This window comes from Odontesthes bonariensis, chromosome 7, assembly GCF_027942865.1.
Source record: "Odontesthes bonariensis isolate fOdoBon6 chromosome 7, fOdoBon6.hap1, whole genome shotgun sequence".
NCBI classification, from domain to species: domain Eukaryota; kingdom Metazoa; phylum Chordata; class Actinopteri; order Atheriniformes; family Atherinopsidae; genus Odontesthes; species Odontesthes bonariensis.
Genome location: NC_134512.1, coordinates 32,293,553 through 32,522,750, shown reverse-complemented (window position 1 = coordinate 32,522,750; position 229,198 = coordinate 32,293,553). Strand labels below are relative to the sequence as shown.

Here is a 229,198-nt window from a genome sequence, read left to right as displayed (position 1 = left end):
AAAAAGCTGCACAAAAAAACAAATTTACCCTTAAACCTGAATTATAAAAGAGAATGTGTAGGGTGGGAATCTGTAGGTGCACTGATGGCTGGTTTTGCTCGTGACATGTCTTGTCAGAGATAAAACACATCTTTTGGACATGTTAACAAAGTTAAAAACCTGTTTTTTTTACAACGTGGGATAGTTTGGCCATTATCTACTGCTGAAAAACCTCTGATCCATGATGGGTTTCCACAGATTTAAGATACTGGGTGGCATAAAAATGTGTTAGAATCCCATAACAAATACTGCCTTTAGCTTTAGAACAAAAATCTGTAACAAACACAAAAACATTTGATCTTTTTGTCTATTTAACTTTTCAGAATTTAAGGTAAAAGCTAAGAAAATGTCTTCTTAGTTATTAAGGATCGGTCCAGGCCTGTAACAACCCCCCCCAAAAAAACACCTCACATGGACAGGGCTATTATTCTGTATATGTTAAATTCAATTCAATTCAATTCAAAATACTTTATTTATCCCAGAGGGAAATTAAATGTTGATGTAGCTCAATTAAATCAAAGAGTTATTATAGATGCTGATGGCTGTGGGCAGGAAAGATTTCCTGTAGCGGTCCGTTTTGCATCCAAACTGAAGAAGCCTTTGACTGAAGAGACTCTGTTTTCTGATAACAGTCTCATGGAGAGGATGTTCAGGGTTGTCCATAATTCTCTTGATTTTATGCAAAATCCTTCTTTGCATTATTGTCTCCAGAGGTTCCACAGTCGTCCCCAGAACAGAACCAGCCTTCTTTATCAGGTTGTTGAGTCTTTTTAGGTCCCTGGTTCTGATGCTGCTGCCCCAACAGATGACGCAAGAGGAAATGACGCTCTCAACAACAGACTTGTAGAAGATCTGCAACATCTTGTTGCAAACCTTGAAGGACCTTAGCTTCCTCAAGAAGTACAGTCTGCTCTGTCCTTTCTTGTAGATTGCTTCACTGTTGTGTCTCCAGTCCAGTCTGTTGTCCACATGAACACCAAGGTATTTATATTCCTCAACCACCTCCACTTCTTCTCCCATGATGGAAACAGGGTTTGATCTGACCTTGTTTCTCCTGAAATCTACAATCATCTCCTTTGTTTTGTTAACATTCAAGATGAGATGATTGTTCCCACACCATGCCACAAAGCGGTCCACCAGCTCTCTGTACTCAGCTTCTTGTCCATCTCTGATACACCCGACAACTGCAGAGTCATCTGAATATTTCTGTAGATGACAGGAGTCTGACTTGTACTGGAAGTCTGAAGTGTACAGAGTGAAAAGGAATGGTGAGAGTACAGTCCCCTGTGGTGCTCCTGTGCTGCTGATCACCTGGTTAGACACACAATTCTTCAGTCTGACAAACTGTGGTCTGTTTGTCAGGTAGTCATTAATCCAGGTGATTGTTGAGGCCTCCACCTGAGTCTTCTGGAGTTTCAGACTAAGCAGATCAGGCTGGATTGTGTTAAATGCACTGGAGAAATCAAAGAACATGATCCTCACAGTGCTGCCTGCTTTATCCAGATGACAGTGGGTTTGTTGAAGCAGGTGTATGATAGCGTCTTCAACTCCAACTCCATGGCGATAAGCAAACTGCAGGGGGTCCTGATATGTGCTGGTTTGCTTACACAGGTGGGTCAACAGGAGTCTCTCCAGGACCTTCATGATGTGGGATGTCAGGGAAACAGGTCTGTAGTCATTGATGTCTGAAGGGTGAGTTTTCTTTGGTACCGGAACCAGACAGGATGTCTTCCACAACAGTGGTACCTTCTCTTGGGTCAAGCTAAGGTTGAAAATGTGTTGCAGAATCCCACAGAGCTGCTCTGCACAGGCCTTCAGGACTCGGGGGCTGACACCATCTGGACCTGCAGCCTTGTTCCGGTTCAGTCTTTCCAACTGCCTCTTCACCTGACTTCTAGAAACAGAAAAGTGGGAGGGGGAGGCAAAGGGGACAGCAGCATCTCCTGATTGGGTTGATGACAAACTAGTGGAAGCAGAAGAATCCATGACTGAGGTGGAGGTGGAGATGTTACAGGAAAGCTGTGGGTCAGAGGAGGGTGGGATGTCTCTTTGGCTGGGAACAGGATGGGAGGATGGTGAGCTTGTTCCTGAACTGAACCTGTTGAAGAATGTGTTCAGCTCATTTGCTCTGTCCAGACTTCCATCCATCCGATCCTCCCTCTGCTTGAGGCCTGTGATCTTCTTCATTCCTGACCACACATCTCTGATATTGTTCCTCTGCAGTTTACTCTCAAGCTTCTTTCTATACACCTCCTTGCTCTCTCTTATCTTGACTTTGAGCTGCTTCTGTATACTCCTCAGTAACTCCCTGTCTCGCTCCCTAAAGGCTCTTTTTTTCTTGTTCAATAGTTCCTTTAGCTCACTGGTGATCCAGGGTTTGTTATTAGGGAAGCATCTCACTGTTCTGGTGGGGATGGTGTTGTCCACACAGAAGTTTATATAGTCAGTCACACACTCAGTCATGGCATTAATGTCCTCTCCATGTGGCTTACAAAGAGAAATCCAATCAGTTGCATCAAAACAACCCTGTAAGGCTTCTTCAGCATCATGTGACCACTTTCTAACAGTCCTTTTTATGACAGGTAGTCTCTGGACAAGGGGTTTATATGCTGAACAGAGAAAAACAAGGTTGTGATCTGATTTTCCCAGGGGAGGTCTTGATTTGGAAATGTATGAATCCTTGACATTTGTGTAAAACAAGTCCAATGTCTTGTTTTCTCTGGTAGAGCAGCTGACAAACTGTTGAAAAGTTGGCAGTGTAGCAGAGAGTGAGGCATGATTAAAATCACCAGATATTGCCACAAAAGAATTGGGGTGTTGAGTCTGTATCTTAGCAACAACGGAACTGATGACATCACATGCAGTGTCGGCAACCGCTGAGGGTGGAATGTAAACAGCCACCAAAACAACACTGGTGAACTCTCTTGGCAAATAATATGGACGAAAACTTACTGCCAATAGTTCAATGTCAGGACTGCAGATACGACTCTTCACAGTAACATGTCCTGGGTGACACCATCTGTTGTTGACAAGCACTGCCAATCCACCCCCTTTCCTTTTCCTGCTACTATTTAAATCTCGATCTGCTCGTACAGTCAGGAAGCCCGGCAGAGACACGCTGGAGTCGGGTATATGATCCTGTAGCCATGTCTCAGTAAAACACATAATGCTACATTCCCGATATTCTTGCTGAGTCCTTATCAAGGCTAAAAGTTCATCCAACTTGTTAGCTAACGATCTTACATTTCCCATGATGCAGGATGGCAGAGATGGTTTGAACTTCTTCTTTCTTTCTCTCCTCTTTGCTCCTGCTCTGCATCCACGACGCCTCCTTTTCAATTCCAGTGGGATTTCTGGCTTCAGTTGTCGAATTATTTCTGCTTTTCCAATGTTATTCAGCTGCTCCCAGTTGTAAACCACCTTGTTGCTATGGTGATGCATCATGACAAAAGAGTAAAATATACAAAAGTATTGGGAAAAATTAATCCAGCTGCACAGCATCCAAGGCAGGAAGGAACAATTGTCCAAAAAATGCAATTTCTTCCAAGAAATAACAGGAATGAAATTTAGAAAAAAAGAAAAATCTCAATGTGAGGTACAGAGCTACGCCAACATGCTGCCACCCTCAGCAGCGCATTCTAGAACAAAAAACAAAAAACATACATAGGAAGAGGAGGATCAGGTTGATACAGCAGCTGAGGTTGTTCCAGAGGTCAATCGATGATGAAAACTCAAACGAAGCAAAGCTTTATGACAGGAAACAGCTGTTTGCTTGGAAAAGGCTTTAAATACAAAGTGTCTCCTATACAGAATGCAATATAAGTGTGTTGAAAAATTAATTTGAAACAGTAATTAAAGGCAGGACATAGTTGTGTTTGCAGGTATGTTGGGTAGTCCCATCTATTAAAGTGAGGGGAGTCTATGTTAAATTATGCAACAAGAGAAGAGCAATGTTTCAGAGACGTAAGCATCCAGTCCAACGTGCAGAGCGGGAGCAGGTTTCCAGCCCCGAGGTCTCGTATGTGAGACTGCTCAATGTCCAGCCTGGAGACCGGATCAGAGCCGAGAGTCGGGCCTGATGGGAGAGATGGTTCCTCAATCATCCTGAAGGAGAAAAAAACAAGAAGTGTGTTTATAACAAATGAGGCAGCGACAGGTCCTGCTGTCCGTTCCAGTAAATTAATCAGTTTGTTCTTCATGTCACATCCACTAAGACACCGGGAGAATAACTGGTTCAGGTCCTACTTAGAAGGACGGAGTTATTTTGTTACAATTGGCAGCTATGAATCTGAGCGAGTGGCCATGACTTGTGGAGTCCCCCAGGGGTCAATTCTTGGACCTCTTCTGTTTAACTTGTATATGCTTCCTTTGGGTCAGATATTGCATAATTTTAACATCAATTATCACAGTTATGCAGACGATACACAACTTTATGTGTCTCTGTCACCGGACGACTGCAGCCCAGCAGACGTACTGTGTCAGTGTCTGGAGGAAGTAAACACCTGGATGAGAGAGAATTTTCTACAATTAAATGAAGACAAAACTGAGATCATTCTGTTTGGGAGCAAAGAGAAGAGGGTCAGCGTTGGTAAATATCTTGAGACTCGGGACCTTACAATCACTGACCAAGCTCGTAACCTCGGAGTGTTGATAGACTCAGATCTGACTTTCAGCAGCCACATCAAAGCTGTCACCAAGGCAGCTTTTTACCACCTCAGAAACATCAACAGAATTAAAGGTTTCCTCTCCCAAAAAGACCAGGAGAAACTCATCCATGCATTCATCTCCAGTAGACTCGATTACTGTAATGCTCTTTTAACTGGACTTCCCAAAAAGAGCATTAAACATCTGCAGCTCATCCAGAACGCTGCTGCTGGAGTTTTAACCCGGACTAAGAGATCTGAACACATCACAGCAGCTTTAAAATCTTTACTCTGGCTTCCAGTCAGTCACAGAATAGATTTTAAAAGCCTGCTGATGGTTTACATCTGTGATATGTTCAGAGAATATAAAGCCAGCAGAGCTCTTAGATCCAAGGACTCAGGTCAGCTGGTCCAGTCCAGAGTCCAGACTAAACATGGAGAAGCAGCATTTAGTTGTTATGCTGAAAACAAGTGGAACAAACTGCCAGTGGAGATTAAACTTTCACCAAATGGAGACATTTTTAAATCCAGGTTAAAGACATTTCTTTTCTCATGTGTCTATGCATGAAATCTGCACGATATCTTTTAATATATCTGGACTGTTGCTTGTTTTTAAATTCATTTAAATTATTTTATGTTTCTCTTTATACTCTTTTATGTATTTTTAATGCTTCTTCCACTCCCTGCTGCAATGCTTTTATTTTATGTGAAGCACTTTGAATTGTTTTGTACATGAAATGTGCTATATAAATAAATTTGATTTGATTTGATTTGAGTAAAACACTTCAAATTCAATCTTCAGAGCAGCCGCTCTTCAGAGCTCAAGTCATTTTGAATTGTTGCCGTTCAGCTGACTGCACTTACGGTGCCAAGAGGAAAAATAATTGTGTGACATAGAGGGTTCAGAAATAATTGATCTCGATGTCGGGAAGAGTCAAAGCGATTAACTGAGCAGCTAAATACGGAGCTGTGGGTGTTCAAAGAAATCAGACGGGTGTTGTTTTATTTCCCAACCGAAAACTGTCAAACCAGATCTTAATGTTCGGACAGCGAAAAGAACAAAGAACGACTCCTGAAATCTAAAAAAAACTGAACAGTGGGGTAAAAAATGTGGTCCATAGAGACAAACTGGGTTTCCACCAACAGCCTGTCGGTAGTTTGATCTTTAACACACCGCCTACACCTCAACTGTGAGAGACTAAATAACTGCACAAACACTCCGATCTTCATGTAATTTCCTGCCAATTTCCTCACCAATTCATAACATTAGCTATTATGAAGTCTTTACCCATATATTCATCACAGTTAATCATTACAGCACAGAAAAAGATAAGGGCTGCCACAGTTAAAAAGGACCTGCTTGTTCTTTTTCACGCTTTCAGGGAAAGGGAAACACACCCAGCCACTTTATTTTTAAATTAGTTAGAAATACTAAATAATTATTTAGTATAATTATTTGATTGTCATAACAGCATGAAACACAAAACAATCAACAGCAGCCGAGAGTGCTAATTTTTTCCTACTATATCATAGCATGAAACTCGTATTTTCCATATGATTGATAGCAAATTGTATTATAATTTCTTGGAAATGTGCAGTCTGTAGCTCATATTTGGGAAATTTTGAGGAAAGCTTTCAGAAATTAGCAAGAAAATACAAGACTGTGAACTTCCAAGCCAGGAAACCCAGGTTTTATTTGGTATAGATTTGGCTCTCACCCATTCATCTTCCTCTGCTCCCTCTCCTCCTCCTCCTCCGGGCTCCTGAGAGCTGCTGATGTCGGCCTTGTTGGCCATAATTTTGTCCGTCCACGAGGCTCCGGCTTTATCATCTCCAGCAAAGTTACACTTTGTCACCGTCCCGCTGTCCACTTTGGCCAAAGAGACTGGAGGATAGAGAAGAAAGTAAGGTTATTTAAGCAGCAAAATGACATCAAGAGGAGCTTAAATATCTTTATCATATCAAAATATTTTCCTCATTACATCATAATAACTCCAATAGCAAAACAAGAACTCTTTAAGCCTGAATGTGGGCTCTGCAACATTCTATTTCAGACCTATTAACCCTCATCCAGCTAATAATGCTCTTTGAAATCAATCTGATTTGAATTTTATTGATCCTGAGGTAAGTTATATTCTTCTTGTGGTTTAAAGTAAGCAAAAAAGACGAGGGTTAAAAACCATAATCTACACTTATATGAGGTACAAAATGGTGCTTTATGTGTTAAATAAACCTGTTTTTACACCAAAACACCAAGAAATACCTGAAATACTCTTTTGGTTTCAGCGGATAAAGGAGAAAAATGTTTATGGATAATAAACCTAAAAGGTACTATCACTGTAACATATAACCTGAAAAAATAAAGATCATAATGCCTGATTAAGCTATAAAATGAACAAACGCCTCCTCCAATAAGATTGAGAGTAACTGGACCACCAATGGAACTGTTTATATAAAGAGTTTTCACGAGGTTATATGAAAGATTTTCATCTCCTTAAAAGTTATTAAACCTTCAAAGGGTTTCCCTGTGTGATTTCATTAGCTTTATGTCTGTGTTTATTTATTTATCAGGTTGTCAGTAACTCATCTTAAGGAATGTTTCAGATTTTCATGTTATTGTGATTTATTATATATCATTTAGCTCTTTAATTCCATCTTTTATAGTTATGGGCTATTTACTTTTGTATTAATTTGCTGTAACACAAGAATTTCTTTAAAAAAAGACATTGTTTTATAGGACTTTTTGATATAAAGTGTGTCATCTGTCCAACACAGATGACACCTTATGTTAGGAGACAGGTGTGTCTTAGAAATCTTCATAAAAAGGTGTGTCTTGCTACAATAAACCTCCCAGGATCCCTGAGTCAGACCAACTAGATAAGGATTCAACCTCCTCACACGCACGAGCTGTTAGATGAAGCATCGATAACAGGAGATAACTTATTCTCTCCCATTGCCTTAGAAAAGGACTTTTGCTCTCCACAACCTAACTGAGCAACTAGCCGAGACTCTTTTTGCTTTTGGCACGGTGAACAAAATATGCTGAAGAAGGATAGACAGTTAGTGCCAGCAGTGTTAAACACCTTTATGAAACACAGAGAAACCGACACGTTCCCCACTTTAGTTTTCATTCATTTCATCATTATTTCTGGAGATTAAAGCATGATTGGAACAGATCTGTTTCTCAGTAGCTTCTGTCTTGAGATGCGGAGCTGGAGCCATGCACACATCTGTAATGCTAATGTTTCTGCATTGTATTTGCCCAATTCTAAGCACATTTTACTCTATTCAGCTGTCTTTCATGTGTGTTAGTTTTTATTGTGTTGTTGTTTTAGTGGATATTCTTAAACAACAGCTGAGTATTTAAACACTAACACTGGCTCATTTACAGTTATGTGCGATCTGTCTAACACTAGGCGAGTTTATTTGTATGGCACAATTCAACTACAGGGCGATTCAAAGTGCTAATACTAATACACTAATACTGTCTCTGAAAAACATAAATCAACAGCAGATACCAAAAAGGTCTGTTGAGGGCCTGTTCTGAAATAAAGCTTCTCTAAAATTGCTTAAAAAGTAGCTTTAAAAGCAGAAATTAGTTCTGTAGTCGATCATTTTATATATTTTAGAATTCAAATGATACATTTTTTCCTTATTGTCAAATTAAAGCCCACACGTCTGACAGCTCTTTCAAATTCAGAACCTTTAAATTGGGTTTTTGTCTTGTTCTTAATGTTTTGTTTTACGTTATAATTACAGGTAATTAAGATCATTATGTCAACAGAATATTGACACAAATACAGAAACATTCTTTCGTGGTATCTCTGAAAAAGTGACTTTTTTACCTTTATTACAGTAGATGACGACTGAACTTCATCCAAAAAATGTGTTTTTAGTCATTTTAACTTTACAGAAAAGTATGTCAGACTCACATATGAAAGGACTGTTTCCTCTGGTCTTCAGCCGCACGTCCTGTCCTGTTTCCAGCTCCGTTTTGTCCATCTCTGACTCGGGGTACCAGAAGCCCCACGTCCCGGCAGGCCGGTGCTTGTCGGTCATCTTAACCAGCTCAGCTTTGTTCACCACGGCTGAAAGCTGCTCCTCAGACAGAAGGTCCGACTCCCCTTTAGCTTCCACCTCTTTAAAGACGAGACACACATTTAAGATGCAGGAGATCCTCACCCCACAAACAAAAGTCTATCAACAGAATTAAGGGAATATCAGACGTATTTACCTCATACTGGATGTTTCGTTCTATCTTTTGTACCATGTTTGTATTACAATGTGAAACATGAACGTTAATAAAAAGTGTAAATAAAGCATAGTGCTGATAAAAGATGGTTCCATCTTGTGAGATTTGCACCCTGACGTTGTTTCACGGCCTTTGAGTTTTGTCTTTTGGTTTTCCAATGTTCTAGTTTTTCTTCCTGCACTTTAATTTCCTTACTTCCTGTTTTATTTTGTAGAGTTTGCCCTCATGTGTATTCTGCTACAATTACTTCCTGTATTACACCTGATTAGCTCTCACCTGTTGTCACTTCCCTCATCACTCCCTCAGTATATATCTGCTTTTGCCAGTTCATTCATGTCTTCAGCCTTTGTTTCTGTCAGTCTACTCACCAGCTCTTTTTGTTTGTAAGTTATTTTGCTTTGGCAGTGCCTTGTTTAGAGTGAATAAATCTTTTGTAATTTAACACGTTAGTTTGACCAAAATGGGGCAAAATCAAGCTTTGAGATCAACTCTCTCCAGCATTCATGCGCTCAATCAGATTAAAATGAGCCTAAGTGCTCTAAACATGCTCCAAAGTTCCATCTTTTTTTTTATCTTTACACCGGCGTTCACATTGTTTTATATTTTTTTTGCCAGACGGTTAAAAAAAAAAAAAATCAGTTTTCAGCATTACGGCTACTTCAGTCAATCATACGATTCCCCTCCCATTCATGTATAAAATGTCAAACAAATAACCACTAAAGTCATTTTCAAGTCACTTTTTGCTTCCTTTAGTTTTTTCCTCAGATTCTTATTTCTATTCCATATTGAAGGAGTTTTGTTTGGTTTTATTTGCACAAATCTGAGGGAAACTCACCAACAACCTTCCTGCCTTTAAGCACCACCATACTGCTTCCTCAAGTTTAGATATAGTTACTGAATTAGAGAAACACCAGACATATTTTATATTGTTTACCATAAAAAAAAATATTAAAGGTTTAGTGGCAGAACTCTGAGGCCAAACAGGATTTTAAATTCCACTGGTAGATGGAGGCATATTATGGAAAAGTAACTTTTCTTCTGAGCTTGAGAGCATATATTTCAGATTAAGATTTTATTCGTTACATGTGCAGTTATGCAAGTACAACAAGCAGTGAAATGTATCCTTATCTGCAAATCTCCAAAGAAATCGGGTGATTCCAGTATATAAACATTATATGGGTATTAAATTAAACTGTAACAGTGGAAAAAAAAACGAAAAATATAGCTATTTGGATGTCTAAAGTACTAAACTACCAACTAAAAATCAACCCTGGCATTTGGATTTAAAACTGAAAATATGTAACTGTAAGTCCTTCATATTTGCAGAGATTAATATAAGCAACTTAACATTAAGCCTGTTTTTATTTACTTTGAGCCTGACTTCTACGTCAGATGCTGCTGCATTTACTGTACCTTGGAAATGGGAAATTCAAACTTTTTTCCTGTTGCTTTTCGGTTTGCTCCTAACATCAAATCTCACAATCAGTTACACAGCTCACTCAACATTAGAAATGACTGAGCTAATAATTCTTTACCAGCAGTTTTTAAATGTTTCACATAACGAGGAAATTCTACTTCTAATTCGCATTCTTTCATTTTTTTTTTCCCACTCAGAAGCTAAATATTCCAATTTCCTTGTTATCATTAAAGGCACCATCGGCGGAGCGCCGGTAGAAAAAAAAACATCGGTGAAATATTGGCAATATAAGCGACAGTTCTTGATATTTGCTGCTCAATACTTAAACAAAACACAGAAATGAAGCGACAGGGAAGTCCAGAGTTTATGGAGTCGATAATGTACGATGTTATCTCTTAAAGGTGTTATTAACCGGCAGAGGTGGGTAGTAACGAGTTACATTTACTTGAGTAAGTTTTTGAAAATTATACTTCTAGGAGTAGTTTTAAATCTCTATACTTTTTACTTTTACTTGAGTAGATTTGTGCAGCAGAAGCTGTCCTCTTACTCCGCTACATTAGGCTACAATGAGCTGGTTACTTTTCTTCTTACCTCTTTGGTATTCTACGCCTCATTATTTTTATCCCCCCGCGTACGCCTCATTTTAATGTTTTATTCTGACAGAGAGAGAGACTTCCGCAGAGAGTCTCTATTATGAGGAGAGGGAAAACTGGCGGCTATTTCCGGGTGGTACTGCACTCTAGGGGCGCCAACGAAGCAGTGCAGAGCACGCCGAACTCTATGGTGGTACTATGAAATCCACCTTAGATCCAGCCATTGCTTTGGATAGAATTTTTTATATTTTTTTATTTTCATTTTCCTAAAGGAAGGATAAATTATCCTTTCAAACGGCACTTGGTTTGATTTTTTAGACTCGCTAGATCTTTTTAAAATACACATTTATTGTCAGTATTGCCTCACGAGTGACGTCAGGCATGTGGCATCACTTTACGGCATGGTCAGTCCTAGCGCTGAGCTAGCAGAGAGGTGTTAGCTCAAATAGTTACAGATTTCAGCACAGCCCTTTTACATACTCTCTGACTAGCCTCTGGTTTAGCTTTGGTTTTTGTTAGCAGCACCAGGTTAGCACTCTGGCACAGTGGACGAGTGCCGTAAAGCAGCCGGTCGTAATCTGCCGTGCGTTCATCAGATTCCGTTAGCAAAATGCTAGCGGAGACTGACTCGCAAATGCCAGACCTGTAAGAAAACAGAAAGATATAACTCCCAGGTTATTGTACTTTTGATATAAATCTACATCCCGCTGTCAGAAATCACAGTATTATTTTCAGGTTTCAGCCGCTAGCGGGGACATTTTTTGAGTTATTAGCGCCAGCCCTATGGAAAATGGTCATTCTGCACTCGCTCGCCAGCGCCCCCAGAGAAAATCAACTGAACTGCAGCCAAATTTTTTATAATGGGGCGAATAGGAAGTGGAACGGCTGTCTGTAAAAGGGCTGTGGACTTCCGCCAAAGGCTCTACCACCTGACTGTGTTCCACCAATCAGACGTAGCCGTGCAGTCTGGTCACGTGACCATACTCAATCTCAGCGGCGGGACGGGTTAGCTTTACAGTTTACAGCACAGCCCTTTTACAGACAGCCGTTCCACTTCCTATTCGCCCCATTATAAAAAATTTGGCTGCAGTTCAGTTGATTTTCTCTGGGGGCGCTGGCGAGCGAGTGCAGAATGACCATTTTCCATAGGGCTGGCGCTAATAACTCAAAAAATGTCCCCGCTAGTGGCTGAAACCTGAAAATAATACTGTGATTTCTGACAGAGGGATGTGGATTTATATCGAAAGTACAATAACCTGGGAGTTATAGCTTTCTGTTTTCTTACAGGTCTGGCATTTGCGAGTCAGTATCCGCTAGCATCTAGCTAACGGAATCTGAAGAACGCACGGCTGATTACGACCGGCTGCTTTACGGCACTCGTCCACTGTGCCAGAGTGCTAACCTGGTGCCGCTAACAACAACCAAAGCTAAACCAGAGGCTAGTCAGAGAGTATGTAAAAGGGCTGTGCTGAAATCTGTAACTATTTGAGCTAACACCTCTCTGCTAGCTCAGTGCTAGGACTGACCATGCCGTAAAGTGATGCCACATGCGTGACGTCACTCGGGATGCAATACTGACAATAAATGTGTATTTTAAACAAATCTAGTGCGTCTAAAAAATCAAACCAAGTGCCGTTTGAAAGGATAATTTATCCTTCCTTTAGGAAAATTAAAATGAAAAAATATAAAAAATTATATCCAAAGCAATGGCTGGATCTAATGTGGATTTCATAGTACCACCATAGAGTTCGGCGTGCTCTGCACTGCTTCGTTGGCGCCCCTAGAGTGCAGTACCACCTGGAAATAGCCGCCAGTTTTCCATCTCCTCATAATAGAGACTCTCTGGTTTACAGTCGTAGCAAACAAACAAAGAAAGAAAAAATGTCAGAATCAACGGTGGGAAATGAAGACGCAGACGAGGCCTCATACTGAAAGCATGTTTACCTTACAAAGAGTGAGAAACAGCAGCTACATTATGTGTCTTCTGTGTCAACCAAAACAAACGCACATTTCAGCAGAAACTCAACATCTAACTTGAGGAAACATGTAGCGGTAAGTTTCCTAAACTCGTTTTTCCCCCATGGATAGGTGAATGTTTGTTTTTTAGGTTACATATGGGTTACATATGTTTTAAACATTTCCTAAGTCTCTCTTATTTTTTATTGAAGTACTTGAATTTACCTGGATTATTTTAATTTAAGCTATTTTGTAATTAATTAATTAAGTTTAATTTATTTTATCAATTGGATGAACTCCAATTTGCCTAAAGATGATTATTTAGTATTTTTGTCTGTCTGATTGAATGCTTGTGTTAACAAATAAATCAGACGTTACTCAACAGTTACTCAGTACTGGAGTAGTTTTTTCACCAAGCACTTCTTTACTCTTACTCAAATAATTATTTGGATGAATACTTTTTACTTTTACTTTAGTCATATTATTCTAAAGTAACAGTACTTTTACTTGAGTACATTTTTTGGCTACTCTACTCACCTCTGTTAACCGGCTCGCAGCCGTTATGTTCTCCGAACAAATCACACCAGAGATTTCAGGAAGACCTCAGTACATCAGTAGGTCGTATCAGCTTGTGAATAAAGGGCATAATATGTCTCCTTTAATGGATGAACCAACCCAATTTCTTGAGATATCAAATCTGCTGTTGAAGACTGAGAAACTCGTCCCTTTTCCTGTAGAAGCTTTGGCAATAAGCTCCATCTGAACACTTAAAAACTAATCTGGTCCACAGATTTATTTCTTAATTGGCAGATTTCCCCAACACATGTGTGAAGTGAAGTTTGCTCTACTTAATAATGAAAAGAAATGAAAAACATATGTCTGTGTGTTTTTTTATTTTTTTTATTTAATTTTATTTTTTTGTTCATATTTCACAAATTAAACTTAAACAAGTTGAAGTTTAGGATTTATTTTGACCGCTCACTCAGACTGAATCAAGGGTACAAAACCCTCCAAAAAGAATGTTTACAGAGGCGAGGAAAGATTCAAATGTCAACTCAGATGTTTGTTGTTGCCACTCACTGTAGGAGGACATGAGAAAGCCAGTGTTGACCTTTTTGGTGTCACTGAAGTTCGGCTCGACCTCCTTCCCGCTGGCGTCAAACTTCCTCTGATGGATGCGGCCGGGTTTGATGTACAGCACGTAGAAACGGACCTGGGAGTAACAAAAACAAGTGGTGGTTTGAGTTTTATCTGCTGGTGCCCATGTTTGGTCTGATATTTTCTGAACACTCACAAAGTCAAAGAAAGTCTCTTTCACACGGATTAAAAGTCGATGTTCACACCAGCTTGGTAAAGTTTCCTCTTCCAGAGACTTGAGGAAAGGTGGTGTTGGACCAATCAACTCTGCCCACATTCAACATTTTTATGTTTATCTTTACGGTAAAAAGGAGAAAGAAGCTTTCTACATCTATAAGTCTTTAATTTGTAAGAGAATTTTACTTTCTTGTCAGTGTTTCTATAAATCTGAAGGTTCTCAGTGAATAAAATTATGTTATAATACGATAAGATACACTTTATTGTTCCTGGAGAGCAGTGATACTCACTATTTTTTAAGAGCCACAATTGCAAGTCACAAATATGCAAATATGCATTTCTACATATAAAACATCCCACAAAATTAAAGCTTGAGGAGCCGCGCAGTGAGTATCTCTGCCGTAGGGACTCCATGTGCTGCGCATTTAGCCGCCATCACATTAATAAACAAGGGCAAAAAGATGAAACAACAATAATAACAATCCACCACACACAGAGGGGAATATTTACAGTTTCTATCTGGATGTTTTGCTGTTAACATTGGTTAAATATAATCTAATATTATTGCTCAAGCAGCATCTTTACACCATTACTCCATCCATCCACTATCTTCTGCTTATCTGAGGTCGGGTCGCGGCACTTTGGGTACCGATGTGTTGTGTTTTTAAAAGTGTTATAGAAAGAAACGACTTAAAGTCTAACACGGTAAATTGTGGGTTTTTAGTATAATACTTCATTAGTTTTATAACAGGATTTACAGCTTCAGTCTCCTCTGATTAACAGCTTACACAGAACAGATGGAGGAATGATCGTATTCTTTTCATGAATTTAAACCTGAACGTCACAAAGCAAAAGCAGCTGATCAGTTTTTACTTATTGATAAGAACCATGAAGCTAACTCTGAATCTATCTGTCCTCCTCATATTTTTCTCTGAGCAATAAAATCCAATCAGATTTTCATTCTTGTCTTGGGTCATCGAGTTTTGTTCTTTCTTTTTTTAAACTTTATTTGTTTATTAGTGATTTATTTATTTTGGGAAAAGTCTGTTTTTTATCTAGTTACAGGTGTAATTTGTGGTACCATAAAGTTCTCAGCCTGCAGATCAGCTTAGGCCCAATAAATGTGCACAACAAAGGTTGTTGTACTTCAGTCAGAAACACATACATTTAAGGTTCACAAACTTCTAGAAATGTAGTGTTTCTTTAAAAGAATATAATAGAAAGAACAGCTTTAGATACTCGGTTTCATGGTAAAAAAAAAAAAAACATGCATAAATACACATTTTTTTTGTATTTTCCTGATGAGCGATGACACCAGATTTAAGCATCATCTGAAACTCTGGCTGGATTTTACTGCTGTACCTTTTGACCGCTGGTGTCGCTGATTGAATGTCTGGAAACATCCAGCAGCTTTCCTTCCAGAAGGACTCCAGGACCGCTGTGTGAGAGAAGAAAAGACTTGGATATATCAAATGAAATATGAGATTTTTGTGCATTCACTGTGAAAAATACATTCAAATGATACTTTTTGGAAAACAACAAACCCAATATTGCTAACACTTTCTCAGAAGGTGTTAGCCTGCAGTAACTGTAAATATAATTTATAGTTTGGTTAAGATTAAATGGCAAACGGAGATTTAATCAACTGTAGAAGCAGAGCTGCAGTAGCTTGTTTACACATGAATACAGTGCACAGCCCGTAATGGCCATCGGGAATCCTGTGGATTTAAAATCTGTGGCCTTAAACGTAGACAGAATAATGTTTCAAGTAACTACTTCCATTTAAATGAAATACTTGGTCCCTAAAAAGTTGCAAAACTGTCAAACTAGTTTTTTGAACTGATGCGATGTGTGCATGTGATGAGTTTTATTTCTCTAGGAAAATCTAAAATATTCAGTATACACCAATGGTTTAGATAGATAGATAGATAGATAGATAGATAGATAGATAGATAGATAGATAGATAGATAGATACTTTATTAATCCCAATTTGGGAAATTGTTTTGTTGCAGCAGCATACAGTAGAGATATAAAAACAATTAAAATAGTAAAAGCAAGCAAATAGAATAGAAAAAAATAAATAACTTAATTTATGAATCAAATTTATCACGAGTAAAGAGACTTTTCTCGCCTTATTGCTGAGGTAAGAAATTTCCCCATGTGAGTGTTGTGATCTGGTTCTGGCTTATTACAGCCAATGTCCTGATATTTAACGTGTTATGAAGTGTTTGTTGATGCTGAATTTCTGCGAAAGCTGCATGTTCCTGTAGGGTGAATAGCGTCACAGTATATCCATCAACACTGCGCCGAATACACCCGTAATATTTTTGCCTTCAAGATAACCCTTTTCTGTGAATAATGTATGCCGATTTGCTCTATGTTGTGAGAAAAATTAAAACATGTCAGTTTTCCTCTGGGGTTTGGTGGTGCCTCCGCCCATCAGGGACAACTGCCCCAGCTTTGAGCCCCTACCTTTCGTACGTTGACGGTGACCAAACACGGTCAAACTTCTCATTATGCACCGGTTTGTTTTGTAAAGACGCGTTGTGATAAATTCGGCTCATCTTTCAGAAAACCTTAACTTTCCTTTTCTTCCCTTCTCCGAGGTTTCTCCTGTTTCCAAAACTTCCTGTTCTCACATCTGCACGACAGAGAAGCGCTCGGTTTGGAACAGCGTAGGTACCGACGGCGGTGACAACATAGGTTAGGGGGAAAAAAGTAAACAGGAAGTCAGAAAGCCTTTTTTTTCCTCCTCTTTATTGAACAATTTCAATATTTTTGGATATTTCATATTTTTATTGTTTTCACTCCTTTTTTGTACAGTTTTATTTTTGCTGTTTTTATTAATGTTGTACTGTTAAAGCAATACTATGTAACATTTCTACCTTAAAGGGATAGTTCGTCTCTTTTGACATGAAGCTATACGACATCCCATACTAGTAATATTATTTATGAACATTTTCCTACCCCCCGCTGCGTCCTGTGAGCCGAGTTACAGCCTAGAGCTGGCCTGAGTCGCTTCTTCCAGTTAATTTTGGGAACGTGCAAAAAGGTTCAGCATTCAGGATTGCGGGGAAGTCTTTATGATTTGTGATGCAGACAGAAGCTGGTACACTGGCCTCTTCATCAATTGAAAGGTCTTGCATCTGTGGCATGATGAGTTCCCATTCGTGGCAGCAGTAGCTCTCCACCTCCGTTGGCATTACTGGGCACTTCGAACAAGTGCACCACCATTTGTCGGTCACCCTGTCTCTGACAGCTGCAGCTGTGGCTACAACTTCAGCTGGGACCACTTTTCTGTCCCTCCTCTCTCTCTCTGCCCGTTCTAACTCCATCTGGTGAAGTTCGGCATCTGTATATTCTGGTTCATAAAGATATCCCTTTAGCTCTGTGGTAAAAGTGATGTCTTTATCATCGGAGTCGTAATCAGACATGATTACGTTAACTTTCCGAGCAGTAAACACCGAGAAACAGGCGCAGCTGTCGGCAGGCGGCAGCGCGCATTGATACTGCAACCTAGCGCCAAGCGATTGTGAGGTGTAACTTTTTCGGAAGATACGATTTTGTGATGCAAATGTATATTCTTTTCAGAAGCAAAACGCTTTATTTGTGAAGCCCCAGCCAACTAGCCGGACTACTTACTTCCCCCCAAAACGAGGCTGTAACTCGGCTCACAGGACGCAGCGGGGGGTAAGAAAATGTTCATGAATAATATTACTAGTATGGGATGTCGTACAGCTTCATGTCAAAAGAGGCGAACTATCCCTTTAAAATAACAGCTTGAAAAAAATTGTGTGGCTAGAATGAGTTTTAATATTACGATTGGCCTGTCTCCTATGCCCTTCGGGGGTCTGAGTTGGAAAAACTGCGCTATGTAACTTTGCTGGAGCGGCCCGGGAGCTGAGCGGAAGTACTTCGACTTGCTTTCTGGCACACCTACCGCAAAAACAAATAGACCCCTCTCACGCTCCCAGGTATAAGGCTAAGCTAGCGCAACATTGTCAGTACGATCATCATGGCAGAGGCACCGAAGAAACAGAAGAAGACGTTGACTGATGAAGCAAGGAAGAGAAAGAGATTTACGACAGTGTCTTAACGGTACATTACCTCCAAGCCTGTAGGGGGAGCTCCATTGTGGGCTTTTTGAGAAGTTACATAGTATTGCTTTAAATGCTTTTATCAGACTGGCCATATACCACATATACACCATCTGTTCTGAGTTGGGAAGCACTGTGATCACTCCATCTTTACTGATGGCTTTGCAGTCTGAGTGGAGGGGCATTACAGTCCAGAATATGAATGAAAATGACAAAAAAAGAGAGAAAACCGTGAGTTTCATTTGATTTTCCTGAGAAACGGGTTAATGTTAATGTTTTTTTCCTCTAATACAGTCACCTATAAGGTTTGGGTGGATGTCAGTCACTTCAGTGATGTTGCACAATGTTGCACATTGGCCCGATGTGTAACTTTGGCTCTTTTGGCCCCTCTTTGCATTTCCTCTGGCTCTTCGCTGCTGTGCTTTGTTGACAGAGCCGCCTTGGATTTCAGCGCCCGCTCTGTGATTTGGGGCCCGGTGAGCGGCTCAGAGTCCACAACATCAGCTGCGTGGGCTGCCGAGCTACATCCTGTCCCGAAGAGCTGGCTGCTTTGGGAGGTTTGTCCTCGGTTCACATCGTACGGTTTAATCTGTCGCTCAGCAGAGGCCGTCAGCAGAGGAGCGTTCATGTTACAGGTGCTCGGTGAGGTCAGGTCCGTTCCACGAATCTGCACGCAGAAAAGCAGAAACGGCTCGATAAACACAGCTGGCACATCTGCTTTCATTTATATATTCTAATGAAATGTCCAATACCTTGTCATCACTCACTCCACCCACCATCATTTCTAATCAGATGACATATAATGGGTTTTTATAAACAAAAAGTTTTCAATGATGTTGAGAAAGAGAACTCTTAAAGGTGAAATATTATAAATAAATCACTTTTTTCTGTTCCTGGGAGCATATATTAGGGTGTCCGAAGTCACCAGCAAGTGTAAAACTCCCCAAAAACACAACGCTGATATTTCTATTTAGTTATGCTTTGTTGGAAAGTTCCTTATTTAAAAAGCAGTTGCGATTTTCATTTCAAAATAACGTCACTCGTTAAGTTCACTCCTCTTCCTCTGCTAAGCTCCGCCCACTCACATCCGCCCCACTAGATGGATGAAGGCAAGGCGTCTTTATTTATATAGCGCATTTCATACCACAGGCAACTCAATGTGCTTTACATAAAGACAAGGCATTTAAAAGAACAGCATAAAGCAGCAATTTAAAGAGGAAAAAAAAATAATAAATAAAAATTAAAACACAGTTAAAAGCAATCAAAGAAGAGCGGAAAAAGAAAAATATAAACTCAACCATAAGCACACCGAAAGAGAAATGTTTTTAACCTGGATTTAAAAGTGCTTACAGTTGGGGCTGATGAAAAGCAGCTTTAGCTAAAGACTGCGTATGTGCAGCAACTTTTCATCAGACTGTTTTAACAACTTGGTCCAGTTTAACGCTGGACTGAAAGAAACTGAGCCACAAAGAGGGATCAGTTCCAGCTCTCAGAGCCTGAACTTCAGAGCAGGGAAATGGAAGCATCTGAGAGATAATTCCCCATGGTTTATTTATTGATTCATTTTTTTCCTTTAGCAGTAGCTAACGCCGACAGCTTAGCTAATGAAAATGACTTTCTGAAAGATGAACATTATTCCTACCACAGTACTTTGTTAACTGAAGCTTTCTGGTTGAACGGTTACGTTCTGTAATTCAGATAACCTGTAGCTGTGTGGATAAGGTGTGTTTTCAGCATATTGTTTTGAAAAAATAAGACACCTTATTTCCTTATTGTGAATATCTGTCGAATATCCAATATCAAACCAACTTCACCACAGTCTTAGCTGCAGGTGCAGCAGACACATTTCGGGAAAGATACTGGCTTGATTAAATTCATTATGGACTCTCTATCCGACCACATGAAGACCTCGGGACACTTCGGTTTGGCTTTAGGGACCCTCTACTCACTACCACGTAAATGTTATGTTGTTTGGAGCTGTAGAAGAGGTATAAAAATAGCGTTTTGTAGCAGCGATACTCGATGCCCTCATCACTTCCTGGCTAACGACTTTTGGCTAAAAACGGTCAAATCGAAATTCTCAAAACACATCCGAATGACATGATTTTGATGTCAACTCAACGTATGTACTCCCAACATCCCGTAAATCGATCTAAAGTGCATTTTACTCCGGATTATCCCTTTAATATATAAAACATGCATTACTGCAAGTTACGCTGTGTACATCTCCCGCTTGGTCCATTACTGTTGATGAGAAAGCATTGTTTACTAGCATAAAAACTCCCTTTCGGATCAAAAAAACCTAAAACCTTTCAATAAAACCTAAGAAAATTGTGTCAAATTCTTAAAAAAGGGCATAATATGTCACATTTACAGCTTTTTATTCATCATCTTCATTAGGAATTCTCAAGTTTCTAGTTCATTTCAATTAATTTGTTCCTACTTTTCCTAGAATATCTTCCAACAACACCGAGACAACCTTGAGGCGTTACAACTCTGCAAAAGCTGACTCAGCTCAGCAAGATTATCAGAGCAGTTGATATGACAGGATTGCATAATTTATAGTGTTTATGAATGAAAAGTCAATCGAAAAGGCTGAATCTAAAAAAACACGCATATTACGTATGGGTTTAAATGAACATATTAGGAAACAAGAAAGGAAAAAAATGGAGCACCAACTCAGACTTAAGATGATTCGCTCCGGGCTGAGCTGCTGTTTTTATGATCGATACACCAATTACACCCAGCGGCACAACAATGAAGAGGAGGATTTATACAACACTGTTCAAAGTCCACAATTAATTCATACTGACAGTGAATAAACCTGCTCCCAACCGACTTTAACCCGAACTGATATGTTGCTGTTGTAACGTTTCGATGAGAACCAGGAAACAACAATTTAATCAAACTAAAACTTGAATACACACTTAAAGAAAATGCCCCTGGTATTAGGGTTTGTGTTTGTGTGTTATTTTTAGTCTTTGGTTTTAATTCATATTTATTCCATTTGCATCTGTCAAGTTGTGATTTGTCTTGTTGTTCATTGTTACTTCATGTTTTTTTGTGTTTCTGGCCTTTTCTGTGGTTAAATTACTTCTTAGTTCTGTTTTAGCCTTCTGTTCTTCTTCTACATACTCGGCTCAACTCGACTTAGTTTTTAGGGTTTTCCATCAGCTAGTATCACCTGGTACCAGGTACATTTTTACACCTACTCGGCCGGGCTTCCAAGTGAGCTGAGTCGAGCCGAAAAATGTGACGTCTACAGACTTTAGGCCACTGATTGGCCAGGGAGTTGACGTCACCGGCTGAGTCATGAAAGCGACTCCTTCACAGAAACCCAGGTAAACGAGGAAAATGGCTACAGGCAAGCCAACATTGTGGTCCACATTGAGGTGCAGACGTTTCTGTGCTTGATGGCTGACGAAAGAATCCAGTGAGAGCTACATGGAGCGACCCGAAACGAGAAGGTGTCGCATGCAAATGACGTCACGGGATTTTCGTTTAGATCAGAGATACTCATTGCGCGGCTCCTCAAGCTTTAATTGGCGGCTCGCACTCGCATAGTAGCTTATAACAATATGGTAACAATAACAATAATTTTTTTCAAATAACACACAGCGAATACTGCACAGTATTAGGTATTTTTTATTAAGTTTGCGTTTTTGTAGTATTAAGTATTTTTATTAAGTATTAATTAAGGCTTAACGGTGTTTCCTAAAGGGGGCTCTGCTAAACCAGCACGCTAGCTCCTTTAGCCAGCGCGAGATGCAGGCACAATGGATCGGTTTTTGATTAAAAAAAGGGCAAAAACCAGCACAAAAACCATGCTCATCTTGAATGTCTCACTATGATTACAACAAAAAACTACAAATACAACATGAAGAAAGTCAAGGACATGCATGCCGCTTCCACTCATCCCAGTATTAAGGTAAATGTGGTCTTAATTGAAAATGTATTGGCTGTGTTGTTTCTTTTTTTGTGGGATGTTTTATCTGTAGAAATGCATAAGGAAATCATTTGCAAAAGGGGATTTTTAGTATGTTGTCGTAAAAGTGGCTCTTCCCTTGATTTTGCTCTGCCCAATGTGGCTCTTGTGAAAAAAATAGTGAGTATCACTGCTTTAGAGGAACAGATGTTTCACTTTCAGTTCTGAAGCAGGGCATCCTTCTCTTGATACAGTGTTTCGAATCAAGACTTCCACAAAGGTTTCAGTAGGTACCGAAACACTCAGTGGGGTTACATGGCACTGAAAGGATCGGATAATTGGCTAAATTACAATAAGACTGAGTTATTAAGTGCATGTAGACACCTGAATCTGAAAGAAATTGGATCGGATTGGATTAAGACCCGAGATAACTCGGTTGAAAGTCAAATTAAACTTGTTTGTAGACGGTGAAGCACGCGGTGAGTAAGACTTTGTGTTCTGCGCATGCTCGAGATTTTTTTCCCGTGGTTTTGAACCGGAAGTCGGAAGAGACGATATTACTGTTGTTGTCGCCGTCGGAAAGAAACAAACACCGCGATGGAGAATGCTCCGTTGTGCATCGCGTTTGTGCAACAAGCAGCTCATCACAGACCAAATGTAGAGGGACGTAGCTTCATCTGGCTCTTCATTCGCCATTTTCTCGAATGAGTTTGATTCGATTCATTCACCGCCATATATCCAAGGATAATTACCCTTGCTCAACTCATTCTTATTGTAATTTAGCAAATTATCCGATCCTTTCAGTGCCATGTAACCCCACTGACTGTTTCTATTTTGCCATCACTAGTCCTCTGTGGCGCTTTCGGTTTTCTAATAAATCACCAGACAAGTTCTCAATCTGCTTCCAGTCGGCTGATCTGCATTTGGGTTGTCTCCGCTCCACCACCACAAACCGTATTTATCAATAAGAAGTATTAATTCAATTTCATTTAAAAGAAAGTGAGCTTCTCACCTGCTGCGTTTGTCCTGATGTTGGACCGCTCTCCTCTTTAATTCCTAAACGAATAGTAAAGTTAGATGAAAATGATGTCACACATCTTGCATCACTAGCCGAACATTTTAGTGAATGATTTAGTCGAGCAAACGTTTATAAAATGTGAAATTCTTGCCAGCATCTAATCTCATGTAAGCTAATAAAACATACTGAGGGAGTAGCGGCCAAGCTGGATATTAAGCCAGATGTTTCGCCGCTGAGTCCAGCCTCCCGGAGCCTCCACCTCGTACAGACGCTCCCGAAACTCCTCGTGCCTCTGCAGGAACCTCCTGATCACTGAACGCACAGCATTAACAAACACTGAGCGGTCTCAAGTGTCACGTGACCTCCTGCATGCACCTTAAGAGATAATTCTGGTTTATTTCACTTTGTTTTATCACCCTTATATGTCTCTATTTTTAAAAAGACTTCAGACTTTTACATGAATAATTTAAACGCTTCCTGTTCGTCTGAGTGAAAGCAAACACAATAAACATTTTGTATCTCACTGACCCGATTACCCTGCTTAATGATCGACATATGCAGGTTTAATTCTCTGAAAAGGAGGCAGCTGGAAACTAAATGCACGCTGGAATAAACTGTGAACCATTACGAGGAGGATTGCAGGTAATATTAGCTTGACATTCAACACTGATGAGGAGCCGAATCCAATGAAAGAAGAGACTGAGAGGACGGTGGCAGAAAGGATCTCATGGGATGAAGAATCAGATGAATAATCCTGGCTAAAACTACGAATCTGCAGCTTTGATAGACGTTCCAAGAGATGCTGTGTCACCTCTGGAAAAACTCAACTAAAGGTAAGAAAACTGATTTCATATGCTCTACAGCATGTTCACACACAAAATGGGAAGCGATCCACAACCTTACAAACATGAACAAACTGTTTGATATATGAAGGTGAGGAGATCAGCTGGCCTCATGATGGAGATTCAAAATGTCCATTCAGGTTCTGTACTTTCTGTTTTACCGTCAGATGAGACTGAAACATGTATAAAGATTCATGGAAAGCTACAGCAAAGTTTTGCTTTTTTAAGATATCCTCTGTTTTGTGTGACTTACTTGGGTTTCTACAGTAGAAGTTCGGAGTGAAATCCATCAGACATACTGATAAGCACAACTCTCTGCAATGATTAGACGTAGTTAATCACTTTTTCCTACTTTTAAACGTTAACCCCACAGAGCTGGACTGAGAGTGAGCCAGGTGTCTCGCAGTCAGATAAAAATCAACCAGTCTCGTCTCCTTTTGTCTGCACCCTCACTGAAAATCAATGCCGATCGGAGCCTGAGCCGATAAAAAAGCAATTTGATGCAGGACTGAATGCTAATAAAAACACTTTTTGACCAGTGTAAAAAGGGCTTTACTTTTAACATCCTAGATTACTTCTTACAATAACTGTGTTATAACAGTATTAATATACTTTATTTTACAAAAATATGAACATTTTCAGTATGTACAGAGCTCCTAGGCCCAATTGAATCTAGTTAAGCATATACATGCTTGATTTGTGTCCCAACTGCATTATCCAGGTGTGTTAAAAAGGCTTTGAGAGCTTCGATTTTGTCTGATGTATTTACACACATTTTCAAAGTCTGGCTTTGGTCGTTTTTGAGTGTCATACATCTTGTGCTCACACTCCCCAGCTTCCAGATTTGGTCGTTAACACCCAGGATTTCTGATGAGTGTTGCTTTAGTTTGGGAATTGAGCTTAAAATGTCATTACGAGATGGTGTGTCTGATCTGCTAACAAACATAAATGAACGAGTGCGTGTGCGTTTGGGTGTTTCCGAGTATGTAGCCGTTGTTATTCCCCCTTTGGCATGGATGCAGGCAGTGCAATACTTTAGCAACCGGCAAACGAAGCAAACGAAGAAGAGGTCCTCAGCTGACCTGCTGCCATGCTGGGTGATATAGGAGAGCTGACTCCCAGAAACTCCTCTGTGGAGAACGAGGAGCAGAAATCCTCCAGGATCTGAAGGCCGAAGCCTCTCCCCCTGCAGCTCCTCCTCACCAGCACCGTGTCCAGGACGGGCAGCAGGTAGCAGCAGCTGCTCCAGCTGTCGCACAGGCTTCCTGAAACAGCACAGGGAGGAGTAAATACGTTCATTTAAAACAAATCTGTCTGGATATTTAGCACCTGAATGTCCTTATTTAAGAGCTAAGAGTCTGCAGCTGCTTTTTTCACTTCACTGAAGCTGTTTTGTATTACTTTCTAAGGGAATTCATACCAATTGTCACGCCCACGGGACTTTCCCCATGTTTTTTGTTTGATGTTTTATCATGTTTTAGGTTATGTTTTGGTTTTCAGTTCATGTCTTGGTTTTGAGTTCTTGTTTTTAGTCTTGCCTTTGTTTTTCCCCTCACTTCCCACGCTTGCTCATTAGTTTCACGCACATCACCTGTTCATTCCCCACCAGCTGCACCCAGTCACTAATCACTCCCAATTCCCTATTTAGTTTCCAGTCTCCCCTGTCATTTTGTGATTTCCTTACCATATCTTACTACCTTGCTCCTGATTTTCACCCCCTCATGCCACGCCACGACGTCACGTTATAGTTAAGTATTTATCCATGCCATGCTTAGTCTTTTGTTTTTGTCATAGTCCTGTTAATGTTTTTGATTTCACAGTTTAAGTTTTGTCATCCGGCTCAGCCGTGCCTTTTGTTTAACCTTTGTTTGTTTAATCCACTCCCTGCTGCAATGCTTTTATTTTATGTAAAGCACTTTGAATTGTTTGTACATAAAATGAGCTATATGAATAAATTTGATTTGATTTGATAAACCCAGTTTGCTTTTTTACATCTGAGTACGCATCCGTGTCCTACCAGCCCTCCACCCACCATACCAATGTGCTGAGTCGGACATATATGAGGCGACAGAAGAAATCCTGTGATCGACGTAAGGCTGAACAGTTCATGTTGGGACACACCTACCTTTCATGAATCATTTCAAACTGACTCACTCTAGATATTATCATGTGATTTTTATCATTTCCACATGCATCCCCAGTATTGGTATACATTTAATTTGCATTTCATACAACTGCCAGAGATCTGTGTCTATGGCTCTATCAACAAGAGGTTTTCCAAGTTAAATAAAGGAAAAAAACAACACGAATATCGATTTGTTTAAAGAATAATGTAAATGTTGGTTATAATTAGTGTACTATTGAACAATAAGAGTAAAACAGCTGTTGGTTTCTGGTATATCAACCTAGCCTGGCGACGCCATCCTACGTACTTCCGCCCAAAGATTTTGGCTCCGCACATAGTCTGGCCAAATCCCCCTACCTCGGTTCGCTCAGTGTTTTGCCAATCAGCAAACAGTTGCGAGTGGTGACGCAGAACTCACGCGCGGAGTCCATTGTAGTCCATATAATTGTAGTTCAACCGCAGCGGAAATAAACATGGCGACGGAAGAACGCTAGAAGCTATCCATGAAGTTGTCTCAACTCTGGAGAGCATTACACAATTAAAACAAGAGCAAGAGGAATGCCTCGTCAATTTTGTTAGTGGCAAGGATGTCGAAGCTCTCCTTCCAACTGGCTTTGGGAAAAGTTTGATTTATCAAATGGTACCGGTATAATGAAAGCGGATGTGGGAAGCGTGATTCGCGAGCTAGAGCCTCGCGAGAGTAAGCATGAACCTCGGCGCATAACCAACGTCATTTCTAAACATTATGATTGGTTAAGGGAACTCCGTTACTCCAATGAATTTAAGTTGCTGGGTAAGGTCCCGCCTTCCATGGAAACGGATTCCTCTTGGGTTTTCCCAGACTGTTTGACAGAGTCAACAGTCGGCTTTCGCCCAGGCTAATATCAACCACCTATGGGCCATGGGTGGAGGTCTGCTCCGTGTTGGTGCTTCACACGACTTTGCAAACACACCAATTGTTGTGTTTTGTCTAAAAAATATGTAGAAGAATCTGAGGAGGGCTGCATGTGCGGTGTGGTTTGTTTCTGTGGTGTGTACTCCAGCTTTCTCCGTCCATCCAAAAAAGGCATGTCAGGTTAACTGGTGGCTCTAAACTGATCCGAGGACTGATTGTGAGCATGTGTGGCCCTGTGCTGGCTGGGTAATCTGTTTGCATGTGCCCTGCTTCTCAGCTGATGGCAGCTGGGATAGGATCCTAAAGCTCAGACCTGCTACATATTAGACAGGACCCATGTGGACAAAGACCTCCTTTGTGTTAAAACAATGGAGATGGTCCAGTTCAGCTGCTTTCTGAGTTTTTCCACCTTTGTTTTTCACGATCTGTTGTGGTCGCTCCTCCCTTCCAGTGAAGCAAACTTTCAACCATGTGCTGTGAGCTTTTCTGAAGACTGGCTGAACACCAGTAATCCTTCACTCTGTGTTTGGATGGGAGGGGCGCCAGTTCATATGTACATTCCACAATGAATCCCACTTTAGTTGTCAAATCATCTCAGGGCTTTAAACCAAAGAAACAACAAACGTGCCTGGTAATTACGAACTATTGTCCACAACTTTCCAAAGAACTGGTAACATCTGCATATCAAAGGGCAACTATGCAAAAATGACCTCAACTAAACAGAAAGGTAGATGATATCATTGTGGATTGCTATCTCACCCCTGACCTTCCAGGCTTTCTAAGGCATAAATACATCCCAAGATTTGGACCTTTCTGGCTGCCTGTCCATCAGAGGAGACTTTAAAGTTCTGATGTTGGTCTATAAAGCTCTGAATGGTCCAGGACCAGAATACATCAGTGACCTCCTGACCCAGTATGAACCTTCCAGACCCCTCAGGTCATCTGGATCCGGTCTTCTATCAGTTCCCAGAGTCAGAACCAGACATAGAGATGCTGCATTCAGCTTCTATGCTCCACATGTCTGGAACAAACTCCCAGAAAGCCTCAGATCAGCTGAAACAGTGAGGCCCCGTTTACACGATAGGAAGACGCAGATATTTTCCTGCGGTTTGGCCTCTCATTTACACCAAAACCCCGTTTTTAATCACAGAAAACGATTATTTCTAAAACCTCCGGCCAGAGTGGAGATTTCTGATAACGCCGGTTTATGTGTTGCCGTGTCAACTGGGAGAAACGGCGTTTTAGGTTCTTAAACGTCACATTATGCGCCAGAAAATGCTTAACGTCATGCGAGCGCCTTATGTTTACAGTTTGTTTGGCTACTGATCAGGATTATCATGGATGATGTTAAAGTTCTACTAATTTTTACGATTCTGGCCTTATTGCATTTGCCAGCCCAAACCTGCTCGCACAGTTCAAAATAGAGGAGCACCACTCTTCCGTGGCCGCTGCTGCGTCCAGTATGCACTGACTGTCTATATTTCCCTCTTATTCCCTTCAGTTTTGTTGTGATATTTGCTCGCGTTATCTCCTCCTTCACATGAGGAAACTCCTCGATTCTGAGGATTTTGATTGGCTTGCATGGCTTTATTCCTTTCCCTACACTGCCGCCAATAGGTTTGGCAGAGTTATTATGGAGCTTGACGGCGTATTTATGCGGGTTGATGTAAATAACAAGTTTTTTGAAAATTATGTTGTGTGCACGATGTTATTATTGAAATATTCGTTTCTCTAAATAGCCGGCTATGTGTAAATGTGGCCTCAGTGTGTTTAAGTCCAGGTTGAAGACACACCTATTTTCAGCTGCGTTTGAATAAAGCTCCAAATCTGAAGCTTAATCACATTTTAACTACTGATTCTATCTATTGTTCTTATTTCTTTCTTTTTTTATTACAATTTAAATCGTGCTTTTTATTTCTACTGTTTTACTGTATCTGTAAAGCACTTTGAATCGCCTTGTAGTTGAATTGTGCTGTACAGATAAACTTGCCTTGCCTTGATGAACTCATTTGGAAATTCCTCTGTAGCTGCATGTTTTTGTGTTAAAAGCATGTTGAGGGAAAACTGAACTAAATTGGAGCTGGGTGGGCTTTTAAACAACAGTCTGCTGGTGAAGTTTATACTCTAACCTATAACCTCGAAGTTCCCCAACATTACTGTCTAAAACATGCTTCACGGCGTGCACAGCTGTCTGAGCTGGGAGCTGCAGGAGGGAATCAAACTTTTTCTGGTTGAAAGATAAAACAAACAAACCCTTTTATTTACTGCTACTGAGTTAAAGGTATTTTCTAATATTACAACAAACAAGCGGTACGCAATGTGTCGTGCTGATCAGCATTTTCCATTTTGTGGGTGTAAAATTCCCCCGTCGCCCTCCCACAGATGGAAATGATCTGGAAACGTTTGTGGATATAATTTTACTATTGTCTTTCTGTCCTCCTCCACATTCTCAGTCCCACCCTTCACCATCCCACCTTTGTGTTTGATGGTGTAGAAGCCGACCGCCTGGCTGTTCCTCCAAAGCACTTTGCAGCTCTCTGAGCGGGGGTGCAGGGAGAACGCGACCTCCCCAAGCGGAGGCCTCTCCACCACCTGACTGAGCAGGAACACAATCACTCTCTCCGTAATCGACTGCACCTGCAGACAACACGCTCATAAGTTAAATCTACACTTAAATTTGATCCCAGCTACAGAAAAAGTTTGACTATTTTTATGAATTTATGAGCTCAGTAAAGACTTGTTTCCCTTATACTTGCTTCAGTGTTTCCCCTGAAACACTCAGTGTATTTAAGTCCAGATTGAAGACACACCTATTTTCAGCAGCATTTGAATAAAGCTCAAAACTTTATCACATTTTAACTACTGATTTAATCTATTGTTCTTATTTCTTTCTTTTTTGTTTAAAATTTAAATCGTGATTTTTATTTCTACTGTTTTAATGTCTCTGTAAAGCACTTTGAATCGCCCTGTAGTTGAATTGTGCGGTACAAATAAACTTGCCTTGCCTTGGTTTGTTTGTTTCTTCTTAAATGTTTAACTTTCTAAATTTAAATGTTTTTAATCAGCTGGTCAGTCATCTCTAAAGTACTTTGAATTGTTTTTTAACTGTAAAAAATTATACTTTTTGAGCTGCTAAAGCTTCACAAATTGGAGTTAAAACTAGAAACTCTTGCTCCCAAAGACAGAATCCCTCCATTATTTTCTGCATATTCGAGGTCGGGTCCAAGAGCCAACAGGTCCAGGAGTAAAACCCAGAATTCCCTGTCCCCTCCTGGGGGATACCAACGTGTTTCCAGGCCAGAAGGGATATATAAACCCTTCAGGGTGTTCTGGGTCTGACTCCTTTCGATGCGGCTGATCTCAACCACCTGGAAGAAGACTCATTTCAGCCACTTTTATGATCTTATTCTTTCTGTCACTACCCAGATTGGAGGCCATCCGTGAGGGTTGGAAGGAATAATGACCAGTAAATCTAAAGCTTCTCCTTCCGGAGCATCGCCCTTATTTCTGCTGACGAAGGGTCACTCCGTCACTCAAGACGGGAGATCCCGAGATTCTTGAACTCCTCCACCTGAGGCAGAAAGTCATCTCTGACCCAGAGAAAGCACTCCATCTTTTTCCAGTTGAGAATCACGGCCTCTGAGTTGGAAGAGCTGACTTTCCTCCCGGCTGCTTCGCACTCAGCTGTGAAGCTCTACTGAAGGTCATGGCCTGAAGAAACCAACAGAACTGAGCACCCAAAGAGAGGAAGATACCCCTGAATTATATGAAAACAAATATTTTATTTAACTGAAATGGAAACTTAAATGTTGCTGTAAACCAACAAGCCCTGAAACACCTTCAATAATGGTCATTTTGAAAACTGAAAGCCTTTTAAGAAGCACGAAACCCAATTTTAAAGTCATTTTAACACTGATATCAGTGAAAGAATGACTGAAAACAAGATATAAAACAGTTCAGCTGATCATTTTATTGAATAGTCAACGGAAAAGGCCAAATCTCCTCATAACAACAGAAGCAGCAGATTTTGCTTGGATGAGGAGAACAAACTGAAACTGACTCTTGACCCTAAACATTTTCCTTTGTCCCTGATATCTGAACTTTTTAAGACTCAATCTATGATTCACAGTCAGGAATGTTTCAACCCCCAGAGTGTAAACCCATAAAGATAATGATTGGCTAAATGTATGGTTGAAAAGCAAATTTTACAAGACATGAACGCTGAAAAGACTGACTGTAAAGTTGTGTGACATAACCCCGTTACAATCACGTGAATATACATGTCGGTACACCTACCGACACCAGTCCACATCTGGATTTACTTGACGTTCGCAACACGTCATCCAAACGCCACCACTTCCCGTGCAGGTATAACGCCACAACTGGAAGGCAACAGCAGAGTAGCGAGGGTTAGTTTTTGTTTAACACGTGTAGAAATGAACATGTTAGTTCAAACCTCGAGTCTGGTCATCAGGAGGATGAAGCGCCAGCACCGCACAGGCAGGTTGGTCATCCTCGAACATCGGCAGCTGTCTTACGTTTGCTGCTGTTATCGCCACCTGCGCACAGATGGAAATGGCTTTTAAAAAAGGGTTTAATGATATAAAACCATCAGGATCCCACTTAGTTTCTGCAGGAATTTAAGTGAGAGGTGATAAAGTCTTGATTATTATAGATATCTGTTTGGTTTTGGATGTACAGAACAGTATCTTTCCTAATGATAATAAGATACTTTCTGCTTAACTTCAGGTTTGTTCCCAAACAGTCATGAGAGCGATTTGATCAAGTGAAGCAGACAGTAATTTAATGATTGTTTGTTTCACTTTATCAAACTGCAAGAGAACTTCAAAAGATAAAAACATGTGAGTGACAGGGTATCACCAATCAGAGCTTTGTTATCTTGAGATAACAAACAAAAAAGCACCTTGTGATCTCCAGACAAGGCAGGTTTATTTGTACGGCACAATTCAACAACAAGGCGATTCAAAGTGCTTTACAGATACATTAAAACAGTAGAAATAAAAAACACGATTTACATTTTAAACAAAAAAGAAAGAAATGAGAACAATAGATAAAATCAGTAGTTAAAATGTGATTAAGTAATTTAAGCCAATTATAATGTAAAATATTTTAATTTTAAGCTTTCAAATTTGAGATTTGTTGTTGTTTCACATGTAAAAAATGTGATTGTATTTGAGTTCTAGGGGGAAAACACAGCTTGAGAGTAATTAACATTAATATTGAACCATTAGTAAAAGTCATACAAAGGTGTAATGGTACCTTTGAGGTCTTTGATGACTGAAACCACTCATTATGGGAAGATCTGGCATCCAGAGAAGAAAGGTAATGTTCAGATGCAGACTTCAGCTCAGTATCACCCACAGCTGGCAGGTCTACGGGGTACATGGCCTGTCAGAGGGCATCACTGTCACCTTGTATGACAACAAAATGTACAGCAGTATGGATTGGGATGCCACAATAAACAGTCATGAACAGTCCCAAGTTACTATTTTTGGCCAGTTTTCCAGCACAGATTTCCCTCCACCAAAGTAGTTCATAATCACGGCAGTTTAAATAACATTTGCCTACCCAGAAACGGAACATTGAGTGAAAGATGACTTTTTTATTACTGTCAAACTCTTTGTTCCTTGTTGTTAATATCGGCACGGAAGTTAAGTAAATTAAAGCAGGTTAATCTGATTTTAGCAACAAATTAATGTCGGGTCACACACTAATCAATGGATATTGATCGATACTGTTTGTACATTTAGTGAATTAAAAAAAAGGATTTTGAAAAAACACTGAAGGTTTACGTGACCTGACTGTGTTTTCACACCGCATACGAGTGCAGAGCACAGCAAAAACAGCTGTGCAGAAACAGCTGTGTGTTCTTCTAACCTCAACATAACAACCAAATGGCACCTCGGGACGTCACGAGAGACGGTTTTAGCTAAAGGTAAAGAAATGACCAAATAATTACCTTACTTTGTGTGGACAGGAGAAGGTGTAGCCACCACCTGTTACGTTACGTCCCCGTCAGAGACTTTGAGCCCACTTTTCCGTCTCGTTTCCTTGACCTGCAGCGCCATCTTCCGGTGTCAGTTTGACCGGAAACTGGTGATGTGGGTTTCAACATAAAAGCATAGTCATTTCCAAACGACTTTTTGGAGTAAATGTGATGTCATACTGTGTGAGGTTATCTTTACTTTCTCTCACATATTTGAATGCCATAATTTTCTGGGTCATTGAAATCACTTTACATAGAACATAACATTGTTAGAAACTAAATCTAAAGTAAAAAAAAGGACTAAATAAATCATCAAAGTCCTTCGTTAAATGCAGTTATAAAGTTTGTAGTCTCCATCAATCGTGAAGTTACACACTTTCTAATCAGCTTTTCATTATGTAAAATCACATGGTAATAAATTAGTCATTCTTACACATATCTATGTGCATTTGCCATTTGAATGCCATTACTTCCAAAAGCCACCAGAATGCCCTTTGTATAGTTATGTTACCTTTAAAAACAGAAACTGGGGCCTTTTAGGCTTCCCTTTCTCCTTTTGTAGAGGTCACGTGTCTAAATTCAGATGTGGCTTTCTTTCCCTCCAATGAAAACGGTCATACACGCTTCATCTCAATGTGAAGTCTGGGGAAGCACCTACAAAGCACTCTGCAGGCGATATTCACAATACAGAAAAGAGCAATAAGGACAATAAACAAAACAGGACACAGAGACCACACAAACCCACTTTTCATAATGTCACATATGTTGAAATTTGGGGATCTGGTCAAATTCAGAACGGCACAATTAATGTACAAAGCAAGAAATAATCTATTGCCAAAAAACATACAAGGAATGTTTAGTGATAGGGAGGAGGGATATAATCTAAGGAGAGACCTAAATTTAAAAAACCAAAGGTCCGAACAGATATGAAAAGCATGTGCGTATCGAACTGTGGGGCGACTCTGTGGAACAGTCTGGAGACAGAAATAAAACAAAGTGCAAATATAATTCTGTTTAAAAAAAGGTACAAAAATATTTTTAAACAAGTTCATGGAAGAGGAAGTATGTTAACGGAGGACAATGAGGGATAAATATGTGAATAGAATAGGGTTAATTGTTATATTGTAATTTAATTAGTATATGGTATATATTTATTTATGGGGATATTTATATACATATATATATATCTATATATATATAGATATATATATATTCATATTTACATTTATATTTACAAGGATATGTGTGTAGTATATATTTATTTTTGTGATTATATATTTATTTAGATATTTAGGAAGTGTATATATGGCATATATTTACATAGGTGTATTGTAGTTAGGATATTTACAAACTGAAGAGTAGTTAAAAAGGGGTGGGAAACTAAAAAAGTATTGTACTTCTTCCCATTCCTTTTTTGAACAATGTGTGGTGTTTTGTGAGCACTTTATGTGATTGAATTTTTTTTAATTTTTTTTATTTCTCTTTTTCTTTCTTTTGTATGTACAAATAGTTACATACATTTTCTTTTTAATACATGTTTTTTTTATTTAACAAAGGGACAGCATATAATTACTAGCATTTAAAACAAAATGCAAAATATACAAGATTGTAGCCATAAGGCTAATTTCCATCTTTAGTCCCTTGACAGGTTTGATGTTCCTTAAAAAAGAAATAAAAAAACAAGTATTGCACACAATTGTAAAATTAAAAAGTCAAAGATATCTCACTCATTTTAAAGTAAATAATACAAAATACAAATACAAAGTTCAATACAACGATAAGTTAAGAACAACTTCCAGTACCAACTATATAGAATTATGTTGACAGTATTGTTTATGCAGTGGCCATGATTTTACCTGTTTACTAAATGAATTTAATGTTGGCAATTCTCTAATTGTGCTGGGAATTAAATAAAATAAAATAAAAATCAATCAATCAATCAATCAATCACAATGTAACTAAGCCACATTTATATGATGTTATCTTATTCCAAACAGAATACGTTTAATATGTTCTAACTTAATATAAAAAGCGAGTTAATTTTCAGTGAAGATATGTTGCTTCGGACTTATTTAATTAAGTACCAAATTAGCTTTACAGTGTGGTGGTTAAGAGTAACAGTGAAAAGTGTCGTTAAATTTGTGTATTTTATCTTGAAAAGGATAAAACGGAAGTGTCTGTTCGTCGTGCGTTTGATTGCGTTAACTTTACTTGTTAATCACGGCGTCATTAAAACAGTTCAGTGGAAAATATGTTGCTCGGGTCGACGAAAGGTCGCTGCTTGTTGCCTCTTCGACGTTTTCTCCCGCTGCGTCGCAATGTTAGTTTGGAAAACTCCGCCAGGGTGAGTCATTTTTTTATGCTGCATTGGTTTGTTTGTTTCAGGGTTTTCTGACAGCAGACCAAACGAACAGTTTCAAGGTTAATGGTTTTATTTGAGAAAGACGACACTAGTCACGATATCTACAGGTAGCTTGGACAGCCAATTAAATGCTATTTAGCATATTTTTTACAAAAGCTTGTTGTGTCCACTTTGGAGATAAGCTAATTCTAAACCTCACACATTCAACTGTCGTTACATTTTATTCACATGTTAAACTTTAGCTGCATTTAGCTGCATTAATGTGTGAAATAGCAAAAGCTAGTTCTCGATATGTTAGCATACATTACGAACGATATTTTAAAAGCAAATTCATTGGGGGTGATTTAAAAAAACACTTGTCTTGAACACCTGTCACATGGAAGTATCTATTAAATCTGACTCCTCACTTCACAGATTGATAAATAAGAATTTTAACTCTTTTCTTTACTTTCGATAAATGTTTTTAATTAGCAATCTAGCCCTTGTTAAGAGATAATTAGTAGCAGAATAGAAGCCGGGCTTTGGTTGGTCAGCCGTGAATACATGTAACCGACTGACAGCCAATCAGAATGCAGTATTTTCTTACATTATTTCTTACACAATAGCAAGTTAAACTTTCACATGTAAGATAAAATCTACCCTATTTTAGTATGAAATAGTATAATATATATATATATATATATATATATATATATATATGTGTGTGTGTGTGTGTGTGTGTGTGTGTGTGTGTGTGTATGTATGTTATGTATATATATATATATATATTATAATATACTATATCACACTGCTAAAATAACTTTGAACTTAAACTCATATTCTTTTGTATGACCAAAAAAGTATAGTATCATCATATTTGACCTACCATTCACAATGAAAACAAGGTGGTCGGTGATCTGAAGATGAAATCAAGCAAAACAAAATCTTTACTTAGAAATTAATGTTTTATTACATTTTTAGAACTTGGGAAATTACTTATCAAGCAAGAATGACTAAAAACAAAATAGAAAACAAGTTAAAATAAGTTTCTTAAGCCTTTATTAAACTACGCAGGAGAAGCAATATGATTTTTCCAACTTTAAATAACATGCATTAAGAAAAAAATGGTACTTACCCTCATCATTGAGGAATTCAATTCATGTCTATTGGTTAGAAGGAAGGTTAGAACGTGGCCATAACACACTCAAAATAACACGCAGTTTAATTCATGGTTCCATTTTGGAGAGCAATTCATTGTGGCTCCATCTGACACGTGAACTTTCACAAAACCTGTTTTCATTCCTGTAGCTCGTCCTGGTACAGAAGATGATGATAGAGTAGCAGCTGGCGATAGACAAAAAGATTCAATAGTTTAGCAGACTCACATTTAATAACACTTTTTGACCCAAACTATTTTGAATGTTCACTTAAAAGAAAATTAAGAAAAAATGCACGTATAACACCGTAGTTCCTGTGTGGGTGATATGCGCTGTATTGCTTTCTCCAGCTTCTCGTCATCCATCACTGTGACTGTGAAATAGAGGAGAACAGCAGTGGGGACAGCATTTGAGGGCGGGGGGCTTGATACAGTTTAGAGTCCTCCCTCAGTTGTTACCGAAGCAGGCACCTTGGTCCTTAGGGGTGTTATGGGGGACTTGAAACAGTCAAAGAGTCCCCCCCTTCTTCAGTACTGTACTGACATAATTAATATCATATATATCATATACTGCTACCCCACTACTATGCATCGTTTCTTTACATATAACCCTACACAATTAAGAATAGTGATAATAGCTGAACTGGAGTGACTAAGAAATAAAAGTCTTACATATCTATCCATGTCAGATCATTTGAAGTGCAAAACTCCAGCAACATACATCTATCAAATGTCATATCATATCTCAGATTATCTATTGTTTTATTTATTTCTTCGTATAAAAGTAACTTACCTTTTGTTGGATTAAACAAATGTACAAAGTAGATGTGTTATCTGCTCTCCTCCTGTCACTAAATGAAGAGTCAGTGAGGGAGTTGAAACGGTTGCAGCGCCAAAAGGCGGCAGTGGCCGGAGAGGGTATTACATCCGTGTTGGTTTAGCACTACCATAGAGAATGAATGGGAAACGGTTTAGGGCCTTTTAGCTAAACAATACCCCCCCCCCCGGCTGCCGCGCGGGAGGCCCGGGCTCGTACTTTGGATTGTTCTCCCAAAGAAGAAAGTATGGGACAGATTGAGACAGAGAGAGACGGGAAAAAAAATGGGGAAATTGAGCAGCTTTCTGAGCTGCTTTCTAAGCATTGGTGGTTCAGTGGTAGAATTCTCGCCTGCCACGCGGGAGGCCCGGGTTCGATTCCCGGCCAATGCAACAGTATTTTTTTTTTCTTTTGGGGTCTGGCTATGCTAACTACTGAGAAGTGTTAGGATCAGACCTATCTTAACCCTTCAGACACAAAAAATTAAAAGAAAAAGGTGGACAATGTATTGTTTTGTAAGTAAGACAGAAAATAATTTTATCCCACTGTCTGAGCATTAATGCTATGGCTCGGTGAGGGTTGGCAGTGTCAGGGTCTGCCTCTGTTTTCCAGGTCTCTTGACGATGCGGTGACCGACTTACGAGGGGCATCACCAGCAGTATCAGCACCTCCGACTCTGTGTGTTAGAGCCCTAAGTGTAGGGGTGTTAAATAATTGCATCCCATCGGTCTAAAAAGACTTCTGAGTTGTTGCTGTTGGAAACTCGGGAAGTCTTTGTACTTTGGAATGTTCTCCCCTAAAAGAAAGTGGGGGAAGGAGTGAGACAGAGGGACGGAAAAAAAAATAGTGAAAAAAATGTTGCTTTCTAAGCATTGGTGGTTCAGTGGTAGAATTCTCGCCTGCCACGCGGGAGGCCCGGGTTCGATTCCCGGCCAATGCAACAGTGTTTTCCTTTTGGGGTCTGGCTATGCCAACTACTGAGAAGTGTGATCAGACCTATCTAAACCCTTCAGACACAAAAAATTAAAAAAAAAAGGTGGACAATGTATTGTTTTGTAAGTAAGACAGAAAATAATTTATTCCCACTGTCTGAGCATTAATGCTATGGCTCGGTGAGGGTTGGCAGTGTCAGGGTCTGCAGCCGTTTTCCAGGACTCTTGATGATGCGGTGACCGATTACAAGGCATCACCAGCAGTATCAGCACCTCCGACTCTGTGTGTTAGAGCCCTAAGTGTAGGGGTGTTAAATAATTGCATCCCATCGGTCTAAAAAGACTTCTGAGTTGTTGCTGTTGGAAACTCGGGAAGTCTTTGTACTTTGGAATGTTCTCCCCTAAAAGAAAGTGGGGGAAAGAGTGAGACAGAGGGACGGGAAAAAAAATGGTGAAAAAAATGTTGCTTTCTAAGCATTGGTGGTTCAGTGGTAGAATTCTCGCCTGCCACGCGGGAGGCCCGGGTTCGATTCCCGGCCAATGCAACAGTTATTTTTTTCCTTTTGGGGTTTGGCATTGCTAACTACTGAGAAGTGTGACAATCAGACCTATCTAAACCCTTCAGACACAAAAAATTAAAAGAAAAAGGTGGACAATTTATTGTTTTGTAAGTAAGACAGAAAATAATTTTGTCCCACTGTCTTTAACGTACTTACCTCAACGAGGTAATCAATGTGAGGATGGACTTTGAGTTATTCCACAGTCTTTCATGTGATACTGGGTTCGTAGATAATGGAGCAGCAGTAGTCTGTAGACAATTCAAAAGAAAATAAATATTTTGAACTTTTTGTTTTCGAAACATTTATGTAAGCTCCTCCCCTAAAATAATATGGGGAAAAGATGCCAAAAAAAAAAGTTGGAAAATAGCATATCTTGTAAGCATTGGTGGTTCAGTGGTAGAATTCTCGCCTGCCACGCGGGAGACCCGGGTCCGATTCCCGGCCAATGCAACTGTACTTTAATGTACTTATGTGTCACGAACCTCAAAGAGGTAATGTATGTGAGGATGGACTTTGAGTTATCCCACAGTCTTTCATGTGATACTGGGTTCTTAGATAATGGAGCAGCAGTTGTCTGGAGACTATTCAAAAGACAAGAAAAGAAATATTTTGAACTTTTTGTTTTCGAAACATTTATGTAAGCTCCTCCCCTAAAATAATATGGGGAAAGGATGCCAAAAAAAAAAGTTGGAAAATAGCATATCTTGTAAGCATTGTTGGTTCAGTGGTAGAATTCTCGCCTGCCACGCGGGAGACCCGGGTCCGATTCCCGGCCAATGCAACTGTACTTTAACGTACTTATGTGTCACGAACCTCAAAGAGGTAATGGATGTGAGGATCGAGTTTGAGTTATCCCACAGTCTTTCATGTGATACTGGGTTCGTAGATACTGGAGCAGCAGTAGTCTGTAGAAAATTCAAAAGAAAAGATTTATCTTGAACTTTTTGTTTTCGAAACATTTATGTAAGCTCCTCCCCTAAAATGATATTGAAAATAATTTATTCCCACTGTCTGAGCATTAATGCTATGGCTCGGTGAGGGTTGGCAGTGTCAGGGTCTGCAGCCGTTTTCCAGGACTCTTGATGATGCGGTGACCGATTACAAGGCATCACCAGCAGTATCAGCACCTCCGACTCTGTGTGTTAGAGCCCTAAGTGTAGGGGTGTTAAATAATTGCATCCCATCGGTCTAAAAAGACTTCTGAGTTGTTGCTGTTGGAAACTCGGGAAGTCTTTGTACTTTGGAATGTTCTCCCCTAAAAGAAAGTGGGGGAAAGAGTGAGACAGAGGGACGGGAAAAAAAATGGTGAAAAAAATGTTGCTTTCTAAGCATTGGTGGTTCAGTGGTAGAATTCTCGCCTGCCACGCGGGAGGCCCGGGTTCGATTCCCGGCCAATGCAACAGTTATTTTTTTCCTTTTGGGGTTTGGCATTGCTAACTACTGAGAAGTGTGACAATCAGACCTATCTAAACCCTTCAGACACAAAAAATTAAAAGAAAAAGGTGGACAATTTATTGTTTTGTAAGTAAGACAGAAAATAATTTTGTCCCACTGTCTTTAACGTACTTACCTCAACGAGGTAATCAATGTGAGGATGGAGTTTGAGTTATCCCACAGTCTTTCATGTGATACTGGGTTCGTAGATAATGGAGCAGCAGTAGTCTGTAGACAATTCAAAAGAAAATAAATATTTTGAACTTTTTGTTTTCGAAACATTTATGTAAGCTCCTCCCCTAAAATAATATGGGGAAAAGATGCCAAAAAAAAAAGTTGGAAAATAGCATATCTTGTAATTATTGGTGGTTCAGTGATAGAATTCTCGCCTGCCACGCGGGAGACCTGGGTCCGATTCCCGGCCAATGCAACTGTACTTTAATGTACTTATGTGTCACGAACCTCAAAGAGGTAATGGATGTGAGGATGGACTTTGAGTTATCCCACAGTCTTTCATGTGATACTGGGTTCTTAGATAATGGAGCAGCAGTTGTCTGGAGACTATTCAAAAGACAAGAAAAGAAATATTTTGAACTTTTTGTTTTCGAAACATTTATGTAAGCTCCTCCCCTAAAATAATATGGGGAAAGGATGCCAAAAAAAAAAGTTGGAAAATAGCATATCTTGTAAGCATTGGTGGTTCAGTGGTAGAATTCTCGCCTGCCACGCGGGAGACCCGGGTCCGATTCCCGGCCAATGCAACTGTACTTTAACGTACTTATGTGTCACGAACCTCAAAGAGGTAATGGATGTGAGGATCGAGTTTGAGTTATCCCACAGTCTTTCATGTGATACTGAGTTCGTAGATAATGGAGCAGCAGTCTGGAGACTATTCAAAAGAAAAGAAATATCTTGAACTTTTTGTTTTCGAAACATTTATGTAAGCTCCTCCCCTAAAATAATATGGGGAAAGGATGCCAAAAAAAAGAGTTGGAAAATAGCATATCTTGTAAGCATTGGTGGTTCAGTGGTTCCTCTTCCTACGGGCTCACCACCCGTGGGAGGGGCCATGGGGGTCGGGTGCAATGTGAGCTGGGCGGCAGCCGAAGGCGGGGACCTTGGCGGTCTGATCCTCGGCTACTGAAGCTGGCTCTTGGGACGTGGAACGTCACCTCTCTGCTGGGGAAGGAGCCTGAGCTGGTGCGCGAGGCTGAGCGGTTCCGGCTAGATATAGTCGGACTCACCTCGACGCATGGCTTGGGCTCCGGAACCAGCCTCCTCGAGAGGGGTTGGACTCTCTTCCACTCTGGAGTTGCCCGCGGTGAGAGGCGTAAAGCAGGTGTGGGCATACTTATCGCCCCCCAGCTGTGCGCCTGTACATTGGGGTTTACCCCGGTAGACGAGAGGGTAGCCTCCCTCCGCCTTAGGGTGGGGGGACGGGTCCTGACTGTTGTTTGTGCTTATGCACCGAACGGCAGTTCAGAGTACCCACCCTTTTTGGAGTCCCTGGAGGAGGCACTAGAGAGTGCTCCTCCGGGAGACTCCCTCGTCCTGCTGGGGGACTTCAATGCTCACATGGGCAATGACAGTGAGACCTGGAGGGGCGTGATTGGGAGGAACGGCCCCCCCGATCTGAATCAGAGTGGTGTTTTGTTGTTGGACTTCTGTGCTCGTCACGGATTGTCCATAACGAACACCATGTTCAGGCATAAGGGTGTCCATATGTGCACTTGGCACCAGGACACCCTAGGCCGCAGCTCGATGATCGACTTTGTAGTCGTATCATCGGACTTGCGGCCGTATGTCCTGGACACTCGGGTGAAGAGAGGGGCGGAGCTGTCAACTGATCACCACCTGGTGGTGAGTTGGCTCCGCTGGTGGGGGAGGAAGCCGGTCAGACCTGGCAGGCCCAAACGTATTGTGAGGGTCTGCTGGGAACGGCTGGCGGAATCCCCTGTAAGGAGGAGTTTCAACTCCCACCTCCGGCAGAGCTTCAACCATGTCCCGGGGGAGGTGGGGGACATTGAGCCCGAATGGGCCATGTTCCGTGCCTCCATTGTTGAGGCGGCCGACCGGAGCTGTGGCCACAAGGTGGTCGGTGCCTGTCGTGGCGGCAATCCCCGAACCCGCTGGTGGACCCCAGTGGTGAGGGAGGCCGTCAAGCTGAAGAAGGAGTCCTATCGGGCCTTTTTGGCCAGTGGGACTCTGGAAGCAGCTGATGGGTACCGACAGGCCAAGCGGAACGCAGCCTCGGCGGTTGCTGAGGCAAAAACTCGGGCTTGGGAGGAGTTCGGGGAGGCCATGGAGAACGATTTCCGGACGGCCTCGAGGAGATTCTGGTCCACCATCCGGCGGCTCAGGGGGGGGAAGCGGTGCATCGTCAACACCGTGTATGGTGAGGGCGGGGCTCTGCTGACTTCAACTAGGGACGTCGTGAGTCGGTGGGGGGAGTACTTCGAGGGCCTCCTCAATCCTACCGACACGCCTTCCGATGAGGAAGCAGAGTTGGGGAGCTCGGACGTGGGACCTCCCATTTCTGGGGCTGAGGTTGCCGAGGTGGTCAAAAAACTCCTCGGTGGCAAGGCCCCGGGGGTGGATGAGGTCCGTCCTGAGTTCCTCAAGGCTCTGGATGTTGTGGGGCTGTCTTGGTTGACACGCCTCTGCAGCATCGCGTGGACATCGGGGGCAGTGCCTCTGGACTGGCAGATCGGGGTGGTGGTCCCCCTCTTTAAAAAGGGGGACCGGAGGGTGTGTTCCAACTATAGGGGGATCACACTCCTCAGCCTCCCTGGTAAGGTCTTTTCGGGGGTACTGGAGAGGAGGATCCGCCGGATAGTCGAATCTCGGATTCAGGAGGTGCAGTGTGGTTTTCGTCCTGGCCGTGGAACAGTGGACCAGCTCTATACCCTCCGCAGGATCCTGGAGGGTGCATGGGAGTTCGCCCAACCGGTCTACATGTGTTTTGTGGACTTGGAGAAGGCGTTCGACCGTGTCCCTCGGGGACTCTTGTGGGGGGTTCTCCGGGAGTATGGAGTGCCGGACTCCTTGATATGGGCTGTTCGGTCTCTGTATGACCGGTGTCAGAGTTTGGTCCGCATTGCCGGCAGTAAGTCGGACATGTTTCCTGTGAGGGTTGGACTCCGTCAGGGCTGCCCTTTGTCACCGATTCTGTATATAATTTTTATGGACAGAATTTCTAGGCGCAGCCAGGGCGTTGAGGGGGTCCGGTTTGGCGACCTCAGAATCGGGTCTCTGCTTTTTGCGGACGATTTGGTTCTGTTGGCGTCGTCAGGCCGTGACCTTCAGCTCTCACTGGAGCGGTTCGCAGCCGAGTGTGAAGCGGCTGGGATGACCATCAGCACCTCAAAATCTGAGACCATGGTCTTCAGCCGGAAAAGGGTGGAATGCTCTCTTCGGGTCGGGAATGAGATCCTTCCCCAAGTGGAGGAGTTCAAGTATCTCGGGGTCTTGTTCACGAGTGAGGGACGAATGGAACAGGAGATTGACAGACGGATTGGTGCGGCGTCTGCAGTGATGCGGGCTCTGCACCGGCCCGTCGTGGTGAAGAAGGAGCTGAGCCAGAAGGCGAAGCTCTCGATTTACCGGTCAATCTATGTTCCTACCCTCACCTATGGTCACGAGCTGTGGGTAGTGACCGAAAGAACGAGATCGCGAATACAAGCGGCCGAAATGAGTTTCCTCCGCAGGGTGTCTGGGCTCTCCCTTAGAGATAGGGTGAGAAGCTCGGTCATCCGGGAGGGGCTCGGAGTAGAACCGCTGCTCCTCCGCATCGAGAGGAGTCAGATGAGGTGGCTCGGGCATCTGGTGAGAATGCCTCCTGGACGCCTCCCCGGTGAGGTGTTCCGGGCCCGTCCCACTGGGAGGAGGCCCCGGGGAAGACCCAGGACACGTTGGAGAGACTATGTCTCTCGGCTGGCCTGGGAACGCCTCGGGGTCCCCCCAGAAGAGCTGGAGGAAGTGGCCGGGGACAGGGACGTCTGGGTCTCTTTGCTCAAGCTGCTGCCCCCGCGACCCGATCCCCGGACCAGCGGAAGATAATGGATGGATGGATGGATGGTTCAGTGGTAGAATTCTCGCCTGCCACGCGGGAGACCCGGGTCCGATTCCCGGCCAATGCAACTGTACTTATGTGTCACGAACCTCAAAGAGGTAATGGATGTGAGGATGGAGTTTGAGTTATCCCACAGTCTTTCATGTGATACTGGGTTCGTAGATAATGGAGCAGCAGTAGTCTGTAGACTATTCAAAAGAAAAGAAATATCTTGAACTTTTTGTTTTCGAAACATTTATGTAAGCTCCTCCCCTAAAATAATATGGGGAAAAGATGCCAAAAAAAAAGTTGGAAAATAGCATATATTGTAAGCATTGGTGGTTAAGTGGTAGAATTCTCGCCTGCCACGCGGGAGACCCGGGTCCGATTCCCGGCCAATGCAACTGTAGTTTAACGTACTTATGTGTCACGAACCTCAAAGAGGTAATGGATGTGAGGATCGAGTTTGAGTTATCCCACAGTCTTTCATGTGATACTGGGTTCTTAGATAATGGAGCAGCAGTAGTCTGTAGACAATTCAAAAGAAAAGAAATATCTTGAACTTTTTGTTTTCGAAACATTTATGTAAGCTCCTCCCCTAAAATAATATGGGGAAAGGATGCCAAAATAAAAAGTTGGAAAATAGCATATCTTGTAAGCATTGGTGGTTCAGTGGTAGAATTCTTGCCTGCCACGCGGGAGACCCGTGTCTGATTCCCGGCCAATGCAACTGTACTTTAATGTACTTATGTGTCACGAACCTCAACGAGGTAATGGATGTGAGTTTGGAGTTTGAGTTATCCCACAGTCTTTCATGTGATACTGGGTTCTTAGATAATGGAGCAGCAGTTGTCTGGAGACTATTCAAAAGACAAGAAAATAAATATTTTGAACTTTTTGTTTTCGAAACATTTATGTAACCTCCTCTCCTAAAATAATATGGGGAAAGGATGCCAAAAAAAAAAGTTGGAAAATAGTATATCTTGTAAGCATTGGTGGTTCAGTGGTAGAATTCTCGCCTGCCACGCGGGAGACCCGGGTCCGATTCCCGGCCAATGCAACTGTACTTTAACGTACTTATGTGTCACGAACCTCAAAGAGGTAATGGATATGAGGATGGAGTTTGAGTTATCCCACAGTCTTTCATGTGATACTGGGTTCGTAGATAATGGAGCAGCAGTAGTCTGTAGACTATTCAAAAGAAATATCTTGAACTTTTTGTTTTCGAAACATTTATGTAAGCTCCTCCCCTAAAATAATATGGGGAAAGAATGCCAAAAAAAAAGTTGGAAAATAGCATATATTTTAAGCCTTGGTGGTTCAGTGGTAGAATTCTCGCCTGCCATGCGGGAGACCCGGGTCCGATTCCCGGCCAATGCAACTGTACTTTAACGTACTTATGTGTCACGAACCTCAAAGAGGTAATGGATGTGAGGATGGAGTTTGAGTTATCCCACAGTCTTTCATGTGATACTGGGTTCTTAGATAATGGAGCAGCAGTTGTCTGGAGACTATTCAAAAGACAAGAAAATAAATATCTTGAACTTTTTGTTTTCGAAACATTTATGTAAGCTCCTCCCCTAAAATAATATGGGGAAAGGATGCCAAAAAAAAAAGTTGGAAAATAGCGTATGTTGTAAGCATTGGTGGTTCAGTGGTAAAATTCTTGCCTGCCACGCGGGAGACCCGGGTCCGATTCCCGGCCAATGCAGCTGTATTTTAACATACTTATGTGTCACGAACCTCAAAGAGGTAATGGATGTGATGATGGAGTTTGAGTTATCCCACAGTCTTTCATGTGATACTGGGTTCTTAGATAATGGAGCAGCAGTTGTCTGTAGACTATTCAAAAGAAAAGAAATATCTTGAACTTTTTGTTTTCGAAACATTTATGTAAGCTCCTCCCCTAAAATAATATGGGGAAAGGATGCCAAAAAAAAAAAGTTGGAAAATAGCATGTGTTGTAAGCATTGGTGGTTCTGTGGTAGAATTGACGCCTGCCACGCGGGAGACCGGGGTCCGATTCCCGGCCAATGCAACTGTACTTTAACGTACTTATGTGTCACGAACCTCAAAGAGGTAATGGATGTGAGGATGGACTTTGAGTTATCCCACAGTCTTTCATGTGATACTGGATTCGTAGATAATGGAGCAGCAGTAGTCTGTAGACTATTCAAAAGAAAAGAAATATCTTGAACTTTTTGTTTTCGAAACATTTATGTAAGCTCCTCCCCTAAAATAATATGGGGAAAGAATGCCAAAAAAAAAGTTGGAAAATAGCATATATTGTAAGCATTGGTGGTTCAGTTGTAGAATTCTCGCCTGCCACGCGGGAGACCCGGGTCCGATTCCCGGCCAATGCAACTGTACTTTAACGTACTTATGTGTCACGAACCTCAAAGAGGTAATGGATGTGAGGATCGAGTTTGAGTTATCCCACAGTCTTTCATGTGATACTGGGTTCGTAGATAATGGAGCAGCAGTAGTCTGGAGACTATTCAAAAGACAAGAAAAGAAATATCTTGAACTTTTTGTTTTCGAAACATTTATGTAAGCTCCTCCCCTAAAATAATATGGGGAAAGGATGCCAAAAAAAAAAAGTTGGAAAATAGCACATGCTGTAAGCATTGGTGGTTCAGTGGTAGAATTCTCGCCTGCCATGCGGGAGACCCGGGTCCGATTCCCGGCCAATGCAACTGTACTTTAAAGTACTTATGTGTCACGAACCTCAAAGAGGTAATGGATGTGAGGATGGACTTTGAGTTATCCCACAGTCTTTCATGTGATACTGGGTTCGTAGATAATGGAGCAGCAGTTGTCTGTAGACTATTCAAAAGAAAAGAAATATCTTGAACTTTTTGTTTTCGAAACATTTATGTAAGCTCCTCCCCTAAAATAATATGGGGAAAGGATGCCAAAAAAAAAAAGTTGGAAAATAGCATATGTTGTAAGCATTGGTGGTTCGGTGGTAGAATTCTCGCCTGCCACGCGGGAGACCCTGGTCCGATTCCCTGCCTATGCAACTGTACTTTAAGGTACTTATGTGTCACGAACCTCAAAGAGGTAATGGATATGAGGATGGACTTTGAGTTATCCCACAGTCTTTCATGTGATACTGGGTTCTTAGATAATGGAGCAGCAGTTGTCTGTAGACTATTCAAAAGAAAAGAAATATCTTGAACTTTTTGTTTTCGAAACATTTATGTAAGCTCCTCCCCTAAAATAATATGGGGAAAGGATGCCAAAAAAAAAAGTTGGAAAATAGTCTATGTTGTAAGCATTGGTGGTTCAGTGGTAGAAATCTTGCCTGCCACGCGGGAGACCCGGGTCCGATTCCCGGCCAATGCAGCTGTATTTTAACATACTTATGTGTCACGTACCTCAAAGAGGTAATGGATGTGAGGATGGAGTTTGAGTTATCCCACAGTCTTTCATGTGATACTGGGTTCTTAGATAATGGAGCAGCAGTAGTCTGTAGACTATTCAAAAGAAAATAAATATCTTGAACTTTTTGTTTTCGAAACATTTATGTAAGCTCCTCCCCTAAAATAATATGGGGAAAGGATGCCAAAAAAAACAGTTGGAAAATAGCATATCTTGTAATTATTGGTGGTTCAGTGGCAGAATTCTCGCCTAGCACGCGGGAGACCCGGGTCCGATTCCCGGCCAATTCAACTGTACTTTAACGTACTTATGTGTCACGAACCTCTAAGAGGTAATGGATGTGAGGATGGACTTTGAGTTATCCCACAGTCTTTCATGTGATACTGGGTTCTTAGATAATGGAGCAGCAGTTGTCTGGAGACTATTCAAAAGACAAGAAAAGAAATATTTTGAACTTTTTGTTTTCGAAACATTTATGTAAGCTCCTCCCCTAAAATAATATGGGGAAAGGATGCCAAAAAAAAAAAGTTGGAAAATAGCATATGTTGTAAGCATTGTTGGTTCTTTGGTAGAATTCACGCCTGCCACGCGGGAGACCGGGGTCCGATTCCCGGCCAATGCAACTGTACTTTAACGTACTTATGTGTCACGAACCTCAAAGAGGTAATGGATGTGAGGATGGACTTTGAGTTATCCCACAGTCTTTCATGTGATACTGGGTTCTTAGATAATGGAGCAGCAGTTGTCTGTAGACTATTCAAAAGAAAAGAAATATCTTGAACTTTTTGTTTTCGAAACATTTATGTAAGCTCCTCCCCTAAAATAATATGGGGAAAGGATGCCAAAAAAAAAAGTTGGAAAATAGCATATCTTGTAATTTTTGGTGGTTCAGTGGCAGAATTCTCGCCTAGCACGCGGGAGACCTGGGTCCGATTCCCGGCCAATTCAACTGTACTTTAACGTACTTATGTGTCACGAACCTCTAAGAGGTAATGGATGTGAGGATGGACTTTGAGTTATCCCACAGTCTTTCATGTGATACTGGGTTCTTAGATAATGGAGCAGCAGTTGTCTGGAGACTATTCAAAAGACAAGAAAAGAAATATTTTGAACTTTTTGTTTTCGAAACATTTATGTAAGCTCCTCCCCTAAAATAATATGGGGAAAGAATGCCAAAAAAAAAGTTGGAAAATAGCATATATTGTAAGCATTGGTGGTTCAGTGGTAGCATTCTCGCCTGCCACGCGGGAGACCCGGGTCCGATTCCCGGCCAATGCAACTGTACTTTAACGTACTTATGTGTCACGAACCTCAAAGAGTTAATGTATGTGAGGATGGAGTTTGAGTTATCCCACAGTCTTTCATGTGATACTGGATTCGTAGATAATGGAGCAGCAGTAGTCTGTAGACTATTCAAAAGAAAAGAAATATCTTGAACTTTTTGTTTTCGAAACATTTATGTAACCTCCTCCCCTAAAATAATATGGGGAAAGGATGCCAAAAAAAATAGTTGGAAAATAGCATATGTTGTAAGCATTGGTGGTTCAGTGGTAGAATTCTCGCCTGCCACGCGGGAGACCCGGGTCCGATTCCCGGCCAATGCAGCTGTACTTTAACATACTTATGTGTCACGAACCTCAAAGAGGTAATGGATGTGAGGATGGAGTTTGAGTTATCCCACAGTCTTTCATGTGATACTGGGTTCGTAGGTAATGGAGCAGCAGTAGTCTGTAGACTATTCAAAAGAAAAGAAATATCTTGAACTTTTTGTTTTCAAAACATTTATGTAAGCTCCTCCCCTAAAATAATATGGGGAAAGGATGCCAAAAAAAAAGTTGGAAAATTGCATACATTGTAAGCATTGGTGGTTCAGTGGTAGAATTCTCGCCTGCCACGCGGGAGACCCGGGTCCGATTCCTGAACAATGCAACTGTACTTTAACGTACTTATGTGTCACGAACCTCAAAGAGGTAATGGATGTAAGGATCGAGTTTGAGTTATCCCACAGTCTTTCATGTGATACTGGGTTCGTAGATAATGGAGCAGCAGTAGTCTGGAGACTACTCAAAAGACAAGAAAAGAAATATCTTGAACTTTTTGTTTTCGAAACATTTATGTAACCTCCTCCCCTAAAATGATATGGGGAAAGGATGCCAAAAAAAAAAGTTGGAAAATAGCATATCTTGTAAGCATTGGTGGTTCAGTGGTAGAATTCTCGCCTGCCACGCGGGAGACCTGGGTTCGATTCCCGGCCAATGCAGCTGTACTTTAACATACTTATGTGTCACGAACCTCAAAGAGGTAATGGATGTGAGGATGGAGTTTAAGTTATCCCACAGTCTTTCATGTGATACTGGGTTCGTAGATAATGGAGCAGCAGTAGTCTGTAGACTATTCAAAAGAAAATAAATATCTTGAACTTTTTGTTTTCGAAACATTTATGTAAGCTCCTCCCCTAAAATAATATGGGGAAAGGATGCCAAAAAAAACAGTTGGAAAATAGCATATCTTGTAATTATTGGTGGTTCAGTGGCAGAATTCTCGCCTAGCACGCGGGAGACCCGGGTCCGATTCCCGGCCAATTCAACTGTACTTTAACGTACTTATGTGTCACGAACCTCTAAGAGGTAATGGATGTGAGGATGGACTTTGAGTTATCCCACAGTCTTTCATGTGATACTGGGTTCTTAGATAATGGAGCAGCAGTTGTCTGGAGACTATTCAAAAGACAAGAAAAGAAATATTTTGAACTTTTTGTTTTCGAAACATTTATGTAAGCTCCTCCCCTAAAATAATATGGGGAAAGGATGCCAAAAAAAACAGTTGGAAAATAGCATATCTTGTAATTATTGGTGGTTCAGTGGCAGAATTCTCGCCTAGCACGCGGGAGACCCGGGTCCGATTCCCGGCCAATTCAACTGTACTTTAACGTACTTATGTGTCACGAACCTCTAAGAGGTAATGGATGTGAGGATGGACTTTGAGTTATCCCACAGTCTTTCATGTGATACTGGGTTCTTAGATAATGGAGCAGCAGTTGTCTGGAGACTATTCAAAAGACAAGAAAAGAAATATTTTGAACTTTTTGTTTTCGAAACATTTATGTAAGCTCCTCCCCTAAAATAATATGGGGAAAGGATGCCAAAAAAAAAAAGTTGGAAAATAGCATATGTTGTAAGCATTGTTGGTTCTTTGGTAGAATTCACGCCTGCCACGCGGGAGACCGGGGTCCGATTCCCGGCCAATGCAACTGTACTTTAACGTACTTATGTGTCACGAACCTCAAAGAGGTAATGGATGTGAGGATGGACTTTGAGTTATCCCACAGTCTTTCATGTGATACTGGGTTCTTAGATAATGGAGCAGCAGTTGTCTGTAGACTATTCAAAAGAAAAGAAATATCTTGAACTTTTTGTTTTCGAAACATTTATGTAAGCTCCTCCCCTAAAATAATATGGGGAAAGGATGCCAAAAAAAAAAGTTGGAAAATAGCATATCTTGTAATTTTTGGTGGTTCAGTGGCAGAATTCTCGCCTAGCACGCGGGAGACCTGGGTCCGATTCCCGGCCAATTCAACTGTACTTTAACGTACTTATGTGTCACGAACCTCTAAGAGGTAATGGATGTGAGGATGGACTTTGAGTTATCCCACAGTCTTTCATGTGATACTGGGTTCTTAGATAATGGAGCAGCAGTTGTCTGGAGACTATTCAAAAGACAAGAAAAGAAATATTTTGAACTTTTTGTTTTCGAAACATTTATGTAAGCTCCTCCCCTAAAATAATATGGGGAAAGAATGCCAAAAAAAAAGTTGGAAAATAGCATATATTGTAAGCATTGGTGGTTCAGTGGTAGCATTCTCGCCTGCCACGCGGGAGACCCGGGTCCGATTCCCGGCCAATGCAACTGTACTTTAACGTACTTATGTGTCACGAACCTCAAAGAGTTAATGTATGTGAGGATGGAGTTTGAGTTATCCCACAGTCTTTCATGTGATACTGGATTCGTAGATAATGGAGCAGCAGTAGTCTGTAGACTATTCAAAAGAAAAGAAATATCTTGAACTTTTTGTTTTCGAAACATTTATGTAACCTCCTCCCCTAAAATAATATGGGGAAAGGATGCCAAAAAAAATAGTTGGAAAATAACATATGTTGTAAGCATTGGTGGTTCAGTGGTAGAATTCTCGCCTGCCACGCGGGAGACCCGGGTCCGATTCCCGGCCAATGCAGCTGTACTTTAACATACTTATGTGTCACGAACCTCAAAGAGGTAATGGATGTGAGGATGGAGTTTGAGTTATCCCACAGTCTTTCATGTGATACTGGGTTCGTAGGTAATGGAGCAGCAGTAGTCTGTAGACTATTCAAAAGAAAAGAAATATCTTGAACTTTTTGTTTTCGAAACATTTATGTAAGCTCCTCCCCTAAAATAATATGGGGAAAGGATGCCAAAAAAAAAGTTGGAAAATTGCATACATTGTAAGCATTGGTGGTTCAGTGGTAGAATTCTCGCCTGCCACGCGGGAGACCCGGGTCCGATTCCTGAACAATGCAACTGTACTTTAACGTACTTATGTGTCACGAACCTCAAAGAGGTAATGGATGTAAGGATCGAGTTTGAGTTATCCCACAGTCTTTCATGTGATACTGGGTTCGTAGATAATGGAGCAGCAGTAGTCTGGAGACTACTCAAAAGACAAGAAAAGAAATATCTTGAACTTTTTGTTTTCGAAACATTTATGTAACCTCCTCCCCTAAAATGATATGGGGAAAGGATGCCAAAAAAAAAAGTTGGAAAATAGCATATCTTGTAAGCATTGGTGGTTCAGTGGTAGAATTCTCGCCTGCCACGCGGGAGACCTGGGTTCGATTCCCGGCCAATGCAGCTGTACTTTAACATACTTATGTGTCACGAACCTCAAAGAGGTAATGGATGTGAGGATGGAGTTTAAGTTATCCCACAGTCTTTCATGTGATACTGGGTTCGTAGATAATGGAGCAGCAGTAGTCTGTAGACTATTCAAAAGAAAAGAAATATCTTGAACTTTTTGTTTTCGAAACATTTATGTAAGCTCCTCCCCTAAAATAATATGAGGAAAGGATGCCAAAAAAAAAGTTGGAAAATTGCATATATTGTAAGCATTGGTGGTTCAGTGGTAGAATTCTCGCCTGCCACGCGGAAGACCGGGGTCCGATTCCCGGCCAATGCAACTGTACTTTAACGTACTTATGTGTCACGAACCTCAAAGAGGTAATGGATGTGAGGATGGACTTTGAGTTATCCCACAGTCTCTCATGTGATACTGGGTTCTTAGATAATGGAGCAGCAGTTGTCTGGAGAATATTCAAAAGACAAGAAAATAAATATTTTGAACTTTTTGTTTTCGAAACATTTATGTAAGCTCCTCCCCTAAAATAATATGGGGAAAGGATGCCAAAAAAAACAGTTGGAAAATAGCATATCTTGTAATTATTGGTGGTTCAGTGGCAGAATTCTCGCCTAGCACGCGGGAGACCCGGGTCCGATTCCCGGCCAATTCAACTGTACTTTAACGTACTTATGTGTCACGAACCTCTAAGAGGTAATGGATGTGAGGATGGACTTTGAGTTATCCCACAGTCTTTCATGTGATACTGGGTTCTTAGATAATGGAGCAGCAGTTGTCTGGAGACTATTCAAAAGACAAGAAAAGAAATATTTTGAACTTTTTGTTTTCGAAACATTTATGTAAGCTCCTCCCCTAAAATAATATGGGGAAAGGATGCCAAAAAAAACAGTTGGAAAATAGCATATCTTGTAATTATTGGTGGTTCAGTGGCAGAATTCTCGCCTAGCACGCGGGAGACCCGGGTCCGATTCCCGGCCAATTCAACTGTACTTTAACGTACTTATGTGTCACGAACCTCTAAGAGGTAATGGATGTGAGGATGGACTTTGAGTTATCCCACAGTCTTTCATGTGATACTGGGTTCTTAGATAATGGAGCAGCAGTTGTCTGGAGACTATTCAAAAGACAAGAAAAGAAATATTTTGAACTTTTTGTTTTCGAAACATTTATGTAAGCTCCTCCCCTAAAATAATATGGGGAAAGAATGCCAAAAAAAAAGTTGGAAAAAAGCATATATTGTAAGCATTGGTGGTTCAGTGGTAGCATTCTCGCCTGCCACGCGGGAGACCCGGGTCCGATTCCCGGCCAATGCAACTGTACTTTAACGTACTTATGTGTCACGAACCTCAAAGAGGTAATGTATGTGAGGATGGAGTTTGAGTTATCCCACAGTCTTTCATGTGATACTCGGTTCGTAGATAATGGAGCAGCAGTAGTCTGTAGACTATTCAAAAGAAAAGAAATATCTTGAACTTTTTGTTTTCGAAACATTTATGTAAGCTCCTCCCCTAAAATAATATGGGGAAAGAATGCCAAAAAAAAAGTTGGAAAATAGAATATATTGTAAGCATTGGTGGTTCAGTTGTAGAATTCTCGCCTGCCACGCGGGAGACCCGGGTCCGATTCCCGGCCAATGCAACTGTACTTTAACGTACTTATGTGTCACGAACCTCAAAGAGGTAATGGATGTGAGGATCGAGTTTGAGTTATCCCACAGTCTTTCATGTGATACTGGGTTCGTAGATAATGGAGCAGCAGTAGTCTGGAGACTATTCAAAAGAAAAGAAATATCTTGAACTTTTTGTTTTCGAAACATTTATGTAAGCTCCTCCCCTAAAATAATATGAGGAAAGGGTGCCAAAAAAAAAGTTGGAAAATTGCATATATTGTAAGCATTGGTGGTTCAGTGGTAGAATTCTCGCCTGCCACGCGGAAGACCGGGGTCCGATTCCCGGCCAATGCAACTGTACTTTAACGTACTTATGTGTCACGAACCTCAAAGAGGTAATGGATGTGAGGATGGACTTTGAGTTATCCCACAGTCTCTCATGTGATACTGGGTTCTTAGATAATGGAGCAGCAGTTGTCTGGAGAATATTCAAAAGACAAGAAAATAAATATTTTGAACTTTTTGTTTTCGAAACATTTATGTAAGCACCTCCCCTAAAATAATATGGGGAAAGGATGCCAAAAAAAAAGTTGGAAAATAGCATATCTTGTAAGCATTGGTGGTTCAGTGGTAGAATTCTCGCCTGCCACGCGGGAGACCCGGGTCCGATTCCCGGCCAATGCAACTGTACTTTAACGTACTTATGTGTCACGAACCTCAAAGAGGTAATGGATGTGAGGATGGACTTTGAGTTATCCCACAGTCTTTCATGTGATACTGGGTTCTTAGATAATGGAGCAGCAGTTTTCTGGAGACTATTCAAAAGACAAGAAAAGAAATATTTTGAACTTTTTGTTTTCGAAACATTTATGTAAGCTCCTCCCCTAAAATAATATGGGGAAAGGATGCCAAAAAAAAAGTTGGAAAATAGCATATATTGTAAGCATTGGTGGTTCAGTGGTAGAATTCTCGCCTGCCACGCGGGAGACCCGGGTCCGATTCCCGGCCAATGCAACTGTACTTTAATGTACTTATGTGTCACGAACCTCAAAGAGGTAATGTATTTGAGGATGGAGTTTGAGTTATCCCACAGTCTTTCATGTGATACTCGGTTCGTAGATAATGGAGCAGCAGTAGTCTGTAGACTATTCAAAAGAAAAGAAATATCTTGAACTTTTTGTTTTCGAAACATTTATGTAAGCTCCTCCCCTAAAATAATATGGGGAAAGGATGCCAAAAAAAAAAAGTTGGAAAATAGCATATGTTGTAAGCATTGGTGGTTCTGTGGTAGAATTCACGCCTGCCACGCGGGAGACTGGGGTCCGATTCCCGGCCAATGCAACTGTACTTTAACGTACTTATGTGTCACGAACCTCAAAGAGGTAATGGATGTGAGGATGGACTTTGAGTTATCCCACAGTCTTTCATGTGATACTGGGTTCGTAGATAATGGATTAGCAGTTGTCTGTAGACTATTCAAAAGAAAAGAAATATCTTGAACTTTTTGTTTTCGAAACATTTATGTAAGCTCCTCCCCTAAAATAATATGGGGAAAGGATGCCAAAAAAAAAAGTTGGAAAATAGCATATCTTGTAAGCATTGGTGGTTCAGTGGTAGAATTCTCACCTGCCACGCGGGAGACCCGGTTCCGATTCCCGGCCAATGCAGCTGTACTTTAACATACTTATGTGTCACGAACCTCAAAGAGGTAATGGATGTGAGGATGGAGTTTGAGTTATCCCACAGTCTTTCATGTGATACTGGATTCGTAGATAATGGAGCAGCAGTAGTCTGTAGACTATTCAAAAGAAAATAAATATCTTGAACTTTTTGTTTTCGAAACATTTATGTAAGCTCCTCCCCTAAAATAATATGGGGAAAGGATGCCAAAAAAAACTGTTGGAAAATAGCATATCTTGTAATTATTGGTGGTTCAGTGGCAGAATTCTCGCCTAGCACGCGGGAGACCCGGGTCCGATTCCCGGCCAATTCAACTGTACTTTAACGTACTTATGTGTCACGAACCTCTAAGAGGTAATGGATGTGAGGATGGACTTTGAGTTATCCCACAGTCTTTCATGTGATACTGGGTTCTTAGATAATGGAGCAGCAGTTGTCTGGAGACTATTCAAAAGACAAGAAAAGAAATATTTTGAACTTTTTGTTTTCGAAACATTTATGTAAGCTCCTCCCCTAAAATAATATGGGGAAAGAATGCCAAAAAAAAAGTTGGAAAATAGCATATATTGTAAGCATTGGTGGTTCAGTGGTAGCATTCTCGCCTGCCACGCGGGAGACCCGGGTCCGATTCCCGGCCAATGCAACTGTACTTTAACGTACTTATGTGTCACGAACCTCAAAGAGGTAATGGATGTGAGGATCGAGTTTGAGTTATCCCACAGTCTTTCATGTGATACTGGGTTCGTAGATAATGGAGCAGCAGTCTGGAGACTATTCAAAAGAAAAGAAATATCTTGAACTTTTTGTTTTCGAAACATTTATGTAAGCTCCTCCCCTAAAATGATATTGAAAATAATTTATTCCCACTGTCTGAGCATTAATGCTATGGCTCGGTGAGGGTTGGCAGTGTCAGGGTCTGCAGCCGTTTTCCAGGACTCTTGATGATGCGGTGACCGATTACAAGGCATCACCAGCAGTATCAGCACCTCCGACTCTGTGTGTTAGAGCCCTAAGTGTAGGGGTGTTAAATAATTGCATCCCATCGGTCTAAAAAGACTTCTGAGTTGTTGCTGTTGGAAACTCGGGAAGTCTTTGTACTTTGGAATGTTCTCCCCTAAAAGAAAGTGGGGGAAAGAGTGAGACAGAGGGACGGGAAAAAAAATGGTGAAAAAAATGTTGCTTTCTAAGCATTGGTGGTTCAGTGGTAGAATTCTCGCCTGCCACGCGGGAGGCCCGGGTTCGATTCCCGGCCAATGCAACAGTTATTTTTTTCCTTTTGGGGTTTGGCATTGCTAACTACTGAGAAGTGTGACAATCAGACCTATCTAAACCCTTCAGACACAAAAAATTAAAAGAAAAAGGTGGACAATTTATTGTTTTGTAAGTAAGACAGAAAATAATTTTGTCCCACTGTCTTTAACGTACTTACCTCAACGAGGTAATCAATGTGAGGATGGAGTTTGAGTTATCCCACAGTCTTTCATGTGATACTGGGTTCGTAGATAATGGAGCAGCAGTAGTCTGTAGACAATTCAAAAGAAAATAAATATTTTGAACTTTTTGTTTTCGAAACATTTATGTAAGCTCCTCCCCTAAAATAATATGGGGAAAAGATGCCAAAAAAAAAAGTTGGAAAATAGCATATCTTGTAATTATTGGTGGTTCAGTGATAGAATTCTCGCCTGCCACGCGGGAGACCTGGGTCCGATTCCCGGCCAATGCAACTGTACTTTAATGTACTTATGTGTCACGAACCTCAAAGAGGTAATGGATGTGAGGATGGACTTTGAGTTATCCCACAGTCTTTCATGTGATACTGGGTTCTTAGATAATGGAGCAGCAGTTGTCTGGAGACTATTCAAAAGACAAGAAAAGAAATATTTTGAACTTTTTGTTTTCGAAACATTTATGTAAGCTCCTCCCCTAAAATAATATGGGGAAAGGATGCCCAAAAAAAAAAAGTTGGAAAATAGCATATCTTGTAAGCATTAGTGGTTCAGTGGTAGAATTCTCGCCTGCCACGCGGGAGACCCGGGTCCGATTCCCGGCCAATGCAACTGTACTTTAATGTACTTATGTGTCACGAACCTCAAAGAGGTAATGGATGTGAGGATGGACTTTGAGTTATCCCACAGTCTTTCATGTGATACTGGGTTCTTAGATAATGGAGCAGCAGTTGTCTGGAGACTATTCAAAAGACAAGAAAAGAAATATTTTGAACTTTTTGTTTTCGAAACATTTATGTAAGCTCCTCCCCTAAAATAATATGGGGAAAGGATGCCAAAAAAAAAAGTTGGAAAATAGCATATCTTGTAAGCATTGGTGGTTCAGTGGTAGAATTCTCGCCTGCCACGCGGGAGACCCGGGTCCGATTCCCGGCCAATGCAACTGTACTTTAACGTACTTATGTGTCACGAACCTCAAAGAGGTAATGGATGTGAGGATCGAGTTTGAGTTATCCCACAGTCTTTCATGTGATACTGAGTTCGTAGATAATGGAGCAGCAGTCTGGAGACTATTCAAAAGAAAAGAAATATCTTGAACTTTTTGTTTTCGAAACATTTATGTAAGCTCCTCCCCTAAAATAATATGGGGAAAGGATGCCAAAAAAAAGAGTTGGAAAATAGCATATCTTGTAATTATTGGTGGTTCAGTGGTTCCTCTTCCTACGGGCTCACCACCCGTGGGAGGGGCCATGGGGGTCGGGTGCAATGTGAGCTGGGCGGCAGCCGAAGGCGGGGACCTTGGCGGTCTGATCCTCGGCTACTGAAGCTGGCTCTTGGGACGTGGAACGTCACCTCTCTGCTGGGGAAGGAGCCTGAGCTGGTGCGCGAGGCTGAGCGGTTCCGGCTAGATATAGTCGGACTCACCTCGACGCATGGCTTGGGCTCCGGAACCAGCCTCCTCGAGAGGGGTTGGACTCTCTTCCACTCTGGAGTTGCCCGCGGTGAGAGGCGTAAAGCAGGTGTGGGCATACTTATCGCCCCCCAGCTGTGCGCCTGTACATTGGGGTTTACCCCGGTAGACGAGAGGGTAGCCTCCCTCCGCCTTAGGGTGGGGGGACGGGTCCTGACTGTTGTTTGTGCTTATGCACCGAACGGCAGTTCAGAGTACCCACCCTTTTTGGAGTCCCTGGAGGAGGCACTAGAGAGTGCTCCTCCGGGAGACTCCCTCGTCCTGCTGGGGGACTTCAATGCTCACATGGGCAATGACAGTGAGACCTGGAGGGGCGTGATTGGGAGGAACGGCCCCCCCGATCTGAATCAGAGTGGTGTTTTGTTGTTGGACTTCTGTGCTCGTCACGGATTGTCCATAACGAACACCATGTTCAGGCATAAGGGTGTCCATATGTGCACTTGGCACCAGGACACCCTAGGCCGCAGCTCGATGATCGACTTTGTAGTCGTATCATCGGACTTGCGGCCGTATGTCCTGGACACTCGGGTGAAGAGAGGGGCGGAGCTGTCAACTGATCACCACCTGGTGGTGAGTTGGCTCCGCTGGTGGGGGAGGAAGCCGGTCAGACCTGGCAGGCCCAAACGTATTGTGAGGGTCTGCTGGGAACGGCTGGCGGAATCCCCTGTAAGGAGGAGTTTCAACTCCCACCTCCGGCAGAGCTTCAACCATGTCCCGGGGGAGGTGGGGGACATTGAGCCCGAATGGGCCATGTTCCGTGCCTCCATTGTTGAGGCGGCCGACCGGAGCTGTGGCCACAAGGTGGTCGGTGCCTGTCGTGGCGGCAATCCCCGAACCCGCTGGTGGACCCCAGTGGTGAGGGAGGCCGTCAAGCTGAAGAAGGAGTCCTATCGGGCCTTTTTGGCCAGTGGGACTCTGGAAGCAGCTGATGGGTACCGACAGGCCAAGCGGAACGCAGCCTCGGCGGTTGCTGAGGCAAAAACTCGGGCTTGGGAGGAGTTCGGGGAGGCCATGGAGAACGATTTCCGGACGGCCTCGAGGAGATTCTGGTCCACCATCCGGCGGCTCAGGGGGGGGAAGCGGTGCATCGTCAACACCGTGTATGGTGAGGGCGGGGCTCTGCTGACTTCAACTAGGGACGTCGTGAGTCGGTGGGGGGAGTACTTCGAGGGCCTCCTCAATCCTACCGACACGCCTTCCGATGAGGAAGCAGAGTTGGGGAGCTCGGACGTGGGACCTCCCATTTCTGGGGCTGAGGTTGCCGAGGTGGTCAAAAAACTCCTCGGTGGCAAGGCCCCGGGGGTGGATGAGGTCCGTCCTGAGTTCCTCAAGGCTCTGGATGTTGTGGGGCTGTCTTGGTTGACACGCCTCTGCAGCATCGCGTGGACATCGGGGGCAGTGCCTCTGGACTGGCAGATCGGGGTGGTGGTCCCCCTCTTTAAAAAGGGGGACCGGAGGGTGTGTTCCAACTATAGGGGGATCACACTCCTCAGCCTCCCTGGTAAGGTCTTTTCGGGGGTACTGGAGAGGAGGATCCGCCGGATAGTCGAATCTCGGATTCAGGAGGTGCAGTGTGGTTTTCGTCCTGGCCGTGGAACAGTGGACCAGCTCTATACCCTCCGCAGGATCCTGGAGGGTGCATGGGAGTTCGCCCAACCGGTCTACATGTGTTTTGTGGACTTGGAGAAGGCGTTCGACCGTGTCCCTCGGGGACTCTTGTGGGGGGTTCTCCGGGAGTATGGAGTGCCGGACTCCTTGATATGGGCTGTTCGGTCTCTGTATGACCGGTGTCAGAGTTTGGTCCGCATTGCCGGCAGTAAGTCGGACATGTTTCCTGTGAGGGTTGGACTCCGTCAGGGCTGCCCTTTGTCACCGATTCTGTATATAATTTTTATGGACAGAATTTCTAGGCGCAGCCAGGGCGTTGAGGGGGTCCGGTTTGGCGACCTCAGAATCGGGTCTCTGCTTTTTGCGGACGATTTGGTTCTGTTGGCGTCGTCAGGCCGTGACCTTCAGCTCTCACTGGAGCGGTTCGCAGCCGAGTGTGAAGCGGCTGGGATGACCATCAGCACCTCAAAATCTGAGACCATGGTCTTCAGCCGGAAAAGGGTGGAATGCTCTCTTCGGGTCGGGAATGAGATCCTTCCCCAAGTGGAGGAGTTCAAGTATCTCGGGGTCTTGTTCACGAGTGAGGGACGAATGGAACAGGAGATTGACAGACGGATTGGTGCGGCGTCTGCAGTGATGCGGGCTCTGCACCGGCCCGTCGTGGTGAAGAAGGAGCTGAGCCAGAAGGCGAAGCTCTCGATTTACCGGTCAATCTATGTTCCTACCCTCACCTATGGTCACGAGCTGTGGGTAGTGACCGAAAGAACGAGATCGCGAATACAAGCGGCCGAAATGAGTTTCCTCCGCAGGGTGTCTGGGCTCTCCCTTAGAGATAGGGTGAGAAGCTCGGTCATCCGGGAGGGGCTCGGAGTAGAACCGCTGCTCCTCCGCATCGAGAGGAGTCAGATGAGGTGGCTCGGGCATCTGGTGAGAATGCCTCCTGGACGCCTCCCCGGTGAGGTGTTCCGGGCCCGTCCCACTGGGAGGAGGCCCCGGGGAAGACCCAGGACACGTTGGAGAGACTATGTCTCTCGGCTGGCCTGGGAACGCCTCGGGGTCCCCCCAGAAGAGCTGGAGGAAGTGGCCGGGGACAGGGACGTCTGGGTCTCTTTGCTCAAGCTGCTGCCCCCGCGACCCGATCCCCGGACCAGCGGAAGATAATGGATGGATGGATGGATGGTTCAGTGGTAGAATTCTCGCCTGCCACGCGGGAGACCCGGGTCCGATTCCCGGCCAATGCAACTGTACTTATGTGTCACGAACCTCAAAGAGGTAATGGATGTGAGGATGGAGTTTGAGTTATCCCACAGTCTTTCATGTGATACTGGGTTCGTAGATAATGGAGCAGCAGTAGTCTGTAGACTATTCAAAAGAAAAGAAATATCTTGAACTTTTTGTTTTCGAAACATTTATGTAAGCTCCTCCCCTAAAATAATATGGGGAAAAGATGCCAAAAAAAAAGTTGGAAAATAGCATATATTGTAAGCATTGGTGGTTAAGTGGTAGAATTCTCGCCTGCCACGCGGGAGACCCGGGTCCGATTCCCGGCCAATGCAACTGTAGTTTAACGTACTTATGTGTCACGAACCTCAAAGAGGTAATGGATGTGAGGATCGAGTTTGAGTTATCCCACAGTCTTTCATGTGATACTGGGTTCTTAGATAATGGAGCAGCAGTAGTCTGTAGACAATTCAAAAGAAAAGAAATATCTTGAACTTTTTGTTTTCGAAACATTTATGTAAGCTCCTCCCCTAAAATAATATGGGGAAAGGATGCCAAAATAAAAAGTTGGAAAATAGCATATCTTGTAAGCATTGGTGGTTCAGTGGTAGAATTCTTGCCTGCCACGCGGGAGACCCGTGTCTGATTCCCGGCCAATGCAACTGTACTTTAATGTACTTATGTGTCACGAACCTCAACGAGGTAATGGATGTGAGGTTGGAGTTTGAGTTATCCCACAGTCTTTCATGTGATACTGGGTTCTTAGATAATGGAGCAGCAGTTGTCTGGAGACTATTCAAAAGACAAGAAAATAAATATTTTGAACTTTTTGTTTTCGAAACATTTATGTAACCTCCTCTCCTAAAATAATATGGGGAAAGGATGCCAAAAAAAAAAGTTGGAAAATAGTATATCTTGTAAGCATTGGTGGTTCAGTGGTAGAATTCTCGCCTGCCACGCGGGAGACCCGGGTCCGATTCCCGGCCAATGCAACTGTACTTTAACGTACTTATGTGTCACGAACCTCAAAGAGGTAATGGATGTGAGGATGGAGTTTGAGTTATCCCACAGTCTTTCATGTGATACTGGGTTCGTAGATAATGGAGCAGCAGTAGTCTGTAGACTATTCAAAAGAAATATCTTGAACTTTTTGTTTTCGAAACATTTATGTAAGCTCCTCCCCTAAAATAATATGGGTAAAGGATGCCAAAAAAAAGTTGGAAAATAGCATATATTGTAAGCATTGGTGGTTCAGTGGTAGAATTCTCTCCTGCCACGCGGGAGACCCGGGTCCGATTCCCGGCCAATGAAACTGTACTTTAACGTACTTATGTGTCATGAACCTCAAAGAGGTAATGGATGTGAGGATGGACTTTGAGTTATCCCACAGTCTTTCATGTGATACTGGATTCGTAGATAATGGAGCAGCAGTAGTCTGTAGACTAGTCAAAAGAAAAGAAATATCTTGAACTTTTTGTTTTCGAAACATTTATGTAAGCTCCTCCCCTAAAATAATATGGGGAAAGAATGCCAAAAAAAAAGTTGGAAAATAGCATATATTTTAAGCCTTGGTGGTTCAGTGGTAGAATTCTCGCCTGCCATGCGGGAGACCCGGGTCCGATTCCCGGCCAATGCAACTGTACTTTAACGTACTTATGTGTCACGAACCTCAAAGAGGTAATGGATGTGAGGATGGAGTTTGAGTTATCCCACAGTCTTTCATGTGATACTGGGTTCTTAGATAATGGAGCAGCAGTTGTCTGGAGACTATTCAAAAGACAAGAAAATAAATATCTTGAACTTTTTGTTTTCGAAACATTTATGTAAGCTCCTCCCCTAAAATAATATGGGGAAAGGATGCCAAAAAAAAAAGTTGGAAAATAGCGTATGTTGTAAGCATTGGTGGTTCAGTGGTAAAATTCTTGCCTGCCACGCGGGAGACCCGGGTCCGATTCCCGGCCAATGCAGCTGTATTTTAACATACTTATGTGTCACGAACCTCAAAGAGGTAATGGATGTGATGATGGAGTTTGAGTTATCCCACAGTCTTTCATGTGATACTGGGTTCTTAGATAATGGAGCAGCAGTAGTCTGTAGACTATTCAAAAGAAAAGAAATATCTTGAACTTTTTGTTTTCGAAACATTTATGTAAGCTCCTCCCCTAAAATAATATGGGGAAAGGATGCCAAAAAAAACAGTTGGAAAATAGCATATCTTGTAATTATTGGTGGTTCAGTGGCAGAATTCTCGCCTAGCACGCGGGAGACCGGGGTCCGATTCCCGGCCAATTCAACTGTACTTTAACGTACTTATGTGTCACGAACCTCTAAGAGGTAATGTATGTGAGGATGGACTTTGAGTTATCCCACAGTCTTTCATGTGATACTGGGTTCTTAGATAATGGAGCAGCAGTTGTCTGTAGACTATTCAAAAGAAAAGAAATATCTTGAACTTTTTGTTTTCGAAACATTTATGTAAGCTCCTCCCCTAAAATAATATGGGGAAAGGATGCCAAAAAAAAAAAGTTGGAAAATAGCATGTGTTGTAAGCATTGGTGGTTCTGTGGTAGAATTGACGCCTGCCACGTGGGAGACCGGGGTCCGATTCCCGGCCAATGCAACTGTACTTTAACGTACTTATGTGTCACGAACCTCAAAGAGGTAATGGATGTGAGGATGGACTTTGAGTTATCCCACAGTCTTTCATGTGATACTGGATTCGTAGATAATGGAGCAGCAGTAGTCTGTAGACTATTCAAAAGAAAAGAAATATCTTGAACTTTTTGTTTTCGAAACATTTATGTAAGCTCCTCCCCTAAAATAATATGGGGAAAGAATGCCAAAAAAAAAGTTGGAAAATAGCATATATTGTAAGCATTGGTGGTTCAGTTGTAGAATTCTCGCCTGCCACGCGGGAGACCCGGGTCCGATTCCCGGCCAATGCAACTGTACTTTAACGTACTTATGTGTCACGAACCTCAAAGAGGTAATGGATGTGAGGATCGAGTTTGAGTTATCCCACAGTCTTTCATGTGATACTGGGTTCGTAGATAATGGAGCAGCAGTAGTCTGGAGACTATTCAAAAGACAAGAAAAGAAATATCTTGAACTTTTTGTTTTCGAAACATTTATGTAAGCTCCTCCCCTAAAATCATATGGGGAAAGGATGCCAAAAAAAAAAAGTTGGAAAATAGCACATGTTGTAAGCATTGGTGGTTCAGTGGTAGAATTCTCGCCTGCCATGCGGGAGACCCGGGTCCGATTCCCGGCCAATGCAACTGTACTTTAAAGTACTTATGTGTCACGAACCTCAAAGAGGTAATGGATGTGAGGATGGACTTTGAGTTATCCCACAGTCTTTCATGTGATACTGGGTTCGTAGATAATGGAGCAGCAGTTGTCTGTAGACTATTCAAAAGAAAAGAAATATCTTGAACTTTTTGTTTTCGAAACATTTATGTAAGCTCCTCCCCTAAAATAATATGGGGAAAGGATGCCAAAAAAAAAAAGTTGGAAAATAGCATATGTTGTAAGCATTGGTGGTTCGGTGGTAGAATTCTCGCCTGCCACGCGGGAGACCCTGGTCCGATTCCCGGCCTATGCAACTGTACTTTAAGGTACTTATGTGTCACGAACCTCAAAGAGGTAATGGATATGAGGATGGACTTTGAGTTATCCCACAGTCTTTCATGTGATACTGGGTTCTTAGATAATGGAGCAGCAGTTGTCTGTAGACTATTCAAAAGAAAAGAAATATCTTGAACTTTTTGTTTTCGAAACATTTATGTAAGCTCCTCCCCTAAAATAATATGGGGAAAGGATGCCAAAAAAAAAAGTTGGAAAATAGTCTATGTTGTAAGCATTGGTGGTTCAGTGGTAGAAATCTTGCCTGCCACGCGGGAGACCCGGGTCCGATTCCCGGCCAATGCAGCTGTATTTTAACATACTTATGTGTCACGAACCTCAAAGAGGTAATGGATGTGAGGATGGAGTTTGAGTTATCCCACAGTCTTTCATGTGATACTGGGTTCTTAGATAATGGAGCAGCAGTAGTCTGTAGACTATTCAAAAGAAAATAAATATCTTGAACTTTTTGTTTTCGAAACATTTATGTAAGCTCCTCCCCTAAAATAATATGGGGAAAGGATGCCAAAAAAAACAGTTGGAAAATAGCATATCTTGTAATTATTGGTGGTTCAGTGGCAGAATTCTCGCCTAGCACGCGGGAGACCCGGGTCCGATTCCCGGCCAATTCAACTGTACTTTAACGTACTTATGTGTCACGAACCTCTAAGAGGTAATGGATGTGAGGATGGACTTTGAGTTATCCCACAGTCTTTCATGTGATACTGGGTTCTTAGATAATGGAGCAGCAGTTGTCTGGAGACTATTCAAAAGACAAGAAAAGAAATATTTTGAACTTTTTGTTTTCGAAACATTTATGTAAGCTCCTCCCCTAAAATAATATGGGGAAAGGATGCCAAAAAAAAAAAGTTGGAAAATAGCATATGTTGTAAGCATTGTTGGTTCTTTGGTAGAATTCACGCCTGCCACGCGGGAGACCGGGGTCCGATTCCCGGCCAATGCAACTGTACTTTAACGTACTTATGTGTCACGAACCTCAAAGAGGTAATGGATGTGAGGATGGACTTTGAGTTATCCCACAGTCTTTCATGTGATACTGGGTTCTTAGATAATGGAGCAGCAGTTGTCTGTAGACTATTCAAAAGAAAAGAAATATCTTGAACTTTTTGTTTTCGAAACATTTATGTAAGCTCCTCCCCTAAAATAATATGGGGAAAGAATGCCAAAAAAAAAGTTGGAAAATAGCATATATTGTAAGCATTGGTGGTTCAGTGGTAGCATTCTCGCCTGCCACGCGGGAGACCCGGGTCCGATTCCCGGCCAATGCAACTGTACTTTAACGTACTTATGTGTCACGAACCTCAAAGAGGTAATGTATGTGAGGATGGAGTTTGAGTTATCCCACAGTCTTTCATGTGATACTGGATTCGTAGATAATGGAGCAGCAGTAGTCTGTAGACTATTCAAAAGAAAAGAAATATCTTGAACTTTTTGTTTTCGAAACATTTATGTAACCTCCTCCCCTAAAATAATATGGGGAAAGGATGCCAAAAAAAATAGTTGGAAAATAGCATATGTTGTAAGCATTGGTGGTTCAGTGGTAGAATTCTCGCCTGCCACGCGGGAGACCCGGGTCCGATTCCCGGCCAATGCAACTGTACTTTAACGTACTTATGTGTCACGAACCTCAAAGAGGTAATGGATGTGAGGATCGAGTTTGAGTTATCCCACAGTCTTTCATGTGATACTGGGTTCGTAGATAATGGAGCAGCAGTAGTCTGGAGACTACTCAAAAGACAAGAAAAGAAATATCTTGAACTTTTTGTTTTCGAAACATTTATGTAACCTCCTCCCCTAAAATGATATGGGGAAAGGATGCCAAAAAAAAAAGTTGGAAAATAGCATATCTTGTAAGCATTGGTGGTTCAGTGGTAGAATTCTCGCCTGCCACGCGGGGGCAAGTTGCGTATAGCTGTAACACAGTGACAGCCAATGAAATTGCACCATTTTTGGTGCTGTCCGAGGTTCTGATCCAAACTCTGAATGATTGTCGCGACCCTGGTTCGAATCCCATCTGTGACAAAGTTAAATATTTATTGAATCAAATTAGCTGTTTGTATTTTAAGACAAACAGTTATTTTTGATTCAATAAATATGAATCCCACTTTGTTATTAATTGTACTTATAATTATGTTGGTTTATTATTAGTATTTTAATCATTTATTGTATTTTACTGGTGGTCTATTATTTATAAACTATTTGAAATATGATTTAGTGAATTAAAAGCTTTACATGTTATTTTTTATATATATATATATATATATATTCAGGCTGAACAGTGAGACAAGAGACGGTTTTATGCACTTCAACTTGTAGCTAATACTTTAGCAAACATGTTTGCAATGAAAAATTGTTCTTATAGGAAATCTGCAAGATTTTTCTGCAAGATCTTTACTTTTAAAATAACCTTTTTAAAGAGGAATCAGTGTTTTTACTGAAGGATAGAAGTACTTTTATCACTGTCAGAATTTATTACTTAAAATTGCTGATTTTAGATCCCTCAAAATGTAAGATCCAGGATGGACCTGCTGAATTGGCCTTCTCTGTGACAGACAGACAGAAATAAAAACCATGAGGCAAATCATTTAGAGACCAAAGTTTGTATCAAGGTCCCTCTACACAAACATTTTAAAATACTTTTTACATAATAATACTAACAAAATAATACTTTTTACATAATAATAATAAATCAGAATAAACAAATACAGATATATACAGATATTTTATGAAAGATCATTTTTTCTTCTCCTCTTTCCATCTCTTTTTTTCCTCCTCAAAAAAAGGAGACTTGGAGAAGTCCATCCAGCTCATCTCTTTGGTCATTCCCTTTTTGCCATAGAGGGCATGGACTTTTGAGGGGCAGTAGATGTACTTCCCTGCCACTCCAGGGAAGTTGGTGTGAATATGTGGGCTGTTTGGTCCCTGTTTCAGCTCCACATGGCAGAACCGACAGAGACGGCCAGGTTGTTGGGAGTCGGTTCTTTTTCTTTTTTTTTCGTTTTTTTCTTCCACTCTTTTCTTTGTGTCTTCCAGCTCCCTCAGAAAGAACGGAGTGGATGAAAAATCCTCAAATGACATTTTGGGGTTTGAGAGTCCCTCGGCAGCATATATTTTGTGCACCTTGGTGGAGCAGTAAAAATACCGCACAGGCCCTTGTTGGAAGAAATAATGTATTGAGGATCCATCCGTCCCATATCTGGACTTAGGCTGTCCACAGGCGAGACAGTTCTTTGTCTGTCTTTGTTTCTGTTGTGACTGTTGGTGCTGTTGGGTCTGTAGGATTCCTTGCACAATTCTTTCAATGGAGTCTTGTGTCATGGGTGCAGGTGATGAAGTTGTTGGGGGGTTAAATTGTACAGGGTCAATGGTGACTACAGGAACTGTGGCAGTCTTACTCCCCTCAGTAAGAGAGTGCCACAGTTGCTGAGTCTCCAGTAATTTTTCAGGGCTTGTGTTGAGCGAAGAACTGGCATTTAAAAGCTTTGCCCGGTGCTTCACATAGCGGGAGATGTGTAGCCTGGTTGTGGGGTGCAGCAAGCTGTTGGGATCTGTGGCAGCCTGTTGAACCACATCTGCATATTGCTGATCCACAAGCTTTAACATGTCCTTTTCCCCATGAAATTTCTGCAGCAAGCCATCAACTGCCTCTTTCATTGGTGTTGTCCAGCGTGTGTGGTCAAGGACAAAGACCCGTCCACCTGTTTTAACGGGTCCAATGCGGGCACTCCGTGGTGAGGATCTCAGAGGGAGAGGTGTGGCGCCTGACGTTTCTGTAACGAAATTTAAAAAAATCTGTATTCAAAAATAGTCTCTCTTTTTCATGTTATTCAGTGATGATGTAATGAAGAAATGTGTCTAAAACATTCTCTTTATTTACCTGCAGTAGCTAGAGGTTCCTGCTTGGTCTCTGACTGCATCTCCTGCCTTCCTGGAGCAGAGGGTTCACCAGCAGAGAGTGGGTGGCTGGTAGAGGGCATCACATCTGGAGCTTCGACTCTGGAGGGGGAGGGTGTCTGCACAAGCGACAGAGGCAAAAGAGCAAGTTGTTCTTCGCTCTTCTTGCTTCTGTGCTTGTCCCAGTCCAGAGGGACTGGACGGCAGTCTGGCTCTTGGTATTCAAGGCCAAACCTCTCTCCAGTGTCTGCTCCGTCATGGTGAAGTGCTGGATACTTCTCCTGCCCTGTTACCCTCTTGGAGGCACAATTGATCTCAGCAATTAATGCTGGATCAAACACAGCAGGCAGGATGACATCTGGCTGCTTGAGGTCCACGAGTCTTTGAAAGTTCCATCGGGCCACACCTGTCATGCCCTGCGCCTGAAACAGTTCAGTTGACACGTGGGTTCCTGTAATCCACTGGGCCTGGTGGAAATGGTACCCCTCCTGCTGTGATGTGCCTCTGACTGGAATCCAAAGTGGGACTTTGGCACCTTCTCCAGGTATGTGGTTGAGCTGAAGAGTTCCACCATACCTGTACATGATTCCGTCAGACAGCTCAGGGTCACTAAGACACCCGCGGAGAATGTGGACCCTCTGTATGCGCCAGGTCTTCAGCATCGATGGCTTGTACAGGGAGACATCATTTGGGTCCTTGGTTAGGTGAAAATGTTTCAGCACATTCTCAACCCTTTCCAACAGCTCTCTGGGTGGTGGTATCTGAGTCCTGCAGTGCTCACGTACATGCTGCTTGGTCGGATTAGCCGGACGGATGTTGCAGAACTCATAGGCCTTTTTTAGCCTTTTCTAGCCTTTTCAGGTCTTCCTGATCCACCACAGAGAAGGCAGCAGAGAGGAGCTGACAGAAAGTGCTGTGAAGCGGATGATGTTCCGACGTGCACTCCTGAGAAAAGCGCCTCAGGCAGTGGAACAAGTCCAGTTTCACAACAATTTCCGTGTTGTATTGAGCCCTTGAGGCACATCTGTTTTGCAGGTGACCAGAGGTTGCTGCAGCAATGTGGGAAGGGGTAGTCTTCCACGCATCCCAGTCTAGATGTTCACCTGGGATGGAGTTTGGCATCTTAAATGCAGCGCAGCAATCCCTAAATGCGAGATGCAAAGATATGAGATATGTTACATCATTTACCCTAATTTGCTCAAATGTAAACCTTAACAGGCACAACATTAGTAGTTTAAAAAGGCAGTAAAAAGAGAAGATGACATTTCTCACCTGTCTACCCAGTGGTAGCCTGCCTTTTCCACTCCAGCATCACTGTACCTCTTGGCCAACCCTCTGTACATTGGTTCCAAGGACCTGTCTGATTCTGACTGAACCATCACCCAGGATAGTATCATCCAGTTCTCGTTCATGATGGCATAACTGGACATGACCCCAGATGCCAAAGTTACTTTTCTTGCAACTTTCCGAGTGTGATCGGATCTGAGCACGTGCCCAAAAGTGCCTTTCAGAAACTGAGACATGGCTGGCTCTTGATGTCTGAACTCGCTGATTAAACAGTCAGTCAGGTAGAAACTGGAAACAAAGACTCCACACCAGCCGTCTGGATCTTCGTATCCGCCAAAAGCATAAGGTGTTATTTCCTTCCTCAGAAACTGCCCTATCGTCTTCTGGCCATGCGCGCCAGCCTCAGCATCCCAAACGCTTTCTATGGCTTGCAGATATGCCAGATGAGCTCGCTCATACTTGAGACGCATGAGCTCATTCACTTGCTTTGCCATATCTGTTGGTGACTTGCCAGAGCGCCTCAGCTCATCCATTACTGACTTGCAAATTGCCTTCTTGTAAGTGAGAAATGCAGGGAGAAGGTTTGTAAATCTTTTTGGTAGCTTCTCTAGCCATCGTGGACTGTCAGCAAACCAGTTCCTCCGACAGGCCTTACAGCACAGTCGTGAAGACAAGATGTAATATTGACCACTGGAGCCAACAATTACTCGAGGCCTGCCCACACCTGAAGAAACCACCTGTGGATGGGGACAGCCATGGAGACACGGAAGGATGTAATTGTTTCTTAATCTACCCATAATTTTGGTTTCAGGTTTCCAAATAAAAAATGGATGGAGCTGGAAGAAGTTGGGTGATGGGAGCTCAGCGACTGTATCGATTAGTTCAGGCTGTGGAGGAAGACGCCACAGTGAAATTGTATTCCCTGGGTTACGCACGGGGCGAGACCCAGGCCACAGCCCAAGATCTTGAAGCTCTGTCCTCATCCATAGTTTTTGATGTTGGGAACAGTTCCAGCTGCTCATGTCATGGTCACGCTCTGGCAGAGGCACAGGGATGGGTGGTTCTGCTGAGGAAGTTCAGACATGACACAACTGTAATTAGAGACTTAACAAAGAAAATATATATTTTTAGGCTGAACGAGTAAAATGGCTAAAATAGAGTGAAGAAAAACATTTAAAAAAATGTTTACATGCTTTCTATACTTACCATCTTTAGTACTCTCCTTAAAAGTAAGTGCTCTGGATGCAGAGGAGCAAGTAGCACTTGTGTTGGAATCTGAAAAGAAGTGACATCTTTTTGTGAGACTTTGAGGCAGTTGTCACCACCTTGACATTTTCAAGCATTTCAACTAACTGTAAACATCTATGCAAAAGTGACATATATGGTTGTATTCGGAAAAGCCGAACAAAAAACAATATGAGAGTGAAGTGAATGTATTACAAACAAATTTTTTTTAAATTGAGGGGAAACACAACTGTACAAAAAACAAGTTTTAGAGGTCTTCAAACAGTGCAAGAAAACACACTATAAATGTATCTAGCCAAGACTTTTGAAGGTTGAACCTTGTAAACAAAAGTGTTGGCTGCATAAAAGTAAAAAGTGCAGTCAGAAAGGTTTTGTTGTTTTCACACAAACTGTAAAAAAGTAATTGTAACTCCAGTCAGTGTCTCTGTTAGTTGAATACTAATTAGATGGGTGTATAACACCCCTGATTCCCCCCCACCCCCCTGTCACTCTCCATGTGATAATTGTCTGTCCCTGGCAGGACATTGCTGCCTCCCCCACATGCTGGCTGAATGGGGCGTGTTCTCACCTGTGAATAGCCACTCAATCACCTGGTACTTAACATGTGAATAGCGATAGGTGTGGCCTAGGAAGCTGCTGCAGTGTGAGACTACAGAAAATCCAAAGATTTCTGTTCACTCTCTTTAAAAAGGGCCAGCTATATAATTTATTTAAAAATATATATATTTGAAAACTAGAAGTTTTGAGGTTTTTAATGGTGTCACTTATATGTTTCAATGACAAAAACTCACAGAGTTACAGATGTGTTTTTGGAGATGTGTTAAAAATGCCCACCGGTGGGCTTTAGACCCCAGAGCACCATAATGTGATAATATCATTTTAAAGTGGTGATTGAAACTATACTGACTTGTGCGTTAAACAGATGTGTCATGGAATATTAGTGGAAACATACCTGTGAATGACTCAGATGGTTTCTTTGCTCTTGTGTCTTTTGAGCCTGCAGTTTCTGTCACAAGGAATGACAGCTCTGGTGGTAGGGGCACAGGTGTCTTCCTTTTCACAGTTGCTGGGAGTGGACCCACAGAAAAATATTAGAAAAATTAACCACATATTCAACCCAACATTTGATTAAAATAACAGTATTGAATGATTTTTACCGTCAACTGTTGATGTTTGCAGTTCATCAACTGTATCAGGAGGTCTGGACTGAGTCGAAGATGGAACTACAACAGAAAAAGCATCGGTCATTCAAATATTCATGGTGAATGTAAAGAGTTGATGTTAGTAGGAACTCAAACAGCCATTAGCTTGCTTCTCCTGCTTTTCAGAGCTTCATAAACAGTCTCACAATGTTTTCATATCTAATTCCCACACACATAGCAAACTAAACTGTTTCTCTGTCCAAGCAAGTGAAGCAATGTGGCTCAGTGAACAAGCATGCATTCAAGTGTTAGTGATGCTGGGCATTGCTTGATTTGTTTCAATGATAACAAAACTGAAGAACAAAAATCTATACTCACCCTCATTTTGGTTGGATCAATTCATAGTCCTTATGACAATAAGAGTGACAGCAGCATACAACCAAATATTTAACAGGAACATGGCCGGAACATGGCCCAAACGCAAAAACACACAGAACAAAATGAGTTTAAGTTTCAGTTTTGGAGGGTCATTCATCATGAAAGAGAGTCACACTCCAATCCTGAAACCTGTGAGCTAAAAACCTGTCTTTGCTGCTGAAGAAACTTCCTCTTTGGCTGCTGCCACTGATGGCACAGCAGCTGATCACAAAGAGAAACAGAGACATAAGTATTGGAACTATTAAATAAAAAAACAGACTCACCCATCATCGATTCTGTCTTCCAGCCACTGTGATAACAATGGACTTACTGCTTTCAGATAGGACCTTTGATGGTGAGATGCTCAACATGGCACTTTCCAGCTCCTCATCTTCATCCATCACTGTACAAAAAAAGGAATAAAAATGACTGGTTCCATTTATAATCAGTTCAAAATGACCACATATCATGCTCGATTTAATTTGAAAAATGTTATATGATATATATATGATATGAATAAGAATATTTACAAAATAACTTGCCCAGAGGTTTAGTTGGTGCACGTACAGCAGGCCTGGAAACAGAGGCTCTGTGCTGCTTCTCCCGCAGGTAATGCTGCAGCTTGTGCATGCGTGTCCCTGGAAGGCAGTTCTTTTTAATAATGAAGTCTGCAAAGCCATCAGCTCTGCTGTCCCATATCTCCTTCCAGGTGCTTTTGCTACGGGAGCCGAAGCCCACCAGCTGATCATCTTCAGAAGATGCTGCTACAACACCCTCAACATTTAAAGTAGTCTGAATCTCTGTAAAACTGAGTGCATATTCCACAAATGTGAAGAGACTGTCTTTGTTATGCCCCTCAGTTTGACTGATTCCTAAAGCCTCTTCCTTCTGGAGATTCTTAATCAGGTACAAAGTATACCCAACATCATTCTCCAAAAGCCACCTAAAAGACTTCCCTTTATATTTGCCAAACTGCAGGATGTAGTCTCCATGCACCTCTGTCATATCTGTGACATCACCACCTCTCAGACGGACCATACTCAGAGCATTCTGTCGCACAAGCTCTGCTCTCATGGGTGCAGATTTATCTTGAAGACTCTTCTCATCCTTAATGTGTTTGGCCTCAGGAGAAGGGTCCTGGAGGGGAAAACCAAGAGGCCCCTTGCGGAAAACTACTTGAATTTTCCCAGGAAAGAAAATAGTTTTCTTCTGCATCTTAACCTGTGAAACAGTAAAGTAAACAGTTAATTTTTGGTTTTTAGATTCCACTTTGAGAAAATACTAATGACATATGTATTTTACATGTTATTTTCACATCAACTTTAATATTCTAGCTCAAAGGATAGTCCTATTAAAAACCTGTTACTCTCCATCATCTTATCCTTAAAGAGGTCAAGATGAGAGCAGAGGCACAGGTAGAGAGAGATAGGACAGTGTGTGCATATGAGTGCACAGATTTTTTAGTGTGTATAAGAAAGAAAGAGGAGGGAAAAATACTTTGAGTAATAATTAAATTGTCACTCTGGAGCTTTACTCCAATTGTATTATTCCAAAAACAATCAAAAGTAATCCCTTGATACACAGCCTACAGAAAAAAATAATCAATATTTATGTAATGTCATTACATTTATGTATCATTTATGTAAATAATAAATATTAACTGGACAGAAAGACCGGAGTCCTAAGATGCGTTAGCGACACAAGGTGGGTGTAAGATAACATACAGTAGCACCGATAGCGCCAGCCTCTTACAGCTGGCGTTAAGTCAACACATCGTTAAAAAAAATAATAACTCAGTAATAACGACCAGATAGCTTACCGTTATAACATGAAAGCCTATACATGAATATGAATGAAAATTTTCATTCATCATTTTACGTTTCATTTCATTCATCATTTGACGTATCATTACACAGCGTTACGTTGTATTTTATCAGCAGTTACTATGAACTTCGAACTAAAGTTTATGATGTACTTTTTTTAAATATCTATCCACGAAGGCGGGTGAAAAATAATATACAGTAACAACGATAGCGCGAGCTTACAGTAACACTGGTAGCTTACAGTAACTGGTAGCGCCAGTTTCTTAAAGCTGGCGTTAAGTCAACACATCGTTAAAAAATTGAATAACTCTCAAATAATGACCAGATAGCTTACCGTTATAACATGAAAGCCTATGGATGAATATGAATGAAAATTTTCATTCATCATTTGGCGTATCATTGTAAAACGTTAAGTTGTATTTTATTAGCAGTTACTATGAACTACGAACGTCATTTCATGATGTACTTTTTTCAATATATATCCACATTAATATGTCCTTACCTTTTATCGATGAGCACACGTAAAAATCTCTGAAAATCAGCGAAGCGCAGTCCCGTTCTCATGGAAATTTACTGGGAAAACTTTTCAAAACTTTCTATCGGCATCCTGTAGAAAAAGGCGAAACAGCGCCAAAACACGTAGTGGTCGAAAGTATATTACATCCGTAGTGGTTTAGCACTACCATAGAGAATGAATGGGATTTGGTTTAGGGCCGTTTAGCTAAACAATTCTCGGCTGCCGCGCCGGAGACCCGGGTTCGATTCCCGGCCAATGCAGCTGTACTTTAACATACTTATGTGTCACGAACCTCAAAGAGGTAATGGATGTGAGGATGGAGTTTAAGTTATCCCACAGTCTTTCATGTGATACTGGGTTCGTAGATAATGGAGCAGCAGTAGTCTGTAGACTATTCAAAAGAAAAGAAATATCTTGAACTTTTTGTTTTCGAAACATTTATGTAAGCTCCTCCCCTAAAATAATATGAGGAAAGGATGCCAAAAAAAAAGTTGGAAAATTGCATATATTGTAAGCATTGGTGGTTCAGTGGTAGAATTCTCGCCTGCCACGCGGAAGACCGGGGTCCGATTCCCAGCCAATGCAACTGTACTTTAACGTACTTATGTGTCACGAACCTCAAAGAGGTAATGGATGTGAGGATGGACTTTGAGTTATCCCACAGTCTTTCATGTGATACTGGGTTCTTAGATAATGGAGCAGCAGTTTTCTGGAGACTATTCAAAAGACAAGAAAAGAAATATTTTGAACTTTTTGTTTTCGAAACATTTATGTAAGCACCTCCCCTAAAATAATATGGGGAAAGGATGCCAAAAAAAAAAGTTGGAAAATAGCATATCTTGTAAGCATTGGTGGTTCAGTGGTAGAATTCTCGCCTGCCACGCGGGAGACCCGGGTCCGATTCCCGGCCAATGCAGCTGTATTTTAACATACTTATGTGTCACGAACCTCAAAGAGGTAATGGATGTGAGGATGGAGTTTGAGTTATCCCACAGTCTTTCATGTGATACTGGGTTCTTAGATAATGGAGCAGCAGTAGTCTGTAGACTATTCAAAAGAAAATAAATATCTTGAACTTTTTGTTTTCGAAACATTTATGTAAGCTCCTCCCCTAAAATAATATGGGGAAAGGATGCCAAAAAAAACAGTTGGAAAATAGCATATCTTGTAAGCATTGGTGGTTCAGTGGTAGCATTCTCGCCTAGCACGCAGGAGACCCGGGTCCGATTCCCGGCCAATTCAACTGTACTTTAACGTACTTATGTGTCACGAACCTCTAAGAGGTAATGGATGTGAGGATGGACTTTGAGTTATCCCACAGTCTTTCATGTGATACTGGGTTCTTAGATAATGGAGCAGCAGTTGTCTGGAGACTATTCAAAAGACAAGAAAAGAAATATTTTGAACTTTTTGTTTTCGAAACATTTATGTAAGCTCCTCCCCTAAAATAATATGGGGAAAGAATGCCAAAAAAAAAGTTGGAAAAAAGCATATATTGTAAGCATTGGTGGTTCAGTGGTAGCATTCTCGCCTGCCACGCGGGAGACCCGGGTCCGATTCCCGGCCAATGCAACTGTACTTTAACGTACTTATGTATCACGAACCTCAAAGAGGTAATGTATGTGAGGATGGAGTTTGAGTTATCCCACAGTCTTTCATGTGATACTCGGTTCGTAGATAATGGAGCAGCAGTAGTCTGTAGACTATTCAAAAGAAAAGAAATATCTTGAACTTTTTGTTTTCGAAACATTTATGTAAGCTCCTCCCCTAAAATAATATGGGGAAAGAATGCCAAAAAAAAAGTTGGAAAATAGAATATATTGTAAGCATTGGTGGTTCAGTTGTAGAATTCTCGCCTGCCACGCGGGAGACCCGGGTCCGATTCCCGGCCAATGCAACTGTACTTTAACGTACTTATGTGTCACGAACCTCAAAGAGGTAATGGATGTGAGGATCGAGTTTGAGTTATCCCACAGTCTTTCATGTGATACTGGGTTCTTAGATAATGGAGCAGCAGTTGTCTGGAGAATATTCAAAAGACAAGAAAATAAATATTTTGAACTTTTTGTTTTCGAAACATTTATGTAAGCACCTCCCCTAAAATAATATGGGGAAAGGATGCCAAAAAAAAAGTTGGAAAATAGCATATCTTGTAAGCATTGGTGGTTCAGTGGTAGAATTCTCGCCTGCCACGCGGGAGACCCGGGTCCGATTCCCGGCCAATGCAACTGTACTTTAACGTACTTATGTGTCACGAACCTCAAAGAGGTAATGGATGTGAGGATGGACTTTGAGTTATCCCACAGTCTTTCATGTGATACTGGGTTCTTAGATAATGGAGCAGCAGTTTTCTGGAGACTATTCAAAAGACAAGAAAAGAAATATTTTGAACTTTTTGTTTTCGAAACATTTATGTAAGCTCCTCCCCTAAAATAATATGGGGAAAGGATGCCAAAAAAAAAGTTGGAAAATAGCATATGTTGTAAGCATTGGTGGTTCTGTGGTAGAATTCACGCCTGCCACGCGGGAGACCGGGGTCCGATTCCCGGCCAATGCAACTGTACTTTAACGTACTTATGTGTCACGAACCTCAAAGAGGTAATGGATGTGAGGATGGACTTTGAGTTATCCCACAGTCTTTCATGTGATACTGGGTTCTTAGATAATGGATTAGCAGTTGTCTGTAGACTATTCAAAAGAAAAGAAATATCTTGAACTTTTTGTTTTCGAAACATTTATGTAAGCTCCTCCCCTAAAATAATATGGGGAAAGGATGCCAAAAAAAAAAGTTGGAAAATAGCATATCTTGTAAGCATTGGTGGTTCAGTGGTAGAATTCTCACCTGCCACGCGGGAGACCCGGTTCCGATTCCCGGCCAATGCAGCTGTACTTTAACATACTTATGTGTCACGAACCTCAAAGAGGTAATGGATGTGAGGATGGAGTTTGAGTTATCCCACAGTCTTTCATGTGATACTGGGTTCTTAGATAATGGAGCAGCAGTAGTCTGTAGACTATTCAAAAGAAAATAAATATCTTGAACTTTTTGTTTTCGAAACATTTATGTAAGCTCCTCCCCTAAAATAATATGGGGAAAGGATGCCAAAAAAAACAGTTGGAAAATAGCATATCTTGTAATTATTGGTGGTTCAGTGGCAGAATTCTCGCCTAGCACGCGGGAGACCCGGGTCCGATTCCCGGCCAATTCAACTGTACTTTAACGTACTTATGTGTCACGAACCTCTAAGAGGTAATGGATGTGAGGATGGACTTTGAGTTATCCCACAGTCTTTCATGTGATACTGGGTTCTTAGATAATGGAGCAGCAGTTGTCTGGAGACTATTCAAAAGACAAGAAAAGAAATATTTTGAACTTTTTGTTTTCGAAACATTTATGTAAGCTCCTCCCCTAAAATAATATGGGGAAAGAATGCCAAAAAAAAAGTTGGAAAATAGCATATATTGTAAGCATTGGTGGTTCAGTGGTAGCATTCTCGCCTGCCACGCGGGAGACCCGGGTCCGATTCCCGGCCAATGCAACTGTACTTTAACGTACTTATGTGTCACGAACCTCAAAGAGGTAATGGATGTGAGGATGGAGTTTGAGTTATCCCACAGTCTTTCATGTGATACTCGGTTCGTAGATAATGGAGCAGCAGTAGTCTGTAGACTATTCAAAAGAAAAGAAATATCTTGAACTTTTTGTTTTCGAAACATTTATGTAAGCACCTCCCCTAAAATAATATGGGGAAAGGATGCCAAAAAAAAAAGTTGGAAAATAGCATATCTTGTAAGCATTGGTGGTTCAGTGGTAGAATTCTATCCTGCCACACGGGAGACCCAGGTCTGATTCCCGGCCAATGCAGCTGTATTTTAACATACTTATGTGTCACGAACCTCAAAGAGGTAATGGATGTGAGGATGGAGTTTGAGTTATCCCACAGTCTTTCATGTGATACTGGGTTCTTAGATAATGGAGCAGCAGTAGTCTGTAGACTATTCAAAAGAAAATAAATATCTTGAACTTTTTGTTTTCGAAACATTTATGTAAGCTCCTCCCCTAAAATAATATGGGGAAAGGATGCCAAAAAAAACAGTTGGAAAATAGCATATCTTGTAATTATTGGTGGTTCAGTGGTAGAATTCTCGCCTAGCACGCGGGAGACCCGGGTCCGATTCCCGGCCAATTCAACTGTACTTTAACGTACTTATGTGTCACGAACCTCTAAGAGGTAATGGATGTGAGGATGGACTTTGAGTTATCCCACAGTCTTTCATGTGATACTGGGTTCTTAGATAATGGAGCAGCAGTTGTCTGGAGACTATTCAAAAGACAAGAAAAGAAATATTTTGAACTTTTTGTTTTCGAAACATTTATGTAAGCTCCTCCCCTAAAATAATATGGGGAAAGAATGCCAAAAAAAAAGTTGGAAAATAGCATATATTGTAAGCATTGGTGGTTCAGTGGTAGCATTCTCGCCTGCCACGCGGGAGACCCGGGTCCGATTCCCGGCCAATGCAACTGTACTTTAACGTACTTATGTGTCACGAACCTCAAAGAGGTAATGGATGTGAGGATGGAGTTTGAGTTATCCCACAGTCTTTCATGTGATACTCGGTTCGTAGATAATGGAGCAGCAGTAGTCTGTAGACTATTCAAAAGAAAAGAAATATCTTGAACTTTTTGTTTTCGAAACATTTATGTAAGCTCCTCCCCTAAAATAATATGGGGAAAGGATGCCAAAAAAAAAAAGTTGGAAAATAGCATATGTTGTAAGCATTGGTGGTTCTGTGGTAGAATTCTCGCCTGCCACGCGGGAGACCGGGGTCCGATTCCCGGCCAATGCAGCTTTACTTTAACGTACTTATGTGACACGAACCTCAAAGAGGTAATGGATGTGAGGATGGAGTTTGAGTTAACCCACAGTCTTTCATGTGATACTGGGTTCTTAGATAATGGAGCAGCAGTTGTCCGTAGACTATTCAAAAGAAAAGAAATATCTTGAACTTTTTGTTTTCGAAACATTTATGTAAGCTCCTCCCCTAAAATAATATGGGGAAAGAATGCCAAAAAAAAAGTTGGAAAATAGCATATATTGTAAGCATTGGTGGTTCAGTTGTAGAATTCTCGCCTGCCACGCGGGAGACCCGGGTCCGATTCCCGGCCAATGCAACTGTACTTTAACGTACTTATGTGTCACGAACCTCAAAGAGGTAATGGATGTGAGGATGGACTTTGAGTTATCCCACAGTCTTTCATGTGATACTGGGTTCGTAGATAATGGAGCAGCAGTAGTCTGGAGACTATTCAAAAGACAAGAAAAGAAATATCTTGAACTTTTTGTTTTCGAAACATTTATGTAACCTCCTCCCCTAAAATAATATGGGGAAAGGATGCCAAAAAAAAAAGTTGGAAAATAACATATCTTGTAAGCATTGGTGGTTCAGTGGTAGAATTCTCGCCTGCCACGCGGGAGACCCGGGTCCGATTCCCGGCCAATGCAGCTGTACTTTAACATACTTATGTGTCACGAACCTCAAAGAGGTAATGAATGTGAAGATGGAGTTTGAGTTATCCCACAGTCTTTCATGTGATACTGGGTTCTTAGATAATGGAGCAGCAGTTGTCTGGAGAGTATTCAAAAGACAAGAAAATAAATATTTTGAACTTTTTGTTTTCGAAACATTTATGTAACCTCCTCTCCTAAAATAATATGGGGAAAGGATGCCAAAAAAAAAAGTTTGAAAATAGCATATCTTGTAAGCATTGGTGGTTCAGTGGTAGAATTCTTGCCTGCCACGCGGGAGACCCCGGTCCGATTCCCGGCCAATGCAACTGTACTTTAACGTACTTATGTGTCACGAACCTCAAAGAGGTAATGGATGTGAGGATGGACTTTGAGTTATCCCACAGTCTCTCATGTGATACTGGGTTCTTAGATAATGGAGCAGCAGTTTTCTGGAGACTATTCAAAAGACAAGAAAAGAAATATCTTGAACTTTTTGTTTTCGAAACACTTATGTAAGCTCCTCCTCTAAAATAATATGGGGAAAGGATGCCAAAAAAAAGTTGGAAAATAGCATATCTTGTAAGCATTGGTGGTTCAGTGGTAGAATTCTCGCCTGCCACGCGGGAGACCCGGGTCCGATTCCCGGCCAATGCAACTACTTTAACGTACTTATGTGTCATGAACCTCAAAGAGGTAATGGATGTGAGGATCGAGTTTGAGTTATCCCACAGTCTTTCATGTGATACTGGGTTCTTAGATAATGGAGCAGCAGTTGTCTGGAGAATATTCAAAAGACAAGAAAATAAATATTTTGAACTTTTTGTTTTCGAAACATTTATGTAAGCTCCTCCCCTAAAATAATATGGGGAAAGGATGCCAAAAAAAAAGTTGGAAAATAGTATATCTTGTAAGCATTGGTGGTTCAGTGGTAGAATTCTCGCCTGCCACGCGGGAGACCCGGGTCCGATTCCCGGTCAATGCAACTGTACTTTAACGTACTTATGTGTCACGAACCTCAAAGAGGTAATGTATGTGAGGATGGAGTTTGAGTTATCCCACAGTCTTTCATGTGATACTGGGTTCGTAGATAATGGAGCAGCAGTAGTCTGTAGACTATTCAAAAGAAAAGAAATATCTTGAACTTTTTGTTTTCGAAACATTTATGTAAGCTCCTCCTCTAAAATAATATGGGGAAAGGATGCCAAAAAAAAAGTTGGAAAATAGTATATCTTGTAAGCATTGGTGGTTCAGTGGTAGAATTCTCGCCTGCCACGCGGGAGACCCGGGTCCGATTCCCGGCCAATGCAACAGTACTTTAACGTAGTTATGTGTCACGAACCTCAAAGAGGTAATGGATGTGAGGATCGAGTTTGAGTAATCCCACAGTCTTTCATGTGATACTGGGTTCTTAGATAATGGAGCAGCAGTTGTCTGGAGACTATTCAAAAGACAAGAAAAGAAATATTTTGAACTTTTTGTTTTCGAAACATTTATGTAAGCTCCTCCCCTAAAATAATATGGGGAAAGGATGCCAAAAAAAAAAGTTGGAAAATAGCATATCTTGTAAGCATTGGTGGTTCAGTGGTAGAATTCTCGCCTGCCACGCGGGAGACCGGGGTCCGATTCCCGGCCAATGCAACTGTACTTTAACATACTTATGTATCACGAACCTCAAAGAGGTAATGGATGTGAGGATTGAGTTTGACTTATCCCACAGTCTTTCATGTGATACTGGGTTCGTAGATAATGGAGCAGCAGTAGTCTGTAGACAATTCAAAAGAAAAGAAATATCTTGAACTTTTTGTTTTCGAAACACTTATGTAAGCTCCTCCTCTAAAATAATATGGGGAAAGGATGCCAAAAAAAAGTTGGAAAATAGCATATCTTGTAAGCATTGGTGGTTCAGTGGTAGAATTCTCGCCTGCCACGCGGGAGACCCGGGTCCGATTCCCGGCCAATGCAACTACTTTAACGTACTTATGTGTCACGATCCTCAAAGAGGTAATGGATGTGAGGATCGAGTTTGAGTTATCCCACAGTCTTTCATGTGATACTGGGTTCTTAGATAATGGAGCAGCAGTTGTCTGGAGACAATTCAAAAGACAAGAAAATAAATATTTTGAACTTTTTTTTTTCTAAACATTTATGTAAGCTCCTCCCCTAAAATAATATGGGAAAAGGATTTAAAAAAAAAAGTTGGAAAATAGCATATCTCGTAAGCATTGGTGGTTCAGTGGTAGAATTCTCGCCTGCCACGCGGGAGACCCGGGTCCGATTCCCGGCCAATGCAACTGTACTTTAACGTACTTATGTGTCACGAACCTCAAAGAGGTAATGGATGTGAGGATGGACTTTGAGTTATCCCACAGTCTTTCATGTGATACTGGGTTCTTAGATAATGGAGCAGCAGTTGTCTGGAGACAATTCAAAAGACAAGAAAATAAATATTTTGAACTTTTTTTTTCTAAACATTTATGTAAGCACCTCCCCTAAAATAATATGGGAAAAGGATGCCAAAAAAAAAGTTGGAAAATAGCATATCTTGTAAGCATTGGTGGTTCAGTGGTAGAATTCTCGCCTGCCACGCGGGAGACCCGGGTCAGATTCCCGGCCAATGCAACTACTTTAACGTACTTATGTGTCACGATCCTCAAAGAGGTAATGGATGTGAGGATCGAGTTTGAGTTATCCCACAGTCTTTCATGTGACACTGGGTTCTTAGATAATGGAGCAGCAGTTGTCTGGAGACAATTCAAAAGACAAGAAAATAAATATTTTGAACTTTTTTTTTTCTAAACATTTATGTAAGCTCCTCCCCTAAAATAATATGGGAAAAGGATTTAAAAAAAAAAGTTGGAAAATAGCATATCTCGTAAGCATTGGTGGTTCAGTGGTAGAATTCTCGCCTGCCACGCGGGAGACCCGGGTCCGATTCCCGGCCAATGCAACTGTACTTTAACGTACTTATGTGTCACGAACCTCAAAGAGGTAATGGATGTGAGGATGGACTTTGAGTTATCCCACAGTCTTTCATGTGATACTGGGTTCTTAGATAATGGAGCAGCAGTTGTCTGGAGACAATTCAAAAGACAAGAAAATAAATATTTTGAACTTTTTTTTTCTAAACATTTATGTAAGCACCTCCCCTAAAATAATATGGGAAAAGGATGCCAAAAAAAAAGTTGGAAAATAGCATATCTTGTAAGCATTGGTGGTTCAGTGGTAGAATTCTCGCCTGCCACGCGGGAGACCCGGGTCCGATTCCCGGCCAATGCAACTGTACTTTAAAGTACTTATGTGTCACGAACCTCAAAGAGGTAATGGATGTGAGGCTCGAGTTTGAGTTATCCCACAGTCTTTCATGTGATACTTGGTTCTTAGATAATGGAGCAGCAGTAGTCTGTAGACTATTCAAAAGAAAAGAAATATCTTGAACTTTTTGTTTTCGAAACATTTATGTAACCTCCTCCCCTAAAATAATATGGGGAAAGGATGCCAAAAAAAAAGTTGGATAATAGCATATCTCGTAAGCATTGGTGGTTCAGTGGTAGAATTCTCGCCTGCCACGCGGGAGACCCGGGTCCGATTCCCGGCCAATGCAACTGTACTTTAACGTACTTATGTGTCACAAACCTCAAAGATGTAATGGATGTGAGGATCGAGTTTGAGTTATCCCACAGTCTTTCATGTGATACTGGGTTCTTAGATAATGGAGCAGCAGTTGTCTGGAGACAATTCAAAAGACAAGAAAATAAATATTTTGAACTTTTTTTTTTCTAAACATTTATGTAAGCTCCTCCCCTAAAATAATATGGGAAAAGGATGCCAAAAAAAAAGTTGGAAAATAGCATATCTCGTAAGCATTGGTGGTTCAGTGGTAGAATTCTCGCCTGCCACGCGGGAGACCCGGGTCCGATTCCCGGCCAATGCAACTGTACTTTAACGTACTTATGTGTCACAAACCTCAAAGAGGTAATGTATGTGAAGATGGAGTTTGAGTTATCCCACAGTCTTTCATGTGATACTGGGTTCGTAGATAATGGAGCAGCAGTAGTCAGGAGACTATTCAAAAGAAAATAAATATCTTGAACTTTTTGTTTTCGAAACATTTATTTAAGCTCCTCCCCTAAAATAATATGGGGAAAGGATGCTAAAAAAAAAAGTTGGAAAATAGCATATCTTGTAATTATTGGTGGTTCAGTGGCAGAATTCTCGCCTGCCACGCGGGAGACCCGGGTCCGATTCCCGGCCAATGCAACTGTACTTTAACGTACTTATGTGTCACGAACCTCAAAGAGGTAATGGATGTGAGGATGGAGTTTGAGTTATCCCACAGTCTTTCATGTGATACTGGGTTCTTAGATAATGGAGCAGCAGTTGTCTGGAGAATATTCAAAAGACAACAAAATAAATACTTTGAACTTTTTGTTTTCGAAACATTTATGTAACCTCCTCCCCTAAAATAATATGGGGAAAGGATGCCAAAAAAAAAAAGTTGGAAAATAGCATATCTTGTAAGCATTGGTGGTTCAGTGGTAGAATTCTCGCCTGCCACGCGGGAGACCCGGGTCCGATTCCCGGCCAATGCAACTGTACTTTAACATACTTATGTCTCACTAACCTCAAAGAGGTAATGGATGTGAGGATGGAGTTTGAGTTATCCCACAGTCTTTCATGTGATACTGGGTTCGTAGATAATGGAGCAGCAGTAGTCTGTAGACTATTCAAAAGAAATATCTTGAACTTTTTGTTTTCGAAACATTTATGTAAGCTCCTCCCCTAAAATAATATGGGGAAAGGATGCCAAAAAAAAAGTTGGAAAATAGCATATATGTTGTAAGCATTGGTGGTTCAGTGGTAGAATTCTCGCCTGCCACGCGGGAGACCCGGGTCCGATTCCCGGCCAATGCAACTGTACTTTAACATACTTATGTCTCACTAACCTCAAAGAGGTAACGGATGTGAGGATGGAGTTTGAGTTATCCCACAGTCTTTCATGTGATACTGGGTTCTTAGATAATGGAGCAGCAGTAGTCTGTAGACTATTCAAAAGAAAAGAAATATCTTGAACTTTTTGTTTTCGAAACATTTATGTAAGCTCCTCCCCTAAAATAATATGGGGAAAGGATGCCAAAAAAAAAAGTTGGAAAATAGCATATCTTGTAAGCATTGGTGGTTCAGTGGTAGAATTCTCGCCTGCCACGCGGGAGACCCGGGTCCGATTCCCGGCCAATGCAACTGTACTTTAACATACTTATGTGTCACGAACCTCAAAGAGGTAATGGATGTGAGGATGGAGTTTGAGTTATCCCACAGTCTTTCATGTGATACTGGGTTCGTAGATAATGGAGCAGCAGTAGTCTGTAGACAATTCAAAAGACAAGAAAATAAATATTTTGAACTTTTTGTTTTCGAAACATTTATGAAAGAACCTCCCCTAAAATAATATGTGGAAAGGATGGAATAGATGCCAAAAAAAAGTTGGAAAATAGTTTATCTTGTAAGCATTGGTGGTTCAGTGGTAGAATTCTCGCCTGCCACGCGGGAGACCCGGGTCCGATTCCGGTTCCAGGCCAATGCAACTGTGCTTTAACGTACTTATGTGTCACAAACCTCAAAGAGGTAATGGATGTGAAGATCTAGTTTGAGTTATCCCACAGTCTTTCATGTGATACTGGGTTCTTAGATAATGGAGCAGCAGTTGTCTGGAGACTATTCAAAAGACAAGAAAACAAATATTTTGAACTTTTTGTTTTCGAAACATTTATGTAACCTCCTCCCCTAAAATAATATGGGGAAAGGATGCCAAAAAAAAAAAGTTGGAAAATAGCATATCTTGTAAGCATTGGTGGTTCAGTGGTAGAATGCTCGCCTGCCACGCGGGAGACCAGGGTCCGATTCCCGGCCAATGCAACTGTACTTTAACATACTTATGTCTCACTAACCTCAAAGAGGTAATGTATGTGAGGATCGAGTTTGAGTTATCCCACAGTCTTTCATGTGATACTGGGTTCGTAGATAATGGAGCGCAGTAGTCTGTAGACTATTCAAAAGAAATATCTTGAACTTTTTGTTTTCGAAACATTTATGTAAGCTCCTCCCCTAAAATAATATGGGGAAAGGATGCCAAAAAAAAATTTGGAAAATAGCATATATGTTGTAAGCATTGGTGGTTCAGTGGTAGAATTCTCGCCTGCCACGCGGGAGACCCGGGTCCGATTCCCGGCCAATGCAACTGTACTTTAACGTACTTATGTGTCACGAACCTCAAAGAGGTAATGGATGTGAAGATGGACTTTGAGTTATCCCACAGTCTTTCATGTGATACTGGGTTCTTAGATAATGGAGCAGCAGTAGTCTGTAGACTATTCAAAAGAAAAGAAATATCTTGAACTTTTTGTTTTCGAAACATTTATGTAAGCTCCTCCCCTAAAATAATATGGGGAAAGGATGCCAAAAAAAAAAGTTGGAAAATAGCATATCTTGTAAGCATTGGTGGTTCAGTGGTAGAATTCTCGCCTGCCACGCGGGAGACCCGGGTCCGATTCCCGGCCAATGCAACTGTACTTTAACATACTTATGTGTCACGAACCTCAAAGAGGTAATGGATGTGAGGATGGACTTTGAGTTATCCCACAGTCTTTCATGTGATACTGGGTTTGTAGATAATGGAGCAGCAGTAGTCTGTAGACAATTCAAAAGACAAGAAAATAAATATTTTGAACTTTTTGTTTTCGAAACATTTATGAAAGAACCTCCCCTAAAATAATATGTGGAAAGGATGGAATAGATGCCAAAAAAAAGTTGGAAAATAGTTTATCTTGTAAGCATTGGTGGTTCAGTGGTAGAATTCTCGCCTGCCACGCGGGAGACCCGGGTCCGATTCCGGTTCCAGGCCAATGCAACTGTGCTTTAACGTACTTATGTGTCACAAACCTCAAAGAGGTAATGGATGTGAAGATCTAGTTTGAGTTATCCCACAGTCTTTCATGTGATACTGGGTTCTTAGATAATGGAGCAGCAGTTGTCTGGAGACTATTCAAAAGACAAGAAAACAAATATTTTGAACTTTTTGTTTTCGAAACATTTATGTAACCTCCTCCCCTAAAATAATATGGGGAAAGGATGCCAAAAAAAAAAAGTTGGAAAATAGCATATCTTGTAAGCATTAGTGGTTCAGTGGTAGAATGCTCGCCTGCCACGCGGGAGACCCGGGTCCGATTCCCGGCCAATGCAACTGTACTGTAACATACTTATGTCTCACTAACCTCAAAGAGGTAATGTATGTGAGGATCGAGTTTGAGTTATCCCACAGTCTTTCATGTGATACTGGGTTCGTAGATAATGGAGCGCAGTAGTCTGTAGACTATTCAAAAGAAATATCTTGAACTTTTTGTTTTCGAAACATTTATGTAACCTCCTCCCCTAAAATAATATGGGGAAAGGATGCCAAAAAGAAAGTTGGAAAATAGCATATATGTTGTAAGCATTGGTGGTTCAGTGGTAGAATTCTCGCCTGCCACGCGGGAGACCCGGGTCTGATTCCCGGCCAATGCAACTGTACTTTAACATACTAATGTCTCACTAACCTCAAAGAGGTAATGGATGTGAGGATCGAGTTTGAGTTATCCCACAGTCTTTCATGTGATACTGGGTTCGTAGATAATGGAGCAGCAGTAGTCTGTAGACAATTCAAAAGACAAGAAAATAAATATTTTGAACTTTTTGTTTTCGAAACATTTATGAAAGAACCTCCCCTAAAATAATATGTGGAAAGGATGGAATAGATGCCAAAAAAAAGTTGGAAAATAGTTTATCTTGTAAGCATTGGTGGTTCAGTGGTAGAATTCTCGCCTGCCACGCGGGAGACCCGGGTCCGATTCCGGTTCCAGGCCAATGCAACAGTGCTTTAACGTACTTATGTGTCACAAACCTCAAAGAGGTAATGGATGTGAGGATGGAGTTTGAGTTATCCCACAGTCTTTCATGTGATACTGGGTTCTTAGATAATGGAGCAGCAGTTGTCTGGAGAATATTCAAAAGACAAGAAAAGAAATATTTTGAACTTTTTGTTTTTGAAACATTTATGTAAGCTCCTCCCCTAAAATAATATGTGGAAAGGATGGAATAGATGCCAAAAAAAAGTTGGAAAATAGTTTATCTTGTAAGCATTGGTGGTTCAGTGGTAGAATTCTCGCCTGCCACGCGGGAGACCCGGGTCCGATTCCAGTTCCAGGCCAATGCAACTGTGCTTTAACGTACTTATGTGTCACAAACCTCAAAGAGGTAATGGATGTGAGGATGGAGTTTGAGTTATCCCACAGTCTTTCATGTGATACTGGGTTCTTAGATAATGGAGCAGCAGTTGTCTGGAGAATATTCAAAAGACAAGAAAAGAAATATTTTGAACTTTTTGTTTTCGAAACATTTATGTAACCTCCTCCCCTAAAATAATATGGGGAAAGGATGCCAAAAAAAAAAAGTTGGAAAATAGCATATCTTGTAAGCATTGGTGGTTCAGTGGTAGAATTCTCGCCTGCCACGCGGGAGACCCGGGTCCGATTCCCGGCCAATGCAACTGTACTTTAACGTACTTATGTGTCACGAACCTCAAAGAGGTAATGGATGTGAAGATGGACTTTGAGTTATCCCACAGTCTTTCATGTGATACTGGGTTCTTAGATAATGGAGCAGCAGTAGTCTGTAGACTATTCAAAAGAAAAGAAATATCTTGAACTTTTTGTTTTCGAAACATTTATGTAAGCTCCTCCCCTAAAATAATATGGGGAAAGGATGCCAAAAAAAAAAGTTGGAAAATAGCATATCTTGTAAGCATTGGTGGTTCAGTGGTAGAATTCTCGCCTGCCACGCGGGAGACCCGGGTCCGATTCCCGGCCAATGCAACTGTACTTTAACATACTTATGTGTCACGAACCTCAAAGAGGTAATGGATGTGAGGATGGACTTTGAGTTATCCCACAGTCTTTCATGTGATACTGGGTTCGTAGATAATGGAGCAGCAGTAGTCTGTAGACAATTCAAAAGAAAAGAAATATCTTGAACTTTTTGTTTTCGAAACATTTATGTAACCTCCTCCCCTAAAATAATATGGGGAAAGGATGCCAAAAAGAAAGTTGGAAAATAGCATATATGTTGTAAGCATTGGTGGTTCAGTGGTAGAATTCTCGCCTGCCACGCGGGAGACCCGGGTCTGATTCCCGGCCAATGCAACTGTACTTTAACATACTAATGTCTCACTAACCTCAAAGAGGTAATGGATGTGAGGATCGAGTTTGAGTTATCCCACAGTCTTTCATGTGATACTGGGTTCGTAGATAATGGAGCAGCAGTAGTCTGTAGACAATTCAAAAGACAAGAAAATAAATATTTTGAACTTTTTGTTTTCGAAACATTTATGAAAGAACCTCCCCTAAAATAATATGTGGAAAGCATGGAATAGATGCCAAAAAAAAGTTGGAAAATAGTTTATCTTGTAAGCATTGGTGGTTCAGTGGTAGAATTCTCGCCTGCCACGCGGGAGACCCGGGTCCGATTCCGGTTCCAGGCCAATGCAACTGTGCTTTAACGTACTTATGTGTCACAAACCTCAAAGAGGTAATGTATGTGAGGATGGAGTTTGAGTTATCCCACAGTCTTTCATGTGATACTGGGTTCTTAGATAATGGAGCAGCAGTTGTCTGGAGAATATTCAAAAGACAAGAAAAGAAATATTTTGAACTTTTTGTTTTTGAAACATTTATGTAAGCTCCTCCCCTAAAATAATATGGGGAAAGAATGGAATAGATGCAAAAAAAAAAAAAAGTTGGAAAATAGCATATCTTGCAAGCATTGGTGGTTCAGTGGTAGAATGCTCGCCTGCCACGCGGGAGACCCGGGTCCGATTCCCGGCCAATGCAACTGTACTTTAACATACTTATGTCTCACTAACCTCAAAGAGGTAATGTATGTGAGGATGGAGTTTGAGTTATCCCACAGTCTTTCATGTGATACTGGGTTCGTAGATAATGGAGCGCAGTAGTCTGTAGACTATTCAAAAGAAATATCTTGAACTTTTTGTTTTCGAAACATTTATGTAAGCTCCTCCCCTAAAATAATATGGGGAAAGGATGCCAAAAAAAAATTTGGAAAATAGCATATCTTGTAAGCATTGGTGGTTCAGTGGTAGAATTCTCGCCTGCCACGCGGGAGACCCGGGTCCGATTCCCGGCCAATGCAACTGTACTTTAACATACTTATGTGTCACGAACCTCAAAGAGGTAATGGATGTGAGGATGGAGTTTGAGTTATCCCACAGTCTTTCATGTGATACTGGGTTTGTAGATAATGGAGCAGCAGTAGTCTGTAGACAATTCAAAAGACAAGAAAATAAATATTTTGAACTTTTTGTTTTCGAAACATTTATGAAAGAACCTCCCCTAAAATAATATGTGGAAAGGATGGAATAGATGCCAAAAAAAAGTTGGAAAATAGTTTATCTTGTAAGCATTGGTGGTTCAGTGGTAGAATTCTCGCCTGCCACGCGGGAGACCCGGGTCCGATTCCGGTTCCAGGCCAATGCAACTGTGCTTTAACGTACTTATGTGTCACAAACCTCAAAGAGGTAATGGATGTGAAGATCTAGTTTGAGTTATCCCACAGTCTTTCATGTGATACTGGGTTCTTAGATAATGGAGCAGCAGTTGTCTGGAGACTATTCAAAAGACAAGAAAACAAATATTTTGAACTTTTTGTTTTCGAAACATTTATGTAACCTCCTCCCCTAAAATAATATGGGGAAAGGATGCCAAAAAAAAAAAGTTGGAAAATAGCATATCTTGTAAGCATTAGTGGTTCAGTGGTAGAATGCTCGCCTGCCACGCGGGAGACCCGGGTCCGATTCCCGGCCAATGCAACTGTACTGTAACATACTTATGTCTCACTAACCTCAAAGAGGTAATGTATGTGAGGATCGAGTTTGAGTTATCCCACAGTCTTTCATGTGATACTGGGTTCGTAGATAATGGAGCGCAGTAGTCTGTAGACTATTCAAAAGAAATATCTTGAACTTTTTGTTTTCGAAACATTTATGTAAGCTCCTCCCCTAAAATAATATGGGGAAAGGATGCCAAAAAAAAATTTGGAAAATAGCATATATGTTGTAAGCATTGGTGGTTCAGTGGTAGAATTCTCGCCTGCCACGCGGGAGACCCGGGTCCGATTCCCGGCCAATGCAACTGTACTTTAACGTACTTATGTGTCACGAACCTCAAAGAGGTAATGGATGTGAAGATGGACTTTGAGTTATCCCACAGTCTTTCATGTGATACTGGGTTCTTAGATAATGGAGCAGCAGTAGTCTGTAGACTATTCAAAAGAAAAGAAATATCTTGAACTTTTTGTTTTCGAAACATTTATGTAAGCTCCTCCCCTAAAATAATATGGGGAAAGGATGCCAAAAAAAAAAGTTGGAAAATAGCATATCTTGTAAGCATTGGTGGTTCAGTGGTAGAATTCTCGCCTGCCACGCGGGAGACCCGGGTCCGATTCCCGGCCAATGCAACTGTACTTTAACATACTAATGTCTCACTAACCTCAAAGAGGTAATGGATGTGAGGATGGAGTTTGAGTTATCCCACAGTCTTTCATGTGATACTGGGTTCTTAGATAATGGAGCAGCAGTTGTCTGGAGAATATTCAAAAGACAAGAAAAGAAATATTTTGAACTTTTTGTTTTTGAAACATTTATGTAAGCTCCTCCCCTAAAATAATATGTGGAAAGGATGGAATAGATGCCAAAAAAAAGTTGGAAAATAGTTTATCTTGTAAGCATTGGTGGTTCAGTGGTAGAATTCTCGCCTGCCACGCGGGAGACCCGGGTCCGATTCCAGTTCCAGGCCAATGCAACTGTGCTTTAACGTACTTATGTGTCACAAACCTCAAAGAGGTAATGGATGTGAGGATGGAGTTTGAGTTATCCCACAGTCTTTCATGTGATACTGGGTTCTTAGATAATGGAGCAGCAGTTGTCTGGAGAATATTCAAAAGACAAGAAAAGAAATATTTTGAACTTTTTGTTTTCGAAACATTTATGTAACCTCCTCCCCTAAAATAATATGGGGAAAGGATGCCAAAAAAAAAAAGTTGGAAAATAGCATATCTTGTAAGCATTGGTGGTTCAGTGGTAGAATGCTCGCCTGCCACGCGGGAGACCCGGGTCCGATTCCCGGCCAATGCAACTGTACTGTAACATACTTATGTCTCACTAACCTCAAAGAGGTAACGGATGTGAGGATGGAGTTTGAGTTATCCCACAGTCTTTCATGTGATACTGGGTTCTTAGATAATGGAGCAGCAGTAGTCTGTAGACTATTCAAAAGAAAAGAAATATCTTGAACTTTTTGTTTTCGAAACATTTATGTAAGCTCCTCCCCTAAAATAATATGGGGAAAGGATGCCAAAAAAAAAAGTTGGAAAATAGCATATCTTGTAAGCATTGGTGGTTCAGTGGTAGAATTCTCGCCTGCCACGCGGGAGACCCGGGTCCGATTCCCGGCCAATGCAACTGTACTTTAACATACTTATGTGTCACGAACCTCAAAGAGGTAATGGATGTGAGGATGGACTTTGAGTTATCCCACAGTCTTTCATGTGATACTGGGTTCGTAGATAATGGAGCAGCAGTAGTCTGTAGACAATTCAAAAGAAAAGAAATATCTTGAACTTTTTGTTTTCGAAACATTTATGTAACCTCCTCCCCTAAAATAATATGGGGAAAGGATGCCAAAAAGAAAGTTGGAAAATAGCATATATGTTGTAAGCATTGGTGGTTCAGTGGTAGAATTCTCGCCTGCCACGCGGGAGACCCGGGTCTGATTCCCGGCCAATGCAACTGTACTTTAACATACTAATGTCTCACTAACCTCAAAGAGGTAATGGATGTGAGGATCGAGTTTGAGTTATCCCACAGTCTTTCATGTGATACTGGGTTCGTAGATAATGGAGCAGCAGTAGTCTGTAGACAATTCAAAAGACAAGAAAATAAATATTTTGAACTTTTTGTTTTCGAAACATTTATGAAAGAACCTCCCCTAAAATAATATGTGGAAAGCATGGAATAGATGCCAAAAAAAAGTTGGAAAATAGTTTATCTTGTAAGCATTGGTGGTTCAGTGGTAGAATTCTCGCCTGCCACGCGGGAGACCCGGGTCCGATTCCGGTTCCAGGCCAATGCAACTGTGCTTTAACGTACTTATGTGTCACAAACCTCAAAGAGGTAATGGATGTGAGGATGGAGTTTGAGTTATCCCACAGTCTTTCATGTGATACTGGGTTCTTAGATAATGGAGCAGCAGTTGTCTGGAGAATATTCAAAAGACAAGAAAAGAAATATTTTGAACTTTTTGTTTTCGAAACATTTATGTAAGCTCCTCCCCTAAAATAATATGGGGAAAGAATGGAATAGATGCAAAAAAAAAAAAAAGTTGGAAAATAGCATATCTTGCAAGCATTGGTGGTTCAGTGGTAGAATGCTCGCCTGCCACGCGGGAGACCGGGGTCCGATTCCCGGCCAATGCAACTGTACTTTAACATACTTATGTCTCACTAACCTCAAAGAGGTAATGTATGTGAGGATGGAGTTTGAGTTATCCCACAGTCTTTCATGTGATACTGGGTTCGTAGATAATGGAGCGCAGTAGTCTGTAGACTATTCAAAAGAAATATCTTGAACTTTTTGTTTTCGAAACATTTATGTAAGCTCCTCCCCTAAAATAATATGGGGACAGGATGCCAAAAAAAAAAGTTGGAAAATAGCATATATTGTAAGCATTGGTGGTTCAGTGGTAGAATTCTCGCCTGCCACGCGGGAGACCCGGGTCTGATTTCCGGCCAATGCAACTGTACTTTAACGTACTTATGTGTCACGAACCTCAAAGAGGTAATGGATGTGAGGATGGAGTTTGAGTTATCCCACAGTCTTTCATGTGATACTGGGTTCGTAGATAATGGAGCAGCAGTAGTCTGTAGACTATTCAAAAGACAAGAAAATAAATATTTTGAACTTTTTGTTTTCGAAACATTTATGTAAGCTCCTCCCCTAAAATAATATGGGGAAAGGATGGAATAAATGCCAAAAAAAAAAAGTTGGAAAATAGCATTTCTTGCAAGCATTGGTGGTTCAGTGGTAGAATTCTCGCCTGCCACGCGGGAGACCCGGGTGGTAGAATTCAGTGTTAGAATTCCTGGTGATGGTTAACTTCATTGTCTCATTTTATATTTTGTTTGCTGCCCTCATTTTTAGACCGCTTGAAGGAAAACAAGTCAATATTTGACTTAGAAGGTTTACATATTAAAGCGCAAGTCGCCAACTTTTTTTTAGTCACATTAACTTGAACTGTCATGGGATTCTGGAAGTAGAATATTAAATAGGCTGTTTAGGAAAAATAACGAAATCTGTAGCTCCCTCTGAAGCCTGTAATCATGCTTACAAAAACCGAGCGCTCCCGGCTGTTTTTAACCAATCAAGTTAGGGTGGAGGAATCCTACCTCTCAATCACAGCTTGTGCACACGCTGCTGAGCGTGAAACTGCCCCCAGCTTGTGTGCGCTCACACTGGTGTGAACTCACGTGCACAACCTCGTCCACAGAGGGGGAGGGGTTTGGGGGGCGATTCGGAGCTTGTTAGAGGTTGGGGGAGGGACCTGAAAGTTGTGTCAGTTCGACTTTAGACTCGGAATTTTGAAAAACTTGCCGACTGCAGCTTTAATAAGAAATGTCTGCCATTGTGTTTTGATCTCAAGGCTCAGATGGTACAAATCAGGCACGGCGTTATGGGTGGGCCTGATGGGCCTAGGCCCGCCCACTTTTCAACTGGCCCACCCAAAACTTTTCTTCCAAAAAATAATTTTTTTTTAATGTTGTGAATAATTATTAAAAATCGACAAATAATGTAATAATTTGTGCGAAAATAGTCTAAATGTTTTTTTGTTTTGTTTTGTTTTAATATTAAAAAGCTGGTCACATTGATGTTTCTGCGCAAGTTCAGAAGACAGTTAGGCTAAGTTTGGGATCGTAGCTTGTTGGTTGGCTGTAATACTAGGCTAGCTCCAAGTGTGAGAATAATTTCCATTTTAGAACAATGTCGCAGCAGTCATTGTTTAGATACCTTAAACGTACACGGACTGTATCGGAGTCATCACTGCAACCAGGAGATGAGGGAGAGCTGAGATCCACAACACCTGCGAGCACATCTTCCTCTGTGCCACCCCAGGATGCTAATGTGGCTAGTGCGACCAGCGCTGGTGCTAGTGCCTCTGCTCCTGCTGCCTCCTCGCGAGTGGATGATGATAGCACTGTGGATCTGTCTTCTGTGGATGAGCCAGCAACTCAACCAGTGCTTAAGTATCCGGTCACAGTGATAGGTGACAAAGCAAGGAGTTTCTCCACAAACTGGTATAGCAGATACAATTTTCTCGAGTACAGCATTAGGAAGGATGCAGTCTTCTGTAAGATGTGCCGGCACTTTGGTGAGCGGGGCAGGGAGGAGAAGTTTAGCCAGACTGGATACCGCGACTGGAAGCACCTCAATCACGCTTGTTTCAAGCACCAAAATAGCAAATCGCACAAGTTTGCACTGGATAAGTTGAACAATTACAGGCTATCAATGTCTGAGCGTGGCTCTGTCATCCATCAACTCAACAACACAGATGGCAGACAGGGTGAAATCATAGAAAGGAATCGCCAGCACATCAAAGTCATCCTGGACGTTCTCATCACTTGTGCCAAACAAGAAGTAGGCTACCCCTGCGTGGCAACCGGGAGAATGATGAGGTAAAGAACGCAGGTAATTTCCTGGAATTTTATAGACTTGTCTGCAGACATGACAAAGCAATTCAAGAGCGACTAGATGCGATCCCTAGCAATGCAAAGATGCTCAGTCACGAAATCCAGAATGACCTGTTGGATGCTTCGTGCACTCTCCTCTTGCGACGGATTAAACGTGAACTGCATGAGGGATCTTTCTATGCTATTTTAGCAGACGAGTGTAAGGATGTATCTAAAAAGCAGCTGGTGGCCGTTTGCTTACGGTATGTACACATGGGGACTGTGCGAGAACGCGCTGTTGGCCTGGTAGCCACAGACAACATGACTGCTGATGCGATAGCACAGAAAATATTGGAAGTTGTCGCACCTTTTGAACTAGATCCTAGCCTTTGCGTTGGTTTTGGGTTTGATGGTGCATCGGTAATGTCTGGGCATAAGGGGGGTGTCCAAGCCATCCTTAGGGGCACGTTTCAAAACGCCGTCTACGTGCACTGTCACTCCCATAGGTTAAACCTCGTCCTGTCATCTGTGGCCCGGACATCGCTGGATGCCTCAACCTTTTTCGACTCTCTCAACACCTTGCACACCTTCATGTGCGGCAGCGAACGTCATGCCCGCTTCCTCAACGCGCAAAGAGAGATGCGGCCCGATCAGAGGTCACTGGAATTGGAGCGAGGGTGTGACACTAGGTGGGATTCAAGATCTGCTGCAGTGACAAAAGTTTTCATTTTGTATGATGTTATCGTGGAGGTTCTGGCACAGTACGCAGAAGAGGGGGGGCAGAGTGAGATTGAGGCACAGTCACTCCTTCAGCAGATCAGAACAAAAAAGTTCATATTCCTCCTTGTATTTTTCAAACAGTTGTTCAGTAAATCAGACTTCACGTCTAAAAGCCTCCAGTCTATCTCCACATCAGTGACAGACACGGTTGATTTGATCGAGAACCTCAAACAAGAACTGACAGACATTCGCTCCGGTGACTGTGCGTTCTTACAGATGCTGGAAACAACAAATAAGATGATGGAGGATCATGGTGTCGAGAATTGGGATGTACCCAGTTTGCCGTCCCGCTCAAGAAAGCTCCCAGGCCGATTTGAGGGAAGTTTTGTCACATGCACGTTGGGGAAATCTACAAGGGTGAGGAGTGACAGTGACCTGCGCAACATTTCCAACGCCCTAATAGACTGCCAACTTAATGAACTGAACACTCGATTCCACAGTGACACTTATGGCCTCATGGCATCTGCGGCAATCCTGAGGTCCCCTGGCCTTGATACAAATGACACCACCTTGGCCACTATAGCGAACTCTCTCAATGATGCTGCGAAGCGCTTCCACATAACGATATCAGAGTCGGAGCTCGCAGTGTTTGTGCAACTCATAGAGAGGAAGAAAAAAAGGGGAGAACTTCTCAAAAGTCTTCTTGAAGTGATGGACATATGTAATGAGGACGTTTTTCCGAATATTCATGCTTTCTTAAAAGCTCTGATAACACTACCAATGACATCCTGTACAGTTGAACGCGTCTTTTCCAGTGTCAACCGGATTAAAACGCCAAATAGGAGCACCATGCTTACTTCTCGCCTTATGTCCCTCTGTCTGTTGACATTTGAGAGAGAGCTTACGGTAACTCTCGACTTCGATGAAATCATTGACATTTTCAAGAGCAAGCCCCGTCGACTGCTCCTGTAGGCTAATTTCGGAGCCTAATTGAATGAATGGATAAGCCTATTCTGCGCTGTCTTCTTCCCATGACTATTTTCATGTTTGGCAATATTCTAATCTTGCCTGTTGGTGCAAAAATATGATTGTCATTTGAAGAGATCTTTTCCAAAACGCTATAAAGCCATTTTTGAAAACATAAAAAAAGTAATTTTATTTAGTTGTGTATTTCCGGTAATATCAATCTAAAAATATATATATTTATGAAAATGCAAGGTGGATATAGCGTTTTGGAAAAGAGCTTTTCATTTTGTCTACCCAGTTCGTTTTTAGCCTGATAAGTTAGCCATAGTGGCTTCTGAAATGCTTCTTGTTTTTGCAATGCAGCAAAGCAAACTTTTATAATGTTGTGCTTGATCCAATATGCGTTTTTGGCTGTTATCTTCCGATGAGCGTGAATTAGCGGTCGCTATTGTTGGCCTAGTTATTATTTCGTAGTAGCCTAGATACATTTTAATGTATCTTCTCTCTGTAAGCCAAAATCAGAAATGAATGTTGTATAAAATCTTCTTTTGTTCTTTTGGAGCATGTTGTGACGGATGACGTTGGCCAAGTTCTCTGTGCCCGATGGTTTGAACTGTCGGGCAGTGTTGATATATAAGCCTTTTGTTAATTTAAAAGAATTAAACACAGTTGTGAAATATTCAGCCTCATGTTATACGAGCAGAACTTAAATATGTTTTAGGGAAATATTCCTGACCATTTTTACTATAGGCCTCAGGTCTGAGATGCGCTAAAGCCATGTTAGGTGTGTAATGGAGATTCCAAAGCGCTCTTTTTGCTCAGAACCAAGGAGAGCGATCGCGGATCCGCACCGACACTTTTCACAATGCATCAAAATATTTAAAGAGCAAGCTATTAAAATATCTCTTATTATCTATCAAAGATAATATGACAATATATTTGCCAGTCATTTTTTATTAGGTTAAACAGTGATTTGATTTTTTATTATTATTATTTAAGGCCCACCCACAATTGGTCTGGCCCATCTAAAACTGAAATCCTGGCGCCGTGCCTGGTACAAATACTGTCTTTAGCAGCTTTATCTCAATGATGGTGTACAGTGTTAGATTTATTTGACCCCTCCCTTTAATGACATGCTGTCCTATGTGTGTGATTTTCTGTGTGCAGAGGGCAGCTGTGGACAGGGTTCTCTCTGAATTCAGATTTATAAGCGGCGAGGACGGCGTCTCATTGGGTGAAGCTGTCAGACAACAACATGGGAAAGATGAGTCTGTGCACAGGTCAGTCTGTTACTGTTACCTTTTTCATGGTATTGCTGCTTTGAGTTCAATACAAATATTCAAACACAACATGTTATTCTCAGGTAGATAAGAGCGGATTTGTGAAAGAAATACTCAACATGGTCACAGCAGTCATGTGACATTTGTTTGGCCATTGGGGATCATTTTTCAGCAATTTTTTAAGCTGTATAATGTAAAAGACCCTTTTTTACAGTATTGCCAGGTTTCATTGTCCTCCTTGGGATGATGTAAATGCTCAATGGCTCAAGAAAGTTTATTATTTAAGAGTATTCATACATTTTCCCTGTGTTACTTTTTTCCATCATGGAGTTTGTAAAACTATTTGTAGGTTAGTGCCTTTATTACCCAGCTAACATGGATAAATAAACACAAATGCATTAATGAAGAGGTTAAAGAGACCCCACAGGTACTTTAAACTTTACTCATATAAAACCTTTCCTACAGGCATGTAGATCAAAGTGCTTTTCAGAAAACTGACAGTAAATTCAAACACTAGACAAAATTCAAGTCAATACCAAGTCAGTTCAAACTATAAAAGAAATTGTTTGAAAATGATTTGCAAAAAAATATATGAAAATAGGAAAAAGTAGAACTGTTGATAATTCAGAGCAGAAAATAACCACATCAAGGAGAAAGGCATCTAGAGAGGGATGGCTTTTTCTTTTTCTTTAGAACATACCCTGATCCTACAGTATTCACTCTCCTGTTGCTCTTTTATGGGTTACCAAAACTTTGTCAAGATAATGTCTTGCTCTTGTGCTGCTAAACGCAAGGAATGAACCAAAAATAAGACTTCTGTGTGGAAGGAGGAGTGTCGGTCTAATCTTGAGACTGGTTATAGACCAATAAAGAACCATAATATGAAACAGCTTTTCACTGAAATCACCAGAAGATGGCAGCTGCGAGTTGAGCAAATAGATGAGCTGAGGAATCGAAGGATAAGGGATTTGGACCGTTATCCTTCGTTTGCTCAACTCATTTATTTGCATCTATTGCATCATCTGACTGATGTTTTGTTTCAGAACACAGTTGCTTTTAATTATTTCTGAAAGAGAAGCGTTAAATTAGTCTGAAAAAAAGTGCATATTTACTTTTAATTCAGTTTACAGTGTAGGATTAACTTCTGAGGCTGAGTTGTGGATTAGAAAACCAAAACATTGAGTTAAGTTTGGCGAACAAAGCAGCACAGTGCAAAGTGAAACCGAGAATTTACTGTGGGTTTGGGATCTCTTTAACATTTCGCATTGCCATACCTAAAAAAATCCCCTGTATTAGTTATTAAAATTGATCCTGGCACCATTTTTAGACGGTTGCAGCTCAATAAAGAGGCTGCATGACACTGGTAAAGGTACAAACTTAGTATTAGTTTGTTATCACATTTTAACTTCCATTTTTGCTGAATATCTTAAATCTTGAATCTCATTCTGGTCTGGTGATGGGAAAGAGTAGTTTTATTTATTATTAGAGAAACATATTGAATTTTATCAGCTTGTACAGAAAGAATGTTAACCTGATTATTTGGTTTTATGTCCTTTTAACTTTATCTCTTTACATTTTTCGAGGGGGGGGCCAGTTAATGCCGCTTTACAAGAACTGTACAATCCCACTGATTATTAATTTGTTTTTAAATTAAGGATTTAACAACTAAATAAATTAGATACATATGAAGAGTGTTTTGCACTGCTGTCCCCAGATGTTGTCCCCCAGATGTGGTGGTGTTTCCACGCTGTGTGGAGGAGGTCAGCGCTCTGGCCAGGGTCTGCCACAACCACAACCTTCCCATCATCCCCTTCGGCACCGGGACCGGCTTGGAGGGAGGGGTCGGTGCTGTAAAGGTGGGTCTACGTGTCGATATTTGTGCAGAAATATACACTTTCTTTGAAATAACAGCTATAAACAGGATTGTGTGTGCATGCTTTTTGGGTTTTACCCACAGAAACATCCTACAGGTCCTCCTCTACCTCTCTTACCTATGGTGTGCCACAAGGTTTTGTTTTGGGACCTTTATTGTTTCTGTTATATCTGCTCCCTCTTCCATGTTGAGCACTTTTAAGGACATTTCCTTTCACTGCTATGCAGATGACATTCAGCTGTATCTCTTATAAGCCCCAAGATGTTTCCCACCTACAGATCTTTCATAGGTGCTTAGACTTTATTAAAAGATGGCTGGCTGACAACTTTTTCCAACTTAATGAAGAGAAAGCCGATGTCCTTGTTTGTGCCCCTGACAGATTAGTGTCTGAGGTCATGAAAACTTTTAAGTCTCAAACTTAGCTCGAATGGTCCCATACAAATAACATTTTTACTTTACTTGTATAAGAATATTAAATTTATGCAATTTTACAGTGAAAATAAAAAAACAAGGAGGTCCTGTCCAGAGGTTGCTCTAGACTTTTTTGTTGTCCGTCATTTTGACTGACAGGGTCATAAAAATCCCGTCATAATCTATTTTTACCCTTCGCTTTCATTTTAAAAATGATAATAATGACAAATTCAATAGCATTTAATTTTTTATTCATTTTTAATTGATATTCAGTCCGAAGAAGCTAAACAGAGAATCCACACGGTGCCATCACACATCAGGCAGATGTATAGCCTGTATAACTTTTTCTCCGCAGTGACAAAACTACTGACTGTGGCCCCAGTAGCTACATATAAACAATGAAATTAAACAATTGCACTCAAAATATGAACAGTTCACCTGCTGTGGCCTGAACGCACAGTCTCACACCTTCCACCTGGTCCGCATGGACATGAATTGCGTGCCCGCTTGTGCATAATCAAATGTCTCGAGTGGGATTGCTGCAGAGGCTGTTGTCATGAGGTTTTGGACTTTTACAACGGACAGATTTCTCATGGCTGTTTTTATGTTGTTCTGGAGGCTGAACATCATCGTTATTGGGCTTATTGAAGAAACTTCGGACACAGTGAAGCCAACGAGGTCATGCATCAAGAGAGAAAATAGCTAATTAATATGCTCACTCGCCACCAAGTGGTCAGGGCTGTGAATTGCAATCTGTCAAAATGACTGATGGCCTTCAGATTTTTCCGTCACTGTTTTAAAAAAACGGTCAACAACGGAAAATATATGGTTAACGCGACCCCTGTTCCTGTATGTTGGTTTTCTTTCCTTAGGGTGGTGTGTGCTTCAGTTTAAGGAACATGGACCAGATCCTGGATCTCCACCCAGAGGACTTTGATGTGACGGTGGAGCCCGGTGTGACCCGGAAAACCCTTAATGCCTATCTGCGAGACACCGGCCTCTGGTTCCCTGTGGGTCAGTCATGTTTTCAATACCACAGTTACAAATGTATCACTGTCACTGGAGAGAGTCAAAAATCCAATGCAGTGGAGTTTATTCAGGAAAAAGGAATAAACCAGAGTCCGTATTTCACAGTTTCAATGCACAGCTTTTATTCGCTCAATTTCTGCCTCTTTTTTGTGCCCAGCAACAATTACACCAAACCTGAAAATAACTGGTCAAACTCTGGTGATGTGTTGTTTTTCCTTTGTTTTGGTTTGTATCAGATCCTGGAGCTGATGCCTCTCTGTGCGGCATGGCTGCCACCAGTGCGTCCGGTACGAACGCAGTGCGTTACGGGACTATGAGGGAAAACGTTATGAACTTAGAGGTGGTGTTGGCTGACGGGACCATCATTCACACGGCCGGGAAAGGCCGACGTCCCCGGTATGCGTCTGCCGTCAGAAAAACACTTATCTTTGGAAGACCGAAGCTGTAATAATCCTGAATCGATTTTTTATTTTTTTTAAAAGGTTAAAATAAAAAGTTTATGTGATTAGGGAGATTGATTTATATAAAAAATACTCTTGTAGAAATAAATCAGTTATGAAGGAACCTAAATTAGATAATAGAATGAATGAATAGATCAGTACAGTGTAAAGGAAAATTATTCAGAAATACAGGAGTAACAAATGAACAAAGAAAGAAATAAAATATATTCCTTTGATAAAAATGATTTATTAGAAAACTGAGGGGTAAAGTAAATAGATGGCAACATTAACACAAGATTAAATTAACGTAGTTTAAAAATGTTTACGATTATTTATGCATAGATTATTTTTTTCAATTTAATTTTAGTTGAATTTCTAATGACATAAACAACATTTTCTTTTTAGCCATTTTTGTATTTGGGTATTTATTTCGGATTATGGCAGTTTCAGTCCTCCATACTTTTTTTATTTCTGTCTCCAGGAAGACTGCAGCCGGCTACAACCTCACAAACCTGTTTGTGGGTTCAGAGGGCACCTTGGGGATCATCACCAAGACCACGCTACGTCTGTACGGCATCCCAGAGGCTATGGTGTCTGCCGTCTGCTCCTTTCCCTCCGTCCAGGCAGCTGTAGACAGCACCGTGCAGATTCTACAGGCTGGAGTCCCCATTGCTCGCATCGGTAAGGAAGGAACAAGGAAAACTTTATGTTTTTGTCTTAATTCACTGTTTTATCCTCGTCATTCCCTAAATTGCAAAACTGCTCAAGTCTGAAGGTTTGTATGTGAGGAGAAGATGAATGAAGAGAAGCTAAAGCTGGAAAATATGATCTCTCCTGTTAGTTCTGGTGAAATAAATAATGTTTAATGAATGATTTGGACAAAAAAATGTAAGTAATACAACGGTAAAGGTGTAGGCTGTACGATATCATTATATTGTTGTCATAGAAATAAAAAAGTGGTGCCCTGCCAGTGTTTTCACATTATGTGGACACTGGCCCTGAGGCCTCATGTAAGATAAAACTGGAACAGAGGACTGAAGGAGGAAGAGAAACCAACAAGCAAGAGATTAAACTCTATTGATTCCTTTTAGATAATAGGTTCCTGCAGCGAAAGATAATAGAATCCAGGATGGAGGGGTATGTTCTGAAGTTAGCTTTGTAAATAGATCAATATCCCATAATAACAGCTGGGAAAAAAACGCAAAACCGACCTGTTTAGCTGCGTCACGCTCACCCTCCTCCTGTTTGTCCTGTTTGTGGCCGTGTGTTATCCAGAGTTTTTGGATGATGTGATGATCGATGCGTGCAACAGGTTCAGCTCCCTGTCCTACCCCGTGAGCCCGACTCTGTTCCTGGAGTTCCACGGCTCAGAACGAAGCCTCGAAGAACAAGTCAGCACAACTGGTACGGGAGCACGCCGAAATTTGTTTGTTTCCCAGGATCTTCACACCCTTTTCTGCTTAAGATATTCAGCATTTCGTGTTTAAAAGTCTGAAGAAGCAGATATTTTACCTTCCTCTAGAAGAGGCATTGAAAGCTATTAAAAATAGTTGAATTTTATTTGAAAGGGCCTTGAATATTTTCCTGGTTGTGAGTTTTTTTTAAATTAGAGGATGTCGAGAGATGAATTCAACAAATGTCATCGGTGATTGTCGTCAAATCTAACAGTTTTAAGGGTTTTAAGCCTATGAATCCAGTCAATAAGAGTCAATAATCAATATCTCTGGGTATATAACCATATGAAAATGACATCATCATGCTAACAGTAACTGTTTAAGTTTACAAGGTAAATTTAAGAGACCCGACAGCAAGTTAAAAGGCTGTAAAAGCTTCACAGGCCTTGAAGGGCACCTCTGGATTTTTACACTCTGGAAATACTTTGTGTACAGTCTGGAGTCAAATCCACTTGACCGATAAGATGTTTAATAAATCGAGGCAGTGGAGGGAACGAGGAACTGGAACACACAGAGCTGTAACTGTAATTGGTGCTTTTCCGTTCACTGGTTTTAATCAGAGAAATACAGAAAAGGAAGCTGGACACCAAGATCCCATCATGTTTTATTCAGTTTCTTCTCTGTAATAAGTTAACTGCTGATTTCCCTGAGTTATGGTTACAATTTTGCTTTGTATCATACAGGAAGATGGTTGGTTTCTTGATTCATGAATCTGTTGCTTTTGATAATTTATTTTTGTCTGAATGTGTTCGTAAAACCTCAACTCAACCAGTCATTGAGTACAGCCGCGGCCGCTGTATTTGGGCAGGATGGGCAGAGCCCCGCCTTCCACACCCCAACCTTTCTTTTATAGATAAAATATAGATAATTATAAATTATAGATAAAATATTTATTTCAACTTCAATCACAGTGGGAACCGTATTACACCATATTGTGGCTTGTGACGGACTTTGCGAGTGGAATCTGTTTTTATTTTCGCTGAAATATAGCCTACCTCCAGTGTGGCTGCTTAACGTTAGATCTATGGCCACTGGCCAGGGCAGATGCCTGGCTGCTCTCAGCTAAGCCCGGCCCCGCCGAACTCTCGAGCACATTCTACCAATCAGAATCACTGTAGGCCCCTACGTAGCATAATATCATGTTACATTTAGCGCGCCTGTATAGATGCTATTGGGGCAGGTGTATGATCTGCCCTGGACATGGAAAGGACTCAAAGGGTTTAAGAAATATATTACTCCGCCCATCTAGCCAGTGGGAACTTCAATGCCGCCAAATTCCCCTACAAACTTGTTGGATAAAACGGATAACTATGTCGGATTTGATGAAGGATATTGGCTGTTTAATCCAGATTCACGTTTGTGGTAGGTAAAGATTTTACTTTATAGTTGCTATCTTACAAAGTTTAAGTGATTGTGAACGAAGTCTTTGCAAAATGGGAAACTGGGAGTGATTTAATGAAATATCTTAGCTTGATGAGCAAAGCAATGTTGAGACAGTAAACAATGTGTTGACAGCTTCGTACATGTACAGTAGGTTACTTGTCTGCTAGCTTTGGTTGGAGCACTGTCGGTGTGTGTGACATGAAGCATTTTTCGGAAAAGGCAAAAAAACACGAGTCCAGCAAGGCGCATCTGAATTGTGCCATGAAATTAGCCATGCAATGCTCTGCGACAAGTTTCCCTCTAAGTGAAACGTAGGCAGTATTAATTCCTTTCACAAACGTTCTCTTCGCTCATTTTCACGTGGCTTTTGTGTTTGTTGTATGGCAGACTTTTATGCGAGTGCGCACCCCCCGCAGTGTTGAAACAGGGACTGAATTAGCAGATCAAATCAACCCAGTTAATGTAGATTATTCTGTATTATCAAAATCACCGGTATTCTGATCAAAACACTTCTGGTCTGTCTGTATTTCTGAAGAGGAAATCACTCAGAGTAACGAAGGCTCAGACTTTCAGTGGGCTCGAGATGCGGAAACACGGAATCGGTTGTGGAAAGCTCGTCATGACGCCTGGTACGCTGCGCAGGCTCTCAGACCGGGCTGCAAGGTAAACAAGACGAGGCCTCTCGTACACTCTTATACTGTTAAAAGCTAAAATAGATCAAGAAGGTGTTTGCAGAATCAGGAGAGATTTATATACAGAGGTAAACTGAGCTACTTAACCAGTGAATGAGTTTTATTCTGAGTCCCCGTTTGTAGTTACTGTGCTTTGACATAGATATTTCATTCAGTGGATTTAATTTAAATCAATATTTTGAGCAAACAGCAGCAATAAATAACACAAACACTTCCCTACTCGTGTAGAACCAGGTGAGGTAAATGCTCACAGGAGACTGGTTTTCACTCTCTAAACATGAACTTTAGGACCATTCCATTATCAGTAATTATAATGATGTAATAAAAGTTATAGTATGGCACCGCTCCAGTGGCAGCCTGCTGAATAACTCTGGATATGTTACTCTGGATACTTTCTAATGTTCTTTTTCTGTGAAAACATATTGTTGAAACATAATGTTGTGCTGCTAGAATGATTTCTGCTGGTGAATCTGGCATTTTTTTTAAACATATATTATGATTTGGGGTGGGAATCTTTTGGCACATAATATTAATTTATTTTAAAACAGAAAATAAAATACCTCAGACAAAAAGATAAATAAAATTATACATAAACATTTCTGTACCAGCAGCTCTCACAAAATATCACTTGTGGACCTCGAAACATCCATCCATCCATCCATCCATCCATCCATCCATCCATCCATCCATCAATCCATTTTCTATACCTGCTTAATCCAATTTTAGGCTCGCGGGGGGGGCTGGAGCCTATCCCAGCTGTCAACAGCCACCCTTTTTCACATTTAAATCAAAAATTTACATTTCAAATAAAGTCAGTGACATATCTTCGAGATGGGATGTTGTCTTTTGGCTCCCAAGTGCGCACAGAAGCCCAAAATACAGTCGTAAATCCTTCGGAATAAAAGTTTTAAGGGATTCTGTAATTCGCTTCGGTTTTTCCGAGTTAGCGGGAAACTTTGACGTTGCTTCCTTGATGGTCTTCTGGTACCTGCTACCAAGGTCAGTTGTGTAGGATGAGCTGTGCATAATATAATGCATAATAATAGTGCATAACAATAGTATAACCTGCGTGTGAGGATGTTTTATTACACGCCCGACATTTGACAAAAATCTAACGCCATATCAGGGGACCAAAAAAATCATTTAGAGAGTAAGACTGATAAGACAGTTGCTGTTTCACCTCACATTCACGTAAGCAACCATCTCCATTCTCAGCATAACTGCTCGCATACTCACATTTACAGGATGTAAATAATAGAAACACTCTAAAATATGGGGTGAATAAAAGAGGTTAGCTTTTGGTTGACCTTATGATCACGACAGAAAAAGTGGTTGGCTGTGTTCGAAACCACCTACTACATACTTGAAAACGGCATACTCATTCGATCAGACAGTATGCAGAGCGTTTATACACAGTGCACTTGGCTCCTGCCCAAGCCGAAATCAGCCGGCCTGAAGCTGGTTTCGCTTAAGCTCTATACTCTGTAAACTTTAGCAACATTTGAAACATTTTCAGGCGAGAAAGTAGTCGTTTAGATCCCCAACGTGTTGAAAACCTGACAAAATACCGGCTATTTACAATTTTGTTCCCACAAATTCGGCGCTACTAAAGCTAGCCGCAGCGAGCAACGCACTTCCGGTTATTTTCACAAAATGAAATACCCGTTGCCTTTTATCATAGGGAAAGCCATTACGATACAATTGGTGCTTTTGTTTTGAAAACAGGAAGTGAACCTACCCTCGTTGTAGCTAGCTTGAAACTGCCGTTTTGACAGGAAATGACGAACTGCGACGTCAAGTTACGTTGCATCTTGGGTAGTTTGAGTATGAGTAGTAACCTCATGATGCATACCCAACATTTCGGCGAATCTAGTATGCATCCGGGAACTTAAAAAAAGTTAAAGTTAGTAGGAGTAGTAGGAGTAGTGGGAGAAGTAGGCGGTTTCGAACACAGCCGTTGTTTTGTATTTTTTTTGGTATGTGAGGCTTTTTGTATGTAAGAAATTGACTAAACAAAATATCACAAGTTAGTTTACACACCCCCTACTGGTCACCTATATATTGCAGCGTCCATACGTTGATTTTCTCAGGAAGTGCACAGCTGACGCACCAAACGAAAGTAGGATACACGAGGTGGCCATGATAAACACATGTACGTGTAGTTAACAGCAACCCGGTAAAACGGTATTATATCATGACTCACTGCTGCTGTGGAAAAAAATGTAGAACCATTAAAGCTGAACTTCTTTTAGTTGCACTATGTTGGATGTGTTGCCTTTTACTGGTGAGGACTTGTGTGATAAGTTACAGCTACACAAACAGCGTTAGCTCTCTGAGGCACTTCTGTGTCACACTCTGTTAAGCATTTAAACCCTGAAAATTGTAAAAGACAAGCACTTGATGCCTTTCCAATACTTACCTAACCTCTTTGTGTGTGTGTGTGTGTGTGTGTGTGTGTGTGTGTGTGTGTGTGTGTAGGCGTACTCCACAGATGTGTGTGTTCCACTGTCTCGACTTCCTCAGATCATCGTAGAGACAAAGGAGGACCTGATTGGGAGCAGGCTAACAGGTCAGGGAACAATATTATATACAATATGTTTACCTGGGACTGATATTCACTGACTGCAGATCATTGATGGCACTCAACAATCTCTTAGTCCTTAATCCTTCGTCTTTAATACAAGTTACAACAGAACAGTCCAAATCTACATGTTTACCCTGTTATATAAACGACACAATATATAAAGCTGATAACAAATCAATAACTAAGAACAAGACCGGAGAAGCACCAAAGAGAGACTACCAACAAAAAGACATATGAAGACGACAGCAAAAATCGTACTAAAAACAGATGATTAAATAATTCACAAGACCTAGATAGAAAGCTGAAACAAACCAAGACAAGAAAATCCAAACTTACTTCCATAAAATTCCACAAACCATGACATTGTTATCAATAATGTGAGAAACTCGATCCGAGAGAATCTGTTTTTATGTAGCCTTCGACTGGTCGTATCAGTTGTTGAACTTCATTTTGTTCAGTGGTGCCCCAAAACAAAAGCTTGCAAACAAAAAGACACCAGATGCTCATCAACAGGAAGCCAGAAAGAAAACGAAGCCCCACTGTGATGAGTGTGAATGTTTTCTGCCTTCAGGTCCCATCGCAGGTCATGTGGGTGACGGTAACTTCCACTGTCTGATGGTGGTGGATCCCAGTGACCCAGACGAGCTGCACAGGGTCCACCTGTTCACCGAGAGGCTGGCGAGGTAACTCCAATTCAATTCATTTGAATTTTATTTACATCGTGCCAAATTACAACAAATGTCATCTCAAGACACTTCAAAGATACAGCCCAATTAAAGCCAGTTAGAATCCAATTAATGGTAATACATAGCCTGGCTGACGCGTCCACATCTCGATGAGATGGTGGTCTGGGAACTAGGTGTGCATTTTCTCGTATTTGAGGCGTGGTTTACGAATGCCTAGAGCCGTTTATTGGGCGATACGAATGTCTATCAAATGGCGTCTGGTTCTTCCCATGCTGCTTTGCGCGCGATTTATAGCCAATTGTATCACTTATACCAGATGACGTATGTAGAGCGACAGAAATTTGACGAGGAAGAAGGCGATGAAATCTTTCAACGCCAAACGTTGCTCTTTTTTAAAAGAGGCATTAAAAGGCTGCATTGAACGGTAACGTTGTATCCGCTGCCATGTTGGATTAACACAAGCTTCGGTGTCGCGCTTAGACGTCGTCATCGTCTTGCTGCCCCCCCCCCCCCCCCCCCCCCCCCCCCACATTCTGTGATTGGTTCCCTAACTCAGGCAAAAATAAGGGCGGTGGTTTCCAGGCTGACTTTGCAGTGAGAATGAAATCGCGCGCAAAGCAGCATGGGAATTCCCAGGCTAGGTAATACAATCAAATCCAGTTAATTAAATTGGTCCAATTCAGTTTAAAAAAAAGTAGCCTAGCTAAAGAAACCAACAGATTGCATAGAAACTCCTCTTCGATCCAATTCCCCGGTCCTGAGCGTGCAAGAGGCGACTTTGGGAAGAAAAAACTCCCTTTTAACAGGAAGAAACCATCACAACCAGAACTAGGAAGGGCGGCCGTCTGCCTCAACCGGCAAGGGTTCGAGAGGAAAGAGGGGACAACAAGCACCATAACACCAGGCCAGGGATACCTGCTGGGAAAGAGAAACACAAGTTAATGACACCAATGATGTCAGATGTACATTATATATCCTCAAAGTTCACATTAACACAATGTTTGTACACTTTAAACCAGAAGTTTACACACACACCTCAGAAAAAGACACAAAAGTAATTAAATCCGTGGAAACCTTTTCTGTTTGAGGTCAGTAAGGCTCTCCTTTCTGTATTTGTTAAATGCCAGAATAAAGACATTATTATTTTTTTTATTACCAAAGTCAGAAGTTCGCGTACACTGAGTTTAGTGCGTCTTTAAACAACATGGAGACTTCCAGATGGTTCTGGCCTGAGCTTTCGAAGCTTCTGATAGGTTAATTGACACTGTTTGAGTTAATTGGTGACACAATAAACTTTGTTATTATTGGGTGCTCGGTCTCCACCACCAAACACGACTCCAGCCTGACACGGTAGGAACCATTTCCCAGACTTATTCATGGTCTGAGTTTTTGTCCTTTGGCTTTTCGGGCTTCCTTTGCCGGCAGTTTGATTCTCGTTCTGTAGTTCCTGACATTTGGTTTTATTTTGAAGTGTTGCCGTGGACATCCTGTTTCACACCTGGCTCTGATGGCCCTCACCTGCTGTTCATTGTTGTAATTTCCCCCTCGGTATATATTCTTCTGGTTTTCCTTTGCTGTTTGCCAGTTCATTGGTGTCTTTTCGATGCTTTTGATTGTTTCCTCTTTTGTTTCGTTCTTGTAAGGCTCCTTTAATAGTTTGCTTTATCCTGCCTGGCAGCACCAAGCCTCATGAAGCCTTAAAGCTTTCCATCCAATTAGTTAAAAATAGGTTAATTTCTGTCGTTCATTCATTCATTCATTCATTTGATTGATTCATTTGTTCATCTAACGATGGGTAATGATAATAGAGGTCAATTAAAGTTAAAAAAAAAACTAGTCAGTACGATTTAAGTCCATGTTTAAATAAATGGACTGAAATCATACATGTATTTTTAAACACTGACCAGTGATTGTGCTCTGACTTTATTCATTTTAATTAGGAAACAGTATTTTTTACATCGGGTTTGGACTCTTTTCACATGTTACTGAGTATCCCACAGCCTGTATAGACTTATATATGTTCATAAATCACACTCAAACCACTTCCTGGATACGCACTTCGTGAGAGATTTTCTCGCCACACGCTCCAAAGCCTCGGTAAACCTCACCGTCTGTCTCGCCTGCTCCTCTGGAAGTCCTTTTCCTGCTCCAGTTGCAGGTCTGATCCTTTGTAAATCCTCTGTAAAACAAGACTGTTTTCTGTTTTTAATTCAGGCTTTTGTGTAAAAAAGGGTCAATTTAATATTTTCTGAATCTGAAGTATCAATTAAAACAGTTTAATTGAACAGGACGTTGTGATTATAGCATGTAGTTGCTCGTATTAACGTAGATTTGACGACTTTATTTTGACCTCTGCAGGCGAGCGCTGGCGATGGACGGCACATGCACTGGGGAGCATGGGGTGGGTTTGGGAAAAAGAGCGCTGCTGTGTGAGGAGATGGGACCTCTGGCCATCCAGGTTATGCAGGGTCTCAAAGACGCCCTGGACCCAAAGAAACTGATGAACCCTGAGAAGATCCTGCAGCAGGGAGAGTTATGAACTCCATCTGAGGCGAGAGGTGCATGGCAGAGTGAAATTTGTAGTGGAACTTCCTTTTAAAAGGTAAAGTCTGTTAGGATATCAAGGAATCTCTGAAGATAAAAGCTAGAAATGCATTTAAATCAAGAAAAAGATGAGTGTTGCTGTTATCATGATTGGAAAGGTTTTGTGATTTCCATGTAGAAAATAAATGTAAAAGTTCTGAAACGTGATAAATACTCAAAACTTTGGTGTTTTAAACAAAAACTGTCCGACAGAATCACCATTAAGACGTTAATTGTGGTGAAAAACATCAAGTGAAACTACTTACTGTTGTTTAAATCCATCATTCATATTTGCGAATCCTTGATTTTATTCTTTGAATGTAAAAACGGCCATTTCACTGCCTTTTATTCCACGTCTGTTTAACTATCCAGATAAAACAGGTTGTGGTAGTTTTTGGTGCTCAGTGTGTTGTTGTTTTTTTTACAAAAAAAGCCGGTTTTCACAAATTTGTAACTGTGTTTTAAACCAATACTGCAGCCTTGTTGTATAAATATGGGTTTTTAGGGCAGACCTGGAGTTTTTTTTTTACCAGAAAGACTAAATCTGCCTGCAGTTTGGATATTTTCATTCAGTTTTACTAGTTCTACCACTTCTACTTTAAAGATCACCTTTCTTTCTTTGGGATGGAATCAAAATCTAAAACCAGTTTGTACGAATAATATAAGCGTTTTAATCTTAATTAAAAGTTTTGGAAACAAACAGACTTCAATATTGGTCACGAACTGTAACGAAATGGACTTAAATTAAAGGAATGTTTTGCTGCTTTGATGAAACAAAATATTTTTCCCATCTCACGCTCCACAAGAAAATTATTAAAAATAAAATAACGTAACATGAATTAAATCAGCCGGCAAAGTTATTTTCTGCTGCATACTTCATATATTTGGTTTGTCTTCTTTGGAAATCTGTACAGTTATGTATCGTTTTCTCGATTAAAGCTCAGCTAGAAGGTGAATTTCACAGTATTCTTCACACATGAAGGTATCACTGAACGGGTCGGTAACAGAAGGATCAGTGAGGGATGGAAATGAATAAAATGAGACAGAAAATTAACACATACGTGTGCGGACTGATAAAATGACCACTGGATTACGACTAGAAGTGACCCGAAAAACGTTCAGAACAACCACAAAAGATATTTAGAGCGGCAGGAGAAGATGTGCTGAACAAAGAAATGCTAATTCTTGATGTTTGTGGTTGTTTTGTCTTATTTAGAGTCTGATAATCCATCCACGACTGTTTTAACAATCACTCATTTGAAGGAATTAACTTATCTAATAAACGATTCCACTACAAATTCCACTTGTTTGACTTGTGTGTTTGAATGAATGTGCTGTAATCATTAAATAAAAAGTTTTAAAAAAAAAAAGCCAAATTTCACACTGACGGCTAAAATTAGGCAGTAAGGCAACTTTTTCAAACATTTTATGGAACTTCCTCATGACGAGTTTGCAGTTCCGTGTTAATAAAATATAAAAGGAGACAAATCCAGGCTTCTAATTTCACATATTTGTAGCTTATAATGTGTTTAATAATCCTGAAAGCTGTTTTTTAATGCTGCTGATTGTAAAGAAACACATGTAAACAGGTTTCCAAACACCAGGTGGCGCTCCAGAAAAATTTAAGTGGCATAAAATGCAAGTAAATAATCAACTCGTCTGGTTTTGCTTTCTCTTAAAACTTAACAAATATTTTGTGTTTTTAAAGCAAACAAGGAGTTTAAAATAAAAATGGAAATTAACTTCAACAAATCAGAAAAGATTTGAGATAAATTCACATCCAGACTTCAATCTGGTCCAAATATGTGGTGGTGCAGTACTCTGCTCCACCACATGGTGTCAGCGGTGCATCCCTGTGGGTCAAAACTGACCGACCACGTGAGTCACATGAGAGGATCCACGAATAAAATCTGTTTTTCTGCCTCAATGCTTTGAGGTCAAGCTACGGAGGACTAACACTGCCATAATCAGAAATAAATACAAAAGTATATAAATGACTCAATGAATACATTTATATGATGACTAAGATTAAATAATGGATTAAGTAATGCCAAAATATTCATACAGAATTTAAAAGATATGAAATTTTCTGAAAAGCCAAGACAAACCCTTCATTTCCATGATTAAGAGATGCGGAAATAGACAAAGAAAACAGATAAATAAATGGGCTTGGAGAAATAAAAATGCAAAGGGGAAACAACAGAGGACTAAATACATCTATAAATAAAATAAATTACGAAATTGTCATTAAAAAATGTCTGATGAAATCAAAATAAATAATTTGGAGGGAATGAATACATCAAAACAATGTAAAGGACTGAAATAGATACAGAAAAAACAAATAAACAAAGAAAGAAATTAAATATATTCTAATTGAAAATTAGATAAATAGCGACATTAACACAAGTTTAAATAAATGCTGTTTAAAATTAAAGCAGATTTCTTTAACATAGTGTAGAATTATTTTGGCATGAATTCATTTTTCATGTAATTTTAGTTGCATTTGTCATATTAACTTTTTATTTGGACATTCTTATATTCTTTTTTTTGTATTATGGCAGATTTAGTCCTCCATATAGGGCTCCTGACTAAACGTGGAGTCCTAAAACACTCCCTACGTAAACAAATCCCGACATAGTATTTAACTCTTGTGTATCTCAGTTTCCAAACAGTTTATTTTATTATTGATTTGTAGATTATTCCAGTACCTGTGTTTACTGAGTCCAAGCTTTCATGCCAACAAAATGACCACAAAGTGACAAAAACAACCACCAAACAATCAAACCTCAGAGAGATATTAGATTGCTTCAAAGCAATAAGAAATTATCCCAAAATTGAAAACATGCAGCCACAAAGGCAGACTTAATGATTACAGTGAAGAAAAACAAAAGACACACAAGATGGTCATAAAGAGACAGAAAATAAATGCCAAGATAATAAAATTGACATGAATTAGTCAGAAAGATACAGATGAAGAGAACTATGTAAAAAGAGGAAAAAGTGATGAAAACATGACTTATTTATAAATTGTGTTGTTTTTAGGTGGTAGTTCCTGGTTCTGATCTCTTGGCCTGTTTGAAACGTCCGCTAATCAATCGTTCACGCTTAAATCCAACTTAATTCAGCTCATTTATGACGCCAATTCCCAATTAAAAGTTATTTCAAGGCACTTTAAAGAGTAATTAAACAAGTTAGATTCCAGTTAGATGGAGTCCAATTCAATCCAATCATGAAGCAATAAATTATTCAATCTAATAAACCTAACCGACACATCCAATGAAGGCAGTGAGTACGAACTGGTCAGTTTGACCTCATGTCAGAGGAGTTTTAAAAGCGCAATTATTATGTGCAAATTATTGGATATTGGCTGAAAATGAGAGACTTTTCTCCACACCTGCTCAGAAATCTGTACCGCACTGCTGGTTCAAGCTTAAAGTTGATCAATTTTGAGACAGATTTTGCCGACAGATGTTGGACGTCGCAGACGATGAGACGTCCCGGCCTACAGCTGAATATCGGATATGTTTGGCAATGTGGAGCCGTCAGCGGGGAGAGAAACATCTGCATGACAGCTGGAAACGCTCGATGGAGATCAGTCAGACGAGTGTAGGAACGCCTCGAAAATGAGGCCCAGTCCTCCGCCACCAGCGATTGAACCTAACAATGTGTGTTTTATCCCTTCTTATGAGGATCCTCCCAGCATCAAACGTTGCTGCAGCCGGTGTTTATCTGAAGGTCACCTTGTGTACGTCAGCTGCGTTTTAAGCTCTGAGTTGGATATCAGCTGAAAGAACTCGAGTTAACCCGCGAAACACGATGACTCTCAACCTTTTTTTTTAATCATGTCTGTCAGATGAAGCGCCGCACTGGCACCTCCCGTGAATGTGTTTGATTATAAAGGGATAATTCACCCTCATCCGTCAAATTCAATGTTAGTGGAGTATTTTTGTGTTTAGTATCTGACTGATACTCGTTTTATTCCTCCTGCCGGCACTTAAAAGAAGAGCGTCAGCTTTTCAGCCTGTAATTTTTACCCCAAAGAATCAGCACGACCCCAATTATTAAAATAGAATCTCATAAATCAATATTTTATTCATAATAGAACAAGGAAATGCAAAATGTTTAAAGTGAAACATATTTCTATTTCATGAAAAATATCAGCTTATGTGTAGCGTCCCCTCTTCTTTTAACTACAGTCTGTAAACATCTGGAACTGAGGAGACCAGCTGCTGGACCTTTGGGAGAGGACTGTTGTCCCATTCTTGTCTGATAGAGGATTCCAGCTGCTCAGCAGTCCTGGGTCTTTCTTTGTTGTATTTCAAATGTTTTCAGGTGGTGAAAGTTCTGGACTGCAGGCAGGTCGGTCCAGCACCCGGACTCTTCTACTATGAAGCCGTGCTGTTGGAACAGATGCAGCATGTGGGTTAGTATTGTCCCGTTGAAAAATGTAAAGTCTTTACTTGTATGTACCTTTCAGCATTAATGGAGCCTTTCCAGATGTGCAAAAATCTTGCCTCATCTGATCACAGAACAGTTTTCTGCTTTGCTTCGGTCCATTTTGAAGTGTTGATCATGTTCATATGTGGCTTCTTCTGTGCATGACAGAGCTTTAACCTGCATTTGTGGACGTTACGATGAGCTGTGCTCACAGACAGTGATTTCTGGAAGTGTTCCTGAGCCCATGCAGTGATTTCCAGGACGGAATCAGGTCTGTTTTTAATGCAGCGCTGCTTGAGGGCCTGAAGGTCACAGAGAAGTCTCCAGATTCTCTGAACCTTTTGATGATATCACGTTCTGTAGATGGTGGGATATTCAAAGTCTTCATAATTTTACATTGAGCAACATTACTCTGAAGCTGCTCCACACTTTGTAGACAGTTTTTTTTTTGCAGGTTGCTGAACCATTTTTACTTCTGAGAGACTCTGCCTCTCTAAGGTGCTCTTTTTATACCCAATCTGACCTGTTTCCAATGAACCGAATCATTTGCAGCATGTTCCTCCAGCTGTTTCTTGTCAGTACCGCTTACTTTTCCAGGCTTTTGTTGCCCCCATCCCAATTTACGCCTGAATTTCATCAACATTTGATGCTTTCAGTGTTCTATTGGGAATAAAATATTCGTTTATTCTGCATTATTTACATTTTACTGAGAGTCCCAACTTTTTGGGAGTTGAGGTTGTACTTCCATAAACATTTAAGCTGTTTTTCCACCTACTGTAGCCCATAACTTCACTTATTTGGGGTGTTTTGTATGAGCTATAACTGCAGGATAAATAAATTATACAGCCAGCGAGCTACTCTCATCAAACATTTTAATGTATTATTTAGCACACTGACAGTCTTTCAATCCAGTTTTTAAAATATTCATCACTTTTATCTATCTATCATGTGTCATTCAGTTTAAATCTTCACAGCTGACTTCATGCAGACTTTATCTTTTCTTTTTCAATCAAATATTCTAAAAGAATCACAGCACAACAAAGCCGCCCTCGCCCCCTGACTGTTTTTCCCAGAGCTATTAAATTTATTGTGGAACCACTTGAGTTGATTGTGTGTTTGGTTTTGTGAGTCTGTGTGTGTGTGAGTGTGTTTACATGCCTGAGCAGCAGAGTGGACCATTTATAGGCCTGCTGTCGTTAAAGCAGGACAGATTATCACCTCCGTTATGACAGTAAGGACCTCGCTATCGTTTACCTTATTGGGTAGGAAGACTGAGACGACTGCGTGAGACTGACTGCGAGTTAAAGTGAAGACACAAAGAGCTAAACCCAATAAAACCAGACTAATTACACACACACACACACACAAACAAACACAGGATTAGACAGAATAATCCCAAACCAAACGCGTTAACCAGTAATCCCAATAATTTAGCATATGGTAGGAATTTCTGTGCATAACCTGACAACAGCGTGCAGGGGCTGGTTAGAGGGCTGAGATCAGGGAGCACAGGAGGATCATGGGTAAAGAAGATGAGGAGGTGGATTAAAAATATTAAATTTTAATATTTTTTAAAGTTAAATCCCTTCAAGTGTTCAAATTCAGCTGGTTAAATTTAAGATTTACCAGTTTATTAATAGTTTGATTCGTTTCACTGTCACATCGTCCAAAATGAATGAAGATTATTTATAAATAAAAAACAAAGTTCATGACTTTAAATAACATTCAAAAAAACATTTATTGTACATTTTTGTGGGTATTTCTCAGCTATTTATTTATAGTTCACTTTGGGTGAATAAACTATTGTTTCATTTCATCATTCAGTATTTATAACAGCTGACACGATTATTTCTTAAATCCATCAGGTGATCAAACTTTTTGGACGATAAAAGCTTCTTAAATGTGACAATTTCTTATGTTTCCTTTCTAACATTAAAAGAAAAACAATAGCTTGCGACTTTTTCTTTTGACTTCTCGTCAAGCAAAATTACAACTATTCCTTTAATCCTTTATTTTATTCTAAAATTAGTTTTCGTGGGAAAGATATGATAAATGTGTATTTGCTGTGTAAAGTCAGTGGTTATTTTGATTTGATCTAACCTTTATTTAACCAGGAAACAACAACTCTTGAGATTTAAAATCTCACTCTTAAATGTCCAGCTCAGGTCAGCAGCATTTAAAACGATACATATACTGAACACAAAACATTAAATTAAGGTAGATATCATAAAAGAAGGGAATTATAAAACATCATAAGTTAATCTAACATGACCTCCGAAACGTGGGCAGAATAGTCAAACTCAGCAAAAGTTTCAAGACGCAGGTTCATATTTTCAGGCTCTGAAGGTCAATGAGGTCAGAGTCCAGTTAACCAGGTAAGTAATTATTCTTCGAGTTTCAGAGGAAATAGAGTCAGCTGTCTCCTGGATTTCCTGGTGTGGTGACCGGGGCTGGGCTAGCTGCGAGTTGTTCAGGTGCGGTAAAACAGACTTATGAGAGGACGAAGTTTCTAAACATCGCAAAAAGCCAGAACAGAGCACAAGACTAAAGGTTAAACCCACTGAGTACCACAAACCGACCACGAGTGAGGAGCAGACCGAGTCACACCGACGAGAAAACAGAGACTGAGGCTATTTTCAGAACCGTGTACTGTACTCGTACCAGAGATGGGACCAAGTCACACATGTGCAAGTCTCAAGTCTTAGCTTTCTGGTCTCAAGTGAGTCCCAAGTAATTTTTTCTTGGGCAAGTCGAGTCAAAGTGAAGTCACCTTATTATTGCAATTTTACCTGCAGAATCTGATCTTAATAAAGTGAAAACACAAAGATATAAGTAACTGTCAGTAAACATCATTGGCCAATGTGTCCAACCTGTCCACCCCGCATCATATCAAGCTAACGTTAGCTAACTACCGACTAAGCTAACAGGATAATATTAGCTAATATGACGAGCACTTACTGGTCAGAATGGATCTTAAAATGACGAACAAAGTTCGAAGTTATGCTAGATGCTTAACACTCAAGTCATTCTCAAGTCAAGTCAAGTGCCGAGTCTTTAACTTCCAAGTCCGTGTCGAGTCTCAAGTCTTTTATTTTTTGTCAAGTCAAGTCAGAAGTCATCAAAACAGCAACTCGAGTCGACTTGTGTCCCCATCTCTGACTCGTACGTTCTCATTTTGCCAAATTGTAGTTTGCAGTATGCAAAACGTTCCCAGATGTTGTTTCTGATTTGGGAAAAAAAGGAGATTATTTAAACTAATCTTTGCGGCACTGTTTTTGGCAGTATTTCACTCAACTGGACAACAAAGTCGAACGCACATTATGCGGGATGAAGCTAGCTTACCACGGTTCTACCGATGAGGACTCACCTACTAAACAAGAAGACCAGATGCTAATCGACTTTAATTGGCTTTCTTATTAGATTTCATACTGTGTGCTAGCAATAAATGTAGTACTATGTCGTGTGCGTAGTATGTAGGCGGTTTTCTAAAACAATCAGCTGAGATGAGAGCTGTTCGAATTCTATAAAATACGAATTTAAGGAGCTCTGATTTTTCTTTAACTATCTCCTTTAACATGGGATCACATGTTGGGGTTTGTGTATTTTCTTTACTTGGTTTTTCTGTTTTTTTTCTATTCTGTTTTCTTATTTGTGTTATTTAGTCTTTGGTTTTAATTAGAATTTAGATTTTTCTTCATAGTTACTCTGTGTTTTTGTGTGTTTTGAGTTTCTGGTCTTTTCTATGGTTTAATTATTTTTTTAGTTCTTTATTTGACTCTTTTGTGTTCTTACTTATAGTTTCTTTGAACTATACACTGTTGAACACTATTTCTTGGTTGCTTGGTTGTTCAGGTTTCTATCTTCTTCTGTGGTATTTTGTTTGAGCTTATTCTTTATGTTGTGTTTTAGATTCTTGTTCTGGTCGTTACTCCCAGTTATTCCTCTGTTTCACACCTGTCTTCACTCTGTCAGCCACAGCTGCAATCACTTCCTCATTTGTTCCCCTCAGTTTGTGTTCCCCTTGGTTAATCTCAGTCCTCGTCAGATCCTCTCCATTGCTGTCTGTTCTCATTTATTTCGTCTTTCGGCCATCTGGTTTGTTTTTGTCTTTAGCTTTTGTTTTCTCAGTTTAGTTCATGGCTATCCGGTTTGATTTAATATTTTTTTATTAAAACCAGTAAAGTTTCCATCTGCCTTCAGTCTGATGATCTGCAGTTGGGTTTTCTCCTCTCCACCACAGCTAAACTGCAACAAAATCCTTAAATTCGGTCCCAAAATTCCAACTCGATGTTCGATTATTTTCATCCAGTCGTACGAACTGTGATTCATGCAAACAGATGTGAGGACAGGAGGATGCGTTTTACTTTTTCAATTCTTTTCCTTTCTCAGTTACGAACTTTTGATACGAACTTTTGAAAGTAATATTCTATGTTATCTCTAATATGATATATGTGAGCCTATAACACTTTGTATAATATTTATTGAACATTTGTAGTTTCAGATGTCGCAGCTTATTCTAAGTGTAGTTGTCAAATAATTTTTTTCCTACCATCTTTCCTGAAACCCACGACAGGTTTCACGAATTGAGGACTGAAACTGCAATAATCTGAAATAAATAAAATACGATGTAAATTAAATGACAAAGAAAAAGTATTTTATGATGACAAATACCACCAAGATTAAATAGAATATCAAATCATGCCAAAATAATCACATGGAATGTTAAAGAAATACATGTTTCAGCTTTAAACTGCAGAGACCACCCCCTCATTTGCATAATGAAACAGAAACGCATACGGCAATATAAAAACAGAGAAAGGAAATATTGAAATACATGGGGGGAGAAATTGCAAACGGAACATAACAGAGAAACTAAAGCTGATCATTTTCTTTCTTTCACATTGTATATAATTATTTTGGCATGAATTCTTTTTTTCATTAAATTTTTGTTGCATTTGTCATCATATAAATCCATTTATTTAGCCATTCTTATATTTTTGTATTACGGCAGATTCAGTCCTCCATACAGACATCACAGTTTAGTGTAATAGACTTTTCATGAGTCCTTAAAGATGTTTTTCTACCGTCTCTCCTTAAACCCATGATATTTTTCACCAGTTGGAGTAAAAGAGCTTAGGAAAAGGTGGCAGGGGGAACTTCTGACCAGTTCCGGAAAGAGGAAGATGGACAGGAAACTAAAGGAAAGGGAAACTGTCAGATTCCAACACAAGGTCAACTATTTGAATAGTAAAGAGAGCTCATACGTAGAAATGAGGCTGTTTTATCCACATTTAGCTAAAACTGAAATATAGTTACTGGTTGTTAGTCATATAAACATAATTTTGCAAAATAAACTGGAATATTTTGTCAGTTTGTTCAACACCCAGTTAAAATATTCCGGTAAATAAGACAACGGTGACATAGAAAATGAAACAAACACGTCCTGGTTCAGATTTAAACACAGTTCAAACACAAATATTCAGAAACGTTTACACTTTTGGGTACACCTGGTGTAAAATAACTTGGATTATTGTTTCAATGAGACTTTATGTCTGGTTTATGTTGCAGGGAGTTCATTAATAATAAACTTATTTATTAATAAATTATAAGTATTAGGGAATAATTTGATGAAAAGACCGGAAAATGGAAGCTGTCAAGAAGCTGTGGAAGTTTTATAGTCAAAATGTTTAAGAAAATTAGCCAAATTGGTGTCGAATGTGTATATTTAACCCAACAATTCTTGCTTTATTAAGATACATTTTTTTTTATCTTTGTTTAAATAAACAGTAAAAACGTGTTGGATTTATTTGGAAGATGTGTTTTCGTGTCAGGTCAAGATTTTTCATTATTCGTCTTATCAGAAATTTTGCTTCTTATCAACTGAAAAATAGGGTTTTAATTATTACCCTTTTCACAAATTAGACGTTTAAAAACTGCTAAATCAAATTCAGATCCAGCCACCTGTCATTTGCTAAAATGCCCCATATATGATGATGGAGCAGATCAGACCCCCCACAGAAAAATCCAGGCCAATCCCATGCTGAGGAATTAAACCGGAGTCTTATCGCCTCGCCGTCTCCGTGCCGTCTGTGTTTATGATCGGAGCGTGCGCACTGAGCGCGTCCATTGTCTGTCTGGCCAGCAGCGGCAGCGGCGGAGCGGCGAGGAGCGCACCGGAGCGGAGCGCAGGGGAGCGGCTACACTGTGACCCCGATCACCGGGGGAGGAATAAGGAACAGCGACCGCTGGTAGGAGCCCACCGGACCGGACCGGGCAGAACAACGCGTAATTTATTCCCTTGACAGACCGTCTTCTTTCGGCAGCAACAGTTGTCACGATGTCTGAGATCCGGTGAGTCGGGAGCGGCGGAGCCAACGCTGCGGCGCTGCTGTGATCCGGGCCGGGCGGGAGAAACGTGTTGCTGCCGCGGCCCGCCTGCAGTGAGACAGCCGTGCTGAGCACCTGGGACAGCGAGGGGAGCTGCATCTGTCTGGTCGTGCTGGGATTTCGGCGTCATTCAGCTCGTCACCCCCCCACCACCCACCACCACCACCCCCCTCTGGTTGAGTCGAGGTTTGGTCTGCGGGTGAATCCGGACGTCGGGGCTCATGTTCCGCGCAGCAGAGATCCAGAGCTGACGAGCCCGCGGAGACGCGCACTCAGGCAGGCCGAGAGACAGACAGGAGAGAGGGGAGGGGGGCGACAGCCTGTTCGGGCTCTCTCGACCCCTCCTGTTTCCACCCCAGAACCCCCCCCCCCCCCCCCCCACCTTCTCCCGCTTTGGATGGGGGGCAAGCAGAGCACGGCAGGGCGGCCCCGGGGTGCTTTTCCCGGCGTGTCTTCGGATGACAGCGCGGTGCCACCCTCGGCCCACTTTGGTCACTACCGGCCGAGCGGCACCATGGGCCTGCGGAGCCGCTCGGTGAGCTCCGTGGCCGGGATGGGCATCGATCACAGCCCCGCCGTGCCCTTCGGCTTCTACACCCCCAGAGGGACGGACTCGGATCGGGCCGGAGGGGGGTCAGCGGGCACTACTGCGGCCCCCCACGGGACCGGCTACCAGGACACTGGGGGCGGAGGGCACCACACGGACGGGGTGCTGTACCTGGGGTCCCGGGGGTCGCTGGCTGACACCTTGCCCCTGCACATCACACCCCGCTGGTTCAGCGCGCACAGCGGTAAGCTCTGCCGCACAGACACGCACACACCCGGCAGACAGGTTTTAGGTGACGGCTGAAGGATTAATCATCACATAAAACCCCGCACAAACACCAGCTTCCTGTTGCCAGACACCCACACCTTGTTTACCTGCTGCGTTCAGGGGAAGTTCACACTCAGATATAAGACCAATCTCATCATCTTCCACAGCAAACTGAAGACACCCAACACTCATTTTGCCAAACACCCACCTGAACGAGCTGCTTATAGCTCATTTTATAGTGGTGTCTGTGCTTAAATTGGTTTTGGATAACAAAGCTTTAAAGGTTGCTCCATCTCGACTGTCACCGCTGCACCATCTGCATAGGTCATTCCTTGTTGTGTGAAATGACACTAATAAGCCTGTTGCCAAATCTGGCTGAGTCAATTAGCCCTGCGATTAGAGTGGAAGGATGAAGGAGGGAGAGGCAGGAGACGGAGGATGGAGAGAGGGGTTGAGAGGGTTGTTCTCGCCGCTAATCATCAGCTTACTTCTCTCCACAATATGTCTCTGTTTTTGACTAAACTCACCTGTTCACACAGGTCTGCACATGCCCAGGTTAGCCTCAGTTAGCCTATTGGTTGTTGGACTTCTGACCCTCAACATTGCATATGAAAATATTTCCCTTTGTGTGCCGAAAATAACATTTTTGACCTGAAATGTCAGTTTTCCAAAAAAAAAAAATCAATAAATGGTTGTAAATTCTGATAATTAGTTAGTTAGTTTGACTTTTAGGTGTTCCTTTGTCCACGGTCAACATTTGCTAGTTTCTCTGTCCACAGAATTTGGGCAGAAGAGATTAATAAATAAATATATATACGTTAATTTAACATCTTACACTTGTAGAAGCAATTTTTTTTTTTATAGCTACTTGACAGAAAAGCAAAACTTTAATGAAATTAGCTCAATAGAAACTTCAATCATTGTCCTAAAACTACAAGCTGTGGTCACAGGATGGACGATCTGATATCAATCAGTGGTGCAAATTTCCAACCAAATTGCATGTAATCAAGTTATTTAGATCCACATGACTTGGAGTAAGTGTCCAGCTTTTTATCTTTGGAATTTTGGCTTTAACCACATTGCCGCAGCTGGTTCCATTGCAGCCGCATTTACTGAAGCGCTCGGCATAAAGTAATTGAGGAACATTATGAACATTACTCCCCCTTCTCCCTGTCTTATACACAGCAGGTTCAGCCAGGTCCCCAGGCTCTCATTACCAAAGCTCTGACCGGCTCACAGCAGGCGGAAAGCAAGTCAGACGTCAACATCTCAGCTGTTTTTATCCTTCCTACATTGCCTAGCGACTCTCATGTGCTCTCATGTCAGTGGGGGCAGATAATAAGGGGGGGCAGACTGGAGGAGGTGGGGAAACTAGAGGACGGTGCACATGTCAGATAGTGAAGCTGAACACAGAGGCCTTAAGGAAATACTTTGAAGACGGAAAGTAGCTGCGTGTTCATGACTAAATAACTTCTTGATTCAAAGTAGTTTTGCAGCAAAGTTAAGATAATATGTAGATGATCTGAGTTTATCAAGAGTTCACCAGGTTAAACCTTAGACTTTTAAGACCTTTTGATGCCACATTCAACACAGTGTAATACCTGTTTTATTTTAATACCGTGCAAAGAATGTAAGGATTACTGAAGATCCCATTGGGCCCAGGGGACTAAGGTTTCCTAAGGTCTTAGAAAAACAACCACAAAGATGCAAAACAACAATAAACACATCCAAATCAGCTACAAAAGACACACAGAGTAACCACAAGGCCTAAAAACAAGAGATAGACATCAAACAACTAGAAAGAGAAATAAAACGGCTACAAAATATGACAAACAGCTACAAAGAGACATGAAAAAAAATCCACAGACGGAAAATATCTTCAAAGGACACAAAGTAACTACAAAGATGTAAAACTGCTGGAGTTGTCAAATAGCTACAAAGAGATATAAAACACCTATAAAGAGATGTTAGATAGACACACAAAGTAACTACAAATATATAAAACAGCTAAAAAGAGGTGTCAAATAGCTGCAGAGACACAGAGTAACTACAAAGACAAAACAGCTAAAGGGAGACATCAAACAACTACAAGGAGAAATAAAACGGCTACAAAATAAGTTGAACGGACATGAAACAACTACAAAGTGATGTCAACTAGCTACAAAGAGACATGAAACAACTACAAAGTGATGTCAGATAGCTACAAAGAGACATGAAACAACTACAAAGTGATGTCAACTAGCTACAAAGAGACATGAAACAACTACAAAGTGATGTCAGCTAGCTACAAAGAGACATAAGACACTTCAAAGATATAAAACAGCTATGAGGAGACATTAAACGGCTACACAGAGATGCTGAATAGCTTCAAAGATGCTACAAAATTGTTAAATTGCTACAATAGGGACATGAAACAGTTACAAAGTGCCCACAAAAGCCAGCAACTACAAAGTGATGTCAGCTAGCTACAAAGAGACATGAAACAACTACAAAGTGATGTCAACTAGCTACAAAGAGACATGAAACAACTACAAAGTTATGTCAAATAGCTACAAAGAGACATGAAACAACTACAAAGTGATGTCAGCTAGCTACAAAGTGACATGAAACAACTACAAAGTGATGTCAGCTAGCTACAAAGAGACATGAAACAACTACAAAGTTATGTCAAATAGCTACAAAGAGACATGAAACAACTACAAAGTGATGTCAACTAGCTACAAAGAGACATGAAACAACTACAAAGTGATGTCAGCTAGCTACAAAGAGACATGAAACAACTACAAAGTGATGTCAGCTAGCTACAAAGAGACATGAAACAACTACAAAGTGATGTCAGCTAGCTACAAAGAGACATGAAACAACTACAAAGTGATGTCAACTAGCTACAAAGAGACATAAGACACTTCAAAGATATAAAACAGCTATGAGGAGACATTAAACGGCTACACAGAGATGCTGAATAGCTGCAAAGATGCTACAAAATTGTTAAATTGCTACAATAGGGACATGAAACAGTTACAAAGTGCCCACAAAAGCCACCAAAGACATGAAAGATCTCAACAAAAATGCAAAATGACCACAAAGAGACAAAAATCATTCCAACAATATGTAAAAGAGCACAGAATGCCAAAGAGCTACAAAAAGACATCAAAGAAGAAATGGAAAATGAGTGCAAAGACATGTACAATGGTTATAACCGGGAACCAAATAACTACAGAGAAGTGGAAAACAACCACAGATATTTGCTAAACGATCGACAAGCAACATAAGACAAGTGGAAAGACCAATGAAGATAAAATACTGGAAAGATTAAATATGTACAAAGATATGCGTAACAATTGGAAAGCCAGTGCAGAATGTCTTCAAAGTGATGCAAAAGTGACAACAAAGACACAGAGATATAAAACCGTTTCAGAGATCCAGAGAGAAATGCAGTATGACCATGAAGAGACAAAAGCTCAAAAGAAAAGCAAAATAATTACACTTGAGTTGCAAAACAACAAGGAGACAGAATTATTTAAAGAAGACACAAAATGGCTACAAAGAGACAAACAGGAGCGACAAATCAGTGTCAAATAGCCACAAAAGAAAATATATCAAATTTTAACGGACACAAAACAGCTTCAGAGATATACAAAATGGCTACAATATTGTTCAAAACTACCACAATGAGATTTAAAATTACTATAAAAAGACAAAACAACTACATAGACAAACAAAATAGCTAGAATGCAGTTCAAATCGACCATAAGTAGATGTAAAATTACCACAAAAAAAACATAAAACGGCTATAATATAGTTCAAAACGATCATAAGGAGATTCAATTACTTCAATATGACATAAAACAGCTACTCAGATGTATCAAAGAGCTACAAAGGGATCAAACGCATCCAAAGAGATGAAAAATTACCATAAAATTACGTGTACTGTCATACACTTTTAATACAAGGGTGGTTTTGCCTGTTTTCAAGAGTGTCCAAGGACACTTTGGCACATGAAGGGGCCCGGTATCCAACCAGAGAGCCTGAAGTTTTCTGAACAACAGCCTCCACCACATTATAATGAAATAATTAATTTGATTACATGGAATCAGGAAAGCAGATTCAGAAATCAGATTTGATCTTATTTCCATGGCCTGGTTAATGAAATACCTGTTTACCACTGTGGGTTATATCAGATGGAAGTGGTCAGCAGCTCATTAGTTTTTTTAATTAACTAAAAGTTGAAGCCAGAGGAATGTCGTCACAACAGTTCTGACAGCAAACAAGGAGTAAATTCGATGTTCAGAAAAATGCTGGAGGCTTTAGCGCTGTACACCTTTTCCTCAGGTAAGATGACATATAAAAGATAAAGCTGAGTGACATGTGCTTTGGCTGTAAAATGGATTGACGTGGGAGGAGGGCAGGATTGACAACAGTCATTATGAACATAAGTAAAGTTGAATCTTCTGTTATCTGGCATCTGGATTTGTGTGCAGTCGTCCGTGGAGGCAGATAAGCGAACCAGATACGATCTGAAGTAGCCGAAAGAAAGCTTTGCTGACCAAAATGTCACATTTTTAATGATGTAATAAATGATTTATTGCACTTTTCATCCATCTAGACTTCGTCTCTGGAGGCTTAGTATGTGACCTTTCTTTTCGCTTGTTGGTTTATGAGATTTTTCTGAAACCTCGTCTGCCTTCAGAGCCACAACAGAGCCCTGTCACGAAATCCAGGGTCCTCGTTTATCCAGCTGAGACCACTGAGATGGCTCAGCAGGGTGCAGCTGCAGACGTCTCCAAAAACAAAATGACTCCCCCTGGTTTGGCTTTAGATTTTCACAGAAAATCATAGAAAATCTAATTATTATTTGTTTTGTTGTCTTGTCCAGGACCTTTAATGCTGCCGTCACGTCCAGCTCCTCCTTGAAAGAAGTATCTAACCTTTTTAAGATTTACTTGGTTAAATAAGGGTTACAACAAAGAGAAAGTAAATTAATAAAAACATTTGAATGTACTGTGTACAATGTTCCCTCTAAGCTGCTCGCACATTCTCAGCGCACAAGAAAATCTATGTAGCGCAGAAAATAAAATTCACCATAAACGTATGAATTAATATCTAATACTAGACCTAATCTAATCTAATTAATTAGACCAATAATGTGTTTTTCAATGTAACGCAGTGAGTGACAGGTGTTCAGCCAATGATACGGTTTACTTACGCTATGCAGCCAATCAGAGCATTGATAGTGCCTTCATATGTGCCCTGCCCATACGCGCCGCGCAGGTTAGCTAGCTAACAACAGTGCGGCGGAGTTAGGAGTGAAACGAACGGGCCGCGCCAGCGACACAAGCCAAAGTAAAAAAGAAATGCGGTTCTTTTAGGATGGAATGGCTGTCTGAGTGCAAACAGAAGAACAAGCGGTGAAACTGGGCGAGATTTTTTCTTTTTTGAGTGAGAGAGGACTACTCTGCAAAACAAGTCTGCAAGCATGACTCACATATAACAGATAACATACTACACATCTCATGAACAACAAGATTTTTGTCTTTTTCATTTTAAGTGGGCCAAATCGCTTATATTAAAAGTAAACTAATGAAAATTGCTGCTGTGATTAGATTCTTTTAATAAGCCGTGTAACTTGCTATGATCCAAGGTTTTGAACAGGTGTGATACTGGTGTGTGGCCACAGCGTGCACATCTGATGTTGCTCACAGTGGTCCTCAGTGTGCTCAGAGAGCTTGTGTGTATGCACGGAAACATGAAAAATTAGAGGGAACATTGGCTGTGTTCGAAACCGGCTACTACATACTACATATTAAATACTTGCATACTTCCATACTTCATACTCATCGATCAGACAGTATGCAGAGCGTTTACCCACAATGCATTTCGCGCTCCTGCCCGAGCCGACATCAGCCGGCCTGAAGCTGATTTTGCTTAAGTTCTAAACTCTGTAAACTTTAGCAACATTTGAAACATTTTCAGGGGAGAAAGTAGTCGTTTAGATCCCCAACGTGTTGAAAACCTGACAAAATACCGGCTGTTTACAATTTTGTTCCCACGAATTCGGCGCTGCTAAAGCTAGCCGCAGTGAGCAACGCACTTCTGGTTATTTTCACAAAATAAAATACCCGTTGCCTTTTATCATAGGGAAAGCCATTGCGATACAATTGGTGCTTTTGTTTTGAAAACAGGAAGTGAACCTACCCTCGTCGTAGCTAGCTTGAAACTGCCGTTTTGACAGAAAATGACGATCGGCAACGTCACGTTACGTTGCATCTTGGGTAGTTTGAGTATGAGTAGTAACCTCATGATGCATACCCAACATTTCAGCGAATCTAGTATGCATCCGGGAACTTAAAAAAAAGTTAAAGTTAGTATAAGTAGTGGAAGTAGTTGAAGTAGGCGGTTTCGAACACAGCCACGGAGTGTGTAGCATGATGCTAGCTGCTCATTTTACCTCCGGAACGTGGGGATTAAGGCCTTCGCACGAAGTCTGTATTTTTGTACTCGGGTTTTTAAACCTGACATAAAAAGCTCTGCTCACACCAACTCTAATGTGTTATTAATCAATGCATCGAGAATATTAACAGTACGACATTAAAAAGCACATTTGGATGACACTACAAAAAATACAGATTTTTGTGTTAGTTGGAACAAAATTGGACTTCTAAAATGCATCATACGAAACCGTACGAACTTGGGCTCCTAACAGCTGAACTAACACGCACAGCTAATATTTTTTGGGAAGACTGGAGTCAAATTGGCCTTGGTGCTCTGTACATGCAAAGTTTCTTTTTTCTTTCCTTTGGTAGAAATGTGTAAGTGGTGATGAGGGGGGGGGGGGGGGGGGGTGAAAGATTATGTAAGACACTGCATTTCAAACCTGTTGCTGCACCTCCACGCGCTTCCCTAAATGCTATTTTACATTATCAGCAGTACTTTTAGTTGAAGCATTGACTTTGTTCCTAAGTATCAGTTCTCGTGACATTCCCAGTTAGTTCTGGAGGAACACTGAGACAAATTGTTTTCCCTTAGGGCAAATAAACCTGTCCACAGGCACACAAATGCTTGGTTTATTTTCCGATGTATTCTCCGGAGGCCCTTTATCGTTAGTGCCCTGAAAACACTTCTCAGTAAAATGGCTGTTAATCAGGCAGGCCACAGGTTCCTCCTCCCTGTTTGTCCTTGGGAGGTTGGTGTGTTTGTGAGCGAGAAACCGAAAGCAATGTTCGTTACGACACGAACAGCGAGAGCCTTGCAATTGCATTTGTGATGTAGCGACACATCCTGCCTTGAGATTAAATCCTTTTACACACAGATACACACATATATATATGTAGAAAGCAGCAGCAGTGAAATCACCTCCTCCCTCAGGTCTTTGGTCCGAAGCAGGTGGAGGTCAAACTAGCCACAATGAACCTTATTATTTGGCCTCCTACCGTGAGTAGTTGTAGTTATCCTTCAACTTTTGATATTCGAAAGCAGCCATAAAGATATTGAGTTATTGCTCAAGCAATTTATTTAATGAAACATAATTCAAAATGTGAGATTCCTGCAGATTATAGCATCTCAAAAGATCTCTATTCAATTAAATTCAGTTGCATTTATATAGCGCCAAATCCCAACAAATGTCATCTCAATTAACTTCAAATAAACAGCCAAATACCCTTCTTCATAGTTAATCATTATTTAACTGAATATGAAAGAGTTTCATCTCATTGTTAGTAGGAACAAGGAATATGAAGATGTCACCCTCATTTTAACACATTGTTTAAATGTTTATAGGTTGATTAATTAAAGAAAATTACTTTATTAATCAAGATAAGGCCTCCAGACAGTGGATGAGATTATTAAAAAACTAACGCCTGACACACAATATCGCTGAGTTTTAAATCAGTCAACAGATTTTGCAAAGACTCCAGATCTTGCAGGGTCACTGTTTGCAAGACCACAGGTAGATTTTTCAGAGATTATATCCCATCAGGCACTGATGGGATATAATCTTGGAAATATAAATATAATTTATTTATAATTTATATAATTTATATTTATATATAATTATATAAATTATATATAATAATTTATATAATTTATATAGATATAAATATAATCTTGGAAATTCTTACAAGCAATTAAGTTGAACGATAAGCAGCTTTTTCAGGCACTGATGAGATATAATCTTGGAAATAATATATGATTTATATTTATATAATTTATAAATTATATATAATAATTTATATAAATATAATCTTGGAAATTCTTACAAGCAATTAAGTTGAACGATAAGCAGCTTTTAGCGTTGCATGCTCAAAAAACAGTAATAAAGAATAAGATACGATACTGTAGAACGTGAACATGACCCCTTCGGTCCAAATGTTTTTTTTTGCCACATCGCCTTGATCAATCTTAGCCAGAGTCACTCCGGTAAGGAGATAAAATCATCCCAGACGCATGTGTAGAAAGCCCCCTATAAGCCCCCCGATAGCCCCTTCAGTGAGTAGTATTTTATCCCAGAAATAAGGTCCAGGTTTAAAAAAAAAACAAAAACAAACTTCTCCTTTAAAAAAGGAAAGAAGAGTTATGGTTGTCAAAAACAACTAGACCTCAACCACAAACATTTGTTCCATTTTGTGATTACTTTTTCCAAGAATCTGAGAGATACAAAAGTGTCACGGGTGGAGGATGAGAAGGACCCAAAGAGGCAGGAGAAGGGGAAACAAAATGTGAATTATTATAAAACAGTAACAAAAAGCAACCTGTGAAAACAAAAGCAAAGAACTGACAAAGAAACCTGACAAGGACTAGGAACATGAACCAGAACACAAACACGAATGGCCAAAAGGCTTGAGGGTTAACGGTGAGGATCTGGCAAAGATTGAGTAAAACCAAGGAGAATAAATACACCGAGGGAACTAATGAGAAAGTGACGGGGAAAACAAGTGTGTAAACGAAGTTGAGAACCAGACAAGAGGGATCAGAGGAAAGTAAGAATAATGACCAGGATGAACACGGTGCTGAGAACATGGAACCTAAAGAATAAGTGATTAAACTATGAACAACACTAGAAACTAAAAAGACCAGTATAACACAGATCATACCACAAAAGTCTCTTTTAACATGCAGTCTGTCAGTCATCATGGACACTAACTTCACGTGTATAAAAGTCTGGTTTGGGGATTTCCGTGGGATCATTGCCGCCGCCTGAGGGGAATAAATGTTGCTTAGTTGTCTAATTTACCAGGAATGATCTCTGTCAAGAAAGCACACGTCAGTCTGGGCGTGAAAGGAAGCGCTGCAGATATTAAAGAAGAGAAGCTCAGGCTTGTTTTGTAACATGTGCCTTATTATGCTCCGCTTTGGTCTTGCATTCAAATGCCCGTGTGATTCTTAATTACTCTGATTAGTCCCGATGTTCCACATCTGCTTTCAGCGAGAAGCATGAAAGGCGCGGACGGTTTGAAAGGGGTCTGAACTTGGAGACCCGCCACCAAAGGCTGGAGTCCCGATAATTAATGTGTCAAAAAAAAACAGACAGATGTGACAGAACGACAAAGACGGAAGAAGGAGAGAAAATATACATGACAAAAGAGTGAATGAATTGTACTGTTCTCTCTAGGGCTGTGTTCGAAACCGCATACTTCTCCTACTACCACAGATTCTATAATAGTACAGATACGCCACTCACGGTGGATTTCCGGTTTCCAACGAAACCGTTCCACCCTTTTTCCACGTGGGGCGCTCAATTTTGAAGACCAGAATGAATGGAGTCCTATGGAGCTATACGCCCTTTCGTGCCCTTATCTCAAGATATAATTTTTTCTCTAGTAATTCGAATGTTGTTTTCGAAAGAGGATGTTTAGAAAATACCCATGGCTGAGTTTTAGATTTTTAGAGCCACTCATTTGCTTAAAAATAGGATTTGAAGTGTATATGACGTCATACATAGCTTACGACCGGAGATGCCGCTTTACGGCAACAATCCTGCTTGTTGTTGGTCTCAAAGGCAGCAGCGTTTTCAAGGAAGCGCTGTAGTAAGAGAGAATTTGTGGTAACATCGCAGATTCTTAGGCTGTGGTGACATAAGCGGAAAAAGTCCATCTTTATTCTGTTGTCGCTTGGTATGGAGCCAGCCGTCAAGCGGTGCCTCTGGTCGTAATTCTGGTCGAGCGCTGTCATTAGCACAATGCTAGCGCGTGGTGGACAACAAGAAGCCAACCTGTAAGAAATCAAAGGGATATATGTACTCGTTCAGTAGATTTTTGACTTGAAACCCATGTTGAGCTCTCAGAAACTACATTCAAATCTGAGCGCTCTGGAGGAGACTTAGGTGAAACTGACCATTTGTAGCATCTAGCTCCATTGGGCCCCATTCATTCTGGTCTCCACCGACGCCCCCAGTGGAATTCTGTTGGAACTGCAGCCAAAAAGCCGGTACAATGGGGCTTAATAGAGAGTGGCAAGGCTGTTCGTTATAATGGCTGTGCTACTACTCATACTGACTTTAACTTTTTTTAAGTTCCCGGATGCATACTAGATTCGCCGAAATGTTGGGTATGCATCATGAAGTTACTACTCATACTCAAACTACCCAAGATGCAACGTAACGTGACGTCGACGATCGTCATTTCCTGTCAAAACGGCAGTTTCAAGCTAGCTACAACGAGGGTAGGTTCACTTCCTGTTTTCAAAACAAAAGCACCAATTGTATCGTAATGGCTTTCCCTATGATAAAAGGCAACGGGTATTTCATTTTATGAAAATAACCGGAAGTGCGTTGCTCACTGCGGCTAGCTTTAGTAGCGCCGAATTCGTGGGAACAAAATTGTAAATAGTCGGTATTTTGTCACGTTTTCAACACGTTGGGGATCTAAACGACTACTTTCTCACCTGAAAATGTTTCAAATGTTGCTAAAGTTTACAGAGTTTAGAGCTTAAGCGAAATCAGCTTCAGGACGGCTGATTTCAGCTTGGGTAGGAGCGAAAATGCATTGTGGATAAACGCTCCCACGAATTTGGCGCTACTAAAGCTAGCCGCAGTGAGTAACGCACACTAACGGTTATTTTCACAAAATAAAATACCCGTTGCCTTTTATCATAGGGAAAGCCATTACAATACAATTGGTGCTTTTGTTTTGAAAACAGGAAGTGAACCTACCCTCGTTGAAGCTAGCTCGAAACTGCCGTTTTGACAGGAAGTGACGATCGGCCACGTTACGTTGCATCTTGGGTAGTTTGAGTATGAGTAGTAACCTCATGATGCATACCCAACATTTCGGCGAATCTAGTATGCATCCAGGAACCCTAACAAAAGTTAGTTAGTAGGAGTAGTGGGAGAAGTATGCGGTTTCAAACACAGCCAATCTGTAACACTTACAACCATGCCCAATACATGCCCAGTAATATTGTTGTAATGTTTTAAATACTTGAACGCAGTTTTTCTAGAGAATTTAATTGTTTTGTATATGGGATTATCGTCCATCGACTCTTTTGGGCTTTCACATGCGCGAGCCTACAACCAGCCGGTGAGTTACATGCTGTTTATAAAGTTGTTTTGTAACGTCCCCATGCCAGTAATGTGAGAACCATGCATATGGTTTTGATGGTAAGGCTTGTGACTTTATTGTCGGATGGGTTATAAAGTGGTGTGACGTTTCTGCAGTGTGCAAGTTGTTGTTTTACGTGGAAGGGTTAGCGCTTGCCCCTTAGCCACCACGTATTAGCCTCGCATGACAGGGTGTCCGAACAGCACGATCTCCGCACAGGGAGCGCAGATTTGCACCTCTCTGTGTCCTACTATCAGTATTTGACAACCTCTAGCAATGGAAACGCGCTTCAAATGCCCCGGAGTTCCCCTTTAACTGCATTGATGCGGCCATGACACGATGCACATACATGTTTTCTCCGTTTATGTTTTAACTTCCTACTTCCGATTCGTCAAGAGATTTTTCAAATAAAGGCGCCACAAAATACATATAAAGAATCAACACTTCAAAGTTGTTTTGAGTCTCTTTTAAACATTCAGGGGCAGAAGATGAATCATAAAGGGTAAATGACAGAAGAGAATAACGGTGATGTAACAGCAGGACGAGGCTCTGACACTGAGTGGGGAATACTGTGTCACATTCGTACGAAGCTTTTTATGCTAAACTGATCAGTCTGATGTAGACACAGACGTCTGAACACGAATTACTGACTGTACAGTACAACCCAGAGCTTCAGAAACGCGCTGTATATCTATCAGTCAGTCACAGTCCTCCCTCAGACCGCCGGGGCTCCCCCCGCCCTCCTGCCTCATTGACACAATCTGCCGATACGACATCAGTGCTTAATCGATACAGCAATTGCTCTCCTTTTCGGACCAACAAGTTTAATCCGCGCTGACCTTGGCTGCGAATTCTCCGGCGACGCCTCGTGAGTGCAGATGCATTTTTACAGAGCTTAATTACATTGCCTGTTTGAACTGAACGGGTCAGAGTCCGAGGCCTTTTTAACAGAATCTCCCAGCAGCCACAGTCCATTTGTCACATGGATGAGCAGCAGCGACGCATCAATTCACGAATCTGAGCGGTAGGTTTGAGCAGCTGTGCTGAACCTCAACAGATTTTCAGATTATTTAAGGCTCAATTGTTGCAGTTAAGCAAACATGACTGGCTTTATTTTTCATCTGTCCCACAATGCGTCCAAAACCCAGCCTGGTTTTAGCTGTTTGGGTCTTCACCACCTCTGCTCATCGCTGCACAGCAGGGGTGGAGCAGGGATTTTAAATGTGGGGGTGTTACAGGGGGGGCACATGAGCGCCACATCAAGCTCATAGACACCACGCTGAAGTTGGCATCAGATTCGCGAATTAAATGGATGGGCATAAAGGGCCATTTCACTGCATTTTTTTGCATTTTGATCACCCAAAACTAGGTCCTGTATGGAAACTACATTAGTTACACTGCTCAAATCTGGATGGAATTATTCTAAAGAGGGTAAAGAGTCTTTAAAACACATGTTATGATTTGTTCAAACTTTATTTGGTCATTGAAAATTCAAAAGATGAAATCATCTTGCTGTAAAAGTGGGGGTGTGGAAACACCCCCATCCCCCACGGGTGCGGCGCCCATGCTCCACAGTTCAGTAAAACCTGCTGCTGCTGGAAACAACGTGACCAAAGTGACTCCCAACGGTAAAACTGGGGGTTATAAAATCAAAGCTAAAATGCTGAAAGGTGCTTAGAGAAAAATTAAATTGGGTATTTTACATTTCAAGCTGTCTCAGGCAGTGTTTCAGTTCCTTGAATTGGCCACCGATGTCCTTGTTAAGTTCATTTGAGTTGTTTTAAACTAATTTTTGATCTAAAAGTAATTAACTATAAAAAGAGGCAGAACAAGCTTAGGATGCACAAAATGAACAAAAGACAACTACTGTAGATGACAGAAAATGACCACAAAGGCACACAAAATTACAGAAAAAAGTTACTATACCGCCAATCTCATCTTACGTATAATCTCTACGATCTCTTATAATTCTCACTACTGCATTGAGCATTTTTTTTGTAATTGAGTCATTAGTGTAAGTCAATCATTTCAGCCATGTAGACATGGCTACAACTCATTATATGCAATTATACAATGGGCTCTGTGATGTTTATGCTAGTCATAAACACGAAACTGGAATTACAACAGAATAAGAGGGTTTTATTAATTTTGTTCTCAGTCAAGAGGTAGACCAGTTGGAATGGCTAGTTGTATATCCAAATATTTTACAAATACCAGCAGTGAGTCCTCAAAAACTAGGAAAAGCGACTCTGTTGAGTTACTTTTATCACGAACATCGCAAACCTGTTTTGGACGCTTTCTTCGCTTTTCCATCGGAGGTTCAGTGATACGCTTCGTTGCTGAAGCCTCGTCTGTCTTTGTTATTACATTAGCTACCTTTCCAGTTCTGAAAAATTCGTCATATTTAAGTGCTTGTACTCTGAACACCACGATTATCTCTTATCGTCTCAAATATTTAGCCTGATTTCTTTTAGGCATTGATTTCTAAATCCTATCTCTGCCATCAGAGCTGCTCCCCTTTATGTAACTGGTGGAAACAACTAATTCGGTCCAATCGAAATGTGGACATCACTGTGTTGAAAGGCTTTTGCCTCGAGATTCATGAATAAAATTGCTGGTTTATCTCGATTTTTTTTTTTTATTTTTTTTTTTTTTTGGGGGGGGGATGTTTTATTGACATTTGAAGGCGTTTCATGCCCAATAACACAAGGAGCTGTTTTTATTTCGGCATGTGTGGACTAAAAATAACTATACCTTTAAAGAGTTTTATAATCCATATGTCACTTAAAAGCAAACAAAAACAAAACAAACAAAACAAAAACATACTCATTTTTCTTCAGTTCAAGCCAGTACACATCGTGGTTGTACGGATTAAACATAAAAATCTTAAATAAAACAAAAACTGTGACCACAGAGAGGAGTTAAAGACACATAATTTCACACTTTTACAGACACACACACTGACCAGCTGACCTAAACCAGGTTTGAGGGTGAAGCAGTGACTGCGTTTAATCTCCTGCCTGACAGTCACTCACCCATCTGAGATACAAAGCAATTACTCAGGAACACCAGCTCCTCCCATGTCTCCCCCCTTCCTCCCCCACTGTGTCATGAATGGATGTCTGCGTGCCATTGTTCTCAGATTACAGACACATAAGCAAATCCTTTTCATTTAGATGTACATAGTGAAGTGGCGTCTCCTCTATAACGATTCCTCTAATAACGCCGTTATAAAAAAATACTTGGATGTGAATTATTTGCTTCAGTGTGTTTTTTAATCGACTCAAACATGTTCTGCTCAGCGGTCGCCCCGTTTCACAGGGACAGTTATTACTGTCGCACAAACAAGGAGGAGCAAAATCTGAGAAAAAGACGGAAATCGTCTAAAGTTTGAGACATTTCACGTTAGCATTTTAACGGAAATCAGTGGGTTTGTTGGCTGAGAAGGATGCTAGCAGAGAACATAAGTAAGTTGAGTCTTTAGTTTTTAATTTTTGTGCCTTATTTAAAAATAAAAAGCAACTTGTGTTTATTGTATTGGACAGATAGTTCTTCATTTCTATAGAAATTTCACCTGAACTACCCCACATCAAACTCCAAACAAAATGAAAAAAAGAGTCATGTAAAGGTTTAAAAAAAATAATTATCAAACATATATTCAATCTAAATCATTCTAAAATGAGAAAAAGGTAAAAATAACCAAAAAGAGTTACAAAGTGGCACAAAAATGAACAAATAGAAAAATAATTTACTATAAAAAGAGGCAGAACAATCTTAGGATGCACAAAATAAATAAGACAACTACTGTAGATGACAGAAAATGACCACAAAACAATTAAGAGGTAAAAATGACCACAAAGGCATAGCCTGGCTGACGCGTCCACAATCTGGATGAGATGGTGGTCTGGGAACTAGGTGTGCATTTTCTCGTATTTGAGGCGTGGTTTACGAATGCCTAGAGCCGTTTATTGGGCACTACGAATGTCTATCAAATGACGTCAGGTATTTCCCATGCTGCTTTGCGCGCGATTCATAGACAATTGTATCACTTATACCAGATGACGACAGAAATTCGACGAGGAAGAAGAAAAAAATGGAAAATAAAAGTAAACTTGCGCTCTAAGCTACTTAAATTGACAACAAAGTAGGCCTATATGCTATATTCTACATGAATTTTTATGTTGTAGAGTTGTGAATTTATTTTAATAATGGAGAAATTGAGCAGCCTTGCTTTGTTGTCTACAGTAGTAGATCAACCCTCATCTTACTTTGAAGCTCCAAGCTCTCTGAAGTGACGTCGACGTAGCTTTAGCAGCAGAAAAGCTATCAGGCTTGTGTTGATGATAATAATAAACTCCTGGACTATGTACAAACTTCCAAATGCATCGTTTTGTGAGTACAGACCATATTTGTACTACTGTAGAAGTTTGGTTTCATGACGTGATTTTAGTGTGGTAATTTTGGAGATACTGCCAGGGTCCGTTAGCGCTTGTACTAAGCTATTCGGGATAACTCGGTAACTCAGCTGATGTTCAGCCAATATCGGAAAAACTTCGGGTGGGCTACTTGGCTGGATGTCACGGTTCAAATGACCCTAGGGTGAATCTACTCCGAAACACTTTCTAAGGCTGCATCGAACGGTAACGTTGTGTCCGCTGTCATGTTGGATTAACACTCTACAAGCTTCGGTGTAGCGTATAGACGTCGTCATCGTCTTGCCGCCGCCCCCCCCCCGTTCTGTGATTGGTTCCCAAACTCTGGCAAAAATAAGGGCGGTGGTTTCCAGGCTGACTTTGCAGTGAGAATGAAATCGAGCGCAAAGCAGCATGGGAATTCCCAGGCTAACAAAGGCACACAAAATTACAGAAAAAAGACAAATAATGACCATAACGAGTCAAAAAACATTAATAAAGTTGCACAAAATGACCAAAAAGAAAAATGATTAACTACAAAAAGAGGCTAAATAACCTCTAATAGCAAAAAAAGGTAAAAAAAAACACTCAAAATGACAATCAAAAGACCACACAACCTTAAGTTAAGACATAAAAAGACTAAGAGAGACAACAAAGACACATAAACAACTTCAAAGATGCACACAGGATGATGTTGTATTTGTAAAATCAGAGAAAGCTGGTCAAGGTGTTGTGTAAACTGATATTTGCTGCTTGTTTCAGTCTCTGTTTCCGATTCGCCGTGTTCTCTGATAACAGACAATTAGAAAAAAATGTACATTTCTAGAAAATTTTTAAATATTTTTGATAATGGTTTGCTGCAGGCCCAGTTTCAGCCCGGAGTCTGGTGTGGAGGGTCAGGCAAAAGGCCGACTTTAATACCTCCCCCCAGGTCCTCCCACCACCAGCATCATTCCTATTGTGATTTTACCCTCGTATCGGGCAGCTGTCAGGTTGTCAGTCTTTATGAAAAGTCTCTATGTGTAACACAGCATGGAATAACAAAAAGTGTCCATCAGAGTAGTGCTTTTATTTCACAGGATTTGTCTTTGCTGCCTTCACAGGAGACAAAGAACTAATGACGGAACAGTCTGCGGTTTGAGTCTGCTTGAGAGAAAGATTAGACGCCCGAGGCCTGAAATAAGTCTTCCTCACTGCTGCTCGGCGGATGCTTGCATCATCAGGTTTAGGATTTGGAGGGATGAAAAGAGTCGCCCTATAAGATACAGGTTATTCACAGGATGGCGATCGTAGTCTAACACATACGTGGAGACTAAGTCAGTGAGGTGCTGCTGTAAGCACAGAAATAAATGGGTGCAGATCCTCCCACACATACAAACACAAACACCGGCTTCTAATGCGCAGCGTACGTGGGATACACAGACCGACTGACGTCCACACAGTTATGGTTGGATGTTTGGGTATTACAGCCGAGGTTTTCAGGAACACAGGCATGCAGGAACATCTGTGCTCTGAACTGTCTGGTAGCGAGAATATAGGTCATCAGTGCGATTTATTTCTGTTTGCTCTGCCTCACAAACTCCCCGCATCTTCCCTCGTCTCCTTCCTCCCCGTTAACTCAGTGCCGTGCACACTCAGGAGGCGTGTAAGGACACAGAGACACACACACACCCTGCGAAAATGCAAGGGCAGAGTGAAGAAGAGACTGCGTGGTGATGTTTGGCGATGGGATCTTTGTTGCTGTGACAACCACATAGCAGCTTATTGCAGCTGGTTTTTCCAGACATCAACACAAACAATACTCCATCACCTTTGCAAATGTCACCTCAGCCTTACCGTTCCCTCCCACTCAAAAACACAAATGCTGCTTTGCATGAAATACATTGATAACCACAAATAGACACAAAACGGTCATCTAAAAGTTTTTGAAAAGATAATCACCACAAAATAATGAGAAAAATGACCAAAAAGAAAAATCTATAACTACAAAAAGAGGCAAAACGACCTTAAGAGGACCACAAAATAACTACAAAGAGATGCAAAATAAGTAAAAGACACACAAAAACAGTCATAAAAAGGTTAAAAGAAGTGCTAAAATACAAAAAATGTTGATATATTCAAACCTTTTTACTATATAATGACACACATGACCAAAGGGAAACACAAAACAACTACAGAGAGGTAAAAATGACCACAAAGACACACATATTTAAAACAAAAGGTAAACTAATTAACTACAAAAGGACTCCACAAGGAGTCACAAAGCAAATTAAAAACGAGCATAAAAACACCACAATTGTAATTAAAAGACAAAACTTAACCATAAATCAACATCAAGAACTACAAAGATACAACAACAACAAATACATATACTAGGTGGCCATGGATATTATGTATTGTTCTCTGTTGGTTTCTTCTTCGTGCACGAGCAGTAAAAGATGAGGTCAGAGAACAATTTAAAGAGATTTTTTTATCTGGAAGCTCTCACATCATTCAAAAAGGTTGTGCGAGGCTGCATGTCAACACCGTATGTACTGTAAGAGCACAGAGCCGACCAATTATGATGCAGCGAGAGCCCCAGCGGTCACCGTGGCAGTGGTGGGCACGGAGACTGTTGCTATGGACAGCGCCTTAATGTCGTCAGGAAAGAGCACAGAGACTTTCTAAAGATAAACCCGTGACTTGGGCAGCGAGAGCTGCATCAAACGGCAGCATTTACAGGCTCCCTCATCCAGAGTCGGATGTCATCACCTCAACAGGATGAAATGGGGGCATTTTCTGACAAAACTGTCAATTTCTTTCATTTGCTGGTCTCAGAAAAAGCTTTTTCACATTTCACAGAAGCCTGTTTTCACCACATTTTACTTTTCTCTACCATAAAAACACCCAAAATGGCAATCAGAAGGATTGCTCTGAAAACAACATTTCAAAAGGCTGCAGCTTAAAAGTATTGGAGATAAAGGGATCATTAAATGAGGAAAAATTGATGAAGGTGGTGAATTTAATCACCTAGTTTACATGTGGTGACATCACTGATGACATCACTGCATGGCGGCGCTTCGCATTCCCCAATTTTTTGTGATCATTGTGATTTTAAACACTTACTTTTGATCTTTTTCTGAATTTATGTACACAACCATGAACACAGCTAATCCAAGTTATTATCCTTTTTTTAAATGTTTTTTTTTTTTAAATAATTTCTTTCCACATAAAAACAATAGAAATTCAGTTTTTTTTTTTTTTTTTAATCTTTTGCTCCCCGTACAGTCGTGGGATGTGACACAACTGCCACAAAAACAAATCTCTATCTAAGCCCTGCACATGTACAGCGGTGTTGAAAAGGTCACAAAGGCGCCATTAAATGCTAAAAAAAAGGTCAAGTTACAGCAAAGCAATCAGTGTGTTTCAGGGCTAGAAACTAAAGTCGTGAACTTGCCATCTTGCCATTTACACTACGACAGACTGTTTGTGTAAACTTTGCTGTGAAGTGTTAAGATGTTATGGGTCAGTAATTACTTTTAACATTTTAATTATAACTCTGGTTTGATGTTTTTTAAGCTTTACGTGGAAATGTTTCAGCTTCTTCAAGTTAAAGAATCTGAAAGTTTAAAGTGCTGCTTGAGATTCAGACTTTGGATGTTCACTTTAATTTTAATTCGTTATGATTGATTATAACCTTATTTATTTAAGACTTTCCAACCTAAAATAAGTTAAATATTCAGTTATACTGAGTCTGGATTGCTTCGTTCTGTACTCCTTATTACTTTGTTATCTGGAAGGACGTTGCTGCTCTCTGTTTTCAGGCATAATGCCTCCAAGGTCTTAGTCTTTTCTAATAAACAGGAGTGAATGTTTAGAGGCTTAAAGTAGATAATTTCACAGAGTACACATGTCAGACTTGTTTATTTTCTGCTCGAGCTGGAAAATAGGCTGAATAGCTTGTTGCTTTAAACTCACATGTTAATTTAGTTCTTGGCAGAGATGGGACCAAGTCACACATGTGCAAGTCTCAAGTAAGTCCCAAGTAATTTTTTTCTTGGTCAAGTCAAGTCACCTTATTATTGCAATTTTACCCTCAGAATCTGATCTTAAAGCAATACTATGTAACATTTCTACCTTAAAATAACGGTTTGAAAAAAATTGTGCGGCTAGAATGAGTTTTAAAATTACGATTGGCCTGTCTCCTATGCCCTTCGGGGGTCTGAGTTGGAAAAACTGCGCTATGTAACTTTGCTGGAGCGGCCCGGGAGCTGAGCGGAAGTACTTCGACTTGCTTTCTGGCACACCTACCGCAAAAACAAATAGACCCCTCTCACGCTCCCAGGTATAAGGCTAAGCTAGCGCAACATTGTCAGTACGATCATCATGGCAGAGGCACCGAAGAAACAGAAGAAGACGTTGACTGATGAAGCAACGTATTGCTTTAATAAAGTGAAAAGACAAAGATATAAGTAACTGTCAGTAAACATCATTGGCCAATGTGTCCAACCTGTCCCCCCCGTATCATATCAAGCTAACGTTAGCTAACTACCGACTAAGCTAACAGGATAATATTAGCTAATTTGACGAGCACTTACTGGTCAGAATGGATCTTAAAATGATGAACAAAGTTGGAAGTTGTCGTCTGGCTGTCTGAGATGTTGATGCCGCATGTCTTGCACTGTGCAGTTCGTCTTTTGCCGAAAATGGTAATTATGAAAGCCGAAGACAACGACTCTCGGTCCCCCTCCCGCTGACATGTTGATGCATATCTGATATGAGTTTATTCTCTCCAATAAACACGTGAGGTATGTAGAGAGGGCACGACTGATTGACAGGGTAGGGATCCAATCATGACGCCATTCTCAGCCTGCGCTCCTACCGGGTAATCGATATTATTTTTTTATTAATTTATTAATTTTATATTCAAACTGAAAACATGAACTGAAAAACACTCAAGTCATTCAAGTCATCGTGTCTCAAGTCAAGTCAAGTGCCGAGTCTTTAACTTCTAAGTCCGAGTCGAGTCACAAGTCATCAAAACAGCAACTCGAGTCGACTCGAGTCCAAGTCACAGCGACTCGAGTCCCCATCTCTGGTTCTTGGTGAGATTATTTATGTGAGATGAGGCGAAAAAATAGCAGATTTTGCAGTTTGAAGATCACTTTTTCCCTTCTTTGTGCAGATTGTAAAATAAACATTGAATCACTGAGCAGGTTAAGTGAAACGGCAGACTGTCGGAGCCCTTTGTTATCTCTGTGTTGAGGGACGACCACGACGTGAGGCTGAACTGCGACCGCCGTTCTGTTCGCCGTGTTGTTTACCGATCCCCGTCAGGCCCGCTGTGCTCCCAGGAGAGGCTGATTGAGCCCTGACGGACTCTCTTCGGAGTGAACGTCCTAATTTAACCTTCTGGTGACGTTGGATCCAAAACACAGGCTTTCCGTTTCTCTGTGTGTGATTATACTTTTTATCTTTCCTCACCTCCATCGAGGGTCGCGTTACTTCCCCGTCTGACGAACAGAGCATTTTTCTCCTTTCTGTTTCCTCTCCTCAACCCCAGCATCCATCTTCTCCATCTTCACATCCCTCTCTTTCTCTTGTTCTGTCCTGTTCCCATGGAAACTGCCGGTCTTTCTGGTAAGGTAAGGAGAGTTTGCTGGCGGGAGTTGCGTTAGTTGTAAGTTGTGATGTAATCGCGCCTTTAGTTTCCAGGGTTACCCTTTATGGTCATGACAGCGGCAGGGTGCTGACGGTCAGGCTTCCTGCAGAGGACAGTAGGAATGTGTCTGCAGTCAAGTGTTCACAGACATTTAATCAACCTTAAAAAAGAAACAGAGCAGACATTTCAGGTACGGATTTTAATTCCCATCTCTCTCAGTAATTCTTCCACTTCCAAACTTACTTACAAAGTAGCTCAAATATTGTTCTCTGGCTCCAAAGTAAGGCTGAAACGACTCAGATACAGAAAAATCTGCTACGCAAGTTATTTGCTTTGCTGCATCATTAAATTCACAAAAATCATGTTCTGCTTAGTGGTCGCCCTGTTTCCCACGGACAGTTATTAGAGCAGCTTGATTTGGTGGAGGAAACCGAAGAAAACAAACGAGGAGAAAATGCTGCACAGTGTGTCCATTGTAAAAGTGAATTAGCTTCCAACAATACCACAACATCAATGCTACAGCATCCCAGCAGAAAGCAGCCAGTTCACATTATGAGTCCACTGAGGGGAGCAAACGTATGGAAGTTTTTCTGTGCCATCAGAGTTTGAACATGAATTTTTAATATTGAATTTTTACAGCATCAAAATCAGACTTTGAATTTGAAAAAGCCAACAGTGTAAAAAAAAATCAATTTCTAAAAACAAAAATCAGTGGAAAAAAATTCATCTTCAAAAAATTCAATGGAAAAAAAATTCAATGGAAAAAAATTCAATGGAAAAAAATTCAGTGGAAAAAGAACCAGACTCAGGGGCCGTTTACACGGAAACGAAAACGGGTTAAAAACGCAAAACCTTTTTGCGGACGCACTATATCGTTTAGATGGAAACGGCGTTTTGGGGGCATGAAAACGCAAAAAAGTGAAACCGCCCTCCAGAGTGGAATTCTTGAAAACGCTCCACTGTCGCGCCACCGTGTAAAGGATGAAAAACGCAAAACTGCGTTTCTCGTCACATAGAAATAACGTGACAAGCATAATAAAGCGCCAGGAAACCGTGGGAAACACATCAGTAGGCTATCAACATGTCCGTCCCTGCGGACTTTCAACTCGCCTTAGGCGCGGTAATTGACGTTCAAGAGTCATTTCATCAGTTAACAACAATGATGAGCGAGAGTAGTAAAGAACAGACCAAAAATATGAACTACGTTCTCGAAATTCTTGAAGTTCATAGAGAGAGCAGGCGACCTAGCCAGCTGTGGGTGAGACCTGGGAGGACTTCTCAGTGGTGGGATAACTTCATGAATGGAGTGATAGATGACAAGCGTAGCATGAAAGTTTTCGCATGTCGAAGGAGTCTCTGTTTGCCCTGAGTGAGGAACTCCGTCCTCACATTGAGGGACAAGTAACAAACATGCGAGCGCCTGTCCCTGTCGTTAAGAAGGTAGCTTGCACACTTTTGCGTTTCCGTATGCACGCAGAGTTTCACCCTAAAGCGCTCGTCTAAACGCAGATTTAAAAGTGAAAACGAAACGCCACTTTTGCGTTTTGGTTTCAGATCGTTTCCGTGTAAAGGTAGCCTCAACATCCGGGTAAACAGGGAGAAGCAATCGATCCCTGTCTCAATTCATCTAACAGCAGCCAATCAAGTTACGCTCCATTGGACAGATCAGCTCAATAGGTATTAGTAATATCTATTACTCAATTTTACTAACACAAATGGCAAATAAAGGGAACTCACTCACCGAAGCACCATCACCTGTTGGTGGACATGGCTGATCTGTCCAATGGAGCGTAACTTGATTGGCTGCCGTTGGATGAATTGAGACGGGGATCGATTGCTTCTCCCTGTTTACCCGGATGTTGAGTCTGGTTCTTTTTCCACTGATTTTTCTTTTAAGAAATAGATTTTTTTTTTACACTGTTGGTTTTTCAAATTCAAAGTCTGATTTTGATGCTGTAAAAATTCAATATTAGAAATTCGTATTCAAACTCTGATGGCACAGAAAAACTTCCATAGAAACTCAAGGGAACATTTAGCATTTGAACAGAAATCAGTCGGCTTGTTAGATGAGAAGGATGCTAGCAGAGAACAGAAGTAAGCTGAGTTATGAGCGGGGCTGTGTAGCCACTTTTAAATTTTTGTATTTTTTTTCAAAAATTGCAACTCGTGTTTATTGTTTTGGACAGATGGTGCCTAATTAAACTAACCCGCTAGAACAAGCACACTGTCATATTTTCCTTAATGTGCCTCTGCCCATCAGAGCAGCTACAACCTGAAAGCTGTTAAAGTGAACTAATATTCTCAGGAACGTCAAAGTACAGCCAAAATAAAAAAAAAGGTCATTTCATCAGACCTCGTTGCATCTGTAAAATCAGAGACTGATGGTTAAAGTGTTGTGTTAACTCTTTGTTTCTGACTCACTGTGTTGACTTATAATAGACAATAAAAACAGGAAATAAGAGGCTTTATTAGGATTTAGCTGCATTAAAATACAGTATATGAAAGCAGAGACAGTAGGAGAGACGTAAACAGATGATAACTGTTGACACAGCTGCATGCCAACTGTTCTATTGTACTGTTCAATAACATAATGAAATTTTTTTTTTACCTTTTCGCCCAGGCCTAACTATGGCTACACATAGTAGCTAGTTCATAATGTGATTTTTCCTCTGAACTAGTTATTGCATAAATATATCTTATTAATCCATTAATCAATAGAATAATCAATTATCTAAATAATAATTTGCTGCAGCCCCAGTTATGATACGGTCGGGTAAAATAACAGCGTAAACTCGCTCTTGCTCGTACTAATTCGTACTTCTCCGAAGTAGTAATGGCTTAAAAAAACAAGGGTCTTGATACCGTGGTCCTGAAACTGCAGCCCCTGGTTTTATTCACAACCAAAAAAAAACGCTCACATCTCTTTTCCCACATATATGTAAGACTGCCCCCTAGTGGCAGCGATATGTTATAACACGTAGACGTAACGTTTGCAAAGCACCGTTACAAAGCGGTGGCAGAAGCATGTTCAAGCCATTATTTCTCAACCACCACGACTTAAATATGTCTTTGTTCTACTTTAAAAAAAAAAAAACTCTGGCAACTGCTTTGGCTCCAAATGTGCTTTACTTTTTAGTTTTTTCTTGTGGTAAAACCGAAATACAACAGAGCACTGGTTTTGTCCTCCAAATCCTTTCAAAAGTGTCCTCTTTCCCGTATTGATATAAAACGATCTTGTCTTTTGGAAAAATAGGTTGACAACATATTGATGCGACTTTCTTAGCAAAACCAAATAAAACTGTTTTTTTTTTCACAGTCTACAGTAAACATCTCGCACTGGATTAATAGAGATGTACTTTATGTCCGTTGGAAAAATTGTTTGAAACCTCAAACTTATCTCTAGAGAGTGTTGAGGCACTTGCACGATTGCGTTGGATCATTTAAAAGGTAACCTAAGTTTAATGTAAACTGAATCATTTCCCATTAATGCGACCACTGTGGCTCCATGAGTCATACTAACTGTTGTAGAGATCTGGAAAAACAGGCTGCAGAGAATCGAGGATATTTGTCTTTTTTATGAACTATGACAGAGTCCAGCTCCTGATTCCCTCAATTCCACATCCATCCTTGTAGCTGGTTGGCTCTGCAAGCTTGACAAGCAGAGTGAGTAGAGTTGCTCTCAGACTTTCCATCTGTAGTATTAATGGTGTCCTCGCTCTCCCTCCTCTGTGATCTGTCTGGCTGACACCGCCTGCCTTGAGTGCCTCTGGGTGTTAAATCTCTGCCTTCAGTCTGCCACGCCACAGAGCTAAACCCCAAGAATGGCTTTGTTGTGCTTCTGCAGTGGAACCTCTGCCTTCAGCCTGTCTGCAAGAGCTAAATCTCAGCATGACTTCCTGTGTGTGTCTGCATCTGCAGCTGAATCGGTTACCAACTTCCCTGCCACCGAGGGGAAAACATTTGGAGTCCTCGCTCCCTGAATTAGAACAGAAATTGACAGAAGAGTCTTGAGCTTCTGGAGCCGATCGTGTCCTCAACTTACTCTGACTTCAAAGATACAGTCCGATTCAAGCCAATTACAATCCAAGTCTTTGTAATACAATCATAATCCAATTAAAACCAATTAATTAAATTCCAAACTGGACCAATTCATACAGAGCCTCTTAAAAAAAGTGTTGCCGCGCTAAAGAAACCAACAGATTGCATCAAAACTTTCATCATCAAAACATTTTGATTCAATCCCCCGTCCTGAGCGTGCATGAGGCGATGGTGGAAAGAAAAAAAACTCCCTTTTAACAGGAAGAAACCTCCATCAGAACCAGAACCAGGAAGGGCGGCCATCTGCCTCGACCAGCTGGGGATTGAGAGGACAGGAAAGAGGGGACAACTAGCACCAACAAACACAGAGAAACGCAAGTTAATGACAACAATAATGTCATATGTACATGGAGTGTAAAGAGAGTGAGGAGAGGTGCATCATGGGAGGTCCCCCAGCAGTCCTGGCCTGTAGTGGCATGAAACTATGGGATGTTTCAGGGTCACCTGAGCCAAAAGACAGGTGTCTTAAACATGAACCATTCACTGGTTTATTTTTCATAAAATGCAGCATTACACAGCGTGTATCTCGGCTAACAAGCCAACTGATTTCCGTTAAAATGCTAACGCGAAATGTTCCCTTATGTTTGTTCCGCTAAGTGAACTGGCTGCTTTCTGCTTGTGGTGTTTTGGTAAGCTAACTCACTTTTACAATGGACAGTGTGTCCATGTACAGTATTTCAGCTTTTTTTTTTTGTTTGAAATAGTCCCAAACTTTAGTATTTTATGGTGTTTTTATCCGATTTCCTCCATGCTGTCATCAAATCATGCTCGCTACAATTGCAGCACGTACATACATTGTGTGACAGTAATAATAATCCGTGTGAAACAGGGAAAACAATTTGCATTGAGAATTTTTTGTAATCGAGTTATTTTAGTCACTCGGAATTGTTTCAGCCCAAGTATATTTTATATATATCATGCAAACTTTCCTCTTAGGGATTTGTTTTCGCATTTTAGAGACAAAATAATGCAAATAAATGATTTAGGATAACCTATTAATCATAAGCTGTATTCCGTCTTTCAGCCTGAATTCTGAGTATTCAAAGGAAACGATATGACAAAGTTGATATACGTCTACTTATAAACAGAAATAGTACAACTGGTTAAATTGATCTGGATCAGTTTCAGTGACAAAAAGAGTGTAATGCACCTTATAGAAAGAAGATCCAAATGCAGAAAGAGTCCCAGAGGAAGGCAGGGAAAGTAAAATAATCTTTTTTTTTACTAGACAAAAAGAACGATGCTGCTGTGGCAGGAAGTCCAGTAACATAATACAAAAGAAGAGCAGAGTGTGGAGAAAAAGATGCAAACACACAAAACAACAAAGATAACAAGGATCTGGTACTGAACAAAGAAAATCCATATATATATATATATATATATATATATATATATATATATATATATACTGAGGGAGATAAAAAAAACTAACAATATGAAACAAAGACCTGGTGTGAAACAAGAACAGAAATAAACTCAACAGAATGATAACACAAGGAGGGAAGCTTTACAATTAAATCAGGAAGCAAGATAAATACCAAGAGACAAAGAACTAAACAAAACCTACAAACCATGACAGAATAACCCTCATTGTATCATGAAGTCATTGTATGTACTGCTTTACCATTTGGTACAGCACATTTTGTCACTAAATTATATCTTATTAAACAATTGTAAACACAAACTTGCCTGAGCAATGTGTTGATGGAAATGCATATAAATAGCACGCTGCTTTTGGCACATTTCCTGAGTCATGTATATTCGTTTATAGGTTTGGTTGTGTCATTTTGGGGTTAGGGTACAGTAAAGTGGAGGGTCTCCCATGCCTTACTGTACATGCTGTGATTCGGTAAGGTGTTTGGGCAAAAGTACAAGGCGGGACGTGATTTCGTAATTTTCCTCGAAATACGTAATGCAAAAAGGTCAGATGTGTCAGAAAGTAATTACACGCCAAATAACTTGGTTTGCTATTAGTTCGTTTTTTTCAGGAGACCAGGCTGGCCTGAGCCACTGAGTCATCCCCAACATTTATGAAAATTAACACCAATTCTAATTATTGATGCTCCATCGAAATACAAAAACAAAAACCATTTTTCCCCAGCTTCTTTACTCAGTGAGGACATTAAATGGTTAAAAGTTGCCTGATATTGGTTTGCAGCATTTCTTCAGCTAAAGTTTCTCTTCCTTTCTCCTTTAACCTCAACGACTCTGTTTCATTTTTCCACCATCTCCACTCAAGGTGATATTGATTATATCATTACTCGCGAGTTTGACTGGTGGACGCTGACCTTCGTCGTCCACTGAGTTGCTGATCTTGCTGTGTCACTGTGTCCAAGTCTGCTGCTTATCTTAAAGTACCAATCTCCAGCGGTGCTCCAACATCTGCTACTGCTGTCTTTCCCAAAGTGACATCCAGGGACCTCTGTGGGTCCTTGAGGACCTCAGGATGGCTCTCTACAAAATGTAATGATAATTATAGTCACACCGCAGTGCACACTTGGCCTCTGTTGTTGCACATTATGTATTTCTAAATGCAATGAACAGACCTTCTCAAGCTATAATAAACTGTCTTTGTGCGGCTATTTTCTATTCTCACCTTATGAGTTGGTATGTGTTATGTGAAGCGTTTACTTAACGGTCCTATCCGACTCTATCTGACTTATATAAAATCTTTGGATGACTGTTAGCACCTTCTCTTGAAGAGCTTATAAAAGAGAGAAAAAGACCACAAATGGCTCTTTAAAAAAAAATCACAGATTCTTAAAACAGTTTCAAAAGTACGGAAGCGTATTGCTGCCACTCTACGAAAAAAAAGGAGGCTCAGTATCACGTAATCACCCGAAATGTTTTTTCACGTTTTAATAATATATTTATCACGTTATAACGTGAAACTATCAATATTGTTATAACAATAAACTTTTCACGTAATTACCTGTTACTGAGCCTCTTTTTTTTCGTAGAGTGGCAGCAATACACTTCCGTACAAAAGACTCAGAAACGAAAACATATCGAATGACAAGGACATGCAAAAGCTAACATTTTCAATTCAATTCAGTTTTATTTATACAGTGCAAAATACCAACAAATGTCATCTCAAGGCACTTCAAAGATACAGTCCAATTCAAGCCAATTGCAGTCCAATTCATTGTAATACAATCATAATCTAATTAAATCAAATTCATCAAGTTCCAGATTGGTCCAATTCATACTAAGCCAATTCAAGAAAAAGTAGCCTAGCTAAGGAAACCAACAGATTGCACCAAACTTCCCTTCGATCCAATCCCTTGAGGGTGCACGAGGCGATGGTGGGAAGAAAAAAACTCCCTTTTAACAGGAAGAAACCTCCAGCAGAACCAGAACCAGGAAGGGTGGCTGTCTGCCTCGACCGGCTGGGGGTTGAGAGGACAGGAAACGGGACGACAAGCACAAATAGGCCAGGGATACCTGCTGAGAAAGACAAACACAAGTTAATGCCAACAATAATGTCACATGCACATGGAGAGACAAACAATTCCACGAAAAATGCGTCAAAATGACTGCAAGAATACACTGAGAAAAACACAAAAAGATGCTGTCAAAAAAACGATGTCAAACCAACAGAATATACAAAACAAATCAACATATTAACAAAACTGTGAAATGGTCAAATCCAAAAAAATAAAACCCCCTCGAGGCGCTACAGCAGGAGTGTGCAACTTTTCTTTTAACCAGATGGCCACATTGAGTTGATTAAAGGGACACTATGTAATTTCTTCCCCCATCTAGTGGTGCAATTTTTATTTTGCAAAGTTGAATGAATTTGCTACTTACTACGGCAAGCAGAATGTGTCAAGATTCAAGAAGCTATAGCTTCAGACTCAAGGTCCATACAAACAAAAAGAAATCAAAACACACAGTACAAAGGATTACATAACACACATACAACAACGCTATGAATACAGATGACAGATAACATGTCAGATAACATAACATCTCCTTTGGTGTGCAAGCAATGCAATTAGTCATATTCCGGGAGTTACCGGAAGTGACGTCGACGAAGCGTTAGCATTAGCCTGCGTTAGCAATAGGAGCATTAGCAGCGGTAAATAAACTCCCGGTAAACTTACAAACTTTCTAATGCCTCGTTTTGTGAGTTAAGAGCCTATGTTTACTACGGCAGAAGCTTGGTAACAATCAATGCATTATTAGTGGGATAATTTACGAGATAAAATCTATTTAGCTTTTTTTTTTTTTTTTTAAACTTTATTAGTAAATCAACAAAATAACAGTTTACAAATGTGAGCATAACGCCAAAAAGAAGATATCCAAGGGGAGCATAGGAATAATAATAAAAAGAAGAAGATGATGCACCTACAAAAAGAAAACTAATGAACACAAAGACATATGTGCCAAGGAATAAAATCTATTTAGCATTAGCGGCTGTAATAAGCCATTTGGCGGAAATGACGTCACAATGACGTCATTTCTGCTTGTAGGCCTGGTGGGGAAATTGCGATTCGAAGTGCTTTATGTCCCTCTCGGCACTTTGTCATTTTTCATAGACCGGAAGGACATGGCAGCCTCCATAGAGCTTACCTGCTCTATGTAGATACAGACAAGTGATTCTTCACTCAGGAGGATAAGTGAGATTTTTGACAGAGATCATTTTACACCAATGAGGACTAACTTATGAATGAATATGTTGATTTGAGCTAATAAATGACTTAATTTATTACATAGTGTCCCTTTTAAAGAGGGGATATATTGGACATGTTGAAAAATTAACTTACACTGCTTATCGGCAATTTATTTTTAGAGATAGAGAATATTTCATTTTAGAGAAAGAATGGCTTTGTTTCACAATTTGTATGTTAGCATTTAGCTAACGGTGGCAATTCATGGATGGTTGACTGACTTGTAAAAATATTAATGAGTTTGTTTGTTGGATTGTTAGCCGTCAAAAGATAAATCTGTGTTATTCTCTTTGAACGTTAATCTCAATCTTTTGACCAAAATATATAAATAGCTCTTGGTTAAAAATGTGACATTCTGAGCCTTCAACTTTCTCCTGATTTGACTTAGTCATCCGACGTCACAACTTCTAAACACCTTATTTTAGTCCAGTCAATATGTAGATATATATCTATATGTATATATGGCTCCCCACTTGGTGAAATACACAAAATGTAGATTTTTATCGATGTTTTCTTGGGTCGTTTTGTTTTCATTGGACGACAAATTGAGGTTGAGGCATTTTTGCTCATGTGTGCACTACAGGAAACGTCAAGATCTCTCAAGTTTTCCAGGTGGGAGTCGATAACGTCCATGCCAAATGTGAACCTCTCCATTAGCTGTTATAGATCGGTCTTCGAACTGTCTCGGGGTGACATTTGTTGTGATTTAGCGCTATATAAATACAGCAGAATTTAATTTAACTGAATTAAAAATGCTTTCACCTTAGCGTTGGCATTATCTTGAAATAGTCATTTAGTGTATTGACTGTTTACACTTCCAGCGGGTGCTTGACATTTGCTTTTTAGTGGCTCGAACATAAACTACTGTTGAAAAATGTATGAAGGTGCCCAGCTGTCTTTACATTCCTGTGCTGCTCAGGTGATGGTTTGAGAAAAACAGCCTGTTGGATGGACTGAAGAATGCTTCATAAAAAGAATTAAGATACCAGAAAGTGTTTCTCAGTTGAAATGATCTGTCTCCTTCTGCATTTTATCACAATGTCTTTGCTCTCTGCCTCTTTTCAGTTTATTTCTCCACTTCAGTCAAACCCTTCCTGATTTTCCTCCTCCCTCTTGTCTCCTTCCTCACCTGTTTCTCCTCCTCCCCCTCCTCTTGATCCCATGAGTTGGCCTCACTTCCTCTATTTAGTCTCAGTATTTTTGCTCTTTCCTCTCCATGGGTCCCCTGCGCAGTCTCTTTTTCATCAATTCCCCCTTTGAACTTTCCGTCTAGCCATTCTCTTTACTCTGCTTTGCTGTTCCCTTCGTTCCTCTCCTTCGGTCCTCCTCCTCTTCACTTCTGCACCATAAAGTAGATGGCTGGATGATTCATCGCTGCCCCCGGACTGTTGTGATCCTCATTTTATTGCACAGTTAAACAGGACTCCCCTTTCCTCCTCCGTTCGTCTGTCTGTCCTCTGCAGCTATTGACACTTATCAACCAAAGTATTCACACTGATAACAGTCAAGATTCAGTAATTGTTATTCTGCGGATACTTTGTTAGAATTGAATACAGTGAGGATTTTACAGTGCTATTGATTGGATGTGGGTAGTTGTTTTTTGCAGTCATTACTCTCTCCGAAGCGCCAGTTTGATTTAGACCGGCTCCTCTCGATGACTCTGGCTATCTACAGTCCAGCCGTCTTTTTCTGGACATTACTCATCATTACGAGATGGGCCAATGCATGTTTTAATAATACCGTTTGCTGCAGCTCGGCTATGTATCGCAGCCATAAGCCATGGCCCATAAGCATTGTAGGTTCCTTAATGAAGCCATTAGCTTGACACTCTTATCTCTCGTCATCCACGACTAAATAAAAACTCCACACGATCCTCTTTTGTTCCTCAATTTACTTCCAAAAAACATAAAGAATGGTACAGCAATGATCCGATATGAGAAAATAAAAAAGGTGAGAGAAAAAACAAAGAGAGTGAGAGAGAGAAAGGTCAAAAAAATGTGTGGCTCCACTATAAAGCCCGATTCGCACGGGATAAATATTACCTATGGATCACTGGTAATTCGCAACTACCCCCGGACCTCTGTATTTTTTTGTGGCGCATTTGGACGGGACAAGCAAAAGTCTGTAATTTACTCAAATCACAGACATCATGAGCGTAAAAATACAAGGTAGTACAACCAAACAGTATTTGAAGCATGTATATTATCACATTTTCAGTGAAGTATCTGTCTATAAATATGGTAAATGTGTGTTTACAATTAACGTAAATCATGTTTCAACATGTAAACTCAAATAGCTGTCCAAATATCAATAAACCCAAATAGGACCCAGGCTCCTACAAGCATCTTTACCAAAGTCTGGTTGAAGTGTTGTTCCATAAGACTGATGATATATAATTGATCTAACTAATCAGTGTTTGCAGACTGATGTCTTTTCCACCTCATTTAAAAACACATTAGTTGTCGTTGAATGTTCCTGCAGGGTGCATCTAAGCCTGAGCTCTCACACAAGGGGGGCACCTCGTTGTTTTCAGACCTGTCAGACCACTTTAAACACTTTCGTATCTTTTGGTGGGTCTGAGGACACCCACCATCATCACACACTGATTAGAACAAAATAGAAACGGCTGTGATAACCGGAAAATAAATAAAAACAGACATCAAGGAGGAAAGCAGAAAAAGGAAACTAATATTTCAATCTTTCCACATTTGATGTTGGCTTGATGTTCGATTCTGTGGGCACAAAACATTCATGTTGCTATTTAACTACGCATATTCCTATTAAACTAAAATATGACACTTTGTAATGATAGGAACCTCTTTGTCCTCCCCAAAAATAAAAAAAGGTAAATTGTTTTATTGAAAAAGTGGAAAGAGTGGCGAGTTTACCTTCACAAGCACTGTTGTCGGTGTCTGAACGCTTTTCTTAAAGCCAGACAGAATTTTTTAATCACTGAATGCTGCTGCAAACAGATTTCATGCACGCTTTGTTGACCAGGATCAGGTGATATCAAAACAATTAACAACATTTACAATCGATGTTTGACACATTGTTTATAAAGTCAGGAAAATGTTAATAGGAAATGCCTATTATTTATGTGGACAGCTTTCACAAACTCTCGAAAATGAGAAGAGATAAGTTTTACCCCACCTACTTTTAATCAGTTTCTTGCATTAGGCCAGTTAGACGCTACACTCAGTACGTTTCTGTGCACAGTTTCATCAATCTTCACTGTATTTTTATTGATGTTGGTTTATGTTTTCAGCACTGTCATTAATTTACAATGAATCTTGCGTTAGTTCACAAGCTAACGGCCGGATTTTATTTGCTTTCGAGCCATCTTGATACAACAGTTTCAAAGATGTTTGATGGTATATTTTCAACTTGCCTGGAGTCTACATTGTTCTTTGAAATCTTTGACCCTAAACAAACTGGAACACTGATATTTTTAAACCAGTACAGCAGCTCTCATCCAGAGGAGGCACAAACAGCAGCAGTTTACGTTAGCTCACAAGCTAATCTTACGTTAGCACTCAAGCTAACTGTAGCATTTTATTGGGGTTGCTTCTGAGATGTTTGATGGTATATTTTCAACTTGCCTGGAGTCTACATTGTTCTTTGCAATCTTTGATTTTGACCCTAAACAAACTGTAACAATGATACTTTCAAACCAGCACAGCAGCTAGGGTTGCCACCTGTGTCTGACAAAAATCCTGGACATTTTGACCATCGAATCGACCTTTATGTTTGTAAGCAACGGCGCCTTTCGCACATCTAACCCAAGATAAAAAGCCGTCATTCTAAGCAACAATTGTATAGCTAAAATTAGTAAGAATGACAATTTCTAGTTATTTGTTTAGTTAATTGCTTTATTTAATAGCAGACCTTTATTATTTTGTTATATTTTCAACAGTTTTTAGTTGTGGACACCTGGGGGCACACACACTCTCCGTCTCCACCTTACCATGCCCCCACCACCACCACCCATGTTATGCTACGTCATTTTTGTAGAGCCAATAAGGCTGTGTATTATGGACGTAGGCACGCTTCAATTAAACTGAAATACACATTTTGCACATCATGTACAAAAATCCGGGACATTCAGTGTCCCGGATTTTTATTTTTATTTCCCTGGACAGACCATGAAAATCCTGGACAGGTGGCAACCCTAACAGCAGCTTTCATCCAGAGGAGGCACAAACAGCAGCAGTTTACGTTAGCTCACAAGCTAATCTTACGTTAGCACTCAAGCTAACAGTAGCATTTAAGAAGGGTTTATTTGGGTTGCTTTCTAACCAACAAGACACAACAGCTTCTGAGATGTTTGATGGTATATTTTCAACTTGCCTGAAGTTTACATTGTTCTTTGCAATCTTTGATTTTTGCCCGAAACAAACTGATACTTTAAAATTAATAAAGCAACTTGCATACATATGAGGCACAAAGAGCAGGATCTTTTTGTAGATATTTCAAACCCAGTGTCGTCTACTGTTGCTCCTTTTCCTGTTGACACACCGTTTATGCTTCATCGTCAAGTAACTTTGGGGTGTTCATCGGTGGAAGGTGGTTATTTGGGAGCTCCATCAGGGTCTCGGGTAGTAAAGGGTTGATGAAATATGCATTGACTTGAGATTGAGTTGAGTGACCTCGCCTGTGCCGGCGTTTTACAAGAGTAAGTCTTCACAGGGCCATTTAATAGCACTTCAGCTCAGAGTTTGTGACGGCTCTTTCCATTCTGCCTCATTCCCTGTTGTTATTACACAGTCATGCAAGGTGTGCGTACATGTGTGTATTTTCAGGATATTCCTTCTATTGGCAGACTGAGAACAGATTGCCTGAGGGTTTTTAATGGCAGCTTTTAGCATTTCTCCTTTTCCTTCCTCCTGCATGCATTATATTTGTGAGTCAGTCAGCGTTTCCAGATGTATGATAATTACTAAATGTAAATGTATGAGAAATGCTATTTCTTTTCCAATCACAGTGAAATGCCATTAAGCCGGTGACCCAGTCGTCTTATTAGTCTTGCACTAACAATATGAATAATATAGAGTGGAAAATTGTTTCTGCAATGAATAATCCAATCAAATCTCTGCTGACATCTAAATGTCTTATAACTGCATGACAAACATTCGTTGTTGTTCATCACATCTGTTTCTTTTCTTGGATTAGTAGGAGCTACCTCTGTACCAGGAACTAGTTTGTTTGGTGTTGTTTTAACTTGGTGAAATGTCGCTCCAAGGAAAAACAGAATTTCTTAAGCTAATTTTGGAATAAATGAACCCGGGGTAGTTTTATCCAGACGTCATACGGAAAATGATTCGAAGAATCCTTCAAAGCAGCACTGGGAGGCATCGGGAACAAAGAGGCACCAGTGTTTCCCACAGATGTGAAGGCAATGTGTGGTGGTGGGCTTGGGGGGGGGGGGGGGGGGGGTTGGGTGTAAAAAATTAAAATTCTTCAAAATAATTCCTTCGTTAATAATTGGTCACACAAAACTTTATTGTATTAACCCTTAAGAACCCAGACCCATTTCTACTTAAATGAAAATTAAGGGGGTTATAACACAAACTAAATAGACCACATAGAACCCATTTCAGAAATATTTTTCCAAAATACCACCCCCCACTGTCAGAGATCTGTAATGTGACATATATGTCACATTGGGAGTTAAGAACCTGGATAATTTCTCCATCAAGGAAAATTATGGGGGACGTAAGGATGTGTGACACCTGTGTCACGGTGGGTAACACAGGTGCGGCTTATCTGCAGATATTCACATCTTCATTGTAAACAAATGAATAACATAGCTAATTACACCGGTCGGACTGTTCAGCTGTTTCAGACTGATACCTCCGGTTCAGGCTGGTCCTCGATCATCCTCAACACGCACGTCTCTTTTTCAATCGCGGAAAATATTTTTCAATACTCATCTGGATTGAAGCAGCAAACATTCAGTGTAAGAGTTTAAAAAAACTACTTTATTCGATTCACAGCTGCTAGTGTTTAGACCTCGACAACCCAACTACATTTTTTTTTTTACGGCAAACTTGCAACTAGTTAACTTTATAAAGAAGGCGTAATCGCTTGCTATGGGACGGGACGGGACAACATTGTATTCAAAATATAAAATATTTTTATAGGACTTTTTAATGTGTGATTTTATAAAGGTGCACGTGATACCAACCTTTCGTGAATTCTTTCGGTTGAGCTAATCTAACGCGACGCTGAGACTAGCAAGCTTCCAGGGAAGCACGGAGGGGAGGGGCTGTGTGTGTGAGTAGGCTATGCGAGAGAGACGCGAGGGACAGAGAGACGGAGGTAGAGCAGGGAAAGGAAATGCAACTTAACGAATACGAGTATTTTTTTAAATAGCGTTTAAAAAATAATAATAACGAAACGCAATATGTGGCAGCCGGTGTTGAATCTGTGGCGCACCGCCACGAATTAGTCTATGTGTGGGAAACACTGAGGCACTTTTTCAAAGTAAAGTTTGTGTGAAGAAAGAGAAAACTCTGTGACGTCATGTTCATAGATGGACTTTTTATCATAGTGGGACAAACAGGAAATGTTTAACACTCAAGTCATTCTCATCAACCAACATGCCCGTTTATCATAATTCTGCTCCGAGATGTGCACTAAACTAACTGTAATTCAAATCAGTATTTTTTCCAAGCGGGATCTAAAATGAGACATTACTGTTTATATTGATTCATGTCTGCCGCTCACAGAACATTATCTATAGGTGACCGATATATCGTGGCTTCATCCATCTTTCTGTGCTAGCAGCAGAGCATCAGCTGGTAAACTTCTCCAGATTGAGATACAAATTCTGTTTAATGCTGTATATTAATGTGTAGCTCAAGCCTGTACTCAGAAACAAGGTCACTCTAAACATCCGTCGGATTAAATTTTCTTTTAGTTATTAAAGTTTGTGGGTTAAGAGGTCTTTCTCTGGCCTATAAATCCTCTGAACCTGGTCCCATTCATCTTTGGTTATAATGTATTATATAGTTATCATTTGCATTCGGTTACTGCCAGTTTCTTTCCATTTGGAGGCTTTTTTCTTCAATGGAGTACAAAAAGTCTGAAAACAGCGTCATTGCTAATTATTCGTTCTTGTAAAGTTCCTCTGGTGTGAAATTAGTTTGAGGTTGCTCAATGGCTGGATGCTAATATTTCTTTCATTGCTTAAAATATGCTGTCTGGATTGTGATTGATATGGTTATTACGATAAAAGGATGAATCCTTGTCAATTAAGAGAATCAGTTTTGATTACTTTGGTCATTTCTATGTTTAAATGTATGGAACACTGAATCTGCCATAATCCAAAATAAATACAAACATACAAAAGTGGCTAAATTAAAAAGTTTATATGATGGGAAATGCAACTAAAATTAAATGAAAGAGAAATGTAAAAGAAATCAACTTATCTGCTTTAATTTGAATCTGCAGTCATTTAAACTTTGAATTATTTAATATTTATTCAATTTACCACTTCAATTTAATTTAATTTTATGATTGAAATATATTTAAGTTTCTTTATTTATTACTCCCGTATTTATTTTTGCATTACTTTGTTATATATTCCTGTATGCATTTAATTATGCAAATAAGGGGGGGCGGTCTCTGCCATTTAAAAACAGAAACGTTTATTTATTTCACATTTTATATGGTTATTGTGGAATAGATAAATTTTTCATTTAAAATTCATAAGATTTATTATTATTTTGTTTTTGCCATGTATATATTTTTGTATTTATGTCAGATTATGGCAGTTACAGTCCTCCATAGTTTGAGTTGATATGCTGTTGTTAATTCCCAATTTTTGGATGTTCCTTGACTTTTCTGTGATGGGAGATGATTTCCTCCTTAAGGGAGAGGAAGTATTTGTTTCTACTTGAGGTAAGAGTGGCAGTCCACATTTGATAAAGAAAATTTCTAGGAGCCATCTGCTGCTGGAAAAATCCAAAAACAAATATGTATGATAGTGGTCTGCCAAAATAAATATTATCTTCTACTTCAAGAACTAATCATATTTTATATTCCTGAGAGACTGCAGACTCTTTGGAAATAAAGAAATAAATAAAGAGGGTACAAGAGCAGGCACTTGTGTGATAAAGTTGTATGAATTGACACCTGATGCTGCTTCAGGATGATTTATCTGCTCTAGTTTTCACATTTAATGCACAGTAACCTGTTTTTTTCCACAATATATGACGTATCATCCGACCAAAAAGGCCTCTGATCATCATCATTATTTAGTAAGATCTTGTTATGTAATCACAGCATAGCGTCGTTTTTCTGTGCAACTTTGATTCACCGTTTTTCATCACTAAAAACATGACACAGCTTACCAAAAAAACAGGATAACACAACAGTTCAGATCCGGGGTCTGAATTTAACAATTGAGATTTATACAGCACCTGCAGCCACAACAAAAGACAAACACAAAACAATAAGCTGTGTTTTTATTTTTTTTTATTATAATAATAATTATTTATAATTTATTTATAAAATAATAGCTCATCTTAATATAACAGCTACTGTGGCTATCTTTAATCTATTTTCTGTAATTCAACAACTGAATAAAACATTGATAAAATGTTTCTGACGTATATTATAAGTTTGTTATTTTAATTTAAAATAATATCCATGTAACAGTTAATCAAGTGTTCAGTGAGATATTTTGATTATACTTTTAGCATTCAGTTTCATAAATGGGTTATATCTGTTAGCAAGCTAACATTACTTTTGTCAGTAGGTTGGGTTAGTAACAATACATAACAAATACACATATGCCAGCTGGTTTTATCCTAAATGTAGTAACATTTATTCATATCTTCATACAAGGAGCTGTATTTTTTTATGATTAACGGAATTTGTACAGTGTAGAGCGAGAGGGAAACATTTATGCTAACGTATTTAGCATTAGCATTGGAAGTTGGCATAATACATTTTGTTATTTTGTAAAACAAAACTTTAAAACCACAGTCTTATAATACATAATTTAATCAAGTGTTATATATGATAGACTATACAGTATGTTTTCTACATTTAAAATAATCACATTTACTCAGTGTAAGAGTTACATGTTAGCCTGCCCGCGTTAGCTTTGTTATCTGGTTGTTTTTGGGTATTCATGTAATTGTTTTTATAATTTCCAAGAATGCTCTTTTTATTTGGTAACTTTACACCTTTATTTGCTACAACTGCTTTAAGCTCCAGACAACTGACCAGATAGAAGCTTATATCAGAGATTAAGACGCTTATATGCTTGAAAATAGAGTTGCAGTGGTGTTGTAAGAAAAGTTAATTTACTACTGAGCAGCACATCGGTGCAATTCATCATGAAATAGTTGATAGTGAGAAAGTGAGATGGACAAGCTGTGAAAACAGAAGAAAATAAGCAGCTAAATAGGGTTAAAATATGTTTTTAAAACCTTTGCTGATAATATTCACAACACACTTTGATTGATTTCAAATCTAGCCAGGGTTTCAGTTTCACTGTTTACTATCATTGAAACTTTGTCTCAGATGTTTTTTCCTTTTACACAAAACTCTTTGTAAAGTTGTTAAATGGCCCAATTTGAAACCTTAAACAAAAAATATATGTAAAACTACAGTAATGATCCTACTTTATTAGACATTAGGCTTTTAGAGACAACTGTTGAAAGTGTTTCTATTAAGGGAGTAAAAATGGGTCCATTTTCCCCAAACTGTAACAGTACAGTTGTCTTTTATTTTGAAAATGCAGTAGGAAGGTTCAACTTTTGAATCTACTGCTGTGGATGTTGTACCTGCATGAAATGCAAACCAGAAAACTAAAGAATATGGTCTCTCTGGAGCTCTGGCCTAAAGGTTTATGGGCAGATAAGAGTTACACAGTTAAGTCTTCATTGTCCACATCTTCTTGGGTAATTTTAAAAAAAACGTCTTGGTCGTTCATCCAAACGCAGATGCAGTTATTTGTGGCCTTAATCATAAACACCTGAGAAGTTGATAAAAGAAATTCTAAAGGAAGCATACTTTTGGGTCAGCACTTTTTCACTGCTGGAGAGCAGCATGCTGCTTATTCCTTTGCATTTTGAATCTTATCCCTTATGAAGGAGAAACTGTACTTAATTAAATAAAAGTCCTATTTATGTCAGCTTTAAAGATGACTTCACTCTATGGTGCAGTCTGTATTTCAGCTCGTTGCAGTGGAGAGAAAGTTCTTTGTTTTTCTTAGTTATTTGGTGTTAAGTGTCCCCACGGCTGAAAATCTTTAACTGTCTGGTAAAAATACGTCTATTTTGAAATAAACCACATCTTCAGAGTGTACAGTTCACATTTACCAGAGTGTGCGCACACATCCAAAAGCAGATTCTCACATAAGCACCAGCATAATTAATTTATGATCCAGTGCTGTGATTTATTTTTGTCCCAATCTGACCTTCTGCTCTCCCTGAATATAAAATGTCCTCCAAGATTCATGGTGCTCGGCTGCGTTCAAGACAGAAATGACTGCAAAGCTAAAATCATGCCGGACGATGTATCATACTCCTTCATTTCTCCTGAAACATGCCTCACCTTCCCACTCATTTTTTTCCATCTCCTTCTCTGCTCGTCCCTTTGGAGCATCTGAAAATAGCAGCCAAGGGAAAAGTGGGTCAGCTGCCATGTAATAGTGTGTGTAGTGATTTCATCTGTGCGTGTTTGTAACCCAACAATCTGCCAAACTACAGTACTGCTTTCCTTTTTAAAGGGCAACATTTTTTCACATATCAGCAGATTTTCTTTCCAGTCAATCTTTGATTTATGAAATTGGAACCACATTTATAGGTTACTTGCATATTTCTTCTGTCAAACTGATTTAAATCTCTTTTAGATTAAATTTTGTCAACACACAAACATCACATTTGTGTTTATGAATGTCTCAAAAATGTGATGTTACAAACTCAAAGTAATGATTTTAAATGTTTATTTTGGAAAAGATAGAACTGTTTACCCCTCCAAGCTGGCAATACGTAACATTAACTTTTAAAGCGATTTTAAAGTCGTAGACAGTATTTACAGTGTCAGAATGAAATCGGGAAGAATCTCACGAGAGTTGTGGAACGATTTCGGGCGCTTGGTATAACGTGGTCATTAAACTCAATCCAGGCTGTTTTAAGGCGGTTTCTCTCACATCTTTTGGTTGCGACGAAATTACATTACATTACATTACATTACATTACATTACGGTCATTTTGCAGACGCTTTTATCCAAAGCGACTTACAATAAGTGTGTTCCACATCGGTAGGCAAAAGAACTTCAGGTCACAAGAAATCATAAGTGCATTTCCTTCCAAAACCAAACAGCTAAGAGCATAACTAGAGCTAGAGTAAGTGCAGTAAGTTAGGTACCGAGACAAATGGGAAGACAATTTAGAAAACAAAGACAATTTAGTTTCAAGTTTCAAGTTTCAAGTTTTTTTATTTAACAAAGGGACGATATATATATTACTAGCATTTAAAACAAAATGCAAAATATACAAGATTGTAGCCATAAGGCTAATTTCCATCTTTAGTCCCTTGACAGGTTTGATGTTCCTTAAAAAAGAAATAAAAAACAAGTATTGCACACAATTGTAAAATTAAAAAGTCAAAGATATCTCACTCATTTTAAAGTAAATAATACAAAATACAAATACAAAGTTCAATATAACAATAAGTTAAGAACAACTGCCAGTACCAACTATATTGAATTATGTTGACAGTATTGTTTATCCAGTAGCCATGATTTTACCTGTTTACTAAATGAATTTAGGAAACAAATAAGTGCGTAAGGAGCTAGGACGAAACAGGTGATGTCCTAAGAGGGCGGATCTGGTTAGTGTTTCCTGAAGAGATGGGTTTTCAGCCTGCAGCGAAAGACGAGCAGCGACTCAGCTGTCCTGACATCAGTCGGGAGATCGTTCCACCATCGGGGCGCCAGAACAGAGAAAAGCCGTGACTGTGTCACTGAGTGACGGTCCCTGCGAAATCAAACATGTTTAATATTTCTTAAGTCTTTAGTCTTGTTTTATGCCCAAAAGCATGCATATTAGGTTAATTGGTGACACGAAAGTGTCCCTAGGTGTGAGTGTGAGCGTCAAGCCACTGGGGAGCACGAGTCAGTTTATTTCTAGTGTCGGTCCCAAGCCCGGATAAATGGTGAGGAAGGACTTCCGGCGTGAAACATGCCAAATCGATGATTTTTCTCAAATAAAACAGCCCTTTAAGCTAAATAACAATCTGTATGTACAGATTGGCAGTGTTGCTGGTGTCAACATATTGAAATGTATTGAAAGTGTATTTGTAGAGGTTTTCTCTCATTAATGAAAATAGTAACTCAATGACAGTTTCCTTGAATACGTATTTGCTGTTAAAATAATGTCTTGGTGACAGAGAAGTCAAATTTCAAAGAGGTTAAAATCCATTGCTCCAATAAAATAAAGATTACATCCTGGTAAGTGTAGGATCCAAGGTTATTGGAGCATGGCCTTTTCTGGGAACTCAACCAAAAGCACATGCAATTATAAAGTCCTGCTGGACCACCATAAGTTCAAGTGAATTTATTTATATAACTCGTATTTCAGTCAGTCAAAAGACAAGAGAGAAGAAAAAGAAGAGCAAACCAACCAGGAAACACGCATATTCGGACAATCGTGACCGTAAAATCTCTTACAAGAAGAGAAAAACCCAGTTGGACTAAACCAAATAAGGGATCGTATATATGTAAATGTTGTTAAACTATCACATGATTGTAGCAAATGGTAATATGTCAATTCACAGTCACTGCAAAACTGTCATTAATGAGGGTTACAGCCCAGTGAAAACCAAAAGAAAAGCCAGTTAACCCAGAAACTATCCCAGAACCCACCACTTATACCTGCTGAAACATCACAATCTAACTGATCCTGAAATAAAAAAGGATCACTGCTGTTTTTAATGGGGCTCCCTTTTATCAGAGAAGTCGTGTTTATTTTCAGCTGTGTGCAAACTCGGCTCATGTGGCTCAGTGGTTGATCTAATTAGCTCTTATGTGTTTAACTAATACGGTTAGGCCAAATGGGTCCCACCGAAACAGCACAAGAGGAGTCTGCTGAGACGCTCCGGCGTTATAAAACAGAGTGAAAATGTTTGAGAGGATGGAAATGAACAGATGAAGGCTTCTCTGTAAAGTATTTGTAAAGATGTGCTGAGTGTTTATGACACAACACTGTAGAAAACTGATCATACCAGCCATGACTGGGACGAATGAATTTACACAAGGTTATTTTTTCTAATTAAACCTGGACAGCAGCAGCATTCAAAACAGTTGTTCTTTTCCTATATGACAGATCCAGTTTATATTCCTCATATGGCACCTTGGGCCTGTTTTAGGCCTCTGCAACATGTTCATTCTTAGTTTTAAGCCACATTAAGACTTTAATATCAGGCGGAATGAATAAAAAGATAACTTCTGTCTTTCATTGGTCACAGTTTAGGTTACGGAGTGTGTTTAAATAGCTGAATTCAGAGAATTGTTTATCTCTGACTTATATATGTTATGTTTCCACATTGTTTTTAGATTGTTGTTTAAACAGATTTAATTCAAGCAAATACAACATCTATATTTATGCCACCTAAAGCAACTTTGCATTGACTTCTTCTCTTTTGAGACAAATATAACTTTTTTTATTTTTATATTTATGCTTTTTTTTCCCTATTTAGGTAATTTTTCCTCAAATGTTTACCGCAACAGCATCGTTTCAATTTAGAGATTGATGAAGTATAATTTTGTTAAATTAAATCACATCTCAAACATTTGTTGAGAAAATGTGGATTTCTTTTAAAATAGCCCCCAAAAATAAAATAAAAACTAGCACAAAAAGTGTCATTCTTTTGACTTTGAGTGTTTTAATGTGAGAAAGCACAGATTTTCCTATATTTTTATAAAGAAATATATGCTTGTACAGTGAAAACCGTGTGTGCTGAGGCACACCTGAAACCCTAATTTATAACCCTTGAAAATGTACTTTAAAGTCTCCAACTGAAACAGAAAAATAAATAATTTAACTCAAATTCAGCCAGTAAACAGGCCAAACTCAATAAGCCTGGAAATTTGAAATACAATAAAACTATTTCCCTATCAGCCAGCCAGTAAAACTTGCTGTGTGGATCCCAAAGATGTGGTTAAAACTGACTGTAAGTTCATTATCTGAGCTAAAATGTGTCCTGATTTCAAGCCCAAAGCTAAATTTGACAGCATTTGTTATCACTCTCTTGATTTCTGGCTCACAATAGATGTTTTCCATGGCATTGGAATCAAGTAAACTATAATTTGCATGAAACAGCTTTGCGTTACCTCGTTTGAGATGAACCCATCGGTGTGCTTTCTGTCAGCGAGCAGCATCCACTCCTACTTTGTCATAGTTTGACATCTGAGGCGAACCAGGAGCCCTAAACAGCAACACTTAAGTGGTCTGTTGATGGGTGATTCATCATCGAGGCGCCTACACTTTAGATTATCTCGGTAGAAGATGAATGTGTATCATTATTAGGATCTGAAACACCTTTTTCAGCCTATTTGAATAAAACTAAAGTCCCCTTTTTCCCCTTTCATTTAAATGTTTGTCATGATGTTACAGGTTATCTGGTCTAAATGTGCGACACAAATACAGCTCATGATCAAGCTTGTGTTTGCTTTTTTTTTACTCTTACCATTTGTCTACCTAGGATTCAAGTGTCCTGTCTGCTCCAAGTCTGTGGCATCCAATGAAATGGAGGTTCACTTCATCATGTGTCTAAGCAAGCCTCGCCTCTCTTACAATGGTAAGAAACATCTCTTTGTGTTGTTACCTTTTCCTTTTCTTATCTGGTACTTGGAGGGAAAAGCCAAGCTCGCTAGCGTGCCAGGAAATTGGACATTATTTGTTTTTTCAACATATTCAGTGGTCCCTTCCTAATATTGTACCAGGTCTCCTGCAGCTGCACTCATGAATATTCATGACAAGGTGGGTGGGTTCTCATCCTGATGCGTGTTATTGAGCTGGTTCTCCACATCATCATGAATATGAATCAGATGAATAAGTCAAATATAAGAATTCATGGAGTGACTCTACACAACCCGACATATTCAGTCATTTGGTTTAAAAGATACAAACACAGCTGAGGCCTCTTGGCAATCAACCCTGGCCATAACATGTAAACTCTTAAGTTTCACAAGATGTTTCTGGTGCCATCTGACCCCATTATGTCTTTATTTTTTACATTCCGCTGGAGCAGTGGGAACTCTGCAAGATGTAAACAGCACAGCTTAAAGTACACAAGCATTAACCACTAATTAGTTGGAATTAAGCTCCTGATTTTGTTGAAAAGCCGGTTGTGCGTTTAATTGCTGAAGAATTTAAAACATGATGTGATGAAGCAGATCCTGTTTAATATTTTGTGCAGGTTGAATAGAAGACTATTTGTTTTTTCTCTTCATGCTTCGTGACATGTAGCATGTTTAGACTGGAATATGAGCAACCAGTTTAACTCTAGTTCTCTGGTTATTCAGCTGCTTAACTCTACATGTGTTTCCATTACTTTATTTTCCGGACTATAAGTCGCCCCGGAGTATAAGTCGCATCAGTCCAAAATTGCGTCATGGAGAGGAAAAAAAACATATATAAGTGGCACTTATTAAGAAATTTATTTCACAAAATCCAAGACCAAGAACAGACCTAGTCCATGTTGATAATATGATCCGTTAACACGTGTTCACTTATCTGCTTTTCGATGAACTCACGGAAACTGAGTGCTGCCAGCAGTTTCTGACACACCGTTGTCTGTGCTCTGACAGAGAGGCGGTTGCGTTGCATGAAGCGGTAACACCAAGAAGGCCCGCCCGCCTACAAAGTCATTTATATTCATCTTCTTGGCACGTAACAGGGGGTGGAGACGTAAACGCACCGTTGACGAGCCTCTCCCAGCAGTATGTTGTTCAAGCACCCACCTGTGGACTCTTTCCTCCAGCTCTGGCCACTTTGCTTTCAGCCCGCGATTAGCTTTCTTTGTTAGCATATAGTTGTCACAAGCCTAGAGTGCCCTCTCGCGGCTGGAGATAGCGATGTTTACTCCTCGGTTCATGTCAGTCAGTATGAATTTTACATTTAAAAACATTTTAAATGCTATATATTTTGATATATAAGTCGCAGGACCAGCCAAACTATGTAAAAAAAGTGCGACTTATACTCCAGAAAATAGATGTTTTGAGTTGAAATGTTTTTTTAAAAAATGCTAAAAACAGAAGATCTGTGCAACTTTCCCTACATTAACACATGACACCAACATAAATGCCACATTTCTTTCAAAGAGATTTAATAGCATCTGCTATTTTGTGAAATACTTTAATGACATCTGTAGCACTACCAGGTGTTCATCTTGCCAAAGCAACTTACAAATCTTCGCATAATTGAATTAGCTTCAACAACTTCAAATTTTGGTAAAGATACATCAAAAGTTGTCTCAATAAAGAGCTTCAGGAGTTTACATTTTCTCTATGGAAAGTTAAATTTTTAATGGCATGTTTCAACAATGAGATGTTCAAAATGCTTTACTTGAATCTAACAAAGCATTTAGGGACAAACCTTAAAGAGGGAAATTAGATTTAAAAATTAGCTAAAATAGCTACATGTAGCCCAGTTATTTAATTAAACTGAAGAGATGAGGATCCAGGGGGCACTTGGATCAATGACAAAAGAATTTAATAAACTAATGGACCACGCAAAGACAAAGTGCTGCAAAGTGTGTCCATGGAAAAAACAAACTTAAAAAAAAGCCTTAAACATAACAAGAAAAAAAAAGAAAAAAGAAAAGTGGCATAAACCAAGCTGGAACAATGGGGAGAAACACAATACATACATGCAGTGATCTGGTAATTAACTCCTGGCAGAATATATACATAATATACTGCCAAACGGACAACTGACGACACGTCAATCAGCAAGCAAAGATCAGGTATCAGAGTTTAAGAGTAAAACCAATTAAAGTAACAAGGAAGAAAAGCTCGACAATATAAAACAGGGATTAAAGTAGAGTTCAGAACTTAAACGCGATGAAACAAAAGATCATCTACGACTAACTTATTAACTAGGAGTTAATAACAGAGTATAACGATGACAGGTTCAAGACCCCAAATATTATGTAAATATATGTTATAGTGAAGTTTAATTTGGTTTCGGACAGATTAAACAGACATGAAATTCTTGGTTTCAGATAATCTGGCGCAGATTTCGATTCGGATTGTGACACGTGGTAAATTTGACCAGATATTGTTTGTGTACGCTAAAGATAGAAACCCAAAGCTGAATGTTTACTTCATAAAAATCACAATTTGTTCAAATATAGAGACAAAATGGACACAAAAAAGTTATTTTTTGAGTTTTAGCGGGACGAAAAGGACAAACACACTGCTGCTCACCTGTGTTCACCAAGTCATTGCTTCCTAATTCTGGATGATAATTTACCGTAGATTTAATCAAAGGGCAAAGGCCACAAAAAAAAGAAGAAAAATATTTTGATTTGATGCTTCTTCCAGAATCCTTGCAAAGGTCTTAGTTGAGAAGGTAAACTGGCTTCCTTAAACTGCTTTTAGGTTACCATCAATAATCTTGAAGGTTAATGCTCAGCCTGGTGTACAACAGAAGGAAGGTGTGGGCATGTCAGTCTTTTATTTTCCTGTATTGATCTTCTGCGCAGTGCTGCTGTGTGTTGCCCTGTTAGCTCATCATTCACTGTCTCCATGATGTCCTGCTTCCTTTCTCCCTGTTATTCTACTACCAGCTAGCCGACCAAAAATCTATGACACCCAACTGTGTTTTGTTGGATTGATACCTGCTGTTGTTTGAAGACTTTTGGGGATTTGTTGGATTGATTATTATTTACCTGATAAGTGGCAAAAAAGTCAAACTTTTTAAAGTGTTGGTTGATTATGGAACTTCCGTAAATTCCGGACTATAAGCCGCTACTTTATTCCCGGGCTTTGAGCACCGCGGTTTATAATCCGGTGTGGCTAATATGTCTTTTTCGTTTTTTTCCATGCCGCCAAAAACATTTTGCCTTGTAACATTAGACCAATAAAATTAACAAATAGTTCACAGTGGTCCAATGAAAACCAAACACACTTACACTACTAACTGATTGTAAATCGGTCATTTGTACTCACCCTCAACATGGAAAACAAACAAAGAAATGCATATGATACAGCTTTTAAATAAAGGCAATCAATCTGGCTGTCAAAGAAGGAAACAGAGCTGCTGCACGTGTTGGCATCAATGAATCGATGGTGGTAGGCTACTGTTTTTTTTTTTTTTTTTTACCAGCCGTGTAACAGACACTGTTCGAAAAAGAAAGAAGCATTTACGCCCCGTATTTGCGCGTTACCGATAGGTATTTAAGTTAAAACCATCAGTGTTATAGGCACTGTTCGGGGGAAAAAAAGCATTTACTGATAGGTATTTAAGTTAAAACCATCGGTATTACAGGCACTGTTTGGGAAAAAAAGCCTTTACGCCACGTATTTGTGCGTTACTGATAGGTATTTAAGTTAAAACCATCGGTATTACAGGCACTGTTTGGGAAAAAAAGCATTTACGCCACGTATTTGTGCGTTACCGATAGGTATTTAAGTTAAAACCATCGGTGTTACTGACACTGTTAGGGAAAAAAAGCATTTACGCCACGTATTTGTGCATTACTGATAGGTATTTAAGTTAAAACCATCGGTGTTACAGGCACTGTTCGGGGAAAAAAAGCATTTATACCACGTATTTGTGCGTTACTGATAGGTATTTAAGTTAAAACCATCGGTATTACAGGCACTGTTCGGGGAAAAAGCATTTATGCCACGTATTTGTGCGTTACTGATAGGTATTTAAGTTAAAACCATCGGTATTACAGGCACTGTTCGGAAAAAAAACATTTATGCCACGTATTTGTGCGTTACGATAGGTATTTAAGTTAAAACCATCGGTATTACAGACACTGTTTGGGGAAAAAAAAGCATTTATGCCACGTATTTGTGCGTTACTGATAGGTATTTAAGTTAAAACCATCGGTATTATAGGCACTGTTCGAAAAAAACAACAACATTTGCAGTATTTATTTGTTTATGTTATCATAAGCATTTAATTAAAAGTTTAAAAATCCTCACGTGTAACATCTTTCTGTGTAAATATCTCCTATTACAATGTGGACACCTGCGGCTTATAATCCGATGCGGCCTATACAAGTATAAAATGGATTTTCTTTTTAAAATGAAAGGGTGCGGCTTATATTCAGGTACGCTCTATAGTCCGGAATTTGCAGTACTAGCATTTTGAAAAGAGTGTGTGACAATACATTTTTTACTAAATTAGCAAAAGAAATCTTTTTTTCAAATAACATCTTTCACATAAGTGGTGAGGCCTCACACGTGGGCTTCAATCTGCGACTGATGCGCCCCAGAATTTTCCTTGATGGAGAAATTATCCAGGTTCTTAACGCATTACAGATCTCTGACAGTGGGGGGGTGGTATTTTGAAAAAAATGTCAGAAATGTGTTCTATGTGGTCTATTTAGTCTGTGTTATGACCCCCTTAATTTTCATTGAAATTGAACAGAAATGGGTCCGGGTTCTTATGGGTTAATTGAAGGAAGTCAAAATTGAAATAGTTTCCAGGCTCCTGTTTGTTTCATTGAGTCGGCTGTTTTTTTTATTTATCACGACCCGCCTCTGCTCGATGCTCAGAGACTCACACCTGACATGTCTGTTCAGCGCCCCACAGCAACTCAGCGATGGACTCTTTTTTGACTGTGGACATGGACGGACATCTAATCGGGTCACCTTTTCTTGTATTTCTGATCACAATGATAACTAAGTCGTGTGACGTTGTTTGGGGCTGGGAGGTCAGGGAAGTAATTTTACAGCTCCACAAATAGCTGTCAATGTGGCCCACAAGGCCAGTGCTGTAAAAAATAATGTAGGTTTGAAGCCTGCAGCCAAATTCGAGCTGAAGATTGAGTGACAGAGACGGAGCGAGGAGAGTGAAACTGTCTTAAGGAAGATGGGATCCAGAGTGATGGAGTATCCTGATGGCTGATAACGGACCAGAGGAGAGAGGGTAAAAGGAGAAACACTCCCATAAATTTCTCCTTTTTTTACAGCTCCTTCCCGTCCTGTCACTCTCTTTATTTCCAGCAAATAACTCTCCTGCATTTTCTCTCCGTCCATCTCTGCTCTGTGAGTCTGTCTGTTTGTTCCGACTGTGTAATCTCTTTGTAATTTCTTTTTTTCCCATCTATCTCCCTTCCTCTTCGTTTCCTTTGGTTTCTGAGACCCACAAAATGGGCCAAGCTTATCTAATTTCCCAGCGTGCTCAGGAGTCCATCGTCAGTCACGTGGGATCATGGCGTGTCGCACATCAGCACATCTCACACATACATTCATTGTTCGGTAGACTTTTCTGAGTGACATTTTCAATACGCTTTATTTAGGAGTGGAAAGATGAACTCATAGGAAACTGATTTTAACTATGTGATTACGTTACAGGAACCCGATTGGCCTGATTTTAACATTAAAATACACACTGAAAAAACAACTCATAAGATTTACTTAAAAAACCTGTTGTAAGTATTTGCACTCAAATGGTTTAAGTAATATTTAATGCTGCAATAATTCAAATTCAATTCAATTCAAAAACACTTTATTTATCCCAGAGGGATATGAGGTAACACTCACTTGTCAGTATCAAGTAAATGTTACTTACCATAAAACATAACAGTTTTGAAGATATTAAGTAACATTTACTTAATTACGTTTAAGTTTTTAGTTATATTTATTTAAACAAATTAAGTAAAGTCTACTTGTTTTTCATAGGCAGGAACATCTTTTTACTCAAAATTTTAAGTAAATTTCATATATCTGTAGTATTTGCTGTTATGTAATGTAATTAAAGTAATTTAGTAGATTTTAACGGTACACTTTCAGAGTAAAGTTTATGTAGTATTTCTAGGTTTATGTACATACAACTATTAAACATTTAAATTGTATGAGGAAACCTAAGTAAAACTTACTCTTCCCCCATAATTCATGTATTACGTTAATAAAATGTTTAATTTTACTTAAGAAGCTCTAGTTCTTACTGAATCTTAAAAATAAAAGGTAGAAATGATGACAGTTACTCTAATAGAGTTTACTTCACCAAAAAGTCACTTTTTTCAGTGCAGTTGATTTCTGCATCAATGTCAGGATCAAAGTAGGTTCATGCGATTACTACACACCGTTTACACAGCAGCCCACCAACTAAGAGATGGAAAATACCCGGTAAATTCAATAAACTTTTCATCGGAACTTTAGTTCAAGAATTTTGGAAATATTTCAAATTAGATGATTTACACATAAACAATAACTTTCCATCAACATTATCTGGTTTAAAATGCCTCCACACACACACATTGGCTGTTCTAAAAGTCGCTAAATTAAGTATTTACCTAATTTGCATGATTGTCAGTGTGTTTGTAATTTTAATGGATGCTTTAGGAGAGAAGAATAACATTGTAAGAGACACAAAAAATTAGTAAAAAACAACCTAAATATGCTTAGAACTACATATAATACAACACCAGAAAATGTTACTAGATTTGTCGCTAGTCGCTTTTTTGAGAAAGAGTCTGAATACTCGCTAAATATAGCAACAAAGTCGCTAAGTTGGCAACACTGATAAAATGTTGCTAGCTAGCTTACATTTAGCATATCTGATTTACCAGTTAGCTAGCTACTGTATGAACACATTTTTATTTAATACCTGCTAGTTAAACTTTAATACTATAGATCAAATATATCTACCTCATAATATCTTCAAAACTTACTTGACTTTATGTAGTCCTTGGCCTCAAATGTGTGGCCTCAATAGTCTGTGTCTGTACTGTGAGCTCACAAGAGTAGCTTTAGTCGTTAAGAAATCTAGAAATCATCTGTGCATGTGATGGAGGAAGGCACAGTGCATATAGGAGGTAGCCCTGCAGTAAGTAATGGGCTATGTGCTTCGATAATCAGCTGTATTTGCATTAAATCTGATTGTTTTAGCTAAAATTATGGTACAATATATTTTCTACCAATTATATTTAGGTTCCTAACTTTCCATTTTGAGAGTTTATTCTCATTAATTCCAACAAATTCCTGTTAATTTCTTTGGAAAGTTTTTAACCTTTAAAATTCATAGAATTTTGTAACGCTACTGCCCACCCGTTACCCTGTTCAAATTGATCCCAATGTCACCCGAATATATGATATCTCTCAACGAGACTGTTATCGGAAAACAGAGTCTCTTCAGTCAAAGGCTTCTTCAGTTTGGATGCAAAACGGACCGCTACAGGAAATCTTTCCTGCCCACAGCCATCAGCATCTATAATAACTCCTTGATTTAATTGAGCTACATCAACATTTAATTTCCCTCTGGGATAAATAAAGTATTTTTGAATTTGAATTTGAATTGAATTTTGAATCTTAAGGGGCTAAACCCAGTTTTTTGGTCAGATTTGCATTTGTCAGTCCTCAAAATGGAGACACAATATATTGAAAATATACCATCACTTCTATATCAACGTATACAATATGTATCACAAAATACTACCTTTACTACAATAACTGTGGCTGTGTACATTTTCCATGGCAGACATTTTGACTTGAAAAATTCTGCTATTGTGGACAACTAACCAACATGCAGAGGTACATAAGTGGAATGCAGGGCACCTTAATACACCATGCACTGAATTATCTGTATTTAAATAGCAATTCATGCCATATTGGCTCTGCAATGGACTGGCAGTTTCCTGCTTTTTGCCCGATGGCAGCTGGAATGGACTCCAGTCCCCTACGACCCTAAATTGGATTAGGCGGGTGCAGAAAATGAATGGATGGGTGTAATCTTTGTGGCATTGAACAATCCTGTATCATATTTTTTCCGTATCATGCAGTCTAATTGCAGACCTGAGGCCTCCCTGGTGTTTCGATAGATGCAGTGTCACAGAATAAACCGAAAGCACTTCTGTCGTAATTGAACATCTTCAGGTAAGAAGGGAAGGTTTAAAGAATCTGATTATATGCCGTCATTTTCACAAAGAGAACAAGTCAGGTCTCCCATCTTGAGCCAAATACAAAATGGCTTCACTACTCATTTTGTGCTCACTTCTTCTTCCAGCTTGCTAGCTTCTCATTTTATTGGTTGCTCACGGCACAAACAAATTAGCTGTACAGCCCCATCCGCAAGTAGTCAGGATTGGCTACGGCTATTTAACATACAGGCGTCTGACCTCGGCTTTTTTCGAGACTATAGGTGGTGATCCGCAGGTTCAAGGAAGAAATCCTTAGCAGTAACACCGACGGCTTATTTTATTAATTGATTAATACTTTTATCCCAAAATGGAACATTATGTAATGTTTGAAATCATTTCATGTTACTTTTCATCTCTTGTTAAACATAATAACACCTTAAAAGTATATTGACAGGGTTAAAAACTTGATTTTGAGCGAAGGGAGACTTAAACAAGGTAAAAAGTTGACTTTCATTCACATTTAAGATTAAATTCTTTAAATAAGTGCACACACAAGCATTTGTTCAGGATATTAATCCAGTGCAGAATATTTTACTTGTCTCACTAACCATAAAAATGCGACTCAGTTTCATGCATTTATGTAAATTGAATGCTTTTAAGTAGTCCTAATTCATCTTGCTACAATATGGATAAAAAGTAGCTGCTTTTGAACTGTGCTCAGAAGTGTTACACGAGTGTCTGGATGAAGGAAAAGGCAAAGGGATGATCAAAGGCTGTGGTTTCACCTGAGGCAGTTCAGACAAATCTAAACTTTGAACGGATCAAAGTGTCTCACAGAAGCTGCAGCCATTGTTTTCAGGAACTGTCTCATTAAAAGAGGTATTACAAAAGACAGGTCAACTCTGCAGCTGCCCGGAGCTGCATTACAATTCAGGGGTCAACTTAATCTAAATTAATTAAATAAAGGCCAAAATAAAAGGTGTTACTGTGTCTGCATGTCGTGAGCAGGAGCAGGTTGGTAGCACAGAGAATCCACGTGAGCTGACCACAGGGTCTTTTCTGGGCTTCGACTTTCAATGAAGATATTTTAATGCCTCCTGCTAAATATAACCGCTCTCACAGAAGCGAGGGGAGCAAAGACATGGAAGTCAGGAGGTTGGTACAGAGACACAGAAAGCCGATAGAAAGGTAAAGAAGAATGCGAGGTACATGCAGTACTGCCTGCCGCTCAGGTCACCAGAGAATATAAGACGAGACGAGACAGAGCGGGAATTTAGTGCCGTGATTCAGGAAAGCAAAGAGCGACTCCTCTAAGTCATTATTGATGTGAAGGTGCTGGATGCCAAACGTCTGCTGGCGAGCCAGCAAGCCGGAGAGGCAGCTGAAAGTCAGCAGGGAGGCAGGCAGGTGAGGAGAGAACTAATGATTTAGAGACCCAGGAAGGCAGCTCTCAGATCCCATTTCACCTTATTCTGATCACAGTCTGCTGCTTCACACGGTTCACAAATCATGAAATGGAGTCGGGTTCAGTTTATTCTAAGATAAAAACGTATTTTCATTTTCTGTTCTTTTTTTGCTCTCATAATATATATCGCTAATGTTTATTCACTATTTTTATTTTATTTTATTTTTAATTTAATTTAATTTTTTTAATTTTATTTTATTTTATTTTATTTTATTTTATTTTATTTTATTTTTATTTTATTCTATTTGCTTGTTTTTACTTAAATTGTTTACATATTTTTTACTGTATGCTGCTGCAACACAACAATTTCCTAAATTGGGATGAATAAAGTATCTATCTATCTATCTATCTATCTATCTATCTATCTATCTATCTATGAATGAAGTCTTAACATAAACAAGGCCAGGCATCTTTATTTATATAGCGCATTTCATGCCACAGGCAACTCAATGTGCTTTACATAAAGACAAGGCATTTAAAAGAACAGCATAAAAACAAGCAATTTAAAGAGAAAAAAAAATAGAATAAAAATTAAAACACAGTTAAAAGCAATCAAAGAAGAGGGGAAAAAGAAAAAAATAAACTCAACCATACGCACACGGAAAGAGAAATGTTTTTAACCTGGATTTAAAAGTGCTTACAGTTGTGGCTGATTTCAGTTCTGCTGGTAGTTTGTTCCAGTTGTGTGCAGCATAACAGCTAAAAGCTGCTTCACCGGGTCCAGTTTGTACTCTGGGCTCCACTATCTGACCTGAGTCAGCAGATCTCAGAGCTCTACTGGGTTTATACTCTGCTAGCATGTCATTCATGTATTCTGGACCTAAACCATTCCGTGATTTGTAGACGAGCAGCAGAACTTTAAAATCTATTCTGTATCTGACTGGGAGCCGATGTAAAGACTTGAGAACTGGGGTGATGTGATGTGATCTCTTTGTTCTGGTTAAAACTCAGGCTGCAGCGTTCTGAATGAGCTGCAGCTGTTTGAGACTCTTTTGGGGGAGTCCAGTCAGAAGACCGTTACAGTAGTCAGGTCTGTTGGAGATGAAAGCATGAATCAGCTTCTCCTGATCTGTTTGGGACATGAAACCCTTAATTCTAGATATGTGCTTAAGTTGATAAAAGGCTGATTTGGTGACTGATTTGATATGATTGTTGAAGGTCAGAGGTCCGTTTCACGAAGCAGGTTTAGTGAAAACTCTGAGTAGGTTAACCCTGAAATGAGGGAAACCCTGAGTTTTCCGTTTCACAAAGGGAGGTAACTCAACCCCGAGAAAGAGGGGTAACTCTAGCCTGTTTCACAAAGAGAGGTAACTTAACCTCACGGTCAGTTACCGTAGTAACAGACTCTCTGAACCTAACCTGGTCGGGACCAGGTTTTCCTCAAGAAACCTTGGGTTTCTTTCTGTCTCCGCCCTCTTTCAGCCACACACGCCATTTGATTTCCTCATTCATTCAGTCAGCAGAGCGAGTTCTTCTACTTCTAGAAGTCCATTAGGCACAGTAGGAGGCGACTTTTTTCACGAACATGTCCTTTTGACAACGATCCCGTGGATGAAGGTGCAGCATTATTGCGCAGAGAAATAAATATTCGTCGGAGATGGTTATCAGACCGCGCATAGATTTTTGCATTTACAGACAATTATCTTTTTGAGCGGCACCATCAGAATGTGTTGGGACAAAAGAAAAAAAAGACATAAAAGACAAATAAATATTTGTATGAATAGGCTTAAAAAAGATATATATAGGCCTATTATATTTTATAAAGGCACTCGTGTCTTGGGGGTGGATTCCCTCCGGGGATTCCCTCAGCCACTGGCCTCCCGTTAGAGGTGGTGGGCACCACCGGTTTTACGGGCATCTGCCTTCTTTCTGTTGGCTCAGTAGAAGTCTGTGTTAGTTTAAATAGGCTTAATTATTTAACAGAACATGATATAGATGATGACTCTAAATTGTCCTTAGGTGTGAGTGTGCATGGTTGTTTGTCTCGTTTGTCTCTATGTGGCCCTGTGATGGACTGGCGGCCTGTCCAGGGTGTACCCCTGGTCTCACCTGTTTGAACAATGTTTTTATATTTCATCTTAAACTGCTGCCAAGAGCGCTTCTCCCCCGCGAGATTGCACCTAAATGAAATAAATGAATGGGCTACCATTCAAGCAGTTTCCCTGTAATATTATTGTGATTGCAAAGGACTACATTTAAACTTACACTTTTGCTGCTGCAGCGGTGTTGCACTTATTTCTAAAAACGTATTGAAACTCGCCGTATGAGCGCATTAAGATTTCCAATTCGAGGTTGGTGAAAAACGTAGCCCCTCCTCTTCCCCGCTGCCATGGTGACTCGTCGAATCGAGGCTCCATTGATGCTGGCTTTTTATAGTTGTGGTGCACGCGCTAAACTCAAGGTGAACTTACTCAGAGTTGATTAAACTCACTCAAATCAGCGTTTCTGGAACCGAAAACTCAGGGTTTTCTATCTCAGAGTAGATCAACTCAGAGGTCAGGAACAGACTCAGAGTTGGTTGAACCTGCTACGTGAAACGGACCCCAGGTCTGAGTCTATCAGCACGCCGAGGTTCCGGACTTGGTCTTTAGTTTCTAGAGACAGTGACTCAAGATGTTTACTGACAGCAAACCTCTTCTCTTTGTTGCCAAACACAATGACCTCCGTTTTTTCTTGATTTAACTGAAGGAAAGTTTGGTTCATCCACTTTTTGACTTGCTCTAAGCAGTCGCACAATGACTCTATAGGACTGCAGTCAACTGGAGACAGTGCGAGATATATCTGAGTGTCAAACAATTATACATGCAGTGAGTTACACAGACTGGTTTCATGTAAAAATGCGAAAGTTAAGTCCCCAAAGTTAAGCCAACTACCTTCAAAAAGCCTCACTCTGATCTGATTGGTCAGCCCCTGTGGTCCGATGAGGCTCCGCCCACCACTCTGTATCAATTTGAAATTGTAAATAAAAATTTAATCTGATTAAAAAGGTCAGAAAGAAAATCTGAAAGAAAATAAAAATGCAATGCAGCGGACTGAGGAAGGAAAATGAGCCGAGACGAAGGAGAAAATTGACCAAAAAAGTTCCCACAATGTCAGAAAAATGGAAATGGTTTGGATTCAGTAAAAAATGATGAAGAACAGCATCATCTCATCATCCGTGGCTGCCAATCGATATGAAGTACATTCAAAACGAAGATTACAGTACTTTCAAATTTCATAGGAAAAGATTTTCTAAATATATTAGATGCAGAAGAGTTGTGTTTACATGGTGTCATTTAACTTAAAGTTTACAGTTTAACTGTATTTGTTTTATGTTGTGGTCATTATAAGTATACTTTTGAAGTTATCACAATATTGTGATGGAGATCGATCAATATAGAAAATAATATAGTGATAATATTTTTCGCCCAGCACTAGTTGAAACACGCCTAGTCATCAACTTAGCGCCAAAGATGACTCCCATAAGAAATAAGCAGATAATTGATGACGAGTTGCAAGCGGCCTGGTTCTTAGTTGACTCACTGTGGATTAGAAGCTGGGCTTTGTGCTCCTGCTTCCAGAACCAACCAGATCCCAGACTCTTGTGTTTGTAGCAGAGTTAAAACAGTTGCAGTGGTGAAATAAGGTGTTTTTAATCCTGAACAACTATGCTCAAATGTTTAGAATTAGCACTCTACTCATAAATATGTCAACATGTTGTGGTCTGAGTGCTTCCGTTATCGACCCACTTCTCCCAGTTATAAACAAAGTATGTCTTTAGGTTTTAAAAAAGTGTGTTGTGGGACTCAAAAAATGGTAATTTTACCAAGCCGGTGGCCTTCATTTGTTTTTTATTAGACATAAGAAGGTCATAATATGTCAAGACAATAAAATGAAATGAAAACATTATGTCGATTGACTTTGTTCTCAGACTGTAGTCAAACCTAAAATACACTGTAGTACAGAATGAGGTTAACCTTTGGGACCCCTTAAGCACGACTTATATTGATGTTTACAAAGATTATTTTAATATTACATGCACTAATGTGTGATCTCAGGGATTTCAATTCAATCTACAGTTTCTTTCTTATTTTGTTTGCCCCAAAATGCTGCTATTACAGCCCAAATGACCTTTTTTATTGTGTTTTATTGTTTGTTTTTCTGGGGTAGATGCAGTGTCTTTAATGTTGCCTGGCCTGGTAAAGTAAACATAGTTTTTCACCACGTCCCCCCACAGAGCTTCTCCCATTCACATCCTGAAAATGTTCACTAAAGGTGTACCAGCTGATGTGAAGGGCTCCAGATCAAGCATCAATATGTGATCGATTCGGACTGAGAATGAAATAATAACGGTGAAACTATTCAGGGGAGCTGCATTTGTGCAAGACTTTGCTTTAGTCGATTCTATGGATTGATTATGTGATGACGAGGCACTTTTGTTTGATTCATCACCAATGATAATCTACAAGACAGTTTTTTTTTTTAATTGAACTCACCAAGTGTGAAATTCGTGGCACATTAGGACTGGATATTTGAACAACTCCAGATCATTTCAACAGCTTTATGAATGAGGAAATAAAGTAGGAAACGGCTCCAGTTATTTATCCTCTAAAAAAAGGTTTTCGACAAACTGAACTAATTAAAATCTTAAAATGAAAATCCTCGGTATATGTTGGGATGTGTCACATGTAACAGGGAAAACACTGGAAAAAAATCAAAGTCTTACCAAGTATATTTGTCTCATTTCTAGTTAAAATATCTCAGTACACTTAATATAAGACACAACTGCCTAACAAGTACTATTTCAGCCAGATATAGGGACTTGTTTGAAGAAAATACATGTTGAATATCTTGTTAAATGAAAAAGTCTTGAAAATAAATGGTTTTGAGTCGGATTTCATATGAAACAATCTTTTTTTTAACATTTGAAGAGGTTTTTAAGCTAATTTCAAGATCACTTTTATCTCAAAAGTCCTAAATATCACATCTTATTTCAAGAAATCTTGACAAGCCGATTTTCACTAGTTCCATTGGCAGATTTATTTTGCTTATTTCAAGCAAAAACGTCTCGTATTTGTTGTTTTTTTAACTTATTTTTGGAGGGGCATTTTTTCCAGAGAAGAAGCAGAACGAGTAAGTCATGTTTTAAGCATATATGGATAATCTGTATCAAATAATAATTGTATGTCACTGGTATTTGGTAAAGCCCAAATCTTCCCTTTTCCTCGGTTTGTGTATTTCATTAGGATGCGCACACTGCTTTGTATATGATTGTATAATATATCATTTGGTCCCTAAATTGGATGGTGTATTGATCTGTACTCCAAAGAGCCATGGGGATTTGTCTGGGCTGGAGCCAGTGGGAGGTAAAGAGGATTGAAGAACGGGGTTTTGATGTTGCATGTTGCTTGAAAGTTATTTAAAATTTTTCATGCAAGAACAATTTAAATCACTGAAAACTATAAACTGACTGAGCTTCTTTATTAGGATAAGCACACTAATACTCGTCGGGAGCCCCTTTGCTCTTGAGCAGACTCGGTTCTTAATGAGATGTTGAGAAGCTTCCTTTGAGACTCTGCTTTACATCAATAGATCTGCTGCTTTGTGAGCCACACTTTGATACCCTGACGCCTTTGTTCTACCACATCCCAAAAGGTTTTCTCCTGGATTCAGATCTGGTGATTGGGGAAGCCACGGACGTCAGCTATGCTCGTTGCTATGCTCATGAAATCAGTTTTGCTTTGTGACATAGTGCATTATCACACTGGCAATAAAGGGAAGCACATGATCAGCAATGCTCAGACAAGCTGTGACATTCAAACCACGAGTGCTCGTATTTAGTGTGTCAAGGAAAGATTCACCATTAAACCATCGGCAGCTCAATAGATTCACGCTGCTGTTGACTCTGACCTACAATCTGCAGTCTCAGCAAAAAGGGTCATCCGACCAGCCACAGAGTAGAAGCCGTTGTCATCTTTCTGTCAGCTCAAACCAGCCGGTCCATTCACGCCGCTCTGACTAAACCCCAGACACTGTTGTTGTAATGATCTCATGAGATCAGCAGTGCCAGAAACACTCAGTTCTGCCTGTCTGCCACCAACAACGACACATTTTCAAACAATATCATGCTTGTTGTGAACAGTAACTGGAGCTCCTGATGTGTATCTGCAGGATTTTATGCATGTTTGTTTTGCTCATGCAGTATATAAAACACGGAGATCACCACTGCTTCTCAAATGTGAAACCGATGTCGAAGAGTCCTAAAGTTCCCGTGTGTAACATTTATTGGTAAAGATCTAATATAGTTTCCACAATCTTTTTTTTTTTTTTTTAAACTTTTTATTCGTTTTTACTTGGTAACACACACATAAGTGCCAGTTGGGCACAAAAACATAACTTGAAATGACGAAGGGAGGATTGTGCACTAAGTAAAACGACAGAATCAACATAAGCACATCATACATAGAAATATAAGGATGCTGCTCGAAAATAGGGAAAAAAAATTTAAATAAAATCTTAAAGGGATAGTTCGCCTCTTTTGACATGAAGCTGTATGACTTCCCATATTAGCAACATCATTTATGAACATTTTCTTACCCCCTGCTGCGTCCTGTGAGCCGAGTTCCAGGCGAATTTTGGCGTCCACGAAGGTAGTCCGGCTAGTTGGCTGGGGTCCTGAAAATAAAGCGTTTTGGTTCTCAAAACAATATGCGTTCAAAAGAGTAATACATTTGCATCACAAAAAAGTTCTCCGGAAAAAGTCAGACCTCACAATCACTTGGCCCTATTTTCTCTACCTTCGTATCACTGCCTGCTGTGTAAACTGTGCAGACCGAGCAGTAAACACCGTAACAGGCGCGGCTGTAGCTAGGTGGCTGAACGCATTGATATGAAGGGAGGCAAAGGGTTTGAGCTAGATCTGTAAGAGTTCTTCTTTCTTCTTCTTCTTCTTCTTTGCAAAAGGTGCTCGAAAACTCATGAAATTTTGCGAGCACCACCTGCCAGTCGACGACATGAAAAAATCTAAACTTTATATTTTTGGGAGTCGCTCATTGACTCTGTAGCGCCCTCTACGATGCTTAAAAATGGTCCCCACATTGGGCTTAGTTTCTGGTGGGACAACAAAGTTCGGTACACTCATTCATCATGCCCAGACGCACAAAAAAGTCTCATGCCGCCATGGTCCCACGTCCACAGGAAGGCGGCCATTTTGGATTGGAAGGTGCGTTTTCGTGCCATTTTTGACTGATTCCACGCTTTGCATAAGATCGAACTCGTCCTACAGATTTAATGCTAAAGACTTCAAACTTGGCCAGGTTACTCTTAAGACATGGGGGAGAAAAAATCATGGAGAAACTTTTTCAAAACTCAAAGGGCGTGGCCGTTGCTGAGTTTTGACCTTCACTTTTATCTGACATGCATGAATGTAGACATGGAAATAAACGGCTTTCATAGAGTTTCTACGGAGGAAAATCCATTCGACGGTTCACGTTGGGGAGTGACACGACAGAAAATCCTATACTGCTGTGATGTCAAGCTATCAGGGGATATAAATAAAATTGTTCTCAAACCTTTATATATAAACCTCTTAAGGCTCTGTAACTGCTGCCATTTATTAAGTAGGAGGATTGAAAACATCCAGAAGGGAGTTTTCATGTGTCAGAAGAGGAAACCGGATCTCGAAATGCCTCCTTGTGCGTTTTCAGGACGAGCCGACTGTATCTGCTGTGTAATGCACCAAGCTGCTCTCCCTGCTGCTCTCCGCTGTGTTTGATATGCTGTCTGAAATTGTCGATGTTTTCTGGTGCATACTGATTCATCTTCTGCTGTGTGTTTGTGTGTGTGTGTGTGTGTGTGTGTGTGTGTGTGTGCGCTTGCCTGCCACCTCAGATGATGTGTTGGCGAGGGATGCCGGTGAGTGTGTGATCTGTCTAGAGGAACTGCAGCAAGGGGACACCATAGCCAGACTGCCGTGCCTCTGCATCTACCACAAAAGGTGACTGACACAATCACACGCTCGCACATCTGACTCACTTCCTGTTATATCATTTCGGGCTTTTTCTAATTAAATCCATTCACAGCACTCCAGTAAAAGACTTAAAGATGGATGGCACTCCTTGCCTTTTACGCTGAGACTTATTCGTTGGGTAATGAAGGTGCTCCATTGTAGAATTTAGAATTTAGAAACTCTTGAATAACCCTGGCAGATTAGCAGGAAAGCTGAGATAATTAGCAAAAACAAATGAGAGCAGGCTGGAGACGACTAATAGCTGCAAGTGCTTTTCAAAAGTCTTACCCATCAATCTTAAGCGGTGATTATGCTCGCCGGATTGGTCATTGTGCACTGTGACGTCCTCACAGCACCGTGGTGGTTTATACACTGTCCAACCCCGTCCAAACAAAAAGTCACCACCTGGATTTAACTAAGCAAAAAGGTAAGAGCCTCCCATTGGATAATTACTGCATGGATGATTATGTTTCAGTTATTTAACCCTAACTGATGCAGCAAGCTTCTCATTTCTTAAACAACCATGTCAGAAGACACATCCTGTGGTCGTGGAAAAGTTGTCAATCTGTTTCAGAAGGGTCACATTAGTGGCATGAATTCAACGTTTGGTGTAATCATATCGTAAAAAAAAAACAACAGTAGAACTCAGGGCTGTGTTTAAAGGTGAAAGTAAGAGTATTTCCACAGGCACAATACCACAAAGGGAACTCAGGGCATTGGGACCAAACAGCTGTGTAGCCTTAAGAAAACCACTTATCAGTGAGGCTAATTGGAAAAAAAAAAAAGCTTCAATTTGCTAGGGAGCATAAAGATTGGACTCTGGGGCAATGGAAGAAGGTCATGTGGTCTGATGAGTCCAGATTTACTTTGTTCCAGAGTGATGGGCGCATCAGGGTAAGAAGAGAGTCGGATTAAGTGATGCACCCATCATGCCTGGAGCCTCCTGTACGAGCCTGTGGGGGCAGTGCTCTGATCTGGGGTAGCTGCAGTTAGTCAGGTTTAGGTTCAGCAACGTCCCAAAGAATGAGGTCAGAAAATCTCAATATATACTGAACGACCAGGTTATTCCATCCGTGAATTTTTTCTTCCCTGACGGCACGGGCATATTTACGGAAGCCCAGAGCGGACGTGGTACGTATGAACTCTTTTCTGATCGTTTTCTCGAGATAACGAGTTGATTTAGCGATGGTTTTTGAGGCCACTTTTTCTCCCCAGTCCGCCCCTGTTTATATGTGTTTACATGTGTTTGCAATTTGTTTGTCTTGTAGAGATAACTTTCATATCAGCCCGCGTCATTTAAAGGGGAACTCCGGGGCATTTGAAGTGCGTTTCCATTGCTAGAGGTTGTCAAATACTGACAGTAGGACACAGACTGGTGCAAATCCGCGCTCCCTGTGTGGAGATCGCTCTGTTCGCACAGCCTGTCATGCGAGGCTAATACGTGGTGGCTAAGGGGCAAATGCTAACCCTTCCACGTAAAACAACAACTTGCACACTGCAGAAACGTCACACCACTTTATAAACCATCCGACAATAAAGTCACAAGCCTTACCATCAAAACCATATGCATGGTTCTCACATTACTGGCATGGGGACGTTACAAAACAACTTTATAAACAGCATGTCACTCACCGGCTGGTTGTAGGCTCGCGCATGTGAAAGCCCAAAAGAGTCGATGGACGATAATCCCATATACAAAACAATTATCTTCTCTAGAAAAACTGCGTTCAAGTATTTAAAACATTACAACAATATTACTGGGCATGCATTGTTGTAATGTTTTAAATACTTGAACGCAGTTTTTCTAGAGAATATAATTGTTTTGTATATGGGATTATCGTCCATCGACTCTTTTGGGCTTTCACATGCGCGAGCGTACAACCAGCCGGTGAGTTACATGCTGTTTATAAAGTTGTTTTGTAACGTCCCCATGCCAGTAATGTGAGAACCATGCATATGGTTTTGATGGTAAGGCTTGTGACTTAATTGTCGGATGGTTTATAAAGTGGTGTGACGTTTCTGCAGTGTGCAAGTTGTTTTACGTGGAAGGATTAGCATTTGCCCCTTAGCCACCACGTATTAGCCTCGCATGACAGGCTGCGCAAACAGCGCAATCGCCGCACAGGGAGCACCGATTTGCACCTCTCTGTGTCCTACTATCAGTATTTGACAACCTCTAGCAATGGAAATGCGCTTCAAATGCCCCGGAGTTCCCCTTTAAGGAGACGGCCAGCTCGACTGCAGCTCAACAGGCGTTTACACCTCAGTGATCCAGCTGAGGGGACCAGGCCGTCTCTATGGTTACCGAATGATGCACAAGAGGTGCCGTTATCGTTTTCTCGAGATAACGAGATAAATAACTCGTTATCTCGAGGAAAACGAAATGCTTGTCACACCAGCGGGATTTTCTTTGTGCATTTTCACAAACGCTCCACATTCCATGTTTGATTCATAGGCTACTTTATTCAGTTTTCAATGAATGGGGGTAAAAATGGGCACACCTTTGCCAGAAATACATATAAACACATATAAACAGGGGCGGACTGGGGAGAAAAAGTGGCCTCGAAAACCATCGGTAAATTATCTCGTTATCTCGAGAAAACCATCAAAAAAAGGTTTATACGTACCACGTCCGCTCTGGGGTTCCGTACATATTCCAAGATGACAATGCTCGGATTCATGGGGCTCAAATTGTGAAAGAGCGGTTCAGGGAGCACGAGACCTCCTTTTCCCACATGGATTGGCCACCACAGAGTCCAGACTTAACCCAATTCAAAATCTTTTGGATGTTCTGGAGAAGACTTTGCTCAGCGGTTCGACTCTCCCATCTTCACTACAACATCTAGGAGAAAAATGAATGCAATGTTGTGACATTGCAGACGTTTATTGAAACGATGCCTCAGCAAATGCGAGCCGTAATCAGAGCTAAAGGCTGCCCAACGAAATATAAGCGTGTGTAACTTTTTCTTTGGTGTGTTTTGGTACTTCGGAAATGCCGAACTCACTCTAGCTTTCTTCCAAAAGGGTGGAGAATTTGCGAGTGATCAACCCCGTCCACAATCTACCCATCTTGATATTTAAAAAGATTTTTCTCCTTTAGTTGGCGAGGGGAAACTTTAAGCAGTGATCCGTGCAACATAAGCGCATCCATTGAGTTAATAAATCCTTAAATAGCATGTATTTGATCATATTCACCATTGTTTGTTTCTTTTTCTGAGCAATGCAACTATAAGATTATAGAAACTTCCTTCTAGTGTCCACCCAATCAAAAAAATATGATTTCCTTTTAGACAAAATACTTCTGTTAATCTCCATCAGAGAGTTCTGTGGCGTGAAGTTGTGTTTATAAATGAGTTTTCAATACCAGACGACTGATGGTGAATTATAGAAATAAAAAGAAGCAGACAAAGCAGAAATATACCAGTGAGAATATCAGCAGTGTTTTAAGAACCCGAAGGACCAGTGTGGAGGGTTTAGGGAGATCTATTCAAAGAAATGAAATATGAAATAAAGCATCGAGGGAACTGGTTCCAGTCTGGAGCTTTGCAGAGAGTTAACATGTTTGAAACTTTTACTATAAACAAAACTTTAAGACATTAAGTTTTTAATCATTGTTTCAGAGAATTAAAGCAACACGAGAGAAGTTTATTAACCTTAAAACTATGTGTTTCTGTCTCATTTTGAAGTATTCTGACCTTTGTTATGGACATTATGGGACCTGAAAATGTTCCAGAGCGTCCAGGTACTGAGATACCGCAGTTCACAACTTTGATTTCGAGCCCCTCATCACACAGTTTTGGTTTGTGGGCTTCAAATTGACAACAAATTAATGTGTATGGCTGTGCGTGTGCAGGGCTCACACGGAGATTTGTTTTAATGACCGTGGTGTTACATCCAACTGTCGGGGAGCCAAAGAATTTGCCAAATTATCCGAGTTAGGTTACAAAGAAATCACACAGAAGTAGAAAATCTAACCCACGAAATTTCTCACAGGGAATATTAAACCAGAAGCAGTTATTATTTGAATAATGGTCTAATGTTGCTTTGTTGAAAACTTATGAAAAGCAAAGGTTATGTCACTAGTTTAATCTGTTTTTGCAGAAATATTCATTAGTTTAGTGTTAAAAAAATCTTGCTTCTTTTCAATGAGTTACACATTAATGGGAAATACTTTTAAAACTGGAAGATATGTTGCGAAATAAGCTTGTCTGTTGTGTATTTAAGTACATTTTGCTGGTTAGATTTCTTCAAATTGTGATGTAAAATGCTGCTGAAAATAAACTCCCACTGATACAAACAGGAAAATTGTGTTTCTTGGCAACTATTTCCATAAATCCCAGTAAAAATACAAGTTTAGAATCAGTCATGTAAATGTATTGTTGTCTTATTTTCCCCGTTTATTGTGTATTTTTTTCTCGCTGAATCCATCATTCGTGATCTCTCAATCTTAATAAAATTTCATTTTCTGTTCTAATCAGCTGCAAACTGTAAGTGTATATGCTGTTTTTCCACCATATCTGCACAAACAGCTTCATGCATGTGTGTCTGTGTGCATCTGCAGCTGTATAGACTCGTGGTTTGAGATCAATCGGTCCTGCCCTGAACACCCCTCTGACTGACTGACCACCTGGCCCACTCTGAATACTCTTCAAGGTGAGAAATGCAGCATGTACACTCTCTGATTAGTAATTACTGCACCCTCAGCTAAGTTCCCATTTAGTTTGGAAGCAAAATTTGAAGCAAACGTGCATCCGGTGGTTACTAAATTAAAGCTCCTGGGTGATTGAATTTTTGTTACGTTAGTAAATATCGGTAATAGTAAGTGTCGGCCATGTTTACTTCCTACTGAAATTTAATTACAAAAATGATATTTCCGGCTTCCCTACTGCACAATTAATTACTTTTTTTTTTTTTTAAGTCTGTTTCTCTGCACAAACTGAAATTAAGAACTTTTTTTTTTTTTTTTTTACTTGACTTTTTGTAATGTCCAACTTGAAAAATATGTTTCAGAGAACGATGTAAACACGACTCCGGACTATGGTCTGACAATGGAAGTTAAACTGAGACGGCATCATTTAACTAAAAGCAATTATCTATATTTGTTTATGTACTTATCTACTTTAAAGAGGTAATAGCATCAGGAAAAATGTATTATTCATGAGGTAGTATTTAAGATAAAAGCTTCTGAAGACAGAAGGGAAGCTGATCTGTAAGGATAGAAAATCTAAACAAAGTTTAGCGGTTAAAACATGTTGCTCATGTTTTAAAAATGTATGAAAACTGTCAAATAGATCCTGAAGGTGTATTTTTTGTCCCATCCCTAATCTCTATGTAATTTTGAGCCCTTGTGGACTCCAACACTGCACTACAGTGATGTCACGCAGTTGTGACAAGTTCACAGAACGTCAGAGACGGGTTACAGTCCACTATTTAAGGTTTATTGATCAGACGGGTCTAATACAGGGAGGCAGTCAACAGAGCAAATGCAAAAGGAAGGGAGCAGACAGACGAGGGAATGCAAGAAACACAAACCGAAGGCAGGCGAGACTGCTCGATTACAGGGAGAGCAAAGACATCCCCTGTGTCTGCTGAACACAGAGGATGTCTTTGCTCAGTCACATGAAAAACAAAGTACACCCTTATAAGATCGTACATATCAGGACACACAAAAGTCATCTGGCTCTTACCGGGTCTTAAGATTGGGTGATTACAACTTATGATGAACAAAAATATATGACATATTTCACTGTGTCATAGTTTATGTAACACAAACTGAGACAAAATGCAGAAGCAGAGAGGCAGAAAAACTAAATCCTAATTGCTTTTATAGAAATTAAGAGGGTAATTAGCAGCCAGGTTCACCTGATTAATAGATCATCAGTAAGTGTGAGCACCTCTATAAAAGCACGGTGGTGGAGGGCTGATGATCTGGGCTGGTTCTGCAGCCACAGGACCTGGGCACCTCGCAGTCATTGAGTCCACCATGAACTCCTCTGGATACCAAAGTGTTCTAGAGTCAGATGTGAGGCCGTCTGTCCGACAGCTGAAGCTGGGCTGAAACCGGCTCATCAACAGGACAAAGATCCCAAACACAGCAGCAGATCTGCAGCAGAATGTGTGACGAAGAGAAGAATCAAGGTGTTGCAACGGTCCAGTCAGAGTCCAGAGCTCAGCCTGACTGAGATGCTGTGGTGGGACCTTCAGAGAGCTGTGCAGAAACCAGAGCTGCAAACCTCAATGAGCTGAAGCAGCTGGAGAGAAGAGTGGCTATCAACATGTCCGTCCCTGCGGACTTTCAACTCGCCTTAGGCGCGGTAATTGACGTTCAAGAGTCATCAGATAACAACAATGATGAGCGAGAGTAGTAAAGAACAGACCAAAAATATGAACTACGTTCTCGAAATTCTTGAAGTTCATAGAGAGAGCAGGCGACCTAGCCAGCTGTGGGTGAGACCTGGGAGGACTTCTCAGTGGTGGGAGCCTTCTGGCGTGTTTACTGCATCGATAAATATGAAACGTCTCACACTTTTGCGTTTCCGTATGCACGCAGATTTTCACCCTAAATGCAGATTTAAAAGTGAAAACGAAACGCCACTTTTGCGTTTTGGTTTCAGATCGTTTCCGTGTAAAGGTAGCCTTACAATAAGTGTGTTCCACATCGGTAGGCAAAAGAACTTCAGGTCACAAGAAATCATAAGTGCATTTCCTTCCCAAACCAAACAGCTAAGAACATAACTAGTGCTAGAGTAAGTGCGGTAAGTTAGGTACCGAGACAAATGGGAAGACAATTTATGAAACAAATAAGTGCGTAAGGAGCTGTACTTCAAGTTATTTCTGCTAAAGGTTCTTCTACAAGCTGCTGGATCAGGGGGTTCACTTCGTTTTTCACACACTGCTTCTGCATCTTGGCTTAGTTTTTGTTGAATATTTAATAGTAAGGTGTAATATGTAACACGGATTGTATATGGAGGCAGCAACTTGGTAACAAAGGCAAAACTCAAAAAGAAGATTTTGTTATCATTGTACCAGAAATTAAAACATAGTTATGGATATTTTAACTACATTTCTGCCTCTTTATCATCTTCAGTGTTGCACGCTGGACCATTAACCACTGATTACAGCAACATCTGGTGAAAAATCTTCAGCTGCAGAGCTGGACTTACATGTTTCTCATCAAACCAATGACAGCTAAAGTCATAGTAATAGTTTATTTATAGAGCACATTTAAAACAACCTCAGTCGACCAAAGTGCTGTACAGAAGCAAAAGCATAAGAAAAATAATCATAAACACTACAACAACAAATACAACACAAGGGATCATTCAATATAAAACAAATTAAGATTAAAAGTGAAAATAAAAGAGAGTAAGAGGGATAAAAAGAAAGCGAGAGAGCAAAGATCCCTCGCTCAGCTGGGAGTGAACGCCAAGGAGAAGAGATGTGTTTTAAAATGCTCAACAGACTGTGCAGCTGTAACATGGAGAGGTGGGCTGTTCCACAGCTTAGGAGCCGCGACTGAGAAGACTCTAGCCTGGACCGAGGTCCTGCCCGGAGCAGCTGGTTTGACGACCGAAGTGCCCGAGCAGAATTGTGGCGTTGTAGAAGCTCTGATAAATAAGGTGGTGCCAAACCATTTACACATTTAAAAGCAATGAATAAAACCTTAAACTGAATCCTAAAATGAACAGGCAGCCAGTGTAAAGAGGCAAGGATATGGAAGTTTTTCTGTGCCAACAGAGTTTGAAAACAAATTTCTAATATTGAATTTTTACAGCATCAAAATCAGACTTTGAATTTGAAAAACCAACAGTGTCAAAAAAAAATCAATTTCTAAAAAAAAAATTCAACTTCAAAAAATTCAGTGGAAAAAGAACCAGACTCAACATCTGGGTAAACAGGGAGAAGCAATCGATCCCCGTCTCAATTCATCCAACGGCAGCCAATCAAGTTACGCTCCATTGGACAGATCAGCTCAATAGATATGAGTAATATATATATATAGCTCAATTTTACTAACACAAATGGCAAATAAAGTAAACTCACTCACCGAAGCACCATCACCTGTTGGTGGACATGGCTGATCTGTCCAATGGAGCGTAACTTGATTGGCTGCCGTTGGATGAATTGAGACAGGGATCGATTGCTTCTCCCTGTTTACCCGGCTGTTGAGTCTGGTTCTTTTTCCACTGAATTTTTATCTTTGTTTTTTAGAAATTGATTTTTTTACACTGTTGGTTTTTCAAATTCAAAGTCTGATTTGTGATGCTGTAAAAATTCAACATTAGAAATTCGTATTCAAACTCTGATGGCACAAACACTTCCATACAAGGACAGGGGGGATGTGCTCACACCTTTTCTTTCCAGTCAGCAAGCGGGCGGCAGCATTTTCAACGACCTGCAAGCGGTGCAATGCTGTCTGGTCAAGCCCAACAAACAAGGAATTACAATAATCGAAATGTGACGTAATAAAAGTGTGAATCAATCTTTCAAGGACATTTCCTGGGAGATAAGCTTTCGCCTTTAGCAACTTTTTGAACGCCTTTAACTGTTCTTGTCTGTTTGTGTCCCTCCTCTCCGTCTCCAGGACGTGTCGTGGTTCTGCCGTGGACATCTGGACACAGACGCAACCAAATCCGATGAAACAATCAAAGCGATCATCACATGCTTATCCCGACAGAATCCATCATCCTAACAAACAAGATAATTATTCCTTGTGAACTGAACCAAAAAAAAAAGTGTGACTGTCAAACCATCCATTTAAGGGCCTCTGCAGAGATCTTCATGTTCCATCTGCTGATGATACTGCTCACACCCCCGACCTTCCCTCCCTTCGCACCTCTCCAGACAAACAGAGTCCCTTAAAAGGGTTCATCTGCCCCTCACTTTGACTCAACCACGGCCTGTTGCACCCCCCCCATGACGTGCTCAGGCCTTGGCGGGCCTCTCGCCTCGTCTCTGGATCCAGGCCTGTCTCCCACTTGTGTCCAGCCCTCCCACGGCCTTAACTGGGAAGAGGAGAGGAAGCTGAGCGAGGGCAGGAAGGAAACCACAGGAGAGGGTGGAAAAAAAAGGCAAATGGAGGTGCAGAAGCTTTCTCTGAGAAGCAGACTTGTACATTATTAAGTGGGCCTCTCATCTCACTCAACAGGACTCCGACCTGGTGATGATTTCTCATAACAGACTAGCTCCCGGTGTGCTCCTGTTTCATAGTTCCTGCCTCAGTTCTGCACCCTTCCTCACCAGTTTGACTCAAAATAATTCAGTCAAAAAAGTACCCGCAATGCTTTTTAGATCTGGTTTGTGCACACCTGCGCAGGAGGAGAGTTTTTGCTGTCAAATTAGGATGCCAGCTTGTCTTGTTTGTAAGGTTTGATTGGGGTTGGGCAGGGGGGGGGGGGGGGTCTGAAGGTGGACTGTGGTGTGGTGGAGAGGAGGAGCAGAGGGAGGAAGGGGGATGAAGCAATGTAGTTTACGCTCTTACTGTTTAACATGTAAGTTTGGGATGCTCCAGTTTCAGGCTTCACCTGGTATGTGTGAGTGTTTGAACTGGTGACAACATAGCTTTTGTTGAAGCCTATTGAGTTTGTGTGCATGTGTTTGAGGTGGCGTGAAAGGTCATTGTAGTGGGCTGACTGGGACAGTGCCGTGTGTGTCTGTATATTGAAATGTTTACAGTCTAGAAGTCCATGTTCCCTGTGTGTGCGACTGGCAGTCCTCCCTTTACTTTGCTGATGTTTACAGCTACAGAGAAGCGACATGACATATTGTAAATTTCACATGTAACCTCTCTCAGTTCTTTCTCTATCAGATCTGCCAGATTTTTCATGTGATCCTGATTAGTCATTTCTTCAAGAGAGCCTCAAGCGTGAGAGCAAGTGTGAGTGTGTGTCTCCATTCATATGACTGTTTGCATGGAAAGATTAATGAATGGGCCTGCCGGGCACAGGCCCAAAGACCCAAAGAGTCAGGTGGTCCCCGGTATAAGAACCACTTCTTGAAGCCACCTCCACCAAGAGGCACAGTGACTAAACACAACAGATCAGATTCCAGATGCTCAAAATCTTAAAAAAGCAGCTTCAAGGAAGCTCACCAACCAAAAGTAGATTCAAAACAGCCACAAAGAGACTAAAATGACTCAAACTAACCAAAGAGAACTGCTTTAAGGACACTCGAAACAACTAAAATTGGACTATTTGACCAAAAGGACAAATAACAGCCAAAAAATGACTGATAAACAACTAAAAAATAGATTCAAAACATCTAAAAAGAGACTTAAAACAATGCAAAAAAGACTAATAACAGCCACAATTACTGTAAACAACTAAACATAGACTCAAAACAACTACAAATAGTCTACTGTAATAACACCTATAAAACTAATCCTACTGAAGACAATGGAGACCCATTCGATCAAACTACAAACATGCTCAAAAACAAACAAAAAAAGCGAGTGAATTACTTACAAGCAACCAGAAGTAGATTCAGCTTAAAAGACACCAAAAATTACTATAAATTACAACAAAAACCAACAGCTCAAGCCACAAAATGACTCAAAACATCTCCAGACTAACAGAGACGAAATACAAAATGACTGAAAACTACAAAAATTGAATTGAATTGATTAAAAAATACAAGAAATAAAGTTAAAATAATGACAAAGAAACTCAAACCGACTACAGAGACTTACTGACTGAAATGAACAATTAAAGCTCTCAAAACAAAACTACAAAGAGACTGAAAATTACCTAAATAAGCAACGAATTAACTGCAGACAACTACAAAGAAACTTGAAAGTATTCAAAACTATGAGAGGCTTTAAAAACAGCCTCAAAGAGCACTTAAAACAGCTAAAAACAGCTAAAAAATAACTACAAGCCATAACCCAAACCAAGACAGGCATAGACTTAGTGACAATGACTTAAAATAACTGCAGACTGTGAATAAAAAGAGACTTAAAATGACTCAAAATTTACTTTCAGATCCAAATGACAAGCAGGCTCAAAACAAACTAACCATAAAAGCTATCATGACAACTATAAAGAGGTTGGAAATTACTAAAAGATAAGCTACATAATAAAGCCAAACAACTTCAACGAAACCTGAAAGGACTCAAAAGTATGAAAAAAAAACTTTTACAAACAGAATCCAATACAAAAATATAATCAGAACAACTACAAAAGGCCCCAGAAAACAAACAAAATCACTAAAAACAAATAAAAGTAGATTTAAAACAACTATAATGACACTTACATCAGCTTCAAGCAGCTCCGAAATTACTCAAAACATTTAAAAATGACTACAGACGACAACCACTCCAGACATAGAATGACTCAAAACAACTACAGACTCATAGACTCAAAATATAGTGACTTAGAATGACTCAAAAACTACTAAAATGGACTTAAGATTCAGAACAAGTCGACAAAGACACTCAAACCAACCGCAGATACTGACTGAAACTTAACCATAAAAGCTCTCGAGGCAACCACAAAGTGACTGAAAAAATGACTAAAATCAGTAACAAAACAACTTCAAACTACAAAACTTAAAAGGACTCAAAATGAGTGCAACAGAGAGGTTACAAACCACCACAAAGAGATACAAACCTTTAAAAAAGTTGCAAAAATAAACGCATAATTACACAAAAAAGGTACAGAAAGTGAATACAGCTTGAAACAAACTGCCTCAAAATGACCATCAAGATGTATAATAATCACAAAATTACTCAAAAGTTTGTGGTTTCTTTGTGTCTCGTTCAGTTTGGGCATCTTGCTTCTGTGTGGGAGGACATTGGGGGGGTTTATTCTACTAGTTTATGCCTGTTTGCTCATAATCCATCCATGACTGTGCACGTGTGTTTGCGATCCAAAAGGCGCCTCTTGGTCTGTGCTACTGTCGGTTCCCCACATTGTGTTTCTGCTAGAACAGGCCTGGCTGTCTGCAGCTGGAGACGTGACCCACTCAGAACCTCAAGAGGACTCTGTAGTTCCACTGTGGAGCCACTGAACGGGGCTTATTTATTCATTTGTTCATATTTAACAATATTTGTTTAATATTCCAATCATGTGAGGTGTTACTCACTCTTCAGAATGCCAAGAGCTGATGTGTGAAGACTACTACGAATCACCATACAAACAAACTGCATTTACAAAGCTACTGTAAACAAATGGTGGAATAAATTGTGCTAGATGACAGACTTATTTCCGGCTTACTTTTTGTGACGCAGGTGTATTGGTATTGGAGTTACTCCTACATCGCTCAGAAATCTCTCAACGCAACACGGGGAGTTATTTTAGGACCGAATGTGAGGCGTCCACTTTCAGCCTGTTTCATTCATGAATGCCATCTGACAGCTCCTGGAGCGGGAGCACCACCAGGAGTATAAATATGAACGCCAAGGCAAAATGATTTAGAACGCCTTTATTTTCATGGTGAAGTCAAAGTGACACCAACGGGTTTCAGCTTCCTGGCCTTCTTCAGGGAGTCGAACAGATTGGTTGGAGTCCAACATCCTTTTCTAGTGGAATTCCACCAACAGGAATTCTCCACCTGTAATGGAATTTCCCTTCTTGGTTTCCCTCCTGGACTTGTAGCCTCCGGGGAAGATAATAGTGGATAGATAGATAGAATAGAATCGAATAGAAAAATACTTTATTCATCCCCCAATGGGGGAAAGTCAAATTAGTCAAGTAGCTCAAAAAATTATTAATATTTACAATGATTGTATATTAACAACAACAATAATAATACCAATTCTAATAAAATAAAATGGATAGTAAGTTGGATGGATAGTAAGTAAGATAGTAAAAAGCACATTTCCCACATAGCAGACGTGTCTGGGCCAGATCTGGCATCAAGCCGGCACTTCTGGCCTACTGCTGGCATGGCAAGTGGTAAGTGAACCAGATGTGGGCCAGATCTGGCAATGGTGGCCCGCAGCTGGCCCAGAGCTGGCCCATGTGTGGACCAGCTCTGGTAAATCACCAGTGGGTGGGCCAGTAAAGGCCCGTCGTTCTTTGCATTATATGGGCCAGAACTGGGCCAGACCAATTTTGCTATGTGGGAAGTGATTCTGAGGAAGGGCATCAGTAAGTACAATATGGACATTTAAAAATATGTGTATATAATATAAGTGGTAATTCATTCCACATTCTTGGTCCAACAGCTTGGAAAGATCTGTCTCCTCGGGTCCTAAAGCGAGTGCGAGGGACCATCAATAGATGTTGCTCAACCAAAATTGTATAGTTTATGCGGTAAAATACAGGGAGCCAGTGAAGACAGGGGTAATGTGGGCTCTTCTGTCAGGATCCTAGCAGCAGAATTTTGTACAAGCTGTAAACGAGTCAAATCCTTCTTGCTTAGACAGGTGAACAGGCTGTTACAGTAGTCTGGACGTGATGAAATAAATGCATGTATCAGCATCTCAAGATTATTTTTAGAGAAGATAGTTTACAGTTTGGAGATGTTACGCTGGTGATAGTATCAACTACTCAGAGTCCATTTTGACAATTCAAGTAACGTGGTCAGTGTTCGCTGTGTTGGCTTTATCATCATGATAAACCCAATATAATAGTTCCTTACTTTGAATATACCCTATTTTCCGGACTATAAGTCGCCCTGGAGTATAAGTCGCATCAGTCCAAAAATGCATCATGAAGAGGAAAAAAACATATATTAGTCGCATTTATTTAGAAATTTATTTCACAAAATCCAAGACCAAGAACAGACCTCGTCCATGTTGATAATATGATCCGGTGACACGTCGTGTTCAGTTACCTGCTTTTCAATGAACTCGCGCAAACTGTCGACCTCGGCTTGGAAGTCTGCTGGTTCTCTGAAAGAGAGGCGGTTGCGTTGCACGAAGCGGTAACGCCAAGAAGGCCCGTCTGCCTGCAAAGTCATTTATATTCATCTCCTTGGCAAGTAACAGGGCATGGAGACCTAACTGCACCGTTGACGAGCCTCTCTGGGCAGTACGTTGTTCAAGCACCCACCTGTGGACTCGTTCCTCCAACTCTGGCCATCTGGCTTTCAGCCCGCGATTAGCTTTTTTGTTAGCATATAGTTGTCACAAGCTAAGAGTGTCCTCTCGCGACTGTAGATATCGATGTTTACTCCTCGGTTCATGTCAGTAAGTATGAATTAAGATTTAAAAACATGTTAAATTATATATATTTTGATATATAAGTCGCAGGACCAGCCAAACTATGAAAAAATGTGCGACTTATACTCCGGAAAATATGGTAATGTAAATTAAGAAACTTGAAAACGATTTGTAATAGTGTCCATGTAGCCATAGACACCGTAGATCTTTCATTTTGGTTTAGATAACAAAAACTGAAACAAGTTGGGAGGGGACAAACAAATGAAACACAGATTCAGGGACATCTTTGTTGAAGGGCGACGATGCGAACCACTAAACTGCTGTGAAGCTTATTTTTCTGCTTACCAACACCTAAAGGTATTAAAAGAGCACTTATGTGAGCTCGGTTCATAACAGATACTTTATTTAACCCAAAAGGTAATTGTAATCATGCAGTATTTTTCTTATTTCATAAATCATTCTGACCTGTTGTTCTATAGAGTTATTACTGTTTTACATTAAAATAAAAAACTGAAGAAGCCTCTGACTTAAAACACTTTGTTACTGAATGCAGAGGGTGGGCAGTGTTGTCCATGACGTTCATCAACTCCTGCAGCGCCCTTCTTCGAACAATCGGCTCCAGCAGATAGTTAACTGATTTTTTTTTTTTTACCTTTAAAATTAAACAAATGTCCACAGACTTTTCTAAGAACTCTACTTTTAGTTACAGAAATTAAACCTTTATTTATCTTTGTGTATTCTGAAGCAAAAACAACAAAAATGGCACTTCCAAAAAAAATTGCAGCTCAAAGGATAATTGAGGCGTTGCCATGAAGGACCATCCTACAGTTTTCTTTAGAGATCGTCAGAAATACTTCAGCCGAGTATAAAACACAGCAGTTGGTCTTTAAAGTTTTATAAAAATTATTTATTTTTAGTTTGAGGGAAAAAAGAAAAACGTGTCTTTCCGTTGCTTTGTCTGAATGTATTATATTAGGTTTGTCACTAAATACTAGTGACAAACCGCCTCAAATTTGATGAAAAATGTGAAAATAATGACAATTTTAACACTTAAAATAGCTCTTAAAGCATTTTAACCTGGTTTCACAACAGTTAAAATGATTTGTCCAGAGAGCAATTCTAGTTTAAAGTACATTTAGTCCCATTTTGAAAGATGTGACACAGTCAGACCACTACTTTGCTGTTCATCATGACGTATTCCCCCCTGATGGCAGATTTGCAGAACTTAAACTGCCTGAATTCAGTTTCTTATTTTGTTTATTTTTTGCCATTTCTTGCAGCCATTATAAGATAACGTCTGATGCTGCTATAATGGAGTTTGAAAGTGGTATCAACGCAGTTTCAGCACAAAACACTTGGTCCCACTTGTCCTTTTCCTGTTATATCCCTTCTAAAATAAAAGCACTTGTGGTCAAGATGTGGTAAAAATACCCAATGAGTGTATCGTTAAATAAAGAGTTAGCCTTGTTTGTGCTGAGGTCATACTGTTCCTTCCATGACCCATGGAGGATTTCAGACAAGAGGACAGTGTTGGTGTTAACATCATAACGGAGCATGTTATCGGGCCCTAAGCAGTCAAATAATAACTTGTACCATCACTGCCTGTTTTGGCCTTCAGCTATCAGAGGAGCGTGATCTCTTTGGGGAATGACATGGTCATCAGTCTGGTTTGAGTAATAAAAAGTCTCTCAGTGTGCTGCTACAAAAAACCCTCTGTCCACTCTGCCACTCAAACAGTACGATCATTTACTGCAGCTTCATGTCATTTGACTCCTTTACAATTATAGTTCACGACTTATGTCACTTTCCAAGGAAGTGAATGGCTGCTTGTATTTTGGGGTTATTCACAAACATGTCAGATGACTGATGTACAGTCCAAAGGAAGAGTAATTATCGGGATGCATGCGATAATCCATAACGTCAAAATAAGAAGGGTGTTTGATCTATTCTTCCTGTTGCCAGGAATCGTTACTCGATGGCTCCCTAACTGATGGGGAAAAAGAACATTACCTTGTAGACTTGCTGTCATTTCTCATTTATCAGCTGATTAATGTTATCAGGAGTGACAGAAAGAAGGTTAGGGCAAAAGAGACGAGTACAGAATTGTCATATACCGTCCATTAATTTCCCAGGTCAATGTAATGAAAATTCAAGGTTGACTTTCCACTCCTAGTTCAAAGCACTTTTTATATGTTCTCCCTGTGTTGTTATTGAAATGCATCCCCACATTTATGACTGCCAAACATGGTCACAGTCGGATACAACAGACTTCCATTTTTAAAATGGTAATAGTCTGACCTCTAATGGTCTAAAACATAACTGCACATGATTTTTTTTTAAATTTTTCTATTAACTGATGAAAACCACTGCAACATGAACGAAGGTAAGTGTTTTATTTGTCCTAAACTATAAACTACTTTATATGAAACTCTGTACATATGATATTTAACATTTGAATTGTTAGATTCGATTCTTTCGATGGCAGCTCAAGAACAAGCCGGAGGAATCTCATGTAAAGTAAAGTGTTTATTGGAAGTCACATGTCAGAGCATATCAGCGCTGGGCTCAGTGGAACAGCGCTCCTGCAGGAAGTCCGTCAGACTGAGCCTCGATTTCCGGGTATCATTTGCATTTATAGCCTCATAGGTTGGACTCACACTCGACCGAGTATGATTGGACATGAGTAGGTTCAACATGCTTCGTCATATTCTCTGAATCAGCCAAACAATGTGTGTGTGTGAATCTGCACTTGCTTTCCCAGGCTTTCCCAATTGTTTTGTCTTCCCATTCCTGCATGGAAAAGTACGGAGTACAGAGACTATTTCATTTTTAATGTCTAAGAACGAAGCCAATTTTAACAGAATACAACCTAAATTGATATTTAACTATTGTATATAACTTTAAGTAAAGAATAATAATCAAAATATAAAACAGAAAATAAATATTGATAAACATATGTTTACAACAGAACTGAAGAGTTCGATTGAGACTGAATCGATTGCTCTGGTCTTGCAGCGCTCTGATTGGCTCATGAGTTTTGGCGCCGAAACAGGAAATCGAAGCGGAAGTGTAAACACTGTGGGAAAAGTTTCAGAGTTTTACTGCGATTATCTGGTGAAATTACCTCTTTGGGTGTTATTCACGTACACATGGACACAGAGTCGTATCTCCCTGTGCCACCTGGGGTGGGAACGGAGGAGAATTTTCTGTCCCTTGACGATATTTTGCTCTCTCATGAGAGACTGCCTGTCCAGACAGAGTGCGTTTTCCCCCGGCTTGGATTTCTGGAGAAGTCGAGCGACTCGCAGGACATCCCGGAGGTCAGTACGGTGATTTCGTGAAAATGTGTTTTAATGATATATATATAACGCCGTGGATGAGCATTTAACGACACATCTGCTTCTCATACGTTAACTCAGAAATACGTAAATACTACGTAACTGCTTTCAGTGCAAGGCAACTTAACGTCACACCAGACTTACTTAATTATTAGTCTTTTATGCATTTCACGCTGAATTTGGTAGTCATATATGTCACATTAACTTATTGATAAGTTTTTAAGAATTAACACAACTCGCTTGTGAATTCGGCACGATTTTCAGCCTCTAAATCTTATCACCAAGGCAGTTAAATAAGAATTACCTGGTAAAATTCAACATCCAGTAGACTATAATGGAGTGCTGTTTAGGCTGTTTTCAGTTGGCAGAATTGAACATAGAGTATCGTAAGTGATACATATAAAATGATCAAGTTAATACTATTTTTTTAAACATTTTTTATTACACCAAACCAGCAGAAGCACGACACCTTTTCTAATTAAACTGCATTTAAGAATGATTCATTCATCACAGGTTCTCGAGCATTTTTAAAAATGTCCTAAAAATTACAAATAACATTTCATGAGACACTCCAGTGAGAAAATGTTGTGAGTTGTACAGCCAATTAAAAGGGGATCAATTCAAATAAGTAGATGCACGGGATGGTTTTACAAAGAGATAAAAGTTAGTAGTTTTTTGGTTAAACTCATGTTGATGTTTTGTTGTACGTCCTAAACAAATATGACAGCAAATAAAGCCAGATGATCTTTATAAGACGCTGTGCCTTGTTCAGTTTTGGCCATTTTTAGACTGATTGTGGGTTTTGTATTAAAACGGCTTTCAGAAAACATTCATAATACATCAGAGGGGTTTTACAGGTGTGTCCCAGAGGGCTGGAGGCCTGGATGATTACTCCATCTCTGACTCTTATTTCTTCCATCTCAGGGAACAAAGATGGAGCTCCCTTTGTGGCTGTGTAAAGGTCTGTATGAGAAGAAGAGGAGGGTGCTGGCTGTGGAGCTTCCCAAGGTGTACAGAGAGGGCTGGAGGACCGTGTTCACCGCTGACCCGAACGTGGTGGACCTGCATAAGATGGGGCCCTACTACTACGGACTGGGATCACAGATGCTCCACTTTGACAGTCCGGAGAACCCAGACATCGCACAGGCGCTGCTGCAGGTACGAAACCTCTTCACAAAAGGGTTTAACATCAGAGAAGACCACAGAAGTTGTTACTGACACTAATGTCAAATAATACATGTTGAAATCAGACAAATAGGGGGGGGTGTATTTATTTTTTTTTATAAAGAAAGCAGCATGTCTCTGCAAATGAATCACAGCAATGTGAGTCTGACCTTTTGGAGATGAGGGGAACAAGGCACCGACTTCTCATGAGCTACAGTAAGTTAAATGGGCTCTTTATTAAAGGCACAACATATTAAGAAGAGCAGTTTCTGGTTCTTTACACTAATAACTGGGCTTGTCCCATTCGTTAACACTGGTTGTGGCAGCCTTGGCTCCATCAGAGCTTCTGCGAACACTTTAAAAGGCCAGCAGCCCGCTGAGATACTGGCAACTCGATTCATGCGAAGCGTTTTGGGATACTGTGACTAAAAAGGGTACGATTAACGTCAAATAATAAAATGAAAAAACAGAGGCAAATCACCAGAGAAACCTCCTGATGATCCACTGATTGATATCTGGTTCCAACAGAGTCCAGATAGAGCCCAGATGTTGCTGCAGTGTTACTCAGCTTCACGGCACAAAGCAGATTGAACTTGTCACCACTGGGGGGCGCGGTCAGCTCAGAAAACATGCCCGACTGCTGGTCGTCCGGGGCAACTGTTACCAGGCAGGCTGACTTTTAAATCTCACAGCCTGACAGACGGAAACAGACTCAAATCCTCATTTCATCAGCTGGTGTTTTTACCTGATGTTCAAACTGTAATCAGGATCAAAAGAGTGAAAACTGACTTCTTATAAATACATGTTTCCTTTGTCATGTACCTGTAGAGCTGAGTTTTAGGGTAATTTTATCTTAACATCTTCTCCTTAAATGATTTAACTGAGATCGTGATAATCAGCAGGTGAATTAGGAGGGAAAATAGTTGTTTATCAGCTGTATTTGAACATGTTTGAAGCCAGTTTAGCATAGCAGAGACCTTTGTAACCTCCTCTGGATGCTGAGTTTGTAATAATTCTGAAGTCATTCAAGTCAAAACATTCATAAAACTGTGTCTCTAAAGAGAAACACCGCCAGCATGCCCCAAACTAAAACACAGTGACTGTAATTAATCGTGTCGCACGCCACGCATGCCAGCATCAAACCCCGTTTTCTGACAGTTCGTGAACTCTTGGTGCTGTCCTCGCTCCAGACGTTCATCGGCCGGTTCAGGCGGACCATGGACTCCTCCCAGAACGCCTACAACGAGGACACGTCCGCTCTGGTGGAGCGTCTGGACAGCCTGGAGAAGGCCCTGTTCAGGTCCGGCCAGAGGGGCCTGAACGGCTTCCAGAGCTGGGAGAAGGGTCGGGCCTCGCAGCTCACCGCCTCCAGTCTGGTCCTCAACTACCGCAAGAGGAAGATCACCGACGTTCAAGACTGACGCCGGATTGGTTGCTGGTTAAGGTCGTGGTGAGTACGTCAGAGCAAAGGAGGAACAGACCGCCGAGCGCCCTCCTTGTTCGTGGGACAGCGAGCCTGTGTGGAGTGTAAACATGATCATATTTATTGATTCATCAATGAGGTTTAAGATGCACATTCAGGTGATCTGTGAATATTTTGTTTTTATTTGTGTTTATCAGTAAAAACCTTTAAGAGTTGCTGTTTTTTCTGTTCCTGAGTGACGCACTTTAGAGCTAAGAAGCAACAAAGTGTTGTTTAAAGGCTGATTAACCGAGCTGGGGATATTAAAGCAACACAGTGAGACAAATGAGCTGAAATATGAAGGTGTTTTTCCTAATCCAGCCTCCCGAGACATTCCCACGGCAGGGGAAATATTCCCTGTGCGGGGCGGAGAGGCTTCGGTTTTAAATCTTCCAGGATGACTCCAGATCAGAGGCCCGAGCGGCAGCTCGACTCCACACCATCTCTGGGTGTTTGAGCTCCTTCTGCTCGGATTTCGAATGAGCCCAGATTCCCAAAAGGGGAAAACTCAGCTCAGCTCCTTTTTGGATGAAAATTGCAAATTTCCAGCTCACTCTCAGGAGGACAAACTGACTGATTTCACTCCAATAAATCCTAGAATTGGTAAAAAAAAATATAATTTTGTGTTCGTGTTTTGGGTAAAAACTGGTGTATTTCCTTCAGATCTCATTTAAAATAAATCCACCTTTTTAGATTGCTCATGTTTTTATTTGGATAATCCATTCATTTGTTTTTTATGTTTAACATGTAAACATCAGGAAATATGTCTCATTCAGAAGTTGGGAGTCAGAACTTTGCAGAATCCAACCTGATAACAACTCAACGTATGATGAGCCATTTGTTTTACTACTTTAAGTCAAATAAAATACTTTCACCAAACTTCAGGATGCGTCTTTTAAGATTCTGATCAACCAATAAAAACTTTATTACAGACTGAAGGTCCAAGATGAACTTTAAATAAACCAAAAACACACAGAAAAATGTACCAGCAGCTCCACAACTTAGATAAATACCATAGAACTGAATCTTAATGTAGAAAGTCCCCTAATAATCTAATTTTTAAAGACACGAAGGCAGCAAATACATTTATACATTTCTTAAAAAAGCGTTGACTCCTGCAGCTGCAAACATTTAAGCTCGTTATCCTCGGCTACTTAAAGTCTCTGCAGAGTAGCTTCTCTATGATATGTTAGTGACGTAAAAGATGTCCTAAACAGACCTCCTCACCCTAAAAATATGGCTTTCTATTAAAGTGTTCCTGTGGCTCAGTTTGCCCCCCCGTTAGGATCCAGCTGCACCATCCAACTGAATCTAAATCAAATCTGTGAGAAGTTTTAAGGACAAACAGAATAGAAGTACTTTATTCATCCCAAACTGGGACATTTCTTTGCAGGAGCAGCATTTACACCCGAGACGATGAAATAAACGTAGAAGCACAAAGCACCTACTATTAAGTAGTATATAAATAAAAGTATTCAATTCAGGCTTTAAAAATTGTAATTAAAAAATAAGATTCAAGTAAAAAATATCGTGTATACACAACAAAATGTGCAGTTATTGAACAGATGTACAAATAAGCAGAATCTAAAGTGCATGTAGAAAAAAGCTAATTTGTCTATTTCGTGTCATATTTCTTTCTTAAAGCTGAGTTAACATAAAACCTGACAAAGAGATTTTACACTTAAGTTGAAATTTTCCCCAAAAAACAAAGATTGATTGATTTAAAAACTGAAGTAGGACGAATGAATAAATGTCTGTGACACTAATAAACATTTTATTCTGATAATAAGACTGAAACTGAATCAGAAACTGCTGCCCAGATGGTGCGTTTTGGCTCATTCTCCTGTGGGAGGACCCACGACCTGCTGCTGAAACCGAGCTTTCTGACACCGGGCAGCACATTTCGCTCCAGAATGACTTGGATCGTCTTTAGATTTCAATGCACCCCAGGACATAACCGGGCCTCCTCCACCTGTCACAGCAGGCGCCGTGTCATTCTCTTCGCTTGCTTTATTTTCGCGTCTCTGAACTTGGAGCTGATGCGACTTCTCAAAAAGCTCCGGTTTTGAAGTCGTTCTGGGCTCTTTGGGTTTCCCTTCGTGTTATTCGACTCCTCCATATTTCATCGGTTCTTCCCCTTGGAGCCTCAAACCTCTGAATAAGATCTGTATCTACAGTCAGAGGAACATCAAGCTGCTCGGAGGTGTTTTTATAACCTTAATAATCTCCTGAGACAACCCTCTCTTTAGCTGTTTGTTGTCCACGTTCAGTGTGGTGAACACCATGATGGCAAGCAGCACACTGACCACTTTACTCCCTTTAAAAAAGGCCGACTGACTCATTTCAAGTTGGAAGACACGTGTGATGATACTTACACGACACACCAAGTTAAACAAGTTCCTGTTTCTCTTTATTATTATTATTATTCCGCCAGTTTTCCGCACCCAATTACTCCTGCATACTTTCAGCTATTTCTACAATTTTGGTATCAAAACGTTCAGCTCTTTCAGCAGATTCCTGCTATCATTTTTGGTGTTTTTAACTTTTACACTTTTTAAGATATTCAACTTTTATTCAAATTTTCCCGTCATTCAAATGAATGGAAACTGCTTTCAGCTCTTCCAAATCATCTCCCTCTTTCCAACCTAACTATTTCTGCATGCTTTCAGCTAGAGACACCATTCAAACTTTAAATGGGCCACAAGACATTCAGCTATTACCAATTATTTCAGCTTTTTCAAACCTTCAGCCAATTTTTAAATATGACAGTTTAAAAAACATGAACATTTTGCTCCTTCTTGATTTTTATGAATGAGCACACAGTTGAGTGCGTGCTGATAAGTTTCAAATTTTTCAGTGTTTTCAAACAAATTCCTCTAACTTTTATACAGTTTAATTTAGAGAAACAAATTATACCGTAAAATGTAGGAAAAATGTTCCTCTTTCAGCCAATGTAACTACTAAAGAGCTCACATTGACAGAATTTCAGCTATGAGCCTTGAACCGAGATCAAATTCTCTGACTAACTCCAATGTTAAGTTTGGTAGCACACAAAAATCACAAAATTCCTTCAACCAATACCATAGCAACAGTTTTTACTGCTAAAATTTTCACTATTTTCAGCTTTTTTAGCTTGGGCAGCTATCCCCATTCAGCTCATAAGCTTTCTCACTGCTGTTTCGCAGGAACAGCTCTTTCCAGTTCTCATTCTTTTCTTGGGCTACCATCGTTTTTTTTCCAGGCCAGTTTCATGAGTTTGTTTTCTTTAAAATGATTCTGTTGAGCCACAACTCAAAAGTTATTTATAGTAAATGTGTTTATTCACGTTTACTTTATTCAGTTTCAAGTTATTTCAGTGACCTTTGTGGGTTTTTCTTTTCTTTAACCAGAGGAGACCAACAACTTTGACAACGTCTGCTCATATAACAGGGAAAAAAAAATGAGACCTGAGTAAAATGTTGAATAAAAACTCACATTTCAGAGGAAATATTTGCTGTGTTCACTGATATCTTCCATCTTTTGGTCCGATTGATCAGGGGGATGTTGAAAAAGTCCTAAAAACAGTATTTTTAAATGGAAATCAGCTCTAATGAACATAGAAGTTCACTTTTAAACGCCAACTGTTGTGGAGAATCGGTAACGACCACCTGCCGGGCACCAAATGCTGCTACATTTATCAGTGTGGGTCACACACACCACAGTGGCTGATTTATGGAGAAAAGGATTTCTGAATGTTTCAGACCTCTTTAGGCCGTTTGGTCCAGTGCTGATTCATCTTTAACTGTGAGCAAGTAAGTTTAAACAAAAGAATTAATTATTTTTTTGCCTTATTCGTTTAGATTCTTTTGGGAACATCTGGTCAAATAAAAGAACATCTGAATTTGTGTAATTAGACGTCATCTTATTAAAGAAAATGAAAAGAAGATGCATCAACTGTAGCCTCACATGATGTTTTATATGTTCTTCTAGACTTTCTTCCAGCTGACGAACTGCAGATATTATGGAAAAGGGAGACGCAGCGTTGCTCCGTGTGATAAATTTGTTTCCAGTCTCCCACTGTTTACAGCTGCTGGTTGTGAGCACATCTGCTCAGTCTGGCTGTGACGGAGCTCATTGAACTCAATGAAGGATGTTCTCTGTTCTTTTCTGTGTTCATCGCATTGAAATGCGGGCCAACTTTTATCCGTTTGATTTAAATGAACTTTACAACAACCGAGAAACTGATACAAACTAATATAAAAGCTCTAAATTACAAAGTAAAGAGCTATAAGAAGGTGGGGGTCTCTTAGATCGGTTGACAATCCACACCAATGGTGGAAATGTCCAACAAATTAAGCTAAATTTGGACTGAAATGTCAGAATAAATCTGCGACAGCCGGGTGAATAATCCGTCTTTGTGCTGTGCAACAATACTGCCCCCTGCTGGTGGTGGTGGTGGTTTCCTCTTTAAAGGAGAAGAGGTTTCCAAAGAGATGGTGCTTTGTTTTTACTACAACTTGTACTTCCTCGTGTCTTCTCTCCATGTTGGCCTTTTTCAATATCTGCTCTGAGCTCCTTTCTCCTCCAGCACAGCCTGAACCCTCTCAGACGAGCTTTCTGTCCTTTCTTTAAGGAGTCTTCAGGAATAGTTCTCCAGGCTTCTTGAAGGACATCCCAAAGCTCTTCTTTGGATGTGGGCTGCCTTTTGTTGCGTTCTCTGCCAACATGACCCCACACTGCTTCAGTAATGTTGAGCTCCGGGCTCTGGGGAGGATTCATCCCTCCATCAGACCTGCTGCCACTGATTTTCAGCCCACTTCTTGTGTCCTTTGGCACAGCTCAGCCTTTTCTCCCTGTTTCCCTTCCTTAAGAACGGCTTCCTGACAGCCACCCTTCCATGGAGCCCATTTCTGATGAGGCTTGGGCCAACAGCAGATGGATCAGCTGAAGGTCCAGATGCATCTCTCAGCTCCTGTGTCAGGGCTTTGCTGGAGTTTTTCCTCTTTCTTAAGGAGATCACTTTCAGATCCTGTTCATCTGCTGTAGATAGTTCTTTAGGCCTGACACTTCTCCTTTTGTCCTCCACTTGTCCAGTTTCCTCAAATGTTTTAAGGACACACTGCACACCATGCTGAGATATGCCAAGTTTTCAGCTAACAGCTCTTTGGGAATCACCTTCTTGCTGCAGAAATCCTGTTTTCTGTCTGTCAGACTGTGTTATCTTTGCTGTTTTTCATAGAGGAAACTAAAGAAACAGGAACAATGATGTGTCTTTGTGACAGCCTGCTGGTAACAAAGTGTCTAAAGATACTATTTAAAACTGGTTCTTTGCTAAGTTGTCTGTTATGTGTGGACACATTCATCCCAGTTACACTGGAAAAAATGCCCCTCCAAAAATAAGTAAAAAAAAAACAACAAATACAAGACGTTTTTGCTTGAAATAAGCAAAAACATCTGCGAAAAATAGTGAAGTGAAAATCGGCTTGTCAAGATTTTTTTAAATAAAATCTGATATTTAAGAGTTTTGAATTAAAAGTGATCTTGAAATTAGCTTAAAAACCTCTTCAAATGAAAAAAAAAGCTTGTTCCATGTGAAATATGACTCAAAACAATTTGTTTTCAAGACTTTTTCACTTAATAAGATATTCAAGATATATTATATTAAAACAAGTCCCTATATCTGGCTGAAATGGTGCTTGTTAGGCAGTTGTGTCTTATATCAAGTGTAATGAGATACTCAATGAGACAAATATACTTGGTAAGATTTAGAATTTTTCCAGTAGGTGCATTTCTATGGTTGAATGATACATAGTTCAGTGTTAAGTGGCTTAAACTAAATGATCAGGTACAAGAACTGGATTAAAAATGAGGGAAAAAGCCGCCAATGTCCAAAGAAGGATTTTGAAAGACCTTCAGAAAGCTAGGAGAACTAATGCTATAGACCACTTTAAAAGATTCCAAGGAAGTCTGTCTGCCTGGAAGCAAAATATGAAGAAATAAAGGTGGATCGAGGCTTTTGGACAGAACTGTACACTAACAATAATTTTCTACTTGAAGCAGTGAGCCAGTAACAGCCACTGATCTGGTTTGATTGGGTAGACAGACATTTATCTTTCTTCTTCTTCTTTCTTCAAGTAGGATTGTATTCCTGTGATCCTTTGGAGGCAGTCTGCAACCTTCACGCACAGGGGTGAAACCTCTGCTACCCTCAGCAGTTTATATGCTGAAACAATACGTACTCTGGAGGTTTAAGGTCAACAAAAGTCACTCGGTTCTCCTGCCGTCTCACTTTCTAAAGTTGTTGTTTAGTACAGGCGACGTCGCAGGGTTTCCTTGCGAGTCGCTGGTGTTTAGTGAAACTCACACTGGTAGCAGGGGATTTATGTGGAGAAGATGAGCCTCATGTGAGAACATGGGTCATATGATGGAGTCAGAGGAAAGGTCGACGGTGATGCAAATATTGACGGGGCCTCTGGGCTGTAACTATTGATCCTGACAGTGAGCGAAACGAAAAGTATTCACATCACACCTCTAAAAACATGTTTCATGTGTGTTCTGGGTCAGTTATTTAATGTTTTCGATCTTTATTTTATGTTTTTATTTTCAGTGTTGTCCGTGGTTGAGATAATTTATCATACGATTAAGTTTGGCTTAAAAGTTATAGCTTATATTTGAATATTTTTTTCACGCTTTAAACGTCAATAGTGATGTGTGGAAGCAAACGAGGTCAAGGGCAACTAAGAAACACAATAAAATCCAATAAAACTAATGCTAACTAAGACTAAAGCTCAGTAATAACTAAGAGCAGCAATGATATAAACAAGGCAAAACACAACAGACAGTAGAAAAAGACAATAAACAAAATAAAAGCACAGAATGCAGTCATATAATTGGGTATTATACTGGAGAGTCGATGTCTTCAGCTGTGACTTGAAAGTAATTATTGTGCGGATGTGGAGAGGTAATTTCTTCCTCAAATTCTCGATCGGCTCACTGTTTTCATTCGGTTTTGGGATGTCTTAGAGTTGGCCGACCTCAGAGCTCTTTTTGTGGTGTAAATTTGGAGCAGCTCAGATTAGCAGGACGATGCCGGCCTGTTTTAAAGCCTTTTAAACGCGAGCAATAAAATAACCGGAGTTATGCGGTCACGCTTTTTAATACCAGTTAAAAGACGAGCTGCTGCATTTTGGACAAATTGTAGATGCTGCACAGGAAGTTGATCTATGCCGACATACAAAGAATTGCAAATTTCACCTTGGCAATAACTCTCAAAAGATTAAAAAAAAAAAAGGTTTTAATGACCATACTAATCCTTTTTTTCCATTTTAAAGGACTTCCCAGATTTCTCGCCTCTTAATGACAAAAAGGAGCCAAAATCACGTTAAATTTCCCAAAACAAATCACCTCAGTTTGACTTTCATTCAGAAATTGAGCTTCAGGCAGCTCTTTTTGTCATTTCGGCTGCTCAGCAGAAGAGTTTGAGGATCATCGCTGTTCATGTTCATGTTTTGCTATAAAGATGGAGCCAACAACGGTCACTCAAGTGAGTCACTCAGAGTAACCCGAATCCATAAAATGAGCCGAGTTTACCACCACGAGGTTTAACTTCTTTGCATCAAATGAATGTTTGCTTGAATTTGATTCCACTTTGTTAACCGTCCGCTAAAAGCTTGGACTCGGAGTTAATACCTGATTATGAATGATGATTGGAGACAAAGCAGTGGACCGAGTTTGAGCTGATTTCTTCCAGTCTGGTTCAGGTGGTTTTAACAGCTTGCAGATTATGTGTCACACAGTTATGCACTCTAAATATTTCTGCATTAATACGACCTAAAACATCATTACAGTCCTCATAGTAGGTTAGAATAATTACCTAATTAAACAAAATGTGGGAAAATAAACACTTGGTAAGTTATTTTAATGCATATTTGTAAGTTTTAAGAGTGTTTGAATCTGTAGGATTAGCAGGAAATTTGAAAGTGAAATTAAAAGAGTCGTTTTCAGTCGGTGGGTGGATGATCACAGCACTTTATTTTATTTTCAGAACAGAGACTGAGCTTCAGAAAAAAAATTACTGGAAGTGTATATCGTGACAAAAACAAAGAAAATCTCCTGAGGAGCTCAGACAAAAAAAAAAAAAAAGTTGTTGATGTTCAGAAGTGTATATCGTGACAAAAACAAAGAAAATCTCCTGAGGAGCTCAGACAAAAAAAAAAAAAAAGTTGTTGATGTTCAGGCTGGAAATGTTTACACAAGCATCTCTAAAGAGTTTAAATTCCACCGATCCACAGTCGGACAGATTGTCTTAACAAAGACTTGGAATTTCCTCAGTTTTTACCCTCCTTACAAGTGAACAATCAACACAGATCACGCCATGAAAAAGATGTGCGATGGCCTGCGAGGCAACAAATAAATTCAGGGTCATTTATAAGCAGAAGGCCCTCGTTTACCCTGACTGTTAAACACAAACATGTCCACCATTACGACAACGCCGAGCTCTAAAAACAAGCATTTCTGACTAAGTTTGTTGAGGATCTTCAAACAAACCTGAGAGATTTGTGCTTAAAGGGATAGTTCACCTCTTTTGACATGAAGCTGTATGACATCCCATATTAGCAATATCATTATTTTTCTCTCCCTTCATATCAATGCGTTCAGCCACCTGCCGATAGCCGCACCTGTTACGGTGTTTACTGCTCGGTCTGCACTTCGGTCTGCACGGTCTCCACAGCCCGTAGTGATACGAACGGAGAGAAAATAGCGGCAAGCGATTGTGAGGTCTGACTTTTTCTGGATGAATGATTTTGTGATGCAAATGTATTACTCTTTTGAACGCATATTGCGTCTTTATTTTTTAAACCCCAGCCAACTAGCCGGACTACCTTCGTCAACGCCAAAACGAGGCTGGAACTCGGCTCACAGGACGCAGCAGGGGGTAAGAAAATGTTCATAAATGATATTGATAATACGGGATGTCATACAGCTTCATGTCAAAAGAGGCGAACTATCACTTTAAAACAAGAAATGTTAAGCTTGGAGCAAGAAAAAGTGCCCCTAATCCCCTCTGCGAAATGTACCGTTTTCAGACTTTTGTTGTTGTTCTAATTATCGGAGGCAGTCGCTCCTCTTTTTGGCAGGAACATCCACCGACTGTAGTTGATTTAACTTCTTTTTAAAGGGTTTTAGCTCTTCAGAGGAGCTTTCCCAACATGAAGGGCACCATCTGTGACTTAACTGTGTGATGATTTGCTCTGGCAATGGAAGTGTTCAGTAATTCGTTGAGCGCAGTACTGGAAACCAGGATTAAGTTAAGCTTTAAAAATCGAAGAGTAACAAGTCCACGGTTTATCAAACCTATTTGTGCCGTGATTACGATGCGATTTTGACTCATCTTCCACCCGCCGACCGACCGCTAAAGGTTATAGTTTATCATCACTAACCACAGAAAAAGGCCTTTAGGGGACATGATCCTTCTGGGTAGTCTTCATTCCCCATTGGTCCGAATGCCCTTATGGTGATGGTAGTACCATGCTTTGGGCCTGCTCTGCTGCATCTGGTTTGTAAAACTAAATCAGATTAAATTACAAGCTTGTAAATTACGAACATACAATGCAGCAGAAATAAGGATACCAAAATAAAGCTAACTTTTCAGCAGACAAGATCACGGTAGGAGTCGAGGTGATGTGTTATCCTGTGGACTAACGTGTCGACGTACACAAACGACACAAACTCTCAGTGTGTTGGTGTTCCAGTGGATGAGGAGGAATAGAAGACAGCCCTGCTGTTTATTATCTACAGAAATATTTGCGAAGAAGAAGCCATTCGTTACCCTTTAATCTGATGATAAATTTCTCATCGTCATGGCAATATTCTTCATGCCTGTCACTCAGGACCCACAAGAGACATCAGGTTGGAGATTAATTAAAATTTTTCTTTAGAACAGCAAGATTCTCAGGTCAGAGGAGAAATGCAATGCAGCGTACTTGGAGCACATCACATATCTAAAAGACAGCTTCTGTGCCTCGTCATAATGACTGTTATTCCCTTACAAGGCCATAAACCAGACTTACTAGCGGCAGGAACTGAGCTCTGGGCTCGCCATAGATTAAATGTACCCAAACACCTTTTACCCAGAGTATACGAAAGGAGACACGTGCTTTCTCTGTATTAGCCTCACTGTGTATTATACACAGTTGCGAGCAGCTCTAACCCCAGCTAGACCTGAACTACACATACAGTCCATACCACAACACCTTCACTGAATTAATCTTCAGCACAGGTTTATTAAAGATGATCTGTTCCCTTACATATGCTCTCATTCCCTGGTTTTCAAGCTTTTCATTCTGCTGCGAATCAAAACTTGTGTTTTCTGTACCATTAAACTTACCTTACTCTTATTCTTCTATCCTTACTCTCTTATGAATACACCGGTCCAATGGTCTCGCTGTTTGCAATATTTTCAAGCCAATTGGTTTGATCCCCATTCTTTGAAAGTCTCTTCTGTAATTTTCCCTTCAGACTTAATTACGTGCAGCCCAGCACTTCCCCATGTCCACCTCCTCCTGAAACCCTTGAAGTCTCATCAAGGGCTGATCAAAGATGTCCGTGCACTCTCTGTTAGAGCCTCACAAACAAGCATCTACGTGTCATAGCGTTCTGCTGCCACTTGGGGGCAGTCTCCAAGTATTTGAAACAGTCTGAACTGTGGGCTGCTCTTAGTTGTGTTGGCGCTGATGTTGTTACTTCAGCTTAGCTCTGAACAACAAGCTGCTTTGTGAGGGAGGAACCTAAAGCCTCCCAAAAACTATACAGCTGTGAAAAAGACTCGCCATCTTTCAGGGTCACTATTTGCAAGACGACAACTAGATTTTCCATCTTGCACTTAGTGGAAATTCTTAACAACAATTAAGCCGATCTATAAGCAGCTTTTGGCCATAGCTGCTTTTTTCCAGTGCAGCGATGTGAGCTGAAAAACGATAAAGAAAACAACGCCGTAGAACGTGGACACAACCCCTTTTGCATGGTCAGTCCAACTGAATCGTTTGTTTTTTGCCTCATCGCCATGGTCACTCAATCATAGATGCACCTGCTTTCTGCCTGGAATTGACAACAGCACACGTATGGGTTAAAAACGCAGACAGAACGACACAATAATAATAATTAGGCTGAATATTGCACTTAATTCCTTCAAGCTTGGAATTTACTTAAAGTTTTAAAAAATAACCACTTCAATGAGGTTCTTTGCAGCCCCAGATCTCTTCCTACTGGTGAAGGGATGTAAAGATGCCAAAGTTTGTGCTTTAAATCTGAGAATATTAAATCCCTATGCCACAGACTACACCAGCTACTGACAGAAAAGTTAGGGCTCAGATCACAGGATGGGACTAAACTTTGGACAACAACAACATGAAAGCTGCCTGTCCTCCTCTACGGCAACAGTTTTGTAAGATTTTTATTGGAGTTGTGGATCTACACATTCCTGTTAGCAGGCAGATCCATTATAGGCTTTTCATTATATCTATCTGCTGATCCTGGTGGGCAGTCTGGACCACAGGTTTAGCTAAAGCAAAGGGCAGACTGAGGGAGACCGCCCAGGAAGCTGATAACACGAGACACTAATGCTCCCTCTGGCTTCTGTCTTCTTTAAGGGCCTCTGACATTTGGTATTTGTTGGGAAACCATTTGTATACCTGATGAAATACTGAGAGGACCCAAAGTTCTTTGTCCCTCATTCTTTACACACAAGAAGCTAAACTGTATTGACATTATATTCTGTTGTGTAATTTTATTCACAGCTTAGCCCTGACTCTTTGAGCCGGCCTTCCAGGTGTCTGCGTTCTCTCGTGTTAGGCTGATTATGTAAGCCGGAACAGTTTTGTCAATGTAAAGTGACAGTATTCATATGTATTTACATGAAATAAAACATAAAGTAACGACATAATCTAGTCCCTAAGGTGTAGTGCTGGAGGACAAAGCCAAGTGACGACAATTACAGCTTTTAAATGTGGTCCGTTTTTACCTCTTATTGATTATTTCCAACAACTATAAAAAGCTCTCCCGAAAGGGATGTTGTTGCACTCGTTGAGATTTATTTTCCAGAATATTTTATGATGATTAAATTTATTTTACAAGGACTTAACCCAAAGTGTTTTCCAGCCAAGGCTGATAGACAAACAAAGCAAATATGCAAGATTACCTGCAATAATGAGTAAAATATTGAAAAATGATAGAATTGGGCAAAGAGACATGATGTACAAATGGATGAGTAAGATAATAATATATATATTTATGTACCAAGGACAAAACAAAAATGGGAAACCAAGGAGTGCAAAATGTGAGATGAAATATGAACATAAATTTTAAAAAAAACTACGGATCCAAACACATGAAGAGGACGTTGAATTAAGACCAAGGCTGTTGTGCAACCTCAAAATGAACTTAAAACAAGAGGAATGAGGTGGGTCTATAAAATTGATTATAATGTGTTAATGGTGGGATAGACGGGTTAATCCAGAGCATGTGAGCAAGTTTGGGTTTCAGGCGAGAGTGGGGAGTTGTTTGCAAGAAAACCAAGAAGTTATCTGATGTGCAGCATGGTTTGATGCTCAGAAACATCTGGCCTCTGGCTCAGAAACATCTGGCCTCTGGATCAGAAACATCTGGCCTCTGGCTCAGAAACATCTGGCCTCTGGCTCAGAAACATCTGGCCTTTGGCAAGTGGACGAAGCGTCTCTTTATAACCATTATGAGTAAACTTAAATCTATCAAGACGATAGAGTACTCCGTATAAAGACAAGTCAGAATAGATCGTTATACAGAAAAATATGCTAATCTAACCTTTAATTTTGGCCAGAAACTGATAGCTTGAAGGCATTGCTTCATTCAGTTTATTCAACTGAAACTGATCAATCTGGGAAGCATCTGCTGGTGCAATGAAAACCAAAGAGGCCCTAAAGCTAAACCCTGCAAGATACCACAAGTCATTCGACTTCAACCATCGACTGTTTTGCATTATTTAAGGCTTCGAAATGTTCGACAAACTGCTCTGTGTACCAGGGAGTTAGTTAAAGGGATAATCCGGAGTAAAATGCACTTTAGATCAATTTACGGGATGTTGGTAGTACATACGTTGAGTTGACATCAAAATCATGTCATTCGGATGTGTTTTGAGAATTTCGATTTGACCGTTTTTAGCCAAAAGTCGTTAGCCTGGAGGTGAAGGGGGCATATCATGTCACCGCTACAAAACGCTATTTTTATACCTCTTCTACAGCTCCAAACAACATAACACTTACGTGGTAGTGAGTAGAGGGTCCCTAAAGCCAAACCGAAGTGTCCCGAGGTCTTTATGTGGTCGGATAGAGAGTCCAGAATGAATTTAATCAAGCCAGTATCTTTCCCGAAATGTGTCTGCTGCACCTGCAGCTAAGACCGTGGTGAAGTTGGTTTGATATTGGATATTCGACAGATATTCACAATAAGGAAATAAGGTGTCTTTTTTTTCAAACCAATATCAAACCAACTTCACCACGGTCTTAGCGGCAGGTGCAGCAGACACATTTCCGGGATTCTGAAGTGCGCAGAAATTCAATCTAGTCAATGGCTACAGACCTCCAAACTTCATGTGGCCTTCAGATCAGCTCAAGAACAGCGCGTAGAGAGCTTCATGGAATAAGTTTCCATGGCCGAGCAGCTGCATCCAAGCCTTACATCACCAAATGCAATGCAAAGCGTCGGATGCAAATCACGCCGCTACTGGACTCTTGAGCAGTGTGTTCTCTGGAGTTTGGGTTTGGCGGTTGCCAGGGGAACGGTACTTGCCTGATTGCCTCGTGCCGAGTCTTATGGTGTGGGGTTGTTTTTCAAGGTTTGGGTTTTGCCCCTTAGTTCCAGTGAAAGGAACTCTTAATGCTTCAGTGCACCAAGGTATTTTGGACAATTTCATGCTCCCAACTTTGTGGGAACCGTCTGGAGATGACCCCCGTCCTGTTTCATGATGACTGCGCACCAAAGCAAGGTCCATAAAGACATGGATGAGCGAGTCTGGCCTGCGGAGTCCTGACCTCAATGCGTTAATGCTCATTTATTCTCTTGTTTTGGTACGTCACTTGGTACGTTTGTTTCAAACGTTGTCAAGTGTCACTGCCCATGTGTGTTTTACGTTGGCGTGGTTGCTAGGCAATGCATCCACCAGAGAGCAGTTCAGAGTTCACTTCTGAGTTCCGATGTCGGTTTCAGGCGATAACAAACATGTCGAAAGTGGAGGAGATCATGATTAATGTAGTTTCTTGGAAAAGAGGCAGTGGAGTAGACAGCGGTGATCTGTGTGGCCATCAGATACATCACGGCATGTAGACGGAGTTCCGCCATTTCTGTTTTTGTGTTCTTGTTGTTTAGATTAAGAATGGGTTGTGATTAAAGTTCATGTGTGTGTAAAGACTGACGTCCCAATACTTTTGGCAATATAGTGTATATTTAGATATGTATATGTAAGTTAAAACGGGCTACAATCCAACCTCAGATACCTACTCTTCACTTACTTCTCAGTTTTGTCTCCTGTTGTCCTCGTCAACAGAACTAAATCTGCATTCAGTCCTTTCCTGCTGTAAACAGCCTTTAAAATGTGTTGACTTGCAAACAAATCCAGTCTTTTGACCCACTTTGGCCACCAAATCCTCTGCATTTTTGGCAGAGTTGCTACAGTAACTCGGTAAACTCGCTTCGTGTCTATGAGGGAAGAAGAGGGGTGAAAAGAGACGAGGGTTGAGGCAGATTCTGCGGTACGTACAGCAGGCCAAATTATGTCATTTATGTAAGTTTAATCAGGAAAAATGATTATTTAGAGTAAGCAGCAAACCCAAAACAACCGCAACGCACGACTGACGATATCTGCAAGGTACTTTGAACGGAACAAGCCCAAAATTGCTTATAATCAGCAGATCTGGCAACACTGAACGTGAAGCATAATACCGTATGTGTGTTGTTACTACTTGGTGCTATAAAATTAATCTGCTTTGACATTTATTGCAAAAACCACCTGCAGGAGCAGAGTTTTTTATACCGTAACTTTTAAGATAAGACCATTGGGAATGATCTCAAGTTCAAGGGAAATTTACAACCAGTAAAATATGAATACTTTGGAATATGCACATTTTTAAATTAATATGATTGGCTCATGAGTGTTGTGTCAATAAAATGTAGCTACAAAAGCTACACCATCTTCCCCCTTTCCTGCTGTGCTGTCTTCTCTTTCTCCTTCTCAGTCTACCTCATCTTAATCATCGAAATCCTGTTATCTTCTCCTTTCGAAGTAGTGCCTTTTTTTTTCGTTGCCCTTTTCGCTTCGAGAGCTCATGTCCCACAGGAGAGGGGATAAAAAGAAGAGAAAGAAAGTGAAGAGCGCTGAGAGACGAGACGGAAGACAGCGTGAGATGAACCGTGTGTCCAAAAGAGGAAGGAATAAGGAGAAGAAAGGAGTGCGGCAGCAGCCAGACACATCTCGGTGATGAGCTGTGAGGATTATCTGTATCTCTGGCAACGCCCCGCTATGCTCTCCAAAATGAGTATTATCTCCCCTTCAACCCTTACTCGCCCTGCGTAGGCACAGGAACAGCAACAGCTCGTGCTATGCCATGTTGTTGGGGATTCATTTTCTGAAAACAGGTGGCTGACAGCAGGAGGAAAAAATAGTCAGCTATTTGGTAGCCTTTTATAAACACATTTACTTCTCAGGACCTATTTTGAACCTATAGGCTGAATATTTCAGATGGATGTAACCAACATAATGTCGCCCACTTGTTTGTGAACTAGCTCCATTGTTTAATATGGTTTTCTGGCATCATAACCCAATTTAACCCTCTGGGGACCCTGGGACCCAATTAGGTCCTTTTAACCCCCTATTTGAATTTTAATAGTCAATATTTTTGCCTGTTTTAATGGTAATTACATAAGATTTTCCAGAAGTTAGTAGTTTGGATCAAGGTTAATAACTACACCCTCACAGTTTAAAAGTTACACATAGGAGTGTTCCTTGAGGTGACATTTGTTGTAATTTGGCGCTATATAAAAAAAACTGCATTGAATTTAATTGAATGGGACCCTCAACCCAAACGGGTCCCCAGTGACGGCCATTCAAACCACATTTTTTTTGTGTATGATCTCATTTAGCCATCACATACGATGATATCTTTGACTACCTTTTCAATCTGAGCCTTTGGTTTGAAAATGGAATTTTTCTAAAAAAATTTCATCATAACCCTATTTAACCCTCTGGGGACCCTGGGACCCAATTAGGTCCTTTTAACCACTTTTTGATTTTTAATAGTCAATATTTTTGCCTGTTTTAATGGTAACGACATGAGATTTTCCAGAAGTTAGTAGTTTGGATCAAGGTTACCTTTAACTGAGAGGGTAAAGTTTTACCCTCACAGTTTAAAAGTTACACATAGGAGTGTTCCTTGAGGTGACATTTGTTGTAATTTGGCGCTATATAAAAAAAACTGCATTGAATTGAAAGCAGTTTTTTGAAGTTATGGTGGTGCGAGCAGCCGGCGCACCACCATGTGACGCAGTAAGTCACCGCACTTTATATCATGGTGCGATAGAAAGTCGTCAGCAGTTTGATCTCCGGTTGGTTCTCCCTCAGCTGTCAGAGGACATGGAGCCTCTGTTGAGCCTTTTTAACCACTGCCGACATGATGGTGGTCCATGTCAGGTTGAGGGCAATGTGCGCTCCTGGGAACCTGAAAGAGGAGACTCCACGCAGACCCCATTTATCAGATTCTTCTCTCTGTCCCTTGAAGCCCAGGATCATCCCTTTAGTCTTGCTGGTTTTTCAGTAAAAGATCGTTGAGCACCAAGTTGCGAGTGTCTGGACCTCCTCTCTGTATGCAGCATGCATGTGTTGCTGAGACATGTGAAAACAGAATTTAAATAATCAAGTCTAGAAGAAAGAATGCGTGAAATATCTCCAGCTCAGATCTGGAAACAGCTGGCCTTGGTTTGGCAATATTTATGAGATGAACAAACCAAACCGGTCCAGGATCACAGCCTGACCCGTCTGGATTCCCAGATTGTGCACTACCGGTTTGGCTGAAGTCAAGTCAAGTTTATTTATATAGCGCATTTCAGACACAAGTGCAATTCAGTGTGCCTCACATTAAAAAAGGAAAAAGAATAAAGAAGAATAAACGTAACAAAAGAGAATTAAAAAACTTAAAACGGTAAAAACATTAAATAATTAGAATAAGAAAGATTAAAACATATCAACATGAATCGCAGAAGATTAAAAACCTAAAGATAAGACATTAAAACAGATCATTTGCTATTAAAGAAAAGGGATTTTAAATGCTGTTATGTGAAGGCCTCGGAGAACAGCTCTGTCTTTAGTCTTGATTTAAAAATGTTAATGGTGGGTGCATTTTTGACAAATTCTGGGAGCTGGTTCCAGCGCTTAGCAGCATAGTGACTAAGAGCTGCCTCTCCACACTTCTTGTTTACTTTTGGAATTACCAGCAAATTCTTCTCTACTGATCTTAGAGTCCTGGTTGGTGTATATCTCTGAAACATATCGAGTAGATAGCTGGGACCCATGCCATTTAAAGATTTAAAAACAATAAGCAATGCCTGAAGAGGATAAAAAAAAAACAAGATGTCTCTTAATATCATGTGAAACATGCTCAGGAGTTGAGATAAGTAAGAAAATGATGGGCCATCCAGGCCAGAGTGAACAAGTACAGACACTTTGACACGTTTTAAGGCTTCAAAGACGTACAACCGAGTGTCATCCGCATAACGGAAGATTTTAAAAGTTTTATAAGCAACGTTTCTTAATGCCAGTGCCTCAAAACTTACATAAAACCCAGAGAAATGGAACCACAGTGTGTATAGAGCCGATATGTGACAGAGGAATTACGACGTGAGCTCGCATCTATGTTATTAACCGGCCAGTAACCGTTATTATTGTGTATTAAGCGGCCAGTAACCATTATTATTGTGTATTAAGCGGCCAGTAACTGCTATTTTTGTTTGAACAACTGTTTAACACATAATTTGTGACCAGAGTGGACCTAAAAGAGGGATCAGTAGCCTACCAGCTGTCCACGGGCTTCCTTAAAAAGAGGGAAATGCAAGTATTTCAAAAGAAAATTGCCAGTTAAGTATTTTTCCATCAGTCTGGTGTGTGCCATTATCTCTCAGGTTAATTCCCGTGCACTCTCTCATACCGTAATAACATGCTTCAAGGGTGATTAAGTATTATCTCAAAAGAGGCAGATCTGATGGAAGAGAGGGGTGGAGTGGGTCATGCCCTGAAATTATCCACTTGAATAGAGGTGTAAATGGAAGAAAAAGGAGCCGCTGTAGTGTTTCTCTGTGTTATTTTGACCCAAACATGCCACAGACATTTCATTAAGACCTCAGAAAATTGCGCCAGCCTGTGAAAAAAAGGTCATAAAATGTCTCCTCTAAACTGTCCAAGTGTTACATGGTTGTATGAAACATTATAGTATTTACTACAAGCAGCTCACGCTTTTAATTAGCCTTTTACTGAATATACATCTTTCACAGTTGAAGAAGTCTTCAGAGGCCAATTTGCAGTATAACTGCGATGAGTCATTCTAATAATAACGGCAGCTCGGTCCTCCCAGGGGTCAGTGTCTGTCGGCAGCAGTTACATCGTCGCTCCTGTGGTTTGACTGCACAGAGCGAGTCCATCAATAGGATCGAGCATTCGGGACAAACATGTTGGCTTTGTGGCTTTTAAATCATTTTCTGTGCATTTGCACACTTGTCTTTTCTTAGCCTTATCATACCACCTATCAAATGTGCATTTATAGAAGCTATATATGCTATATAAGCTATATATAGAAGTTTTTAAAGGGAGATTTTGGCTTTGGCTGTGATTTGTAAATGCTGCATCTCGAGATAACATGAACAAACAATACGTGATCTCAATAACGGCATCAAAGTAGTCCATAGATATCTAATCAATAACAGAAGAAAAGCAAGCAAGTTAAGTTTTAAAAAGGTGGCAAAGACCTGGAAAAGTCATTTATTCCTTAACCCTGTGCAGATTACCTGAAGTCATGGCCAGATGACAAGACCTAAATACACAATTATTACCCAACAGCAATGTGAGAGTAAACATCAGAACCCTCTGAATATGTAAATGTGGTCTTTAAAGGAAAAACACTTTCAGTGACTTTTGCATGACTTTGTCTAATCCTGAAAGCTTGAATAAGAGCAACTTTACTTCTTCTTCGTGGTTCTTGAAGATGTTTCACCTCTCATCCGAAAGGCTTCTTCAGTTCTAAGTCAGTTGGTGGCGATTATTTGCACAAGTTGAGATTAAAATACAGTTGCTGTTAACTACGTAGATGCGTGTTTATCATGGCTGTCTCGCATATCCTGTTCTTTTTGTGGGGCGGTTTTGGACATCCAATATAGAGGTAACCAGTAGTGGGGCGTGTAAGCCAACTTTTGATGTTTTGTATCGTTAATATTTCGCCTGGTTTAGGAGCCTCACGTACCAGCTACGATATCGTAGCTGTCGCTTTTTCTGTCGTGATCTTAAAATCAACAAAATGCTAACCTCTTCTATTCACGCCATATTTTCCTTTCAATGAGAGCGCTTCTTCTTACATCCAGCAGCTTCTTCCGGTTTGAGTGATCAGGTGCGCCCCCTTGTGTAATCCTACGGGAACAATCGTACTACAGAGGAAGCTCGGTTACAAGAACGGACGCCCTTCAAACAAAATGCATTTACGAGTATTGACATTTTTTGGTTATTCTCCTGATAAACGTAGGCCAGCTGGAACATCTCCAGGAAGTGATACTTTGCTCTTTATCCCTTTCAACAAAACTCACACATCTCCAGGTTTTGAAAGAAAGATGTTTTAAGAACAAAGGCCTGAAAGATATCTTCTTATAAACAAACCCTCTGATCTCGACAAGACACGCCATGTCCAAATTACACGACTTATTTAAGACATGTAGCAGCGAGTCACCGTTTCAACTTATCTTGAAAGTGCAGATGTCAAACTATAAACCCGTTTTTAGATTCTGTTGACCAATAATTTACGCTTTTTCCTGAATACTGTCGTCCCGTTTGGTGCCGGAACAAACGGTAAAAACTGGTTATTTTCAGGAAAGTGCTTGCTTGGGTTTTCTTTTTCCTGCTCAGATTGGATGTTTTTTGTGTGATTTTTAGGTCCAATGTGTTAATATACAGCATGTGAAAATGAATAAATAAAAGTCACACATGTGAATACACCAAGCTGGGCAAAGTTTTTAGGTGTTAAACAGTTTTTAAGGTGAAATATAAAGAAAACGGCTAATTATGCCCTTGACCCCGGAGAGTTAAGGTAGTACACTGGAAAAAATGCCCCTCCAAAAATAAGTAAGAAAAACAACAAATACAAGACGTTTTTGCTTGAAATAAGCAAAAAAATCTGTCAATGGAACTAATGAAAATCGGTTTGTCAAGAGTTCTTGAAATAAGATGTGATATTTGGGACTTTTGAGATAAAAGTGATCTTGAAATTAGCTTAAAAACCTCTTCAAATGTCAAAAAAAGCTTGTTTCATATGATTTGTGACTCAAAACAATTTGTTTTCAAGACTTTTTCATTTAACAAGATATTCCAGATGTATTGTCTTCAAACAAGTCCCTATATCTGGCTGAAATGGCACTTGTTAGGCAGTTGTGTCTTATATTAAGTGTAATGGGATATTTTGACTAGAAATGAGACAAATATACTTGGTAAGACTTAGATTTTTTTCCAGTGTAATAACCAACCAGAGACACACGGATTATGTAATTGCCCAAACATGATCAGATCCTTAACTGTAGCTTTATTTGAGTGGGGGTCTTTGGATGTTTGGAAGCATGTTCTGAGGCATTTTATTCTATCTTTCAGGCATGTTCCATAAAGCACGAGTAACCTCCATCACTGACGTTTCTTTCTTTTTTTTTACTTTTGTGTGTTTGTATCCAAAGTCTCCTTCTCATGGCAACATAAATGATCATTTCTGATATATCTACCTCCACATTCCTCTTTTCTTGTTAAAATAAGGGGGGCTATTATGACTAAAACGGCATAAAAATTGGCTCCCTGTCGGCTTTCGGGTGAAATTTAAGGTTTTATTGATTGTTTTTAAGTGTTTAAACTCCATGGGAGTTTTATTGCTAATTTTATCTCAAATTTTATTTTTATCTGTGATGAAGTTATTCTTATTGCTATTTTATTGATGACTCTCTTAATATCTGATGCAGTTGTTGTTGTTGTGAAGCACTTTGGTCAGCTGAGGTTGAAAAAATCTAAATCTTACCAAGTATAATTTGTCTCTTTGAGTATCTCATTACACTTGATATAAGACACAACTGCCTAACAAGTACCATTTCAGCCAGATATAGGGACTTGTTTTATAACATCTGGAATATATTTTGTTAAGTGAAAACATCTTGTTTTGAGTCATATTTCACATGAAACAAGCTTTTTTTTTCATTTGAAGGGG

The 229,198-nt window shown here is 40.3% G+C and overlaps 7 protein-coding genes and 73 non-coding genes across 84 annotated transcripts; 76 read left to right on the top strand and 4 right to left on the bottom strand.

Annotated features, from left to right (window-relative positions):
- Positions 1-3,806: 3,806 nt before the first annotated feature.
- Positions 3,807-16,895, bottom strand: arpin (actin related protein 2/3 complex inhibitor). Its single transcript, XM_075471109.1, has 6 exons — positions 16,688-16,895; positions 15,577-15,652; positions 13,981-14,113; positions 8,615-8,821; positions 6,401-6,567; positions 3,807-4,143 (listed from the first exon to the last, which is right to left on the bottom strand). The coding sequence occupies exons 1-6, from the start codon at positions 16,777-16,779 to the stop codon at positions 4,135-4,137; spliced, it is 684 nt and encodes a 227-aa protein (XP_075327224.1). The 5' UTR covers positions 16,780-16,895; the 3' UTR covers positions 3,807-4,134.
- A 1,029-nt stretch (positions 16,896-17,924) lies between these two features.
- On the bottom strand, positions 17,925-33,183 carry fam169b (family with sequence similarity 169 member B). Of its 5 annotated transcripts, none has more exons than XM_075470581.1 (9): positions 33,098-33,183; positions 32,398-32,549; positions 31,574-31,676; positions 31,414-31,499; positions 29,592-29,754; positions 25,180-25,362; positions 23,442-23,567; positions 23,250-23,293; positions 17,925-18,979 (listed from the first exon to the last, which is right to left on the bottom strand). In XM_075470581.1, the coding sequence occupies exons 2-9, from the start codon at positions 32,521-32,523 to the stop codon at positions 18,635-18,637; spliced, it is 1,176 nt and encodes a 391-aa protein (XP_075326696.1). In that variant the 5' UTR covers positions 32,524-32,549; positions 33,098-33,183; the 3' UTR covers positions 17,925-18,634. The 5 variants fall into 5 exon arrangements, with proteins under 5 accessions (XP_075326696.1, XP_075326700.1, XP_075326699.1 ...); XM_075470585.1 differs by having other exon boundaries at positions 32,398-32,510; XM_075470584.1 differs by having other exon boundaries at positions 32,398-32,526; positions 33,103-33,173.
- A 2,140-nt stretch (positions 33,184-35,323) lies between these two features.
- ldhd (lactate dehydrogenase D) lies at positions 35,324-114,425 on the top strand. The gene is made up of 11 exons (XM_075470580.1): positions 35,324-35,468; positions 99,880-99,992; positions 101,707-101,848; positions 103,149-103,290; positions 103,542-103,701; positions 104,227-104,426; positions 105,021-105,149; positions 107,118-107,245; positions 109,753-109,843; positions 110,430-110,541; positions 112,903-114,425. The coding sequence occupies exons 1-11, from the start codon at positions 35,376-35,378 to the stop codon at positions 113,081-113,083; spliced, it is 1,491 nt and encodes a 496-aa protein (XP_075326695.1). The 5' UTR covers positions 35,324-35,375; the 3' UTR covers positions 113,084-114,425.
- On the top strand, positions 37,760-37,830 carry trnag-gcc (transfer RNA glycine (anticodon GCC)). Its single transcript has one exon. It is a non-coding gene; the product is annotated as a tRNA-Gly (tRNA).
- Positions 38,308-38,378, top strand: trnag-gcc (transfer RNA glycine (anticodon GCC)). The gene has a single exon. It is a non-coding gene; the product is annotated as a tRNA-Gly (tRNA).
- On the top strand, positions 38,845-38,915 carry trnag-gcc (transfer RNA glycine (anticodon GCC)). Its single transcript has one exon. It is a non-coding gene; the product is annotated as a tRNA-Gly (tRNA).
- Positions 39,310-39,380, top strand: trnag-gcc (transfer RNA glycine (anticodon GCC)). The gene has a single exon. It is a non-coding gene; the product is annotated as a tRNA-Gly (tRNA).
- On the top strand, positions 39,641-39,711 carry trnag-gcc (transfer RNA glycine (anticodon GCC)). Its single transcript has one exon. It is a non-coding gene; the product is annotated as a tRNA-Gly (tRNA).
- Positions 40,259-40,329, top strand: trnag-gcc (transfer RNA glycine (anticodon GCC)). The gene has a single exon. It is a non-coding gene; the product is annotated as a tRNA-Gly (tRNA).
- Positions 41,055-41,125, top strand: trnag-gcc (transfer RNA glycine (anticodon GCC)). The gene has a single exon. It is a non-coding gene; the product is annotated as a tRNA-Gly (tRNA).
- Positions 44,748-44,818, top strand: trnag-gcc (transfer RNA glycine (anticodon GCC)). Its single transcript has one exon. It is a non-coding gene; the product is annotated as a tRNA-Gly (tRNA).
- trnag-gcc (transfer RNA glycine (anticodon GCC)) lies at positions 45,405-45,475 on the top strand. Its single transcript has one exon. It is a non-coding gene; the product is annotated as a tRNA-Gly (tRNA).
- trnag-gcc (transfer RNA glycine (anticodon GCC)) lies at positions 45,725-45,795 on the top strand. The gene has a single exon. It is a non-coding gene; the product is annotated as a tRNA-Gly (tRNA).
- Positions 46,056-46,126, top strand: trnag-gcc (transfer RNA glycine (anticodon GCC)). The gene has a single exon. It is a non-coding gene; the product is annotated as a tRNA-Gly (tRNA).
- trnag-gcc (transfer RNA glycine (anticodon GCC)) lies at positions 46,708-46,778 on the top strand. Its single transcript has one exon. It is a non-coding gene; the product is annotated as a tRNA-Gly (tRNA).
- On the top strand, positions 47,040-47,110 carry trnag-gcc (transfer RNA glycine (anticodon GCC)). The gene has a single exon. It is a non-coding gene; the product is annotated as a tRNA-Gly (tRNA).
- trnag-gcc (transfer RNA glycine (anticodon GCC)) lies at positions 49,007-49,077 on the top strand. The gene has a single exon. It is a non-coding gene; the product is annotated as a tRNA-Gly (tRNA).
- Positions 49,333-49,403, top strand: trnag-gcc (transfer RNA glycine (anticodon GCC)). The gene has a single exon. It is a non-coding gene; the product is annotated as a tRNA-Gly (tRNA).
- On the top strand, positions 49,989-50,059 carry trnag-gcc (transfer RNA glycine (anticodon GCC)). Its single transcript has one exon. It is a non-coding gene; the product is annotated as a tRNA-Gly (tRNA).
- trnag-gcc (transfer RNA glycine (anticodon GCC)) lies at positions 51,634-51,704 on the top strand. Its single transcript has one exon. It is a non-coding gene; the product is annotated as a tRNA-Gly (tRNA).
- On the top strand, positions 51,960-52,030 carry trnag-gcc (transfer RNA glycine (anticodon GCC)). The gene has a single exon. It is a non-coding gene; the product is annotated as a tRNA-Gly (tRNA).
- On the top strand, positions 52,616-52,686 carry trnag-gcc (transfer RNA glycine (anticodon GCC)). The gene has a single exon. It is a non-coding gene; the product is annotated as a tRNA-Gly (tRNA).
- trnag-gcc (transfer RNA glycine (anticodon GCC)) lies at positions 53,933-54,003 on the top strand. Its single transcript has one exon. It is a non-coding gene; the product is annotated as a tRNA-Gly (tRNA).
- On the top strand, positions 54,258-54,328 carry trnag-gcc (transfer RNA glycine (anticodon GCC)). The gene has a single exon. It is a non-coding gene; the product is annotated as a tRNA-Gly (tRNA).
- Positions 54,913-54,983, top strand: trnag-gcc (transfer RNA glycine (anticodon GCC)). Its single transcript has one exon. It is a non-coding gene; the product is annotated as a tRNA-Gly (tRNA).
- On the top strand, positions 55,243-55,313 carry trnag-gcc (transfer RNA glycine (anticodon GCC)). Its single transcript has one exon. It is a non-coding gene; the product is annotated as a tRNA-Gly (tRNA).
- On the top strand, positions 56,552-56,622 carry trnag-gcc (transfer RNA glycine (anticodon GCC)). Its single transcript has one exon. It is a non-coding gene; the product is annotated as a tRNA-Gly (tRNA).
- trnag-gcc (transfer RNA glycine (anticodon GCC)) lies at positions 57,167-57,237 on the top strand. The gene has a single exon. It is a non-coding gene; the product is annotated as a tRNA-Gly (tRNA).
- On the top strand, positions 57,965-58,035 carry trnag-gcc (transfer RNA glycine (anticodon GCC)). The gene has a single exon. It is a non-coding gene; the product is annotated as a tRNA-Gly (tRNA).
- On the top strand, positions 58,296-58,366 carry trnag-gcc (transfer RNA glycine (anticodon GCC)). The gene has a single exon. It is a non-coding gene; the product is annotated as a tRNA-Gly (tRNA).
- trnag-gcc (transfer RNA glycine (anticodon GCC)) lies at positions 61,989-62,059 on the top strand. Its single transcript has one exon. It is a non-coding gene; the product is annotated as a tRNA-Gly (tRNA).
- On the top strand, positions 62,646-62,716 carry trnag-gcc (transfer RNA glycine (anticodon GCC)). The gene has a single exon. It is a non-coding gene; the product is annotated as a tRNA-Gly (tRNA).
- On the top strand, positions 63,290-63,360 carry trnag-gcc (transfer RNA glycine (anticodon GCC)). Its single transcript has one exon. It is a non-coding gene; the product is annotated as a tRNA-Gly (tRNA).
- trnag-gcc (transfer RNA glycine (anticodon GCC)) lies at positions 63,621-63,691 on the top strand. The gene has a single exon. It is a non-coding gene; the product is annotated as a tRNA-Gly (tRNA).
- trnag-gcc (transfer RNA glycine (anticodon GCC)) lies at positions 64,599-64,669 on the top strand. The gene has a single exon. It is a non-coding gene; the product is annotated as a tRNA-Gly (tRNA).
- On the top strand, positions 64,931-65,001 carry trnag-gcc (transfer RNA glycine (anticodon GCC)). The gene has a single exon. It is a non-coding gene; the product is annotated as a tRNA-Gly (tRNA).
- On the top strand, positions 66,567-66,637 carry trnag-gcc (transfer RNA glycine (anticodon GCC)). Its single transcript has one exon. It is a non-coding gene; the product is annotated as a tRNA-Gly (tRNA).
- trnag-gcc (transfer RNA glycine (anticodon GCC)) lies at positions 66,893-66,963 on the top strand. The gene has a single exon. It is a non-coding gene; the product is annotated as a tRNA-Gly (tRNA).
- Positions 67,256-69,925, bottom strand: LOC142384542 (uncharacterized). Its single transcript, XM_075470846.1, has 2 exons — positions 69,247-69,925; positions 67,256-69,139 (listed from the first exon to the last, which is right to left on the bottom strand). The coding sequence occupies exons 1-2, from the start codon at positions 69,923-69,925 to the stop codon at positions 68,103-68,105; spliced, it is 1,716 nt and encodes a 571-aa protein (XP_075326961.1). The 3' UTR covers positions 67,256-68,102.
- LOC142384541 (uncharacterized) lies at positions 70,089-75,905 on the bottom strand. The gene is made up of 6 exons (XM_075470844.1): positions 73,897-75,905; positions 72,953-73,757; positions 72,748-72,861; positions 71,757-71,825; positions 70,536-71,616; positions 70,089-70,407 (listed from the first exon to the last, which is right to left on the bottom strand). Exons 2-6 carry the CDS (start codon positions 73,041-73,043, stop codon positions 70,089-70,091), a joined length of 1,674 nt encoding a protein of 557 aa, XP_075326959.1. The 5' UTR covers positions 73,044-73,757; positions 73,897-75,905.
- Positions 76,540-76,610, top strand: trnag-gcc (transfer RNA glycine (anticodon GCC)). Its single transcript has one exon. It is a non-coding gene; the product is annotated as a tRNA-Gly (tRNA).
- Positions 77,196-77,266, top strand: trnag-gcc (transfer RNA glycine (anticodon GCC)). The gene has a single exon. It is a non-coding gene; the product is annotated as a tRNA-Gly (tRNA).
- On the top strand, positions 77,521-77,591 carry trnag-gcc (transfer RNA glycine (anticodon GCC)). The gene has a single exon. It is a non-coding gene; the product is annotated as a tRNA-Gly (tRNA).
- On the top strand, positions 77,851-77,921 carry trnag-gcc (transfer RNA glycine (anticodon GCC)). The gene has a single exon. It is a non-coding gene; the product is annotated as a tRNA-Gly (tRNA).
- trnag-gcc (transfer RNA glycine (anticodon GCC)) lies at positions 79,163-79,233 on the top strand. The gene has a single exon. It is a non-coding gene; the product is annotated as a tRNA-Gly (tRNA).
- On the top strand, positions 80,145-80,215 carry trnag-gcc (transfer RNA glycine (anticodon GCC)). The gene has a single exon. It is a non-coding gene; the product is annotated as a tRNA-Gly (tRNA).
- Positions 80,797-80,867, top strand: trnag-gcc (transfer RNA glycine (anticodon GCC)). Its single transcript has one exon. It is a non-coding gene; the product is annotated as a tRNA-Gly (tRNA).
- On the top strand, positions 81,128-81,198 carry trnag-gcc (transfer RNA glycine (anticodon GCC)). The gene has a single exon. It is a non-coding gene; the product is annotated as a tRNA-Gly (tRNA).
- On the top strand, positions 81,788-81,858 carry trnag-gcc (transfer RNA glycine (anticodon GCC)). Its single transcript has one exon. It is a non-coding gene; the product is annotated as a tRNA-Gly (tRNA).
- Positions 82,116-82,186, top strand: trnag-gcc (transfer RNA glycine (anticodon GCC)). The gene has a single exon. It is a non-coding gene; the product is annotated as a tRNA-Gly (tRNA).
- On the top strand, positions 82,441-82,511 carry trnag-gcc (transfer RNA glycine (anticodon GCC)). The gene has a single exon. It is a non-coding gene; the product is annotated as a tRNA-Gly (tRNA).
- trnag-gcc (transfer RNA glycine (anticodon GCC)) lies at positions 83,096-83,166 on the top strand. Its single transcript has one exon. It is a non-coding gene; the product is annotated as a tRNA-Gly (tRNA).
- trnag-gcc (transfer RNA glycine (anticodon GCC)) lies at positions 83,424-83,494 on the top strand. The gene has a single exon. It is a non-coding gene; the product is annotated as a tRNA-Gly (tRNA).
- trnag-gcc (transfer RNA glycine (anticodon GCC)) lies at positions 83,753-83,823 on the top strand. The gene has a single exon. It is a non-coding gene; the product is annotated as a tRNA-Gly (tRNA).
- On the top strand, positions 84,081-84,151 carry trnag-gcc (transfer RNA glycine (anticodon GCC)). Its single transcript has one exon. It is a non-coding gene; the product is annotated as a tRNA-Gly (tRNA).
- On the top strand, positions 84,410-84,480 carry trnag-gcc (transfer RNA glycine (anticodon GCC)). Its single transcript has one exon. It is a non-coding gene; the product is annotated as a tRNA-Gly (tRNA).
- On the top strand, positions 84,735-84,805 carry trnag-gcc (transfer RNA glycine (anticodon GCC)). The gene has a single exon. It is a non-coding gene; the product is annotated as a tRNA-Gly (tRNA).
- trnag-gcc (transfer RNA glycine (anticodon GCC)) lies at positions 85,065-85,135 on the top strand. Its single transcript has one exon. It is a non-coding gene; the product is annotated as a tRNA-Gly (tRNA).
- Positions 85,723-85,793, top strand: trnag-gcc (transfer RNA glycine (anticodon GCC)). Its single transcript has one exon. It is a non-coding gene; the product is annotated as a tRNA-Gly (tRNA).
- On the top strand, positions 86,045-86,115 carry trnag-gcc (transfer RNA glycine (anticodon GCC)). The gene has a single exon. It is a non-coding gene; the product is annotated as a tRNA-Gly (tRNA).
- On the top strand, positions 86,371-86,441 carry trnag-gcc (transfer RNA glycine (anticodon GCC)). Its single transcript has one exon. It is a non-coding gene; the product is annotated as a tRNA-Gly (tRNA).
- trnag-gcc (transfer RNA glycine (anticodon GCC)) lies at positions 87,047-87,117 on the top strand. The gene has a single exon. It is a non-coding gene; the product is annotated as a tRNA-Gly (tRNA).
- On the top strand, positions 87,368-87,438 carry trnag-gcc (transfer RNA glycine (anticodon GCC)). Its single transcript has one exon. It is a non-coding gene; the product is annotated as a tRNA-Gly (tRNA).
- Positions 87,694-87,764, top strand: trnag-gcc (transfer RNA glycine (anticodon GCC)). Its single transcript has one exon. It is a non-coding gene; the product is annotated as a tRNA-Gly (tRNA).
- Positions 88,370-88,440, top strand: trnag-gcc (transfer RNA glycine (anticodon GCC)). Its single transcript has one exon. It is a non-coding gene; the product is annotated as a tRNA-Gly (tRNA).
- On the top strand, positions 88,691-88,761 carry trnag-gcc (transfer RNA glycine (anticodon GCC)). Its single transcript has one exon. It is a non-coding gene; the product is annotated as a tRNA-Gly (tRNA).
- Positions 89,711-89,781, top strand: trnag-gcc (transfer RNA glycine (anticodon GCC)). The gene has a single exon. It is a non-coding gene; the product is annotated as a tRNA-Gly (tRNA).
- trnag-gcc (transfer RNA glycine (anticodon GCC)) lies at positions 90,037-90,107 on the top strand. Its single transcript has one exon. It is a non-coding gene; the product is annotated as a tRNA-Gly (tRNA).
- On the top strand, positions 90,364-90,434 carry trnag-gcc (transfer RNA glycine (anticodon GCC)). Its single transcript has one exon. It is a non-coding gene; the product is annotated as a tRNA-Gly (tRNA).
- trnag-gcc (transfer RNA glycine (anticodon GCC)) lies at positions 91,051-91,121 on the top strand. The gene has a single exon. It is a non-coding gene; the product is annotated as a tRNA-Gly (tRNA).
- Positions 91,370-91,440, top strand: trnag-gcc (transfer RNA glycine (anticodon GCC)). The gene has a single exon. It is a non-coding gene; the product is annotated as a tRNA-Gly (tRNA).
- Positions 92,046-92,116, top strand: trnag-gcc (transfer RNA glycine (anticodon GCC)). Its single transcript has one exon. It is a non-coding gene; the product is annotated as a tRNA-Gly (tRNA).
- On the top strand, positions 92,367-92,437 carry trnag-gcc (transfer RNA glycine (anticodon GCC)). Its single transcript has one exon. It is a non-coding gene; the product is annotated as a tRNA-Gly (tRNA).
- trnag-gcc (transfer RNA glycine (anticodon GCC)) lies at positions 92,693-92,763 on the top strand. The gene has a single exon. It is a non-coding gene; the product is annotated as a tRNA-Gly (tRNA).
- trnag-gcc (transfer RNA glycine (anticodon GCC)) lies at positions 93,369-93,439 on the top strand. Its single transcript has one exon. It is a non-coding gene; the product is annotated as a tRNA-Gly (tRNA).
- On the top strand, positions 93,695-93,765 carry trnag-gcc (transfer RNA glycine (anticodon GCC)). Its single transcript has one exon. It is a non-coding gene; the product is annotated as a tRNA-Gly (tRNA).
- On the top strand, positions 94,022-94,092 carry trnag-gcc (transfer RNA glycine (anticodon GCC)). The gene has a single exon. It is a non-coding gene; the product is annotated as a tRNA-Gly (tRNA).
- Positions 94,709-94,779, top strand: trnag-gcc (transfer RNA glycine (anticodon GCC)). Its single transcript has one exon. It is a non-coding gene; the product is annotated as a tRNA-Gly (tRNA).
- Positions 114,426-123,970: 9,545 nt separating the features above from the next.
- znrf1 (zinc and ring finger 1) lies at positions 123,971-197,010 on the top strand. Its single transcript, XM_075471108.1, has 5 exons — positions 123,971-124,742; positions 169,845-169,940; positions 187,519-187,624; positions 192,198-192,289; positions 196,221-197,010. Exons 1-4 carry the CDS (start codon positions 124,349-124,351, stop codon positions 192,253-192,255), a joined length of 654 nt encoding a protein of 217 aa, XP_075327223.1. The 5' UTR covers positions 123,971-124,348; the 3' UTR covers positions 192,256-192,289; positions 196,221-197,010.
- Positions 197,011-204,796: 7,786 nt separating this feature from the next.
- Positions 204,797-208,574, top strand: gins3 (GINS complex subunit 3). The gene is made up of 3 exons (XM_075471106.1): positions 204,797-205,060; positions 206,003-206,236; positions 207,433-208,574. The coding sequence occupies exons 1-3, from the start codon at positions 204,890-204,892 to the stop codon at positions 207,661-207,663; spliced, it is 636 nt and encodes a 211-aa protein (XP_075327221.1). The 5' UTR covers positions 204,797-204,889; the 3' UTR covers positions 207,664-208,574.
- Positions 208,575-229,198: the final 20,624 nt, after the last annotated feature.

Coding starts and splice junctions, on each gene's coding strand:
- ldhd (XM_075470580.1), top strand. CDS start 35,376: ATGTTGCTCGGGTCGACGAAAGGTCGCTGCTTGTTGCCTCTTCGACGT. Junction 99,993..101,706: donor AAAGATGAGTCTGTGCACAG/GTCAGTCTGTTA, acceptor TGCTGTCCCCAG/ATGTTGTCCCCCAGATGTGG. Junction 103,702..104,226: donor GGGAAAGGCCGACGTCCCCG/GTATGCGTCTGC, acceptor TTCTGTCTCCAG/GAAGACTGCAGCCGGCTACA.
- LOC142384541 (XM_075470844.1), bottom strand. CDS start 73,043: ATGACCGATGCTTTTTCTGTTGTAGTTCCATCTTCGACTCAGTCCAGA. Junction 71,826..72,747: donor ACCATCTGAGTCATTCACAG/GTATGTTTCCAC, acceptor ACTTCTTTTCAG/ATTCCAACACAAGTGCTACT. Junction 70,408..70,535: donor GGCTACCACTGGGTAGACAG/GTGAGAAATGTC, acceptor TCTCGCATTTAG/GGATTGCTGCGCTGCATTTA.
- LOC142384542 (XM_075470846.1), bottom strand. CDS start 69,925: ATGCTGAAGACCTGGCGCATACAGAGGGTCCACATTCTCCGCGGGTGT. Junction 69,140..69,246: donor GGAACCTCTAGCTACTGCAG/GTAAATAAAGAG, acceptor ATTTCGTTACAG/AAACGTCAGGCGCCACACCT.
- gins3 (XM_075471106.1), top strand. CDS start 204,890: ATGGACACAGAGTCGTATCTCCCTGTGCCACCTGGGGTGGGAACGGAG. Junction 205,061..206,002: donor ACTCGCAGGACATCCCGGAG/GTCAGTACGGTG, acceptor CTTCCATCTCAG/GGAACAAAGATGGAGCTCCC. Junction 206,237..207,432: donor TCGCACAGGCGCTGCTGCAG/GTACGAAACCTC, acceptor TCCTCGCTCCAG/ACGTTCATCGGCCGGTTCAG.
- znrf1 (XM_075471108.1), top strand. CDS start 124,349: ATGGGGGGCAAGCAGAGCACGGCAGGGCGGCCCCGGGGTGCTTTTCCC. Junction 124,743..169,844: donor CTGGTTCAGCGCGCACAGCG/GTAAGCTCTGCC, acceptor TTGTCTACCTAG/GATTCAAGTGTCCTGTCTGC. Junction 187,625..192,197: donor CTCTGCATCTACCACAAAAG/GTGACTGACACA, acceptor GTGCATCTGCAG/CTGTATAGACTCGTGGTTTG.
- fam169b (XM_075470581.1), bottom strand. CDS start 32,523: ATGTACCCCGTAGACCTGCCAGCTGTGGGTGATACTGAGCTGAAGTCT. Junction 23,294..23,441: donor GCTTGGCCGCTACTCCCTCA/GTATGTTTTATT, acceptor CTATTCGTTTAG/GAATTAAAGAGGAGAGCGGT. Junction 18,980..23,249: donor CATCAGGACAAACGCAGCAG/GTGAGAAGCTCA, acceptor TTCTGCGTGCAG/ATTCGTGGAACGGACCTGAC.
- arpin (XM_075471109.1), bottom strand. CDS start 16,779: ATGAGCCGAATTTATCACAACGCGTCTTTACAAAACAAACCGGTGCAT. Junction 14,114..15,576: donor GCGACACCAGCGGTCAAAAG/GTACAGCAGTAA, acceptor TGTTACTCCCAG/GTCCGTTTCTACGTGCTGTA. Junction 6,568..8,614: donor AGGAAACAGTCCTTTCATAT/GTGAGTCTGACA, acceptor TCTATCCTCCAG/TCTCTTTGGCCAAAGTGGAC.